This window comes from Oncorhynchus mykiss, chromosome 7 (assembly GCF_013265735.2).
Source record: "Oncorhynchus mykiss isolate Arlee chromosome 7, USDA_OmykA_1.1, whole genome shotgun sequence".
Taxonomy (NCBI): Eukaryota; Metazoa; Chordata; class Actinopteri; order Salmoniformes; family Salmonidae; genus Oncorhynchus; species Oncorhynchus mykiss.
Window position 1 is genome coordinate 43,599,626 of NC_048571.1, and position 268,931 is coordinate 43,868,556.

Below are 268,931 nucleotides of genomic sequence, written 5' to 3' on the forward strand. Positions count from 1 at the left end.
CCACCGGTCTAATGTCCATTGCTCCTGTTTCTTGGCCCTAGCAAGTCTCTTCTTCTTATTGGTGTCCTTTTGTAGTGTTTTCTTTGAAGCAATTCGACCATGAAGGCCTGATTCATGCAGTCTCCTCTGAACAGTTGATTTTGAGATGTGTTTGTTACTTGAACTTCGTGAAGCATTTATTTGGGCTGCCATTTCTGAGGTGCAGTTAACTCTAATGAACTTATCCTCTGCATCAGATCTAACTATGGGTCTTCCTTTCCTGTGCCGGTTCTCATGAGAGCCAGTTTGCTTATTTGAGCTGTTCTAGCCATAATGTGGACTTGGCCTTTTACCAAATAGGGCTATCTTCTGATACCAACGCTACCTTGTCACAACACAACTGATTGGCTCAAACGCATTAAGAAATTAAATTCCACAAATGAACTTTTAACAAGGCACACCTGTTAATTGAAATCCAGGTGACTACATCATGAAGCTGGTTGAGAGAATGCCAACAGTCTGCAAAGCTGTCATCAAGGCAAAGGGTGGCTATATTGAAGAATCTCAAATAGAAAATATATTTTGATTTGCTGAAAACTTTTTTGGGTTACGACATCATTGCATATGTCTTCACTATGTAAACTCGCGACTTCAACTGTATTTCGTTGTTGTGATGTCTTCACTACTATTCTAGAATGTAGAAAATAGTCAAATGTAAAGAAAAACCCTTGAATGAGTAGGTGTGTCCAAACTTTTGACTGCTACTGTGTATATTTTGAATTCATTTGAATTCAGGCTGAAAAACGACAATGTGGAATACGTCAAGGGATATGAATACTTGCTGAAGGCACTGTACACACAACTAATACAACTGGAAAGGTGATAACAGTGTTACACTTTGTGTAACTCATTGACTGTAATAAAATATAAAACACACTCATGAATATGGTTGATTTGATTTTAATGGCTATTATACAGTTTTTCCAAAGAAAAAAGAAACATTGAAACAAGCGGCAAAAACAAACCCCACTTCCAAACCAAAACTACAATAAAGAGCATCAACACAATGTATATTGCTAGTACATTGTACCCAACAGGTATTCAGTGGGAGAGAATAAAAGTAACTGACACATAAGACATACAAGTATTGTCTTCTACAAGACATAAGAGGGCACCTAGGAATGAAACCCAAAGAAGGGGTCATATTTATCCTAATAGGAGCTTTAGCATTGTCTGATAAGTCGGATAAATCGGTTGATGGTGAGATATCGTCTTCAGGTAAAAAATTTTGGTCTGGGTTTTGGGAGACACCGTACAATACATCAAATAAGATAACCATAATTCCATTCCATTAAATGCCCATTGATTTCAGATGATATCGAAGGGAAACAATAATGAAACTATAATAATAACATTTCAAATATAGAGTTTCTATTGGTTTCAAGTAAGAGCCAAAATAATATTCGTATGCAATTTAAGTGTGAAGCAAGCAAACTTATTGACAAATATCTTATTTGCAATATCATCCTTGAACGTTGTATTTACATAAGAGTTCGTTGAATGAAAGTGTTCTATGTTCATGTTCATTTGGGAGTTGAAAAACGTGAGGGAGTTAAATGCACAATGCAAATCTTCTTTTTAAAAAGTGCAATTCCTTTTCGTAAAGTACAAAAATATATATCCATATTTTGTATATATATGTAGAAATGTTGTTCATTGAAACTGCGCATGTTGCTTTTTCAAAGAGCCCGAAAACCAGTGACTAAAAATGTATGCTTATAGTTGACAAGCAGCAAATGATTTCGGAATACAAATTATTTTACAGTACTCGATACAAAATCAGAAACACCTCAATTCACCAAAGAGAAAGCTATATCAAAGGTGTTTTATGTGGGTAACATTAGATTTACCGGGCAGAACTCCATTCTAGCACGGGCAAGCACATTTAAACATTTGTCACATAGTTTGGTTTCATACACAATATACTGTATCTCAAAAAAACTATTTTCAAAAAGACTAATTAAAGTGTAAGGAATAAGAATGGTTCAAAAGTAGCACTTTCATAAAAGATTTAAGATGAGAACAAAAGGTGCGTGGAACTGATTCCAGGCCACACAATCCCCAAATACTTCAGGCTTCAAATACATGAACACAAATACACACGGTAGAGGAGCTGGCGCATACATGTATACGTTCGTACGTGAATGTGTAAATATGTACGTATGTGAGCGTTGCCTGAAGGATAGCAGTGCTGCTGACGCAACATGTCCTGTACATCCTCGGAAAAAAAAGAAGAGAGAAAACATTTGAATTATTAAGCAAACTGACTGATTGAAGAAAAAAAAAAAAAGTCAATAGTGGTATACTGGTGTCCGTTGTTTCCAGTGGCTTTGTAATACCTTAAAGTGTACCGACATTCCGTGGCACTAGCAGGAGTTACACCTGCTACTGTCATTTCATGAAAACAATCACTTCTCTTTTCCCTATATATTCAAGTAACGCTATGTAGCTATATTCGTACATTTTAAATAGCTTATACCAAAATAAAATCCTTGAACAGCTTCAGGGATCTGACTGAGGGCTCTATAAAGTCACTTGTGAGGTGTCTTCCATAGACTTTCTTTCTTATCTTCTGTAGGCTGTACAACAATGTGAATTCATGCTTCTGTCCAGTTCCATTTTATAAAGGTCATATATTATTACAATTAACGTCCATTTCTATCATATCAGTAACCGGAAGATGCATTTTTTTCATTCTATGAAAACCTCTCGTCTTTTGTCTCCCACAAACATCTTTCAATTTGGTGAATTTCGTTTCCTTAAACAAGAGGGCGCAGTGCATTCTGTATCCTCCCTCTTGCGTTAGGTCTCTAGTTCCGGCCACACACTGTCTCGCGCGCGCATCTTTAGGATCCAGCGGGATGTTGTGTCTGTCTCTGTGTCTCTGCGTTAGTGTGTTGGGGGTTTCCTGGCGTTGTCCTGTCGGTCTCCCAGCTGAGCCTGCAGGTCCTTGACCACCCTCTCCAGGCTCTGCCGCGCCTCCCTCTCCTGCTGTAGCTCCTCTCTCAGCTGCTCTCGGTCCGCCTCCGCCTGCTGCAGCTGAACCTGCAGCTCCTCAATCTGGAAAGGAAGGTACACGTCGGTCAGGAAGCACATGATGTGACTCAACTATTCTTGATGAGGTATGTGTGTGTGATTCCTTCTGTATGATAACCTATGTGTGCAGGCTATATCAGAAGGATCTTGGTCCTACCTGTGTGGAGTATTTGGCTCGCAGGCGTTCAGCCTCACAGCCTTTGTCGCAGACTCGTGTCTGTCTCTCTCTCTCCAGCTCTCTTTTCAGATGGCCACGGGACTCGTCCGCCTCCCTCATCTTCCTGTCCCACTCCATGCTCAGGCGTTCTATCTCTTTCCTCAGGTTGCGCTTGGCCTCGATGGCCTCTCGAAGACGCCCTTTCTTGGACACCCTCACAAAATCCAACTCCTGTGGGTGGAAAACATAAATGTTAATATTCTGCTGTGTCCTGAAGATTGTGTCACAAAATACACATTGTACACGTGGAGAAACGGTTAAAAATGTTGTGCCAAAAGGCGGCCATTTTAGATCTTGAGTGGGAGGTTTACCTGCTGAAGGCTGCGTTTGGCCTGCAGCGCTGCCCCCAGCTTCTCCTCCTGCTTCACTCTCATCTTAACAATCTCCTGCAGGAACTTCTCCCTGGCCTCCTTGGAGTCAAGACCTCCATACAGGGTCTGTCTCAGTGTGTCCAGCTCTGGGCATGAAGGTGCCCCTGGTAATACCAGCCGGACTGGGCCCTCCAGGGGCCTCATTGTGGTCTGGGGGGTCAGGGTCCAGGACATACTGGAGCAGGCAGATGGGGGGGATGCCAAGGAGGGGACCGATGGTGGGTCTGAAAGACAGAAAAATAAAACAATATGTTTATAGGGTGAAGCCTAAAGGTATTGGAACAGCAGTAACATCTGCTGCTGAGTAATATCTTCTGACTTGAGACTGCCCTGTGTGCTCTGTGCTGCACAGACCAGCCACTAGATGGCACCCTCTCACAGGGACCAGGCAAACTAACCATAGCCCACTTCCAGTATGGTAAAGACTCTCATTTCCACAGAAAGTCTTGCTGCCGTATTAGCTCGGGTTAGGTTGCCTGTCCTTGAGTATTGGAGTGTGTCCTAGTGCCCTATTTCTCTTACAGAATGTCTGAACAACAGTGTGTCATACTCACAGTCATCCACCTCAATCTCCACGTCAGTCTCCATTTCCTCCAAGCCGTTGCCTGTGTATGTGTTGATGTGAACAAGTCTGGGCCCAGGCTGTGAGTCTCCACACTGTGATGCTGGTCCAGAGCTGATGTGCTGGTCTCCCCTGCCTGGAGCCTGGCTGTGGCCCACTGGGGTCTGCTCCTCTCTCTGGTTGGCCAACGGAGCTGGGGCCACATTGGGCACCACAGACGTGTCCACATTTTTGTGGTTTGATCTGTTATGATAAGAAAATACGAGTTAGTTCAACAATATCATAGCAACGGGTTAAAAACGTGGTTATCGGTCATTGCTATGCGATAATTCCTTAGGAATGCTACCTCAATGTGTTATAAGGCTGACAGTCCGCCACCGTGGTGTGGTGAAAAGGATGAGAGAAACCATGACAGCATGACTGTCTCTGACTCACCTCTCGGCAGATGTACTTCTGGGGGACCAGGGGCGGAAGGCTGACGGCCTCTGTTTCAGCTGGACCGGTTTCAGATCCTGGAAACAGATAGGATTCTGACATTATAACACAGTTCTGAAACAGGGAATTAAAAAAAAATCATCATTGGAAAGGTACAGTGCGATCATAATGTAGACTGGTTGATAAAGAGACTATCGACAACGTAATTAACTGACTGAATTACAGGGCTCATATGGATGAGGTAAGGTAACAAGGACTCTCTGTGTAGGATGGCCCTGACCCTTAACCTTACAGCAAATCACATTTATCCCAAATCAAGAGAGAACATGAGCTACAAACCTTGTTCCCTGACTTTGATAGAGATTGTAGCCAATCGGGTTGCTTCTCTTTGTCAGCAGATGGAGAGTGTATTTTCTCCAGTTTGAACTTCTTGGCTGGAACTGGGCTGTACGGCTAAAGAGAGAAGAGAAAGAGATATGGAAGAGACTATTATGATCACCGTCTTCATCTACCGGAGTAGTCCGAAACACGCTTGTACTGCACAAGTCGTAGATCGATAGTTCAAATGTCGCGACACAACGTCCCCTTCAGAGGTGTTCGATACTGTAGTTGGCATCATTCAACTTGAGGTGTATTTCAGAGAAACATCCATGTGTCCAAATAGTCTCATCCATACAGAATCAGCTAGCGGCCCTAATCCCGTGTGTGAGGGGGGGAACGGTAGACGTTTCTATCAGGGTGAGGTCTGGCTGTGAGCTGGGGGCTCTGGGGTTGAGTACGGGAGGCGCCAGCAGGTGCAGGGGAGCTACTCTCTGTTCTGTGTGGGAGAGAATAGTGTTTTTCTGTAACCTGATGGACAACTGGAGTGAAGCCGGTGCCACTCTACCTGCGGCTCTGATCATAGAGTCACGCAATGTTTCACCCAACTCACTTCGCCGAGCAAGATCACGTTAGCAGATGCTCTTATCCAGAGCGAGTGCATACGTTTTCAGATGAAGACACGACGAGCTAACCCAAACGTCTCGCTCTCCTTTTCCCCTCTTTCTCCCTGAGCTTCACGGCTGCAGCGGGTTTGGCCGTGTAACAGTGATCCAGGAAGTGACGGTGTGTGCGGCTCTTTTGGCTTCAGTGGTGAGACAGAGTAATCTAGCCACTGGCCTCAGGTCTGCACTTGTCAGGATGCGGATATGTTTACCTAGGAAGTGGGAGAGGCCTGCCCGGACCTGTGTGTTATCTTACTTATCTCACTACCATGACATTCTCCCTCAAAGAGTCCTCTTTTCAATGGATGTTTCCATTGAAATCATGACTGAATATACTGTGGATGTATCATTTACATTTGAGTCATTTCGCAGATGCTCTTATTCAGAGCGGCTAAGGGTTACGTGCTCAAGGGCACGTCGGCAGATTACTCACTTATTCGGCTCGGGGATTCGAACCGGCGACCTTTCGGTTACTGGCCCAACACTGTTAACCGCTAGGCCACCTGCCGCCTCACAAAATTAACACAAAAGTATTTACTAGACTGAATGGAAAATATACTCCACTATATCCTTTTGAAAGGTGTACCACTTGACATGGTAATAATGTTGAGGGGAGAAAGATAAATTGCCTTTGGTACTGACTGACACCTTTGGTGTAAATGAACCCTGTCTCACGGTTCTAATTAGCTTAGAAGCAGTGTGTGGTTCTGGCAATGTATCACAAGGGGGAGGTGTCAGTCAGTCAGGTCTCACACTGCACTGCCAGCCTCGGTCTACCGTACGATGGCGCTCAGACTAAAACATGCCACGCAACCTTGTCATTTCGGCTGCGCCTCTGGCCCACAAAGCTACAATCATACAAGGCCCAAGTGCAGAGGGCATGACTGTGGTTGTCTGGACACTCCTCTCATGTCTCCCTCCCTGACTCAAACGTCTGTCTCCTCTCTAAGTGTCTAACCACACACACACAAACAGACACACACACAGTTAGGCAGCAGACTGCGAGGTTAGTGCTCGGGACATTTAACCCCGACCTCCAGCTGACTCCACGATGACTCGAACCCTCACCTGTCTCACTCAAGGCCAGAGTTTTTCGGGGAAAAAAGCGGAGAGTGGTCGAAACCCGGAGTCTGTAATTACTGCCATGGCTGTTGTTTTCCCAACAAAGTCTGTCTGTCTGGTACTATTTCTACCCTGAGGTTTGCAGCTCCAGGAAAACGTGGAGCCCCAGACATAACAGAGTTAGAAAACAGACCCTCCCAGACACCACAGGGGACCTGCTGGCTAAATCTGACACTGATCTCACAGGAGAGGAGCCACACGGGCTTTACTCAGCACCACATCACAGCCATAACAAGGCCACACAGACACAGCATCAGAGACATCAACAGCCTCCTCCTGGATGCACACCACATGCCATGACTGCATTACCCTCACTGCAATCCTAGCCCAAACTACCCGACATGGCCCCTCTGAGGATGGAGTGAGTGAGTGAAGGGAGAGAGAGAGAGGAGGGAAAGAGGGAGGTAGAGAAAAAGGGAGGGGGAGACTTCCTCGCAGGAGTTTGCTTTGGCCAGGGCCCCTGTGGGAACGGGGAACGGAGTGGTGAGTGCAAGGGAGGGGGCGGGCTGTGGGGGGGAGCGGGACCACAGAGGAAGCACTGAGCTGGAGGAATGTGTACTTGAAGGCCAAGTACAGCCTCCTCTTAAAGAGTCCATTCAAGCAATGTCCTTTTCAACTCGCTATTGTAGGACATTTCTTTGAGGAGCCATAAAGGGGGGACCATTTCAAAGTAAACCCGTAGGCTAAACAGGAGCTAACAGTGCAGACCTGCTTTGTCTGGAAACAACGGTCCTATAATAGTGTGGTAATACAGTGATGAGCAAATATCCACATGGCAAATCGTCCTAACACCACTAGAACTGTCAACAGACACATAAACACCATGCATTCCAAGTGGACTATCTGACAGTGAGAATGGTCGTTCGCCAATAGATGCCAATTGGAGCGTGATAGAAGACGGGAATGCTGTTTTACTTCATTTGACATGGATCTGATAAGCAATGACTGATTGACTGAGTTTATTGATCCAACTACAGGCCCAATCAACAAATGAGTATTATAGTAAAATGCAAACTGCTGGGTGAGAACTGCAAAATGCTTTCGGAAACACAAATATACAATGCCTTCGGAAAGCATTCAGACCCATTAACATTTTCCCAAATGTTGTTACGTTACAGCCTTCTTCTAAAATGGATGAAATAAATAAATAAAACACTGAAATATCACATTTACATAAGTATTCAGACCTTTTACTCAGTACTTTGTTGAAGCATCTTTGGCACGATTACAGCCTCAAGTCTTCTTGAGTATGACGCTACAAGCTTGGCACACCAGTATTTGGGGAGTTTCTCCCATTCTTCTCTGCGGATCCTCTCAAGCTCTGTCAGGTTGGATGGAGAGCGTCGCTGCACAGTTATTTTCAGGTCTCTCCAGAGATGTTCGATCGAGTTCAGGTCCAGGCTCTGGCTGGGCCACTCAAGGACATTCAATAACTTGTCATGAAGCCACTCCTGCGTTGTCTTGGCTGTGTGCAAAGGGTCATTGTCCTGTTGGAAGGTGAACCTTCTCTCCAGTCTGAGGTCCTGAGCGCTCTGAAGCAGATTGTCATCAAGGATCTCTCTCTACTTTTCTCCGTTCATCTTTCCCTCGATCCTGACTAGTCTCCCAGTCCCTTCCGCTGAAAAACATCCCCACAGCATGATGTTGCCACCACCATGCGTCACCGTAGGGATGGTGCCAGGTTTCCTCCAGATGTGATGCTTGGCATTCAGGCCAAAAAGTTCAATCTTGGTTTCATCAGACCAGCGAATCTTGTTTCTCACGATCTGAGAGTCCTTTAGGTGCCTTTTGGCAAAGGTGTGTACATTTCCAATTCATGTCCAATCAATTGAATTTACCACAGGTGGACTCCAGTCAAGTTGTAGAAACATCTCAAGGATGACCAATGGAAACAGGAAGCACCTGAGCTCCAAAAGGCTCTGAATAGTTATGTAAATAAAGTATTTTTTTGCAAAAAATTATAAAAACCTGTTTTCACTTTGTCATTATGGGGTATTGTGTGTAGATTGATGAGGGGAAAAAATGTATTTGATACATTTTAGAATAAGGCTGTAATGTAACACAATTTAGAAAAAGTCAAGGGGTCTGAATACTTTGTGAATGCACTGCATATCGAGGTTAAATTTAAAGTACAACGTGGGCAGGATCAATTTAATTGAATCGGCCCCAGCTGCTCGTTGTTTGAATGTGTCATGTCTGTCACGCTATTGGCTGTGAAAGCAGTGCTAAAACGTCTAATCCTTTAGCATTTGCCGAAGCACAAACTAAAATCTCAAATGGAGTGATCTAAAAACAAAACACAGGAGTGCACTCAGAAACGGCCAAAAATAGTTCCCCAGCTGAACTTCCCCGGGCTTCCGTCACACAATACCACAGCATGCTGCATGATTGCATGGCATTAAATACACAGCAACAAGACCACAACAGTTTCACATTTCAGACTCCTTTCCCCCTACTAAACCCCTCACTGTAATCCCTAGATCTGAGTGTGCTTAGAAGGGCTCTGCCTCGCTCAAGGGCACACCAACTGGCAGAGCTCACCCGGGAAACAGCCTTAGTGGGACGTATGAGAGCGGGCAGAAGCCGAGATCTCTATTATAATATCCACATGCTCACATGTCCACCCTGGAGTCGTTGTCCCAAAGGCGGGTGAAGGCAGGCGACAAGCTCACGTCCAAAATAAGACCATAGAAACGCATTGGGTTTATTTTGGACAGATTTTGGCGAGAATGGAACCTCCCGCATCGCCCTTTCCTCTCTGGCAGAGAGGTCTGAGGCAGGGCCTGGGTGGGCTGGGATGTCCGGGGGATAGTCTATAGGCCTCTATTCAGTGCTCATGGTATCTGTGTGTAGGAAAGGACAGTCACATGATTCAGGTTAAGACTGGTGGACACACCTCCTAAATGACAGCTGGGCTGCGATGAGCTGATTGGTGTCAGGCTTACATGTGCATATGCACCACACCTAAATACAATGCACCATGCTACCAAACCTCTGAGTCTCTAGACTTCCGAATCCTCCGTTACCATTCTCCAAATGTCTAGGCTACTTCCCTTCCTGATTCACACCGTCTGAGCTAAAGTGTGTCGGGGTGACGCGGCTATCGAAGCGTGACGACAATAGGGTATCCTGGGAGAAGGTAGCCTGAGCTGCAAAAGGATGGTAACGCTGTGACATGCGACGTGGCCACGCCGTCGACATGCCATAAAGACACGCAGAAAGGGATAGGGGCTGTCGTGAGCAGAGAACAGCCCGGCAGCAAAGCGACCTGGATTTGTTTGTCCTAATTGTCTATGGGGATCTGAGACTCAGATAGGTCGGAGCTGCAGACGGGACAGCCCGAGACCTGCTCTGTCCAGTACATATCTGACCTACTGTATCCGGCAGCAGCAAGTCTGACACGTAGAGCCAAGTTGGAGGACGAAAGGTTCCATCACATCGCCCCGCCCTTCCACACAACGTGAGCTGCAGTGGACCCATCAACGCTGCCGAGTGTCTAGGTCTAGAAACAGAGGAACCAGTCAAGACTTCAGCATTTTATTAGGATCCCCATTAGGGGTCCTGGGTTCCACGCAACACATGACATAATACAGAACATGAATAGACAAGAACAGCTCAAGGACTGAACTACATAAATGTAAAAACAATAGAAGGGGGGGGGGGGGGGGGGGGGGTCACGCTGACACAACCACTGAGAGAAGTAGAGAGAACCATTGCTCTTACATCCAAATACATTCATACATCACATTTCCATGGAGATCAGGAATGAGCCGGACAACAGTGGACTCCTCTAATGTCCCAGGCAGGCAACAGACAGTGTAACTAGGAGGAAGCAAATCCAATTCAGCTCAAATATAGCAACCAAAACAACATCACGTGTCTGTACCCGCTTTCTCATTATGGCGAAAACAGCTGGCCTCCTGGATAAAACAGAGGGATTTCACTAAAGGAAGCGGGCTGGTTTATAATTCCAAGTGCTGTAGGCCTTATCCAAACATGGCTAAAAATGACCTGACAAAGATATCCTCACAGATGACATGTTATTCGTATGAGCATGTTTGGTATGGTTCTGAGTCCCAGATATCTTTGGACATGAAACGTGTTCTGTGAGTGGTGTATATTTAGACAGACATAGTGTCAAATTCCCAGAATGCCTGTTCGGAGCAGTCCATATGGACTGTGTCTGTTGCATTGGAAAACTAAACAGTACACTATTGGTTTGATGTGCTAGAACATACAGTACCGTGTTTGTGTGCAACTGAGAGCACGGACACACACACACACACGCTTATGCTTCTATTCACATTTAGTTCACTTACAATGCAGGAACAGCTGCAGTGCTAACCAGGAAGCCAAAGGGGATGCTGGTTGGTTAATGAGAGGAAGAAAGATGACTAACCCTTTATAACATTCCTTTATAATGCGCCATTAATGCTCTCATAGGGCAAAAATGCACACAGTCAATGCAGACCTACTGACAACTGTCACACCCTGACCATAGTTTGCTTTGTATGTTCTATGTTTTGTTTGGTCAGGGTGTGATCTGAGTGGGCATTCTATGTTGGATGTCTTGTTTGTCTGTTTCTGTGTTTGGGCCTGATATGGTTCTCAATCAGAGGCAGGTGTTAGTCATTGTCTCTGATTGGGAGCCATATTTAGGTAGCCTGTTTGGTGTTGGGTTTTGTGGGTGATTGTTCCTGTCTTTGTTACACCAGATAGGGCTGTTTTCGGTTTTTCACAATAACCACGCTGCGTTTTGGTCCGCCTCTCCTTCAACAGAAGAAAGACGTGACAACAACGATGCAATGTTGTTAGGATTGTGTGAGGATTCAACCCATACTATGCACGAACATCGATTTCTTAAAGCGCTACTGGCACATTTACACCTACTTTGCAGATGATTATTAACATCAGTCCAATATATCAAATTGTATTTGATGCATATGATTAGCAGTCCAGATTAGTGAGCTCTTCTACCTATGACAATAACGCACGTTCAGTCAGAGCAATATCTTTTCCATTGGTGATAATAATTCCACCCAGTTCCAGAGAGGAACTAGGCTAAATGACGCACATAAAGAACCCATCATCCCTCCCATCCCCTAACGTGTCCTGCCTGAGAACCTGAATTTCCACAGATTAGTCAATCTGGCCATTCAACATGAAAGACTGTAGCAGCAGTAAGCACACTGCCACCATCACGAGACAGTAAATCCAGTGTTGGACTGCCTACATTTGAATCCTACAGATTAGTACTAATATCAACACGATTAAAATATCACTGGATAACCAATCAAAAAACGCATATTGTTTTTGTTTTTTTTACCAATGGGTAAAATAAATATTCCTCTAAGAAAACCAATGGCCCAAACCTCATGTCTCTATCATAATCCGTTCAAGAGTTATTGGTGTTTTTACCCTTGTAGGATGTCCAAAACTAGGGTAAATAATTACACCTGGTCAAAAATCGGGAAAATAGCATTGCGTCAACTAGGCTGGATACTATGCGAAGATTATGATTAAGATTAAGGCTAATTTACTGTTGAACTCGTCATCTTTCTTCTCGAATCCGGAGGACATAAAACATGACATGTAGCATTTTCATATTTTAGGATACGGCCTTTCATATGAATGCGAAATCTTTTCTTTTTCGACGATTCCTCACAAAAACAAGCGTATCTCTGTGATAATAATAATAATATGTTCATTTGACTTTTTGCGACCTGCCGAAACAACTCTGCAGACGACCGCCACCAACATGTCAAACCCTCGAAAGTCGCTGCGAGAAAGCGGTCGCCACTCTCTCACCAGAACTCGTCGCGTATTACCGGATGTGTTAGCTTACGAAATCAAACTTCTCGGACGTAATGTTTAACGATATGTTAGGGAAAGACCCCACCGAACGATTCAGAACGCAAAGAATCATATTTGCCTTGGTAAACTGTATTTTAAAACATAAGGAAGAGACATTTCACCACCGAAGCGTGTTTTCACCCACTCTAGGCAGAGTGGGAGGACACCCTGCTGACTAACCTCTCCGCAACCCAAATAGTTACTGCTCTGAATACACAGACCATTATATCACATACCAGGCACCAGGCAATTCCATTAGGGAGTTAGAACTCCACCAAACAGAAAGGCTACACTGGTTACACACTGTACTGTAGTACAGTGTTTCAAGTGGAGGGCTGGATGATTGATGATAGGGAGACTGCTACTTAGTAGGGATTGTCTGAGTGATTGACAGGCCAAATGGACAGGCACAGAGTTAAGTGTGATAGTGGCACCCCTGTCTGACATCATCTGGCTGTTGGACTGAGGTGATGGGTTCTGCACTCACTCAAAATGAACTAAAACTCACTCTGACGACAACAGGAAACGGACGGAGGCGTTACATGGCGAGTGTGCCTCTTATGTCGAATTTGTCTTACCGAATTCATCCCTCTTGTGTCAAGTCCCCGCTGTGAATGTTATGCGCGGACAAAAAGTCAACATGGGAAGCAACCTGCTTCCCAGAATCCATTGTGTCTGGGAAAAGTCTGAAGGATTGCTTGTGCCCTACCCTCAGTCTCTATTTATCCTGCCATAATCTGGCTGTCTCCCCACCCAGCCGCCCATCGATCAGTCTAGTCTAGAGAGTAGACTCCAGAGCACTCTGCACAGATAGCTCTTGCAATTGGCCAACTGGCTGCTGGTGCAATCTATTAGATGTTCAAAATGTGCTATGCCATTTTATAGTAAATCATCGTTGTTACTGTCATCTAGCAAGTAGCTGTAATTCATCAAATGCCTGGATTAGAATTGGCCAACAAATGAAATCAACAAAATACAAATAGTAAACAGTGGTGAAACATGCGTTAGAGAAGGTAGAGAGAACAGTACTGGGGCAGCTGACTTGAGGTTTGGCCTGAGCTGGTAAGCTGAGCCTCATGACCACATGGTCCCTGGCAGGCCAATGGGGAGCTAGGCAGGTGGCAGGTTTATTTGGGAGGATGAAAAAGGGGATGAATGCCAGAAAGAGGTTAAGAGGTTTGAGGGGACGGGACGGGGGGACGGGTAGAGGAGGTCATAAAAGAAACGTGTATGAGGGTGGGGTGAAGTTAGCGTCACTGCTCAGTGTCTCATATGATGTCATTTCACTGACAGTGTCTGCACTGGGAACTGGTATTGAGGTGATTGGCTGAACCAAGGTGATACATCTTATTGAAATTTATAGAAGCCATTCAGGCTGTTCTGTTCCAGTGTCGGCTCCCCAACAGGTCCAAATACACGATATACAGTACACTCTAGTGATGGTGGAAAAAATAGATAGTTACATATCGGTTAATTATTTTTGACGATATGTATCGTATCGACAATATCGCAATATTATTTTCTGCGCTAGTTGGCTGTACCTGCACCAAAACTCCAGTATTTGTCCTTCATATCTTGTTCTCCGTCGTCTTTTTAAATAGGGAAACAATTTGTTTAAAGCACTTTTATTTCCATGTCCGATCAAAACTCGTCTTCTCATGACTCTCTCGTCTCTCTGCCGCAGCCATATAGTGAGAATTATGTTAGGAACATCGAATCGCAATAAAAATAACAGTATTACACCGCAATACATACAGAATCGTGATAATCACAATACATATCGTATCAGCCCAGAAGTATTGCGATCATATACTTTTGTGAGGTCCCTGACAATTCCCTGCTCTAATGCACTCCAATGAGTTCTTAGTCTCTAATGTTGTGACTTTAGACGATGGGGCTGTATTTGTGTGATTGGAGACAGAGATGTGAGGGGGGGACTTGGAAAACAGGATCGGAATTGATGAATTATTCTGTTCTTCTGAGTATAACCTCTTAATCACTGTTTCGAGAAAACAAACAAAAGTGTGGAAGGGGTGCTAATGGCCCCATGCAGAATGACAGGAAACATTCTAAATGTGAAGGTCTCCACTTAGAGAACTAAGGAGCCCCAGCATGTGGCTGTGAGGCTGAGTGCCAGGAAAAAAATACTACTTCAAAATCACTGGGTTTATATGTGTGTGTGTGTGTGTGTGTGTGTGTGTGTGTGTGTGTGTGTATGTGTGTGTGTGTGTGTGTGTGTGTGTGTGTGTGTGTATGTGTGTGTGTGTGTGTGTGTGTGTGTGTGTGTGTGTGTGCGCGTGTGTGTGCGTGTGTGCGTGTGTGTGTGCGTGTGTGCGCGTGTGTGTGTGTGTGTGCTACCAAGTAATTGCTGACCAATTTTGCAAAATACATGAAGGTTTCTAGTCTGTGTATGTCCTCCTCATTTATGCTCGACTTGCAGGATAACTTCAACGTAATAGGACGAACGCAGTGCTTCTTTGTGTGTATAGTAACATCCGACAGAGATCAAATAGCATTTCACTTGTTTCCACTTGCTCAAGGAATTGTCTCGGAGGGAAATAGGGGACCAAAACACCCACAACATCCGTTCCTCAGATGGCACATTCCATACGTAAACATTTGGCTCGTCTCCCTCCTCCCCCCGTTAACAGGAAGGCAAGATCTGCTTACAAGAGATGTGGGTGAGAGGGCCCGGACTCGGAGCCTCCATAAAATAAATACGAGTGTTCTAAAATGGAAGGCTAGGGGGGAAGTGGGGGGAGTGGACGGACCACAGCATCGCTCAACTCATAGTAATGCTTCGTCTGCTTCATGACCCTGAAAATACTTGGACATTTCTTTTTCCTGGATCATTTTATTACACTCTTCTGAATCTGGGGCCAGTGTTTTTCTCCATAGCAACCACAAAACAGTGGAGCACAGCTAAACTCTGAGTTAACAAACAGAACTCGACAAAATCCCCATTTTCAACGCCAGGTTTTTCCCAAAGCAGAGAAGAGCAGCAAACACTCCCAGACCCTGAATGAAGACGGCTTTAAAACGGGGACTGTGTGATTGCAGAAACCATGAATAGAGACACATGTTGAAATAAACACATGCACATGGATACACTGGTACGTACTGTATATAAGATGGGAGGGGGGGGGGGGGGGGGGGGTAAATGTCATCATATTTTTCCTGTGAGCCTCAGGTGCGTGATGTGATGTGGTGCAGTCTGCATTCAGTCTGTATTCCTGCCAACAGCACTGAACAGTAGGTCAGGGAGGGTCGGGGGCGGGAGGCAGCAGCTGGTCACTACAGCTGACCCTAGGGAACCTGGTCACTCAGACAGGCTAACTGGAGCTTAGAGCTGCCCGGCCGGGAGTGGCCAGCAGGAGAACAGACAGACAGGCAAGTACAGTCACAGCATTATATAAATGTCTCCTGTCTCTCAGCTCAGCCCTGAGCCGTAAGGACACAGGCGCTTTGTGGCCTAATGCTGCCTGCAACCCAGCATGGGGATTACAGACAACCAGCCAGGCAGGCACAGGCCTGAGGAGAGGCCACGGTGTAAGTATGTCATCCCTCCACTGCCTCCCCGGGCCCTGGCCCCAAACTCTCTCGCAGCAAATCCACTCTGACCCCGTGGCTGAGCTCTGACCAGTGACCATAGACGGCTGCCAAGCGCCTGCAAACTCTATCACCACACAGCTACTCACAATTTATTGGACTGAAAAAACATCTATATATATTTTTTTTACTGCAAATTGAAATCTACCTTTTTGAATCTCTCCAGCCCTATTCGTTAAGCTCCCTGAATAGGAGGCGTTTTTGAAAACCGCTGTAAAAGACTGGAGAGTTTCTGTGCTGTCAGTACAGTGCTCCTCTTGCTACCTACCATGAATCATACTCATCAGTTAGCCAGCCAGCCAGCAGAGGATTTAGTGCGTGTTCTTCTTGTCTTGACTGTTTTAGGCTGTTCCCAATGACAACAGGACAGGTCTACTACACTGTAACCCAAGACTGTAGTATGCTGGGCTGGGATTTTCAGCTGCTGCCCGGGCTGTAGGAGCAGCTGTGAGGCAATTCCTCTATTGTGTGGAGTGTGGGTCACTCACTTTTTTAGACTTTACAACACATAGTATCAAACTAAATGATACTTTATTTGTTGCATGTAAGGCCATTGCGAAAGGGCATGATTGTCTGTCTGTCTGTCTGTCTGTCTGTCTGTCTGTCTGTCTGTCTGTCTGTCTGTCTGTGTCTGTCTGTCTGTCTGTCTGTCTCTCTAGTAGCACGCAGAGAGGAGTATGCCACAGGGAGGGGAGGCCCAGCACAGGAACTCAATAATAACTTTCAGCAGTCTAGCCAAGAGGCTGGAGGCCCAGACTGCGGCTGTTCCCTCTTGCTCCTCTCCCTCCCTCCGCTGGACCCCACGCTCCTCCCTTCCACCCCCCTCCTCCTGGCCTGTGTCTGCTCCACAGGACTGATGCATTCTGCAGACAGGCCAGCGCTCTTAAAGAGACACAGGACACATTTTTCTCCCCTGATTCACTGCAGTGGATACACCCACTAACTCAGAGCAGAGCCCATTATTTCCAGACTCTTTTCTTTTCTCTCAACCTTTTGCTTGGAACTCAAGAGATCTCAACAAGACACGGAAAGTGAGGGGGAAACAGACTGAAATATGTTAAGAGGCTCTAAGTGGATCTCAGGCAGAATTATTTCAGTGCAGCAGCTTGTGAGAGACCCTTTGATGCTCTTCTTTAAAAGGAAGGAGAAGGGCTTGTCGAGTGCAATCAACTGTCTTGGCCATGAAAGTGTATTTGATGCCATTATTATGATAATCATTAGGGACAATCCAATAAACTTCATCAGACGGACCTCAGAGAGCAACTGCTGCCACCCTGGGGTTGGCTATAAGAGTTAGCTCGGCCCTCTCGTGAATCATCACAGATTACATTACTGCTGCCGACTATACAGGAAGAGCCGAATGTATCTCGTATTAAATGCAGTTACAGTCCACCATACAAAGTTGCACTCTGTATTGGAGGTCGACCGATTAATCGGAATGGCCGATTAATTAGGGCCGATTTCCAGTTTTCATAACAATTGGAAATCTGTATTTTTGGGCGCCGATTTCCGATATTTTTTTTTATTTTAATTAAAAAAACATTTTTTTATACCTTTTATTTAACTAGACAAGTCAGTTAAGAACACATTCTTATTTTCAATGAATGCCTAGGAACTGTGGGTTAACTGCCTTGTTCAGAGGCAGAACGACAGATTTTCACCTTGTCATCTCAGGGGTTCCAATCTTGCAACTGCACAGTTAACTAGTCCAATGCTCTAACCATTGCACTCCACGAGTAGCCTGCCTGTTACGCGAATGCAGTAGAAGCCAAGGTAAATTGCTAGCTAGCATTAAACTTATCTTATAAAAAACTATCAATCATAATCACTAGTTATAACTACTAATCCAGTTTAGCAGGCAATAATAACCAGGTGAAATTGTGTCATTTCTCTTGCGTTCATTGCACGCAGAGTCAGGGTATATGCAAGTTTGGGCTGCCTGGCTCATTGCGAATTAATTTGCCAGAATTTTACATAATTATGACATAGATTGAAGGTTGTGCAATGTAACAAGAATATTTAGACTTTATATTTAGATATTTAGACGAACGGTTCCGTATTTCACTGAAATAATAAACGTTTTGTTTTCGAAATGATAGTTTCCGGATTCGATCATATTAATGACCAAAGGCTTGTATTTCTGTGTGTTATTATGTTATAATTAAGTCTGAGTTGATAGAGCAGTCTGACTGAGCAGCAGCAGGCCCGTAATCATTCATTCAAACAGCACTTTCATGCGTTTTTCCAGCAGCTCTTCGCAAGCACGGCGCTGTTTATGACTTCAAGCCTATCAGCCTAATGGTTGGTGTAACCAATGTGAAATGGCTAGCTAGTTAGCTGGGTGTGCGCTAATACTGTTTCCAACGTCACTCGCTTTTAGATTTGGAGTAGTTATTCCCCTTGCGCTGCAAGGGCCGCAGCTTTTGTGGAGCGATGGGTAATGATGCTTCGAGTGTGGCTGTCGATGTGTTCCTGGTTCGAGCCCAGGGAGGGGCGAGGAGGGGGACGGAAGCTATACTGTTACACTGGCAATACTATAGTGCCTATAAGAACATCCAATAGTCAAAGGTATATGAAATATAAATAGTATAGAGAGAAATAGTCCTATAAATACTATATTAACTACAACCTAAAACCTCTTACCTTGGAATATTGAAGTCTCATGTTAAAAGGAACCACCAACTTTCATATGTTCTCATGTTCTGAGCAAGGAACTTAAACGTTAGCTTTTTTACATGGCACATATTACTTCTCCAACACTTTGTTTTTGCATTATTTAAACCAAATTGAACATGTTTCATTATTTATTTGAGGCTAAATTGATTTTATTGATGTTTTATATTAAGTTAAAATAAGTGTTCATTCAGTATTGTTGTAATTGTCATTATTACAAATATTTTTTACAAATACTTTTTTGGTCCTCATATAATCGGTATCGGTATCAGCGTTGAAAAATCATAATCGGTCTACCTTTACTCTGTATTAGAGGTCTTCTCGGGTCAAAATGTTGGACCCGAAGACAATTAGACCCGGGCCCGAACGGACCCGATCATTTAAAAAAGGGGGGACCTGGACCTGAGAACAATCAGACCCGAACCCGAATTGACCCAATGACAACCAGACCTAGACCAGACCCGATTGTACCCGAGTGACAAAAAATGATGTTTATCAGCTATCAGCTCTTCTGGTTAACAAATAGGTCTAGGCCTTCTAGAAGGCTAGGCCTTCTATACGTTATTAGCGTAAAATGAATATGCTCTAGGCTATGCAGAGCTGTGGATGGGTCCATTCAGGTCCACTCGGGTCTATCAGCTGATGACAATCAAACAGGAAACAGGACCCAACCCAGACCCAAGGGAAAAGTTGGACCCTGGTCAGGTCCCAGGTCGGGTATCGGATAGACCCGTGAAGACCTCTACTATGCATCCAAACTGATGTGGTGAAGATCTGGTTACCACAGACCTGGTAGGAAATGCATCACTGCAGTACGGACAGAAGACACACCCAACTCATCAAACACACCCTCTATGCCTGCCTCAAATAGGTATGGTACAACTTAAGGTTTGAATGAGTTAAAAATGAACCGCATCAGTTTTATAAGCTAACTGTGTAAACCAGGGCACTACATGTGTTGTGTAAACAGTGTGACTCTGTGGAGTGCCTATGTAGAGCTGTAAACGATCAAACATTTAATGTGGTTGAGTGAAACAGAAACCTACAAGGGTGTGCCTGACAAACACACTTTCATTATTTTGCTGTCAGCACTTTCCTTCTCTGGATAAACTGTGTGGGAAGCCATGGGTCTGAAAACTCAACCCATGACAGACAAGGAAAGAGGTCAACCTGCCTACAAACTAATTCAAATAACATCAATGTTGACTTTTTTAAAAATGCAGATTTCCTGTGAGGAGGACTGACTGCTGGACATACATGAATTTATTTTGATACATAAATCTGGAAATACAGGAAACCTCATCGCCATCACATAAAAAAAAAAAAAAAAACTAGAATAGCAGAAAGAACAAGCATCCCGACATGAACTGAACAGGTTGTGCTTCGATATAAGCCACATGTCACGGAGGGGCTCAGGGATGAACATAGCTGAAGCTGCAGCGCTACAAAAGACGAAGCCTCTATGGGAGGTATCAGTACCAGAGTCAGCACAGAACCCCAGCATTCTGAAATAATAACCCCAATCTGGGAAACCGATACGCAAAGCATCCAGCTACAGACGGGCCAAAGAGTTCCACTCCAGTCTCAGAAAGCAGGCAAAGAGACACCCCAGGAGGAGCACACAACTGAGAATCTCAAGAGGGTCCTCGTCTCAGAGGGATATCGATGAGAGAGTCTCACCGACACCCGTTTGTTTTCACGTTCAACAACGCTGTGATTTCATCTCAGAGCACCAGTGCAGAAAACATCTATTAGATTGTCTCTATGATAAAGTTGACGAGACCGGGAGCCCATCGTCCGATGAAACAAAGCCGTTCATTACTCAATGGAATACAGAGCGCTTTGAGAAGGTGACACGTGCCCAAACAACACTAAGCCATTGAATCACCAGTGTTTACGCATCCACATCATTCTGCACCATCTGTGATACTCAGGGCTGGTGCTCTGCCTGATTTAACAAGCTAATAGCAACGGCACAATGACAAGCGGCGCGCATAGCTAAAGCATTAAGCACTACAGGCACTAATGAAACAAAGTCTCTCAGGTAGAACAACATTTGGCGAAAACATTTGACAGCAACAACAAAGGACTCTCCTCTCATTTCCATTTACACTCCAGCTGACTGCAGAGTCAGTTGCCACCTCCCTTCACCTTGCGACAAGGAATTGAAGAACGGAATAGGGGGGGGGGGAAATGCTATGAACTTCTGACCCTGTCAGTACAGACTATGGAGGAAGCTCTGAAGCTTTTGGGGGCAACTAGAGTCCACCATTCACTCTGTCTCTCTTCCCCTCCATGTCTCACCCTGCCATCCTATAAAACCCTCCTGCTCCCCATTTTATGGCTGCCAGATGGTAGGGAAGCCTTCTTGGCTCTGGACTTGCCTCTCCAGTCTAGTAAAACCAGTTGACCTCGGCAACATAAAAACGGGGGCATTTATGAAAACGTCTCGGGAACAAAACACACAAACATCCCGCCACTGAAACAACCAACGCCATTTAGTCTCTCAGAAAGAGGCACAGAGGTGGAAATCTGCCTCTCACACATGAACACGGACGGTGTATGTTTTCCACCAGATGTGGAGGCTACACCCAGGTGCGGCTCTATTTGCGAGAGGTTTTATTTGCATGCCTTGGGTGTGAATACAAGTCCTTGGCAGCCTCTTAACGTTCTCCCCGAGAAACGGAGAAACAAAACAAACGCAGTGGTCTATATTCAGGTCGGTGTCCCACAGTCCGGCTCATGGTTCACTACATTCTTGTTCCAGTGCTGAGATCCCCTCTCTAACAAACAAACATTCCCATCCACAATATCCACCTGGGCCAGAGGGGTTTAAATGAGCAATCTGGATGAAATGTGGCACATTTCAGCTCTCTGAACACTGTTTCATAAGCAGGTCCTTTTGATGAAGTAAGGTTTTGGTCAAAAGTTGAATTAAAAATGACAAAACGAATATAGAGGAAGTCGACTAAACCGTTCCCATGTTTCTGCAACAACCTCCTCCTAACAAACAAGCTTTGAAATATGTTCTACCCTCCAGTGGTTTTTCAGCCAGGGACTCTTATCACCGAGTCACATTTTAAAAAAGCAGGACACAACTTCATTCCCATCCCAGGTTAGATTCTGTGTTGAATTAAGAGCAGTCTGAGAGGGTTAAGAAAGTGCGGATAACTCCATATAAAATGGCAGGTTCAATCAATGGCTTCCTTTTACTGCTAATCAATTGCTCTTCCAATAACAACTGCTTTCAACTGCTTTCCCCCCTCCTCACCTCAGATGCCTCTCCTTCTCTCTCCTTTATTTGTTCTACCAGTTGGAAACTAGCATGTATATACTGCAATTCAACCTGACCTCCAGGCAACCCCTGGTCCTGCCCCTGCCATGGCTGCCTAAGCCATTAGAGCTAGATGTGACTTCAGGCTATTAGCGTGATAAAAGTTCACTGTCTCTCCAGCCACTCTACAAGGCTGCTGTTAGAAACGCCTGCTGGAGTCTATGGAACATCTCTCTCACACTACTAGCCCAAAGACATCCAGATAGATGGTTTGTTGGGGTGGCATTTGGTCAAGACTGTGCCTTGGCGCTGCTGTGTGTGTATAAAGGGGGACTGAGGTGGGGGTCTGTGCTGTGGTGCTGTGTTTCTCCTGTACTGTCTGAGCTGTGGGCAGCCAGGCTATATAACTGCAGCCTCAGCACTTCTCTCCATATTCTCCAGTTTCAAGCCAAGTGAGAGAACAAAGGCAGTGAGCTAAACTGCTGCAGAGGGAATGAGGACAGACAGACAGACAGGCAAGCAGACAGACAGGCAGGCAGGCAGGCAGATAGACAGACAGACAGACAGACAGGCAGACAGACAGACAGGCAGGCAGGCAGGCAGGCCGACAGACAGACAGACAGACAGACAGACAGACAGACAGACAGACAGACAGACAGACAGACAGACAGACAGACAGACAGACAGACGGACAGTGGCATATAGAAGAGAAGAGGGTGCCCTCAATAATGAGCGCTGCCTGGTACAGTCTATGACAGAGTTCTCCTAGCTGTCGGACTACAGAAATAGATCCCATGCATCCGTTTTCCAGTAAGACTTCAGTTCTGCCCTGGCTGCTGGAGCTCACTGCTTACTTGATACTTTTGCAGAGCAGCTCTTTTTTTTTACACGATAAAAGGAAACTGCAGCATGCCTGGAATCTTCACCGTCACATTTTTTGATACTGCAAATGACCTTGAACGGTACTATCGCATTCACTCGACGAGACTTGTCTTTTTCGAAAACTTTCGAAAACGTACAATTCAAAGTCTCTAATTGCGCCGTTTGAGACTTGCCTTTGTTAGAAGGCCATTCTGGGCAGCTGTTGGTAAATTTAATGCGTGCCTGTGTCCGTGTTGGTCCATGCCAGCCCTACCCCATCAAGGCCCAACCCAGTACATCATGTGTTTTCACTCTACCGATAGGGTGGAAATGACCTCAGCGCAGTAAAAGATGACAGGGGCGCTAGCACTGCTCACCAGATGTGAGGAGAAAGAGAGGAGGAAGGAGAGAGAAAACCATTCGCCTTAACAATTTACTGCAAACCCCCCGAGGAGCACTGTGATTGAGGGTTCAAGTCCAGTTCCAGAGGTTCCTGGTCTATCTCAGCAGCACTCGGCCACAGGGAAGACAGCCTGCTGGCCTGCTGAGGCACATACACACACTCCCTCACACAGATAAACACACACACACACACTCACTCACATACACACACTTACTCACACAGATAAACACACACACACACACACACACACTCACTCACATACACACACTCACTCACACAGATAAACACACACACACACTCACTCACATACACACACTTACTCACACAGATGAACACACACACACACACACACACACACACACACACACACACACACACACACACTCACTCACATACACACACTCACTCACACAGATAAACACACACACACACACACTCACTCACATACACACTCTTACTCACACAGATAAACACACACACACACACTCACTCACATACACACACTCACTCACACAGATAAACACACATACACACACACACACACACACACACACACACACGCACGCACGCACACACACACACACACACACACACACACACACACACACACACACACACACACACACACACACACACACACACACTCACTCACATACACACACTTACTCACAGACACACAAACAAAGACACACACACACACACACAACCAAAAACCCCACCGTCACTCCATCCACACTCCACTGCACCTGCCAGACACACAAAAGCCACTTCCTCCCACTGTGTCCAGCCAAGGTCCTTTATCCCATTTAGTGCAGCCTGAACCACAACAAAGGAAGAGAAATTAGGGAACTGGGTTGACGATAGGGTGACTAATCCCTTTGGAGAGACTCATTCGATCAACAGCCTGTACAGTTAAGCAGCTGAAAGGCCTGAATTAAATATGGCCATGCAGAGATGGGAGTCTTTGTGGAGACGGGCCCCAACAAGGCCCTGTCATAGCCATGGAATAATTCATACATTCCATTTTGGACACAGACTGACCTACTCCATTGTTGTCTCTGTCAAGGGGTAATTTCACTACTGTAACTGTTATAGCATTGTATTAACAGTTCCCCCAACCTTTATTCGTCAAATCAGAAGGTTCCATAACAGAAAGGTAACCTCTCTCTTAATCCCTATTCCATCTCCTTATTCCCTTTGTCCCTCTCAGGAGACCTTCGTTCATCTTCCCCATTGCCAAATGGCACATCACATCCAGAAAGGTCCTGTCACTGCGCCTTCAATAGCAGCTGGATACGTTTGTCTCTTCTCCTCCTCAACTATGCAGCAGATGAAGCTGTTGGTGCCAAAAGGAGAGGGGATTACCCAGTTTATATGATGATCATCTGAAAAGCAGCTTGGAGATTTTTAAGATGATGTGTAAGCTAACCTCTCCCCTGATACCGTCCCATTCCCTGCCTTAAGACACTGGGCTTATAAGAGACTCCACACTGGGCTTATAATATGTTCCTCGTTATGGGATAAAGGGCAAGCCTGCACCCAAGCTCTGTTTCAGGCTGAGCCCGTCTGTGTCTCTCTGCCGTGACCTGGTTGAAATAAAGCCAGCCAGACACCCGTCAACGCCAGCTAAGGGCCCCACCCTGGTAGGGTCACCGCCTCATCTCAGGCCCCTGCAGAGGGAGGAAGCTCTCTCTCTCTCTCTGAGCCTATAGCATCCCCCATCTGTGCGCCTGTCTCTCTAAATGCAAGCGTCGCCATGCCAGCGAGGGAACGAGGAAGTGTGTGGGGGGATTAAAGGTGAGAGACAAGGCCCTGTTCCGGTGAGTAATCGGAAATGGCATGTCTGCAACGACACATCATGGCTTTTGAATGAGGGCACTTCCTGTGAGAAACAGTAGGAACAAAAGAGAGAGAAAGGTCCGACTGGGCAGACGCTTTAAGGGTAAAGGACACAGTAACAGGGGTGGCCATGACGGACCCAGAGGGCCTGTAATACTGAATAAACGAGTCTAACTCAGACTAGTACAGACCAGTAGAATAGAGACAGGTGTGCAGGATTCATTTGATATGGGGAGCCTGCCTGCCAGCAGCACCGCACTGCCCCGACACTGTAACTGACCATAGACAATAGCCGCTCTGCAGATCCCAACGCTGAGGCCCAGACACCAGTAGCACAGGGGAGATACTAGATTGCCTTGTCGTGCCATGTCGAGAGGTGGTTAATAGGACTGGTTTTCTATTAATTTGCAGGCGGGGTGGATGTGCAAAGACATCACACTATAAGATATCAAATGTCGTCAAGGCAGAGCCCCTACACAAGATGGTAGCCTGTCCTGATAGGGTATAACAGAGTAGAAAGAGAGTGAAAATGAGTATCCCACTCCTTCATTCAGCTAGCGGGGAGATGGAGGCTGTGTACTGGGTCATCCTGACATCACCGTCACCCTTTCTCTTCATTTGCAGAGGGAAAGACAGGACGACTGCAAAATGGATGGTGGTGGGCTCTCATCCCTCCTAGGTGAAACACTCACTACTCACCGGCCTGTGTAGTCCAGACTGAGAGAATTGGGAAAAGCTTTGTGGGCTAGGGTAGAGAAGGTGCTTTCTATGTTCTATACTTTAGAAGAGGAGGTGTACGTAGGAGGGGGAGTTCTGTGCTGTAGGGAGAAGGAGAAGGTGGGAGGAGGTCCACTGTATGTGTTGTAGGAGGAGGATGTGTGTATTCTATATGGAAGAGGAAGATGTCTCTGTGGTGCAGGGTGGAGGAGGGTAGCCTACAGTCTCTCTGCTCTGCTGTGAGTAAGTCTATGTGGGGAGGTCTGCCTGCCTGCTTGTCTGACTGTGTGTGCTGTGCTCTGCAGCTCAGCTCTGGCACACTCTTCTCAGCCCACAAGCCAGAGAGAGAGTATGAAGTTCTTATTTAGCACAGGAAGAGCAGCTCTGCTTAGCAACCACATCGTCCCTCCAATCACAGGCCTACTGTATGGAGGAGACTCCAGCCTGTGTGTGTGTGTGTGTGTGTGTGTGTGTGCGTGTGTGTGTGTGTGTGTGTGTGTGTGTGTGTGCGTGCGTGTGTGTGCGTGCGTGCGTGTGTGTGCGTGCTGTGAGAACTCTGAATGCTGCACACAGTTATAAAACAAAATTTTAGGCAAACCAGGCTTTCTAACTTAGTGGTTTCTGCTATAACGTTGGCTGCTAACAGATGCTTTCCTGTCCGTCACGGTCTGCTTGAATGCGGTACTGAACCCCACAGTGAGTTCAACGTTAATCTGTGCCAATTAATCTCAGAATAAATTATGTATATCCTGGAGTGCAGTGGTAAATCCTTAAAACATTCACTACTTTTCCTTTCAGAATCCAATTGCCGTAGCGTAGCCTACAATTGACACCAGCTACAGCTGGAATGAATGCATGATTCGTGAGCTATTCTCCATCAAACCAGAGGCGTGTACAAGATTTGGAACAAATGCTGTCAGAACATTGAGCAGTCTGTTTGGTTTAGCCGCGCAAGCTAATCCTCCTGATGGCTTTGGAGGTGGTTGGTGGGTGGAATGTAGGCGAGAGCAGAACGCTGATTTGTCATACGGCACCGGCAGGCCCTGGCTTTGCTCCGTTCTGACTGGAGCTACACGGGCACAGCGCCAACGTGGTCCGACAGATCCAAAACACAGACTAGCACTGCAGCCCAGTTCAAACACAGGCAAACCAAGATGGATATAATAAGCGGAAAATAGACACTGCTGTCTGTGGCTTCAAAAAAAAATGTAGAAACTTGAATCACTTTGAATCATCCTAATACGACTAAGCCAGTGTGTGTCGCCGGGCAGCGAGCCAGTAAGACACATTCTTATATTTGTAATTCCTGTTCTCTAACAGGCAGATAAGCTAAATTCACTGATAAGAGTCAGCAGCAGTAACTCTTACGGAACATGTGAGTGGATCAGGGTCAGACAGAGGGAAGTGGAACAGGACAGTTTCCCCAAACCCCATCCAGGCATTTGCTCTCAGCATGACTACATAATCTACTCCTCCTCTACACATACGCCATTCCTTCTCCTCCTCCCTAATCTTCTTCTTCTCTGACTGACTAGCACGCCGCCTTAAGAGAACTGACACTCCATCAAAAAACCTTGTCTCATCTATTTTTCATAGTCTATGAAAAATGGGAATAATGCTCTGCTTGTTGCTATAGTTTCAGGTTAGTGTGCATGCTTTTGCAGCAGACTGACCAGTCAGTGGCGACTGGCTGCCCAACATGGAACAGGGTGCCATTGGCACAGACGGACACAGCAAAGCGCTATCTCACATGTGGGGTTTGCCTACTCTCGGAAGTACCTATTAAAAGCGTCTGTTGGAGAGACAGGTAGGGTGGCGAATGAGGTGAGCCCCTCACCTACCTTCAAAGGAGCACTCTCCCGCCCTCTGGTTATTTCGCGCTTCTCTTCTCCTCAGATCTTCTGGATACCTGTTTTCCTGCTTAACTGCTCACAGGTGAACCGAGAAGGATATCGCAGGTCTTCTAACCCTGTCAAGAGGTTGAGTACTAACCGGAAGGCTTTTGTTTTGTGTAGAAATTCCTTTCTACTTATCACTCTCCGTTGGTAGCTAGCGTCACGGCTAGCTATTGAGGCTCAGTTAGCCCAATTGGCAAGGCTAACTTGGCTAGCTCGCTGAGAGGCGAGCTAACCTCATTAGCATGGTAGCATTGATAGCTCCTGTCTCTCATCTAGCTTAATCTACATTCGCCTGTTGTGTTAACTAGACCGACCATCCCAGCCTTCACGACGCCGTCGGTCACTGGAGCACTCTATCTGAAGGCTAACTTTGCCCCCACGCGGTTTCCTTCAGCTAGCACTGAGCTAGCTAACACCCCACTAGCCTCACGGCTATATTGTTATATGGTGCTCATTATGGCTAGCTGTTAGCCGCAAGGCTTCTAACTAGCTAACTTAGTACTCCATTTACACAAGCTACGATTTGCTAGCCACCAGCCACAAGGTACTAGCTAGCTTGCACCATCTACAAGTTGTTCTTACAACACAGGCGTTGCTCGGTCCCCTCTATGCATCAATTTCTTGTGTAAGGAACGTGCCTGAGTCCGGTGAGCACTGCAGACTGTTGATGAGAGCAGGTCTGAAGAGAGGAGGCTTAATGCTTTTATCTCAATAGCCCCTCAGCTCTCTGCAACCAAGCCCAGTTGGGGCGAGGTCATTGAAAGCCTCAACTCCCTCGCCTCATTGTCTGATGACGCAGTATCAGGGGAAGGTGAGATAGTCCGCATCTCCTGCACTGATGACCCCGTTCTCCCGCCCTCCCAAGCCAGCAGACCTAACGGCCCTGAGAGCAGTGGATGTGCCCCTCCTCCAGTAAAGTTTGGGCTCCTTCATGTCTGCAAGCGGGCCGTGGCCAGACTCGGCAATGAGAGCCCCTACTCCTGTTAAGGGACCTATACGGTGGAAAGAGACTCCCATCCCATATCTGATAAGAGAACTACTCCCCGTAGTACCAGCTTGCCCCAGGGAAGCTAAGAGCTCATGGGAAAACCCCCGCACTAGCAAGATTCTTGCAAGGGGTACCCCGAGCCTGGACAATATGGAAGAATCTGGGTTGGGCAACCCTCCCACGGTGGAGCCGTCACTGGCTTACCACCTCAGCCCCTTTCCTCGTGTTACTAACGAAACCAGCACCTCACTCCATGTGAAGGCGGGGCGCTTTACCTCAGCCCAAGCAATTAGAGCTCTCAATGTGACCTCTCTAATGTTGGCGTATCAGGTTCAGTTACTGGAGGAAGTGTGGAAGTAACTGGAATCGGACACCCTAGACCCAGATGCTTGGGAGGAGATCTGTATGATGACAGACCCGAACCTCCATGCCTTTCGTAGTGCCATTCAAGGCTGTGGTAGTACTATGGGCCTTGCAGTGGTGAGAGAAGGGGTACTTTGGCTGAGCTTATCCAGCTTAACAGACAAATAAAAAGTGGACCTCCTTGATGCCCCAATGTTGGTTCCTGCATCTCGCCCCAGTCTTACAGCTGGGAAGGGGCAACAAGCTGGCCTTGGGGGACAGAGGTCCCCAGCAGCGCAGCAGTCTGCCGAAACTCAGGCTCCTGAACCAAAGCAAACTTGTAGAGAAGCAGTCTTATGCTGCAGCGGCAGCAAGGATGCTCCCCGCTAACCCTCCTAAGGGAGGGAAGAAGGGTTAGCCTGCCTAGGGCGCAGCCCTGGCAGCTGAAGATGATAGTGTGCAGGGCCTACGGCTCTCTGCCCTACCCCTCTGTCTTCGGATTGAACAGTTTCTACAGTTTCGCAGAAGTGGGAAGGCAGGCCTGCGATAAGACAAAATCCTATTCTCTGTGCAGCAGCTCACTTTTGTGACCATTCTCACATGAGAAAATGGAGGAGACTCACTTTTAGTTCCCCCGCCCGAGTTTGTTCCCCCCCGTGTGCCTCCCTCGCTCAGGCTTTCCCCCCCGGTGTCTTCTCAGGTTTTCAGCCAGGGGTAGAAGTCAGCATGTCAGCCGTCCATCCGGTCTCACTGACATACGGAGCAGGACGGCAATCTGTCTTTCGCCACCCACTGTTCCCCTTTTTTCCCGTGCCTATGGCCTTTTGCCTCTGATTGCTATGAAGCGAGCTATCACAGTCAAGCCAGTTCCGGTATGTGCCGCTCCGGTTTTCCCACCAGAGGGCGCTGCTAATCTGTACGTCAAGGTAGGGAACCCTAAATATTCTGCTCTCCTGTTCCAAGGGAGGACATGTTTCCAGAGCTCACTGAGAAACCCTCATAGCCCTTTACAGGATTCTGAGGGGCGTTTTTTCTCTCTACACTCTTTGGGGGAAAAAAGGTGCTTCCACAGATGGTTCTACATGGAACCCAAAAAGAGTTCTACCTGGAACACCTTTTTATGTAAATGGCAAAGACCACCTGGCTCTGTCAAGGAGAACTCTCTCCATTGACCTAGAGACCAGTCAGAACCCTAGACAGCTAGCTGGTACTCCCGAGTCCACAAAGCTTCGGCTTTTCCTCCTCCCATTTTTTTAGACGGTGCTAGAAGGGCCTTCTCCTACAGAGGAGTTTACCTCTTGAGTACTGTTTTTGGGACATATCTTATTAAACTGAGATTGTGCACGCCTCGTATTGGACATCCCCTCACTTTGTTGTGGGTTTTTGTTTGCTATTCGAACGTAACGATTAAAAGTGACCTGCGTAACCCCCAGTTCTCTGACATTATGAGTGAGATATCGCACCGCATTCCCCTGCTCGCAAGAGCGTGAGGAAGAGAAGCACGCTTGAGGATAAACTCAGGGCACGAGAAGGCTCCTTTATATATAATGTTACTTACCCTACATGATTCATCTCATATGCATACGTATATACTGTACTCTATATCATCGACTGCATCCTTATGTAATACATGTATCACTAGCCACTTTAACTATGCCACTTTGTTTACATACTCACCTCATGTATATACTGTACTCGATACCATCTACTGTATCCTGCCTATGCTGCTCTGTACCATCACTCATTCATATATCCTTATGTACATATTCTTTATCCCCTTACACTGTGTATAAGACAGCAGTTTTGGAATTGTTAGTTAGATTACTTGTTAGATAATACTGCACTGTCGGAACTAGAAGCACAAGCATTTCGCTACACTCGCATTAACATCTGCTAACCATGTGTTTGTGACAAATAAAATTTGATTTGATTTAAAGGGAGGTGAGGGTCCCACTCCTACCTGTCTGTCCCCAACCTTTTACCCACGCACCACCCAAATAAACAAGGCATTAACAAAGAGGAATAGCTGCACTTCACATCCTCTGAATGGCAGGGCTCTGGAACAAAGGAGGGGGCAGGTCTTTAGCACCCATCACAGAACTCCAGCTGACGCCCTTTTAACATGGGGTCAGCCCCTGGAGAATGGAGGGCAAGACCCCTGTGAGCTCCTCACACCTTCTTTCTGACACACTGACCCCCACTCGCCTTCAATCACAGAAGAGATGGCATGATGCACTTCTCTGGGGAGCTGGTGGTCAGTGGGCCATGTTTTCAAAAGGATTTAGAAAAGAGCCAAATGAACAGAGTTCCAAACAATGAATTCTACCAACACTCTGGACTGGATGTGTTATCCACAGCATTATCTGTCTGGTTAGGGACTAGGCTATGGTTTAGGTTGGACTGGAGGCAGGGGTTGGAGATACTGAGTCTTGGTCGGACTTGGCTATTCCGTTTCGGGGAGGTGCTGGTCAGTGAGGAGCTGTGTTGGGTCAGTGGTGGTCAGACGGGGCTGACCAGGGGCCGGGCCAGGGGCCGGGGGGGATGCACCATGTGTGCCCTCAGGGCTTCCCAGAGGTCAGCAAACAGATGGGAATGGAAATGAGCAGTCAGTGAGCTCATTTTAAACTTCCAGTCCAGCTGATCCAGGGATAATTACATGCCAACTTACACGCACTTACTGCACACACCGGTCCCCTGTTCAAATGTTTAAGATGAGAGTGCATTGGTGTGCGGGAGCCCAAACCGATCCAAATGAAGCGTGCATATTTTATTTTCTGCTTTATTCCTCTTTTCTGTTGTGACTGAATTGACGCGCCCTCTCCTTCAGCCTCCTATTGAGCTTTTATGCACGTAACAGCGTATGACGTTGATCTCAAAGTCAGATAATTGTGTGCACAGAACGGCAGAACGCAACTGCTCGTGCCAACGATAGATAGGCCTACCATTTCCCTGTTCTAATATTGTTCGGCTATATCTGCGCGGCACCTTCAGCATCCAAACGTTTGTAAAATGGCCGTCGCTATCTTAAATCATAGGCTGTATTAACTGAGGAACAACCAATTTAACTTGCTGGGTCATTGTTATCAAATGCGCTGTAGAAAATGTAGTTTTAACAGCAGAGCCTTTGTAGGCTACCAGAATGGACACAACTCACATCTTGCTGATCTATCTGCTGAATGGGGCTTTTGGATTGCCAGGTTCACCGTACAAAATATTTTGGGTAGTTCTGCTTTAAACAGTCAGTGCATCTGGCCATTTTCACATGAACATGAATTTCATAACAAGGACAGCAATCATTCTTGCCAGCCTCACAGGTTGGAACGGGAGAAGAGAGCAACTCTCCATAAAGTTCCAAATGGTCAAAACCATTCGCTTTTGAGACGGGTGAAATCCAAAAACGGTGTTAAATTAATCGGCTTTTGTATGTCATGGCTCATTTCTGATAACAAATATTGACGTATTACTAGCTCAAAACATTGTAATCTGCTATATGACAAGTTAATCGGCGGGTGATGAGGATGTCAGATAAAACGTCACGGCGCAAAAACATAAATTGAACCCCCTAATCTGATAGTGGTAAATGGTAAATCGTCTCCCTATGGCTCAGCCCACACACTACATCACTCACTCACACACACACACACACACACGCACACACGCACACACACACACACACACACATACATACTGTACACAGGCCCACTTGGCTCAGAAATGTCAGCTCAGACAGATCCAGCTCCTGAGCTCCATCAGTATCAGATATTCATTTAGAATGGGGTCGTGCAACAATTGTTAGCGCATCGATTCGAATCGTTTCAAACTAAAAGCATCGTTCCTGTATGGTATTGGAGTCCATGTGTCTAGATGCGTATCGAATCGCGCTTGTAAGGAGAAATGCACTTCCCTAGTGAACAAAGACACGCTCATACACAAATCAAGAAACAGACACAACTGTCTCGCTAGCCCTGAGTTGCACACACTCGTACAAAAGCACACAGGTACAACACACACCATTCCTCACCACCCAGAGACTACTCAGTTGATTGTTTTGGTCCCAGGTTTGAGGCGAATTTGATGGAGTGAGCAGAACAATGGGATGAGAAATGTAATAAATTGGCCTCGCATGAAGAGGCTTCATTTGATTAAGTAAGGACTACATGGGTCTCCAGAGTCCGCCTCTTCTCTCCACGCAGTCACGAGATTAATGCTGTTGCCCTTACCTCTTAAACGTATACTGAGAAATATTGGAAAATGATAGGGGAAAAAATATTTTTTTGTAATTCCTCACAAAACCCTATTTTATGTACTTGTCTTACCAAATAGAAGAACAGGCGGAATTCTATTTTGTATACTCATAATATTTGGTGTATCATATAGGTTTATATTGTATTCTGGAGTACTAACTCTTATTATTTGGTGTATCATTTAGGTTTATATTGTATGCTGGTGTAATAATTCATTATTTGGTGTATCATATAGGTTTATATTGTATTCTGGAGTACTAACTCTTATTATTTGGTGTATCATATAGGTTTATATTGTATGCTGGTGAAATAATTAATTATTTGGTGTATCATATAGGTTTATATTGTATTCTGGAGTACTAACTCTTATTATTTGGTGTATCATATAGGTTTATATTGTATTCTGGAGTACTAACTCATATTATTTGGTGTATCATATAGGTTTATATTGTATTCTGGAGTACTAACTCTTATTATTTGGTGTATAATATAGGTTTATATTGTATTCTGGAGTACTAACTCATATTATTTGGTGTATCATATAGGTTTATATTGTATTCTGGAGTACTAACTCATTTATTTGGTGTATCATATAGGTTTATATTGTATTCTGGAGTACTAACTCATATTATTTGGTGTATCATATAGGTTTATATTGTATTCTGGAGTACTAACTCTTATTATTTGGTGTATCATTTAGGTTTATATTGTATTCTGGAGTACTAACTCATATTATTTGGTGTATCATATCGGTTTATATTGTATTCTGGAGTACTAACTCATATTATTTGGTGTATCATATAGGTTTATATTGTATTCTGGAGTACTAACTCATATTATTTGGTGTATCATATCGGTTTATATTGTATGCTGGTGTACTAACTCTCATGACTTATTTCCTGTATGATGGAGACTGGTGGACTACGTTTTTGTTTTGTTTGCATGGTTGGTAGTGTCGTTGGGAATAACGTTTGTTATTTGTATTTAGACATTTGCTGTGTCTCTCGGTCCTTTATCAGACAGCCATCTGGCCAGTGGACTGGACACAAGGGCATCTGATTGAATGCTGTGAATACAGTGGGGGTGGGTGGGGTCACTCTCTGTGGATAGAGGTCAGGTGTCACGGCCCTTTGACAACACATGTCAAGGCCCTGCCCCACTGGGCCCGCATCTCCTCAATCAGAGCCTACAGCCTCTTCTCTTCCAATCTGCCCCCATATGTACGCTAGGCAACGGCTTAATGACCAAATGCAGGATTTGATTCAAAACAGACACAACGGTCCTCTGGTGCCAACCCCCTCTGATCCCTGTCTGCTTTGTACCCGAACAATGATATTCAACTAAATATAATGCCGTCTTTAGCTATGTGGAAACCCTGTTCAACTTTCCACAGTACTTGAATTAAATCATTTTATTAATTAGGATCTATTATTTCACTATACTTTCTTTTTAGTCAAAGAGATTACTCCAAAATAGCAAAAAGGTGTTTCTCAACTGAGCCTAGTTTACAGCACTACATGTACAGTAGTGTAACTGAAGGCCCAGACAGACAGTGAATCCTGGACTGATTGATAAAACACCCCGACATCAGTGTTGGTCTGAGGCGGGGCAATAATATTGAGTTCTTGTTTCATGGGTAAGCAAGCCAAGGCTGGCTGCTGGCGGCTGTCCGGCCTCTCACCAGCTTCCCCTGTCAGAGTGATGTATGGGAGCACTGGTGTGCCGCTCCCTAAGGACCAGGCCTGACTGTCTGCTAACTGGGACACTCCTGACAGTGAACCATGGCAGGCAAACAGACACACACAGAGACCACTCCCCCTGGTGCTGCCTGCCTCAGCTCAGTCGGTATATATTTCATCAGACACTCGAAGGCTGTCAGCAGAGACCTCACAGTTTTGTAAAATATGAAGCACTCGGAACATATATCATGACATGATGGCTACAGTTGGGAGACCAGCTACAAGCCACAGGTGGTGGAGATTTTTCCTCAGACATTTTTTCTTTAGGTCCGCGACTCCGTACTCTAGTTTCCTTTGTCCATTTCTTAAATTGAAAATGACACAGATTATGTTCACTTATTATTGAATGGGCATTTGCTGTGAGATTTGGTGCCATTTTACAAAGCAACTTAGAAATTAAGAATTTATGTAGAATTTAAAAAATTGAGGACAATGTATGCATGGAATCTGCAATGCAATGTAGTTTGCTAGGAACTAATTCAGGATATTTTTTGATCGGAGCCATAACAGAATGGACGAGTACAGTGGATCTCTGTTTTTCTCAACAACAAAAGGTCCTTACATCTCTTTGTAGCTAATCATTAAATAATAGATTGCAAACGGTCTCTGAGATACCTCGTCTGAACATCCACCATCACAACGGAACCGCATCAATATTCAACCAAGCCTCTTGGTCGAGAAAGACCTCCATTTATAACTGCACAATAAAAATGCCACAATTTCGTGAGTAGCGCTGATAGTGAAATTGAAAGTCACTGGGAGGGAGATTTACGAGAAATGGCCCCGTGTCTCCTGTTCAGAGTGGAGTTGTTACACCATGGAGATACATAGGGGCCAGTCATTAGCAGAGTCCCACTCAACAGCTGCTGTGAGCTGAGGGAAACAGCCACCATGTCGCCCCGTCCTTAGTCCGCTCCAAATGTCTGTGACCCTCGCTTGGAGCCAGGCAGAGGTCGAACAGGCAAGTGGTCAACCTGAAAACCTTCCACCACCACATCCGTCAATGTGCACACACACACACACACACACACACACACACACACACACACACACACACACACACACACACACACACACACACACACGCACCACAGGCGGCTTGGTGGCACAGCATGAATGGAAAGGTATCAAACACATGGTTTTCCCGTTTGATATCATTCCATTCCCTCTATACCAGTCATTATGAAGAGGCCGTCCTGCTATATCTCCACCCACCAGTCTCCTCTGACACACACACACACACACACACTATCCTGTTCAACACAGCCCTTTCTCACAGACATCTTGATAACCCAAAGCTCATTAAACTCTAATTACCTAACCCCAAAAATGAATTCCCCAGCCCCCCCCTCCCCTCTTGGACTAATAAAATATATAATTGAGGCTCCATTTGTCATATGCAGATGCCCTTGAGTTACCCTGAGGGGGGGTTCTGGTCCGGTTAACACCCCCAAGGGGAGTGGATTGGAGGGCCACTCAAGGGGTGTGATAGTTTGAGATTCTGTTGATTTTAATGTTCAATTTTAAAACAAACCTTTTAAATGTGAATTTAAACCAATATACGTGCATGTGCAAAAGATCAGCCAGGGAAAAAAGGAAATAAATAATGTGTGTGTATATACAGTAGAAGTCATTCAAGGGTTTTTATTTATTTTTTACTATTTTCTACAATGTAGACTAATAGTGAAGACATCAAAACTATGAAATAACACATATGGAATCATGTAGTAGCCAAAAAGGTGTTCAACAAATCAAAATATATTTTATATTTGAGATTCTTCAAAGTAGCCACCCTTTGCCTTGATGACAGCTTTGAACACTCTTGGCATTCTCTCAACCAGCTTCATGAGGTAGTCACCTGGAATGCATTTCAATCAACAGGTGTGCCTTGTTAAAAGTTCATTTGTGGAATTTCTTTCCTTCTTAATGCATTTGAGCCAATCAGTACAAAGTAGGGGTGGTTTATAGAGAAGATAGCCCTATTTGGTCAAAAGTTCATATTATGGCATGAACAGCTCAAATAAGCAAAGAGAAATGACAGTCCATCATTACATTAAGACATGAAGGTCAGTCAATCTGGAAAATGTCAAGAACTTCAAGTGCAGTCACAAAAACCATCAAGCGCTATGATGAAACTGGCTCTCACGAGGACCGCCACAGGAAAGGAGTACCCAGAGTTACCTCTGCTGCAGAGGATAAGTTCAGTAGTTACCAGCCTCAGAAATTGCAGCCCAAATAAATGCTTCACAGAGTTCATGTAACAGACACATCTCAACATCAACTGTTCAGGAAGCTGCATGAATCAGGCCTTCATGGTCGAATGGCTGCAAAGAAACCACTACTAAAGGACACCAATAAGAAGAAGACTTACTTGGGCCAAGAAACACAAGCAATGGACATTAGACCGGTGGAAATCTGCCCTTTGGTCTGATGAGTCCAAATTAAGATTTTCGGTTCCAACTGCCGTGTCTTTGTGAGACGAAGAGTAGGTGAACGGGTGATCTCTGCATGTGTGGTTCACACCGGAAAGCATGAAGAAGGAGGTGTGATAGTGTAGGGGTGCTTTGCTGGTGACACAGTCTGTGATTTATTCAAGGCACACTTAATCAGCATGTCTACCACAGCATTCTGCAGCGATACACCATCCCATCTGGTTTGAGCTTAGTGGGACTATCACTTGTCTTTCAACAGGACATTGACCCAACACACCTCGAGGCTGTGTAAGGGCTATTTGACCAAGAAGGAGAGTGATGGAGTGCTGCATCAGATGACCTGGCCTCCACAATAACCCAACTTCAACCCAATTGATATGGTTTGGGATGAGTTGGACCGCAGAGTGAAGGAAAAGCAGCCAACAAGTGCTCAGCATATGTGGGAACTCCTTCAGACTGTTGGAAAAGTCTTCCAGGTGAAGCTAGTTGAGAGAATTCCAAGAGTGTGAAAAGCTGTCAAACGGTGGCTACTTTGAAGAATCTCAAATATAAAATATATTTTGATTCCATATGTGTTATTTCATAGATGTCTTCACTATTAGTGTACATTGTAGAAAATAGTAAAAATAAATAAAAACCCCTTGAATGAGTAGATGTGTCCAAACTTTTGGTACTGAATATATATATATATGTGTGTGTGTGTGTGTGTGTGTGTGTGTGTGTGTGTGTGTGTGTGTGTGTGTGTGTGTGTGTGTGTGTGTGTGTGGGTGCGTGCGTGCGTGTGTGTGTGTGTGTGTGTGTGTGTGTGAGAAAGAGAACAGGGGGTGTCCAATAGAATAGGTCCATTATTTAAATCATGGAATCACTGCCAATACTGAATGAATAATAAAACAAGTTATTACAATCCAATTAAATGTCAGACATCAAAGACGTTTAGGCACTTTACACACACTTGAATAAACTTGATCAGACTTACCCTGCATGATTTGTTTGAGAGCTTGTTTACGAAGTCAAATTTGCCTTTGATTACTTTGAGGTGCTGCTCCAGGAGAGCCTTCTCTTCTTTCCCTGTATAGTCCGGGTCCAGGAGAACATAGGCCCGCCAGTTAGCTGAGTCGAACCCCCAGTGAACTGTCCGGTTCTCTAGTCTTTTGTGACTATGGACCACAAACTTGTGAGTGGGGTACATGAGTCTGCAGTCCATGCATTGGATACAGGCGGCATTGGGACTGGTATACAGTTCTGGGACAAATAACCCCTTACACCTACCAAAACATTCGTGGTATATTTTGAAACTTTTTTCCGTCCTCTCCAACTCCATGGAGCCAGACAGCTCCTTGTTGCAGTGAGGAAGGTAGGAACCACTGTAAACGAGGGCATTGCAGAGGCGCTCAGCATCCGTCTGGGTGATCAGTCCGCATGATGGGGCAGAGAAGGGTAGGATACCCACTACTTTGAGGATCTCCAGCTGGTCCGCGGTGCACCGGGAGCAGTAGATGTGCAGGTCGTCGCACACGGAGTTGATCTGCTGAAGCGAGAAATCCCGCAGGACACTGTTGAGAATCTGCGGCAGACACAGACGTTTTTCGCCGCCTACCACGAAACACGAAATTGGCTCACGCTCCAGGACAGTTTCGGACCTTTCGGTGGTGTGGTCGGATGGAATGAATAACGGCCCCGACATAACCGGTGGTGTCTGGACAGGCATGGCCAGCATCAGTTCAGCTGTTTTTCCATCTTTGTTGAACAGAATTTCCTGGTGCCACCGAGCGGAGAACGCCGCCGGTCCACCAAGAGAGCTCATAGAACTCAAATGAAACTGCTTCAGAGTTTGCTGAAGTCCGGGATGGGGCTGAAAGCTTGACGGGGCCTCCATGTTTTCAACACTATATAGAGAAGTGAGTTCAAATGTAGGCGATCTATTGTAATCAGTTGTCTTCAAAATCCAGCTAAGGACTCAGTAAATCCACCGCGGCGCATTTCCATGTCACTAGAGAAGGTTACCACCGGGCGGTATCCATTTAAAAAGGAGGATAAGACACTATTGAGTTCTAATACCCTGAAACAAATTTTCCAGTTTACAGATACGTAAGGGAAATCCTTCGGACCACTCACAAAAAGAGCCTAAAAAGGAAACACATTTTCTCTTCTCCACTGCAGTCTAGTCCGCACGATGTGATCCTCAAATATGCCCAGTCTGCGCAGTCTGGCGCTCTCGCTCTCTAGCTCTAAGCGAATGTGTGAAGTGAGTTAGCTGTACTCTCTCTCTCTCTCTCTCTCTCTCTCGCTGTTTGTTTGTGTCTGGTTCAGTCATTGAATCCCGGCCAGGAATGTGACTGACTCGCCGAGCAGGCTGTTCCCTCAAAGGGTTGTTCCTCCCCCTGCTACCATGGCAGCTGCAGCAGCAGCCACAAAAACCTTGTAGCCTAAAGCAGACAGTTTAGAAAATCTATGATCCCTCTGAAAGCCTCTGAAATGGACTGGGGAGGAAGGGTGGAGTCTGACCTCAATGGAAAAAATACACGAATCTAATTTGTGACTATCAAAACTAGGCCCACTGAGCCTTTATACGGCTGTGCTGATGAGACCAGGCTCCAACAACGCATGGAACACTTGTATTGATTAATTCATAAATCTAGGCCTATAACAATATTGGACCAAAGAGTAGCCTAAACAGATCCATTTCCTCTGCAGTGCTAAACAAATAATACATTTAGTTATTAAACCCCAATTCCAACATAATACCATAATACCAAAATACATTCCAAATAGGTTGAGATTTGAGTGTTTTTACAAATGTAAATAGTCACATTAGGCTACATTATTTCAATTGGGTATTATAGTAGCTCACAGACACCTGCAATTACAACATATCCTAGCAGGTACCACTTTAAAAAAAACTTTCCTGAAAATGCCATTATAAATGCTTAGAAATTTTTATTAATTATTTTTTTATTACTATATATGTTACAATACTTATGATTAATTCTAATTCTTACAGGCTAATACTAAGGCCCATACATGCTTATAAACGTTAATAGGCCTACATGTTTACAAATAATGATATACTTATGTATTAATAGTCTATAGCCTAGTTTATTCATGCTTATTCATGAAAGTAATTATAACGTGTTACACAAATAGTATATGTTGAGCTGTGAAAAGTCTTTAATAGTCTGCTATTTAATAGGAAAAACGACATAACAGAATATATTGAATATTAAATTATAACTTTGCAGTTATAGCCATGAAAAGTAGGACATCATGGTTTGGGGGAAAAAGGCATGTAATATTGTTGACAGAGCATCAAGGCAATGTGTACTATATATAGGCTTATATAGCAGTGTTCTGTTCTCCTGAAGGCAAGGTTCATGTGAACCCCTAACAATCAATAGGAAGCTACGATGAACGTCATAGGCTAAACTCTTTGGTGTAGAAAATATCTCTCACTTCAGATAAGATTTGCTTTACCAGGGCCACGTTCACTAGCGAAACGTTGCCGATAGAAACTCCACGAATAGAGCTGACGTGATGTCGTTTCATTCAACTAGGGAAGTCAGTTAAGAATAAAATATTATTTACAACAACATACACCGGCCAAACTCGGACGACGGTAGGACCAATTGTTTGTCGCCCCATGGGTCTCCCAATCACGGCCGGTTGTGATACAGCTGGATTTGAACCAGGGTGTCTGTAGTGACGCGTCTAGCACAGAGATGCAGTGTCTTAGAACGCTGCGCCACTCGGGACCCACCTAGTGATTAATTATTACACATGTTTGTTCCTCATAGCATATTTATATCTGACCGTTCCATAAACGCTCCGTCACCGCTGAATGCACCCAGTTCGGTGACAATATTTTATGGACTTTTTTTCCTTTGTGACTTTCTCTACATAGGCCGTATCCAGGGCCCAGACTTTCCCCTGGTCGGGTCGCATGGTCAGAAATGAACCATACCAGCCCTTCACTTTCCATTGATTCATTTTGAGGCGTTTTTGTACCACTAGTGGGTGCTAAAATATCAGTTAATAAGAGCTGGAAAAGTAGGACACCAAAGGAATTGTATGGCAATGTAAAAAATGACATGACAGGAGACCAATGGACATTCTAAGTGACATATTGTTTGTTTAGACATGCAACATATGAATTAATGTGAGATGTTCGAGTTTCAAATATTACATTTATTATTTTATTTGATTTAACCTTTATTTAACTAGGCAAGTCAGTTAAGAACAAATTATTATCTACAATGACGGCCTAACAAAAGTCAAAAGGCACAGGGGTTGGGATAAAAAAAATATATATATATATAATAATAATTAAAATAAAAAATAAATGTATATATTTATATGTAAATATAGGACAAAACACACATCACAAGAAAACAGACAACACAACACTACATCAAGAGAGACCAAAAGACAACAACATAGCAAGGCAGCAACACATGACAACACAGCATGGTAGCAACACAACATAACAACAACATGGTAGGAGCACAACACTGTAAACATGTGCATAGATAATTATTTGTTAAATTATCTTACAGTTTGTTTGGAGTGAATTCTAAAACTAATTGCTATTCCGATGAGACAACACTTTCTTCCTTTTATTGTAGTTGCAGTGGAAACCACGTTACTGGATCTTACTAGTAGCCTAGCATACCCTACAGCCGTTTTCATGATTCACATTCAATACTCTCCAAATACCAACATCAGCACAGAAACAGAGCAGACAGCAGTCAAATCAACATAAAGCTATTCTAGTGATTCCGTGCTTCAGCATGTCCTCTACAGACAGTAGTAGATCTACAAAACACATTCTAAACAATGTCTTTGTATAGAACTCACATAAAACAACCATTTTCACAGGCCATATGTTCAGTGGTCCACGACCAATCACAGCGTGAGACAATATACTGATGACATTGATTGTTTCCTAATCTGCTGATACAATACAAAGGCACTGTTGCAATAACCTTTCATATGGAACACGTTAAATGGTAAGGCTATTTTCTGGATATGAAAGGTATTTGTGCACGAGATAAGAATGTCACTAGGTAAAATGGCCTGCTTCTGAGTGTGTACGTGTAAGTCAGAATATCTTTAATGATAAGAAGTAGAAGCTCAGTATTGAGAAGTCAGAATAAAAAACAGAGCTTGGCCGGTGTTGATTAGTTGGCTCTGGAAGGTCATGCATGGATCTTTACACATGCTAATAGCCTCTAACACCTTGTCTATTGTACTCGTATCACACCCCAGTTCAGCTCAGTAGGCAATCTACTCCAAACATTTATTTAGGTGGCCTATAACCTAGTTCCTACATTTAAAAAACATCTTAATAAGAACGATAGACTATAAAGTTAATGGTGTCTATATTCATAGAATCGTCAATTAATGATCCAATATCAAATCAAACTTCAATTCAAACTTTATTTTGAAGTGCATTTAAAATAGTAACACACTTAAAACAATAAAATGAAGAAACAAGCACGGCAATATAAGAGATCATACATTATCAAAGAACATAAAACAAAAGCGTACTAGATTAAAGGCCAAGCTAAAAAGGCTGGTTGACAAATGGGATTTTAACACAATCAGTTTCACAGTACAATGCAAAGTCCCATATACAAAACAGATAATAAAACCTATAAAAAGTATGATACCCTTTCTGAAATAAACACAAACAATGAATAATATATATTTTGTATTTTGAAATACCGCTACAAATGAATAAATAAACAGTAGCTCTGCTCTCAAAACTCCCACTGGTAGGTCCCTTGATGTCTTATAGTTTCACTTCCAAGTAGCCAAATAAGAATGTGTCCTTAATAACTGACTTGCCTAGTTAAAGGCTAAACAAAAAAATATGTAATGCCTCAAAAGCAGCCCTGCTTGAAACTGGTACTACCACAGCCACTGTCTCTGTAGTCCTGGCAAACTGTACTTGCAGAAGTCCCTTCAGAGTGAATAGGGAGTAAACGCATGTCCAATTTTTCCATTCTTGTGCATTGAAATGAGAAAACCCAGAGGAGATTAGAGATTTTCGTGGGTAGTTGGCCCATGTCTGCAGGTGCTTTCGGGGCATCAACTTTAAGCTGTATATTTCTTAGTATTACATTATTCAGCACACCAATATTCTTAGACGGTAAAAACGTGTTTTGCTGTCCCCAGTAAAATATTTTGCATATGGTCCACTACAGCCATGTCTATTGGGATGAAATGTGTAAATTTAAATAGCTCTGGCCCCAGTTTCAGTCTTTATTGTTTTCCTCTCTGCCTTGGTCTTCGCCTGTGTCCACATACTGCCTTGCATTTTGTTAACTTCAGTCTGACGTTGCAGTACATGGTTGTCCGTCCGGTGTATGATGGAGTAATCTGCTTTCCAAATACTACCGTTGCACCATCGAGAGCGTCCTGACTGGTTTCATCACGGCCTGGTATGGTAATTGCTCCGTCCACAAGAGCAAGGCCCTCCAGCCGGTGAAGATGGCCCAGTACATCACTGGGATTGTGCTCCCACCCATACAGGACATCTACTTGAAGCGGTGCCTAAGGAAGGCACGCAGCATCATCTAGGACCCCACACACCCCAGCCATGAGCGTTTATCTCTTACCGTCGGCAGATGGTATCGGAGCATGAGGACGGATACCAACAGCCTCAGAGACAGTTTCTGAACTGTATTATACTTATGCTCAGGGGAGTACTGGGGACATTCCGAAATTGCATTTTCCCCCCCAGTTTTATCATTGGAATGTGATACAAAATGAGGCAACGCTGTGCTTTAGGATCATGCGGACGCCTCCGGGTGGTCGGGTAGACTGTTTGGAGTGTTTATACGGCTGGATAAAATAAATGAAGTTGCGCCCCTGTTTATGCTAAATTTGTATTATATTCTACTGCCATTTACTTTATGTTCATATTCTTATCTTTTATTATTTCTTATTGTTGTTGCATTGTCGAGAAGGAACCTGCAAGTAAGCACTTCTTTGGATGATATACAGTGGGGCAAAAAAGTATTTAGTCAGCCACCAATTGTGCAAGTTCTCCCACTTAAAAAGATGAGAGGCCTGTAATTTTCATCATAGATACACTTCAACTATGACATGCGAAAAAATATCCAGAAAATCACATTGTAGGATTTTTTATGAATTTATTAGCCACAGTTCAAGTCTACCTAAGGGGTGGCTATCTCATAGACACTAATGCGATAGCAGCTGGGTCTAGTCTATTTGTATATGAACCAGGGGAAAAAAAGTCTCTGCTGGAGCGACCATGTATCAGAGTTTCAGTTTTGATGGGACCGGAACTGTAATTTCATAAAACATTGGCTCAAACTCATCAGCCAATAAAATGCAACTAACAATGAACAACTGCCAGGAATTTGTACTCGTCGCACCATGCCATGTAAATGGTTAGGGGTTAACATTTATAAATGGTACTGCGAGTACTCTATAGCCCACAGCCACACCATTCCAAATGAGACTGTCAAGAAACATTGACGGGGCTGTAATGAGAGTCTCAAGTTCCTTGGTGTCCACATCACCAACAAACTATCATAGTCCAAACACACCAAGACAGTTGTGAAGAGGGCACGACAACACCTTTTCCCCCTCAGGAGACTGAAAAGATTTGGCATGGGTCCCCAGATCCTGAAAAAGTTCTACAGCTGCAACATCGAGAGCATCCTGACCGGTTGCATCATCGCCTGGTATGGCAACTGCTCTGTATCCGACCGTAAGGCACTTCAGAGGGTAGTGTGTACGGTCCAGTACATCACTGTGGCTAAGCTTCCTGCCATCCAGGACCTATATACTAGGTGGTGTCAGAGGAAGGCCCAAAAAATTGTCAAAGACTCCAGTCACCCAAGTCATAGACTGTTTCCTCTGCTACCGCACGGCAAGTGGTACCGGAGCGCCAAGTTTAGGTCCAAAAGGCTCGCTAACAGCTTCTACCCCCAAGCCGTTAGACTGCTGATCAATTAATCAAATGGCCACCCAGACTATTTACATTCACACCTCCCCCTTTGTTTTTACACCACTACTACTCGCTGTTTATTATTGTGTTACTTTATATTTTATTTTTTACTTTAGTTGATTAAGTAAATATTTTCTTAACTCTATTTCTTGAACTGCATTGTTGGTTAAGGGCTTGTAAGTAAGCATTTCACGGTTTGGTGTTGTATTCGGCGCATGTGACAAATAACATATTATATTTGAAATAAATCTAGCTAGCATAGCTATCTCTGCTAGCTGGCACTGTAGCAGCTATAACATTGGCAGAGATTGCTACTGTAGCTATGTAGTCAATAACTAACATTAACATGATCATGTTACATGGATTTTTGTTGACTAAAACAAGCTACTGTTTGCTGGCAAGTAAAATTAACTAGCTAGCTACAAATCTTCCAAAGCAGTTGGCTAACGTTAGCCTTCCAACGTTGGCGGAAGAACGGATAGCTTGGTAGCTAGCTATTGAACGTTAGCTAGCTAACCAAGCCTAGTAAAATACAGCAAAGGAGACAAGCGGCTATTGATTAAAAAAAAAAATAGACACAATTCGTTTTTGGGACCTGCCGGAAGTCTCTTTGTGCGAGGGAATGATGCATCGCCAAATGAGAGCATGGATTTCCAACAACTCATGTCATAACCAGGCTGAATTAGATGCCGGTCTACAACTCGTGGCTGATATGGACAATAGACTGATGACACAAGTAGCTCAACTAGCTATTCCAACAACAGCAGCAGTAGCTACAGCTAAGCACTTCTGCAGCGACTGCACCTGAAAGGATGACGGGCGTTCGTCAGGCAAAATGGAATGAGCTATCCGTAAGTTCAATGTTTACTTTTGCAACTTGCACACTGGTGGTAGCTAACATTGAATATTTGAATCATGTTAATTTACTAATGATGCTCTTTTCTGTTTTAATAGCGGACAGTAAGGCACACAATAATGCTGGTGAGGAGAACAAATGTAGTATAAGCCGCAAGAAAAGTGAAGACAAATGTGATCACTTATGACTTGGAATTTGACAATATTTTTTTTTTTTGGGGGGGGGGGGGGGGGAGTCCAACCAAGCAATCAGGGTAGGTTCTTGTATGATGGTTATTTTAGCATTCTCAAATATGTTACATTAAGTCTTAGTGCAAATATCATGCATGAACTTTTCTTTGTCAACTAATGTCTCAGGAACAACCGCCAGCACAACACCTGTGTACTGTCAGCTGGTCAGTCAGCTGGTCAGTCAGCTGGTCAGTCAGCTGGTCAGTCAGCTGGTCAGTCAGCTGGTCAGTCAGCTGAGATGAAGGTACACAGATGGAGAGTGGCGCATGGCAGAATTTGAAAGTGAGTAGTCCTACGAAGACATGGACTGACTGCAACAATATTCTACATTTTATAATTTTTTCAAGGATTTTGAAGCATATAGCCATTGCTAACAGACCACACTGTCACCTCAGATGCAGCTGCAAATCGGTGTTGGACTGAAAGAGATGCATAAGTCGTCAGACACCCCAGACGGAGCAAAGGAACGGAACATACAAAAGAGAAGAATGCATCGCCAGAGACGGGTTAGTTTATAAATGTGAACCAATCCATACATTTTAAATACAGTACTGAGTTTTTAAAAGTTGAGACTTGCGCTTTTATTTTTATTTTTTTTAGCTTTGAGATTCAAGTGTTCAAGACAGTCGGTCAAAAGAACTCTGCTGAAAGGAAGCATTGATTTGTGGGGTCAACTGAAGACATCATGTCTGATGTGGCGACAGACCCAGAGGACCCCGATGCCTTTTTAATAACCTCCCCACCCTGGCGCTCCCCTGTGTTTGAGGACCTGATTGCATCAGCAGACCGAAGAAGAAGGGCCAAGCACGCTTATGCAGAGAAAAGGGGGGGGGGGGAGGTCACACTGGCGGTCAGGATCTCTAGTGTTAACACCCCATTATTCCCCTTATCTAAAACTTGGTGGAAAAACAGCTATTGAGAGTTCAGAGATAAGTTATTTTGATGGGTATGGAAGTGGCTTCAGAGGTGTAAGGATCACTAGGAGTCGAGAGTATTTGGTGAAACGAGAGTATTTGGTGCAGTGTGTCCTGTAGGGCAGGGTTGTGCGGTATCCAGGTTCCTACCTTCACACCATTCCTGTACCATACCGTGATATACAGTATTACCGGCAGTGCACACAAGGGGTGCTAGTTCTTTCCCAACGTAAAAAAGTCATTTGAAATCATATACATTTGACACACAAAACAAATTTAGGTAGCAGGGATCTTGATCCAGGAGGGGATTGACTGTCTGCTATAACCAAGAAGCTTGAACTTGCAAGCTAGCCACTTAGCAAGTTAGCAAACAAAATGCATAGCTGGCTCCCTGAGCTGGATCATTTAAGTTGGCACATCTTCGACAGTTAACCTATAGTTATAAGCAGTGGCGTAGCACCCCGTCGTAGCACCCCGTCAAGCCTTCTGTAGGGCGATAGTTAAAAACACAGCCACCGTGTTCTAAACAGAGAGGAAAATAAGCCCCTGAATAAATAAGTCTATAAACGAGTCAAAATGGAGCTGAGAAACAACTTGATTCAAAGCAACAATGTCTGGGTCTGCCTCAGGGTGAAGGAGGAACACTAACAGCTAGGCCTCATTATTATTATTAGACATCTGATCCAGCAATAGTGTTGTCTTCCTCAACATTGAAACAATGCGTTTAGTACTCCCAGGCTATAGGGGGCGCTGTCAGAACTCAGGTATCTTGCCATCGTACTGTGGTGGCGGAGTGATTGGTTCAATGGTCACCTTCGCATCAGTAGGGTTGCGAATGTTAAAACGAAAGTCCTTCAGATGGAGTTTCTCAGACTTGATTCTGCGTACCCTGCTGGGCCGTAGTATCCGGCTGGCCCGGCTACTGCTGTGGGGGTTGGCCGCAGCGGCGGGCTGGGGCTCAGGAGTGGGACTGCTAGGATGAGCCTCCTTAACTGGGTCAGCACTTGGTCCCTCCCCCTCGTTTTCCACAGCACAGATGAGGTCCTCGTAGGAAGGCAGCTGGGAGTTGCTCCCGCGTAAGTTGCTCTGGCGGATGGGGAACTGGCCACTGGTGACCGCCTCCTCATAGCTGGGCACGTTGTAGACTGGGACTGGCTCATCTAAACTGCAAAACAATGTACAGGGACACCGATTTTAAATAAGTAACATGTCACATTTGTGCCATCATTTACATTTGATGTTTTTTTAAGGATACTAGAAATGCCTAAAATAGCTAAGTACTGCTTCTTACATGATCATAATCTCCAAAACAGCAAGGACAATAAGAAGTTTTGTATTGCCATGTTTTTTCTATTGTTGTTAACCTCATTAACGAGAGACAATTGTAATGCAGGAAGTTGTACATACACAACAACAACTAGTCAAACTGTCCCGTTGTGGCAAAAAGCTTTACAGCATCTCAGAGGTCAATATTTGTTTGTTTCTCTCATGGATATGTATTCCTTAATTACTACTGGTATGTAATGACATTTGGTGCTAGTTTTGCAGGTGGAAATGTTGCATGTAGCTCCTTTAACTAGCTTGGATTGGGAGAGACTAGATAACTGGTGCTTTAATAGAACTGTGTCAATCAAAAGGGACAATTTGAAACCTACAGGAACATATTCATTTCCAGGCATCACCCAGGGAACTACAGTGAGCTCCGAAAGTATTGGGACAGTCAATTTGTTGTTGTTTTGGCTCTGTACTCCAGCACGTTGGAGTTGAAATTATACAATGACTGAGGTTAAAGTGCAGACTGCCAGCTTTAATTTGAGGCTATTTTCATCCATATCGGGTGAACCGTTTCGATATTACAGCACTTTTTGTACATAGTCTCCCCCCCCCCCCCCCCCCCCCATGTGTTTTAAAGAAGTCAAAAGTGTAGTATTTGGTCCCATATTCCTAGCACACAATGATTACATCAAGTAATGTATTGTGTCATGTTGGAAGTGTTTAGATACACATTATATTCTTATTTACAATAAAAGGTGACTGCAAAATTACACAAAACATTATTTACCATTCATTTCTATTCGGCACAAAATAATCTCAAATACAACAAAAACAAAAAGTAAAATGCATCCAATAAGTTTGTAGTCACAAGCTTAATGTATTCATTGTGTGCTATGAAATATGAGACCAAATACTTAACTTTTTACTACAATTCCCAATACTTTTGGAGCTCACTGTAAGTCATATATGAGTTTATAGTGAAAACAAAGCCTCTGAATCCCTTCTTGGATGATTCAAATCAATCACTGTTAGACAGTGATTATCTAAATCGATTGAAGCACTCACTTCTCTCCTGCCTCCCCAGCCACATGGTCCACGAAGCGGACTCCTACGGTCCGTGTCTCCTGTCTTCTCTGGTGATTCCTCCGCTTGTTCCTCACCCCCAGGCAGATAGACAGCAGCAGCATGGCCACCCCTGCCCCCACCAGCACATAGGCTATTGATAAGGTCTTCGCTGCTTCCTTGTCTTCCTCGCCATCCCCATCCTCACCATGGTCTGCTGGCACTGTTATACTGGAGTTGCCTGGAGTCTTGATTTTCTGGGTAGCATCCCCGGGAACCATTGACCACACAATCATGACGATGCCCAGGGCTATGAGCCCCACCCCAAGGGCACACAGGGCATACGAGGAGCCCGACCGGCTGACCCCATGGCTGGAGCTGGCTGGAACACCACTGGTACACATCCCCCCCACCGAGTCCCACCACCCGACACTGTAGACTGGGGAGAGGAGACTTGTCCTAACCTGCAGTGTGGGAGAAAGGGGGGGGTGGTTCTCGCATTTAGTCAGGAGCAGGGGCATAGCAGTACAATAAAACCGGCAAAGGGCTAGACTAGCTGAAATCAGATGACAATGAACAACTTCCTGGGATAGACACAATGTGGCTGGGAACGGGGCCAGAGCCAAAGCAGTTCAAGGAGGTTTATATTAACCCGTGTTTTCGTTCTTCACAAACACATTTTACATAATAAAGAGCTGCTGGAATTGTGCCAACCAAAGAGAGCCGAATGATTATGTGAATGAGCCATTCATTGACCAAAAAGCACCTGGACAAAATGTAGGTGTAGGTCTAAAGACTATTGCAGTCAAGTTCTAGGAAATCTTCCTCAAGACTAGAAAGTTTGAATAAAGGCTAGCCCTGCTGTTTAAAATGTATTGTTGGAGGTTAAGTACTTCAGTCTGTGAATGTTGGTATTTCCAGCGACAATATATTACCCAGTCAAAGTCCTGTATGTTTATTTGATGGTCTAGTCCTCCTAAATCATGCTAAACCAACATTACACCCATAGGTTGCATAATCAGGTTGTATCACTACAGCATAACAAACAGAGCATTGTTAACTTCGGGCACTTCCACTTGTTTCTCTCCAGTTTACAGGCAGCTAGAACGTGTCACAGTGTAATTTTCAGAAAGAACACTTCACAACGTAGCTCAATTGGTAGAGCATGGCGCATGCAGCGCTAGGCAGTGGGTTCAATTCCCGGGAGCACCCGTACATACATGTTTGCACGCACGACTAAGTCACCGAGAAAAGCGTCTGCTAAAATTGCATATATTATAAGGACATTCCATTATGACAGCTTCAAAATGACACTCATTTAATAGTGATATACCTCCATCTTATGCTATGAATCATTGTTAATGTGGCAAATACAGAGTTTTTGCCTCTGCCCTCACCACCGGAAACCTCTTTCTCAAAGCTAAGGATCTTGATCACGTTCTGCGCACACGTTATTAGTCTCACACTCCTTGGCTGCTGCTCACACTCCCCCTCCCTTCAAGTTTCTCTCTTTATACTCACCCTCTTCTGAACCATGATCATGTAACCTATGTATCTGCCTCATTTTTTTTCGAACAACTGAAATAAAAACCCTGCAGCGATTTCAACCAACATTCCCAAAAATATATATATTATGAAGGCTACACCACCTTCGCCGTCTATTGTAACGGATATTGCAGTTGCACAAGCAGGACGCAGTATCTACACATTTAATTGGAGCAACAAAAAAAATCTCGTGTCTTTATAGTTGCTGCCATATCTTAGCCACTAGCCAGAGTTCCTGAAAAAAGAACACTACTAATTTGACTGCCTGTACGACTACTGCTTAGCCAATGTTTGCAATGGTGATGAAAAAATAACATTACGTCGCTAATTAGACTGCATGTCTGTGTCTTGCTTGTGTTTGATACGGGCAATTCCATAACGGAATTGCGCTGAGACTCAAGATTTTTCAGTTAAAATGTATGCCAAACAAAACCATTGATTTGAAAGTTTAACAAACCATACAACTCTGTGCACAAAGACTACTTTTAACAATTTACAGTGAACATTTGACAAAAACACGTTTCCTGGAAGAACTGTGCAGATGCGAATTTGATAACAGAATTTCTGTAACATCTCCCTTAGTTTACAGTATGTGTACACCTTTTAATTAAGATTTAAAAAAATGTCTGCAGAAAGAACGGTGTGTTAGCTATGACATGACACATTGACTTTGAAAAAAAACTACAGTAAGTGAAGTGAATTTACAATAGGTAACGGAATTGCGGTAAAGGAATTTCATCATGGGTCCCTGATCTGTACCACACAGAAATGCATAATTATGAATATGGTGTTGTAATCTAAATAGGTACACAAAAACATATACACATGCAATATCCTCTTTGCATATTTGGGTATTATTCTACACATTAGCTATTATTTGAATGAGTTCCGGCCCCAAAACAAGACCAAATTTGGTTGGTGTGGACTGGACCATATCTGAACCAATCATAGACTATGTTTCACAAGCTTGGATGTCAAAATACAGCACAGTAGAGCTCAGTAGAGTACAGTACAGCTCAGAAAACTAGAGTTCAGTATAATACTAAAGTAGAATATACTCTACTTTTCTTGACTGTACTGAACTCTACTGTACAGTGCTGTGCTGTGCTGTCCAAACTTGAGAACCCAACTGTAGCCAACTAAATTGCATAAATTCCTTTACAGATTTTTTTTAGGAATGGAATTTAGACTTTGAATCATTTAATAATTCATAAACAAATTTGAAATAAGTAAAAAAACGAAGTATTTGGTCTACCTTTACTGGTTACTTCTGTGAACTTTCATGAACCTCCCTCATGAGCGAGAGAAATTAAAACATATCTTAAAAATGTGGGTTTTTGGTATCAGACTTTTAAGGCAATGTTTCTTAAACTTACAGAAGGCAGAATCTTTTCCCCCAAAACTAAATTCAAGTGTTTATCTTATGTAGTTGGCAGGGGTCTTTACTTCAACATTGTGTTTAGCTGTATTTCCAATCCCTTTTAAGACGCTTTCTGGTAGATGCTTTCTCAGACCCCTTTTCTATCGGTTTGACCAGAAATCAAAGCCTTTGCTTATTCCTAATTTTTAGGATGGAAAATGGTTTAAAAATGTAAATATGTTTTAATTTAAAAAAATATATAGACTATGAACTTCACATGTTGGTGCTCATGAGTCCTTTTACATGCAAATGACCATATGCTGCCTAGATAGCGGCATGTAAGTTTTGGATTGGGGCAAAATAAATATCTGTGTTTTAACCACACAGGTCCTACTAACTGCTCAGCTGAAGGTTGGCAGTGCAGCATAAGCATGTATCCAGACCGAAGGTTGGCAACCGAGCATGTATCCTGCCGGTAACCAGTCTGACAATGGGTGAGTTCGTTTTGCATCGCCCGGCGTACAATTATTCCTTAAGTTGTTTGTCAAATACTGCTTTAGACTGCCTACTGTTTGTGATGATACTCGTCATATAGTTATGCTGCCATATAATGTAGTAGTGAGAGTTGGCAATCTTCGCAATGATGAGAAAATAACAAATGGCTATTTTGACTGCCCGTCAGTGTTTCGCTTGTGTTTAATATGCTTGCCTAAAAAGCTGCATGTAATTCAGCATATAAGAAGAACATGAAATCGCTAGACTGCTTGTGTCATGCTTATGTTTGCATCTTTTACAACAGACAAAGTTTGGATGTTGTTTGTGTGCCACATGATAGCTGCATGAAGCCTGTCAACCTTTCTGAAAAAAATAACATAAAAGCGTGCTCGCTAAAGGCATGGAATGCATAGTTCCCATTCTTCCCCCTTCTCCCTCCCCCTTCTCCCACCTCCCTCCCCCCTGTCCTTCCTTTTCTCCTTCTCCCACTTATAGGTCTTTATTGTACAACATTAAGTTTCCCTTCCATGTCAAGGAGGGGGAAGCAGCAGTGGAGCAATCAGCAGAAGCTATGTAGGCAGCGAAGTGGGCAGCAGCTAAGGCCTCCCGAGTGGCAGTGGCACAGCGGTCTAACGCTTCGATCACACCGGCAACGTCCTAGGGGGAAATAGTACGCAGCATCATCTGGATAGGTGTGCAACAAAAGTTGAACATTCACCTTCTGTTACCATTTCCGTCAAGCCGTCTACGCATACAGTTTGACGCATACGTCCGATAAATCAGAACGCACTGCAACTGCCTCTGCAACGCAATGTAATTCTGGTGTACCAAAAAGCAATTACGCTGTCGGCACTGCAGTGCTAGAGACGTTACTACAGACCAGGGTTCATTCCCGGGCTGTGCCACAACCGGCCGTCGCAGTGAGTCCCATAGGACGGTACACAATTGGCCCATCGTCGTCCGGATTATGAGAGGGTTTGGCTCCTCGCGCTCTAGCGACTCCTTGTGGCGGGCCGAGTGCCTGCAGGCTGACCACGGTCACCAGTTAAACGGTGTTTCCTCTGACACATTGATGCGGCTGACTTCCGGGTTAAGCTGGCGGGTGTTAAGAAGTGCAAGTAGGCGGGTCATGTTTTGGTGGACGCATGACTCCACCTTCACCTCTCCCGAGCCCATTGGGGAATTGCAGGGATGAGACAACATTGAGAATTGGGGAGAAAAAGGGGTTAAAAAAAATCTATAATCATCTCTGTATCATTAGCCAGAAAATCCGGAACCGCAGCCACTCCGTATATTATATTGTTTGACTTGTTGGATCACTTTAAGAGGTGCTTGGGGTGGGAATAAAAGACCGGTTTTGAAAAGTGTGAATAGCTTCACAGTACAGGTGTTAACATGCACTAAAAAGACAGTATCCTTGATGTGCCTTCAGGTGCTCTACAACAAATATACAGTGGCTTCAGAAAGCATTCATACCCCTTGACTTAGTTCACATTTTGTTGTGTTAAAGCCTGAATTCAAAATGGATTAAATATCATTTTTTCTCACCCATCTACACACAATCTAGCCATCTACACCCCAATGACAAAGAGAAAACATGTTTTTAGAAAATGCTTCAAATTTATTGAACCTTAAATACAGAAATATCTCATTTACATAAGTATTGACACCCCTGAGTCAATACTTTGTATAAGCACCTTTGGCAGCGATTACAGCTGTCAGTCATTCTGGGTAAGTCTAAGAGCTTTCCACACCTAGATTGTGAAACATTTGCACATTGTTCTTTTCAAAATTCTTCAACTCTGTCAAATTGGTTGTTGATCATTGGTAGACAACCATTCAGATCTTGCTACAGATTTTCAAGTATGTTTAAGTCAAAACTGTAACTCAGCCACTTAGGAACATTCACTGTCTTCTTGGTAAGCAACTCCGGTTTAGATTTAGCCTTGTGTTTTAGGTTATTGTTCTGCTGAAAGGGGAATTCATCTCTCAGTGTCTAGTGGAAAGCAGACGGATGTAAATAGTCTGGGTGGCCATTTGATTAATTGTTCAGCAGTCTTATGGCTTGGGGGTAGATGCTGTTAAGGAGCCTTTTGGTCCTAGACTTGGCACTATGGTACCGCTTGACGTGCAGTAGCAGAGAGAACAGTCTATGACTTGGGTGACGGAGTCCTTGACAATTTTTTGAGCCTTCCTCTGACACCGCTTAGTATATAGGTCCTGGTTGGCAGGAAGCTTGGCCCCAGTGATGTACTGAGTGTGATTGAGATTGCATCATCTGTGGATCTGTTGGGGCGGTATGCAAATTCCGGGATGATAGTGTTGATGTGAGCCATGACCAGCCTTTCAAAACACTTCATGGCTACTGACGTGAGTGCTACAGGGCGGTAATCATTTAGGCAGGTTACCTTCACTTTCTTGGACACAGGGACTATGGTGGTCTGCTTGAAACATTTAGATATTATAGACTCAGTCAGGGAGAGGTCGAAAATGTCAGTGAAGACACTTGCAAGTTGGTCCGCTCATGCTTTGAGTACACGTGGTGATAATCCATCTGGCCCCGCGGCTTTGTGAATGTTGACCTGTTAAAAGTTTTGCTCACATTGGCTACGAAGAGCGTGATCACACAGTCGTTCGGAACAGCTGGTGCTCTCATGCATGCTTCAGTGTTGCTTGCCTCGAAGCGAGCGTAAAAGGCATTTAGCTCGTCTGGTAGGCTTGCATCACTGGGCAGCTCGCGGCTGGGTTTCCCTTTGTAGTCCGTAATAGTTTGCAAGCCCTGCCACATCTGACGAGCGTCAGGGCCGGTGTAGTAGGATTTAATCTTAGTACTGTATTGACGCTTTGCTTGTTTGATGGTTCATCTAAGGGAGTAGCAGGATTTCATGTCCCTCTCCTTTCTTGTGTCCGGATTAGTGTCCCGCTCCTTGAAAGCGGCAGCTCTAGCCTTTAGCTCGGTGCAGATGTTGCCTGTAATCCATGGCTTCTGGTTGGGATATATACATACGCTCACTGTGGGCACGACGATGTCGATGCGCTTATTGATGAAGCCGGTGACTGAGGTAGTATACTCCTCAATGTCATTGGATGAATCGCGGAACATATTCCAGTCTGTGCTAGCAAAACAGTCCTGTAGTGTAGCATCCGTGCCATCTGACCAATTCCGTATTGAGCGAGTCACTGGTACTTCCTTCTTTAGTTTTTGCTTGTAAGCAGGAATCAGGAGGATAGAATTATGGTCGGATTTTCCAAATGGAGGGCGGGGGAGAGCTTTGTATGCATCTCTGTGTGTGGAGTAAAGTTGGTCGAGAGTTTTTTTTCCTCTGTTTACACGTGACATGCTGGTAAAAATTTGGTAAACCTGATTTAAGTTTGCCTGCATTAAAGTACCCGGCCACTAGGAGCGCCACTTCTGGGTGAGCATTTTCTTGATTGCTTATGGCCTTATAGAGTTGGTTGAGAGCGGTCTTAGTGCCAGTGTCAGTCTGTGGTCGTAAATAGACAGCTACGAATAATATAGATGAGAACTCTCTTGGTTGATAGTGTGGTCTATAGCTTATCATACGGTACTGTACATAAGTTACTCTCACAACTGGCAAGTGTCTTCACTGACATTTTCAACCTTTCCCTGACTGAGTCTGTAATACCTACATGTTTCAAGCAGACCACCATAGTCCCTGTGCCCAAGGAAGTGAAGGTAACCTGCCTAAATGATTACCGCCCCGTAGCACTCATGTGGGTAGCCATGAAGTGCTTCGAAAGGCTGGTCATGGCTCACATCAACAGCATCCTCCCGTATAACCTAGACCCATGCCAATTCGCATACCGCCCTAATAGATCCACAGATGACGCAATCTCAATCGCACTCTACACTGCCATTTCCCACCTGGACAAAAGGAACACCTATGTGAGAATGCTGTTCATTGACTACAGCTCAGCGTTCAACACCATGTTGCCCACAAAGCTCATCACTAAGCTAAGGACCCTGGGACTAAACACCTCCCTCTGCAACTGGATCCTGGACTTCCTGGCGGGCTGCCTCCAGGTGGTGAGGGTAGGCAACAACACGCCTGCCACGCCTGGATCCTCAACATTGGGGCCCTTCAGGGGTGTGTACTTAGTCCCCTGCTATACTCCCTGTTCACCCACGACTGCATGGCCAAATACGACTCCAACACAATCATTAAGTTTGCTGATGACACAACAGTGGTAGGCCTGATCACCGACAACGATGAGACAGCCAATAGGGAGGAGGTCAGAGAACTGGAAGTGTGGTGCCAGGACAACAACCTCTCCCTCAATGTGAGCAAGACAAAGGAGCTGATCGTGGACTACAGGAAAAGGTGGGCCGAATAGGCCCCCATTAACATTGATGGGCTGTAGTGGAGCGGGTCAAGAGTTTCAAATTCCTTGGTGTCCACATCACCAACGATCTATCATGGTCCAAACACACCAAGACAGTCGTGAAGAGGGCATGATAAAACTTTTTCCCCTTCAGGAGACTGAAAAGATTTGGCATGGGTCCCCAGTGTGTTATGTGTTAATAACATTTAGATGATGTTCCCAGCTGGCTATGCGGGGGGCTGGTGGTAGAAGAATGCCTTGCATGGCTAAACAAGGAGTTTTCTAGCTGAAGTATATGTTAATTAAAAGCAGTTAAACCTACGCCCCGGTTTGTCATTATACAAGAAACAAACATAACATGGTGTCAGATTGATAGTCGCTATGACGAGACAGAGAAAATAAAGGAGTAACTCTGCAAATTTCCGCGACGAAAATTTAACATTCTACCACAAGTCAAGTGACGCGAGTAGTCGAAGATGCTAGCTTGCAAGAGTGAGGGCAACGAGCCGCAGCAGCGAGAGTGACAGCAGCGAGAGTGACAGCAGCGAGAGCGAGGCTGCATTGGAATCTGTTGACGAACAAGTTGATGAGCAACATACTGAAGTAAGATAAATTGACACTGGTCTTGTTCTCCGTCATGGATAGGCTTAGTCCTCCTACTCCTATGCAGTTAACAGGCAATCTATCTGACAATTGGAAACGTTTCAAGCAGAGACTCAATATCTACCTAGCAGCAAGTGGGGCAGGGGGAGATGATGGCAAATTGAAAGCTTCCATTTTTCTGCATGTTATTGGAGAGGATGCATTGGACATTTACAATCGCTTTCAGCAAGACGAGGCAAACTTGACATTGACTGTGCTAATGGCTAAATTTGAGGAGTACTTTGTACCAAGCCAGAACGTCACGTTTGAGAGATACAAGTTTTTCTCTCATGATCAGAAACAGGGAGTCAGTTTTGACCAGTATTTAGCTGAGCTGAACACTGAGCAAAACATGTGAATTTGAAAATCTGAAAGACTCACTAGTGATAGACAGGATAGTCTGTGGCATACTTGATAATGGACTCAAGGAGAGATTGCTGCGTGAGTAAGATGTAACTTTGGATAAAGCAGTGAATATGTGTCGAGCAGCTGAAACCACCAGAGCACAAGCTAAAGAGCTGTGCAGGGATGAGACGTCAGTGTATGAAATAAAAAGAGAGGAGCACCACACACACAACACCTTACAAAACAAAAACAAGCAAAAGAGAGAAATCAAAACACTACATGTGGAAAATGTGGATTTATCCACAAGCCCAAAAACTGCCCTGCATATGGCAAATCATGTGGGAAAAATAATAATTTCTCAAAATGCTGCAAAGCTGAGGCTACAAAGAAAAAAGGTTCACACAATCAAGGAGATTGAAGAATTCTTTGATGATTCTGTGGAAATAGGCAACGCAGTAAATGCTGAATGGATTGTGCCATTGACTGTGAATGAAACTATAATACCATTGAAGCTTTATACTGGAGCACAGGTAAACCTGTTATCGCTGGATGACTACAAAACACTGAAGGTGAAGAGCAAAATACACCCGGTGAAAATGAAGGTTACTGGTTATACTGGGGAGAAAGTACCAGTCAAATGTAGCTGCATAGTAACTTTACAGCACAAAGGAAAACAGTTCAGAGCACAGCTGCTGATTGTGGAAAAGTGTATACAGCCTATTCTAGGAATCAATGCATGTGAAAAGCTCAATTTGTAGAAAAGAGTGTATGTAGTGACATCACAGACTGAAAATGACCAAGAATCACTACTGGCTGAGTATGAGGACATGTTTGAGGGTCTTGGATGTTTACCAGGAGAACACAACATATGTACTGATGACAAAATTACTCCAGTTGTGCATGCATGCAGAAAAGTTCCATTTGCACTGAGGAAAAAGCTCAAGGAGGATGAAGCTAGATGATGCAAGCTCAAGGCTATGCACATTCAACACACCTGAGGGCAGGTACAGATTTCTTTATCTACCATATGGGATTCTCTCAGCGCCAGAGGTCTACCACAAGACAATCCACATGATCTTTGAGCACATTCCAGGAGTGGAGACCAGGATGGATGACATCATCGTCTGGGGGTCCACAAAAGAAGAACACGACACGAGAGTGAGGCAAGTGCTGGACCTGACACGGAAAGTAAACCTAAAACTAAACAAGGACACATGCGAGTTTGGTGTGAAAACACTTACCTTCATGGGAGACGTCCTTTCAGAGGATGGAGTCAAACCAGACCCGGGGAAAATATCAGCCATCAACAACATGGAGCGCCCTAAGAACAAGGACGACGTGAGACACTTCATGGGCATGATCACCTACCTTGCAAAGTTCATACCTCAACTGTCAGCACAGTCCGCTCCACTCAGATGTCTTCTGGGACAGAAAAATTAATGGGAATGGTCCCATGAACAGGAAAACTGCTTAAAAAACCTAAAGAAGACAATCACAGAAGAGCCAGTGCTCAGGTTCTATGATCCAGAGAAAAGCACAAGGATTTCTGCAGACGTGTCACAGTTTGGCCTGGGAGCAGTTCTTCTGCAACAGCATGACAACACATGGCAACCCGTCACTTATGCGTCCAGAGCCTTGACAGGCACAGAGATAAGGTATGCACAAATAGAGAAAGATCTACTGGTGAGCACATACGCTTGTGAAAGGTTTCACCAATACACCGACCACAAACCATTGGTGTCAATCATATCTAAGCCACTGAATGATTGTCCAATGAGAATCCAGAGAATGTTGATCAGACTGTAAAGGTATGATGCGGAGATGATCTATACCCCGGGAAAGTTAATGTTCACCGCCGACACTCTTTCTCGAGCAGTAGACAAGAAAGAGCTTTGACACACAGAAAAACACTGAGATTCAGGCCTACGTCGACATGATCGCAGCATCACTTCCTGTGTCTTCTGAGAGAATTGAGTAGATCAAAAGAGAGACCGCAGCTGACCAAACAATGACAGAGTTGAAAGAAACAACACTGATAGGATGGCCCGCACAGAAAAACAACTGTCCAAGGAGAATACAGGATTACTGGATGTGCAGAGCAGAGCTCACCGTTGTTGATGACATAGTGTTCAAAGGCAACAAGATTGTCATTCCAATGACACTACGCGAAGAAATGCTACCGAAAATACATGAGGGCCACATGGGTGAGGAAAAATGCAAACGACGAGCACCAGAAGTAATGTACTGGCCAAGAATGAACCAGGAAATCAGCCAGACCATTGCTTCATGTGAACTGTTTCACCTACAGGCCAAAGCAGCAAGCAGAGCCGCTAATGCCTCATCCAGTACCCAACAGACCCTACTACAAAGTTGGAGTTGACCTTTCTGACTGCAATGGCAAAAGTCACATTGTTGTTAACGACTACTACTCAAACTACCCTGAAGTAGCAACCCTGCCAACTACCTCCAGCAAAGCTGTAATCACCTACCTGAAGTCAGTCTTTGCAAGACATGGGACTGCGTCTGAACTGTACTCGGACAATGGCCCACAGTTCTCAAGTTCTGAATTCCGATCGTTCGCTGACGACTGGGGATTCCGACACAACACCTCCAGCCCCAACTTCCCAAGGTCCAACGGCTTAGCAGAGAGTTCAGTCAAAATTGTCAAAGGTCTGATGAAAAAGGCACACGATGGAAAGGAGGATTTCCGAAAAAATCTGATTATCTACAGCAGTGCACCGCTGCAGAACGGACTTTCACCTGCACAAATGTTGATGGGACGTCGCATCAGAACCAACCTACTCATAAATGAGGACTTGCTAACACCCAGAGGTCCTCACAAAGTCAAACTCGGGAAGGAAAAACAGAAAGACAAACAAAAACAGCGACACGACAAAAGTGCAAGACACTTACCTGAACTGAAACCTGGAGATCAGGTACGACTCCGAGACATCACCAAAGGAATCTGGATGCAGCAAGGGTGTGTGCAGAGAGAAGTTGCACCGCGATCCTATGAGATCCAAACGGAGTGTGGATCACAACTGAGACGAAACAGAGTGGATCTAAGGCTTCAGCCATTCACTCAAGGGACTGAGGATCATCAGGAGGATACTGCTGAAGCGTCAAATGCCTTTAGCAATGGACAATTCAGTCAGAACACCCTGACTGACAATGAGCGCTGTCCAACTGTTTCAGGAAGCACTTCAGCAGAACGACCAAAAAGGACTGTCAGAGCCCCTGAAAGGCCTATTGAGAATTGCTAAACAATCCAAAAAAAAGGGTCACCTGGACTGAATGTTTTGTTTAAGTGAAAAGTAATAGAGCCACAATAGAGTATTGTTGGACAGACTATATTTAGTTGAAAAAATAATAATAATACATCAGAATATGTTTATTGCGTCTTAAGTGATGAGAGCAATGTAAAAAAAAAAAAGAAATGTGTGTTTTTGAAAATTGCGTGTTATGCAGGTTGAGTAAACAGATGTGATGTGACATGTGTAGTTACATAGAAAAGTAGTTTCCTTTTAAAGGAAGGAAGATGTGTTGTTATGTGTTATTAACATTTAGACTACGTTACCCAGCAGGCTATGTGGGGGGCAGGGGGTTGAAGAATGCCTTGCATGGCTAAATATGGAGTTTTCTAGCTGAAGTATATGTTAATTAAAAGGAGTTAAACCTATGCCCCGGTTTGTCATTATACAAGGAATAACCATAACACCCAGATCCTCAAAAAGTTCTACAGTTGCACCATCGAGAGCATCCTGATCGGTTGCATCACTGCCTGGTATGGCAACTGCTCGGCATCTGACCGTAATGCGTTACAGAGAGTAGTGCGTACGGCCCAGTATATCACTGGGGCCAAGTTTCCTGCAATCCAGGACCTATATAATAGGCAGTGTCAGAGGAAAGCCTATACAATTGTCAGAGACTCCAGTCACCCAAGTCATAGATTGTTTTCTCTGCTACTGCACAGCAAGCCGTACCGGAGCGCCAAGTCTTAGACCAAAAGGCTCCTTAACAGCTTCTACCCCCAAGCCATAAGACTGCTGAACAATTAATCAAATGGCCACCGGACTATTACATTGACCCCCCCCCCCATTTGTACACTGCTGCTACTCGCTGTTTATTATCTATGCATAGTCACTTTATCCCTACCTACATGTACAAATGACCTCTAACCTGTACCCTGCACACTGACTCACTACCCCCTGTATATAGCCTCGTTATTGTTATGTTATTATGTTGCTTTTATTATATATATATTTTTTACTTTAGTTCATTTGGTAACTCTTCTTGAACTACACGGTTGGTTAAGGGCTTGTAAGTAAGCATTTCAAGGTTAGGTCTAAACTTGTTGTATTCGGAGCATGTGACAAATAAAGTTTGATTTGATTTACTTTCTGTAATGCAAAATGCCTTGTGAACTTCACTGGACAGAGGTTGCTGTCCGGTTTTGTGAAGAAACAAAGGAGTGGTTGAATTTATTCTGCCACTGTCTTCTTATTGCCTCGGCCTTTGGCCTATATATCAACGTGGCAAGGCATATGAACTAACAGGTTATAGAGCAAACAACGCAATAATCACAACACATACAGTATGTATTTTTTTCTGGCCTGGCTTCCCCAGTTATTTTACCCACGCACCTCTACTGAAGTGAGCAGCCAGGAACTTAAAAGGAGGAACTAATATCATGTTACCAACTCAACTCTGTGGCATTATGTCACATAGACATCTGGTCACTAGAGACAAATGTTTGAATGCTAAATGACGAGACAGAGGCATTGATGCGAGTAACCAGTCTTGTTCCGTACATCACAACACATCCGGGTATCTCAAGCACCCCGGTAAAACACAAGAGTTGCAGTCAAGAAACCAGACAAGCTACGGATATGCATTGATCCTAAACACCTCAACCGGGCTCTGCGACGTTCACATTACATTATGCCCACGTTGGAGGATGTTCTTTACAATGTTCTTTACAATCACTGTGCCATCTTACACCCATAACAACAAACTTCTATTTCGTGTTATCAGATAACACTTATACTTGACGTACTTATAATAAAGTTAGCCTGAAGAACACTGCTCCAAATGTCAAGGTGAATTGCAATTTGAGACGATCTTACCTGTTCCAGTCGTGAACGCTCAACGACCAATGACTTCCCTCCAATACCTGATATATCGCAGGTGTTTTCAAGATGACGATCTTGCCACCCCAATATGCATAATGTAATCCTGCTCTGAAAACTGTATTAACTAACGTGTGTATTTCCTCCGATGATAGTCGCTATAGAATTCAAGGAATATGTTAAACAGTAATTTTATCAAGTTTCCAACCAGAGTGAAACCTCCCCCGGTTGTAAAGTGTTAAGTTAATTAACCCTTTGCTGCCTCCTTGCTATTATGCCGCACGTGTGAACGCGACCATACCGCACATACCGCTCGTAAAGAGCGTTTATTTTCTTAAATGTTCATAATAAACTGCAATAACGTGCATTTCTGATAGCATTTATATCTTTATTATTGAGTAGGCCTACACAAAACACAAGTCATGTATTGTAGTTCATGTACAGCAGTTTCAAACATTTTTTTTCAGCAGTGGCACATGTACAGTACATAATTACTTCATAAACACCTATATGAAAACAATACAATATAAACTCTGACCTCTTTCTCATTCAATGGAAATTGCCACTCTTTTCTGTTGTTAGTAGTCTGACTATACTTATGTGATATGCTTGAGTGAAAGTAGACTGTTTTACGCCATAACAAATCAACAATTTAGTGTGAGTTTTCTGTAAAGCACAAGCCTTTGATATTCAAACCACATCTTACAACCACATGTGGCTAGTTTGAACTAGCCTAATGTTCCCACTTTGTATGTCTATCTGACTATGTTCACCAGGGTGCTGGTGTTGGTTTTTGTAGGAGATCGCCATAGCTGATATACCTGTTCTCTTCTGTTTCTCTGCCCCCTCCAGCTGTTTGAATGTGTGATATGGTTGTGGAATGCTCTGGTGAAATACACTGCTCTACTGTTGTACTGTATACTCGTGCACTCTGAGTTAATGATGATAGAAAACAAATAAGATTTCCCTTGACATCCTGGCCGACGTAAACATTCAACACTACGGCATTAGACCTTCAGTATCCGTAATGCAAACTGTACAAATATTTACAATATTGTAATCACTTTGAGAGACAGTAAAATCTTATTATGAATTGAATATTATAATGTAATATTTTCCCATATTTACAATGAAATGAAAGACTCCTTTGCAAATAACAAACAAAAGAGTTTAATTCAACAGTATGAAAAGCTGAGTGGCCTCTAGTTTCTAGGAATTTTTCCAGCATGTTTACAAGGAATTGTATTATATTTCTGACAAACATAACAAACTGTAGTCTGTGCCTCTTGGCCATATTTGAGCTATTTGAACAAATTGCAAGCTCTGCTAAGCATTTGGAATTTTCCAGACTCCCCCCCCCCCCCCCCCACCTTATTCTCCTGATGGCTGTTGTCTTAACTCAAGGCCAGTTATCTCTCACAATATGGGAATGTAATTCTAAACTTACATGGAACCCAGGGAATGGCGGTTTTCCCGAAGATATGGGTCCCAAGTTCCAGACAAGTAGTGAACATCTGCAACTGATTTGAGCCAGGAAACCCAGGCAGGCCGGGCCAACATCTCTTTCCTTTCACACGGAGGCCGGCCAGGCCGGGCAGTGAGATACATGAAACAGGGCATGGACGTCAAAGGACCGAGACATCAGGCGTGCTTCTTCCTTCCAGAGATCCTGACCACCGTGAATGATCATCCTCCTGACATGGCAACGGGAACAGACCACTTTCACCCTCCATGGACTTTTGCTATGCGCCAACACATTATTACCATCATGTTCCTCCATGTATGTTACAAGAGATGCCTCGTTAAAGAACAATTGTGACGGTCATTCTTTGAAAGGAAACATATGCCACCATTTTCACTGCAAAGTGGAGCTTTGAACGTTACAACGCGTTTACAGTTTTCTCCTATTCAAACATAAGGCATTAATTAAGTCCACTGATATTTATTACTGTGGAACAATAAATCAAATGTTTCTGAAATTGAAAATAAAATGGTCAATTCCAAAAACGAAGATTTTGATTTATTTTAGATGGTCAAAAAACAGCAATTCTGTTGATATTGAATGCTTTTCCCCTGGAGCCAACCACCTGTATCCCCCACACGGCACAGTTCAGACATTGGTGATCTCTACATTCTTGTAGGTGTGCATGGGACTTCCCTTTGTCCTGGGCACAGCCTGCACCCGTGCCTCTCTGGGCAGAGAGCCACAGCTGCCATGGTAACCAAGGCCCCGCCCAATGCCGATCTTTGGGTTAAACCGAAGAGGACTCTGGGAAAATTAGAGGAAGAATAAGTCAAAACAGAATTCATACCCAGTGGAACAGTCCAGCCTAATTTCGATTAACTACCATTTGTCGAGACATCTTCATAAATAAAATGGTTAAAGTAGCTTCTTACCTTGCCTGACCTTCGTCTCATAGACACTATCTCCTCGTTATAGCGGCTAACAGCAGAAGGGGATTGTGGTGGGGCTCCCGTTCCCGGAACTTCACAATCCTGCTCCACACTAGTTTGCCTACAAGGAGTAGGAAGAAGGGAGGAGTCAATTAACTTCACTGCTAGAAATTCAACAAAACATTCTACTTATTGCCAAGGAGCTTAAAAACATAAATGATATAGGGAGGCCAATCACCTGGCAGGGATGGAGAGAGCCTTCATCTCCTCAAACATGTGCCGATGAAGCATATGTTTGTGGCTGGGGATTCCCAGGGCCTTGGCCATGGCATCTGCATCAAATGAGGGGTCCAGAGCCAACACAGCACCATGGACTCCCCTGCCATGAAGACTGTCAGCATACTCCTGACCAGTGAGACATAAGGACATAATGTTATCCAACGAGAACAATGGCAAGCAAACAACTTGGCTAAATTTGCCTCAAACTTCCCTAACAGGATCTAGTGTATACATCAGTCTATTGGTCCAAAACGGAGACAGTCTGAATGGAATCCAGGTGCATTCTGATGTTTCTGTACTAGGAAAAGGACCCACTTTTAGGTCTATGTCTCTGATCCACTTTATGACTCTGTGGCAAGTCCAAACCACTGGGTCCTGGTCCTTGTGCTCACACTGGGCTCGGCGAGCCTCCAAGACCTGTACACCAACAACACACAAATACTGAACTGTTAATGTACTGTTATAATACAGTACGGTCACTACTGTACGGTTACTACTGTACTGTTACAACAGTACCGTTACTACTGTACGGTTACTACTGTACCGTCACTACTGTACGGTTACTACTGTACGGTTACTACTGTACGGTTACTACTGTACGGTTACTACTGTACCGTTACTACTGTACCGTTACTACTGTACGGTTACTACTGTACGGTTACTACTGTACGGTTACTACTGTACGGCTACTACTGTACGGCTACTACTGTACGGTTACTACTGTTTTAGTTAATACTGTACCGTTACTACTGTACGGTTACTACTGTACCGTCACTACTGTACGGTCACTACTGTATGGTTACCACTGTACGGCTACTACTGTACCGTTAGTACTGTACGGCTACTACTGTACTGTTACTACTGTACGGTTACTACTGTACTGTTACTACTGTACCGCTACTACTGTACGGTTACTACTGTACGGTTACTACTGTACTGTTACTACTGTACGGTTACTACTGCACGGTTACCACTGTACTGTTACTACTGTACCGTTACTACTGCACAGTTACTACTGTACGGTTACTACTGTACGGTTACTACTGTACGGTTACAGTACGGTTACAACAGTACGGTTACTACGGTTACAACAGTACGGTTACAGCAGTATGGTTACTACTGTGCTGTTACTACAGTACGGTTACTACTGTACTGTTACTACTGTACCGTTACTACTGTACGGTTACTACTGTACGGTTACTACTGTACGGTTACTACTGTACCGTCACTACTGTATGGTTACTACTGTACGGTTACTAATGTACCGTTACTACTGTACGGTTACTACTGTACCGTTACTACTGTACGGTTACTACTGTACGGTTACTACTGTACGGTTACAACAGTACAGTTACTACTGTACGGTTACTACTGTACGGTTACTACTGTACGGTTACTACTGTACGGCTACTACTGTTTTAGTTACTACTGTACGGTTACAACAGTACCGTTACTACTGTACGGTTACTACTGTACGGTTACTACTGTACGGTCACTACTGTACGGTCACTACTGTACGGTCACTACTGTACCGTTACTACTGTACCGTTACTACTGTACGGTTACTACTGCACGGTTACTACTGTAACGGTTACTACTGTACGGTTACTACTGTACGGTTACTACTGTACCGTTACTACTGTACCGTTACTACTGTACGGTCACTACTGTACGGTCACTACTGTAACGGTCACTACTGTACGGCCACTACTGTATGGCTACTACTGTACGGCTACTACTGTACGGCTACTACTGTACGGCTACTACTGTACGGTTACTACTGTACGGTTACTACTGTACGGTTACAACAGTACCGTTACTACTGTACCGTCACTACTGTACGTTTACTACTGTACGGTTACTACTGTACCGTTACTACTGTACCGTTACTACTGTACGGTCACTACTGTAACGGTCACTACTGTAACAGTCACTACTGTACGGCTACTACTGTACGGTTACTATTGTACGGTTACAACAGTACCGTTACTACTGTACGGTTACTACTGTACGGTTGCTACTGTAACGGCTACTACTGTACGGCTACTACTGTACGGCTACTACTGTACGGTTACAACAGTACCGTTACTATTGTACGGTTACAACAGTACCGTTACTACTGTACGGTTACTACTGTACGGTTACAACAGTACCGTTACTACTGTACGATTACTACTGTATGGTTACTACTGTACGGCTACTACTGTTTTAGTTAATACTGTACCGTTACAACAGTACGGTTACAGCAGTACGGTTACTACTGTGCTGTTACTACAGTACGGTTACTACTGTACTGTTACTTTTGTACCGTTACTACTGTACCGTTACTACTGTACTGTTAGTACTGTACGGTTACAACAGTACGGTTACTACGGTTACAACAGTACGGTTACTACTGTACGGTTACTACTGTACCGTTACTACTGTACGGTTACTACTGTACGGTTACTACTGTACGGTTACTACTGTACCGTTACTACTGTACGGTTACAACAGTACGGTTACAGCAGTACGGTTACTACTGTACTGTTACTACTGTACGGTTACTACTGTGCTGTTACTACTGTGCTGTTACTACTGTACGGTTACTACTGTACGGTTAGTACTGTACGGTTACACCAGTACGGTTACTACGGTTACAACAGTACGGTTACAGCAGTACGGTTACAACTGTACTGTTACTACTGTACGGTTACTACTGTACTGTTACTACAGTACGGTTACTACTGTACTGTTACTTTTGTACCGTTACTACTGTACCGTTACTACTGTACAGATACTACTGTACAGATACTACTGTACTGTTAGTACTGTACGGTTACAACAGTACGGTTACTACGGTTACAACAGTACGGTTACTACTGGACGGTTACTACTGTACCGTTACTACTGTACGGTTACTACTGTACGGATACTACTGTACCGTTACTACTGTACGGTTACAACAGTACGGTTACAGCAGTACGGTTACTACTGTACTGTTACTACTGTACGTTACTACTGTGCTGTTACTACTGTGCTGTTACTACTGTACGGTTACTACTGTACGGTTACTACTGTACGGTTACACCAGTACGGTTACTACGGTTACAACAGTACGGTTACAGCAGTACGGTTACTACTGTACTGTTACTACTGTACGGTTACTACTGCACGGTTACTACTGCGCTGTTACTACTGCACGGTTACTACTGTACAGTTACTACTGTACTGTTACTACTGTACGGTTACTACTGTACCGCTACTACTGTACCGTTACTACTGTACCGTTACTACTGTACCGTTACTACTGTACCGTTACTACTGTACGGTTGCTACTGTACGGTTACTACTGTACGGTTGCTACTGTACGGTTACTACTGTACTGTTACTACTGCACTGTTACTACTGTACGGATACTACTGTAATCACTCCACAAATACACCGGGAGGAGAGGCTGAGAGGTCACTAATGTCACAGTATTGATAATGAACACAGGTCTGACCTCTTTGTCGAAGTTGAGCAATTGCAGGAGCTGGATGGCCAGGAGCAGGCTGGTTTGGTGGGAGTGGGTGGTGATGTTCAGGAGTCTCTCCAGGTCTCGTCGGCTGAGGGAGTTGAGCACCCGGCCGTCCACCAGTTGGCTTCGGAAGGCTTGGGAATACTGGGGCAACCCGACGTCACTCAACCAAGATTTGGCAACCCAGTGATGGTCCATTTCAGCAGCCTTTGATAGCCTAACATAATAGACGGTCATACTCAGCAATGTGTGTGCATACAGGCCTGTTTGTGTGTGTGTGTGTGGATGTTCCAGCTCACCCCTGGCCAGACTCTGCCTCCCTGTAGTCCTCGATGGCGAGGCGTAGCTTCCTGCGGTGCATGGGGTTACTGATGCCCAGTCCCAGCTCCAGGTCTTCGTCTGTCAGCCCCAGCAGCACCTGCAACCAGGGGACACCCACCCAGAGCACTCTTATCAATATACACCTGCACTGCACAGCACTCACAGACTAAAGCACAAACATGCAAGCAAGCATGGACGAGGAAATACTAGATCTAATGCAGATTCTATGAGGAAGGAAAGCATGCCGAAATCCCGGTTTTCCTGGGAAGATGAGGGATTCTTAGTATCGCTGTTACCGTCATTACAAGCTTTGTAAAAACAAGTCCGGAAATCAGACTTAAAGTGGATGGGTACTTGTTACATGTTGAAGCGTAGAGGCCATACCTTCCCGCTTTTGACGTTTTCCGAGCAAGCACGAAGGTACATGGACATTGCCATGACAACCTCCAGCCAGGCTTGTACCGCCCCTGCCTTCCACAGTGACATGGGCGTGTTCCGAGTGAGCTCCATCTGCTGGAGGCGGTCCAGCTGCTCCTCTCCGTCTGATAGGCTGGGTTGTTGTGTTGATAGGCTGGAGAGGCTGTCAGAGTCTGTCAGGATTGGTCAGGGGAAGTAGAAGTACAGGACAGGGGAGGGGTTTGGGGTCAAAGGAATTGAGAGGCAAAAATGACTCATCCAACTCAAATTGAACAGTAGAAAAGGGAGGATATATAACTGTGTACCTAGGCTATTACTAATATCCCTCTGTAAAATGTTGACATGCCTACAATATGTACCGTCTACTGAAACACGTGGGATTGTTGGACGACTCCCAACAACCTGTACAATGTCCCCCGGCATCTAACATGCCATTTCATGACAGGAGTCATTGACTGACAGAGGGTCTCAAACCAGAGACCAGGAAAGTGTAAAAACTGCTTTAGGACTTTTAACAGTCAGCCACTGCTCTATGTAGCCAGAAGATGGTGCCAGAGTAATTCACAACAACAGAGTATTATCGAGGTCTCTCTACAGTCTGGAGTACTGATTCGATGCCCATAATGAGGACATTAATGAATGGCTCATCACACTACAATTTATATTACAAAGTGAGAACTGGTGCCACAACTGAGCAGGTGACTCAAGCATTGACAAATACAGGAAACATTTTATGAATACAACTATTAGTATGCATTTCCTAAAGTCAGTCTATGGTTTTACTGTTCAGCAAATGCTGTGTGAATTGGGTTAAGGTTTGAGTTTGAATGTCTGAGTTTGAATGATAGGTTGGGGATGGAGTGACTTTTAGTCACTAGGGGCAATGATTAAATATTGGGACACAGTAGAAACTCGACACATTATTCATAACGAACATCTGCTGTGAATTTACAACCTGTTTAAACAAGCTTCCAAAAAATAAGTACTCTGCAAAATCCCGGATGATTTAGCAAGTGATCAGCAAGTGTTTCTTCAACCTTGTCAACATGCTGAGAGTGAGGCCTAAAGAAGTACAATCTCTATGAATTGTTCAGTAGCACAGGAGGTCATTTCCCTTCAGCATGGTTTAATGAATGATCCCCACAGTGTGGAAACAAACACTTGGTAAATCACAGACGAGGGTATCTTTTCTGGGGAGTGAGGGAAGGAGGGAGTCACCATCCAACATGGCCCAGAGAGGAAGTGTTGAGAGGGGCACCAGGACACAAGAACAGATTAGACATGGAACAGAAAAACGTCACATGGATACTTTGGTTGCTGGTTTTATTTTAAAATAAGATTTTTATTTCAATCATTTATCATGTTCATTTTTACCCTAGAAGTTACTTCCTGTTCTTTAAATAAAATACTTAATAGATTTACTCTTTTATGCAACATCTCCTGAATGACAAAACATTAAACAGATTATTATCGTAATCACAAATGTAAGAAATGAGGAGGGGTTGTATGCTAAATAGCAAAACAAACAGAAAAAAAAGATTCATTGCATCCAGAATGATGCAAGAGAATGAAAAATGGGAATGGGTTTTGTTCCGGCGGGTTAGCGAACACGAACAACAGAGAACGCTTGAGGTTGTTATTTTCACTGCTAACTAATAGATTCCTAACCAAAGCAGCACAGATAATCATGCAGGGGTTTTAGTGCACAGTCCTATGCTTCCCGCTGGCACATGTTAGATAGTTGTCAACTCAATAAGGACAAAAGCGATCTTACAAGGCATTGCTAACAGTGACCCACATCTACTCTGTCTCTGTTCTGTTTGATCAAAGACCAAACGTGAACCTTTGGCAATTTAAAATGCATTTAAACAGTGTGTGTGTGTGTGTGTGTGTGTGTGTGTTCATACGAGTCACAAACATTTAATTATTTTGTGTGTTCAATTTTTTTTTTGCTTCCTGTTGTAAAACCATTGTTTTGGAACCTTATTTTGGTTTTCAGCATTCAGTCTAAGAAACGTATATGGATCGATCAAACACATCTACAGGCTGGGCAGGGTACTGTAAGTCTTTAACGATTGATGTCTGAAACATTCAGCATGGGTAGAACAGAGCAGGAGGCCTACACAAACAAGCACATATTAATAATCTAGCTAGCTAGCATTCCCATACTCCTAAACCTATCTCTATACAAACACACTATTCAGATCACACACTGGCACTCACAGCATCATCCTATTTAATGCTATCCTATTTGTCAATGCTGCCCAGTGGGCTATTTAAACGTACTGTTCCTCCCCTATTGTCCAATATGACAGAATAAGCAATAAGGCCCCCCCCCCCCCCCCCCCCCCCCCCCCCCCCCCCCCCCAGCTGTAGTAGGTTCTCTTGTTCTACAGTGGCACAACAAAAGGTAGCTTCAAAGTCCTTACTGTTGCTGTATAGCGGGACGATTCTGAAACAGCGGACAAACTGGTCCACTGTGAACTACAATATCAAATGTCCTTATGATTGTCATATTATTAACATTTAGTTTCAGTTTCACGCTCAGAAACAGGGTTGGTCCATACACTTCAATGTTTTTTTAAATTACTAAATGATACCAGTGGTCCAGTATACTTCGGTTCGGAGCAGGGTTGTGCTAGTATGTTTAGTCTCCAGTTACAACGTGGAGGGTATTCCTCATTCATATTTTCATGAGAATGTCAGGAATGGGCCAAATAAGACTGGGATGGGAGGATTCTAAATGAAACAAGTCCAGAAATATGATAAAAGCAACTCTAAAATAAAACAGTTATCAGACAAAATACATGTACAAACACTAGGTGCAGAATTACTACTATTTACATATGCACAGCTGTCCTTCAAGTCTCCAGTTATAAAAAGAAACGTATATTTAAGACAAATAAAAGATAACACAGCATAAACATGTCAACGCATAACAATCCTGTCTATATATTTATATGCATGTAAACATATATACATATGCATACATGTACATCTATAAATATATATTTAATTTACATACATACATTTTTGAGGATAATGTACATTATCTGGGGGCAGCAGTTGTCTCTCGGGTTTTTCTTTTGGGAACAGGCGGCAACACACCCGTACACACACACACACACACAGACACATAGGCACACATGAAGGCACACACACACCCACCCACACACACAGACAGACACACATGGATGCACTTGCGCGCACGCACGCACACACACACACATACACTTGCATGCACACAACCAGACCCACACAGAAATCCACATACACCATCACCAGTCGGCATCCTCCTCTATGTAATAATCAGGGGTGGATGTACCATCAAACAGGCCCGGGTCCATTGACTTGCGCTGCTTTCCCCGAGCAAACACCCGGGACAGGGAGCCCAGACTCATCTTCTCCTTCTTCTTTGTCTTACGCTTCTGGTCCTCCAGGTCCTCCATAGACTAGGCCAGGGGAAGGAGATGGCGGGAGGAAAGAGAGAGGGAGGGCAGGAAGAGAGAAAGAGGGGGCAGAGGGGAGTAGGAAAGAGAGAGGGAAGAGGACACACAGACATTGAGGTTAGTAAATGAACCGGGAGATTCTCTCACAAACAACTTGCATTTGAAATCACAGAACTACAGTAAACTAATACTTTAACAGAACTAAACCAAGGGAAAGAGCAGACAGAGAAAAGAAAGACAGACAGAACAGAGAGGAGTACAGAAAGGTACTTATAGAGAATTGTGGAGGTGTGATTACTTGGTCGGGGAGGCCAGGCAGCTCTTACATTGCAGAGGGAGTGGGTCCGGTGGCGGGGGGAGTTGATGTCGCTTGGGGTGGACGACCGATCCCCGTCAGCCGCCGACGCGTCCGAGATGATGGAGGGCTGGCGGGAGTGACAGGGACTGACCCTGACCACCGCTAGAGAGGAGACACACACATTAGACACACTGACTCCTCAATACAGTAATGGTTGTGCTGTTTGTGTGTGTGAGAGAGAGAGAGAGAAACAGGTGAGCCTACCCTGGCGGTCCACAGTGTGTCCGTGGTAGAGGGTCTGTTGGCTCTGGCGGATGGCAGCGGTGAGGGGCAAGTCTCCCTGCATCGCCCACTCCTGACTGCCGTTCACCACCGGCTCTGAGGGCATGGCCAGGGAGTGGCGTTTCGGCACATCCTTAGTCAACGTGGCCAGGGACTGTTTCGCCTGGCATAAATACACACACAGGGTGGTAAGATACAGTGACACACACACACACACACACACACACACACACACACACACACACACACACACACACACACACACACACACACACGTGTTAAAATATGCCAACACAAGCATTTCGCTACACCCGCAATAACATCTGCTAAATACGTGTATGCGACCAATAACATTTGATTTGAAATATGCGTTTATGCTTTATATTTGGCACAGCACAATGTGTTGAAATGTGTGTGGGATTAGATGGGACAGATCACTCCATAAAGGTTAGCATAATTCTCTGTCTGTGAGCACTTGACAGTGACAAAGATATAGTCTTTTAGCTTTGATAAATCTTATCAGCTGCTGCTGAGGGTAGTGAGGAGCTAGCATAGCCCTACAGAGGAGGTGGACTGGCTGTTGACTGGCAGCAGAGAGGAATTAAGGACATGGAGTGAATAATGAGGCCATCTCTCAGTCAGACAGACAGACAACAGGCTCTCTAAGGAGCTCCGCAACCAGGCAGAGAATGCATGAATTCCGTTACAGAGCAAAACACAGCATGTGTGTGTCAGTGCATATCAGCGTGTGCGTGTCACATTGCGTGTGTGTGTCTGCGTGTGAGTGTATGTGTGTGTGTGTGTGTCTCACCATTGTGAGCTCAGCCTCGAGCTCTTTGATGCGGTTCTCCTTCATGTCCATGTGAGAACGCAGGATGCAGGCCTGCTCTGTAGCTTCTTTGGTCTGCCTCCTCAGATCCCATTTCTCCCTCTCCAGCAGGTCCTTCTCCTTAGCCAGGGCCTTCACAGCATCCTCACTCTCCTACAGTAGAGCACACAGACACTGTCGATCTTCAGAGCATACACTGCAGTACTGCCTTAAACTAGTGTGTGAGCACTTGACTGCTCAATGAATCCCAGTTATATTAAGTCAAAATACTTGGAGTGTATCTGGCTACTGTATGTATAGGGATTGTAATGTACCTTACGCGGCTGGTCGTAGTTGAGTGTAACGTACCTTATGGTGCTGGTCGTAGTTGAGTGTAATGTACCTTATGGTGCTGGTCGTAGTTGAGTGTAATGTACCTTACGGTGCTGTACGTAGTTAAGTGTAATGTACCTTATGGTGCTGGTCGTAGTTAAGTGTAATGTACCTTACGGTGCTGTACGTAATTAAGTGTAATGTACCTTACGGTGCTGGTCGCAGTTGAGTGTAATGTACCTTACGGTGCTGTACGTAGTTAAGTGTAATGTACCTTACGGTGCTGTACGTAGTTAAGTGTAATGTACCTTACGGTGCTGGTCGTAGTTAAGTGTAATGTACCTTACGGTGCTGGTCGTAGTTAAGTGTAATGTACCTTACGGTGCTGTACGTAGTTAAGTGTAATGTACCTTACGGTGCTGTACGTAGTTAAGTGTAATGTACCTTACGGTGCTGGTCGTAGTTAAGTGTAATGTACCTTACGGTGCTGTACGTAGTTAAGTGTAATGTACCTTACGGTGCTGGTCGTAGTTAAGTGTAATGTACCTTACGGTGCTGTACATAGTTAAGTGTAATGTACCTTACGGTGCTGTACGTAGTTAAGTGTAATGTACCTTACGGTGCTGGTCGTAGTTAAGTGTAATGTACCTTACGGTGCTGGTCGTAGTTAAGTGTAATGTACCTTACGGTGCTGTACGTAGTTAAGTGTAATGTACCTTACGGTGCTGTACGTAGTTAAGTGTAATGTACCTTACGGTGCTGGTCGCAGTTGAGTGTAATGTACCTTACGGTGCTGTACGTAGTTAAGTGTAATGTACCTTACGGTGCTGTACGTAGTTAAGTGTAATGTACCTTACGGTGCTGGTCGTAGTTAAGTGTAATGTACCTTACGGTGCTGGTCGTAGTTAAGTGTAATGTACCTTACGGTGCTGGTCGCAGTTGAGTGTAATGTACCTTACGGTGCTGGTCGTAGTTAAGTGTAATGTACCTTACGGTGCTGGTCGTAGTTAAGTGTAATGTACCTTACGGTGCTGGTCGTAGTTGCGTATGAAGTCTCGGAGCTGCTCCTCCCGGCTCTCCAGTGTGGTGTACAGCTGCTGCATCTGGTTCACCAAGTCGGCCTTTTCCACCTTCAGACGCTTACGGTCAGACTTCATAGCTGTGTGTGGGGGGGGGCACAGACACACACACACACACACACAAATCAGGGCTAATGGCTTTGACCAAAGGTTGGGTCAAATATGCAGTTACAGTGCATTCGGAAAGTATTCAGACACCTTGACTTTTTCCATATTTTGTTACATTACAGCCTTATTTGATTAAGTTACTCTTTAACCTCATCAAACTACACACAATTCCCCATAACGACAAAGCAAAAACAGGTTTTTAGAAACTTTTTGCAAATGTATAAAAAATGTAAAACAGAAATACCTTACTTACATAAGTATTCAGACCTCTTGCTATGAGACTTGAAATTGAGCTCAGGTGCATCCTGTTTCCATTGATCGACCTTAAGATGTTTCTACAATTTGTGATAAATTCAATTGATTGGACATTATTTGGAAAGGCACACACCTACAGTTGAAGTCGGAAGTTTACATACACCTTAGCCAAATACATTTAAACTCAGTTTTTCACAATTCCTGACATTTAATCCTAGTAAAAATGACATGTTTTAGGTCAGTTATGATTACCACTTTATTTCAAGAATGTGAAATGTCAGAATAATAGGAGAGATAATTATTTATTTCAGCTTTTATTAATTTCATCACATTCCCAGTGGGTCAGAAGTTTACAACTTGGGTCAAACGTTTCGGGTAGCTTTCCACAAGCTTCCCACAATAAATTGGGGGAATTTTGGCCCATTCCTCCTGACAGAGCTGGTGTAACTGAGTCAGGTTTGTAGGCCTCCTTGCTCGCACACACTTTTCATTTCTGCCCACAAATGTTCTATGGGATTGAGGTCAGGGCTTTGTGATGGCCACTCCAATACCTTGACTTTGTTGTCCTTAAGCCATTTTGCCACAACTTTGGAAGTATGCTTGGCGTCATTGTCCATTTGGGAGACCCATTTGCGACTAAGCTTTAACTTCCTGACAGATGTCTTGAGATGTTGCTTCAATATATCCACAAAATATTCCTTCTCATGATGCCATCTATTTTGTGAAGTGCACCAGTCCCTCCTGCAGCAATTCACACCCACAAGATGATGCTGCCAACCCCGTGCTTCCCGGTTGGGATGGTGTTCTTTGGGTTGCAAGCCTCCCACTTTTTCCTCCAAACATAACATTATGGCCAAACAGTTCTATTTTTGTTTCATCAGACCAGAGGACATGTCTCCAAAAAGTAAAATTTGTCCCCATGTGCATTTGCAAACTGTAGTCTGGCTTTTTTTAATGGTGGTTTGAAGCAGTGGCTTCTTCTTCGCTGAGCGGCCTTTCAGGTTGTGTCGATATAGGACTCGTTTTACTGTGGATATAGATACTTTTGTACCCATTTCCTCCAGCGTCTTCACAAGGTCCTTTGCTGTTGTTCTGGGATTGATTTGCACTTTTCACACCAAAGCACGTTCATCTCTAGGAAACAGAACATGTCTCCTTCCTGAGCGGCATGACGGCTGCGGGGTCCCATGGTGTTTATACTTGCGCACTAATGTTTGTACAGATGAACATGGTACCTTCAGGCATTTGGAAATTGCTCCCAAGGATGAACCAGACTTGGAGGTGTAAAATGTTTCTTCTGAGGTCTTGGCTGATTTCTTTTGATTTCCCATGATGTCAAGCAAAGTGGCACTGAGTTTGAATGTAGGCCTTGAAATAAACCCACAGGTACATCTCCAATTCACTCAAATGATGTCAATTAGCCTATCAGAAGCTTCTAAAGCCATGACATAATTTTCTGGAATTTTCCAAGCTGTTTAAAGGCACAGTCAACTTAGTGTATGTAAACTTCTGACCCACTGGAATTGTGATACAGTGAATTATAAGTGAAATAATCTGTCTGTAAACAATTGTTGGAAAAATTACTTGTGTCATGCACAATGTAGATGTCCTAACCAACTTGCTAAAACTACAGTTTGTTAACAATAAATTTGTGGAGTGGTTGAAAAACGAGTTTTAATGACTCCAACCTAAGTGCATGTAAACTTCCAACTTCAACTGTATAAGGTCCCACAGTTGACAGTGCATGTCAGAGAAAAAACCAAGCCATGAGCTTGAAATAATTGTCCGTAGAGCTTTGGGATAGGATTGTGTCAAGGCACAATATTTCTGCAGCATTGAAGGTCCCCAAGAATACAATGGCCTCCATCATTCTTAAATGGAAGAAGTTTGGAACCCCAAGACTCTTCATAGAGCTGGCCGCCCGGCCAAACTGTCCAATCGGGGGAGCAGGGCCTTGGTCAGGGAGGTGACCAAGGACCCAATTGTCACTCTGACAGAGCTTCAGAGTTCCTCTATGGCGATGGGAGAACCTTCCAGACGGACAACCATCTCTGCAGCACTCCACCAATCAGGCCTTTATGGTAGAGTGGCCAGACGGAAGCCACTCCTCAGTAAAAGGAACATAAAGAACACTCAGACCATGAGAAACAACATTCTCTGGTCTGATGATATTTGGACTGAATGCCAAGAATCACATCAGCAGGAAACCTGGCACCATCTCTATGGTGAAGCACGGTGGTGGCAGCATCATGCTGTGGGCATGTTTTTCAGCGGCAGGGATTGGGACAGTAGTCAGGATCGAGGGAAAGATGAATAGAGCAAAGTACAGAGAGATCCTTGAAGAAAACCTTCTCCAGAGCGCTCAGGACCTAAGACTCGGGTGAAAGTTCACCTCAAATCAAATCATATTGGTCACATACACATGGTTAGCAGATGTTATTGCGTGTAGCGAAATGCTTGTGCTTCTAGTTCCGACAGTGCAGCAATATCTAACAAGTAATCTAACAATTCCACAACAACTACCTTATACAGACAAATCTAAGTAAAGGAATGGAATAAGAATGTATAAATATAAATGTATGGACGAGCAATGACAGAGCGGCATAGGCAAGATGCAATAGATAGTATAAAATACAGAATATACATATGAGATGAGTAATGCAAGATATGTAAACGTTATTAAAGTGGCATTATTAAAGTGACTAGTGATCCATTTATTAAAGTGACCAATGATTTCAAGTCTGTATGTAGGCTGCAGCCTCTCTGTGTTAGTGGTGGCTGTTTAACAGTCTGATGGCCTTGAGATAGAAGCTGTTTTTCAGTCTCTCGGTCCCAGCTTTGATGCACCTGTACTGACCTCGCCTTCTGGATGGTAGCGGGGTGAACAGGCAGTGGCTCGGGTGGTTGTTGTTCTTGTTCCTGTGACATCGGGTGGTGTAGGTGTCCTGGAGGGCAGGTAGTTTGTCCCCGGTTATGCGTTGTGCAGACCGCACCACCCTCTGGAGAGCCTTGCGGTTGTGGGCGGTGCAGTTGCAGTACCAGGCGGAGATGCAGCCTGACAGGACGCTCTCCATTGTGCATCTGTAAAAGTTTGTGATGCTTTTTGACAAGCCACGTCTTCAGCCTCCTGAGGTTGAAGAGGCGCCGTTGCGCCTTCACCACACTGTCTGTGTGGGTGGACCATTTCAGTTTGCCCATGGTGTGGATAGGGGGGTGCTCCCTCTGCTGTTTCCTGAAGTCCACGATCATCTCCTTTGTTTTGTTGACATTGAGTGAGAGGTTGTTTTGCTGACACCACACTCCGAGGGCCCTCATCTCCTCCCTGTAGGCCGTCTCATCGTTGTTGGTATTAAGCCTACTACTTTTGTGTCGTCTACAAACTTGATGATTGAGTTTTAGGGTAGTGCATGGCCACACAGTCATGGGTGAACAGGGAGTACAGGAGGGGGCTGTGCACGCACCCTTGTGGGGCCCCAGTGTTGAGGATCAGCAAAGTGGAGATGTTGTTTCCTACATTCACCACCTGGGAGAGGCCCGTCAGGAAGTCCAGGACCCAATTGTACAGGGCGGGGTTGAGACGCAGGGTCTCTAGCTTAATGATGAGCTTGGAGGGTATTATGGTATTGAATGCTGAGCTATAGTCAATGAACAGTATTCTTACATAGGTATTCTTCTTGTCCAGTTTTCCTTCCAACAGGAAAACGACCCTAACCAAACATCCAAGACAATGCAGGAGCTTCGGGACAAGTCTCTGAATGTGAGTGGCCCAGCCATGTCCCGGACTTGAACCCGATCTAACATCTCTGGAGAGACCTGAAAATAGCTATGCAGCGACGCTCCCCATTCAACTTGACAGAGCTTGAAAGGATCTGCAGAGAAGAATGAAAGAAACTCCCCAAATACAGGTGTGGCAAGCTTGTAGCGTCATACCTAAGAAGACTCGATGCTGTAATCGCTGCCAAAGGTGCTTCAACAAAGTACTGAGTAAAGGGTCGGAATACTTATGTAAATGTGATATTTCTGTGTTTTATTTTGAATACATTTGCAAACATTTCTAAAAACCAGTTTTCACTTTGTCATTATGGGCTATTGTGTGTAGACTGATGAGGGGGAAAAAACCATTCAATCAATTTTAGAGTAATGTAATGTGACAAAATGTGGAAAAAGTTAAGGGGTCTGAATACTTTCCGAATGCACTGTACATTGGATTGCCACAAGATGGCACTGTGACATATTGTAAAATCCCAGGAAGAGCAACACTGTTTTTCCATAGAAGCACCATGGAGTAAATGATGTAATGCTCTCAGATCAGTAGCAGATAGTCACATAACCACACAGACGGATGTGGAGACCACATTCACCAATCCTTTCCTAAATACGCTCTATGCATAATGACATTTGCTACACAGAGAGCACTGTTAAAAACAGCCAACTTCCAGGGTTGAAACTTGCTTTTCAGTACAGACCATAACTCATCAGCTGTATTTGTAGGACAGGAATCCAGAGAAAGGCTTGACAGGCAGAGTAAGATTGTGACTTCTGAACAGTATTCCTGAAGCTCTTTATTCAAGGAAAAGGAGAAGCCGTCCTCGCACTAACCGCAACACAGGTGGCATTCATTGAGGCTTAAGCATTCCCAATGTGTTCCACCATAACTCTCCTCACTCAACATTTAAACCTGTTCTTCAACAGTTACACAAGAGAGCTCTACAACTATGAGCACGCCACCTCCCGCCTGTTGCTCCCTGTGCGGAAGAGAGGAAGACAGAGGAGGGGAGGAGGGATAGATGGGGGGATGTTAGAGATGAGTGATAGGGTTTGTCTTCTTTACGTTTTCACGCTCCCCCCATTCTACATACAGCCAGTCTGCCTCAGAAGGGGATAACTTCGTTAACTTTGCTTTCCTTGGGAAGTAAGCAAGTAAATATTTATCTGTAAAATATTGCTTTGCGGGGTAGGGGTTAGAGGAGTTGACGAACCACACTTGGACACAGTATGATGACAAGCTGTCTCTTCTCACTACCACATACTCTACATAGCATTCCACTCCAAGCCAAAAGCATACACTGGATCATAAAGCAATGCCTTTGTGCTACCATTTATGGATCTCAACCTTACAAGAACTGAGCCTCGACTGTGGACTGATGAACAGATCTCATTACTGACAATGTTGGAAGGATAGAACAGGCAGAAGGTATTGACTTTATCTACCTCACACACACATCACAACTGGTAGGAGATTGAGATGACAGATACGATTTCTATACCACACAGTTAGTGTTTAGATAAACATATGGCCCATACCAGACACAATTACGTCAGATTACATTTTTAAAGGGATTGACTGATGTGTTGAGTGATAAACTGATGTTCTCTCTACTGAGATGAAGTGGGTTTGACTGAGCTGTGTGAGAAACATATGGGACTTTGTAGTATATTTGGACTCGGGTAGAACAGTAGGATAGGACTCAGACAGGACAGTAGGGTAGGACTTAGGTAGGACAGTTGAGTAGGACTCAGGTATGACAGTAGGGTGGAGTCGGGTAGAACAGTAGTGTAGGACTCAGGTAGGACAGTAGGGTAGGACTCAGGTAGGGCAGTAGTAGGACTCAGGTAGGATGGTAGTAGGACTCAGGTAGGATGGTAGTAGGACTCAGGTAGGACAGTATGGTAGGACTCAGGTAAGACAGTAGTTGGACTCAGGTCGGACAGTAGGGTAGGACTCAGGTAGGACAGAAGGGTAGGACTCTGGTAGAATGGTAGGATGGACTCAAGGAGGGACCGTAGGGTAGGATTCAGGTAAGACAGTAGGGTAGGACTCAGGTAGGACTCAGGAAGGACAGTAGGGAAGGCCTCAGGTAGGACTCAGGAAGGATAGTAGGGGAGGCCTCAGGTAGGACTCAGGAAGGACAGTAGGGAAGGCCTCAGTTAAGACTCAGGAAGTACAGTAGGGCAGACTCAGGTAAGACAGTAGGGTAGGACTCAGGGTAGGACTCAGGAAGTACAGTAGGGAAGGCCTCAGGTAAGACTCAGAAAGGACAGTAGGGAAGGCCTCAGGTAAGACTCAGGAAGTACAGTAGGGCAGACTCAGGTAGGACAGTAGGGTAGGACTCAGGTAGGACAGGGTAGTAGGTGAGCACTACGGGGGTCGTGCTGACCTTGTAAGGCCTCCTTGGCGCGGTCCAGCTCCTGCTCCTTGTCTCCCAGCTGCACACGGAGCTCAGTGGCTGAAAGGAGGTGAGAGGAGCAGCCCTGGGTCTCCTCCAGGTCCTTACTCAACATGTCCTTCATCTGCCTCAACAGGTGCACCTCCTCCTGCAGCTGGGCGACCTCCTCACGCAGCAACACTACGGAGGAACAGAGGAGAGAGAGAGAAGTTAGAGGAAGAATGTACCTATTTGTCCATTCCTTACAGTCCACAGAAATCTCTTTCTGCTTTTAACCCCTCGAGGTGAGAAATGGAGAGAATGAAGTGAAAGAATAAGGAACAGAGAAGGGGTGGGGAAGGATGAGTGGAGAGGAGAATGGAATGGAAGTAAAAACAGAGAGGAGGAAAAGAGAAGGGGAATGTAGGAGGGAGAAGTTGAGAGGGGGAGAAAGGCAGAGAGAATGAGCGAGGGAGACGGTGGAAGTCGTGAGAGTCGATATCAGAAAGAGGAAGAGGAGGGGGGTGTGAAACAGGGTGACAAACGTAAAGGGAGAGGAGCAGCGCGAGTGCAATAATTAGGCTCAACTCAACACCTTTTCAGAGAGGAAAACCCACAACACATGCACAAGCTCGCTCAGATGCAGACGCACATGCGCACACACATTCACACGCACAGCAGGCTCTATCTAAGCTGAAGCCATGGGTGAGGGAGAGACAGAGTTAAATGAGGAGTGACAGTCTCAGGACTCAAACTGGCAAGGCTACAGAGCGTTGAGAGACAGTGGTTTGATAAGACTATCAAAAAAAATCTATCTGGAAAACAAGCTTCAGCCGTGTTCTTCAGCTCCGTGCCTTTCCACTGACATACGCCTCACAGCCCTCTGGGAGCTTAGGGACTTAGAGTGATAAACAAGAGCAGGAAACCAAGGAAACCGCACAGAGAAACAGAGAGAATCAAGACCGTAATTGGCACAGTATCTCCTAATACACAAACACGTTCACCAAGGCAAGCAACACAGAACACAAATACGCTAAACTGGGCCTCCATTTTATAAGGTATTGACTAACTGGGGTTTGTTTACAGTTTTTTTTTTTTTTGCCTCATAAGGGCCACCACAACAAAGGAATGGCCTTGTCATACCGAGTAATATTTTCGCACTAGCTTCTTGAACATTCTTGAATATCTATAATGGTTTAGAATGATGCACAATGTTAGTATGTCTGGGAAGAAGCTTGACCAGCAGCAGAAATCAGTGGCCAAAACACTTCCAGCCCTGCCCCTACGCAGGGAAAGGGTTGGTTGGTACCTGGGAGACCACCTGTACACATCTGATGGCTCCTGGAAGTGGTTTTGGACCGTTTTGGCCACTATCCTTCCTCTGGTCTAAGATAGCCAAGGGCATTGTAGCCAGACTGCGTGGGGCTGCAGAGGCCCAGATAAGAGAGGAAGGGACAGTCCATCAGTCACAGTCGACTCTGGCTGTGAAGAGACCAGCTGGGCAGCAGCTCCGTATTGTACATGGCATAAGGAGGTAGTTTCCTGGAGAGAGCAACCTTTCACAGCCTTCTCGCCCGCTAAATCCACTCATCTGTTTACCTATACAGGCTTGCTTAGTTGTTGCAGGTGAGGCCGGCTGCCGCCTTTGATCGCTCTGTGGAGCAGAGCATTCCAGACACAAGTTCGAAGTACACGTCCCAGGCAGTTACGCGCTGTTCAGACGATCTGCAGTCCTAGCTGCGCCGTTAGAGCTATCTGTAGTGTGACAAGTATGATCCCTAGCTGTGAAATAAATATGATCTGCGGTTCTGTTTCGTGGCTGAGAGGGTCTAAATGCCCCCTCCTCTGGGTGTGATAGTATCAGACAATTATGTCCCAGCAGACATAACGCGCCGAGGTTGCTAAAAAACAAAGAGTCAGCCATTTTCAAAATGGCTGTGAACCATCTTATTCCCTATGGTTATAGGACATGCAGTCGTTGTGTGTCCCCCCTCCCTACGCCGGAGAGTGTTTCAGGTCCGTTTAACTCGAATGTGATATCGTTCTATGTGTATGATAATGATCATGTAGAATTACATGTAGAGGTAAGTAGGCTACTTCAAGGAAATGGTCATCACCGGCACCGTAGAGAGTGTACACAGTTGAAACAGACCTGGGAGACAGACACATAAGCGATACAGACACATGGCGAGCACTCAGAGATTCTCTAGATACTGTGGGAGCCGAACAGAGGGTGATTTAAGCACAAGCAATCAGCACCCTAATTCCCTCAAATACACTTTCCCATCGATCCCCCCATCCTCATCCTGCCATTACTCCCCACTTTCAGCTCTGAGCTGCATAATCACTCCTCTTTCAGGTTCCCTGCCTCCCTCCCTGCCTGCCTCACAGTCGGTATGAAATGAAGGCAAGGCAAATCCTGGAGAATCTTCTCCCCCCCCAGAGATATTTCAGTTCAGATAAGCCTGTTGGCAGTGACATCATCAGGAGAAGAGAGGCTGCACAGCGTCTCGTCGTCAGTTTGGTTTAAAAACATGCACATCGTGAAATTAATCGTGTTTGGTTGTTTTTTTCTCACATAATGCACAGGCATACGTAGGTTGCAAAATTCCGGGAATTTCTAGCTTTCCTGGTTGGAGGATTCTGGATTTCCTGCTTATTCCCTCCTGATTTCGTGGAAAACAGGGAATGTATTAAAAGTTCCCGGAATTTTGCAAGCCTAGGCTTGTGGGACAAGCCTGAGAGGTTATCTTTTTGTATACACTATTGAAGAATAAGCCAAAATAAATCGTTTGTACTGACTGGCCATAATGTCCCCTGGCTTGGGCTGTTACGGTGACTGTATTACTGACCAACCAGTGGTCACGAGTCATGACTGCAGTCAAATTCCGCGTGACCGTTTAATTACAACATTTCTATAGGCTAGGCAACTGCGTGAAAAAACAGAATGATGGCCTCTATTAAAAAGAGGAGGATCCCATCAGCTTTCTATAGGTTAGGCCTACTATATTTATTTCTCAGCTTTCCTAATATTAGGCACATTGCTTCTCTTTATAACAGGAGTATAGCCTACCTGATAGGCTGAAAATGAACCACGGGAAAAGCATAGATGACATGTCTTTTTTCCCGCTGCCCCCGTTTCAAGACGGTTGGATGATAATGGTCCATTCTAAAGCCAAACAAATTTCATACATACATTATTTAGTATATGTCTGATGGGTGACAATATTAGCCTATCACTTGTCAATTATATATTATCTTGCGAATGATGCCCAGCTTAAAGCAAGAAACAGCGTATGTTTTTTGACAACATTTTCAAATCATAGTCGCACACCTCATGTAGCCTAGCCCATAGGCCCATATGTTTTGATAAGGTTTGTATCACAACTAAAGTGGTCAAATAACTTCTTAAAATTAAGCACATTAATCCGCTTTACAAAGGGTGTGTAGAGCCTAACTGGTATACATACGTGTGAGTGTCAAGTTTGGGGAAGATCCTTTTCACCATAAAAATGACCTTTTACAATAAAAGCATAACATGCATATTCACATTTGCGGTCACTTTTGAGAATGGCGTTTTCCTGCTAATGCAGCATTCACGCTTATAGCCTACTGCTGTGTGTGCACTGCTGCACTTATAATGTGAAGAAATAGCCCAATAGTTGAGCAACATTTTAAGCTAAACGTTCTCATCTGCTGCATCAGGCTCATTGCTAAAAATTTGGTTTCTTGATGCTAGTGGTTGTATTAATTTGGGATCTATCGCATCCCACAATTGTCCCAGACTATGTTTGGAATATGTATTTCTTGCACAGAAATAGGTAAACTTTTGTACCATGGGGGATATTATATTGACATAGGCTAGTGCTTTAGCTGTTCGTTAGGCCTACTCATCTTGTTGGCTGATGAAAAGTAAATGTGGACTGTTCTTCCAATATCTTCAAAATGCGCCTCGGAATTGGATAAGGACGCGCGCGCAGTTGCGTACCAGGCGTTTATGTCTTCACTTGTAGCCTGTGAGAAAGACCCGATCACATGATGGAGAGATACTTCGGAAAGCAGCCGGGAGAAGGGAATTATAGTGATTATATCAGCCCATGGGCACAACGGCCACTGGCCGCAAAAGGAATGGATTTTTTTGGGGGGGGGGGCATTACAGCCACACAAAGGGGATGCAGCCGAGAAATTTGAGGCATTATCAAGTGCTTGTCAAATTGTGAATGAGAGACTGATGAAGTGTGTACAGCCTGAGCAAGAAACAAAGCAGAGCTCATGCCTTTCACGCAACTTTTTTCAAATCATCATTAGAGTTGCATCATGCAGCCTTAGAATGTATTAAAAATACAAACATATAGCACAACATTTGTATCACAACTAAGTTGCATAAATAACTCTAAATTAAGCATATAGAAATACCGATTTATTTGTTAACAGTTCAACACAGAATAGCCGTTTGTGCGCACTCCCTCAAATCGTTTGGAGAAAATATCCTTTCTATTATATTCAGCTTTGTTCATTTGTATTCTTCATACTATAAAATATAAAACAATGCCACACATTTCTAAGCAAATTTTGTCTGCTAAATGAACTAGTGTAGCCCACAGCCATATGGCATAGATCAGGATCTAACATAAGGACAACTCAGAGTATGCTATTCTGTTCTTCTGAAAGAGACTACATTTTCTTCACATCATGTTTCTTTAGACCGGGATCTATTGTGATGGTGTATATTAAATGGATTTATCCAACTTTTTTAATATGCAAATGTTCCAAAGGTCTGCATTAATGGCTTGTAGGCTATGCATGGAAGCCAGGAATGCTAAATGTGTTTATGTTAATGAACGCTCAATTGCCGTGAGACCGGCAGTTATTTGCTTGACAATCACCGGGGTGGCAAAATGTCATGACCGCCACAGCCCTACCCCTAGCCTGTTGTATTGTTGTTATTGTTAGCATCGTTTCTTGTCTCCTGTCATAGCCCCACCAGTAGACGGTGAATGCCTGTTCCTGTAGCCACCTTCCCGAGGAGAGAAGAAGACCTCATCTCTTCACTCAGCAGTGGCCCACTCAACTATTCCTCTCTGAGCTATGACTCTAAAAAATGTTTTTTTTAAAAGTTCCATCAGGGCTGCTCTGAGTCTGACCAGGCCATCAACCCGTACTCTTCCCTCCCACTGGCTTCTCCATTCAGAATCTGGAGAGAGTCATGACACGCCTGACTGAGCAGGTAGGTCTAGTGGCTGTTTGCTTTGTGGCTAAAAGAAGCCAGAGGCATGAGCCAGGTGCCCGTGCTGTGTGTTTGATACGAGTGTCAAACACATGCTTGATAGCAGCTCTATCTGCTCTATCTGCTCTACCTCTAATGTGGTATGCTCTGTAGGAATGTCTGGACGGGTGTCGCCTCCCTCTGCATTTGTTACTATGCCAGAGGCTTTGGTCATTCCTCCTCTCTTGTTCCAGGTAGCTACCCGGAGTGACACCAAATTTGTCCTTCAACTCTCAGCTACACTGTGTTTACTATAAATATCCACCGTCATTGTCCTAACTGAGTGGAACTGTACTCTTGCAAAGACACAACATTTTAATACAGTGTGAAACTGTCCATTACACAGTGGTTAACTTGTGCAGACCTCTGTCATCTTAACAAGCATCTCCACGGACCCTGTTAGATTGACCGGGGTATGAAAATGTATGATTTGCATCCCCGGCTGCAATATTCCGTGTAATAAATGGAACACGTTCTTCGGGTTTGTTATAGCAGGGAATTTGCCAGTGAACAACAGAGAGAAAGAGCTTACAGCGAATGATTAGGCAAACCACGGCCCTTTGAAAATATAATCACCTAACTCAAATATGTGCATGAATTACTCTCTTACATTTCCATTTTCAAACATTCCACATTATTCTTGGAGCACAAACAGCGCACTTAACAGCAATATTAACCTTGTAAATGATTATTTTCAATATCCATTTACATACACTGCAGGGGCCGCTTTCTCTATTTGAGAAACAGTGTGGGTACTGTTGGATGGATGCTGCTTAGCCTGGTTGATCTACTTCCGTTAATGTGTGGAACAAAGTACATGGAACTCCACACTGTATGTCTGGAGAGTGACAGCGACATGTCTGTATACATCTGGCACAGTATCACTGGGCTTGAAACCAGAGAAGAGTGTTACACACTCACTCGGTACATTCCATAAAGCTCCATCGTTTAAGAGCATTGATCCTGTATTTCTAGCCACGGTCACTGTATTATGTTCTACTGTGTGTGGAGGGCTGAACAGGGAAGGGTTTTACTGGGTAAGCAGAAGCAGTATTAGTAGGAACGCTGTAATCTCGCAATATGTTTAAAACCTTCACAATCCTTGGATTACCATTTGATTGTCAGTTCCCACAATAATCTGGAAATCGAACATGGACGAGAGGTATTTTCACTCCCGTACATTTGGGCCCTGTTTCTCTCTACACTGCTATTCCCCACTGTGTTCCCCTGGTGGGATTGGTATTTGTTTTATGTATTTATTAAGGATCTTCATTAGCTAGCTGCCTTGGCAGCGACATTAAGGCATTGACATACAATTGAAAATATTTACACGCCATTCCATTTCACAACACGTTAAGTGTGTTCCCTCAGGCCACGACTCTACTATCACATATCTACAATACAAAATCCATGTGTGCGTGTGTGTGGAGCGTGTGTATTAACATGTGTGTCTGTGCTGGTGCTGCACAGCTCTAATACACCCAGTATGGAGAGGAGAGGGGGAATTGGAGCTGGGGGGAGAAGATGAATGACTTTTTAGAGGATGTGCAGACAACCAATATTTTACAGTAGCATTGCAGATTACTGTAGTGTAGCAAAAAAAAAAGGGTCACTATTACCTGGAGAATTATTCACTAATGCACCGAGGTCACTAGAGATACTAAGTAGCAAAATATTCAACCCTTTCAAATCCTTTCAGTTTTTATTTAACAATAATTTGCCGTTGTTAGCGGCTGATAAAAGCACAGAAAGGATGCTGGGGAGGTTCAAACTGCACTGAACAAAAGCCCCTGTGTGACTCATTAAGTAGACCGCCATAAAACACGGCTCAGAACGTCATTACAATGGTTCACCACAAGCGCCTGCCTCCCCTTCGCCATCCTTTTCATTCAAGTCTTTTAATTTTTTTTTTTTAAATAAAACTAGGAAGATAAACATATCAATCGTTTACACAGCATGTTTCAGAAACTCAGGACGTCTCCGTGCTGCTCCAGCAACAACAGTCAGAAATGTTAGCATGTTTGTTGATGATGTGAACTGCGTTTCCAGCTGATTATGCGGCGTTAACCCACTGTCAGCAGGGGGCCGGTAGAAACCGGAAGCATCTGGTTTTCAGGAGAAAAGCAGAGAAGAGGCAAAGCCTGAAAACCGGATGTTTCCGGTTTTCTTCTGACACCGCTCAGGCGATTATTTTACATCTGCTACATTAAGATAGAATTCACCTGTAACTCTCTGAGATTATCGTGACCCATCATTGGCTGTGGTGCTGCAGGCAGCTGTCAATCAAAGGGAGTCATTGGGCCAAACCCCTCTGGCTCGCTGACCTCTCATGACACAACTATTCAGTAGTCACCTGACTGGCCAAGCTTCCTCCACTTTGACATCTCCTTACTTCTGAAGCCAATTTTCAATTAGATTAATTTAGTATTTCATTACTGGGGTTCATGAAGTTGCTTGGATGCCTACAGTGAGGTTTTAGTAGCTAGCGATGGTTCTGAATATATTACATCTTATAGTCTGCTCCAGGCCACAGAGCATCTGTGCATCCATGTCTCTTTGTCTCTCCTCCATCCCCAGACTCCCAACCGCTCTATGTGTGTGACGGAGGAGTCACGTGATGCTTGGATGTCTGTATCGGTATGTGTGTGTGTGAGAACGTGCGCTTGCGTGCGTGCGTACTAATGCGAGTGTGCGTGGCTGCCTGGTGCGCTCTGCATCTCTGATCATTACCGCGTAGAGGAGACGATTCCCAGGAAAGGAGGGCTGTACTGTGGATCGCCTTGAGGGGATGACAGATCGGCCGCTGCTCCTCATCCAACTCCTCATGCAGATGACATGAGCCTAGCGATCATTCATAGTCAAACAGAAGTGTGGGTGTGGTTGACATAGAGCCCTTCTTATTAATAGCCGGCGTGTTCTGTGGCATCCTCAGACAAACCCCTCCCCCTCTCTCTGCTGGGAGGATATACAGACAGGATTCTACTGGTCACGGAGGTCCTTCACTCATCACTTGGAATAGCCGTACTATCCGCTCCGGATCTATTCATTTCATTTCCCATGCAACAAACCGATCTAAAAGGACTATTATAAGACCATGTCGAAGGAATCACAAAATGGCTGTTCAGAGCGACTTGATGAGAGCAGTCTCTAAAGAGACATCCTGTAATCTCCATGAAAATTAAGAGCATTTGGTTCACATCTCAAGTCAAGAGGATGAACCAAATATCAGGCATTACATAAGAGGATAACATCAAATCAACAAGAAATGATACAGGAAGGCCAATAGATGTGGTTGCATCAAAAATAGCAACCACATTCATTCAGTCAATGATGGGTTTCGGATCCGAGGGGGAGTTTTGGCGGGTGGGAGGCAGCAGGGAGATTAGTGGCTGTTTTAAACCTGCTCCACAACTCTTTGTTGGGATTCTCTACAATAGTCAGTCATGTTGGTTGGATAGCCTGTGGGCTGTCTTAGTACCTAAGCCATTTGATAGGGCCAGGGATGAGCGTGAGTGGGTGAGAGAATATAACACCACACAACGCAACGCAACAGAAAACAACACAACATGAGCCGTCGCTGGTTGATCCCTGAATAGCACCTGGATGCACATAAGTACCAGCAGGTTCGTTTCCCACCACAGGGCCCTTCTATAATGTATGTGAACATGAATTATACATCGACACTGGCTCTCAACCTTACTTAACCACAACATCCACTGCGCAACGTAAACAATGCGCTAGAGAGTGGACCCTGGGTTTCCTTCCATATATGTTAAAGCGTTTACGCCTCACTTGTGTTTCTTTCTTACCATGGCAACAACCGATATGATTTTACTGTATATGAGGCCCATATTCCGTTCGGAAGCTCTAGTGAACATTTCTAAGTCTGCGTGTGTAAATCTGCACGCCTGAACCCACAAAGAGGTGTGTGTGTGTGTGTGTGTGTGTGTGCGTGTGCATACGTGTGTTTGTGTGCGCATGCTTATCCATGCCCCTGTTGGTATATCTATAGAGAACAGCTGCCATGAATTAATTGCTGTGAGTTTACATTACAACGGAGGTCAGTGTAGGCATGCCAACTGGAGATAGTAGTAATTGATTCACACTTTTATTATGGGAAGATTAGGCCCACTGCCAGGGATGTGCTGCTGGAAGAGCAGCAGGAACCTGGTAAGGCCGCTCAGCTCAGACTGCCTAGAGTCTAGTTATCAACCGCAACAACGCCAATAATCTATCGAAACATAGCTGGCTTCAGTTCGATGACATGATATCGCTGTACATGGTCCGACTCTGACTGAACACCGAACAAGAGACTTGCCCAATGAGACTACACTGAACCCTGTCCCATGAGTGTTCAGTATGGCCACAAGCCAGTATCATCCCCGTTGAGGATATTTCACCGAGACGGAGTTGAAATGCAGTGCCCAACGCATGAATATCCCGGGAAGATAAAACCAATGGCACTGCATCCTTCTTGTGGCCTCCACTCGCTATGGAGCTGTGACACATTGGACTGGTCCAGCCAGGTGGACTGGCCATCGTGAAGGCCTGCTGTGAGCTGCTGCGGGAGCAGCGTGTGAGACCGTCTCTGATAGTGCCATCTGGCTGCAGCGGCTCACTCATTATCTCTTCTCAATTTGGAAAGCAACCTCTGGGTATGGAGGAGTCACGCAACACAACCAACGGGATCATCCTCGGACTCATCTCCTCAAACACGCGCACGCACGCGCACGCACACACACACACGCACACACACGCACGCGCACACGCACACACACACACTAGACAAACGCAGTCTAGTGTGTACGCAGTAAGGACCATGTCACTGCAACAGAGACCGTGTCTACCAGGGTTCCAGTTGGAGGTGTTGGAGGATCTCTCAGATAACACCTGCATTAATGGAAGTGTAGGTGTGTCCGTGGGTTGCCATTTCCTATCAAAATGCCAAACACATCAAATGTCAAGGTGGGCGGATGAATTCTAGGGGGAACGCTGGGGAAATATGCTGATTGGATAGTACTTGTAGGACCTACAGAACTCCAGACATAAAATGACACCAATTCCAGAGCATTGGGATATGGCCCTGGGCCCCCAGTGTCCGGTCTGCAGCGTGAAGTCACATGCTCAGCTGGTGGGCTACTGCGTAGCAACCTAGCGGTGCCAAAAGCCCTGGTCTGCTATAGAAAGCCTATGTAAATGTTTTGGGCTCATAAAATGTGTTTATTATGATCCAGTTTGACCCCCCCCCACAGTGAATTATTTGAAAGTTCAACAGTTAACCATTCTGACTGGTGGAGATGGAGTGGCTGACCAATGTCTACGGGGTTGACAGAGCGGAGGACGGAGGATGGCCATGGATATGGAGGATTGCGCTCACACTATGTATGAACTATCAGTTTAGTATGCAATTCTAAGTGAATACATGTTGAATTCCCAACTACGTTCCATGTCGGAGGGTCTTTTTTCACGATGACAAAATGACGCCTTTGCACAGATTATGAAGACGGTTTACAATCATATAACATTTTCATCATTTATTTACAGTCCACTTTTTCTCATGGGGTAATCCAATCGAGCCTCACCGAGTTGGGATGGGTTGTTGTGATGGTAGCCCATTCATGTTTTACTTTCAGGTGGAAGGATCGTGGTCATATAACATCGAGACTAGATGGGGTACTTATTAACTTTGCCACCATTCAAGTGAGATCTTACAAAGAGAGTCACCATGCCGGCATGCTCTCTATATAACTGAACTGATCATCACTCGAAAGAGTGAATCAGTCCTAATTCTGATGACCATAGTTAATATTTGCTGTCCATTTCATTTCCCAATGTTGACCTGGCTAGGTTCTAGGTAACGCTGAGGTTTCAAACTAACCTTCTGCAACGGTTTAACAGTAGGCTAGCATCATAGACATTAAAACCAAGTTGACTCTGTCAGGCAGGATGAAAATGACTACATCGACCATGACCCTTTGCTAGTTTTGACTACTTTCCCCATAATCCTTAGTGATATTTTTGCGCCATTCAAATCCAAATACTTCCAGCTTCACGTGCCATCGTTTTTCCATAGGAATACGTGGACGAGGTCAGTGCTATGTCTATGGATATGCCGGACTCATCATCTCTCAAATACGTAGGCTATTTGTGCTATGTTGACTGAGCTGCTCATCACCAAATATCTCCCTTAATTCCCCAGACTAGACTCACTCCAGGAGTTTCATATGCTTATGTCAGATTAAGAGATTAACATATTAACCAACGTACATGTCAGATCCAGATCAACCTCATTTGTTTATATGTAAAACAAATAAACAAATTGTGTTGCGGACCGGCTACCAAGAAATATTTTTTCAAAAATTACACACCAAACAACTTTCATTTACAGTCAATAATGTGTTGCTAACACAACCTTTCCATATATAGTAACATTATGTATAGTAACATATTATGTAAATATATTACTAATAATGCCGAATGACGAGATGTTTATTTAGTTACTCGGTGATAATGAGTTTACATGAATCATTCCAATTCCTCTCATAAATAGAGTGTGAGTACACGTGAAAACAAAACTCATGAACTCACACACACCTCTACCGTAGAAACAGAGCTCTGGCCTAAACCAACCCGCTACGATCATCTAAACCCACTACTCTTTCTTCCCTCGTTCCCTCTCTCTCTCACTCACCGGATGTCCCCTCCTCCCTGTCGGACCTCATGTCCTCCTCGTCCTCCACAGCACAGGCTCCGCTGGGCTCCACGGTCAGTGCTGGTGTGTGTTCTCATAGCAGAGGAGCCCAACTCAGACAAACACCATTCAGAAAGACACCGTAGCGAACACACCACACCACAGCAGCCTCTCGCTCAGCCGCTCCCAGCTCTGGCCATTGGCTCCACCCAGCCAGGTTACTAGGAAGTGTTCCCCCGAGAGAGGGAGCCTGTTTTGTCTGTACTCTCCATGTCTGTACTCTCCTCGCTATCTCCCTGTCTCTCGCTCTGTCATTGGCTTATTCTCTCTCTCTCTCTCCTCCCCTACCCTGTTCTGGTACACGCCCAGAGGCCATTTCCATTCCAAACCTCTCTCGCCCCTCCTCTTTTTAACCCCTTCCAGCTGCTGCTGTAGGGAGGTGGACCCGTGTGCACTGACATGATTACTGCTCTTTCTCTCTCTCTCAACCGAGGGAGGGCGTACCTGGAGCCTCAGGTGGTAAGGCAGATGAGTCACTGCTATAGCACTTCTACCTAATGGCAGTGAGCTGAACGACACAGTGACTAAGAGATCTCTCTTTCACAGGACATAATGTACTCTACTGAAGAGATCACCTACCGCACAGAGAACAACACCCCTACGGAACACACTGCCCTTATGGACAATTTGACCATAAGTCACACCAGAACGTGTTCACATGTTTATATAGGACGCCTGGCCTGGAAATAATACACAGTACTGAAGAAACTAGGGACAGGGGTTTTCCCCTGATCATGTAACCTATCCCGGCCACGCACAAATGTTTGGACTTTGTTACTCTATAGCCTGCAGCATGACGAGGCCTGCAATGTTTTCCGGGGTCATAAATGAAGGTAAACCAAAACAATTGCAGCCACAGCACTGGGGTTGTTAGTGTGAGACCTCAACCCAGGAAGTGCTGGTGTTTTCTCCCAGTCCCAGAGCTCAAGGGACTGGCTGTCAGATGCAGGGCTGGATGAGTGTGGACACAATCACAGAGCTAATCGAGTTAGAGTTTTAGCCTCAGGCCCAGGGACAGGAATAGGGACAGGGGGCAGCGGGTGCAGCCAAGTACTAGAGGAGCAGAGGTAAGACCAGTCTTGGTTGGAAGAGGTGGACACTGGGTGGGGGTCGGACATCTGCAAGACTTCCAACAGGCCCTTTAAATGACTGAAATAACGTAGCTTAGTAGCGATGTGTTGCCTTATCATAACCGGGAAAAACAACGTTTGAATGGAAAATAATTGTTTATGTTTCAGGCTTCCGAGAGATCAAATCAGGGTAAATCTGCTGTTTGTATCAACGGAAAGTGTTGGACCGACGCTAACACGGTAAACAAGCAACTTTCTTCATCCTCAGAGACAGCTTTGAAATGTCTTTTGATTCCATCACAGAATTGAATTGCTTGGCGAACACTGGGCTATTTCCCCCTGCCAAGCCTGTAGTAGTAATACAGAATAACTATGTGTCTCAAATATAGAATACACGTATGAGTGGGAGAGAGAGAGAGAGAGAGAGTGTTACCTCGGTGTTGTAGGCATGAGGACAAGTAGACCATCAATCCAGATGCTTGTCAACTGAGGCAAATGGATCTGTCAATCACGGACTGAGTGCCTGACTGACTGCTCAAGAATCACAGTCATGTGTCATTCATGTGTCATTCATGTGTTATTCATTCGTATTCATTCATATTCGTCCGGCGCCCATTTAGGGCTGTGAGTGTGACGCGCGTTCCTGAGATACAGCCCATTGTTACAGCCTTTCATTTCAGTGCAGCCGGAATCATTTTACTGATATCTTTACTCGTGGTTACCCTTCTCATGTCACTGCTCTTTTGTCTTCATCCTTTCTCAGTCCCTCATCCTCAGTCTTTTCACTACTCATGTGGCTGTCCTTGATTTCAGGGCTCAACTCACTGAATCTCTGTGTCATCGATCCGAGCATAATTACATAAGCTAGGAAAAGTCCATTTATCTGTGTAATAACTCATGCTCTCTCTTTTTCTCGCTCTCCCCCTCTCTCTCCCTCTCTCTCCGCTCCCCCTGTTCTCCAGCCGCACCAGTTGATCTGTCGCTCTGCATTATCAGCACAGAAGAATGTTGATGGAGAGCTGAGAAAGACCGGCATTAAGACGTTAGCTGGGAGGGGAAGAAGGGAGGGAAGGAGAGAGGGATGAAGGAGGGATGGAGAAGGGGAGGAGTGACTCTAGACAGATACTACCTCTGTCCAGGGCTGATGGAAATGTCATGAGGCTAATTTAATGGCCTGAGAGTGCACTTCTGCTGCTTCAAGGGGCTGTATCTGATGAAAAGATGAAAATTACAATTCCGGGCAACACTTGTGGCTTTCTGGCAACGTGGTAAAGAATAATGGGAGTGATTAAGCAGGAGAAAATGAAATGCCCTCGAGACTTACAGATTCATCAACAAGCTTCAGGTGATCAATACTCTTTATAATGTTCTTCCTTAGTGGCCAATATCATTACAAATCACAACAAAGACAGAGAGCCTTTATTCAGAGACATCTTTGGAGGGAAAATGAGATGCCATTTAACTCAAACTGAAGGCAGTGATTAGGGCACAAATAGGCATCGGCACAATACAACAATGATGATCATCAATAACACTCTTGTCTATTCAGCAATACAATGTGAAGAGGTTACATCTGCCCCGCTCTCCCCATTCAGCTCTCCTATCAATGTTTCTCTGTAACTCATACAGTATTGGGTCCCAGCACAGAATTGGGTGTATACAGTACAATACCAAGCAGATGATTAACCCTGTGCGCCGTATACTTGCCCATAGTATATAACACAGTCTGATGTAAGTCCTTTAAGGCCCTGGATATAGTCAGACATATTATCAGATTGTTCAGACAGACAGACAGACAGACAGACCAGACCAGACCAGACCAGACAGACCAGACAGACTCTTCCACATCACAGGCCTCTGCTCCGGTCTGTGTGCACCCAGCTGACAGGTCTGTGTCTCAGTCTTAACTCCCGGGATCAATCACCATGCACACACTTCCTTCCATCACCAAGGCAACACCCTGTATTTCCAAGGCAACACCCTACCTTTGTCGAGCGAGGAGTCTGGGGTGCCAAAGTCCATGAGGCTGGAGATCTCTGTCTGGTAACAGATCTCGCTCACCACCGACTTCTGCCTATGATCTGTCAGAGACAACACAATAGAACACATGACATCAGACCAACAAAAGAGACTAGCAACAGTGTTATGTTGAAGACAAATCATTTCAGTAAGATGTCTTTCTAAGGCAGAAGGACAGTTGCTATTTAGGTTTACACAGCCAGGGGTAACTAACATGACGCATACAAGTAATGAATATGTGTACTGTGTGTGTGTGTGCGTCGTCCGGCGGTGCCACAGAGTGAGAAAAGAGAGAGAAAAGAGAAAGCAGAAAGAGTGAGAAAAGAGAGAGAAAGAGTCACTGAGTTTGCATTAAACGTGTGACGTCACCCCTACACACACAGCTGAGAGGCTTTCAAAAACACACAACTTTGGAATTGGCAGAGCCTTTATAGATGCAGTTAAGTTTGACAGGTAATATTCTAATTAACAATATGGCTAATCGATTTTTGCTTGTTTCACAATTTTGGGAAAAATAACCCTTTTTCATACAGACTGTCCCCTGTTTCAATCCACTCACTCTCTCTCTCTCTCTCATGCTCTCTCTCTCTCTCTACCAAGACATTTTGCATCTAGTACAGTGGTTTAACCTTTTACTGCAGCGGGCTGAATCAGGGTCACTCCGAGTGTTTATAAACTCGGCAAAAAAAGAAACGTCCTCTCACTGTCAACTGTGTTGATTTTCAGCCAAGTTAACATGAGTAAATATTTGTATTAACATAACAGGATTCAACAACTGAGACAAACTGAACAAGTTTCACAGACATGCATGTGACGAACAGAAATTGAATAATGTGTCCCTGAACAAAGGGGGGGTCAAAATCAAAAGTAACAGTTAGTATCTGGTGTGGCCACCAGCTGCATTAAGACCTGTAGTGCGTCTCCTCCTCATGGACTGCACCAGATTTGCCAGTTCTTGCTGTGAGATGTTACCCCACTCTTCCACCAAGGCACCTGCAAGTTCCCAGACATTTTGGGGGGGAATGGCCCTAGCCCCCACCCTCCAATCCAACAGGTCCCAGACGTAATCAATGGGATTAAGATCCGGGCTCTTCGCTGGCCATGGCAGAACACTGACATTCCTTTCTTGCAGGAAATCACGCACAGAACGAGCAGTAGGGCTGGTGGCATTGTCAAGCTGGAGGGTCATGTCGGGATAAGCCTGCAGGAAGGGTACAACATGAGGAAGGCGGATGTCTTCCCTGTAACGCACAGCATTGAGATTTCCAGCAATGACAACAAGCTCAGTCCGATGATGCTGCGACACACCGCCCCAGACCATGACGGATCCTCCACCTCGATCCGGCTCCAGAGTACAGGCCTCGGTGAAATGCTCATTCCTTCAACGATAAACGCAAATCCGACCATCAGAGTCACTAGAAAGGCCTCTTTAATGCCCTAAGTTTTCATAACTCTGACCTTAATTGCCTACCGTCTGTAAGCTGTTAGTGTCTTAACAACCGCTCCACAGGTGCATGTTCATTAATTGTTTATGGTTCATTGAACAAGCATGGGAAACAGTGTTTAAACCCTTTACAATGAAGATCTGTGAAGTTATTTGGATTTTTACGAATTATCTTTGAAAGACCGTCCTGAAAAAGGGACGTTTCTTTTTTTTGCTGAGTGTAGGTAGTCTTAAACAAATCTACTTTGAAACAAAAGTATACACCTCACACATATGGTTATGGGCTTAAAAAAAGAAGACACTTGTGCCATGTCAGATTTTGAGTTGAAATGTATTCAATTTTGGTCAACACTGGTTTTTCTGTGTTAATACATTTTTTTTATTTATTAATTATTAAATAATAAAACATATTAATACAATTCCACCCATGAGACCACTAGAGGGCGATTTGGTCACTTGGCTGCAGGAAAGGGCTACTGGGTCTAATAGACCTCTGCTGTGTGTGATGAGCTCTACTGGTAAAAGCCTCATCTGCTGCCCTCTGCACTACTCTACTTCTCTCCACTGATAGTTTGGTTTTCATTAACTCATGTCATTTCCACCTCCAAAAATGAACAGAGGACAGCACCAGATAACTCTCATTATAAGCTGGGTAATTTGGGTCCTGGATGTTGATTGTCTGAAAACTGTGGTATATCAGACAATATTCAACGGGTATGACAGAAAATTACTTTTTACTGTTCTAATTACATTGGTAATCAGTTTATAATAGCAATAAGACACCTTGGGGTTTGTGGTATATGGCCAATATACCACTTCTAAGGGCTGTATCCAGGCACTCAGCGTATACCGTAGCCTGGTATACTGGCCATTTACCACACCTCCTCGGGGCTTATTGCTTAATTATACCATCCTCTCCCTCCCTCCTCTCTTCCTCCATGTTCTCCTCCCCCACTCCTTCCTCCTCTTCCTTCACCACCTCCTCCTCCTCCTCTCCCTCCTTCTGCTATGAGGGGATATAAAAGAAAAGCATTTTCACAGGAGAGGAGGCAGCAATATCCCTATTGTGCCATCGAGTCATTTTCTAGAGCAGGACCCAAACAACAAAAAGTGAAACAATTTCCTCAGAAGATGGCTTTAGGACCCTGATATTGATCTGTGGTTCTTCTCGTTAAAGAATACACGTGTTTGAGTTCCGAGAAAAAAACATTCCCAGGCTGGTAACATACTGGAGCTATAGCTGGTGTACAACAATGAAAAGACAGGGTGGGACGAATCAAAGTTCATATCTCAACTATTACGAAGAGCCATAGAGACCCTATAATTCAGTGTTCTAACTTTGTGAGGGTGACCAAAGCCTCCTCACTAATGAAATGACATGTGTTTATATGCAGTACAATATCATCACATTGGCCAGTCTAGTAGCCATAGGCCTGACCTTCAGGGTACAGAGTTTTAAACATCTCTCTTTCCATTGGCTCCTTTTAACCATCTGCAGTGCTGTACCTCATCTCCAACTGGACACAACCCAGGTGTTTTTTTTTCTTGCCATTAATAATAATAATAATAATAATAATAATTACAGGTCGACCGCGCCCCCTGCCACACCCACCACCTAGGGCTGTTGCGGTATATCTCACCACTGTGCATTTCTATCTCCTCCCTTCTCTCCTGCATTCCTTTCTCGAGCACACAGAGAGAGGGGCTGTCAACAGTTTCATTAAATAGCTGGAGTAGTCAACCTGACATGAGAAAAAAACGAACCGGCGGGAAAGTGGCCTCTATTCCTTATTTCAGTGCAAATGGAGGATATGTCTTTTTTTCTCCTGCCCCTGTTCCTGCACCTAATTCTACACCTGTTCCTGTTCCTGCACCAGTACCTGTTCCTGTTGCTGCACCTGTACCTGTTCCTGCACCTGATCCTGCACCTGTTCCTGCACCTGCTCCTGTTCCTGCACCTGTTCCTGCACCTAATCCTGCACCTGTTCCTTTTCCTGCACCTGTTCCTGTTCCTGCAACTGTTCCTGCACCTGTTCCTGCACCTGTTCCTGTTCCTGCACCTGTTCCTGCACCTGTTCCTGTTCCTGCACCTGTACCTGTTCCTGCACCTGTACCTGTTCCTGTTCCTGCACCTGTTCCTGCACCTGTACCTGTTCCTATTCCGGTTCCTGCACCTGCACCAGTACCTGTTCCTGTTCCTGCACCAGTACCTGTTCCTGTTGCTGCACCTGTTCCTGTTCCTGCAACTGTTCCTGCACCTGTTCCTGCACCTGTTCCTGTTCCTGCACCTGTTCCTGTTCCTGCACCTGTACCTGTTCCTGCACCTGTTCCTGCACCTGTACCTGTTCCTGTTCCTGCACCTGTTCCTGCACCTGTTCCTATTCCGGTTCCTGCACCTGCACCAGTACCTGTTCCTGCACCAGTACCTGTTCCTGTTGCTGCACCTGTTCCTGTTCCTGCAACTGTTCCTGCACCTGTTCCTGTTCCTGCACCTGTTCCTGTTCCTGTTCCTGTTCCTGCACCTGTACCTGTTCCTGCACCTGTTCCTGCACCTGTACCTGTTCCTGTTCCTGCACCTGTTCCTGCACCTGTACCTGTTCCTATTCCGGTTCCTGCACCTGCACCAGTACCTGTTCCTGTTCCTGCACCTGTTCCTGCACCTGTTCCTGCACCCGTTAATGCACCTGTTCCGGTCCATTTCATAATGGACCATTCTAAATAGAAACTCATTTTACATATTAGTAAAGACAAGATTAAATTGAGAATAGTCTGATGGGTGAAAATATGATCACTTGGTGAGAGAACAGCGTGTGTAGCCTGAGGCAAGGAACAGAGAGCAAGCGACTTTCTCTTATCATCAATAGCCTATAGTTGCATCATGCAGCCCATATACGTTTAGATTTCTAAGACATTCTAAGGCTTGTATCATTCGCAACTAAAGTTGCCAAATAACTGGCCTTTATGATTAACATAGCCACTTCAAACGCTCCAGAATGGGAAAAATATCCTTTCTATTTTATCCAGCTAAGTTCAATGATATGCTTCTTACTTTTAAAATCACATAACATAAAATAATGTCACAGGACTTATAAGCATATCTTGTCTGCTAAAGTCTACAGTCTATGGCATGGAACACAGGCAGACCGTATGTTTCTTTAGACCTGCCTAAAAGAAATAATAGATTGATTCGATGTTCCAAAGGCGTGCCTCAGCGGCTTGTATGTGTGGAGGCAAGGAGATGCTAAACATGTTTATGTTAATTAACGGTTAGTTCCCATGAGACCGGCAGTCTTTGGCATGACAATAACCGACTGACAACATTTCATGACCGCCACAGACCTACCACCACCAAAACAATTTTTTGATCCGGAAAACAACCTGAAGTCATTCACACACTCTTCTCCTAGTCTGCAGGTTTGGGCAGTTTTACTTTTGTGGCCTTATGGTATTTTTCCAGTTCATTGACGTCCCCTTCCTTCCCCTCCCTTCGCTTTCTCTCCGGGATGTTGTTGTGGTGTTATTCTTCCCCCTCACTTCCCTGCCTGCTGACCTTTCCCTGGGTCTTTAATATGGAGATTGGTTAACAGGCAGGGAAGCAGGCAACATAGCCTCAGGGTCCATGCTGGCCGGCTGGGTGGCTGCGTTCCTTAGCGGGGGATAATGAAGAGAGGGGTCGGCACTGAGACTAAAGCCTTCAGCACGCTCCGGTTCTGCTGGTGCCTAGCTGAACTCGGCACGCTTCCCATCCGAAAATATTCAGAACAGTTTGTGTATATACACAACATTACCAAAAGTGTGTGGTCATCTGCTTGTCAAACATCTCATTCCAAAATCATGGGCATTAATATGGAGTCAGTCCCCCCGTTTGCTGCTATAACAGCTTCCACTCTTCTGGGAAGGCTTTCCACTAGACCTCGCTTTGCGCACCGGGGCATTGTCATGCTGACACAGAAAAGGGTCTTCGTCCACCAAACTTTACAGTTTACACTAGGCATTCGGGCAGGTAGCGTTCTCCTGGCATCCGTCAAACCCAGATTCGTCCGTCGGACTGCCAGATGGTGAAGCGTGATTCATCACTCCACAGAACACATTTTCACTGCTCCAGAGACCAATGGTGGTAAGCTTTACACAACTCCAGCCAAAGCTTGGCATTGCGCATGCTGATCTTAGGCTTGTGTGCGGCTGCTCGGACACGGAAACCCATTTCATGAAGCTCCTGACGAACAGTTCTTCTGTTGATGTTGCTTCCAGAGGCAATTCGGAACTCAGTAGTGAATGTTGCAACCGAGGACAGACGATTTTTACATTCTACGCGCTTCAGCCCTTGGCGGTCCCTTTCTGTGAGCTTGTGTGGCCTACCACTTCACGGCTGAGTCGTTGTTGCTCCAAGATATTTTCAGTTCACAATAACAGCACTTCCAGTTTACCGGGGCAGCTCTAGCAGGGCATACATTTTACTGACTTGTTAGAAAGGTGGCTGTCAGATTCTCCCTAGGAGAGGTGGGTGTGGAGTCAGGCGCAGGAGAGCAAGAAGTCCAAGAAGGGCATTTATTTACAAGTCCATCAACAGAACAGGTACAGGACCACAACTGCAGCCACTAAGAAACAGGAACACAGTCCAGTCGAAAACGGAGGAAACACACTCCTCTGACTAAACTAACGTGCGGGAAAACAGTCCCGTAAAATACACCTGTTTAACAGAAAAAACAAAACGGAATCCAAACCAACGACAGTAACACAAACAATCCCGCACAAAACCTAGCGGGTAGGGCGAGATTAAATACCCCACTGATTAGCCTAAACTAGACACAGGTGAGCACAAGACAGACAAAACCAAACGAAAAAGAAAAGGGATCGGTGGCAGCTAGTAGACCGGCGACGACGACCGCCGCCCGAACAGGGAGAGGAGCCACCTTCGGTGGAAGTCGTGACAGTGGCATCCTATGACGGTGACACATTGAAAATCACTGAGCTCTTCAGTAAGGTAATTCTACTACCAATGTGTGTCTATGGAGATTGCGTGGCTGTGTGCACGATTTTATACACCTGTCAGCAACGGGTGTAGCTGAAATAGCCGAATCCACTAAATTATAGGGGTGTCCGCATACTTTTGTATATGCTGCAGTTCAAAAGTTTGGGGTCACTTAGAAATGTCCTTGTTTTTGAAAGAAAATCACATTTGTCCATTAAAATCACATCAAATTGATCAGAAATAATGTTGTAAATGACTATTGTAGCTGGAAATGGCACGTTGTGTAATCCAAGTTTATAATTTTAAAAGGCTAATTGATCATGTTATTTTAATGGACAGAAAATGTGCTTGTCTTTCAAAAACAAGGACATTTCTAAGTGACACCAAACTTTTGAACGGTAGTATATATAGCGTAGTTTTGGTCATGTAGTTTATTATGATGACATTTTGCAATGTTTTTGTTATTTTTAGTCTCAGCAAGGGTTTTTTCATCCATTAGTGTGTGCACACATTTTTTTTTCAAGGAATACTCCCTTAAAAGACCTTCGCTTGAAAAACTAGAAAAAAAACGCCAATAGTACTGTTTGTCCATCTTGATTTTCCGTAGCCAGTATACACTTCCTCAAAAGAGTAGGAATTAATCTGAATAAGATAACTCAAGATATCTGATGGTTTTGCAGAGGAGATCTTAGTCACACATTTTCAAATCTAACCATTTTTGTTGTTGCTGAAAACGATTAGTCTCTTGTTGAATGACAACACACACTTTATTGAAGAATCCCTACTGTTGACCAATCACCGACGAAGTGGCGTAGACATTTTCTGTGTGCACAAACGGCCGAAAATAAATTTGCTGAAGACCAAAACGAACAAAAACTTTACAAAATGTCATCATAATACCAATAATACCAATACCAATACCATAATGGCCAAAAGTGATGGTTTATTCATGCCCCTTGACTTATTCCTCATTTTGTTACAGACTGAATTCAAAATGGATTAAATCGATTTTTTTCTCAACCACATAGACACAATACCTTAAACTGAAATAGTGAAAACATGTTTTTAGAATTCTTTACAAATGTATTGAACATGAAATACAGAAATGTCTCATTGACATAAGTATTCACACTGAGTCAATACTGAGTCAATACTGAGTCAATACATGTTAGAACCCCCTTTAGTAGTGGTTACAGCTCTTAAGAGTCTTTCTGGGTAAGTCTTTAAGAGCTTTGCACATGGAAATTGTACACTATTTGCCCATTATTCTTTTCAAAATTCTTCAAGCTCCCTCAAATTGGTTGTTGATCATTGTTAGATAACCATTTTTAAGTCTTGCCATAGAATTTCAGGTAGATTTAAATCAACTGTAACTTGGCCACTCAGGTACATTACACTGATTTCTTGGTAAGCAACCCCAGCGTAGATTTGGCCTTGTGTTTTAGGTTATTGTCTTGCTGAAAGGTGAATTAATCTCCCAATGTTTGGAGAAGGCAGACTGAACCAGGTTTTCCTCTAGGATTTTGCCTGTGCTTAGTTCCAATACGTTTCTTTTTATCCTGAAAAACTCCCCAGTCCTTAACGATTACAAGCATACCCATTACATGATGCAGCCACCACTATGCTTGAAAATATGGAGAGTGGTCATCAGCAATGTGTTTTATTGGATTTGCCCCAAACATAGAACTTTAGATTCAGGACAAAAAGTTAATTGCGTTGCCACATTTTTTGCAGTATTACTTTAGTGAGTTGTTGCAAACAGGATGCATGTTTTGGAATATTTTTATTCTGTACAGGCTTCCATCATTTCACTTTGTCAATTAGCTTAGTATTGTGGAGTAACTACAAAGTGAACCATCTTCCGTTTACTCCTGTCACAGCCATTAAACTCTGTAATTACTTTAAAGTCACCATTGGCCTCATGGGGAAATTCCTCAGCGGTTTCCTTCCTCTCCGGCAACTGCGTTAGGAAGAACGCCTGTATCTTTGTAGTGACTGAGTGTATTGAAACACCATCCAAAGTGTAATTAATAACTTCACCATGCTCAAAGGGATATTCAATATTTACCAATAGGTGCCCTTTTTGCGAGGCATTGGATATCCTCCCTGGTCTTTGTGGTTGAATATGTGTTTGAAATTCACGATTATTGCACACAGAGTGAGTACATGCAACTTATTATGTGACTTATGTGATTTTTACTCCTGAACTTATTTAGGCTTGCCATAACAAAAGGGTTGAATAGTTATTTACTCAGGACATTTCAGCTTTTCATTTGTAAAAAAAAAAAAAAAAAAAAAAAAACATAATTCCACTTTGACATTATGGGGTATTGTGTGTAAGCCAGTGACACACAAATCTAAATGTAATCCATTTTAAATTCAGGCTGTAACATAACAAGTGGAAAGAGTCCATGGGTGTTTTACAGCTTTGTCATATTATTTGTTACATTTTAAAATCATCTTATTTAATTATTTCATACATTTTACATGTGATAATGCCAGAGATAATTACAGACACCTGTGATAATCTGAAGTACCAAAAAAGGGCCACTAGATGTCTTGTGATATATTACATCAAATCCTTGTTAAGATACCAAAATTCTGGTACTTTACTGGTAAACTTAGAACATTTTCAGTAATATTCCCTGCTTTTGCAACCTCATCTGCAACATCTTTAACTGAGCCGGCCTCAACATGTTGCGTTGAATAACTAGCTAGCTAGTTTGTTAAAAGCATGCTTACTGTCTTGTGGCTACTGGGATATTTATGGTAAATTTGAGCTACAGAGCAAGAATGTCCATCGCTCAAGTCCCCAAACCCTCTCTTGGCACGTGACATTATGTTGATAATGTAAATAGCAAAGTTAATGACATTTTGTTGCAATGCCTCTGCTACAACTCTCTTCAATCTGAATAAGCCCTGACGAGAGAGAGAGAGAGAGAGAGAGAGAGAGAGAGAGAGAGAGAGAGAGAGAGAGAGAGAGAGAGAGAGAGAGAGAGAGAGAGAGAGAGAGAGAGAGAGAGAGAGAGAGAGAGAGAGAGAGAGAGAGAGAGAGAGAGAGAGAGAGAGAGAGAGAGAGAGAGAGAGAGAGAGAGAGAGAGAGAGAGAGAGAGAGAGAGAGAGAAGAGGCTTTATGCAGGAGCTGTCTGTCTTTGGGTGTAAATCAACATAGAGATGAATAAGTAAACAGAGAACCATGAAAACTATTCCCTATTTGAATATTCAGTTGAGTCCCTTCCTCAACCTAGGAGAAACATCCTGATCGGTCACTCCAGTGGTACATCCCTGTATGTGTGTCATCTGTGCTAGAAAGTACAGGTATGCAGGGAATAGGTCATAGGGATAGCCTTCCTCTCTAGCTGGTCAAACTCTAGCCGTGAGAGGTCAAAGGTTAGGTAAATAATGAGACAAACCCGTGGTGGGGCTCCCACTAACCCAAATGACTGCCCGAGGATGTCAGGAATCACAGGAGTGCATACAGCAGGCGATTGACCGCCCTGTCAACCAAAGGAAAAATACATGTCATGTACTATTTCTCTGTCTCTCTCTATTGCTAACGTCATGTATGAAATAATTCATTGTAATAATAAGCATGATTATTCATTCGGCTCATTCCCCAATAACGCATTCATATCACAGGCCATTTTTAATGAAAAAGCTTTCCCAACAACCAGCAGGAAATGCAGTCATGCATAATCATAGCTAGAGTAAACAGCCATGAGTTAATCGTGAGATTTTCCTGAGAGCATACAGGATGCCTGATGGTAGGCACCTCTTCAGGCAGAGTGGGCAGAGGCTCACCAGTAGGGTGTCATTCAGAGCTCTGATAGGCTCTCTGTGGTGCCATGTGGTGTCTCATCCACTGGAGCCTCTGGGGCCTGGACAGAGTAGGCTGTCTGTTACAGAGGGAGATGTGCTCTATACAATCTATGCTCTATTACAATCCTGGGTGAACATGAAGTGACCTCTCCTAATCCCTCAGAGCCACCTGGGTCATCAGTTTCCACCCCGTGTCTGGTTCTCTTCAAACAATCCATGTGCTTCCTGTCACCGCTAATTCTTCTGACATTCATAGATCTCTGACATGGATGAATGGTCTCATATCCTGTCCCTTTTTCACTCAGAACACTTGACTCTGTGGCGAGCCGTGCAGGCTCAAACCACCTCTGAGAGAAGAACAGAGGTCACCCATCTAACAAAAAATCGGTTTAAAAACACCAACTCTAAATGCTAGTCAGGAACAGAGGATACAAATAAGCAGCAGGCTATGCATCATCCTGCAGGTTTTTCCCCCGGCAGAATTAAGAGACAACTATCAGCGTCCTGCAGACAGCTCCTCTCTGCCTCTCCTCACCTAACCCATTATTACACAGACATTCACTGCGCTCCATTATCAATCATCCCCAAGGAAAAAGAGAATACAATCACCTGATGCTGCCCTGGAATCACATCACCACGCCCTACAAATATCCCTGTGCCGCGGCTGAGTGCTCTACAGTAACATGCTCCTGGTTACATGTACAGAGTGCCATTCAGGTGACTAAGACACACACACAATGACGTCAAGGACACACCACTTAAAACATATTTTCCAATAGCACGAATGGCTACATAATTGTCAGGCCATTACCTTGGTCCCAGTAGTGGGCTAACTCTGCATGTTGGTCAGTTATTACGATGGTCATTATGAGACTGCAGGGTGCCAGCTACTAGTAGAGTCCCTTGCAATTAACTGGACCTTATTTCATCACAACTAACTAGAGGGTCTAAACTGGACCACATCTGAAGGTTATGGTTCCCTGGAGAATAGAACCAAAATTGCTACGCGCTAAAGTCTCCCCCTTGAGAATAAAATGAAGCACTGTGTTCTAATTATTTTATTTGTTCTCTGTCACGCGGTGATATTGACCAGGCACAATGCAAGAACATTTGAATTGCTATCTAAATAGAATTTCACAGTCACGTCACGGCGAAATCAATGAACACATTCGCAAAAGTTCTGGGTCTTTTGTGGTTTGAACCTTTTAGAAGAAGTGACCTTTTAGACAAAATACCTCTTCAGGTCCAGGTTGTTAAAGACATGGACATTTGTGGTAATAGGTGTTGAAATATTGAAAAGAATCCCTCCAGTCTCTGCCTCTCATTCACAGCCTCCTGCGGTACTTTGTCTGGCAGACACAGAGACACATGGAGCTCATCCAAATTCCAGCACCCAGAATGCTGACAAGAGGAAAAGGAATGCCTTTTTCCCCCCAGAGATCCATACGCACAGCAGTTTGGTCAATTTACAGGTATCGTTAGCAAGCCTATGCTACAGATGGCATTGATGAATTGAAACCATTTTCTCTGTGATTGGGACTGCTGTGATAACAAGAATTGTCAGCTTTAAAAATGACCGGGAGATGACTGTGAAACCAGAGGTAACCTTATGAAAAGACGACTTTACAAACAGACTTTCACATGTCCGTCTCTCCTCCCCCATCGGAAGGGATGACTTCCATGCCTGAGGTCACCTATAGTGTCATCTGTGTGTCAACTCAAAGTATCCCGATTAAGAGCCTCATATTGTGATTTCCAAAGAAAGTATTACTGGAAAGTATACTCTTCACTTGACCTGTGAGTCAGGGTTCTCCTTCTCCTGACTGAAAGGGATACGAGATCAAAAGCTACTGCCTTCGATCATTCTGGCCTGCCTGGAGCTGAACACATAGGCTGTACGAATCTGTATTCATAATCGCAGGCGACACACACAGCACATCTATAGTGGCTGTATTCAGAGAGCATTAGGTCTGAAAGGCTGCTTCAAGGCTGCTGTGATCAACGGGCCCTAGATGCTGTAAGCGCTGTGTGTGGATGTGAAGACAGCTCCAGTCTCAGTCTCAGCCTGCCCTGAGGAAACCTCCTCCAAACATGCCCCATCAGGGACCCACCCAATACATCTACACTACTGTTCAAAAGTTTGAGGTCACTTAGAAATGTCCTTGTTTTTGAAAGAAAAGCACATTTTTGGACCATTAAAATAACATCAAACTGATCAGAATACGTTCATTGTCACTCTCTCTCTCTTTCTCTCTCTCACTCGCTATATCTTTCTCTCTCCCTCTCTTCCTGTCTCTCTGGCTATTTCTCTTTCTCTCGCTTTCTCTTGCTCACTATCTCTCAATTCAATTCAAATAAAATATCAATGCAACATTTAAAGTGTTGGTCCCATGTTTCATGAGCTAAAATAAAAGATCCCAGAAATATTCCATACACCCAAAAAGCTAATTTCTCTCAATTTCTTTGCACACATTTGTTTACATCGCTGTTAGTGAGGATGTCTCCTTTGCCAAGATAATCCATCCACCTCACAGGTCTGGATAAATAGCATAATCGTTACACTAGGGCACCTTGTGCAGGAGACAATAAAAGGTCACTCTAAAATGTGAAGTTGTGTCACACAACACAATGCCACAGATCTCTCTAGTTTTGAGGGAGTGTGCAATTGGCATGCTGACTGCAGGAATGTCCACCAAAGCTGTTGCCTGAGAATTTAATGTTAATTTCTCTACCATAAGCTGCCTCCAATGTCCAAATGGCAGCATGTCCAAATGGCCTCACAACTGCAGACCATGTGTGACCATGCCAGCCCAGGACCTCCATACCTGGCTTATTCATCTGCAGGATTGTCTGACCAGCCACCCAGACAGCTGATGAAACTGTGGGTTAGCACAACCGAATGATTTCTGCACAAACTGTCTGCAGAAATCGTCTCTGGGAAGCTCATCTGCGTGCTCGTCGTCCTCACCAGGGTCTTGACCTGACTGCAGTTTGACGTTGTAACCGTTGGCCATTTGCACGCAGGAGAAGTGTGCTCTTCACGGATGAATCCCAAGTTCAACTGTATCGGGCAGATGGAAGACAGTGTTCATGGTGTCATGTGGGCGAGTGGTTTGCTGATGTCAACGTTGTGAACAGAGTGCCCCACTGTGGCGGTGGGGTTATGGTATGGGCAGGCATAAGCTGCGGACAACGAACACCACTGCATTTTATAAATGGCAATTGGAATGCACAGAGATACACGAGATCCCGAGGCCCATTGTCGTCCCATTCATCCGCCGCCTTATGTTCCGCCTTGTCAACTCATGTTACAGCATGATAATGCACAGCCCCATGTCGCAAGGATCTGTACAAAATTCCTGGAAGCTGAAAATGTCCCAGTTCTTCCAGGGCCTGCATACTCACCAGACTTGTCACCCATTCAGCATTGTTTGCGATGCTCTGGATCGACGTGTACGACAGCGCGTTCCAGTTCCCGCCAATATCCAGCAACTTCGCACATCATTGAGGAGGAGTGGGACAACATTCCACAGGCCACAGTCAACCGCCTGATCAACTCTATGCGCTGCATGAGGCAAAAGCTGGTCACACCAGATACTGACTGGTTTTCTGATCCACACCCCAACCTTTTTTTTAAGGTATCTGTGATTAACATATGCATGTCTGTATTCCTAGTCATGTGAAATCCATAGATTAGGGCCTAATGAATTTATTTCAATTGACTGATTTCCTTGGAAAATCTTAGAAATTGTTCCATGTTGCGTTTATATTTTTGTTCAGTGTATGTTTATATTGCTGAAGTAAGTGAAATAAACAATAAACAACACTCTATCCCGCTCTAATGATGTCAGTTGATGAGGACAGATGAGGATGGAGCTGGTGAAAAGCAACATGTGTGGAGCCTGGGGTAGATTGCCCATTTTCCCTCACAAAACCCCAGTGTGAATGTGTGAAGCTGGACAAACAGTAAGATTCTCTTTAATTTTGGTCAGTCTTATGTCAGCAGTCTCATCAACGTTTTAATTTGGGGGGTTGGATTGGAACAGCTGGGGAGGCAGAATATAGTGGGAATTTGAACAGATTTCTGTTAAAGATTAGTAAGTAATCTTTAGTATCTTAGATTACTGTGTCCTTAAAAAGCAATCACTGATGCTGATTGGGTTTTTGTTAATATAGCTAAATGGCAGTTCAACCACCACCCATCATGACTAACTGTTGCCATGGCACACATAGGCTCCGAGGAATAGAATACAACCGAAAAATACCTCAATGATTCATCCACTGGCACTTTATTCTCTTCACTTCTTTGCCGTTTGTCACTGCGTGCTAGCTTGTTTGTCCAGGTGTTTCTTTTTGTATGCTTAGGATCCTATATAGGGTCCTTCAAGTATTCAGATGAGAAACCCCGTTAATTCCCGGCAAATATTATGAACCCACTGACCATAATGTCCAGCTTTATGAATCCAACACGAATCCGTCACGACTGTAGGAAGTATGACAATTGACCCATCAACCTTGACAACATGAGGCGATTGTGGAAAGTTTAAATATTAAGGTCAGCTGAGACCCGTCCATCCAGGCCTCATCCCTCACTGATAACCTGAGCCACTGTGTTGGGCTGCTGAGGCAGATCACAGGCACCTGAGCTGTTAAACTGGGGAATAGGGTTTAGAGACACACATAGTGCAGAGTACAGGCAGACTTTACCGCTGTGTAATCTGAGGCCGGGGCAGAAATCATTTTAAACCCCACTGATGGCTAGGGCTGTGTGGAGCTAGGAGCTTGCCACTGAGCCATCCATTCTAGCACCACCTTCCCAATTAGCTGAGCTAATGGACTGTCTGGAAACCCTCTAATGTCAATAATGGATATAAACCGTCTTAACACCATGATGGGTGGGATAGATTATCATAATGCGCTGTCAATCACAGACTCGTTCATTTAATAAAGTATTGTTGACGTGGAGAGTCCAGAGTATCCACTGAGGTTAGTTAACTGAGCCAGTCAACAACTGACGGAGTATGACAGTCGTGTCCGTTTGTGGGTTGAGATTGAGAAGCATTTTTCCTTCTATCAATATGGTAAACAATGGTAATTTGCTCTGATGGGAAACAGACTTTGCTCTCCGAAAGACAGAACGAGGCTGCAAAGACAGAGAGCTGAACTGTGGATGGGTCTGCAGTCCAACTGGGGATCCATAGAGAAAGGTCATCTGAAGCTGGACATTTTAATCGCCTGTCCCTTAGTGAGCCAGAACGTGAGCAGAGAGGTCCCACAGCTAATAACACAACGCAAAACAGGAATGTAAATACACTTCTCTGGGAAAAGTGACATGACCTTAACAGCATCGATGTACACTGAGTGTACACCTTCCTAATATTGAGATGCACCCCCTTTTGCCCTCAGAACAGCCTCAATTTGTCAGGGCCTGGACTCTACAAGGTGTCGAAAGCATTCCACATGGATGCTGGCCCATGTTGACTCCAATGCTTCCCACAGTTGTGTGTAGTTGGCTCGATATCCTTTGGGTGGTGGACCATTCTTGTTACTCACGGGAAACTGTTGAGAGTCAAAAACCCAGTAGCGTTGCAGTTCGTGACGCACTCAAACCGGTGCGCCTGGCACCTACTACCATATCCCGTTCAAAGGCACTTACATTTGTATATGGTCCATTCACCCTCTGAATGGCACACTGAATGGCACAATCCATGTCTGAATTGTCTCAAGGCTAAAAAAAAATCCTTCTTTAACCTGTCTCCTCCCCTTCCCCTACCCTGATTGAAGTGGATTTAACAAGTGAAATTAATAAGAATCATAGCTTTCACCTGGATTCTCCTGGTCAGTCTATGTAATGGAAAGAGCAGGTGTGCCCAATGTTTTGTACACGCAGTTTATGTGTGGATTAATTAAAGGTCCAATGCATACTATACTGTGGAGCAGGACACTAATCCAGACGCTTATAAGAAATCCCACTATGCCCTCAGACAAACCATGAAAGAAGCAAAGCGTCAATACAGGATTAAGACAATGCTACTACACCGGCTCTGACGCTTGTTGGATGTAGCAGGGCTTGAAAACTATTACGGACTACAAAGGGAAACCTAGACGCAAGCTGCCCAGTGACGCGAGCCTACCAGACGAGCTAAATGCCTTTTATGCTTGCTTCGAGGCAAGCAACACTGAATCATGCACGAGAGCACCAGCTGTTCTGGATGACTGTTGGATAACGCTCTCGGTAGTCTTCACTGACATTTTCAACCTCTCCCTGAATGAGTCTATAATATCTACATTTTTCAAGCAGACCACCATAGTCCCTGTGCCCAGGGAAGCGAAGGTAACCTGCCTAAATGATTACCGTAGCACTCACGTCGGTAGCCATGAAGTGCTTTGAAAGGCTGGTCATGGCTCACATCAACAACATCCTCCCGGATACCCTAGACCCACTCCAATTCGCATACTGCCCCAACAGATCCATAGATTACGCAATCTCAATCACAATGACTACAGCTCAGCGTTCAACACCATAGTACCCACAAAAAAAGCTTATCACCAAGCTAAGGACCCTGGGACTAAACACCTCCCTCTGCAACTGGATCCTGAACTTCCTGACGGACCGCCGCCAGGTGGTGAGGGTAGGCAACAACACGTCGATCCGCAACACTGGGGCCTCTCAGGGGTGTGTACTTAGTCCCCTGCTGTACTCCCTGTTCACCCACGACTGCGTGACCAAACACGACCCCAGAACCATCATTAAGTTTGCTGATGACACAACAGTGGTAGGCCTGATCACAAACAACAATGAGACAGTCTATAGGGAGGAGGTCAGAGAACTGGCAGTGTGGTGCCAGGATAACAATCTCTCCCTCAATGTGATCAAGACAAAAGAGCTGATTGTGGACTACAGGAAAAGGTGGGCCGAACAGGCCCCCATTAACATCAACGGGGTTGTAGTGGAGCGGGTTGAGAGTTTCAAGATCCATGGTGTCCACATCACTACATCATGGTCCAAACATCATGGATGTGTACTTCCGGCGCCGACAGAGATGGCCGCCTCGCTTCGCGTTACTAGGAAACTATGCAGTTTTTTGTTTTTTTACGTGTTATTTCTTACATTGGTACCCCATGTCATCTTAGGTTTCAGTACATACAGTCGGGAAGAACTATTGAATATAAGAGCAATGTCAACTCACCATCAGTACGACCAGGAATATGACTTTCCCGAAGTGGATCCTGTGTTCTGCCTTTCACCCAGGACAACGGAATGGATCCCAGCCTGCGACCCAAAACAAAGACGTTGTAAAAGAGGGAAACGAAGCGGTCTTCTGGTCAGACTCCGGAGACGGGCACATCGCACACCAATCCCTAGCATACTTCTCGCCAATGTCCAGTCTCTTGACAACAAAGTTGATGAAATCCGAGCAAGGGTAGCATTCCAGAGGGACATCAGAGACTAACGTTCTTTGCTTCACGGAAACATGGCTCACTCGAGAGACGCTAACGGAATTGGTGCAGCCAGTTGGTTTCTTCACGCATCGCGCCGATAGAAACAGACATCTTTCTGGTAAGAAGAGGGGCAGGGACATTTACCTTATGGTTAACGAGACGTGGTGTGGTCACAACAACATACAGGAACTCAAGTCCTTCTGTTCACCTGATTTAGAATTCCTCACAATCAAATGTCGACCGCATTATCTACCAAGTGAATTCTCTTCTAATTATAATCACAGCCGTATATATTCCCCCCCAAGCAGACACATCGATGGCTCTGAATGAACTTTATTTGACTCTTTGCAAACTGGAAACCACATATCCTGAGGCTGCATTCATTGTAGCTGGGGATTTTAACAAGGCTAATCTGAAAACAAGACTCCCAAAATTGTATCAGCATATCGATTGCGCAACCAGGGCTGGTAAAACCTTGGATCATTGCTATTCTAACTTCCGAGACGCAAATAAGGCCCTCCCCCACCCTCCTTTCGGAAAAGCTGACCACGACTCCATTTTGTTGCACCCTGCCTACAGACAGAAGCTAAAACAAGAAGCTCCCGCGCTCAGGTCTGTTCAACGCTGGTCCGACCATTCAGATTCTACACTCCAAGACTGCTTCCATCACGTGGACTGGGATATGTTCCGCACTGCGTCCAACAACAACATTGACGAATACGCTGATTAGGTGAGCGAGTTCATTAGAAAGTGCATTGAAGACGTCGTTCCCATAGCAACGATTAAAACATTCCCAAACCAGAAACCGTGGATTGATGGCAGCATTCGCGTGAAACTGAAAGCGCAGACCACTGCTTTTAACCAGGGCAAGGTGACCGGAAACATGACCGAATACAAACAGTGTAGCTATTCCCTCCGCAAGGCAATCAAACAAGCTAAGTGTCAGTATAGAGACAAAGTGGAGTCGCAATTCAACGGCTCAGACACAAGAGGTATGTGGCATGGTCTACAGTCAATCACGGATTACAAAAAGAAAACCAGCCCCGTCACGGACCAGGATGTCTTGCTCCCAGGCAGACTAAATAACTTTTTTGCCCGCTTTGAGGACAATGCAATGCCACTGACACGGCCCACAACCAAAACATGCGGACTCTCCTTCACTGCAGCCGACGTGAGTAAAACATTTAAACGTGTTAACCCTCGCAATGCTGCAGGCCCAGACGGCATCCCCAGCTGCGCACTCAGAGCATTCGCAGACCAGCTGGCTGGTGTGTTTACGGACATATTCAATCAATCCTTATCCCAGTCTGCTGTTCCCACATGCTTCAAGAGAGCCATCATTGTTCCTGTTCCCAAGAAAGCTAAGGTAACTGAGCTAACCGCCCCGTAGCACTCACTTCCGTCATCATGAAGTGCTTTGAGAGACTAGTCAAGGACCATATCACCTCCACCCTACCTGACACCCTAGACCCACTCCAATTTGCTTACCGCCCAAATAGATCCACAGACGATGCAATCTCAACCACACTGCACACTGCCCTAACCCATCTGGACAAGAGGAATACCTATGTGAGAATGCTGTTCATCGACTACAGCTCAGCATTTAACACCATAGTACCCTCCAAACTTGTTATCAAGCTCGAGACCCTGGGTCTCGACCCCGCCCTGTGCAACTGGGTACTGGACTTCCTGACGGGCCGCTCCCAGGTGGTGAGGGTAGGCAACAACATCTCCACCCCGCTGATCCTCAACACTGGGGCCCCACAAGGGTGTGTTCTGAGCCCTCTCCTGTACTCCCTGTTCATCCACGACTGCGTAGCCATGCACGCCTCCAACTCAATCATCAAGTTTGCGGACGACACTACAGTGGTAGGCTTGATTACCAACAACGACGAGATGGCCTACAGGGAGGAGGTGAGGGCCCTCGGAGTGTGGTGTCAGGAAAATAACCTCACACTCACCGTCAACAAAACTAAGGAGATGATTGTGGACTTCAGGAAACAGCAGAGGGAGAACCCCCCTATCCACATTGATGGGACAGTAGTGGAGAGGGTAGGAAGTTAAGTTCCTCGGCGTACACATCACAGACAAACTGAATTGGTCCACCCACACAGACAGCATCGTGAAGAAGGCGCAGCAGCGCCTCTTCAACCTCAGGAGGCTGAAGAAATTTGGCTTGTCACCAAAATGACTCACACACTTCTACAGGTGCACAATCGAGAGCATCCTGTCGGGCTGTATCACCGCCTGGTACGGCAACTGCTCCGCCCACAACCGTAAGACTCTCCAGAGAGTAGTGAGGTCTGCACAACGCATCACCGGGGGCAAACTACCTGCCCTTCAGGACACCTACACCACCCGATGTCACAGGAAGGCCATAAAGATCATCAAGGACAACAACCACCCGATCCACTGCCTGTTCACCCCGCTATCATCCAGAAGGCGAGGTCAGTACAGGTGCATCAAAGCAGGGACCGAGAGACTGAAAAACAGCTTCTATCTCAAGGCCATCAGACTGTTAAACAGCCACCACTAACATTGAGTGGCTGCTGTCAACACATTGACTCAACTCCAGCCACTTTAATAATGGGGATTGATGGAAATTGATGTAAAACATATCACTAAACACTTTAAACAATGCTACTTAATATAATGTTTACATACCCTACATTATTCATCTCATATGTATATACTGTACTCTATATCATCTACTGCATCTTTATGTAATACATGTATCACTAGCCACTTTAAACTATGCCACTTTGTTTACATACCCTACATTACTCATCTCATATGTATATACTGTACTCGATACCATCTACTGCATCTTGCCTATGCCGTTCTGTACCATCACTCATTCATATCTCTATGTACATATTCTTTATCCCTTTACACTTGTGTGTATAAGGTAGTAGTTTTGGAATTGTTAGGTTAGATTACTCGTTGGTTATTACTGCATTGTCGGAACTAGAAGCACAAGCATTTCGCTACACTCGCATTGACATCTGCTAACCATGTGTATGTGACAAATAAATTTGATTTGAAACACACCAAGACAGTTGTGAAGAGGGCATGACAAAACCTTTTCCCCCCCTCAGGAGACTTGGCATGGGTCTTCAGATTCTCAAAAAGTTCTACAGCTGCACCATCGAGAGCATCCTGACCCGTTGCATCATCGCTTGGTGTTGCAACTGCTCAGCATCTGACCGTAAGGCGCTACAGAGGGTAGTGCGTACGGCCCAGTACATCACTGGGGCCAAGCTTCCTGCAATCCAGGACCAATATAATAGGCGGTGTCAGGGGAAAGCCCATAAAATTGTCAGAAACGCCAGTCACCCAAGTCATAGATTGTTTTCTCTGCTACTGCACGGCAAGTGGTACCGGAGCGCCAAGTCTAGGACCAAAAAGGCTCCTTAACAGCTTCTACCCCCAAGCCATTAGACTGCTGAACAATTCATCAAATGGCCACCGGACTATTACATTGACACCCCCCCCACCCCCACCCCATTTGTTTTATACACTGCTGCTACTCGCTGTTTATTATCTATGCATAGTCACTTCATCCCTACCTACATGTACAAATTAACTCTTCTTGAACTGCACTGTTGGTTTTAAGGGCTCGTAAGTAAGCATTTCACGGTAAGGTCTACACTTGTTGTTTTTGGCACGTGACAAATAATGTTTGATTTGATTGTATTCAATTAAAATAGTCAAAAAGAACAAAAACAGCTTCTTAGCAAAGAGCCATTTCTCAAGCTAGAATTTTGCTAGAACTGTCTGGGAGTAGTCTGGAAAGGAAAACGGAAAACTCGCTGTTATTTGCAGAGATGCTTGGAACTCTCTTTTATATTGGTCTATTAACTAATTTACCGCATGGTGATGTCACCAGGCAGGCCAAAACTCCATCCCACCAAAACAGGCAGAAAATACAGGTGGTGTTTTCAAACAGCTCTTACCCTAAATTGGTATTATCATTATTTTCACAATTTCACACTATTATTCCAACCTCAAAGTGTGGAAGAATATATACTGCACTGAGCCTTTAAACAGTTAGAAGGAGTGATGCATTTATAACGTATAAGGTTAATGACTGTCAGAAAAGAGGACAATTGCATCCCTGTTCGATGTTCCCGGTGGGCTTTTTATCGCACACAGAAACTGACAGACACAAACAGTATAAACAAAAACAAACTGATACTGATTGGCGCTGGGGGAGATTCCACGAAGGCAGAAGAAACATACACGTGGTAGCTCATCTGGTTGGTGGTGTTGGTCACAGCTTGGCTGGTCCCTCATCACCCTGACCCAGGGGCTTTGCTGCAGGACCCAGCCACCAAGTTGAGGTCAGATTTAAAACCAAGATTAAGCAGGGAAATCTGTCTGGAAGCAATCCAGCAAGGACAGAACTTTTTTTTAAATCCTCCAGCACAGCTCCACTCCCCTTTGCCTTTGGAGCGGGTGAGAGAGCGGTGGTGATGGCGGCAGGAACAGGGAGCAACAGCGGCAGTGTCGGCACACATGGCACTTGGCTCGTTAATATTCTCCTAGCGTGGAAGGACATTTGGAGAATGTGAGATTTTTTGCTGACCTCTGTCCCCTAGGCCCAACGCATCTGATTACTGTCCCTGTCACACATGCCAGTCCTGCCCGTCCCTGCCCAGCTGGCTCCAAACCCCACTGGGTCTCGTAGTGTCTCCTCAGCCTCCTCTTTGGACAGCTGGACAGGGAGACAGAGACTCATCATTGGACATCCAGTCCTATCTGGAAGGGGCCGCAGAGACACATACATCATCACTGGTCATCACTGGGAGACCGTAGATCATCACTAGACATCATCACTAGACGTCTTGTTTAAGGACTGTAAGGAACGAGGGGCCCTGTCGCCTCGGAAACAGCCTCGCTTAACAGTCCACATATGCCTGTACTAGATCCCATGTTCCCTGCATTAATGGTGCAGTCCTCTCCTCTACTCCCAAGGGAATGAACCCAGGGTGGGCCCAGAAAGAAACAGACAAGAAAAAAACAATAGCATAAAAGATTAAAAGGGCACCTGTGGGACTGCAGAGCCCATGTCACATCCCCAGAGTAAAGACTTACTCAGCAAACTGCATGGCTGAATAATTCAACACAGGCTACAGCAATACAGCACAGATCTCGGCAGTGTCTTCGTTAGTTAGGGTAGCAGTGTAGCGTGAATCTGGAGAACTTGGAATACAATTGACAGTTGTTGAACTGAGCAGGTGAACAGCAAGGTAGTGTGAATAACAGAACTAAAGCGTTTTTCAGACAGACAGCGAAATATCGCCGCATTCCCCGCCGAGTACACTGCTTGTCCCTTTAGTAAAATGGCTAGCGCCTTCACACGAGGGCGACAATATCGACGAGCCGGATTTTTTGTTGTTGCTATAACCCCATAAGCATGTTTAAAAACGTATTTACATGCAACAAAAATGATTAATAAAAAAATGTATTAGAAAAACAATTATTTTTATTGTTAAACGTGACTTTGTAAACTGATAATAGTGTTAGCTAGCTAGCTAGAGTGGGCAAATTAGCGCCTCCTGCTGTTGGACATACGTTCTGACGTATCACCACGCAGTGTACGTATTCTACTGTGATTGGTCAACAACAACAATGCCACCGCTTGGAAAATAGAGCGGAGCGGATTCCACGGGCACGAGCACCGCCTACCGACCGCTCCGCCCTGAAGCATTTCCCCCTGCCTAGGCTTCATTCAAAATGAATGGGCCACCCCTATGGGATCAATATCATGCCAAATGACCACTCCACAAAAGTAAATCCCTTCCCATAAATATAAATCACCAATCCACAAATGTAAATCACTTTCCACAAATGTAAATCATCATTCAACCAACGTAAATCACCAATCTACAAATGTAAATCACCAATCCACAAATGTAAATCACCAATCCACAAATGTAAATCACCAATCCACAAATGTAAATCACCAATCCTGAAATGTAAATCACTTTCCACAAATGTAAATCACTTTCCACAAATGAAAATCACTTTCCACAAATGTAAATCGCTATCCACAAACAAACACCTTTTGATTTGTATTTGTAAATCAACATATTGCATTAGACATTTTTAACTGCAGACATTTGTGAATTGGGGATGTACATTTGTGGAAAGTGATTTACATTTGTGGAAAGTGATTTACATTTAAGGATTGGTGATTTACATTTGTGAATACATTTGGCATGATATTGATCCCATATGCCCCTTCCGTCTGTCAGCGCCTTTGGGCATTGGCCCTATACTGTCCTGGGGAAGTCTAGAGAATCGGCACAGGAAACCACTAGCAAGCTACAGCTCTTCATCACCACCACCAACCCACACTCTTCAAACAGAATCCCATGAAGACAGCCCTAGCCTAGCTGTCTGCCAGATGTCTTCTAGCTTAATAGACTAGTCTAATGGTCTGATACATGTCATACACACAGAGGTAAGACAAGGAAACATACACTACAATATTGAAAAGTATGTGGACACCCCTTCAAATTAGTGGGAACTTAATGAAATGGGTTTCCATAGCCGAGCAGCCACACACAAGCCTAAGGTCACCATTTGCAACGCCTTTTAACCCCTTTTCATGAAATCCAATTGGTAGTTACAGTCTTGTCCCATACGGACTCGGGAGAGGCGAAGGACAAGAGCAATTCGTCCTCTGAAACATGACCCCGCCAAGCCGCACTGCTTCTTAACACACTATTCGCTTAACCCGGAAGCCAGCCGCACCGATGTGTCAGAGGAAACACCGTACAACTGGCGACTGAAGTCAGCGAGCATGCGCCCGGCCCGCCACAAGGAGTCGCATCATGGGTCTCCCGGTCAAAGCCAACTGCAACACAGCCTGGGATCAAACCCGGGTCTGTAGTGACACTTCAAGCACTACAATGCAGTGCCTTAGACCGCTGCACTGGGAGGCCCCATGCGCAATGCCAAGCGTTGGCTGGAGTGTTGTAAAGCTCGCCACCATTGGACTCTGGAGCAGTGGAAATGCGTTCTTTGGAGTGATAATTCACGCTTCACCATCTGGCAGTCCAACGGAAGAATCTGTGTTTGGCAGATAACAGGAGAACGCTACCTGCCCGAATGCATAACGCCAACTGTAAAGTTTGGTGGAGGAGGAATAAGGGTCTGGGGTTGTTTTTCATGGTTCGGGCTAGGCCCCTAATTTCCAGTGAAGGGTAATGTTAATGCTGTCGCATACAATAACATTCTAGACAATTCTGTGCTTCCAACTTTGAGGCAACAATTTAGGGAAGGCCCTTTCCTGTTTCAGCATGACAATGCCCCATGCAGAAAGCAAGGTCCACACAGAAATTGTTTGTTGAGATCGGTGTGGAAGAACTTGACTAACTTGACTGGCCTGCACAGAGCCCTGACCTCAACCCCATCAAACACCTTTGGGATGAATAGGAATACTGACTGCGAGCCAGGCCTAATCGCCCAACATCAGTGCTCGACCTCACTAATGCTCTTGTGGCTGAATGAAAGCAAGTCCCTGCATCAATGTTCCAACATCTAGTGGAAAGCTTTCCCAGAAGAGTGGAGGCTGTTTAGCAGCAAAGCAGGTGTCCACATACTTTTGGTCATGTAGTATATGTCCAAGATCAATGCCACGGCCCAGGATGTGTGGAGAGAAGATATTGAGTGAGTGAGACAGACAGGCAGAGGGAGAGAGCGAGAGAGAGGGGGAGAGAGAGAAAGAGAGGGAGAGGGGGAGAGAGGGAGGGAGAAAGAGAGAGGGCGGGGGGGGACTTGGCATGGCAGGCTGGGAATGTAATGTGGGAGTGTTCAGGGTGAAATACCATTGCTGTTGATCAATGAATGCTGTTTTGGTCCTGTGGCCCATGGTAATGAGTGATGCATGTTTAGAACTTTGTCTACCTGTCAAATGGCACCCTATTCCCTACATAGTACACTATTTTTTACCAGTGCCCTATGGGCCCTGGTCAAAGGTAGCGCACTAAATGGAGAACAGGGTGCCATTTGGGACACACACACAGAGAGCTCAGAGAACACTGAGATTAATGCAGGATTCTTCATACCACTGGAGCTCCACTCATTCCCACTGGTCATTACTCAAGTCACTCTAGCTCAAGTTATGTGATCAGCTTTGATAGGGAAGGGGAGGTGTGTGTATGATATACAATGCAAACAATACAGTCATTTTCCTGCCTATGGAGGGGAATCCATCAAACGGACTTAATTCCCTCTGGTTAAGTGATAAATCTGCCTGTGGTGTGTGTGTGTGTGTGGTTGGTCTGTAATTAACACAGGATTCAGGTAATGACTCAGTTGACTTATCTTAACCTATGAGCAATGGTACTTCCTACTGGCTTACCTTACATACGTATAGAAGGTATGATATGATACGCATGGAAACAGAGGTCGACATCCACACCGTGCACTTGATAGTAAGAGACAAGAGCACTATCTTTAGAAAACAGTTGATGAACCTGAGAGTGGGCGGATGTCAGATCACATAATGCTTGGCCAGTAATCCAAAAGAGGGAGTACAGCAGTTGTCAGTTTAGTATCTAAACAATGACACATTACCATAATAGAGAACTGGCAGAATCACGGATGTGTCAAAGTAGGGACATTTTTTAGAAGGGAGTTGACGACATGCTCCTCTCCTCCTGCACGAGGGAGCAATTTAGGAACTTGTGTGTGTGTGTGTGTGTGTGTGTCAGAGAGTCCATCCACACGGTGACGGTCTCCTCCGCCCTCTCTGTCGGGCTGCAGCCTCTCTGTATAACAGCCTGTAATTAGTGGGATGCAGCAGCAGTGCTAATTAGCAACCGAACGGCTAAGCTGTGGAGTAAGCGCCGTCAGGAACCCCTTAAACCACACCACGCCTAACACACACACGCACACACACACACACACACACACACACACACACACACACACACACACACACACACAGACACACGGGCCAGCCTCTTTTGAGCGCTCCTTTTGAGATCAAGTCCACACATAGGCATGCAGTGGTTGTGCTTGTTAGGCTACATACAATACATGCCAGTTAGAGATCCATGGCTGGCAGTTACATCATATGATAATGAAACATTCCTTATGGCTGTAGGAGTCTGAAATCTGGTACCACTGATGTTGCCTAATCTCACTCTAAACTGACCTGCTGTGGCATCTAATCGTCACATCAAAACACATTTTATTGGTCACAAACACATGATTGGCAGGTATAGCGGGTGCAGCAAAATGCTTGCGCTTCTAGCTCCGACATTGCAGTAATATCTAACATATTTCTTTTATTTCACCTTTATTTAACCAGGTAGGCTAGTTGAGAACAAGTTCTCATTTGCAACTGCGACCTGGCCAAGATAAAGCAAAGCAGTGTGACACAGACAACAACACAGAGTTACACATGGAGTAAACAATAAACAAGCCAATAACACAAACAAGTCAATGACACAGTAGAGAAAAGAAAGTCTATATACAGTGTGTGCAAAAGGCATGAGGAGGTAGGCAATAAATAGGTCATAGAAGCGAATAATTACAATTAAGCAGATTAACACTGGAGTGATACATGAGCAGATTATGATGTGCAAGTAGAGATACTGGTGTGCAAAAGAGCAGAAAAGTAAATAAAATAAAAACAGTATGGGGATGAGGTAGGTAGATTGGGTGGGCTATTTACAGATGGACTATGTACAGCTGCAGTGATCGGTTAGCTGCTCAGATAGTTGATGTTTAAAGTTGGTGAGGGAAATAAAACTTCAGCGATTTTTGCAATTCGTTCCAGTCACTAGCAGCAGAGAACTGGAAGGAAAGGCGGCCAAATGAGGTGTTGGCTTTGGGGATGATCAGTGAGATATACCTGCTGGTACATGTGCTACAGGTGGGTGTTGTTATCGTGACCAGTGAACTGAGATAAGACGGAGCTTTACCTAGCATAGACTTATAGATGACCTGGAGCCAGTGGGTAGCGAGGGCCAACTAGAGCATACAGGTCGCAGTGGTGGGTGGTATAAGGTGATTTGGAAACAAAACGGATGGCACTAAGATAGACTGCATCCAGTTTGCTGAGTAGAGTGTTGGAAGCTATTTTGTAGATGACATCGCCAAAGTCGAGGATTGGTAGGATAGTCAGTTTTACTAGGGTAAGTTTGGCGGCTTTCTTTGCGAAATAGAAAGCCGATTCTAGATTTGATTTTGGATTGGAGATGAGTCTGGAAGGAGAGTTTACAGTCTATATTGCACAACATATCCCAACGCACACAAGTCTAAGTAGGAATGAACTAAGACTATATACATATACGGACGAGAGATGTCAGAGCGGAACGGCCTGTATACAGTGTCCAGTGTCCCCCTTCCCCCTTCCTCACCATCCATGCACATCACAGAGTGTGTCAATGTACTCCTGATTCATAATGTATGTTCAGTGCTACGGAGAGCAGAACAGGGCAAATAGAGCTCACTAGACTCCTCTACTCCCCCCCTCTCTCAGCTCTAACCTCTGCGTGACCTCTGTTAAGCCCACAACTCACTCAATTGATTGATCTCATCTCAATATACTATAGATGATATTACACTGTGTAAGTCAATGGACAGCTTCACCACTTTACTGCCCATCCCTCCCATCACAGCAATCATAGCTCTGCCATGACAACCTCCTCACCTCTACCGCTGCCCCCCTTTCAGTGGCAATCTCTCCTTGCACTTGCCTCCACCCATCCATCCCCCTTCTCCTCTCTGGACTTTCTAGTCACCGCATCTTTCCTCCTGACTTATCAGCACTCCTCTCCTGTCCCTGAAACTGCGGCAATCACTCGGTTTCCCTCTCTCTCTCTCTCTCTCCCCCTTTCCCTTCCTTCCTTCCTCCCACTCCCTCCCTCTCTCTCGCTTTCTTTCTTACTTTGCACGGTTGTGCGTCACTTATCAGGGCAGTTCTCTGTTCGATCACTGAGCCGGCCTCCCTGGAGAATGACTGTGCTGTCCCCGGGGAGGCATTACGCTGGCATGCTGAAGGGCACATGAAAGAAGATGAAGTCAATATAATGAATGATCAAATGTAACACTGCAGAGCAGTGAGGCCGATGCGTCTGTAAGAGATACTGTATATACAGTATCTCAGTGGATGAAATGCACACACATTCCATATATACACTACATCATACCAGCAGCCTGATCCCTGTACATACAGTACTGTACATACATACAGTCAAGGCCCAGTCCTGGCCGTTGTGCCGGCCTAGGCGAGACCAAAAAATGGTGTCCCCCCTATCCCCGAAATGCAATTATATGAATGCCGTACCATTTGTAAAACAGGCAGTTGCATTGGCTTATTAGCCTAGTGCTGATTCCTGACCAAGGTTTAAGACTAATCATTTTGGCTATTTAAGAGCTGCATATCAGCTACCCAAATTTACGAGGCGTTACTTTGAGCCTCTTTGCAATGAGAATTGATGTTGTTTACACAGCGGCAAACACAGAAGTCTTTTCTCGCTACGATCACCTCTGCAATTTTTTTACGAATAGGCCTACAATTAAAGTCAATGATTCTAGACAATTTAGCCCACGGATTGAAACTCCCGGACAGCAATCGTGAGTAGCTGAGTTTCATTCCATGTTGACCTTCTTTTTTTTTACTTGTCCTGTTTTTAGGATATGGTGTCTGTTAACATGCTAAGACATATTCAAATTGCAGTGCACTTTCATTTGATGGGGCACCATTTAGGCCATTTGATCCGAGACACGTGCATGATGTAAAAAGGGTCGGTCTCGTAACATTGTCACAAATATGGTCCTCAGTCTGTAGGCTACAGACTGACCACATAGGCTACAACTCTTTCTACTACAGGCTACATTATTCATGTGAGATGACTTGAGAGTTCGTGGAGCGCCGCAGCGCTGCATCTCTCCAACGGCGCCCTGGAGAGGCTCTCCGGGCATGGACAAGATAAATATCTTGCGCCCCCTGACTCTGGGAAAGAGGACACTGCTTATCATGGGGCGGCATCAGTGTTGCGTGTTGTTGGAGGTCTTGGTCAGTTTAGCTCGGAAAATGCCGCCCTCGTCAATCTGCTGCTCTAAACGGCCGACCTCGTCCCGCCTTATGGGCGGGCCGGCCCTGCCTACAGGGAATGAATGCATTGAACTTTGGTGTGATTAGATCAGTACATAGAACAGCCGCTCATGTCTTGTGACTCCCTGAGGCAGCAGCCCCCTGCCAGGGGACAGGCTGGGTTAGACTGGAGTTCCTCTGCACCCTCCTGAGCCACTCTTACCCCCTGATATGAGCTCTGATTAATGAACTATGAGTGAGCTCTTTCATGCAAACCGGATCCATCCAGGCAGTCCTTCTGAGACACTACATGACAGACACCAAGAGGAGCTCAGGAAAGCTGCTCGCTCAACACTTGAGATCAATTTATTGTTCCCTAAGAGTTGTTGTAGAGTTAGTAGTCGCAGGCCAGGAACCGAGGGTTCCTTGCTTTTCAGTGTGTTCTCTGTTTCTCGTGTGAAATGGAGGTACAGTTCTGAATTCATTCATTCCACAAAAGACGGGAAGGAGGACGACTTTTTACAGAATCACTCAATTGGTCTGGGCTCATCAATTCAGCCTCTACTTTATCCTCCATCTATGGTAATACGTATGTATACCTTATTACCTATATTTCATCATTCTGTTACTCCAGTTTTAACCAAATGGCTGGGTAATAAGACCTGACAAATTCAATTCGTCTGCCAAGCTGATGTCTGCAGACCCACAGAGACTTGTTGTTTTACAGGGCATCTTCTCTCCACTCTAGCGCAGTGTGACTGTCTGAGTTAATGTTTGTGTCAGTGACACAGTGGGACTCCAGGTTAGGGCCACCAGATGCTCTCCTTTCATATAGACAGTCAAAGGGCATAAACACATATTGTTCTGTCATTTACAACAACTAGAAACTAGCAGCAACTTTGAAACTCGTGATAGCAAATGGTTAAATGGACACGGGAAACTTAACATATTCTGTTACTCAGCAGCATACCATCCAATGGTGGTTGCTAAGCAACAGTTACATGGGCCGCAATAGGCTAAAGAACGACAGAGAAATTAATACAGCATGCCTGATGAGCAACAACAAAAAAATGGATGGTTGAGGGGCAGCTCTCAGGGAACTGTGGGGACTCTTAGATGGTTGGTGGCCTGGTGGTTGGGAGCTTGGGCCGGGGACCGATAGGTCGCTGGTTAGGGTCCACATTTTGACTTGGTGGGAGATCTGTCAACGTGCTCCTTGGGCGGGGGCTTGACCCTGGTTGCTCCTGTGCGTCGCTCTACACGGGAGCCAGTTAGATGACTGAATGTAATGTACAGTGCCTTCGGAAAGTATTCAGAACCTTGAATACATTTTGTTACGTTACAGCCTTATTCTGAAATGTATTTTTTATTTATTTAAATGTCCTCATCAATCTACACACAATACCCCATAATAACAAAGTCAAAACAATTTTATATAAATGTGTGCTAATTTATATTATTTTTATTTGTATTTATTTTTTTATATATCACATTTACATAAGTATTCAGACGCTTTACTCAGTACTTTGTTGAAGCACCTTTGGCAGTGACTACAGCCTCGAGTCTTCTTGGGTATGACGCTACAAGCTTGGCACACCTGTATTTAGGGAGTTTCTCCCATTCTTCTCTGCAGATTTTCTCAGGCTCTGTCAAGTTGGATGGGGAGCGTTGCTGCACTACTATTATCAGGTCTCTCCAGAGATGTTCGATCGGGTTCAAGTCCAGGCTCTGGCTGGGCCACTCAAGGACAATCAGAGACTTGTCCCAAAGCCACTCCTGCGCTGTCTTGGTTGTGTGCTTAGGATCATTGTCCTGTTGGAAGGTAAAACCTTCGCCCCACTCTGAGGTCCTGAGTGCTCTGGAGCAGGATTTCATCAAGGATCTCTCTGTACTTTGCTACGTTCATCTTTGCCTCGATTCTGACTAGTCTCCCAGTCCCTGCTGCTGAAAATCATCTCCACAGTATGATGTTGCCACCACCATGCTTCACCGTAGGGATGGTGCCAGGTTTCCTCCAGACGTGGCCAAAGAGTTCAATCTTGGTTTCATCAGACCAGAGAATCTTGTTTCTCATGGTCTGACAGTCTTTAGGTGCCTTTTGTCAAACTCCAAGCTGGCTGTCATGTGGCTTTTACTGAGGAGTGGCTTCCATCTGGCCACTCTACCATAAAGGCCTGATTGGGTATGCTGCAGAGATGACTGTCCTTCTGGAAAGTTCTAAAATCTAGAGCTCTCAGAGTGACCATCGGTTTCTTGGTCACCTCCCTAACCAAGGCCTTTCTCCCCCGATTGTTCAGTTTGGCCGGGTGGCCAGCTCTAGGAAGTCTTTGTGGTTCCAAAATTCTTCCATTTAAGACTGATGGCCACTGTGTTCTTGGGGACCTTCAATGCTGCAGAATTTGTTTGGATCTGTGCCTCGACACAATCCTGTCTCGGAGCACTACGGACAATTCCTTCGACCTCAATGGCTTGGTTTTTGCTGTGTCATGTACTGCCTTTCCAAATCATGTCTAATCAATTGAATTTACCACAGGTGGACTCCAATCAAGTTGTAGAAACATCTCAAGGATGATCAATGGAAACAAGATGCACCTGAGCTCAATTTCGAGTCTCATAAAGGGTCTGAATACTTATGTAAATAAGGTTTTTCTGTTTAATTAATTTGCTAAAATGTATACAAATTTGTTTTTTTCGCTTTGTCATTATGGGGTATTGGGTGTAGATTGCTGAGGTTTTTTATTTTTTTATTCAAGGGGTCTGAATACTTTACGAAGTGTTGCGCAGCCTCACTGCAGGTAGATTGGATGTTTTAATATTCAATAAAGTACAAAGAAATTACAATAAAAAATGAAGAAATGCCAATGTCCAACACATCCAACCAGAACACTCACACCTATCACACCTATCAAATAACTGGATCAATGAGCCGGTGGTTGTTGCTTCCTAGCTAAACTAACCAGCTCTCATCTGAGCAGTGTTCTGCAACATCGGATCCTGGCCCAGAAATGTCAGTCTGCCTTTAGATAAATGAGATAGGGGGATCGCAGGCTAATTTACCGCTTAGGAATTTCTGAAAAGGGTAAAGTCCCCAAATGAGAATAAAATACATCAGTTTAGTGGGCTGCAGATAATTTTCTGTAGCGACAGACCTAAGTGGTTTTTACAGTATGCGCTCCACAGGCAAATTCCTCAATCAGAGCTCTATTACAGGAAATTCCCTCATCTGTGCATGAGGCCATTCAAACCTCACTGAAAGTGGTAGAGAAAGAGAGAATGCCAGCTCAGTCCTCATCCATTTAGATCACACTGATGTTTGTATTTGTATTTATTATGGATCCCCATTAGCTGTTGCCAAGGCAGCAGCAGCTACTCTTCCTGGGGTCCAGCAAAATTAAGGCAGTCCGTTTTGAAAACATTACAATACCTTTCACAACACATTAAGTGTGTGCCCTCAGGCCATTACTCTACTGCTACATATCTACAACACAAAATCCATGTGTACGTGTGTATAGTGCGTATGTTATCATGTGTGTGTGTGTGTGTATGCATGTGTCTGTGTGTGTCTCTTCACAGTCCCCGCTGTTACATACGGTGTATTTGTATCTGTTTTTAAATCTTTCTACTGCTTGCTGTTACTTGATGTGGAATAGAGTTCCACGTAGTCATGGCTCTATGTAGTACTGTGTGCCTCCCATAGTCTGTTCTGGACTTGGGGACTTTGAAGAGACCTCTGGTGGTATGTCTTGTGGGGTATGCATGGGTGCCAGTAGTTTAGACAGACAGCTCGGTGCATTCAGCATGTCAACACCTCTCACAAATACAAGTCGTGACAGTCCATCTCTTCTCTACTTTGAGCCAAGAGAGATTGACATGCATATTATTAATGTTTGCTCTTCGTGTACATTTAAGCGCCAGCCGTGCTGCCCTGTTCTGAGCCAGTTGTAATTTCCCCTCTTTGTGGCTGGCACCTGACCACACGACTGAGCAGTTGTCCAGGTGAAACTAAGGCCTGCAGAGCAGTGGTTTATTATGGACAGGCCTCTCCCCATTTTAGCTACCGCTTTATCAATATGATTGACCATGACAGTTTACAATACGGGGTTACTCCAAGCAGTTTATTCTCCTCAACTTGCTCAATTTCCACCTCCTCATAGGCACTCCTCTATTCACTTCCTGTGTCTGTCATCATGGCTCCATGGCGACACCCACCAGGGTTACACCCACCCAATCTGTCTGTAAACCCCGTTCTTGACACACACAAGAACAAAACACACACGCACGCACCAACGCAAGCGCGCCCACACAACGTTTGGTATCAGATGTCCACATATTGCTGACCACAAGGCTAAATGGGGGCATCACATGTTACAGTAGATACAGTGCCTTCAGAAAGTGTTCATACCCCTTGATTTATTCCACATTTTGTTGTGTTACAGTCTGAATTCAAAATGCATTAAATTGATTTCTTTTTCACCCATATACACACACAATATCCCATAATGACAAAGTGAAAACATGTTTTTAGAAAATGTTTGCAAATGTATTGAAAATGAAATACCTCCCTGGTGTTTGTGGTTGAATCTGTTTGAAATTCACTACCCCGACTGAGGGACGTTACAGATAATTGTATGTGTGGGGTACAGATATGAGTCAGTCATTCAAAAGTCATGTTAAACACTATTATTGCACACAGAGTGAGTCCATGCAGCGTATTATGAGACTTGTTAAGCAGACGTTTACTCCTGAACTTATTTAGGCTTGCCATAACAAAGGGGTTGAGTACTTATTGACTCAAGACATTTCAGCTTTTCATTTTTTTATTTATTTTTTATTCTAAAAACATAATTACACTTTGACATTATGGGGTATTGTGCATAAGCCAGTGACCCCCCCCCCCCCCCCCCCCCCAAAAAAATCTAAATTTAAACCATTTAAATTCAGGCTGTAACACAACAAAATGTAGAAAAAGTCCAGGGGTGTGAATACTTTCTGAAGGCACTGTATCTGTGCGAATCCTAACACACTGCTCAGAGAGGTGACAGAGAAGTGGCTATAACAAAGCCTGGGTAGTAATGTTACGAGGCCTGTACAGATCCTCCATTCATCCATCTGTGGATTAGCCTACTGCTGCCACTGCAGTCACATCTGACACCGACTGCAACAGAGGCCTGCGTATTTCCTGATTTACCTCCAGTCCCGTCCCGTCCATCCAGCTCCCACAGAACACAGCTAGGCCGCGACATCCTCTCTGCCCTCCACACCAAGGGGAAAGTACGTGTCCTCCCTCTTTTTCCTCCCTCTCTCTGCTGATGCTGCTTCCGTTTGCTTATCCCAGATGAGGGATTCAGATTACCATGGCAATCTGTCCCCGCCCGTCCCCATCCCCCACCTCTCCTGCCCTCATCAGCCTCCTGCTGGTGACCCGAAACTTTGATCCACCCTGCCCCGCCCCCCCATCGACCCCACCAGGGGTCACACGGCACGCCAGATGGGCCATCTCTCTCTGGGCTACACACCACCCAGCCAATCACCAGCCATGACACCACTAAACAGTGTAATCGTATAGGTTGAACCTTCCTGTATTACAGTGCTAAGACACGGGTGTGACATGGCTCAGACAATATTGTTGTACTCCTTTGAAATCTTAAATCATAGACAGCGATGTTAAAGGGAATCTGAGTAGGAGTCTATCTATGCACATATCTCACCGTACAACACTCCTGGTACACATCTACTAGTAGATCCAGGTCCACTCATCCTGCAGCAGCGCAACTATTGTCCAGTATGTCACCTTAGGCAGAGCAAACCGAGAACCACACTTGAATGTGATAATCACTGCCATTAACGATAATGACTAGCGATGTTATCAGCCACTTCAGCTTCCATCCCTGCAAGATATTCAGTCAGCCAGGGGTGTGTGTGTGTGTGTGCTGAAAGTGAGAATTAGTTGAACCTGAAGCCATCTACAGATGTCAGTTAGTAAGGCTCTTTGGGAACTGCAATGTGACATTGTTTGGCCACGTAAAACACCAGCGCACACTGAAAGGTACACATATACTGTACAAATAACTTACACCTCTAACGTTACACACCTCTGACGTTACACACCTCTGACGTTACACACCTCTGACGTTACACACATAGTCGTTACATGAAAAAGTGAGAGCTGGGATTACAGACATCCCAAGAAGGGAGCCTTTCTCTCAGAGTTTTTTCTTCTTCAGAACGGGCCTTTCATTATCAGAACGGGCCTTTCATTATCAGAACGGGCCTTTCATTATCAATCTCAAGTCGACAACTGAGGCAATGACGTTCCAGTGGCTTCACGCAGCTGCCTGCTAGAGACATATGGACAGACAGGAGCCGCAGAGGGATGAAAGGAAACCTATTAGCTCTTTCTCCACTCTCTGTCACCTGCCTCTCTACTCATCCACATCATGATGGAGTAGCCTCTTCAGCCCGCTCATTTCGCCCAATTAAAGTCTGGATGCATATTACCATACACTCATTACTTGTCTCGCACAATGGTGAAGCACTCGTCCCTCGGCTGCTGCACTGCTCATCACATTAGCACTGAAGGCTCCAGGGCTGCATAATTCACACAAACACACACACATGCAAACCTACATCCTCCCAAACACCCCCACTAGCACAAAGACTCTCGAGAAAACAGGCAATATAAGCTATACATCACCAGCTGATGAAAGATGCATGACGGCTCTCTTCTGAATGGGCATGGCGGTTCTCTTCTGAATGGGCATGGCGGTTCTCTTCTGACTGGGCATGGCGGTTCTCTTCTGAATGGGCATGACGGTTCTCTTCTGAATGGGCATGACGGTTCTCTTCTGAATGGGCATGGCGGTTCTCTTCTGAATGGGCATGGCGGTTCTCTTCTGAATGGGCATGGCGGTTCTCTTCTGAATGGGCATGACGGTTCTCTTCTGAATGGGCATGGCGGTTCTCTTCTGAATGGGCATGGCGGTTCTCTTCTGAATGGGCATGACGGTTCTCTTCTGAATGGGCATGGCGGTTCTCTTCTGAATGGGCATGGCGGTTCTCTTCTGAATGGGCATGGCGGTTCTCTTCTGAATGGGCATGGCGGTTCTCTTCTGAATGGGCATGGCGGTTCTCTTCTGAATGGGCATGACGGTTCTCTTCTGAATGGGCATGGCGGTTCTCTTCTGAATGGGCATGGCGGTTCTCTTCTGAATGGGCATGACGGTTCTCTTCTGAATGGGCATGACGGTTCTCTTCTGAATGGGCATGACGGTTCTCTTCTGAATGGGCATGACGGTTCTCTTCTGAATGGGCATGACGGTTCTCTTCTGAATGGGCTTGAAGGTTCTCTTCCTTGACCGTGTCAATTAAGACATATTCCAGAGAGAAATCGTGCTACTAGAATTGGAGAATTCTTCTAATCTTAATTGTCTTTTTGTTTGGTATTCTGCATGGTCATCTACAGAGAATGCCCCGCCCTAAACTGCATCAGGGCTGCTCTGTCATTGAACAGTCCATTACCCACATAAAAAAAAGAATGATGTATCTCTCGCTCTTTCTCTCTCTCCATCCCTCTCCCCAATAGTGCCGGAAAAGCAGGCCACAGCCAAGTATATTTTCCCATCAAATACAACAAATACCATCTGCGCTTGTAAAGGATAATAAATCAACTTTGGACAAGGATGTTGTTTTAAAGTTCTGGACAACACGAACAAAGAAATGGAAAATAAAGAAACACAAGTTTGCAAGAGAACACACAGAGAATTTAAAATGTGACTGAGCCAGCCAACTTCTGGTGAAAGAAACAAAGTACTTGAATGCCACTTCCACAGTGAAGACTCAAGAGGCATAACTAGCACCGTCACAAAGCAAATGGCACACACTGACAAACCCACCAATGTCAAAGCCACTAAAACAACCACCATTACAACTCCACAAAGAAACATCCAAACACATCCAAAAGCTTAACACTAATGCCACGTCGACAAAGGCTTAACACTAATGTCACGTCGACAAAGGCTTAACACTAATGACTCGTCAACGAAGGCTTAACACTAATGTCACGTCGACGAAGGCTTAACACTAATGACTCGTCGACAAAGGCTTAACACTAATGTCACGTCGACAAAGGCTAACACTAATGTCACGTCGACAAAGGCTTAACACTAATGACACGTCGACGAAGGCTTAACACTAATGACATGTCGACAAAGGCTTAACACTAATGTCATGTCAACGAAGGCTTAACACTAATGTCACGTCGACAAAGGCTTAACACTAATGTCACGTCGACAAAGGCTTAACACTAATGACTCGTCAACGAAGGCTTAACACTAATGTCACGTCGACAAAGGCTTAACACTAATGTCACTTCGACAAAGGCTTAACACTAATGACACGTCAACGAAGGCTTAACACTAATGTCACGTCAACGAAGGCTTAACACTAATGACACGTCAACGAAGGCTTAACACTAATGTCACATCAACGACGAAGTCTTAACACTAATGTCACGTCAACAAAGGCTTAACACTAATGTCACGTCAACGAAAGCTTAACACTAATGTCACGTCGACAAAAGCTTAACACTAATGACACGTCGACAAAGGCTTAACACTACTGTCACGTCGACGAAGAAGATAACACTCCAAATGCTGGACTGCTCACTATGAACTGAACGAGCGTCACACACTAATGGAATGTGTGTATGGCCTTCCTCAAGCTGTCGAAACACTGCATCTGCATAGGACAGACGACACACTTGGCGGGAAACTAAATTCCCACATTCCCACTTCCAAAAACACTTTACAAAACCTCTGGATCATAAAACCTCCTTGACATGTGTATATAATTATTGTGGAGAGATGTTTGATTCCACAACAGGATCCAGGAATTCCCCCTCTGGATTGGATTAAGAAATGGGTTGGGAATGGGAGAGGCCAGTTAGATAGATTGGTAAAAAAATGTGTTGGCTTGTCAGACGCCAATGAGACAGTAATTGAAATGTAAACACACGGGGTGCAGAAAGAGCAGCTATCTTTACTCTCGGAGGGAAACTGATCACACCAACCAAGTCTGATGGGTAAAGAACCACATGCCCTAAACCGTACATGCTTCACTATACAATACCGTACAGCACGTTCACTGAAATGATTACAAACCTGATCATCTAGGCTGATAATGACTTAATCTACTGCTGCACCACTGTTCAATGCAGGTACTTGAACTTTATTTATTCATAAAGGCCAACCAGGCAGTATGGGAACATAGTGAAACTAGCATAAACCTGATTGGGCTCTCATTGACTTTCTGAAAAGGTCAACACTCCCCAGCAAACCAAAATTGGCTCTGTGAAAGTCCCTAGAACATTCATTAGGTCCTGGCAAATGTTCTCGTATCACAAAAACTGTCCAGTCGTGCTGATCATTATAGAATGTTTGTATATCTCGTCTGTTCTTCAAAAGGTTCCCAGGATGTTTCTTTAGGCTGTGGTAATGTTGTTGGGATATGACAAGAGACACTAAAACGGTCCAGTTGTGATGACATTCAGAGAATGTCTGTATCAGGGTGCAGAAAACATTCCTTTGATGTTGCAAGAATGTTGACAGAACAGCCTTCCTGAGTTCTTTAAAAGGTTCCCAGAATATTTATTTAGGTTGTGGGGAAAGTCTGGGTACATTATGAGAGATAAGTTCCCAAAACACAAAAAAAAGCTCAGTTTTGATGACATTCATACAATGTTTAAGTTAGGTTACACAGGACATTCCTACAATGTTGTAAGAATGCTGACAGAACACCTGGCCTAAGTTCTTTAAAAGGTTCCCAGGACATTTAATTAGGTTATGGGTGTTGTCTGTGTTGTTGCAAGAATATTCTTGTGATATTCGCATAGGTTGCACAGAACATTCCCACAATGTTGCACAATGTTCCACAAGTCCGTTTTGATCACGATCATAGCGTTCATTCGTTTCAGGTTTAACATTTCAAAAAATGTTATGTTGAAGTTTCACCTAATATTACCACAACATTCTCCGCATGCAAATGTGTAGCTCCTTAAAGCATCAGAAAGCAGATTGGAATACATCCCCACTACGTTTCTCTCCAGGTTCAATGACACTTCGCATTTGAAGGTGATAGAAAGACACATGCCATTTTAATTGAATGAACAGCATTTAATAATACACACACAACCATATTTTTTTTTACACCTCATATGCTGACAATCTGCAAACTTGGGGTTTGAACCTGCAATGCTTGGTTCCTAAGTCAGGTCTTTTATCCTCTGTACCAGCAGGGAAGCTCTCTTACATCTTATTTTTTCAGTATATAGCCATGGCAGTACGGTCGATCAGGAATTCCATGCTTCCTTTTTAGCCTTAACTAACACAGGGAAATACTGGTAACTTGGTTATTCACCATCATACTCTTTATATGCTGCGTACCCCTAGGCCCATATATAGACTATGAGTACTGATCTAGGTTCACTTTTGCTTTTCAGATCATGAAAAATAAGACAGGAGGACCATATCAAGAACTTCAAAAGAGGAATTATATTGGGTATGTATTTTTTTTTTTAAGTTGAACATATTCCATTTTTACACAATGTTTTATTATCTACACTTATTCCATTTCTGATTTTATAAATCTGAAGAAATAAAGACATCCTCTCTTTTAGCGTTTTTCTATAGAAACATGGTTAAAGAATATGTGGGGCTGAACCTGCAAGCTTCAGCTCTGCAGTCAGATCATTAACCACTGACCTACCAGGGGATAACTGTGGTATTGCGGGGGAGGGGGGGGGGGTTCAGTCAAATAGTGTCAATCAGGAGACAGAACACAATTTCTGATTCATTAAAAATGTTCCCATCCTCCATATGCTGTGAGACTCAATACTATAACCTGTTACCTCACCCATGAGAGGTGCTGCTATCCACTTCCCTCTTGTTACAGTGTGATCTCTCTCTCTCTCTCTCTCTCTCTCTCTCTCTCTCTCTCTCTCTCTCTCTCTCTCTCTCTCTCTCTCTCTCTCTCTCTCTCTCTCTCTCTCTCTCTCTCTCTCTCTCTCTCTCTCTCTCTCTCTCTCTCTCTCTCTCTCTCTCTCTCTCTCTCTCTCTCTCTCTCTCTCTCTCTCTCTCTCTCTCTCTCTCTCTCTCTCTCTCTCTCTCTCTCTCTCTCTCTCTCTCTCTCTCTCTCTCTCTCTCTCTCTCTGCGTTTTCACACCCTTTGAAAATGACATTCTCTCTGGGAGAACAGGGTTGAAAACACATCTCAGGCTGTCACCAAGGGAATTCAGCTAATGTGGGTCATATTGTTCCGTGTGTGTGCGACCAAACTAAGAAGACACAAACACACATACATGCATGCTCCCCCAGCTCTTGCAGCTAACTGGGTAGAAACAGAGCACTCTAGCCAGGGAAAGACCTTGCCTTGCGACTGCAGGTGTGTTTTTATCCCACCTGTAAATTACCCCCGGTCCTGACATCTCTCCCCCCCCCCCCCCCCCCCCCCCCCACCTCTCAGACCACCCCCTCGGCCCTAATAACAGCCTAATGATGCCTGTGTTTGCCATTGTTATAACAGTACTGCGGTACCATGCTTTATGGACTGCTCTAAAAAAATCAATCCCTCTCTTCCTTCCCCCAACCCCAGCCTGTTGGTCCATTAGGAGCAGTGAGACCATGGAGTGTGGTTCCCTTCTCCCGTCTCCTCTCTCCAGATTGCCTCACTGAGCCACCAGCCATGCACAGTAAATTACCCACACTCCTCTCCTCTCATGTGGACGATTGAGCCGGCATGCTCTGGCCCTGGGGCACACATTAACCTTATAAAGGAAAAGTAATCACGTCTGTCTCAGCTCACACACCATGGAATAACCATGGAAGAATTTATCTCCCTCCTCAAGACAGAGAGGCAGACAGACAGACAGCATCTTCCATCTCTCCTCAGCATTCACAGGCTTTGATGGCCCAACTTTCACCATGTAATTTGGGGGAAATAGACCAATTTCAAGATTCATTCCCATCAGCTCTCTCTCTGGTACAGTGCACATTTGCCCGCCTGTGGAAATATGGAATGGTTTCACAGAGCAGGCTGGACGGAACAGAAGCATTTCTGGTTTGGGGAGCACATTTCTGGACGGAGCGAGCAGCTGAGTCTCTGGTCGTGGTTAATTAGAGGGGTTTGTGGGAAACCCTTCAGTCTGAATCCCCCCCGAAACCACACATCCACCAGTTGGAACAGCCATGCTGAATGGAATTCATTGTTCGGTTGCCAGAATGAAAGATTCTACCCACTAGAATCTGTCCTCTAAGGAGCTGTTATGAGCCTGACTTTGAGAAGGCCAATATGGGCAACAGTAGTGGGCGGGCCCCCGGAATAATAATGGGAGAGGGATGGAGTGGGAGGGTTTAGAATGGGAACTAAGCACCGTCTCTGAGACTGAGGGCTGGGTATGTCTGGCTGGGCGTTACAGTAGAATAAAGAGCAGGAAGTCTGTATTTAGGGTAGGAATTGGAGTTTAGGGATGGTTAGTGTTGATAGTAAAGGGGATAGTCTGATTTGGATGTCAGTAGGCCATCTCAACTGCCTGAAGTCGGAGTGTATTTACACAATTGGAGTGTAGTAACATTAGTGGGAGAGGATAGGGATGGGATGTAACGACCTGACAAGGATTAGTTAGCTCACGAGTCCTTGACCACAACTGTCTACACTTTGTCTTCCAAATAGTTCATGTTTCAACCTCCTGGGGTAATAGTCAGTAAACACATCTGGTTTGAGGAGGCAGACAGACAGACAGAATAAACACATTCCATTTACAGACATACAGGAACATAGGCCTCAGAGAAGATAAACTGTGTGTGTGGTTGTGTGGTCGTGTGTGTGTGTCTCATGTGCCGTCATAATGTCAGGGTAATTGGGGTCCAGGTAAATATTTGTGTAGAGCCTCCTCAGCTTTAAAAAATAAAAAATAAAAAAACGGGGAAACCTGCTAACACTTTTCAGCGGCAGACAAAAATAACTGAAAAGGAGGAAGAGACTCCTGCAATAACGACGTGTCAAAAGATTTTCACATTTCAAGTGATGGAAAAGAGAGCACGACAAAAAAAAAATGCCTCAAACGTTCAAGGTGCACACAGTATCAGAATCATTAAATCATGGTTGTTGTCCTATAAAGTTACTCAAATTGATTCCTCCAAACTTCTACTTGATTCGGTACAGGGGTATTGGGAACAGACTGGCGCAGTGAGCAGTGGGGCGCAGTGTTTAAAACATCACCACTGTCTGCTGTAGTCTGGGAGGAGAGTAGGCATCTCGAAGGACTCTATGGGAGGTCAATTAGAAGTGCCCAACACGACTCCGCGGGCATTCATTTCGGTAAAACAAATCTAACCAAATTTTCTGTGAATGACAGTAGGGCTGCAGTGCAAACCAGCATGCACTTAGCCTGACACCTGGACTTGATGTATGCGTGGCTAACTCCAACTTTCTTATAAATCATGAATCGATGTCAACGGAGGATTGTTGTGAAGGTTTGAGTTACGCTGAGCATTTTTCAAGTCACGATTCAGCCCTCGGGCTATACTTGAAATTGAACACAGTCGGGTCTGGTGTGTGTGTGTGTGTGTGTGTAATAATAATTATTTGGTGGGTGCTTATATTTGTCCTATTTCACACATGTCAAGTGTGTATTAATACACGTGTGAATTGGAAATGGTTTTGTTGCATATACAGTGGGGTCTGGAATGATTGGCACCCTTGATAAAGATGAGCAAAAATGACTGTATAAAATAAAGAATACAAATACTATATTGTATGCAACAAACAAAAAAATGACATTGTTATTCTTTTATACTAATACAAAAGCTCAGAAAAATATATTTTGTTAAACAAGTACAAAAATATAGGGGTCAAAATGATTGACACCCCTGTTTTCAAAATATGCCTTTTTCAAAAATGTTTAATGAGATTGGAGAACACATTGGGAGGGATCTTAGACCATTCCTCCATACATAATCTTTCCAGATCCTTGATATCCTTCGTCTGCACTTTTGGTCTGCCCTCTTCAATTCAAACCACAGGTTTTCAATGGGGTTCAAGTCGGGAGACTGAGATGGCAGTTGCAAAATGTTGATTTTGTGATCAATTAACCATTTCTTTGTGGATTTTGATGTGTGCTTGGGGTTATTGTCTTGCTGGAAGATCCAACTGTGGCCAAGTTTCAGCTTCCTGGCAGAGGCTACCCAGTTTTGGGCTAAAATGTCCCAGTACTTGGTAAAGTTCATGATGCCATCGACCTTAACAAGCCCCCGGGGACAAGTGGAAGCAAAATAGCCCCATAACATCAAAGATCCACCACCATCGTTTACAAGTAGGTATGAGTTATTTTCTGCATTGTTCTTTCAAAGGCCAAACTCACCTCTATTTTTGTGTCATACGACAATAGCACCCGTCCAAGTGCCAATGCCATTCAGCAAACTCCAGGCGGTGCTATGGTTGGAATGCCACGCATTGTGTCCCCTGGATACAAGGAGGCTCAAGCCTCTGCACTTCCTCAAACTCATTTTCCTGCGCATGCAGTAAGTCACTGCTCATTGGAGAAGGGATTTATACTGTAGCCAAGGCAACAATATGTACCAGCAGCAATAAAAAGCTCCTCTGCCAAAGCAATGAGGCATTTTAATAGGAGGAGCTGAGAGACTGTTCAGAGCAGCGCCTGCATGCCCGATCCTTCCACCCAAACTCTCACCAAGTTACAGCCATTTGAAGTCTGGACTCAACAAAGATGTGGATGATTTAAGGTGAAAACGGAGGGTTAGATGTGTGGAGCTGGTGAGGGGGAGACAGGGGGGAGAAAGGGGAGCTGGATTCTTAAACATGGGATCATTATCTGGGCCTCCCGTGGAGAGGAGGAGAAAGAAGGGGAGAGGGGGAGGTAGGCAGAGAGGGAGGGAGAGAGGGAGAGTTCCACCACATGGCCACGCTACACCCACTCAAGGGAGTGCACTGGACTGGACTTCGCTGTTAAACATTTCTTTGCCTCCTTGTCCCTGCCTTCTGCTCCCACTCTGTCTAATATGTCTAACACAGCAGAATCCCAGAGTGGTTTGTATCATCACGGTCCACTTGCCCTGGACATAGGCCTGTCCTGTCCATATCATTAGCGAAGCGCCAGTTCCTTGAGAGATGCCCCCCCCCCCCTCTCTTTACCACCCCCACAGAGGAACACACTCAATCTGTCTGCTCTCATCTCATCAGTGTTAAGTCACGCATAGGCCAAGGCAGGCACCTGCTTCCGCCCCTGAACCAGCCTTGGGTCCCCCTAGTTAAAGGAGCGTCTCCCACATTTCACAATCACACAGTAACAGGGCCGACCCATCCTCAGTGAGATAGCTACCCCCTTCCTGGACCCACCTCCTGATCCTCTCCAGATACACATTTGCTGCAGATTGCATAAACCGGAACAGGAAGCATTATTTCACCCAATACATAAAACGAACCCTCCGCTCTGGAATATGGGGTGTAATAAACCCCAGGTTCCCACCAAGACAGAAAGGACACGAAGGATGCTTATTGCCTCATTTCCTGTAGCAAAGCTCCTTTCTCCCCCCATCGTCATCTATGGCGGGAAAGGAACTATGCAGTGTGTCACTGCTGATAATGTTATGATGAGGGGGCCAAGTGAGGGGAACTGAAGAGAGGGAGGGATCTGAAGAGGGGGAGAACGGAGGAATCTTCCCATGCTGCAACAGCAGCAGCTGTCCCAGCTCAATCCTAGTCCCAGCTAATAAAGGGCATCCTCAGACAGACAGTCGTGACCCAGCCATGACCACAACAGACCCAGGAAGTCCCCATTGAACCATGTCTTAACTATTCATCTAACTCATGTGGGAAACGGAATAGAATTAGAGAAGAGTGGAAAACAAATAAAACATGGTCTTTCATGAATTAAATGAATTTACTAGAAATAAACCATATCAACAATATCATCACAACAGCAGGGAATTATAATGGGAAGGAATCTACAGTATCAAATAGTTAATTGTATGGTTCAAAAACATTCTTAGTTTCTCCTTGAATTGACTTTCGCTCACTTCCAACATGTGAAAGTATCAGCTTGGCTCAGTGTGTCTCCTCACTCTTGGTTCTGCTCCGCTGCCATCCTCAGACTCAGTCGGCTCAATTAAGAAGCAGTTGATGTCATTGGCTGCCTGGCAATGCCACCGAGGCCATCTGCTGTCCAGCTGAAGAGAAGAGCTACCATCACCAGCTGCAGCGTCAGGTGTGGCCCCTCACCAGGCAGGGCCCCAAAGGGAGAAGTATGGCCCCTCACAAGGAAGGGCAGGCAGGACCCCAGAGTGAGAAGTGTGGCCCCTCACCCGGCAGACCAGGCAGAGCCCTAGAGGTAGAAATGTGAAAACTTGAGCGTGCATAACTATTCACCACCCCCAAAGTCAATACTTTGTAGAGCCACCTTTTGCAGCATTTACAGCTGCAAGTATCTTGGGGTATGTCTCTAAAAGCTTGGCACATCTAGCCACTGTCAGTGTCCTGCTGGAAGGTGAACCTCCGTCCCAGTCTCAAATCTCTGGAAGACTGAAATAGGTTCCCCTCAAGAATTTCACTGTATTTATCACCATCCATCATTCCTTCAATTCTGACCAGTTCCCCAGTCCCTGCCGATGAAAAACATCCCCACAGCATGATGCTGCTACCACGCTTCACTGTGGGGATGGTATTCTCGGGGTGATGAGAGGTGTTGAGTTTGTGCCAGACATAGCGTTTTCCTTGATGGCCAAAAAGCTCAATTTTAGTCTTATCAGACCAGAGTATATTCTTACATATGTTTGGGGAGTCTCCCACATGCCTGTTGGCGAACACCAAACGTGTTTGCTTATTTTTTTCTTTAAGCAATGGCTTTTTTTCTGGCCACTCTTCCGTAAAGCCCAGCTCTGTGGAATGTACGGTTAAAGTGATCCTATAGACAGATGCTCCAATCTCCGTTGTGGAGCTTTGCAGCTCCTTCAGGGTTTTCTTTGGTCTCTTTGTTGCTTCTCTGATGAATGCCCTCCTTACCTGGTCTGTGAGTTTTGGTGGGCGGCCCTCTCTTGTTGTGGTGCCATATTCTTTCAATTTTTTTATAATGGATTTAAATGGTGCTTAGTGGGATGTTCAAAGTTTCTGATATTTTTTTATAACCCAACACTGATCTGTACTTCTCCACAACTTTGTCCCTGACCTGTTGGAGAGCTCATTGGTCTTCATGGTACCACTTGCTTGGTGGTGCCCCTTGTTTAGTGGTGTTGCGGACTTTGGGGCCTTTCGGGAACAGGTGTATATATACTGAGATCATGTGACACTTAGATTGCACACAGGTGGGCTGTATTTAACTATTTATGTGACTTCTGAAGGTAATTGGTTGCACCAGATCTTATTTAGGGGCTTCATGCAAAGGGGGTGAATACATATGCACGCACCACTTTTCCATTTAAAAAAAAAAAATATTAATTTTTTTCATTTCACTTCACTTCATCAATTTGAACTATTTTGTCTATGTCCATCACATGAAATCCAAATTAAAATATATTTAAATTACAGGATGTAATGCAACAAAATAGGAAAAATGCCAAGGGGGATGAATACTTTTGCAAGGCACTGTAATCCCCATCTCGCATTTCTTGACTTTCCCTACCTGAACATAAACAGGAACCTGCACCCAGCCGGCTTCCTCCTCAAAAACACCTAAACATCTTGTAGTCGGGATGGAACATCTCTGTTCATCATCACTCCATCAGTTTGCATGTACTACTGTTCACACTGATACAGGCCTGTCTGTCTGCGACGTGCCTGGCTCTGTCTCAATGGACTCATTACCAGGCCTAGCCTTATTAACAGAGGGAACAGACAGACAACAATAGAGTCATTATGTATTACAAGCCACTACCAGGCACTGTAGAACAACGGTTGACAATGTAAACACAAATCATACTAGTCTAGTCAAGAGACACACTAAACTGCATATGTGCAATTGATTTTGCAGACTTGTATTCTATACATGAAATCCGAAGTTCAATTAAAGTATTGCAGCAAAATCTAATGTCCTCAATTCCCAATTCATCAAACCCTGAGTAAGGTTTTACTGTATAAGAAATAATAAGAAAATAGATATTCGATCTGCAGGTGTCTATCTCTCATCACACAAGGCCATGGCCAACATCATAGGGGTCCAGCTCCCATTCTTCCCCAGTGAGGTGATGCCTCACTGCCTCAGTGCCTGGGGGCTGGGCTAGCAGTGGAGCTGGAGCCCCTGGAGCTCTCTGTGAGCTGAAGGGATGATTAGCCTTTCCTCTGGAGAGAGAGAGAGAGAGAGAGAGGGGGGGAGGGAGGGGGTAGAGAGAGAGAGGGAAAAAGAGAAAGAGAGAAAGAGAGGGAGAAAGAGACAGAGAGGCCAGCCTTGCCTCGGGCTATTGTTTGGACACAGTTCCTCTCACGCTGCATTGGCCACAGACAGGGCGTGGCTGGGGGAGGCCAGGCAGGGAGTGAGGAGGGTGGGGGAGGAGAGGGAGGTTCTGGCTCAGCACAGGGCATACTTTCTCTGTGGAGAGGGAACAGGAAGGCGGGTGGTCCCAGGAGAGAAGGGGGAGAGGGGGTGAGGAGGTGGGGCTTTCCCCTGCAGTTCTGCAGCTCTGTTCCCAGCCTTTAGTTCTACTGCTCCAGAGCACCATGAGGTAATGAGAGAGCTGGAGCCTCTACCAAACTCAGGCCAGATGGTGAGAACTAGTCTTCCTCACAGGGCTCTGTAGGCAGCATAAACTAACATGGTTTCACTTCTCTCATCTGCAGAGAGAAGTTGAGTAGAAATTACTTTGTATTAAGAAGTGTTGGAGGTTATTCCCTTTCAAACTGACTACAGTATGTGCACTATCGAAAGGGGTCTTTCAGCCGGTAAAAGTCCACAATCCTCTCCATGCTTCAGTAGGGTGCAGAGAGTATAGCTTGTCCTTCATTCCAACTACATCACTAATGCCACAATTGAACCTTAACACTAAAATTTGGACCATTTCTCAGGCCCACGAAGAACTGTCTCAGATCAGATTAAAACCTGAATAATTCTTCAAACTCAAAGGTAAATCCCCAATCCCTCACTCCAACCTTGACCATGACCAACACCCCATGTGGCAGGTGTAACATACAGCCCATATTACAGCTATTTCCCCTCGTATTCAGCACAATCCAATGTTATAAGTCAGTTGTGTTCTCCCCCTGTTGGAACAGAATTGTCTCTCTGACTACCTGAAGGCTGCCTTCTTTACGGCTGCGTCTCAGGCGCTTTATGGAGCCGAATTTGGAAGATTCTCAAGAGTCTGTGATGAGTGCACGCTCACCCAGTGTCTGCAGGATGCTGATGATCAGACAGCCACAACTACATATATTGGATCAGGCTTACAGTGCATTGATTTTAGAGGACAGAAATGTTCCCCCCCCCCAGTCAGACACGTATTAGGGGTGACCGTAATGCATTTGATTTGTCGCTGGAACATCAGCATCGTTTAGGAATGCTAAACAGATTACAGACATCCAAGTGATGGATTAAGTATAGTGGCCAATCGTGCCGAGGGGTCATCACCCCCATGATGAATACATTAGTATCAGCACCTGGAATAGGCAGGTCATTTGTTACATTCAGCAGCACAGTGGATGCAGCCTCCTACTGTAGATAGATACTCCTGTATTACCAGGGGTGGTACAAAGTGCAACACACCAGCACAAAACAGGCCGATTCTCACATAGGCTTATTTATTTATGCAAATTCACTACGAGTCAGATCACGAACACACTGGCTTTGCTCCCTCTGGGCACCGATGTCAATTCAACGTCTACTCCACGTTGGTTCAACGTTATTTCATTGAAACGATTCAACCAGTGTGTGCCCAGTGGGCTGCCACCTTGGACCTACTTCTAAGTGGGTTCAAAGTTAGGGAACTAGTCTTTGTCACAGGGCATCATGGCTGGTGAGTGGTGATTTAATCTTGTGTCAATGCCAGCCAGTGGTTGGTTTTAGATGGGCATTCCAAGGGCAAGGAAGCAGATTGAGCTCTAGTTTTATAGCCTTACTGGACATCTGTCAGTGATGTTAGAGGTCCCACAGAGGTGAAACTCAGTAAAAATTCCTGGCATTTCTGCACAGTAGAATATATTTACACGAGTCAGCCCGTGCATACTAACAAGTCGTGTCTGTTCGCTAGCCTTGATCCGGCTCAGGGCAGGACTAACAAACAGACTAAAATACCCAGACATGGAGAAGGAAACACCTCACGAACTCATCATCTCTTAATCCACTGAGTGCTGTAGCTGATTTATCAGATAACTCCTCTGACGGAGTGGTGAAATTTGACTAAGAGGAGAAATCTGAGAAATCTAAGTCTCACACATGAACAATCTTAAGCCTCATCTTGTAAGATGTCCTTAAACAAAGATAGTATAAGTGTTCAGCTTTGTGGGCCCCTCTCCTTCCAGGGTGAGAGTATTTAACCGAGTTCCTTTCCCAAGATGCAGTGGGGCGAGAGGTACGTGTGTATCTGTTTCGGTTTTGCCTAATCAGCCTCACATAACTCCAGTCACCTGACTGGCTGCCCTGCCGCCCGCCCTGCCAGGGAACAGGAAGCATGACACCACTGCCCTGATGCAGAGGAATGTGAGAATGCAGAACTAAGGCTCCCTGTTAACACTGCATGACTGCAAAGGAGGGAGGGGAGGGGAGGGGAGGGGAGGGGAGGGGAGGGGAGGGGAGGGGAGGGGAGGGGAGGGGAAGGGAAGGGAAGGGAAGTCTCCCACAGTCCCAGTGTACTGTAGTGGCCCTCAGATAGAATCCACTTAGTGTGGGAATGCTAAAATGCTAATGGCACCTGTTCAAACAGAGAGTTTGAAACCAAGCAAGCAGAGCAAGCTTGGGGGAGCTGGTAGATATTTCACACTGACCAGTCGACTCCGTGCTGTGCTTTAAACCCTACGGGCCAACCATCTGCAGCTGAGATCACCTGCTGCTCTGCTCAACACCATCCGCCCAACACACAGAGAGAACCATTAGAAAGACAGAGCCACCTACGACGCATCACAGAGCCACCTACGACGCATCACAGAGCCACCTACGATGCATCACAGAGCCACCAGCTCAATATCTCCTGTTCCCCTCCCTGGCATATCTAAGCTCAGTCGGAAACCGAACAACAGCCTGAGGTGACGAGGAAGGAGTGTCAGTCCCTTCCTCTCTGATGTCACCTGACAAACACACAGCCTACACCAACCGAGACATCCCTACTTGCAAACCTGGCATTGACATACAGTACCTGTCAAAAGTTTGAACACACCTACTCAAAAAAAATTAATAACAAATGTTTGAGATTCTTCAAAGTAGCCACCCGTTGCCTTGATGACAGCTTTGCACACTCTTGGCATTCTCTCAACCAGCTTCATGAGGTAGTCACCTGGAATACATTTTATTTAACAGGTGTGCCTTGTTAAAAGTTCATTTGTGGAATTTCTTTCTTTCTTAACGCGTTTGAGCCAATCAGTTGTGTGGTGACAAGGTAGGATGGTATACAGAAGATAACCTTATTTGGTAAAAGACCAAGTCCATATTATGGCAAGAACAGCTCAAATAAGCAAAGAGAAACGACAGTCCATCATTACTTTAAGACATGAAGGTCAGTCAATCTGGAAAATTTCAAGAACTTTTAAAGTTTATTTAAGTGCGGTCACAAAAACCATCAAGCGCTATGATGAAACTGCCTCTCATGAGGACCGCCACAGGAAAGGAAGACCCAGAGTCACCTCTGCTGCAGAGGATAAGTTCATTAGAGTTACCAGCCTCGGAAATTGGCAATTAACTGCACCTCAGATTGCAGTCCAAATAAATGCTTCACAGAGTTCAAGTAACAGACAGCTCAAAAACCATTCCAGGTGAAGCTGGTTGAGAGAATGCCAGGAGTGTGCAAAGCTGTCATCATGGCAAAGGGTGGCTACTTTGAAGAATTTTGTTTAACACTGTTTTGATTACTACATGTTTCCAAGTGTTATTTCATAGTTTTGATGTCATCACTGTTATTCTACAATGTAGAAGATAGTTTAAAAAATTCAGAAAAACCCTTGAATGAGTAGGTGTGTCCAAACTTTTGACTGGTACTGTAGCTGACATCCACAATTGCCCCGCTCTCAGTGGAACTATAAATAAGATAAGGCAGTAGCAGACTCACAAACCACTACATACTACTGTCATGAATCCCATCACACACAGCTCAGCGAACTCACAGGCTCTGAAACACCCCCACACTTATATCCTTTAGGCTCCACTACATCTATGAGCAAACTTTAAGAGACACCGCCTAGTGCATGTTATGACATGAATGAAGCAACATGAGTACGACTGTCCAGATCACCCTGATCAACCATGTGCTCACTGCTCTCACACCTCTCCCCTTCATGGCAGTGTGCTGTGGCGCAAGACTCATGCCAGAGCGTCTGGTAGCAACTGGCTCACACAGACAGAGAGAAAGAGCCAACAACGGAGCCGGAGCCAGGGGGAGCGTTGCCTCAGAGAAACCCACAGAGACTCCACCTCTGCCTGGGAAAGCACAGGAGAAGACTTGCCCTCGTTCCATTCTCCTACTTCCCTAACCCTATCAGGCTGCTGTGCGTTATCCAGCGAACGAATAGGTTAGCGGAGGAACAGCAGAATGAGATTAGTCATCTAGACGCCCAGTTGTGAGTTACCCCAAATACTTCCAACACTCGTTTTAAAATCAGTCACGGGTATATGTACTCGCGCGCACACACACACACACACACACACACACAGAGTGTAACTCACCCTGGTAGCGGAGGCTGTCATGATCATGGTGGTTGTGCTGGTGATGCTGGTGGTTGTTCTCCAGGGGCGAGGGGGGGCTGCTGGCCCCCAGCTCTGCCAGTCTACGGCTGGTGGCCGACAGCTCTGAGCGCAGGTTGGTCACCTCCTGACTGGCAGACTGGATGGCCCCATCGATCCTCTGAGCCAGCTGCTTGTTGTCTTCCATCATTTTAAGGATTTTCCCCTGAGGACCAAACCCACACAGAGCAGCATGGTGTCAAGTGGAGCATTGGGGGATGAAGAGACTGAGACCCTCTCCCCCTCTTCTTCTCCTTTTTGTCCTCCTCCTCTTCCCTCACAGTTTACTTCACACATAAAGATGCCAGCAGCCAGTTCCTCTTCTCTCCCCTCCGTTCAGCCAGGAGAGAGATGCTGTGTCTACCTGTTACTGCACAGTCAGTATCCTCCTGTCCCCAACCAGTAGACTGTTTCTGTGTATGACTATGAGTGTTTTGCCAAAGAAAGAAAGTGAGTGCGACAGAGAGAGAAAGAGAGACGGAGAGAGAGAAAGATCAAACACAGCAGGCGGTTTAGGGAAAGTGAGTGTTCCTGCCGAGGAGAATGTGCTGTGAGCAGCTGCTCTGCGAGAGGACCCAGCGCATAGAGAGATGACATGCACCCTTTTAAACGGAACGTACCATGTGCTGCAGCACCAGGGGAGAGGGGGGAGTTAGAGGCGGTTAGACCGAGCCGAGTGCCGCTTCTCAAACTCTCTAACTACAGAATACCTCATGTATCCCACATCCTACAGACAGCCTGTAATGAGTTAGTAATCCACTCTTTTATGGGGAGATGAAAAGCTTGTTTCTCCCACTTTCCTCCTCTCCCCACATCTCTGGGCTTGGCTGTAATGTTGCTCCCTGTGACAAACACTAGTCAAGTGCTCTATATCAATTCCCTCCTTCTCTCTCTCTCTTTCTCACTCTCACTCTCACACACACACACACACACACACACACACACACACCCGCTGTCATTCTGTCACTCCCACCCCCTCTCTTTCTATTCATTATATATTCCTCCCTTTGTCCCAGGAAAGCTCACCCCCACATCGGAGGAAAGAAAAGGGGGCTGGCTCAAGCCCGGCTAAGAGGAAAACATGTTAACCCCGAGAGCAAACTTAGCAGAGGACAGACAGCGAGAGAGAGGCACAACTCACTTATAAGGGTCAACACGGAGGAGGATAGGCGGGGAGAATTCCAATTGAGCCTCAGCTAAAGAGCATTGTGGGCTTATGTCTTTGATTAAAGACTGCTCCAAAGGATTACCCGTCTGAGAATAATCTTTAAGCCCAACAAACAAACACTCGCAGATCAATTCCTATTTGGAGGGATGGACGGTTTTTGTGAACCACAGAGATTTGAATATGTACTGCATTTGTATGGCGAGGGAAATCGTGAACCCTTCTCAGCACAGCTACGACTCAGCACACCTCCGTGACACCCTGATCTAACCATACATCTGGATTGATTCTATGAGCAGTGTTAAACCTGTATATTCCCTGTGTCTGTGAACAAAGTCAGGGAGATATTCCCACTGTCTAGGTTGGGTGATAATAGCCAACGTGCTCACTGGCATTCACACAATGGAGTGGCAGACAAAGGCAGGGCCAGGGCGAGACCAGGGAGTCGGTATAACAGACAGTTCTGGTACAAGATCCCAGTTTCACTGGGAGGTTACTGCAGTTCCACCACACCCTAGTTTGAAATGAAACCCGTAATGTAATGTGGTGTAGCTGCTAGTGCTTTCACACATCATTTCTCTGTGCCTCTCAGATACTGTAGTAGTCGACCAGTTAGTCTGGCCTCAGGCTGGGAGACATGTACTATCCCTGTAAGAGAGAGAGAGAGAGAGAGAGAAACAGAGAGAGAAAGACAGAGCGAGAAAGAAAGAAAGAGTGAGAAAGACAGAGAGAGAGAAAGACAGAAAGAAAGAGCGAAAGAAAGAAAGAGAGAGAGAGAGAGAGAAAGAGATGGAGGGAGAGAGAAAGAGATAGATAGAGACAGACAAAAGAGAGGTTGAGGTGGAGAGAGGTGAGTATAAGAGACGGGAGCAGTCAGAGAGGACCAGTGTAGTCTGTTACCTCAGGCTAGCTCTAAGGTAGACTGCAGAATGATGGACATCTATTAAAAAAGCAGGACATTGCAAAGAGCACTTAGAACATGTTTCCACTATAGTTCTATCACTAGCAAAATACTTTCACATTTCTGTCACGCCCTGACATACAATACATTGCATATATGACCGTAGGTAGAGTAAAGTTAATATGGCATGGTTATATCTGACTGACATGGTACACCGATTAACATCTCAATTCATCAGAGCCAGATTACAATCTCTGTTCTAAATGGTCAACGCTACACATCCATGATGAATCAGTGTGACCATCAGCATCAGAGCATGGAGAACCGTCTCTGTGTAACTCAACTGTCTCATCAGCCCTTGTTTGGTCTCTTGAGTCTGACATTTGAACATGTCTGCTTAGCGTTCACAAGGTGTAAACACAGCGACAGCTGGGGGGCCATGGTGGGGCAGTGTGTATGAAAGCACTGTTTGTCTGTTCTGACCCGGGGTGGGGAAGGGGCTTCCATACACTGGGCTGTTGAATGATTCCAGGAGGTCAAGGGTCAACGTGCCCCAGATAGACATCAATAACAGGGCAGATACGTTGCGGATGTATAACCATTGCATCTCACTAACACAAGGTCCTCCTCTGTCTCGAATGTAAAGACATGTCAGACATGCCTTATGGCATTAGAAGTGAATCCAACAGACAGACTCCCCTCTAACCAGGGAGAGTCATCCTCCTCTCTCTCTCTTGCTACTTTCCTAACTTAGCCCAATGTTGTGGTTGTTTGTTTGTTCACTAGTTTGATGCTATTAATGGGAAGTGTAATTAAGTGTGCCAGAGGTGTGCAGTTAAAAAAGAGCTATTGATAAACAGTCACCATGACTGTCTGCCTGGGTTAATTGAATATCGACTTATCCTCAGCAAACTAGAATGCTTTCCATTTTTCCCAATAGTAGAGTGATGTAATACCATGGTTAACTATTTAAACAGCTCTTATCAGGGGCATGTGAGGGAGAAATATCTGCTCTCACCAAACACACTTCCTGATGTTCATCACACTGTGAAAAAGAGAGAGAGATAAGTGTGTGTGTGTGTGACAAAGTAAGAGCGAAAGAAAGGTTAGTGCGAGGGAGAGAAAGAGCAGTCAGTCATTTCTGAAGTGTTAGAAACAGAACCACCATTGGAAACGTCTGTGTGATAGAGTAGGATGGGCCTCAGTGAGTCTGTGTGATAGTGTAGGATGGGCCTCAGTGAGTCTGTGTGATAGTGTAGGATGGGCCTCAGTGAGTCTGTGTGATAGTGTAGGATGGGCCTCAGTGAGTCTGTGTGATAGAGTAGGATGGGCCTCAGTGAGTCTGTGTGATAGAGTAAGATGGGCCTCAGTGAGTCTGTGTGATAGTGTAGGATGGGCCTCAGTGAGTCTGTGTGATAGAGTAGGATGGGCCTCAGTGAGTCTGTGTGATAGAGTAGGATGGGCCTCAGTGAGTCTGTGCGATAGTGTAGGATGGGCCTCAGTGAGTCTGTGTGATAGTGTAGGATGGGCCTCTGTAATTCCGTGAGATGAAGTAGGGTGGGTTTCCGTAAGTCTAAGTCTGTAAGATACAGTGCCTTGCGAAAGTATTCGCCCCCCTTGAACTTTGCGACCTTTTGCCACATTTCAGGCTTCAAACATAAAGATATAAAACTGTATTTTTTTGTGAAGAATCAACAACAAGTGGGACACAATCATGAAGTGGAACGACATTTATTGGATATTTCTAACTTTTTTAACAAAAACTGAAAAATTGGGCGTGCAAAATTATTCAGCCCCTTTACTTTCAGTGCAGCAAACTCTCTCCAGAAGTTCAGTGAGGATCTCTGAATGATCCAATGTTGACCTAAATGACTAATGATGATAAATACAATCCACCTGTGTGTAATCAAGTCTCTGTATAAATGCACCTGCACTGTGATAGTCTCAGAGGTCCGTTAAAAGCGCAGAGAGCATCATGAAGAACAAGGAACACACCAGGCAGGTCCGAGATACTGTTGTGAATAAGTTTAAAGCTGGGTTTGGATACAAAAAGATTTCCCAAGCTTTAAACATCCCAAGGAGCACTGTGCAAGCGATCATATTGAAATGGAAGGAGTATCAGACCACTGCAAATCTACCAAGACCTGGCCGTCCCTCTAAACTTTCAGCTCATACAAGGAGAAGACTGATCAGAGATGCAGCCAAGAGGCCCGTGATCACTCTGGATGAACTGCAGAGATCTACAGCTGAGGTGGGAGACTCTGTCCATAGGACAACAATCAGTCGTATATTGCACAAATCTGGCCTTTATGGAAGAGTGGCAAGAAGAAAGCCATTTCTTAAAGATATCCATAAAAAGTGTAGTTTAAAGTTTGCCACAAGCCACCTGGGAGACACACCAAACATGTGGAAGAAGGTGCTCTGGTCAGATGAAACCAAAATTGAACTTTTTGGCAACAATGCAAAACGTTATGTTTGGCGTAAAAGCAACACAGCTGAACACACCATCCCCACTGTCAAACATGGTGGTGGCAGCATCATGGTTTGGACCTGCTTTTCTTCAGCAGGGACAGGGAAGATGGTTAAAATTGATGGGAAGATGGATGGAGCCAAATACAGGACCATTCTGGAAGAAAACCTGATGGAGTCTGCAAAAGACCTGAGACTGGGACGGAGATTTGTCTTCCAACAAGACAATATAAAGCAAAATCTACAATGGAATGGTTCAAAAATAAACATATCCAGGTGTTAGAATGGCCAAGTCAAAGTCCAGACCTGAATCCAATCGAGAATCTGTGGAAAGAACTGAAAACTGCTGTTCACAAATGCTCTCCATCCAACCTCACTGAGCCCGAGCTGTTTTGCAAGGAGGAATGGGAAAAAATTTCAGTCTCTCGATGTGCAAAACTGATAGAAACATACCCCAAGCGACTTACAGCTGTAATCGCAGCAAGAGGTGGTGCTATAAAGTATTAACTTAAGGGGGCTGAATAATTTTGCACGCCCAATTTTTCAGTTTTTGATTTGTTAAAAAAGTTTGAAATATCCAATAAATGTCGTTCCACTTCATGATTGTGTCCCACTTGTTGTTGATTCTTCACAAAAAAATACAGTTTTATATCTTTATGTTTGAAGCCTGAAATGTGGCAAAAGGTCGCAAAGTTCAAGGGGGCCGAATACTTTCGCAAGGCACTGTAAAATAAGATGGGTCTCTGAGGCTGTGAGAAAAAGTAGGATACTGTTTACACAATTTTACAATGTGATTTTGGACTGTTTAATGAAGGAAAACTCAAAAAGGGAATTGGAGTTGGAGAACTAAATCAGAGGACCGCCACTGAGCCCAGTTAGGGTCAGGCATCCTGGGACAGACCCTTTTCTGTATTTCCGAATAAACTAACTTTGAGAAACTAACTTTGAGAAATTATCACCAGACCATGTTTTTCTCCATTAGGAGAGGACGAAGGTTGTAGACCATTGCTGAATCTTTTAACCATACCACATGGTTAAACTCTTAGACTATCGATACCGACAGAATAAGAACAAGTCTTTGATATTAATTACTCTCTAACCAAGACAGAGAGGGAGAGAGAGGACGAAACTCTCCAACAGAAACAAACTTTTCACCAGCAATCAAGAGGACACACTGAGCGTAAACATATACAGTGGGGAGAACAAGTATTTGATACACTGCCGATTTTGCAGGTTTCCCTACTTACAAAGCATGTAGAGGTCTGTAATTTTTATCATAGGTACACTTCAACTGTGAGAGACGGAATCTAAAACAAAAATCCAGAAAATCACATTGTATGATTTTTAAGTAATTCATTTGCATTTTATTGCATGACATAAGTATTTGATACATCAGAAAAGCATAACTTAATATTTGGTACAGAAACCTTTGTTTGCAATTACAGAGATCATACGTTTCCTGTAGTTCTTCACCAGGTTTGCACACACTGCAGCAGGGATTTTGGCCCACTCCTCCATACAGACCTTCTCCAGATCCTTCAGGTTTCGGGGCTGTCGCTGGGCAATACGGACTTTCAGCTCCCTCAAAAGATTTTCTATTGGGTTCAGGTCTGGAGACTGGCTAGGCCACTCCAGGAACTTGAGATGCTTCTTACGGAGCCACTCCTTAGTTGCCCTGGCTGTGTGTTTCGGGTTGCTTTCATGCTGGAAGACCCAGCCACGACCCATCTTCAATGCTCTTACTGAGGGAAGGAGGTTGTTGGCCAAGATCTTGCGATACATGGCCCTATCCATCCTCCTCTCTATACGGTGCAGTCATCCTGTCCCCTTTGCAGAAAAGCATCCCCAAAGAATGTTTCCACCTCCATGCTTCACGGTTGGGATGGTGTTCTTGGGGTTGTACTCATCCTTCTTCCTCCAAACACGGCGAGTGGAGTTTAGACCAAAAAGCTCTATTTTTGTCTCATCAGACCACATGACCTTCTCCCATTCCTCCTCTGGATCATCCAGATGGTCATTGGCAAACTTCAGACGGGCCTGGACATACGCAGGCTTGAGCAGAGGGACCTTGCGTGCGCTGCAGGATTTTAATCCATGACGGTGTAGTGTGTTACTAATGGTTTTCTTTGAGACTGTGGTCCCAGCTCTCTTCGGGTCATTGACCAGGTCCTGCCGTACAGTTCTGGGCTGATCCCTCACCTTCCTTATGATCATTGATGCCCCACGAGGTGAGATCTTGCATTGACCGTCATCTTGAAATTCTTCAATTTTCTAATAATTGCGTCAACAGTTGTTGCCTTCTCACCAAGCTGCTTGCCTATTGTCCTGTAGCACATCCGGGCCATGTGCAGGTCTACAATTTTATCCCTGATGTCCTTACACAGCTCTCTGGTCTTGGCCATTGTGGAGAGGTTGGAGTCTGTTTGATTGAGTGTGTGGACAGGTGTCTTTTATACAGGTAACGAGTTCAAACAGGTGCAGTTAATACAGGTAATGAGTGGAGAACAGGAGGGCTTCTTAAACAAAAACTAACAGGTCTGTGAGAGCCGGAATTCTTACTGGTTGGTAGGTGATCAAATACTTATGTCAAGCAATAAAATGCAAATTAATTACTTAAAAATCATACAATGTGATTTTCTGGATTTTTGTTTTAGATTCCATCTCTCTTTTTTATTTTATTTTAAATTTTACCAATTTTTCTCCCCAATTTCGTAGTTTCCAATTGTTTTAGTAGCTACTATCTTGTCTCATTGCTACAACTCCCGTACGGGCTCGGGAGAGACGAAGGTTGAAAGTCAAGCGTCCTCCGATACACAACCCAACCAAGCCGCACTGCTTCTTAACACAGCGCCATCCAACCCGGAAGCCAGCCGGTGTATATTGATTGCAATTGTTCCCGAATGAGTGAGCGTTCATGTGCAAAGGATTAGCATTTAAATTGTTATAATTATCACTCTGTGGTGACTTCTTAGTCGACGCCCACTTCCCCTTTTGTCTAACAAGCCGCCATGCCGGTTTAGCCCACTAGGGCACATTCCCCTATCATTTCTTGTAACCACATTTACCTTGTTTGTCTGTTTATGCATTCCTGTGAATTACTTAGTAATAAATAAATTATCTAAGACAATTGATGTATGGATGACTCATAGTGAAGACTGGATTCGTGCAGATAACCAACAATTTACGACGTTTGGAATGAGACTAACGTGAGGTAAAGTAAATGAATGAATTAATTTGAAGACTAATTGATCAGATAAAATATCTGAAAAGTTATTTTAGGAAATGACATGCAGATAACTTTGTAATCTGAATATTTGTCCTTGGTGCCCCGACTTCTGAGTTAATTACAGTTACATGTTTAACAGTTGATCGCATAATGCTAATTACAGAGAATCTTTGATAAAAACTATAAGTCCTTTGTGAGTCTATGATAAAGTAGTATGGGTCTTTGTGAGTCTGTGGGATAAAGTAGGATAGGGTCTCTGTAAATCTGTGAGATTAAGTAGATTGGGTCCATGTGAGACTGAGATGGTGTAGGATGGGTCTCTAAGTCTGAAAGATAAAGTAGGATGGGTCTGTAAGTCTGTGAGATAAATCAGAATGGGTCTCTGTGAATATGTGAGAAAAAGAAGGATATGTCTCTGTGAGTCTGAGATAACATAGGATGGGTCTCTGTGAGTCTAGTCTGAGATAAAGTAGAATGGGTCTCAGTATGTCTGAGCTAAAGTAGAATGGGTCCCTGTGAGTCTGTGAGATAAAGAAGGATGGGTCTTTGTAAGTATGTGAGATAAAGTAGGATGGGTCTTTGTAAGTATGTGAGATAAAGTAGGATGGGTCTTTGTAAGTATGTGAGATAAAGTAGGATGGGTCTTTGTAAGTATGTGAGATAAAGTAGGATGGGTCTTTGTAAGTATGTGAGATAAAGTAGGATGGGTCTCTGTAAGGTCTAAGAAGCTAAGAACAAATTATTATTTTAAATGACGGCATAGGAACAGTGGGTTAACTGCCTTGTTCACGGGCAGAACAACAGATTTTTACCTTGTCAGCTCTGGGATTCGTTCTAGCAACCTTTTGGTTACAGGCCCAATGCTCTAACTACTAGGCTACCTGCTGCCCCAGATAACATAGGATGAGTCACTAAGTCTGTGAGATAAAGTAGGATGGGTCTCTGTAAGTTCGTGAGATAAAGTAGAATGGGTCTCTGTGAGTCTGTGGGATAAAGTAGGATAGGTCCCTGTAAGTCTGTGAGATGGAGTTGGATGAGTCTCTAAATCTGTAAGATAAAGTAGGATAGGTGTTTATCAGTCTGTGAGATAAAGCAGAATGGGTCTCTAAGTATGTGGGATAAAGTATAATGGGTCTCTAAGTCTGTGAGATAAAGTAGGTTGGGTGTTTGTCAGTCTGAGATAAAGTAGAATTAGTACTCTAAGTATGTGAGATGAAGTAGGATGGGTCTGTAAGTATGTTAGATAAAGTAGATTGGGTCTCAGTAAGTCTGAGCTAAAGTAGAATGGGTCCCTGTTAGTCTGTGAGATAAAGTAGAATGGGTCTCTGTAAGCATGTTTCTGTAAGTATGTGAGATAAAGTAGGATGGGTCTCTGTGAGTCTAGTCTGTGAGGTAAAGTAGAATGGGTCACTGTGAGTCTGAGATAACGTAGGATGGGTCTCTGTGAGTCTAGTCTGAGATAAAGTAGATTGGGTCTCAGTAAGTCTGAGCTAAAGTAGAATGGGTCCCTGTGAATCTGTGAGATAAAGTAGAATGGGTCTCTGTAAGCATGTCTCTGTAAGTATCTCTGTAAGTATGCGAGATAATGTAGGATGGGTCTCTGTGAGTTTAGTCTGTGAGGTAAAGTAGAATGGGTCTCTGTGACTCTGCGAGATAAAGAAGCACGGATCCCTGAAATTCTGTGAGATAAAGTAGGATGGGTTTCTAAGTCTGTCAGATAACGAAGGATCGGTCTCTGTAAGTCTGTGAGATAAAGTAAGATGGGTCTCTGTGAGATAAAGTAGGATGGGTCTCTGTGAGTCTGTGATAAAGTAAAAATGGATCTCACTAAGTCTGTGAGATAAAGTAGAATGGGACCCTGTGATTCTGTGAGATTAAGTAGAACGGGTCTCTTTAAGTCTGTGAGAGAGTAGGATGGGTCTCTGTAAGTCTGTGAGAGAGTAGGATGGGTCTCTGTAAGTCTGTGAGAGAGTAGGATGGGTCTCTAAGTCTGTGAGAGAGTAGGATGGGTCTCTGTAAGTCTGTGAGAGAGTAGGGTGGGTCTCTGTAAGTCTGTGAGAGAGTAGGATGGGTCTCTGTAAGTCTGTGAGATGTAGTAGGATGGGTCTGAAAGTCTGTGAGATAAAGTAGGATGGGTCTGTAAGTCTGTGAGATAAAGTAGAATGGTAATCTGTGAGATAAAGTAGGATGGGTCTCTAATTCTGTGAGATAACAAAGGATGGGTCTCTGAAAGTATGTGAGATAAATTAGTATGGGTCAATGTGAAATAAAGTAGGATGGGTCTCTGTGAGTCTGTGAGAAAACGTAGGATGGATCTCCAAGGCTGTGAGATGAAGTAGAATGGGTCTCTAATTCTGTGAGATAACGAAGGATGGGCCTCTGAAAGTATGTGAGATAATGTAGGATGGGCCTCTGAAAGTATGTGAGATAACGTAGGATGGGCCTCTGAAAGTATGTGAGATAACGAAGGATGGGCCTCTGAAAGTATGTGAGATAACGAAGGATGGGTCTCTGTAAGTCTGAGATTTTCATTTTTATTGTTTATTTAACCTTTATTTAACTAGGGTTGCTGTGAGTCTGAGATATAGTAGGATGGGTCCCTGTGAGACTGTGAGATAAAGTAGGATGGGTTCCTAGTCTATGAGATAATGTAGAATGGGTGTTTGTCAGTCTGTGAGATAAAGTAGCATGGGTCCCTGTGAGTCTGTGAGATGGAGTAGGATGGGTCTCCTAGTCTATGAGATAATGTAGAATGGGTGTTTGTCAGACTGTGAGATAAAGTAGCATGGGTCCCTGTGAGTCTGTGAGATAAAGTAGGATGGGTCTCTGTAAGTCTGTGAGATATTTCTATCATCAGCCTTTGCCAGTGTGAGAAGAAGAAAGAGGAGGAACACTTGACTGTTAGATCTCAGCCGTGTGTTAGGTCAAGGATTTTCCCACATCTCCTCGTTGTGACTGCTGTTTCATAGCAACACCTGGATATGGCAGGACATGCAGGGAGCCACTCCAGGGAGAGCCATGTTGCATCCTGTCTGAGGCTGGAGCAGCCCGCTGAATGAGAACTGACAGATTGGCCACCGTGGACATGAACAGGCTAGACAGGAAGAAATGAAGAGTGGTTGTTTTGAAGGACGAGGAGATGAGTGAACTTAAAAGGGGGGATGCTTCCACATTTCTGTTTCAGAACTGTAGTGGAAAAAGTAGTATTCTGTTTGCGTTAACGTGGGTTCAGAACCATGGAATTGACTGGTGCAATATGAGAATGAGGTGTGTCATGTATTTCTGTGTGGGAAATGTGATTCGACTGCCGTGTGGAACTACAGTAAAAGAGAATGTCAAGAGAGGCTATATCTTCTTTCCCTCTGCTCGTCTCTCCCAGTCCGGCCCTCTCTGAGCCAAACATCATCCATTTATGGTCAACACTCTGAATCAAAGTTTTCACACAGTCTGAGGATTTATGCAAATGTCACAGTTGGGGGAAAAGGGACATTCATGTAAATGCTTGAGTGACAGTGGGGAGGGGGGAGGCCTTTGCCCTCTTCCACCCTGCCCGAGCGATGGCAGTGTGCCACACTGGGACAGAGTAGCATTGATGGTGAACACAGTCGATGGCACAGAGAGGAAACTGAGCTCTCATTCTTCATCTGCCATTTGGCTGCCTCGCTTTCTCTCTCTGAACCTTCCACACGGTCAATGGAACTAAGCCTAGGAAACAGAATGTCGAACAAACGAGCTATGTTTTGATAAAAGAGAGTAAATCACTTCTTTATTCAGCCCTGCTGAGAGCGCACCTGACTACATTCCAATCAACCTCTGGCAGCAGTGCTGGTATCTTTTATCAGAGCCAAACCCTATTACATATTCCACAGGAGGAGATCCAACCTGGTTCACACTCCAAGCCAAACGCTATCACCAGGGTTTTTTATGCATCAAATGTACCCAGAGGCCCTGCTGGCTATGTGGCTTGAACTCTGACAGCGATAAAGTCCCACCCCAGGAGCGGGGCCCTATGTTGACTGAGATAAGGTTTGTAGGGAGGACCTTTTATCCACTGTCTAACTCGGTGCCTTCCTTACGCACCCCCGGTCTGTCGCTCCAGTCCTCCCTCGCTGCTCCCCTCCCCTCTCTCACAAGCCTCGCTCTCCTCTCCCACATTCCTCCATCTTCCATAGAGGAGCAGTAACCCCCAACACAGGGACACAATCTCTCCACTCGAAGATAACGGGCAGACAGGGGTTGCGGAGTGTGATGCCAAGGGCCATGATGAGGATTACGATAAAACCTAGCCTGCAAGGCAGTAAGGGGGGGGGGGGGGGGGGGGGGGGTGTACCTGGGGTTTGTTGGGGATTGTTGGATGGAGAACAGAACAGAGATTGCTAGACTTGACTAGAGAAACTCAAATGGCCCCAGTGAATCTTTTCCCGCTGTCTCTCGTCTGCCCCCTGCTGGGTGTTCTCTCTCTCTCTCCGGGGAGTAGGTAGAGGTTGGTCCTAACCAGCGATACAGGGTCAGAAATGTTCTCATGCCCCTCAAGGTAAAGGTTAGTATTGGGGGCTAATCCTAGATCTGTGGGAAGGGCCAGGCAACGCCCGTCACAATGTAGCTGCTCCTTAACTAGCATGAGCCCTGTTGACAGGCCAGGTTTAGGTAGGAGCAGACCCAGACATGGAGTAGGCTACAGGACAATGTCACACACAGAGAGGCAAAGTAATGTTGACACAAAAGGTCTGCGTCATACAAAGCTCCCCTCCGCGAACTTTCTGATGTCCAATTGAATTCTCTGTACCGCTACCCCCCTGTGTATAGTCTCGCTTGTTATTCTACTGCTGCTCTTCAATTACTTGCTTCTTTTATTTCTTGTTCTTATTTGTACTGCATCATTGGTTAAGGGCTCGTAAGTAAGCACTTCACTGTAAGGTTTACACCTCCTGTATTCGGCGCATGTGACTAATTACATTTGATTTGATTTGAACCCCCATCCTCCTCCGTTGTTCCCCTCTCTCGATTACAGGGCTGCTATGAGATAAAGGGCTGCGCCTCTCTGCCCACAGGGGAGATAGCGATAACCGACTGGATCATCCTCAGCGCAACGGAAGGTGTCATTTGTATAACGGCAGACGTGGAACCAGTGTTACAACTAATAATAATACTTAGCGTTTAAGTCTCGACCATAAACCAAACTGATTTCTGGCCATTTTTCGCCGTGAGAGGACCGTTCCATGGACTCAACGGGCGAGCTACGATATGTAAAAGTATCAGTAGGATGACGTTGTGGATATTCCAGGCGATGGTTTTAATAAGGCTCACCGTACCAGCTCTGCTCCACACCGAGAGCCTCATTCATTCCCACTCTCCTCTCTCTGTACACTGAAGTGATCAGTCAGGGGGGGGGGGCAATGCTGTGGAAATCACAGCGACAAAGCCTCGGCGGCTTGATTTATGACATGCAGTTAGTTATTTATTGGCTAATCATGGCAGGCTGCTGAGAGCGGACTGAGGCATACCTACAGAGGAGGAGGACAGCCATGGAGCTGTGCTGAGCTTCATGGGAGACAGATGAAGAAGACGAGCCGGCTAGGGTTATTACTGGGAGAGATAGGGAGAAAACTTTTCAAATCACCAGATTAATCTAAAGGCAGTCGTGGGTCATAGTTCTCTCTGCCTGGAAGTGCATTCCAATACTGATGATAGTGCAGGGTTCCAAAAGTGTGTCGTGAGGTTGGTGCACAACTAACAAAGGACTCTTCATCAATCCAGAGCGCTCTGCGATGAGAGTGAACGTCCTGTTGTATTATTCATTAGAAGAGAAGAGGGATTTTCCCCAGCTCTGTCACTCCACCAATCAGAGGAGAGTGAGAAAAGAGCAGATCAATCAGAGCTCTCCTTGGGAGAGATTCTGAGGGCATCCCACTCAAAGAGATGATTGACAGCCTGGGGTAGTACCAACAGAGTGTGTACAATGGATCCATAAGAACTGATACTGTATTGGTATTGAAGAGCTATCCTATTCTTGTCCATTCCCCATGGTGAGGACACATCTGTGGTAACCATTCTGCTGATTTGGTAGCTCATCTTGCTGGGATTGGCCCATGTCCTAAACATGGTGGGGCAGCTACAGCGAGGCATAGCGGGGAAACGACACCAATCTTCCACCATCACTCGTCACATGTCTATGTGTCCGCTCTTCTCTCTCTTTCACTCTGTAACTGTCATCTCCTCTCCTCTCTCTTTCACTCTGTCATCTTCTCTCCGCTCTCGTTCACTCTGTCATCTCTCTTGTTCACTCTGTAACTGTCATCTCCTCTCCTCTCTCGTTCACTCGTTCCTCTTTCATCACCTCTATTTCCCTCTGTAACTGTCATCTCCTCTCTCTTTCACTCTGTAACTGTCATCTCTCTCTTTCACTCTGTAACTGCTCTCTCTCTCTCTTTCACTCTGTAATTGTCATCACCTCTATTTCCCTCTGTAACTGTCATCTCCTCTCTATTTCATTCTAATTGTCATCTATACTTCTCTCTATTTCACTCTGTCATCTCCTCTCCCCTCTCTTTCACTCTGTAACTGTCATCTCTTTCACTCTGTCATCTATACTTCTGCTGCTGTCCACTTGTTCCATCATCCCAAGCGACATCATCAATCACTCTTATCAAAAAAGCACATTCCTATCAGAAATACATCTCCTCTCATCCAAATACTGGCTCACTAACAACTAAATATGGCAATGCTTATCAGGCTTCAGGAATGCTACAAATATAACAGAAACATGGGAATGTGGTCAAAATTGTGTTCTGCTCCTTGCAAGATAACAGAACTAATAGTGCTGGGAAAAGATTAGGGAAAAAATGTGGCTAGTGCATATTGACTAACTACTGTATCTTCCGAATATAAATTGGACAGAATAAATCATCCTTCCAAAGCATATAAACTGTGAGAGATGGCTATAAGGGGAAAGAAGGAGAGAGAGCGGGAGAGACGTAGAGAGAGCGAGAGACAGTTGGATGCCAAAATAGTTGAAGTCATTTATTATATTTCAACATTTATCTCTTGGAAGGAGCAAGAGTTATCAGAGGGACTAAATTGAAAGACATTCAAGCGTGCAGTGGGGACTCAGGAACACTGATGACCCAACAAGCGGAAATCCATTCAACACTCCAGGCTTAGCCTGCCATGCAGCTTTGCACAACCCTGCACAGAGCAGAGCAGAGCAGAGCAGAGGAGAGAAGAGCAGAGGAGACGAGAGCAGAGGAGACGAGAGCAGAGGAGACGAGAGCAGAGGAGAGGAGAATAGATGAGGAGCGCAGAGTAGAGGAGAGGAGAGCAGAGCAGAGAGGAGAGCAGAGCAGAGAGGACAGCAGAGGAAAGCAGAGGAGAAGAGAGGATAGCAGAGGAGAGGAGAGGATAGCAGAGGAGAAGAGAGGAGAGCAGAGTAGAGCAGAGAGGAGAGCAGAGAGGAGAGCAGAGAGGAGAGCAGAGGAGAAGAGAGGAGAGGAGAGCAGAAGAGAGGAGAGGAGAAGACAGCAGAGGAGAGAAGAGGAGAAGAGAGGAGAGGAGAGCAGGAGAGGAGATCAGAGGAGAGGAGAAGACAGCAGAGGAGAGCTCAGGAGAGGAGAAGAGAGGAGAGCAGAGGAGAGGAGAAGACAGCAGAGGATAGTAGAGGAGAGGAGAAGAGAGGAGAGCAGAGAAGAGAGGAGAGCAGAGGAGAAGAAAGCAGAGGAGAAGAGAGGAGAGGAGAAGAGAGGAGAGGAGAGGAGAAGAGAGGAGAGGAGAAGAGAGGAGAGCAGAAGAGAAGAGAGCAGAAGAGAAGAGAGGAGAGCAGAGGAGAAGAGAGCAGAGGAGAAGAGAGCAGAGGAGAAGAGAGCAGAGGAGAAGAGAGCAGAGGATAGGAGAGCAGAGGAGAGGAGACGAGAGCAGAGGAGACGAGAGCAGAGGAGACGAGAGCAGAGGAGACGAGAGCAGAGGAGACGAGAGCAGAGGAGACGAGAGCAGAGGAGACGAGAGCAGAGGAGACGACAGCAGAGGAGACGACAGCAGAGGATAGGAGAGCAGAGGATAGGAGAGCAGAGGATAGGAGAGCAGAGGAGACGAGAGCAAAGGAGACGAGAGCAGAGGAGACGAGAGCAGAGGAGACGAGAGCAGAGGAGACGACAGCAGAGGAGACGACAGCAGAGGAGACGAGAGCAGAGGAGAGGACAAGAGAGGAGGAGAATAGAGGAGAGAAGAGGAAAGGAGAGGAGATGAGAATAGAGGAGAGAAGATGAAAGGAGAGGAGAACAGAGGAGAATAGAGGAGAGAAGAGGAAAGGGGAGCAAAGGAGAATAGAGGAGAGAAGAAGACAGCAGAGGAGAGAAGAGGAGAAGAGAGGAGAGGAGAGCAGGAGAGGAGATCAGAGGAGAGGAGAAGACAGCAGAGGAGAGCTCAGGAGAGGAGAAGAGAGGAGAGCAGAGGAGAGGAGAAGACAGCAGAGGATAGTAGAGGAGAGGAGAAGAGAGGAGAGCAGAGAAGAGAGGAGAGCAGAGGAGAAGAAAGCAGAGGAGAAGAGAGGAGAGGAGAGGAGAGGAGAAGAGAGGAGAGGAGAAGAGAGGAGAGCAGAAGAGAAGAGAGCAGAAGAGAAGAGAGGAGAGCAGAGGAGAAGAGAGCAGAGGAGAAGAGAGCAGAGGAGAAGAGAGCAGAGGAGAAGAGAGCAGAGGAGAAGAGAGCAGAGGATAGGAGAGCAGAGGAGAGGAGACGAGAGCAGAGGAGACGAGAGCAGAGGAGACGAGAGCAGAGGAGACGAGAGCAGAGGAGACGAGAGCAGAGGAGACGAGAGCAGAGGAGACGACAGCAGAGGATAGGAGAGCAGAGGATAGGAGAGCAGAGGATAGGAGAGCAGAGGATAGGAGAGTGGAGGAGACGAGAGCAAAGGAGACGAGAGCAGAGGAGACGAGAGCAGAGGAGACGAGAGCAGAGGAGACGACAGCAGAGGAGACGACAGCAGAGGAGACGACAGCAGAGAAGACGAGAGCAGAGGAGAGGACAAGAGAGGAGGAGAATAGAGGAGAGAAGATGAAAGGAGAGGAGAACAGAGGAGAATAGAGGAGAGAAGAGGAAAGGGGAGCAAAGGAGAATAGAGGAGAGAAGAAGACAGCAGAGGAGAGAAGAGGAGAAGAGAGGAGAGGAGAGCAGGAGAGGAGATCAGAGGAGAGGAGAAGACAGCAGAGGAGAGCTCAGGAGAGGAGAAGAGAGGAGAGCAGAGGAGAGGAGAAGACAGCAGAGGATAGTAGAGGAGAGGAGAAGAGAGGAGAGCAGAGAAGAGAGGAGAGCAGAGGAGAAGAAAGCAGAGGAGAAGAGAGGAGAGGAGAGGAGAGGAGAAGAGAGGAGAGGAGAAGAGAGGAGAGCAGAAGAGAAGAGAGCAGAAGAGAAGAGAGGAGAGCAGAGGAGAAGAGAGCAGAGGAGAAGAGAGCAGAGGAGAAGAGAGCAGAGGAGAAGAGAGCAGAGGAGAAGAGAGCAGAGGATAGGAGAGCAGAGGAGAGGAGACGAGAGCAGAGGAGACGAGAGCAGAGGAGACGAGAGCAGAGGAGACGAGAGCAGAGGAGACGAGAGCAGAGGAGACGACAGCAGAGGATAGGAGAGCAGAGGATAGGAGAGCAGAGGATAGGAGAGCAGAGGATAGGAGAGTGGAGGAGACGAGAGCAAAGGAGACGAGAGCAGAGGAGACGAGAGCAGAGGAGACGAGAGCAGAGGAGACGACAGCAGAGGAGACGACAGCAGAGGAGACGACAGCAGAGAAGACGAGAGCAGAGGAGAGGACAAGAGAGGAGGAGAATAGAGGAGAGAAGAGGAAAGGAGAGGAGATGAGAATAGAGGAGAGAAGATGAAAGGAGAGGAGAACAGAGGAGAATAGAGGAGAGAAGAGGAAAGGAGAGCAAAGGAGAATAGAGGAGAGAAGAGGAAAGGAGAGGAGAGCAGAGCAGAATAGAGGAGAGAAGAGAAGAGGAAAGGAGACCAGAGGAGAATAAAGGAGAGGAGAGCAGAGGAGAGAAGAGGAAAGGAGAGGAGAGCAGAGAAGAAGAGAGAAGAGGAAAGGAGAGCAGAATAGAGGAGAGAAGAGGAAAGGAGAGGAGCCAGTCGACACAGGAATGCAAACACAGTAAAATCAGGGAGACACAGCACACTGCTGCCACCTCCAATCATTTAAAATGCATAGGCAATTAACCACCAGCCACAACACCACAGTAGAACTGGCAACCTGACAGCAGGACTTTGATCATTTTAATGAGTTGGGGCAATATGGCTGAGTCGTGTTTAAATGTAATCAAAGGAATGGTTGGAAGAGGAATGGTGTGTGGAGGGATGTTTAAGTTATAGGATATGCACACTTTACGTTATTACAACTGCAGGGAGACAGTTACAGTATGGACATGTATTTAGGTTAAATTACTACGCTGGCGTGCTCCCTTTCCAATATGTATTTTATGTAATGGCTCCGACGTAGTTCACTGTAAATGTGGTTAATAAGCTGGCTTCTGTAGAGGCTGAGAATTGAATTAATCTGCATTCCAAATGAGTTTGTCTGAATCCAAAACTAGTACGGCTTAGGGAGTTTTGAACCGGGTAGGAATTATAGCATGAGTAATACTAAGAAGCGTGAACAGTAATGCAGGACATTGTGCGATGCTTCCCATTGTTTTCCAATTTGACATCTGGCTAACCTCATTTACACAGTAATGTTTTGGGACCGTATTTGTAGTAATTATTTGAGTTATGGAACACATCCGTGTGTTACGAATCAGTGTGTGTGCCTAAGTGTGTGTGTATGTGCCTAAGTGTGTGTGCATGTGTGTGTGCCTAAGTGTGTGTGCATGTGTGTGTGCCTAAGTGTGTGTGTATGTGCCTAAGTGTGTGTGCATGCGTGTGTGTATGTGCCTAAGTGTGTGTGCATGCGTGTGTGTATGTGCCTAAGTGTGTGTGCATGTGGGTGTGTGTATGTGCCTAAGTGTGTGTGCATGCGTGTGTGTGTATGTGCCTAAGTGTGTGTGCATGCATGTGTGTATGTGCCTAAGTGTGTGTGCATGCGTGTGTGTATGTGCCTAAGTGTGTGTGCATGCGTGTGTGTATGTGCCTAAGTGTGTGTGCATGCGTGTGTGTATGTGCCTAAGTGTGTGTGCATGCACGCCTTGTATCCGAGTGTGTGTGTATGCGTATACCTCGTACCTCTGCACATTGATCTGGTACAGGTATTCCCTCTGTATAGCTCCATTGTTGTGCATTTTATTGTATTCCTTGTGTTACTGCTTCATTTTTAAACTCTGCATCATTAGGAAGGGCTTGTAACAAGCATTTCACGGTAAAGTCTACACCAGTTGTATTCGGTGCAGGTGACAAATAAACGTTTGATTTGTGAGAGCATGCGTGCGTTTGTGTGTGCACGTGTGTGTGTATGTCTGAGTGTGTGTATGTCTGAGTGTGTGTATGTCTGAGTGTGTGTATGTCTGAGTGTGTGTATGTCTGAGTGTGTGTATGTCTGAGTCTGTGTATGTCTGAGTGTGTGTATGGCTGAGTGTGTGCACGTCTGAGTGTGTGCATGTGTCTGAATGTGTGCATGTGTCTGAATGTGTGCATGTGTCTGAATGTGTGTGAGTGTGTGCGTGTGTCTGAGTGTGTGCGTGTGTCTGAGTGTGTGCGTGTGTGTGAGACAAAAGGCGAGAGAGAGACAGAGAGTGTCTGTGTTGATTACTTTGCGTCGACTGACACCGTCACAGCCACAGGTACTTTAACAAACAATCCGTCTTAAATTGGAGTGCACCTGCCATCCTTCAAGGACCTAAAAGGCCAATCATTCATTTCAGAACCGTTGAAAGCCTCATGGCTCTGCCTGTAGCTGTTATTCCCTGGAGCACCATCCAATCCCTGTGTTTAAACACGAACCACAGAAAAGGAAGCAACATCACAATACAGCAGAGACACTCCTTTAATTAACGGTACACCGTATACACCAGCACAAGATGAACCCCTTTAGACAACGAAACCGCGAACATCCGTCCCACACGAAGCACCACTCAAACACATTTTTAAAAGCCTGGATATGTTGTTATTGGCTGTTACGTTTCGACTCCGCAGGCCCTGTTGACATGCATTGATTTAATTCCCTCTGCAGCATGAGGTTGATTTGGACAGGTTGGTCACCTACAGAGAGAACAAAATGAGCAGTTGATGATCAATCAGGTTTGAACTATTCAGAGTGATGTTTTTGCAGTAATCACCCATTTAGAGGTTATAGAGGTCAATGGGATTTGTATGGTTCGGTACTGTGTCCCTCACTCTCTCTACTCTATCTTGAGAATATTGAGAGAGCTTAAAAAGGGAGAGCATGAGCACTGTAAGGACTCCTTCATACAACCACAACACAATCGAGCATGGCATCGTGAGTCTGGTTCTGATTATTGTACTCTACAGATGAATAACCAAGGAAGCATTCTTTGGAGCACAGACAGATCCAACAATAAGTGATTGATCATAACCTTCACCTTTAACATGCCTGTCAGATTAAGATGTTGTTTTCTTATGAGTCTGATGTTCATGTAGGGAATTCAATGGAACATTTTGACTGGAGCAGTTCATCTTTTAAAAAATGTAACTACATGTAATCCAAAATGTAATCTAAGTAATCCCCAAATGTAATTATTTATCATGAGAGGACCGTAAACAACTAGTAATTGCTGCATACTCCAAATCTCACCTTTCTGGTACAAATAGTCATAAACTGCTGTGGTGTAGTTACTTTTGTGGACACAAGCTCAAGTACACAGTACAAATACGCAAAAAATATGAAAATATAAAACATTTATATGACGTACTTCCTATTCAACAAAATTGTATGAATAAGGCTTGGAATGACTTGTATGCGTTCCAGATATGGTATAATCAAATTATAAAACCACACATTATAAGATTTCACCTTCCTTTTAACTGTAAAATATATATGTGTATGTTTAGTGCTAGAGAAAATGTGCATGTTTTCTAATGGTCTGTCTTAATCAAAACATATACTCCCACCGCTGTGAACATCACCCAAAATTCTGTAATGTGCTATAATGTAGGGTTCAGCCAGGAGTTGATGGACAGTCGGAAGAGTGAATGAAATGATAGGAGGGACATTCCAGCTTCAAGTGGTTTCAGATTTCCTACGTCAAGGCTAACAAAATATACTACCGCGGGAACAAGGTCTATTGCTCAATGTAAGTCATTTCGATCTACGGTGTCCACAGATCGATTTCTAAGCGAAAACCGGTACTCGAACCACGGAGGTCCCCTAAACGAGGGACTTCACATCTAACACGGAACCCAAACCCGCTGCGCGCGAGCGCCATCGTGTGCCATCGTGCATAAATGTATTTTGTCCCCCCACACCAAACGCGATCACGACACGCAGGTTTAAATATCAAAACAAACTCTGAACCAATTACATTAATTTGGAGACAGGTCGAAAAGCATTAAGCATTAAACATTTAGCTAGCTAGCTTGCACTTGCTAGCTAATTTGTCCCATTTAGCTAGCTTGCTGTTGCTAGCTAATTTGTCCTGGGATATAAACATTGAGTTGTTATTTTACCTGAAATGCACAAAGTCCTCTACACCACCAATTAATCCACACATAAAACGGTAATCCGAATCGTTTCTAGTCATCTCTCCTCCTTCCAGGCCTTTTCATCTTTGAACTTAAAATGGCGATTGGCATCTAAACTTCCATAGTATTAACACGACGACCGGCAACAAAGTTAGTCTTTCAATCACCCTCGTGGGTATAACCAATGAGGAGATGGCACGTGGGTATCTGCTTCTATAAACCAATGAGGAGATGGGAGAGGCAGGACTTGCAGCGCAATCTGCGTCAGAAATAGGAATGACTTCTATTTTAGCCCTTGGCCACGCAAACGCTCATGACGTGCGCGAGCATTGTGGGTGCAATAATTGAATAATTATATCTAATTATATCTAATTGAACATAGATTCCTAAATGTACTTTGCAATGCACGCGACGTGAGCGGTGTGGTCAGGGTATAAGAGGTCAAGGCGTATTTCAACTGCACCTTCCTGGCATCTTATGTCATGCAGCATACAAGAGGACAAGAGTTCATTAAAATACAATCTGCTCTCTAAAGAAACCATGAAGAAGCATGACAAAAAAAAGTGCTCCAGGGATTTAAGAGAATGTTATTTGACTCAATGATATTGAAATATATATTGCTCGAGTCAGAGAGCAGTGTTTTCCTATACTCACGACTGCTGTAGAAATAACTGCTGGTTAAATAAATAAATGTAATATCAGGTTGTCTGGGACGTAACTTAACACTGTATGCACTAGAATTGCACCGTACAAAACATTAGGAACACCTGCTCTTTCCATGACATAGACTGGCCAGGTGAACCCAGGTGAAAGCTATGATCACTTATTGATGTCGCCTGTTAAATCCACTTAGATGATGGGATGGAGACCGGTTAAAGAAGGATTTTTAAGCCTCGAGACAATTGAGACATGGACTGTGTGTGTGTACCATTCAGAAGGTGAATGGGCAAGACAAAGATTTAAGTGCCTTTAAACGGGGTAGTGTAGTAGGTCCCAGGCACACTGGTTTGAGAGTGTCCAGAACTGCAGCGCTCCTGGGTTTTTCATGCTCAACAGTTTCCTGTGTGTATCAAGAGTGGTCCAACACCTATAGGACATCCAGCCAACTTGACACAACTGTGGGAAGCATTCGATTCAACATGGGCCAGCATCCCTGTGGAACGTTTTCCACACTTTGTAGAGGTCAAGGCCCCAACGAATTGAGCCTGTTCTGAGGGCAAAAATAGGTGCAACGCAATATTAGGAAGGTGTTCCTAATGTTTTGTACACTCAGTGTATAGAGTGCATAGCATCTTTGTAATTGTGAAATAAACTAAAGTCCCATTAGGACTGTTATGAGAGGCCATCCGTGGGTGAGTCAGCTATCCAGTGACACAGAGCCATTGGAGGAGATAACAGGGGCAGGGGAATAACCCCAGGAAAACATAGTGGAGTTCTAATGAATTCTAATCCGCCAAACTTGAGAACACATTATGTAGATACCGCGCACAGCCTGCTGTACGATCATGATGATTCCAACCACTTTCTTTCGTTAACATGCTGGAATTGGATTTCTCAATAAAGGGACATTTTCCGGTCTAATTGGTGACATCCAATATGACACTATACTTTCTCTATTCATCTTCATATCAATTTGCGGTGGCTTTCTATTGCGTCACCTTTATGCATAACAACATAGACTGACGTAGCGGTCTCTAAAACCCAGCGAGGGGATCAGGGGCACAAGACAATTAACATGTGAGCGAAATGACAAATTGAGTGAATTTGACCAGACGACTGGTAGAACACGCTGGAACAAATTCAAATGAGCCATGTCTAAAGTGGGCAACCTGTCTGCCTTAACCACTTTGCTGAGAAGTGGCTCTTGAGGCAATTCAGCCGGGTCTCACTTCATCACTAGGGTTCTCGTGTGTCCTGAAAAAATATCGCGGCATGGGAGTGAAAGCTAGCTGACACACGCGCACGCACACGCACACGCACACACACACGGCCAGGATACTCTGGGAACTGTCAGGATTAAAACACTTAGCAGCGCTCATAAATAGATGGGATATATCTTTGGTAACCTTGTCCATGTGATTACACTAGTCATTATAGTAGTCATCACAGTGGCAGGGACATCTGTGGTAGGGCAACTGGTCGTTGAAGGGGACAGAGGACATTGCGGAAGGTATCACTTAACATGAAAATACCAAACAGTATTTTATTTATCCTAATCATAATGTTGACTAAAACTTTATAGTGAAAAGCGACCTCATCCTGGTAAAATGGAAACAGTATTTAACAGCAATATGATGAAAACTAGGTCTGGATTATGGATTTTGCCCAGAACCTTCAACCATTCCTAAGAATAAACTTGCATCCATAATATATTTGATTCAATATCGAGATCCGCCATCAAACTCCTGGCTTGCTGCAATTGCTAGTACAGTTCATCTCATGGAGTTCTGTATTGTGGCCAGCTGGTGGCGCTGCAGCAGGCCCAGGTTCCTATTGTAAAGTCCACATGACACCCTGTATGACATCCAGGTATAATATAATAACCATGGTGTGAGGGCTATACTAGGAGGTACAAGTGATCCTATCAAACCACCTGCTGTGGGTGCTGTTAGGTGGGTACTGGGTACTGGTACCACCCCTGTACAGTATGAAGATGACCCAATCACCTGTATGGAGAGGATTACAGACAGATAGCCTCTCTGTTTAATTACATTACACCAGATTACACCAGGATATGACACTGGTAAACCAGCAAGCTACTATTGATGATTGCTTTGACTGTCTCAGTAATCAGGGGGGGGGGGGGGGGGGGGGGGGTTACTGAGCTAACATATACAATTGTTGAAAGATGGTCATACCATGGACCATTTAGCTATTTGATTGAGATATTTAGGACCCCTGTCATCAACAGATCATCAACTACAAAACCAAAAGGCAGTATATGTGTCACGTTCTGACCATCGTTCGTGTGTGTTTTCCTTGTTTTAGTGTTGGTCAGGATGTGAGCTGGGTGGGCATTCTATGTTTATGTACAACTTGCAGACTTGTTTTCGAGTTGCTGTGCGTTTTGTTGCCAACCTGTTTTGCTACCTGACAAATTTACGGTTTTTACTTTTTAATTACCGTTTATATTTTTGTTTTTTTTCCTCAACTTTTTCACTCCGGACGCTTTATCTGGACACGATTCGTCAGGACCTCCAACAGCCGAAGCTAAGTAGTAACATTAACATGATGCCTTCTAATTGCAGCCGCTGTACTCGCCTTACGGCGAGGATAGCTGTGCTACAAGCCCAGCTTCAGACGCAATCGTTAGGCAAGGGTAATTTCAGTGTAGGAAAGGATGAAACAGCGTCTGTGCCACCAGTAAGTACAGATAGTAGTATAAATCCCCTGGCACGGTCCCCGCAGCCGGACAAACCTTCTCACGGTTTCTGGAAGGAAATGCTGTAGGAACGCTCAACCGGTGTCGCTCATTCAGCCGACAGAAACTTTCAACCGGTTTTCCCCAGCTGGTCGGAGTCAGAGGCCGAGTCTTCTCTGGTCTCTACTCCTCCCGTTACGGGGTCTGAGACGCCGAAGCTTCCCACCATTAGCTCTGACAAATTGAAAACTCTAGTCATTGGCGACTCCATTACCCGCAGTATTAGACTTAAAACGAATCATCCAGCGATCATACACTGTTTACCGGGGCGCAGGGCTACCGCCGTTAAGGCTAATCTGAAGATGGTGCTGGCTAAAGCTAAAACTGGCGAGTGTAGAGAGTATAGAGATATTGTTATCCACGTCGGCACCAACGATGTTAGGATGAAACAGTCAGAGTTCACCAAGCGCAACATAGCTTCTGCGTGTAAATCAGCTAGAAAGATGTGTCGGCATCGAGTAATTGTCTCTGGCCCCCTCCCAGTTAGGGGGAGTGATGAGCTCTACAGCAGAGTCTCACAACTCAATCGCTGGTTGAAAACTGTTTTCTGCCCCTCCCAAAAGATAGAATTTGTAGATAATTGGCCCTCTTCTGGGACTCACCGACAAACAGGACCAAGCCTGACCTCCTGAGGAGTGACGGACTCCATCCTAGCTGGAGGGGTGCTCTCATTTTATCTACCAACATAGACAGGGCTCTAACTCCTCTAGCTCCACAATGAAATAGGGTGCAGGCCAGGCAGCAGGCTGTTAGCCAGCCTGCCAGCATAGAGTCTGCCACTAGCACAGTCAGTGTAGTCAGCTCAGCTATCACCATTGAGACCGTGTCTGTGCCTCGACCTGGGTTGGGCAAAACTAAACATGGCGGTGTTCGCCTTAGCAATCTCACTAGGATAAAGACCACCTCCATTCCTGTCATTATTGAAAGAGATCATGATACCTCACATCTCAAAATAGGGCTACTTAATGTTAGATCCCTTACTTCAAAGGCAATTATAGTCAATTAACTAATCACTGATCATAATCTTGATGTGATTGGCCTGACTGAAACATGGCTTAAGCCTGATTAATTTAGTGTGTTAAATGAGGCCTCACCTCCTGGCTACACTAGTGACCATATCCCCCGTGCATCCCGCAAAGGCGGCGGAGGTGTTGCTAACATTTACGATAGCAAATTTCAATTTACAAAAAAAAAAAGACGTTTTCGTCTTTTGAGCTTCTAGTCGTGAAATCTATGCAGCCTACTCAATCACTTTTTATAGCTACTGTTTACAGGCCTCCTGGGCCATATACAGCGTTCTTCACTGAGTTCCCTAAATTCCTATCGGACCTTGTAGTCATAGCAGATAATATTCTAATCTTTGGTGACTTTAATATTCACATGGAAAAGTCCACAGACCCACTCCAAAAGGCTTTCGGAGCCATCATCGACTCAGTGGGTTTTGTCCAACATGTCTCTGGACCCACTCACTGTCACAGTCATACGCTGGACCTAGTTTTGTCCCATGGAATAAATGTTGTGGATCTTAATGTTTTTCCTCATAATCCTGGAATATCGGACCACCATTTTATTACGTTTGCAATTGCAACAAATAATCTGCTCAGACCCCAACCAAGGAACATCAAAAGTCGTGCTATAAATTCACAGACAACACAAAGATTCCTTGATGTCCTTCCAGATTCCCTCTGTCTACCCAAGGACGCCAGAGGACAAAAATCAGTTAACCAGAGGAACTCAATTTAACCTTGCGCAATATCCTAGATGCAGTTGCAAGCTTTCAGAAAATTGGAACGGAAATGGCGCCACACCAAACTGGAAGTCTTCCGACTAGCTTGGAAAGACAGTACTGTGCAGTACCGAAGAGCCCTTACTGCTGCTCGATCATCCTATTTTTCTAACTTAATTGAGGAAAATAAGAACAATCCGAAATTCCTTTTTGATACTGTCACAAAGCTAACTAAAAAGCAGCATTCCCCAAGAGAGGATGACTTTCCCTTTAGCAGTGATAAATTCTTTGAGGAAAAGATTATGATTATTAGAAAGCAAATTACGGACTCCTCTTTAAATCTGCGTATTCCTTCAAAGCTCAGTTGTCCTGAGTCTGCACAACTCTGCCAGGACCTAGGATCAAGAGAGATGCTCAAGTGTATTAGTACTATATCTCTTGACACAATGATGAAAATAATCATGGCCTCTAAACCTTCAAGCTGCATACTGGACCCTATTCCAACTAAACTACTGAAAGAGCTGCTTCCTGTGCTTGGCCCTCCTATGTTGAACATAATAAACGGCTCTCTATCCACCGAATGTGTACCAAACTCACTAAAAGTGGCAGTAATAAAACCTCTCTTGAAAAAGCCAAACCTTGACCCAGAAAATATAAAAAACTATCGGCCTATATCGAATCTTCCATTCCTCTCAAACATTTTAGAAAAGGCTGTTGCGCAGCAACTCACTGCCTTCCTGAAGACAAACAATGTATACAAAATGCTTCAGTCTGGTTTTAGACCCCATCATAGCACTGAGACAGCACTTGTGAAGGTGGTAAATTACATTTTAATGGCATCGGACCGAGGCTCTGCATCTGTCCTCGTGCTCCTAGACCTTAGTGCTGCTTTTGATACCATTGATCACCACATTCTTTTGGAGAGATTGGAAACCCAAATTGGTCTACACGGACAAGTTCTGGCCTGGTTTAGATCTTATCTGTCGGAAAGATATCAGTTTGTCTCTGTGAATGGTTTGTCCTCTGACAAATCAACTGTACATTTCGGGGGTTCCTCAAGGTTCCGTTTTAGGACCACTATTGTTTTCACTATATATTTTACCTCTTGGGGATGTTATTCGAAAACATAATGTTAACTTTCACTGCTATGCTGATGACACACAGCTGTACATTTCAATGAAACATGGTGAAGCCCCAAAATTGCCCTTGCTAGAAGCATGTGTTTCAGACATAAGGAAGTGGATGGGCTGCAAACTTTCTACTTTTAAACTCGGACAAAACAGAGATGCTTGTTCTAGGTCCCAAGAAACAAAGAGATCTTCTGTTGAATCTGACAATTAATCTTAATGGTTGTACAGTCGTCTCAAATAAAACTGTGAAGGACCTCGGCGTTACTCTGGACCCTGATCTCTCTTTTGAAGAACATATCAAGACCATTTCAAGGACAGCTTTTTTCCATCTACGTAACATTGCAAAAATCAGAAACTTTCTGTCCAAAAATGCAGAAAAATGAATCCATGCTTTTGTCACTTCTAGGTTAGACTACTGCAATGCTCTAATTTCCGGCTACCCGGATAAAGCACTAAATAAACTTCAGTTAGTGCTAAATACGGCTGCTAGAATCCTGACTAGAACCAAAAAATTAGATCATATCACTCCAGTGCTAGCCTCCCTACACTGGCTTCCTGTCAAAGCAAGGGCTGATTTCAAGGTTTTACTGCTAACCTACAAAGCATTACATGGGCTTGCTCCTACCTATCTCTCTGATTTGGTCCTGCCGTACATACCTACACGTACGCTACGGTCACAAGACGCAGGCCTCCTAATTGTCCCTAGAATTTCTAAGCAAACAGCTGGAGGCAGGGCTTTCTCCTATAGAGCTCAATTTTTATGGAACGGTCTGCCTACCCATGTCAGAGACGCAAACTCGGTCTCAACCTTTAAGTCTTTACTGAAGACTCATCTCTTCAGTGGGTCATATGATTGAGTGTAGTCTGGCCCAGGAGTGGGAAGGTGAACGGAAAGGCTCTGGAGCAACGAACTGCCCTTGCGGTCTCTGCCTGGCCGGTTTCCCTCTTTCCACTGGGATTCTCTGCCTCTAACCCTATTACAGGGGCTGAGTCACTGGCTTACTGGGGCTCTCTCATGCCGTCCCTGGAAGGGGTGCGTCACCTGAGTGGGTTGATTCACTGATGTGGTCATCCTGTCTGGGTTGGCGGCCCCCCTTGGGTTGTGCCATGGCGGAGATCTTTGTGGGCTATACTCAGCCTTGTCTCAGGATGGTAAGTTGGTGGTTGAAGATATCCCTCTAGTGGTGTGGGGGCTGTGCTTTGGCAAAGTGGGTTGGGTTATATCCTTCCTGTATGGCCCTGTCCGGGGGTGTCCTCGGATGGGGCCACAGTGTCTCCTGACCCCTCCTGTCTCAGCCTCCAGTATTTATGCTGCAGTAGTTTATGTGTCGGGGGGCTAGGGTCAGTTTGTTATATCTGGAGTACTTCTCCTGTCCTATTCGGTGTCCTGTGTGAATCTAAGTGTGCGTTCTCTAATTCTCTCCTTCTCTCTTTCTTTCTCTCTCTCGGAGGACCTGAGCCCTAGGACCATGCCCCAGGACTACCTGACATGATGACTCCTTGCTGTCCCCAGTCCACCTGGCCGTGCTGCTGCTCCAGTTTCAACTGTTCTGCCTTATTATTATTCGACCATGCTGGTCATTTATGAACATTTGAACATCTTGGCCATGTTCTGTTATAATCTCCACCCGGCACAGCCAGAAGAGGACTGGCCACCCCAAATAGCCTGGTTCCTCTCTAGGTTTCTTCCTAGGTTTTGGCCTTTCTAGGGAGTTTTTCCTAGCCACCGTGCTTCTACACCTGCATTGCTTGCTGTTTGGGGTTTTAGGCTGGGTTTCTGTACAGCACTTTGAGATATCAGCTGATGTACGAAGGGCTATATAAATACATTTGATTTGATTTCATTTATGTTGTGTGTCTGGTTTGTCTATTTCTATGTCTGGCCTGATATGGTTCTCAGAGGCAGGTGTTGGTCATTGTCTCTGATTGGGAACCATATTTAGGTAGCCTGGGTTTCACTGTGTTTGTGGGTGATTGTTCCTGTCTTTGTGTTTGCACCAGTTTAGGCTGTTTCGGTTTTCACATTACGTTTATTGTTTTGTATTGTTCGTGTTTATTCGTTATTAAACATGTATCAAGAATACCACGCTGCATTTTGGTCCGACTCTACTTCACCTACAGAAAGCCGTAACAGAATCACCCACCACAACAGGACCAAGCGGTGTGGTAACGGGCAACAGCAGCGAAAAGAGGAATGGACATGGGAGGACGTTTTGGACAGCAAGAGTATGGACTATACTACTTGGGAGGAGCCCGCCTGGGATTTGATGGAGCAGTGCACGGAAGGTTATCGGAGAATGGGTTTGGCGAAGCAAGCATGGCGGCGTGGACGGAAGCCCGAGAGTTAGCCCCAAAAATGTATTGGGGGGGGGGGGGGCTCACAGGGAGTATGGCTACGCCAGGTAGGAGACCTGCGCAAACTCCCTGTGCTTACCGGGGGGCTAGAGAGACCGGGCAGGCACCGTGTTATGCTGTGGTGCGCACGGTGTCTCCAGTGCGGGTGCATAGCCCGGTGTGGTACATTCCAGCTCCGTGTATCGGCCGGGCTAGAGTGGTCATCGAGCCAAGTGCCATGAAGCCGGCTCTACGCAGCTGGTCTCCAGTGCGTCTCCTTGGGCCGACTTACATGGCACAAGCCTTGCGCACGGTGACCCCGGTTCGCCTGCATAGCCCAGTGCGGGCTATTCCACCTCGCCGCACTGGCAGGGCGACCGGGACCATTCAACCGGGTAAGGTTGGGCAGGCTCGGTGCTCAAGAGCTCCAGTGCGCCTGCACGGTCCGGTCTACCCAGTACCACCTCCACCCATCAGCCCTCCGGTGGCAGCTCCCCGCACCAGGCTTCCTGTGCGTGTTCTCGGCCCAGTACCACCAGTGCCAGCACCACGCATCAGGCCTACAGTGCGCCTCGCCTGTCCAGCGCTGCCAGAGCCTTCCTCCTCTACAGCGCTGCCGGAGTCTACCGCCTGTTCAGCGCAGTCGGAGCCTTCCTCCTCTCCAGCGCTGCCGGAGTCTCCCGCCTGTTTAGCGCTGCCAGAGCCTTCCGCCTCTAACGGAGTCTCCCGCCTGTCCAGAGCTGCCAGTCTGCAAGGAGCTGCCAGTCTGCAAGGAGTTGCCAGTCTGCAAGGAGCTACCATTCTGCAAGGAGCTGTCAGTCTGAAAGAAGCCGCCAGAGCTACCAGTCTGCAAGAAGCCGCCAGAGCTGCCAGTCTGCAAGAAGCAGCCAGAGCCGCCAGTCTGCAAGAAGCAGCCAGAGCCGCCAGTCAGCATGGAGCAGCCAGAGCCGCCAGTCAGCATGGAGCAGCCAGAGCCGCCAGTCAGCATGGAGCAGCCAGAGCCGCCAGTCAGCATGGAGCAGCCAGAGCCGCCAGTCAGCATGGAGCAGCCAGAGCCGCCAGTCAGCATGGAGCAGCCAGTCAGCATGGAGCAGCCAGTCAGCATGGAGCAGCCAGTCAGCATGGAGCAGCCAGTGAGCATGGAGCAGGCAGAGCTGCCAGTCAGCCAGGATCTTCCAGATCCGCCAGTCATCCAGGATCCGCTATTCAGCCAGGATCCGCCATTCAGCCAGAATCTTCCAGATCCGCCAGTCAGCCAGGATCCGCCAGTCAGCCAGGATCTGCCAGAACTGCCAGTCAGCCAGGATCTGCCAGAACAGTCAGCCAGGATCTGCCAGAACTGCCAGCCAGGATCTGCCAGAGCCAACTACCTGCCTGAGCTTCCTCTCAGTGCTGAGCTTCCTCTCAGTGCTGAGCTTCCTCTCAGTGCCGAGCTTCCTCTCAGTGCCGAGCTTCCTCTCAGTCCCGAGCTACCCCTCAGTTCCGAGCTACCCCTCAGTCCCGAGCTACCCCTCAGTCCCGAGCTGCCCCTCAGTCCCGAGCTGCCCCTCAGTCCAGTGGGGCCCTTGGTGAGGACTACTAGGCCAAGGTCGGCGGCGAGGGTCGCCTATCTAGGGACGCTAAGGATGTGGACTAAGACAATTATGGAGTGGGGTCCACGTCCAGCGCCAGAGCCGCCACCGCGGACAGATGCCCGCCCGCCCACCCACACCCTCCCCTATAGGTTTAGGTTGTGCGTTCGGAGTCTGCACCTTGGAGGTTCTGCACCTTGTCACGTTCTGACCATCGTTCGTGTGTGTTTTCCTTGTTTTAGTGTTGGTCAGGACGTGAGCTGGGTGGGCATTCTATGTTGTGTGTCTGGTTTGTCTATTTCTATGTCTGGCCTGTTATGGTTCTCAATCAGAGGCAGGTGTTAGTCATTGTCTCATGTCACATATCACTGTGTGTTTGTGGGTGATTGTTCCTGTCTTTGTACCAGTTTAGGCTGTTTCGGTTTTCACATTACATTTATTGTTTTTGTATTGTTCGTGTTTTTTTCGTCATTAAACATTAATCTAAATAACCACGCCGCATTTTGGTCCGCCTCTACTTCACAACAAGAGAACCGTTACAGTATGATTTGAGTTGTCTGAGATGCATCTGAGAGATATCGGAAAGCATCAAGCAAAAAACTAAAGACACAAACAAAAAGGTTACATGTGTAACCCTGGTCCCCCAAAATGTGATTTATTTGAATCAATATTTTACCGGTCGGTGCCAGGTTACCTTCAGACGAGTCTCGCGAATCTTGTGGGCGTCATGGAGAAACAGAGAACACGTTCATGTTCGTGAGATAGTTTCAAACCGCTCGGACCAGTGGTGGAAAAAGTACCCAATTATCATACTTGAGTAAAAGTAAAGATACCTTAATAGAAAATGACTCAAGCTAAAGTCACTCAGTAAAAAACTACTTGAGTAAAAGTCTAAAAGTATTTGGTTTAAAATATACTTAAGTATCAAAAGTACATGTAATTGCTAAAAATATACTTAAGTATCAAAAGTAAAAGTGTAAATCATTTCAAATTCCTTATATTAAGCAAACCAGACAGTACCATTTTCTTGTGTTTCAATTTACGGATCGCCAGAGTCACACTCCAACACTCATAACATAACTTACAAACTAAGCATTTGTGTTTGTGAGTCCACCAGATCAGAGGCAGTAGAGCTGACCAAGGATGTGCTCTTGATAAGTGAGTGAATTGGACCATTTTCATGTCCTGCTAAGCATTCAAAATGTAACGAGTACTTTTGGGTGTCAGGGAAAATGTATGTTTATTTTCTTTAGGAATGTCGTGAAGTAAAACTAAAAGTAGTCAAAAATATAAATAGTACAGTAAAGTACAGATACCCCCAAAAACGATTTCAGTAGTACTTTAAAGTATTTTTACTTGGGTACTTTCCACCACTGGCTCCGATGTTTTCTCATTGAATCACAGCCTACTTCGCCAAACGGGTGATGATTTAGCACACATCAATGCCTTTCTTTAAAATCAGTACACAAGTATATATTTTTAAACCTGCATATTTAGTTAATATTGCCTGCTAACATGAATTTCTTATAATTAGGGAAATTGTGTCACTTCTCTTGCATTCCGTGCAAGCAGTCAGGGTATATGCAGCAGTTTGGGCTGCCTGGCTCATTGCGAACTGTGTGAAGTCCATTTATTCCTATTCCAAAGACCGTAATGAATTTGCTAGAATTGTACATAATAATGACATAAAATGACATTAAAGGTTGTACAATGTAACAGCAATATTTAGACTTAGGGATGCCACCAGTTAGATAAAATACGGAACGGTTCCGTATTTCACTGAAAGAATAAACGTTTTGTTTTTTCGAAATGATCGTTTCTGAATTAGACCGTATCATTGACCAAAGGCTCATATTTCTGTGTGTTATTATGTTATAATTAAATCTATGATTTGATAGAGCAGTCTGACTGAGCGATGGTAGCAGCAAGCAGGCTCGTAAGCATTCATTCAAACAGCACTTTCGTGCATTTGCCAGCAGCTCTTCGCTGTGCTTCAAGCATTGAGCTGTTTATGACTTCAAGCCTATCAACTCCCGAGATTAGGCTGTTGTAACCAATGTGAAATGGCAAGCTAGTAAGCGGGGTGCGCGCTAATAGCGTTTCAATCGGTGACGTCACTCGCTCAGACTTGGAGTAGTTGTTCCTCTTGCTCTGCAAGGGCCGCGTCTTTTGTGGAGCGATGGGTAACGATACTTCGAGGGTGGCTGTTGTCGATGTGTTTCTGGTTTGAGCACAGGTAGGGGCAAGGAGAGGAACGGAAGCTATACTGTTACACTGGCAATACTAAAGTGACTATAAGAGCATACAATAGTCAAAGCTATATGAAATATAAATGGTATAATAGAGAGAAATAGTCCTATATGGCCTATGATAGCTACAACCTAAAACTTCTTACCTGGGAATATTGAAGACTCATGTAAAAAGGAACCACCAGCTTTCATATGTTCTCATGTTCTGAGCTTTTTTACATGGCACATATTGCACTTTTACTTTCTTCTCCAACACTTTGTTTTTGCATTATTTAAACCAAATTGAACATGTTTTATTATTTATTTGAGGCCAAATTGATTTTATTGATGTATTACAGTGGGGAGAACAAGTATTTGACACATGGCCGATTTTGCAGGTTTTCCTACTTACAAAGCATGTAGAGGTCTGTAATTTTTATCATAGGTACACTTCAACTGTGAAAATCCAGAAAATCACATTGTATGATTTTTAAGTAATTAATTTGCATGTTATTGCATGCAATAAGTATTTGATCACCTACCAACCAGTAAGAATTCCGGCTCTCACAGACATGTTAGTTTTTCTTTAAGAAGCCCTCCTGTTCTCCAATCATTACCTGTATAAAAGACACCTGTCCACACACTCAATAAAACAGACTCCAACCTCTCCACAATGGCCAAGACCAGACAGCAGTGTAAGGACATCAGGGATAAAATTGTAGACCTGCACAAGGCTGGGATGAGCTACAGGACAATAGGCAAGCAGCTTGGTGAGAATGCAACAACTGTTGGCGCAATTATTCGAAAATTGAGGAAGTTCAAGATGACGGTCAATCACCCTCGGTCTGGGGCTCAATGCAAGATCTCAACTTGTGGGGCATCAATGATCATGAGGAAGGTGAGGGATCAGCCCAGAACTACACGGCAGGACCTGGTCAATGCCCTGAAGAGAGCTGGGACGACAGTCTCAAAGAAAACCTTTAGTAACACACTAAGCCGTCATGGATTAAAATCCTGCAGCGCACGCAAGGTCCCCCTGCTCCAGCCAGCGCATGTCCAGGCCCGTCTGAAGTTTGCCAATGACCATCTGGATGATCCAGAGGAGGAATGGGAGAAGGTCATGTGGTCTGATGAGACAAAAATAGAGAATTTGGACTAAACTCCACTCGCCGTGTTTGGAGGAAGAAGAAGGATGAATACAACCACAAGAACACCATCCCAACCGTGAAGCATGGAGGTGGAAACATCATTCTTTGGAGATGCTTTTCTGCAAAGGGGACAGGACGACTGCACCGTATTGAGGGGAGGATGGATGGGGCCATGTATCGCGAGATCTTGGCCAACAACCTCCTTCCCTCAGTAAGAACATCGTGGCTGGGTCTTCCAGCATGACAACGACCCGAAACACACAGCCAGGGCAACTAAGGAGTGGCTCCGTAAGAAGCATCTCAAGGTCCTGGAGTGGCCTAGCCAGTCTCCAGACCTGAACTCAATAGAACATCTTTGGAGGGAGCTGAAAGTCCGTATTGCCCAGTGACAGCCCCGAAACCTGAAGGATCTGGAGAAGGTCTGTATGGAGGAGTGGGCCAAAATCCCTGCTGCAGTGTGTGCAAACCTGGTCTAGAACTACAGGAAACGTATGATCTATACCAAATATTAAGTTCTGCTTTTCTGATGTATCAAATACTTATGTCATGCAATAAAATGCTAATTAATTACTTAAAAATCATACAATGTGATTTTATGGATTTTTGTTTTAGATTCCGTCTCTCACAGTTGAAGTGTACCTATGATAAAAATTACAGACCTCTACATGCTTTGTAAGTAGGAAAACCTGCAAAATCGGCAGTGTATCAAATACTTGTTCTCCCCACTGTATATGAAGATAAAAGAAGTGTTCATTCAGTATTGTTGTAATTGTCATTATTACAAATAAATAAAAGAAATTGGCCGATTAATCGGTATCAGCTTTTTTTTGGTCCTCCAATAATCGGTATCGGCGTTGAAAGATCATAATAGGTCGACCTCTACTTTTGACCATAATAAACTCAAAGATGAGAGCTGCTCCTACTTCTCTTCCTATCAAAGATAAAGAGACCATACTACTCCCACAGAGTGGCGCACAGTTTGTTTATCAGTGAGCTGAGCTGGTGGCCGGCCCAGGTGGAATAAACACTGTTTGTATGAACCTGTTATTAAAGCTGCTCTGTTATCAGTCCAGTCCACAGCAATCCTGCCAGGACAGCATCATTTCTCCCTTAAATATGTGCCTTCAGAATGAGGGGCCCTGGGCTAAACACCATCTCCGCCAGGCCTGCCTGCCTCCTCAAACCGATTGCTTCTGGCAGGGAATCAGATAGGAGGGGGAAGTCATTTAGCTCCCTGCACTTCTCTACAAGCACAGGATGGCAGGAAGCATTTCAATCTTAGAGTGAGGTCAAGGGGGGACCCCATACAGCTTTGATAACACAAATCCCAACTCTAATTCCACTCTCGCCCATTCCTACAGTATTATTCCACTTTCAATGAGGAGTGAATGCAGGCAGAGAGGGATTCAGAAGGTGAACACGCTCCTCAGGTTGAGATCACATACACTTTCCATGTAGAACCCTTTTTGGTTCCAGGTAGAACCCTATGTGGAAAGAGTTCTACCTGGAACCAAAAAGGGTTCTTCAACGGGTTCTCCTATGGGGAGCCTTTCAGGTTCTAAATTGCACCTTTTTTTCTAACACCATGCCCAAACCGGACACGTGCGCAAATGGATTTTGTCCCCTCACACCAAATGCGATCACAACACTTAGGTTGAAATATCAAAACAAACTCTGAACCAATTATATTAATTTGGGGACAGGTCAAAAGGCATTTAATATTTATGGCAATTTAGCTAGCTAGCTTGCAGTTGCTAGCTAATTTGTCCTATTTAGCTAGCTCGCTGTTGCTAGCTAATTTTTCCTGGGATATAAACGTTATAAACGAGTTGTTATTTTACCTGAAATGCACAAGGTCCTCTAATACGACAATTAATCCACACATAAAACGGTCAACCAAATCATTTCTAGTCATTTCTCCTCCTTCCAGGCTTTTTCTTCTTTGGACTTTATATATGTTTATTGGCATCTAACTTTCATAATATGGTGTATTACCACAACTGACCGGCAGACCTCAATTCACCTTTCAATCACCCACGTAGGTATAACCAATGAGGAGATGGCACATGGGTATCTGCTTCTATAAACCAATGAGGAGATGGGAGAGGCAGGACTTGCACTGCTTTCAGCATCACAAATAGAACTGGCTTCTATTTTAGCGCTTGGCAATGCAGACGCTCGTTTGCGCGCGCGAGCAGTGTGGGTGCAATGATTGAATAACTCGTATGTGTACATTTATTTTGCAACGCTCACGCATGCGAGCGGTGCTGTGGTCAGCACGTAAGAGTGTAGAGGAGGATGGAGCAGGTGAGACAGCAAAGAAGGGAAAACTAAAGGGACGTCAGTCTCTTCATCTCACATCAAACTTCCATCCTTTTGGTCGTCTGTGCACAGCAGCTGATGTCTTGAGCCGCCAGGCCTCAAGAAGCAACACCACCAACAGCAGGAGAAGAAATCTCACAGACGAACAGATGCTAAATAATGAACTAATGGTATTGTTCATACATCTCTCCTCTCTGAATGAATCACAACAATGGCAAACTATACCAGAATCCCTTATGGTCTACAGTACCACTCAGAAGTGTGGACACACCTACCCATTCAAGGGTTTTTCTTTATTTTTACTTGATTTTTTATTTTTAACCAAAAAAAGTGTTATATTTTAGATTCTTCAAAGTAGCCACCTGTTGCCTTGATGACAGCTTTGCACACTCTTGGCATTCTCTCAACCAGCATCATGAGGTAGTCACTTGGAATGCATTTCAATTAACATGTGTGCCTTGTTGAAAGTTAATTTGTGGAATATCTTTCCTTCTTAATGTGTTTGAGCCAATCAGTTGTGTAGTAACAAGACCAAGTCCATATTATGGCAAGAACAGCTCAAATAAGCAAAGAGAAATGACAGTCCATCATTACTTTAAGACATGAAGGTCAGTCAATACAGAACATTTCAAGAACTTTGAAAGTTTCTTCAAGTGCAACAGTCGATGTTGAAATGTGTCTGTTAATTGAACTCTGTGACGCATTTATTTGAGCTGCAATCTGAGGTGCAGTTAACTCTAATGAACTTACCCCAGTAACTCTGGGTCTTCCTTTCCTGTGGCGGTCCTCATGAGAACCAGTTTCATCATAGCGCTTGATGGAGTTTGCGTTTGCACTTGAAGAAACTTTCAAAGTTCTTGAAATGTTCTGTATTGACTGACCTTCATGTCTTAAAGTAATGATGGACTGTCATTTCTCTTTGCTTATTTGAGCTGTTCTTGCCATAATATGGACTTGGTCTTATACCACCCCTACCTTGTCACAACACAACTGATTGGCTCAAACACATTAAGAAGGAAAGATATTCCACAAATTAACTTTTAACAAGGCACACATGTTAATTGAAATGCATTCCAGGTGACTACCTCATGAAGCTGGTTGAGAGAATGCCAAGAGTGTGCAAAGCTGTCATCAAGGCAACAGGGGGCTACTTTGAAGAATCTAAAATACAACACTTTTTTGGTTACTACATGATTCCACGTGTTATTTCATAGTTTTGATGTCTTCACTATCATATAACAATGTAGTAAAAATAAAGAAAAAACATTGAATGAGTAGGTGTGTCCACACTTCTGAGTGGTACTGTAGACCATAAGGGATTCTGGTATAGTTTGCCATTGTTTTGATTCATTCAGAGAGGAGAGATGTATGAACAATACCATTAGTTCATTATTTAGCATCTGTTCGTCTGTGAGATTTCTTCTCCTGCTGTTGGTGGTGTTGCTTCTTGAAGCCTGGCGCCTCAAGACATCATCTGCTGTGCACAGACGACCAAAAGGATGGAAGTTTAATGTGAGACTATTATTCTGCACGGTAGAAAATAGTACAAATAAAGAAGAACCCTTGAATGTGTAGGTGTGTCCAAACTTTTGACTGGTACTGTATGCTGAACTCTGGTGTTGGCAGCATCAGCTTCTCTCTCTCTCTCTCTGAGGACATTCTGCAGCCATCTCCATGCCTCCCCTCAGAGCTCTCTCAGAGTTTCCAATGCGAGACGAGTGAACGTATTCCCTTCAACCAGACACAAACAAGACCACAACAAGGGCCCCGAACAGCACAAACACTCTCCCTGTCAGTCAGGAGCAGATGGGCGGGGAGGAAGAGACCTTTTATATCATCAACACTCTCTCTGAAATTGAGGTGAGCACCTTTGGTCTGCAGAAAGAGTGAGTGTAGTGATCCGGATCACCTTTGTGACAGCACTCTCCGTATCTATGGCAACGTGCACACAAGTGATGCTCCAGTTTAAACTGCTTCAACAGGCAGCTTTGGTAAGGGCTTCTTTCACCATCACAAAATCCCTACATGTAAAGCAAAGGCTTGATCTACTGAGCAATGTGCCCTCAATGTACAGGGGTTATTGGACGTATGATCAGAGATGATATTCTACTGTATTCAAGGGACTTGGGGGACAATGCAAAGAATCACTTACATCTGCGTATCATACCATTGAAAGGCGGTAATATCCTCAGTGTGATAAAGCAAGTGAAGTATCCAACTGCAGTGCTATTCTGTCCTCCTCCAGGCATAGGAGCCTTGGATATGACAGGTATTTAATTTAAGCAGATTCTCCACAGTTGGATGGATCCAAAACAGATGTAAAATAACGAATGTATCATAGTGGTTTAAAATGCCTAGATCGGTTTGAAAGGGCATATCAGCTCAAACCGCACAGCTAGAAAATTAACAACCTCCTCTCTTTGAAGTCCAGACCACACCAGTCAATCAAATGAAGAATCCTTGGTTCAGGAAATGATCTCACACCGCCACACGATGAATCAGGTATCAGAGAAAGTAATGACGGCCAGTCAAATGAGACGAAAGACATTGTCGTTTGCGGAGATAAGATCTGTGTTCTCCTCTGACAAAACAATGTCATTTCATTTTTTTAACCTCGGCAGTAAAGGGTTCACACTTGAAACGAAGGCCGACAAATCTCATACACACCATCCATGGCCTGCAAGGCTCTAAGTCGTAGAACACAAGTAATGATGAGATGCTAGCTAGGAGTTATGGATCAATATTTAAGATGGGGCAGCAAATCAACACTCGCCTGGGTCGTTCTTTGTGTGTCTGTTGATCAGTTTATTAGTGCAATATGTGAAGGGCCCGATCCCCCTCTCAGACCCAGACACACACACACACACACACACACACCTCAGCTGAAGGAGTTGCACAAAGGACTGAGGGCTGGAATCCAAACCCTGCTGGATCAATACCCCAGCCTCCCAATTCATTTTCTCACAGGCCATTGGCTCACATCCCTCCTTTAACTCTTGATTGGTCAATAAATAATTTAAAATGGTGACAGTGCCAAAAACTCTATAATTGTGCATCAAATTGGCACCTTACCCATCTGTCTAATCAAAACATGTTTTGTAGCAGCCATAACATATTTCACTGTAGTTGTAAATCGACACACTCCACCATATTTACTCAATTCTTCCTAAAATGTTGTAATTGAATAGAATGTTTTTGATGTGCATTGCTCATAATCAGACTCCTGTGAACTGACCGTAAGTGGCTGAAGGTGATGGCTAGGATTAATAGCACTTCTAATCATACTACTGCTGCCTCCTGCTCTGGCTGCCTTTTCGCCTCAGTGTTCGTCCAGTATGGAATTTCTAGGCTCTCTGTTTTTGCTTCCACTACAGACTCCGTTCATTGCCAAACAGCCAGACCCTGACCCTGAACGTCCGAGTAGTGGAAGAGAGGGGAGATTAAGGATGTGCAAGGTCTGCAGAACAACCCACCCATAACGCCAGCCCACTGTCCGATCAATACTGTAATCACTTCCTGGTCTCCCATCTAACAGCCTGCCTATAGTGGGCTATCTATTATTCTGTAAAATGGCTCAAAGCCTTTAGCTAATACACAAGGAAAGCTCTCCTGCTTGGACAGAGTGACCATGACACCCAAACTGACAGTGAATGGTGTATGAGTGCCAGGACTGCTCTTTTTGGGGTCTCTAACCAGTCCCAGTTCGGCTTTGTATTTAGTCTGCATCGACTCAGTATTGCAGCAGTTTGAAGTACTGCTCCTGAGCTTGGGTATTGTTTACGGGTACAGTATTTTGACATTCTGAGCAAGTGCTAAGTGGTTGAGCAGTGAGTTCTCTTTCCACCATCATCAGATCAGAACAGCAACCTATGGAAAACCCACTGACACCTCCACCAAAGTAACGTAACGCTCCGCTACGTCAAGTCAGTCGCCACACCCACAGAAAGGCTTTGGATTAGTCACCCAGCCACAGCACAGCACATAAATAATGCATCCGTGCAAAATGATTAATGAGGCAATCAATTATGTGACAGCATCCAAAGAGAAACTGTTTCAATCCCTTCTCCACAAATAAATCTGCCTTTTAGTGGACTTTGCCTTGAGAAATTAACAGTTAAAAACGGATACGATAGTTTTTTTGTTTCATTTATTTGCAGTCAAACCAAATATTTGATCAAAAAAATATTTGATTCAATTTCCAAAGTCAATATTTCTTATTTCACATCATTCGCTTGTGACTAATTCTGTTCTTTAGCACTTTGTGAATCCCAACAAGATGGAGTAAACAGATGTGATCATTATGACACAGTGTTTAATGAGAAACATGAATACTTTTGGTGACAGATCTCCTCCTTCAGCAGCCCTATGCCTGGCGCTCACGTTCCTCAACCACAAGTAGCACTAATTAGAGTTAGCGATCTAATGACCCACAACATGATGGGTGATGAAGTGAGAGCAGGCACAGGGCTGTGCCGGGCTGGTGACAGCGGGTGATGATGTCAGAGCAGGCTGGAGGGCGGCGAGGCGAGGGTGTGTCGGCTCTTTAAGGTTATGCGGGGCACCAGAACAGCCCAGTCTGGCTCTGCCACATAACCAATTAGACTGAGAGGGGCAGCTGTAGCCCTGCTGTCAGCTAGATGAACTCTGGTTCAGACTTACCCCGAGATTGACGGCTAACACGGATGGAGAGAGAGAGAAGGGGGGGGGGGGGGGTGATTTCACATTTTTGCCTGCTGCTGCTCTACCCTCAATGAATGCAAAACACTTTGGGTAGACAGGCTGGAAGACAGGCTGGGAGGCAGGCTGGCAGGCACTGCTCCTGTGTAGGTAAATTGAGAATAGTCTCTTGACTTTTCTCACATCCCATTTTGCGAGGTTCCGTGGGTAGTGTCAAACACTACGGACATGAGGATGTAATCACGGTGATCATGACTGATCAAACAGAGCATTGGGCTGCACAGTTCAGAAAGGTCCCAGTGTGCCCGGAGGGGAGGAGAACGTAACAGAGAGACACTGTGCTGCCCAGACTGATGCGTAAGCCTGCCTACCATTCCAAAATTAAGGGAAGGTCCTGTAGAGGACGCAGAGCTCGTTGCCATGGCAACAGGCAGCTGTCAGTCAAACAGGGGCAGCCTCTACTATAGCTACTCTTACTGTGTCTCTACAACTGACAGGGCAGAAGAGGGCGTCATGGACGGGCTCAGGGGACAGGATGGGCCTCATGGGGGGGGGGGGGGAAACGGGTGCAAGTTAAGATAGTGGGTCTTACGGGACACAAAGCCAGGGCAACAGGTAGACAATTAGTCAACTTGACTGCTACAAGACGCTTCACTTAACATTGAACTGCTACTAACTTCTCACCCAGATAATCAGCAGTCCATTCGTGGCAGAAGGCCCCTGCTCATCCATCACCCGTACAGTTTTATATCGTTGAGCTGCAGAGAAACTGACTGCGGGCTAGCAATCTTTCACCCCGGCTTGCATACGATTGGGCCGAGGAGAAGGCGATGGCCTTTTGCTGAATTACATTCTCTTTAATCAATGACACCGCAGCGTCTCAGACAAATATCTCGGGGAGAATGGCGAGGGGACTCTATATTCATCATGTAAGTGTGTGATGTGACTAAAGGATGAGCCAAATCCATCACTGTGTCAAGTCCCGGCGCACATCTAGCAAAACAAGAACAGAAAAGGAACGAGAAGATTCAGGGGTAAGACCAACTGTAAAGAGGAATTATCAAAACGAACCAAGGCAAACCAGAGGACACACGTGGATTGTTGTATTACTTCTTTCTGTAGACATTCCTCACATACTATACATACAGAGTCCCTTCTGATGTAGGAAGGAGATCCTTATGTTCTGTAACTGTTTAGAAAAGGCAATGGAAAGCATTGTGATTGAAGCAAGCATTTTCCATACATCTTGAAGACGGAGAGAGAAACAATACAATGCTTTAGCTCATGGCCAGACTCCCCTGTACAACAACAATGAAGATAGGCAGCGTATTGCCAGATTGTAGACAATTTCCAACATGGATGTGCACTGTTGGTACTTGGGTCGGCATGATATTGGGGCCTTGGTTTATGCGTACTGTAATCCGTGATCCGGTCCGAGTCACATTATGTCCATATCTGCAGTGCTGATGCTGTCATAAGCGGGGGTTGGGGCTAATGATTTCGAAAAGCTCACTTGAATTGAGAGCTTAAAAAGACTGAGAGCCCATTACATTATTTATGCTCCTCTTTGAACGAGGTGACATTCAATTATTCAAACATCGACATTTGGGGACGATTCCGTTTTGTTTGACTTTTGTCTCTCCCAGGTCCTGCATAGAGTTAGCTCGCTCATAGCTGCCCTGTCGGTGACCGTTCCCTGGGAGAAGCTATATCCTCTCCAGAAAAGAAAAAAAAAAACACAAAGGTGAAAGATTTGAACAAACACCCTAGGACTACATGAGAACTACCTGCAAATGTCATCATAACAGTCTGTAACGAAAAGGATGGAGCAGAAGTCAACTGATGTAACAGAGCACATTAACTCTCTCAAGTCCTCGCTTAGTTTGCTGGGAAGGAAATAGTCCGGCATAGTATCAGTTGAAATCCATTTTTTTATTCATGAAATTGGAGTGAATGAACTATAAATACTCTAGTCTAGTCTTAACAGCCCAAGTATGAGTCATCATAATATGATTGCCCTCTCTCTTTATGTAGTGTTGTGTCTCTTGTCGTGATGTGTGTTTTGTCCTATATTTATATTGCTTTTTTTTTTTTATCCCAGGCCCCCGTCCCCGCAGGAGCCCTTTTGCCTTTTGGTAGGCCGTCATTGTAAATAAGAATTTGTTCTTAACTGACTTGCCTAGTTAAATAAAGGTTAAATAAAAAATAAATAAATAAAATTGCTGTGAAAAGATCCTGCCTCACTGGATTTCAGTAGGCTCCAACAGCAGAGACTTGTTTCCCCTTTTGACTTTTGCCCTGGTTTTAAAGGAGGTGAATGATCAGGGGTCAGGGATTAGAGATCAGGGGTTAATACCTGTGCGTCCATGAGCAGGTGCCTCATCAGGGCCATGGACTTCTTCAAGGTGTCTCTCTCTCCGGGCATGAAGGCCTCACCCTCCCGGGACAGAGTGCCGGGCCTGGTCATCATGAAGTGGACTATCTGGTCATTCAGACTGTTCAGAGACTGGACCGCTAGGAGAGAGAGTGAGACAGAAAGAGAGAGAGAGAGGGGGGGGGGGGGGGGAGAGAAAAAAAAACGTTCAGGGCCATGCATATTTAATTTGACTCACACACAAAAGACACACACAACATTTACAACAATAAGACAGTCTGCCTTTCCATCCATTGCCATGGTGACCTGTCAGCTCAACTGATTTCCCTCACGCTGGCTTTGCTCTCCCATCTTCTCCCTCCCTGCCCTGGCTGATCTCTCCCATTTGCATTCTGAGTGCTGAGCTATAATCGCTCCCATCCCCATGGCCACAGCTACAGCACCGCTCCATCCACTGGTCTCCTCTCAGCATTAATCCCTCTCTCTCACGTAACCATGGGGGGGGGCATCATTAGAGTAAGTCCATTACCGGCACACAAGTCTCACTCCAGCCCATTTGCTGCATTTGTTCATGCTGTAAGCTCCGGCGATCATGCAACCCTTTGTTTTTCAGCCACTAGAGTCGAAAGCAACAATATGCGCAGCACTTTCAAACTAACACACTACATTCACTTCATAGAGACCTCGCCGCGGAGGCTGTAAATGCCCCATTAACCTCTCTGGCCCAAACCCCTATGATGGGAGCACTAATGTGACCATGTCCTGTATGATGGATAATGACGGTCTTCACTTCAATAGGCAGCTGTGCAGACCACACAGGCTATAGTAGCTGTCTAGGGGTGAGAGGAGGAGGTTGTGCTTGTCTAAGCAGGTCAGCATGTCAGACGTTAGAGCAGATGACATTTGACCTTGTGGTGGGAGGCCACACTGGAGGTGAAGAGGAGGGTGACCTGCAGAGTAGGTTGAGAGGTCAGCGGGAAGTGGAACCAACACTGGTCACGTGTGACCCCGTCCCAGATGACAAGCAAGGACAGTCTATCAACACAATGATGAAAGATTTATGTTCCCACCTTTCAGCATTTCATTGAACTGCAACAGCATCACACAGGCAGGGAGACATGTTTATGAGCACGCAGCCCCGCAGGCAGGCAGCGACACACATCAAATCAGAGGCAGGGAAAAATGTAATGTTTATGGCACCGGTTGACGAATGGATTCTAATTTGACATTCAACATTTACGAGGTGTACAGTACCTCTTTCTGGCTGAAAGACGGGCGGCGGGCAGACAGGCTGCAGTGTAATAAAACGCTGCTGTTGAAAACGACATTCTGCCCGACGTGGGGAACAGACTGTACTCGGAATTTCCATTCAATGCATTCTGTCAATGACAGAGAGAGATAGCTCAGCTCAACAAAAAAAAAAGCAATTCTTTAACAATCCAACTTCAATATGGCAAAATAGAGTGAAAATGCAGTTCTCTCAAATAGGTTCCCACTATTCACATAAGAGGATAAAACAAGCTGAAGGTAGGTTATTACAAAACCATCTTAGAATAATACTCCAGTTCTCCTCTTTACTTCCAAGTAAAGTTCTGTAACAACCTCTAGACTCATAAGACCCGTGACTCCTTACATTACTGTAGTTCCCGGGTACACAACTCCGGTCCTTGAGGGCCACAGGGTCTGCTGATTTTCATTCTGCGCTTTTGATAAACGACTGTTTACCTCTGGGAAAACAGATATGTACACTCTCTGGGAAATCACTAACATGAATTGATCCATTAAGTTCCCGGTAGAAATGAAAACATGGGCGGCCCCTCAAAAAGGACTTGGTGAGGTGCTCTCCTGCACACGTTCCTAGCTTCACGTGTGATCATATTCACACAGCAAGTGCAAAGCAGACAAGGAATTAGCATGGAAATGAACACACGCCCCTTTATTCTACAGAGAGTACAACGGTAGAGGAAATGTCAGCGCTTGTTTTTCAGATCAATGATTGAATACCTTGCCTAAGCATTCAAATCACCTGGAGAGCTGACCATGTGTGAACTCAAGCATTTGATAAGCATAACTGAGAGAAATGTTATCACTGCCCTTGCTCAGCAAGCGCTACACAGCTTATATCATTATAAATATAGGGAAATGTCTACTCCCTTCACTATTTGCTCAAGCATACATCTTTAAAGTCAATAGCGTTTTGTCTTTCAGATAGCCCTCTGAACAAGGTCTCTGTAATAATTGATGTTCCCAAAATGATGTACTTTTTACTCCATACATTTTCCCTGACACCCAAAAGTACTCCCTGACACACTTGTCAAGAGAACATCCCTGGCTCTGATCTGGCAGACTCACTAAACACATGCTTAGTTTGTAAATTATGTCTGACTGTTGGAGCGTACCCCTGGCTATCAGTAAATGGAAAAAAACAAACCGTCTGGTTTGCTTAATATAAGGAATTTGAAATGATTTATACTTTTACTTTTGATACTTAAGTATATTTAAAACCAAATAGTTTTATTCAACTAGTATTTTACTGGGTGACTTTCACTTGAGTCCTTTTCTATTAAGGTATCTTTACTTTTACTCAAGTATGACAATTGGGTACTTTTTCCACCACTGCACCTGTGAAACAGATGAGGGGAGCTCATTACAGGGTCTGTAGAGCCACTAAAAGACACAATGGCATCAACAATGAACTGTACTGAGACCAGTCAACAGCAGAATCATAAAACTGTAAGAAAACAGTTAACTCTTATTAATGTAATAGCTCTAGAGGGGCATTTGGCGCTTAATTTCTGTGTTTTGTGATGTTTGTTAAAATATCAATCTGCATAGTGTTTCCTATGGGAGCCAGATTTGTTTCGCTACGGTGTAATAGCAAAACTAACCAATTTAAAAGGTAATGATGTGGTTTTTCACCCAATCCTTCTTATCCAGCCCTGCGATATAGATAAATAAGAATATTCTGCTGGTGCAGAGAGAAATAAAGATGAGCGTTTCAATTCTTCAGCAGCTTTGGGGATCCCTCCCTGCCCTGGTGCTGTGGTACAGTCTCAGAAGCCTGTCTACTGCCAAGGCAATTTAAAATAAGTTCTAAGGACTTCCCTGCAAACAATAATGAGTCGTTAGGACGTCCCAGAGACGTCACAAAACGTTGCCTAAACTCATCAGGACGTTGTGTCAAGGTCCCCTGGAGGTTTTGACTAGTTCCTGGTTTGTGCCGGGGTTGTTTTTAGGACGTTCCTGGGACGTTCTTTGCTCCATGATCTCCTGGAGGTTTTGTCTTTTTTTTGTGTGCCTGTTTTGCATGTTATTTTGGCATTCATTCATGTCACATATCAGTTTGCAAACAACGTAAAAAATGATGTGGTCCCTCTCCCCCCTAAGAACTTAGCCTACTGACTTGATGTTGCACACGTAGCCTGTTTTAGAGGAATGTCATCCTCGAATGTTGTAAGAGCGGTCCATGTTCTGATTTACGTCGCTGTCCATTTCAAAAAGGGCTGAACAAATAGTAATATCAACTGCTCGCTCATTAATGTCTGCATCCAAATGACGGCTCGTCTCTTATTGGCTCATCGTTCCCTTATGCCATAGTTTGTCCATCTCAATTGTTATTTTGCTTCATGGGTCTCTCTCATGAATTTCTTATTCATAATTTTAGGAAATGTTGGAATGATGCTGTCAGTGCACCAGTATATTGTCCATAAAAGTGGATCCATGTGACTGTGTTTTCCTGGCCTAATTAAATAATTGGCCTAATTAAATAATAACGTTGTATAGTGGCTTTGCTGGCAAGCATCTAAAAATCTTTCCAATATTTCAATACTCAAAACGCCACTGGTCATGGTCCCCTGTAGGTTTTGTCTTGTTCCCGGGGACATCACCTGATGGTCTAAAATAAACGTTCTAGCTAGGGCACGCAGACCATAGTTTCATTACACATCCTCCCCCTTGTTACTGTTGCCAAGCCCATCGAGGCTCTGATAGGTGACACACTGATCCATTCACAACTCTTTGTCTTTTGGCAATGCTAAACAGTGCTTTTAACACACATATTTGACACAATTTGACATACATGACATTGTGTATGTTTAGTCATACAGTAATGACTATTTAACCTGTCCTCACGTGGGATTTACTCACAATTTGTTGGGTCACGGGATTCCGGTCTTCCAGCTACCCCACCATGTCTGTATCAATGACTGATTTCACCTGTAGGCCTATTCCTACACTTTGCCCATCAAGGTACATTTCAGCTATGTTAAAAATACACTCAAGAAAAACAATTATATTTATCATAGTGATTCCTTGAGTAACATTAAAGCCCCACCAACGTTAGAAAACTAAATAAAAAACACAAACTCAAAATTCTGAAATAAGTCAATGAAATCAATGAGAGAAGACAGATTAACTGATAATTAAAATAGCAGTGCAGTTGGCACTCTTTTGTGCAGAGATGTGTTATAAGTAATTGTGTAGGGAATTCTGTAATTCTTCAGTCTTTGTGGCATGGCAGAAAGATCAGCATACCCCAGATGCAGAGGTTGTGAGTTTAAATCCCAGGTGGGGTCATATTGATATGGTCAAATGTAAACATACTGTCATTGATTTGATATGAACACTATTTTAGCTGAACAGCGTACAATTTACCTAAAAACCAGATACCATTTCATTACTTTACTTATAATGGTTTGGGACACCTGGAACAATCAGGGGAGCTTCAGGGGACATTGACACAACGTCCCAAGAACGTTCATTGGAACAAGAAAAAGGTCCCCCAGAAAACATTCCCTTGGGACCATCACACAGTGTTCTTAGAACGTTCTCAGAACGTCAGACGGATAACGTCACACCAAAACCCTTAAAGGACCTAATGGGAACATCGCTGAATGTCCTCAGGACGTCTCCTGTTTGCTGGGTTCACACTTCAAACCTCAGGCCCAGGGCTGCATCAATGGATGAGAGGTCTCCAAGGTTCTGAGACCACCAAGAGAATGCCACTCGGCTGCGTCTCAATTGCACCGTTGCCAGGAAAGCACCCAACACAATTATGTTGGGAGAACAAAGCCTGTATTGAATCTAAACTAAAGGCTATACAGTAACATGATCTGTTACTTTCAGAAAGAGGAGAGATTGAGGCTCATTTTGAGGCTTTGGAAAGCTTGCAACTGTAATGCTAATTGTAAAGCTGCTCAAACACAGGCATTTGGACAGAACCATTATAGTTTAGAGGTTTGCTTTGCATAAAATAACCCAATCCCGCTCGGTATCTAACAGCGTCCACACAGGCCTGTAATTTTATTGTTTACCACATTGTTCTGCTTCACTATCCATGGAAGGGTGCAATTCATCCCCTGACTGTCTATGCATCTAAATTCTCCAGAGAAATTGGACACTTTTCTCAAAACCATGCTCCAAACAATATATCTAATTGAGAGCTAAAGTGTCCCCTTAGAGATAGAAAGAATCAAATGGACCTTGTCGACCTCTCAAAGAATAACTGCATTTATTGTGCAAAAGTAAAGCCTTGCTGCAAATAGGGATAGCTGCCAAAAACCCTACTATGCATTGACCACAGTGCTGGCTCCAAAATCTTTCCTTTCTGAGGATAGAATGACAAATACTTCACCTTGGTAAGCCTCATTCCATGGTCCCCCAGAAAGCAACATATCCTGTCACTCTCAACATTGATGTGTGACTGTGTGAAGATGATGCTTAGCAGATGGAGATGTGTGTGTGAAGCTTAGATGTGCTCTATTTTGGGGGCGGAGTAGGAAATAAAAACACAGCACTGACAGCCACTGGATCCAGGAGGCTGATCTAAAAAAGGAACTATACAAGGTTCTGGAATTCTGTGCGTCATTGTTTGTGTTCCCCAGAATCAAGAATCTGAGAATCCACAGACCTCAGTTTATCCAAAACAAACACCCAGACTGGCATACATACAGACATACATGCATACAGGCATACAGGCATACATGCATACATGCATGCATGCATACATACAGACAGACAGACAGGCATACAGGCATACAGACACAGACAGACAGGGCTTGGGTTCCCCTGCTTCGCTCTGCTCCATGCCTACCAGCTTGCAGAGATCCCTTGTGTCCTTATCAGATGTGTGATTCCTATGGCGCAACAGTCTTGTTTTGGTTTGTGTAGAACAAAACCTTCTGTTCTAATCACGAGCTCAACACAACACTTCAATCTGTCGCAGAGTGACAAATGGGAAACACTCACATACTCTATACAGACCACAATATACTAAACACACACCACTGACACTTGCACATTAGCACATTAATAAATCATAGTATACATGTACTATCGACACATCCTTTCCTAACGAGGAAAGCTTTTTTAAATACACACTGTAAGTGGTTGCTGTAGTGTTAGGGAACAGCACCAGCAGCATTAGCCTAGTGTTGACAGCCCAGCACACACAGCAGAGGCTTTAGTGGAGCTGACTTTAAGGTGCAAAGACGTGCTTGTAATACAGCCGAAATCTGGTCCTTACAGGAGTTTACATAGAAAACTCTTGAATGAGCTATACATGCACTTCTGGTTATAGTTTAATGATATACAAGTCTGCTTATAAACTCAGTCAACTATTTATGAATTATGAGCATTTGTTCATGTATTTCTTAACATCAGTGAATACATGTGTATAAACCATTTATTACGTTAAGAACCTTCAAATTGCAATCATATTGCATTTAAACGATGAACAACCTTATTTCAGTAAAATAGGAGTTTACCCGTGCATGTAGAGAGCAGTTGGGTCTTACTGCATCACATTGGGTTTGGAACCTAGTCTGGACAACCAATCTTCTCAATGGAAAAAGGGAAATGTGATCTTGACAAACCATTTCTGAATGGATCTCGCTTCATGCACGGGGACATTGTCATGCTGAAACAGGAAAGGGCCTTCCCCACACTTTTGCCACAAAGTTGGAAGCACAGAATTGTCTAGAATGTCATTGTATGCTGTAGCGTTAAGATTTCCCTTCACTAGAACTAAGGGGCCTCACCCGAACCATGGAAAAGAGCCCAAGATCATTATTCCTCCTCCACCAAACTTTACAGTTGGCACTATGCATTGGGGCATATAGCGATCTCCTGGCACTCCGCCAAACCCAGATTCGTCCGTCGGACTGCCAGATGGTAAAGCGTGATTCATCACTCCAGAGAACAAGTTTCTACTGCTCCAGAGTCCAACGGCGGCGAGTTTTACACCTCTCCAGCCAACGTTTGGCATTGCGCATGGTGATCTTAGGCTTGTGTGCGGATGCTCAGCCACAGAAACCCATTTCATGAAGCTCCCGACGAACAGTTATTGTGTTGACTTTGCCTCCAGAAGTAGTTTGGAACTCGGTAGTAAGTGTTGCAACCGAGGACAGATGATTTTTACGCACTTCAGCGGTCCCATTCTGTAAGCTTGTGTGGCCTACCACTTTGGGTCTGAGGCGTTGTTGCTCCTAGACGTTGCCACTTCACAATAACAGCACTTACAGTTGCCCGGGGCAGCTCTAGCAGGGCAAAAATTTTACAAACTGACTTGTTGGAAAGGTGGCATCCTATGACTGTATCACTTTGAAAGTCACTGAGCTCTACAGTAAGGCCATTCTACTGCCAATGTTAGTCTATTGAGATGGTGTGGCTGTGTGCTCGATTCTATACACCTGCCAGCAACGGATGTGGCTGAAATAGCCTAATCCACTAATTTGAAGGGGTGTCCACATACTTTTGTATAAATCGCGCATCTCAAAGACATTTCTTATCTGAAATTTCACTGTAAAAGTTTGAATCTTATTTTCTTATATGTATTGTTTTCACTGAGCCATACAGCTGTGTCTATTCAATTCCAATACATTGACCACGTTCTGCATTCTATCAACATTTTTGTTACCAAGGGAGTGAAAAACAAGAATAGCATTTGCATATTTTAAATTGTTTTATTTTACTTCTTGATGTACTAGAGACTCAAATGGCAACGCAATCTATCCTCTTCAAGTAAACCCTATATTCCTTAAACATATAGCAGTATAAATTGAATGTGATTAAATGTGTATAAAACTGAAATGTATCAAAGCATTTCTAGTCCAGCAAATAAATACTAAAGTAGCTCCCTCAGTTTCCCTTGTGGGGGTCCAACTAATTACACTGATAGTTATTCAGCCCTTTCAGTGCTCACCCACGATAAGCCTACAAAGACACCCGCCCACTCCTACTTCTCAACAATGAGGGCTGATGAAAAAAAAAAAAAAAGGTTTATCCCTCCTTCAAGAAACTCAAAAGTATTTCAACAGGCGCAGTAATCAAAATTCAAATGAAGGCGAAAAAAAAAATCCCACTTACATTTCTAATGAAACTTTTACAGCATATCTCAGTGCTGGTTGCTATGGTGACGGTAGAACCAGAACCTACATCCTCCCTATATGCACTCGTGGGTCTTGATGCCAGCAGGAGCAGGCAGCACTGGCACTGCAACACTTCTTAACCCTCGTACGATCACAATATAACTAAACGCCATTGCATTAACACACGCCTTGAGGGTCACACCAATCAAGTCTCTCTTGAACAACAGTAGCAGTTCAGTGTCCACGTCCAAAGCAAAAGGTTAAAACCCCTGAAACATCTTGTAGAAGTCATCAGCTGTACTCAGCAATGTTAAATATTCACGTGATACAGCCCACTCAGTCAGCAGGGTTCTGCTTGAATAGGAAAGACATTAAAAAGCTATGCTTTAATCATGCTAGGGTGCGTTCAGGTGAGGACCTGACATTACAATATTCTAGCACTTCTCTCTGGGTATACAACCCCTTTGGCAAAAACTGGTTGAATCAGCGTTGTTTCCACATCATTTAAACCATAACAATCTATGTGATGATGTTGAATCAACGTGGAAAGCTGATTGGATTGGCAAAAAGTCAACAACATAAGGGCATTTAGTCCTTTTTTTTCAAATCAAATTGTACTCGTCACATGCGACGAATACAACAGGTCTAGACTTTACCGTGAAATGCTTACTTATGAGCCCTATCCAAACAACGCAGAGTGAAAAAGTACGTTTAACCTAAATCCAAGGACACAGTGAAACGTTTTACTGAACTCACGTCAGTTGACAACTCGACCAAATGTAAATCAACACGAGACGTAGAACTGATGCCAGCGCCCAGCAGGAAGGCACATACAGAACTCCTCAAACTGATGTGCAAGCAAAAGAGTATACAAGTTCACAGAAGTGGATAACTAAGACCAAATCAAAGCATGCACCTTGATTTGTCATTTGAGTTTTCTACATTTGTTTTAAGTATGATCAAATTCTACATGGTAAGCAGATTGAATTGTTAAACAAATCCTGGGTGATTTCAGAGTGCATATACCAGTATAGCTGTCACTATGATCCAGCAACATTTCCTTCTGTAAATGTCAACCAATGGCCCCCCAGACCCGAAATAAGAGTTTGACCTAAGAGGCTTGACCTCTCTATCTGTCAGATTTATCCTTAAAAAGGTCAACAGACAGTTGGCTCTGGTTAGCTATGTGGGTTCATCACTATGTTTTGTTGTTACTGACCTGTTGTTCCAGCAGGTAGCAGGCAAACCTGGGGGAAGGTGAGTTGAGCCCTTAAATAGTCTGTGCACTGCATCATTTATTTCAGCATACACTCCCCGTGTGCAGAGATTCCACCTGACTTTTACAAATCAACACTGCCACCATCTGGTAGTTCCGTGGCATGGTAGGCTACTGTATGAGCATGGGCGTGGTGTATATCCCCAAGTCTGGTCTATTTTCAAGGGCTTGTTGATCAAATTGTAGATCAAAGCCTACTATAACATCCCTTCAATTTAAACAGACTGACATCAACTATCACATGCATTACAAATCAAGACGTCCAGATCCACCTCAAATCTTTGCCACACGATCCCTCAGGTGTATCGTCCAGCAAAACCGACGTCTCCAGACGCGGCGTTATCACAGAGAGTTCGGCATTGGGGTCTCCTAAGGTTGTGATTAGAGACAGCGGTAGGACCGAGGCTGTGCAGAACAGGATGCCGAGTGAAAAAGCGGCAGGAGCAGAGCAGCTCGAGGCAGCCTGGAGGAGAGTGCCCTCCACGGGCCCATCGTGTCTTTGATCAGTGTGCCTGCCACCTACTGAGACAACCCAGTGAGCAGCACTAGGAGCTGCTTGGATTCGCCGCTTTCAGTCTTGAGCTTTAGATGGAGCAGCACATAAAAGTCTCCTTCGGCCCTTTAATGTGATATGCCAAAGGCCTGGCTGCATGCTCCGCACTACCAGGGCTGGAAGAGCTTTTCGGTATTATTACACTGACATTAGCGTGCATCCACACAGGCCCAGAGAGCCCACAGACTAATTGAAATGAATGACAAATGAGTGCAGTGAGGCGCTCATCGAGAAGGTGCATGTAATGGCTCTCATCATGTATTGGTGCATGTAATGAGAGGGAAGTGAGAGGAGCGTCTGTCTGGTTGTACGAGAGGTCAGGTGTTAGGGAAGGCCAACTTAACCATCTGGATCGATCCTCAGCCGAAGGTCAGCTAACATTAGCATCCCCATCCTTATGCTGCACGCCCACAACAACCCAGAGCCTACCAGCCCAGAAGCATAATGGAAACTCGGTTACAACAGTCTGTTTTATTCTACTATGTATGAAAGGCAAAAGATGAAGAAGAAATGTCTGAAGGATGGGAGTGGCACATGCTGAAGGAAAGAGAAGAAAATAGGCATCTGTGTGTTTCTTCCAGCTGAGAAGAAGAAAGCGTATGAGGATAAGGCTCTTCTCTTTGAGAAGTCAGGGTAAATAGAGCTTGTTAGAGGGGACCCATAGGAACTACACAGCTACACAGACACCACCGTTGTCATCAGGCACATCAAATCCAGTGGCTGAATTAGGGTCCTTTGGAGAGTCCGGACTATGGGGAGAATATGTGACAAATCTGCTGCCAATTAGGCCTGTTTGTGTCTCAGACCCTGTGTCTTGTTTGTGCTTGTCATTCAGGGGAAGAAAATAGGGTAGAGGCAGATCTGTTCCTAACTGTGCAGCAGGAAGGAACGCTGTCTGATAGTTAGCGACTCTTCACAACCTAAAATAAGGCTATTGAGAAAACATTTTAGATCTCAGAATTACTCAAATAGTGCACATTGGGACCCATTATACCCACTTTGAAGCTCAAAATCCAATTTCGTAACCATGAAAGTTGATTATATGTCATTCAAAGGTAGAAAAGTGTTAGCAAAAACTTGGTTATACTGTTTTTATTATATAAGGCTACCAGGTTTATATGAGGCCATACTGTGGTAAACAGAAACAGAAATTCAAAGGCAACTCAAACCAAAGCATACTGAGCTTGACAGTCCCGAAGAAAAGTTAAAGAGCACTCACATCCTTCATACATCAAACATTCCAAGCTCTCCTCACGCATGCACAGACAGCTCCATATTCACATGTCTGCTAACAGTGAGATCAGGAGAGGGGTGGAGAGAGGAATGCAGCTTAATGATGCTGACAGTATCTCTCCTACTGAGTGCCTACTGAAGAGCCTATTACTGATTGGATCAGACAGGTTATTTATTTGTATTTAATTTTATTTCACCTTTATTTAACCCGGTAGGCAAGTTGAGAACAAGTTCTCATTTCCAATTGCGACCTGGCCAAGATAAAGCAAAGCAGTTCGACACATACAACGACACAGAGTTACACATGGAGTAAAACAAACATACAGTCAATAGTACAGTATAAACAAGTCTATTTACGATGTGAGCAAATGAGGTGAGATAAGGGAGGTAAAGGCAAAAAAAGGCCATGGTGGCAAAGTAAATACAATATAGCAAGTAAAACACTGGAATGGTAGATTTGCAATGGAAGAATGTGCAAAGTAGAAATAAAAATAATGGGGTGCAAAGGAGCAAAATAAATAAAACAATTAAATGCAGTAGGGAAAGAGGTAGTTGTTTGGGCTAAATTATAGGTGGGCTATGTACAGGTGCAGTAATCTGTGAGCTGCTCTGACAGTTGGTGCTTAAAGCTAGTGAGGGAGATAAGTGTTTCCAGTTTCAGAGATTTTTGTAGTTTGTTCCAATCATTGGCAGCAGAGAACTGGAAGGAGAGGCGGCCAAAGAAAGAATTGGTTTTGGGGGTGACTAGAGAGATATACCTGCTGGAGCGTGTGCTACAGGTGGGAGATGCTATGGTGACCAGCGAGCTGAGATAAGGTGGGACTTTACCTAGCAGGGTCTTGTAGATGACATGGAGCCAGTGGGTTTGGCGACGGGTCGCAATGGTGGGTAGTATATGGGGCTTTGGTGACAAAACGGATTTCACTGTGATAGACTGCATACAATTTGTTGAGTAGGATATTGGAGGCTATTTTGTAAATGACATCGCCAAAGTCGAGGATTGGTAGGATGGTCAGTTTTACAAGGGTATGTTTGGCAGAATGAGTGAAGGATGCTTTGTTGCGAAATAGGAAGCCAATTCTAGATTTAACTTGGATTGGAGATGTTTGATATGGGTCTGGAAGGAGAGTTTACAGTCTAACCAGACACCTAAGTATTTGTAGATGTCCACGTATTCTAAGTCAGAGTCGTCCAGAGTCGTGATGTTGGACAGGCGGGTAGGTGCAGGTAGCGATCGGTTGAAGAGCATGCATTTAGTTTTACTTGTATTTAAGAGCAATTAGAGGCCACGGAAGGAGAGTTGTATGGCATTGAAGCTTGCCTGGAGGGTTGTTAACACAGTGTCCAAAGAAGGGCCAGAAGTATATAGAATGGTGTCATCTGCGTAGAGGTGGATCAGAGATTCACCAGCAGCAAGAGCGACCTCATTGATGTATACAGAGAAGAGAGTCGGTCCAACAATTGAACCCTGTGGCACCCCCATAGAGACTGCCCCATAGAGACTGCTGCTGTCCGGACAGCAGACCCTCCGATTTGACACACTGAACTCTATCAGAGAAGTAGTTGGTGAACCAGGCGAGGCAATCATTTGAGAAACCAAGGCTGTCGAGTCTGCCGATGAGGATGTGGTGATTGACAGAGTCAAAAGCCTTGGCCAGATCAATGAATACGGCTGCACAGTAATGTTTCTTATCGATGGCAGTTAAGATATCGTTTAGGACCTTGAGCGTGGCTGAGGTGCACCCATGACCAGCTCTGAAACCAGATTGCATAGCAGAGAAGGTATGGTGAGATTCGAAATGGTCGGTAATCTGTTTGTTGACTTGGCTTTCGAAGACCTTAGAAAGGCATGGTAGGATAGATATAGGTCTGTAGCAGTTTGGGTCAAGAGTGTCCCCCCCCTTTGAAGAGGGGGATGACCGCAGCTGCTTTCCAATCTTTGGGAATCTCAGACGACACGAAAGAGAGGTTGAACAGGCTAGTAATAGGGGTGGCAACAATTTCGGCAGATAATTTTAGAAAGAAAGAGTCCAGATTGTCTAGCCCGGCTGATTTGTAGGGGTCCAGATTTTGCAGCTCATTCAGAACATCAGCTGAACGGATTTGGGAGAAGGAGAAATGGGGAAGGCTTGGGCGAGTTGCTGTGGGGGGTGCAGTGCTGTTGACCGGGGTAGGAGTAGCCAGGTGGAAAGCATGGCCAGCCGTAGAAAAATGCTTATTGAAATTCTCAATTATGGTGGATTTATCAGTGGTGACAGTGTTTCCTATCTTCAGTGCAGTGGGCAGCTGGGAGGAGGTGTTCTTATTCTCCATGGACTTTACAGTGTCCCAGAACTTTTTTGAGTTAGTGTTGCAGGAAGCAAATTTCTGCTTGAAAAATCTAGCCTTGGCTTTTGTAACTGCCTGTGTATAATGGTTTCTAGCTTCCCTGAACAGCTGCATATCACGGGGGCTGTTCGATGCTAATGCAGAACGCCATAGGATGTTTTTGTGTTGGTTAAGGGCAGTCAGGTCTGGGGAGAACCAAGGGCTATATCTGTTCCTGGTTCTAAATTTCTTGAATGGGGCATGTTTATTTAAGATGGTTAGATGGTCTGAACAGCACAGATAGGGTCTTGATCCTGTGGTCTTGATCTCCAGACCACTGCAGACCATGTAAATGCAGTTTGGACACAGGAACTCTGCCTAGAAGGCCAGCATTCCGGAGTCGCCTCTTCACTATTGTTGTTGAGACTGGTGTTTTGCGGGTACGATTAAATGAAGCTGCCAGTTGAGGACTTGTGAGGCATCTGTTTCTCAAAGTAGACACTCTAAAGTATTTGTCCTCTTGCTCAGTTGTGCACCGGGGCCTCCCACTCCTCTTTCTATTCTGGTTAGCACCAGTTTGTGCTGTTCTGTGAATGGAGGAGTACACAGTGTTGTACAAGATCTTCAGTTTCTTGCCAATTTATCTCATGGAATAGCCTTCATTTCTCAGAACAAGAATATCTGGACATTTTGAGCCTGTAATCGAACCCACAAATGCTGATGCTCCAGATACTCAACTAGTCTAAAGAAGGCCAGTTGTATTACTTCTTTAATTAGCACAACAGTTTTCAATGGTTTTCTAATGATCAATTATGCTAAACTTGGATTGGCTAACACAATGTGCCATTGGAACACAGGAGTCTAGGTTGCTGATAATGGGCCTCTGTACGCCTATGTAGATATTCCATAAAAAATCTGTCGTTTCCAGGTACAGTATTAATTTACAACATTAACAATGTCTACACTGTATTTCGGATTAATTTGATGTTATTTTCATGGACAAATAATGTGCTTTTCTTTCAAAAACAAGGACATTTCTAAGTGACCCCAACCTTTTGAATGGTGGTGTAACATTTCTGAAATTGACCATATTAAATTATCATTGTAATAGCGAACAAATTGACGTCAGACATGCACCAACCCTGTTGCGGATGACTGGGATGAAAGCAGGAGCAGATTTTTAGGAGCACGACAAGACACCCTCTTTTTGACTGATATAAGGGCGTGTATGTGATAGGCCTATCTGGCTTATATGATTATGATGGTCATAATGCTTCTTGACAGTGTCATAGTGTATTTCCTGCAAGTTATTTAAAATATGGTGAGAATAAAAAAACATGACTGTAAATAATTAAATCACAACAACAAAGGAGGTAAGAAACGTTCACACGAAATTCGATCTCCAGCTGTCCCATAGTAATGAACGAGTTGGAATGAGTCAGACAGGCAGGCAGCGTTTCTCAGCCAGTCGAAGTCACGAGTCAGCTGGCATCACTTTCATGGATGTATACAAAGAAATGTCAACAGAAAACAGGTCAAACTAAACGAAGTCTAGCCACTGTGGTTTGCAGTCTTCCCAGCGTCAGTTTGAAGTGATTGTGTGAGCAAGTGTCCTGACGAGTGAACACATTTTCTATGCTCATTTATTAGCTCATTGTTATGGATGTGTCCAAATGAAACGTCACAATAAAACTTAAACAAATGCAAATGCAGTTACTTTGCTGTTATTCTGGCTGCAAGTAATTGGTTAGCTAGCAAGCAAGGGATAAGAACCTTGCCAGCCAGTATGGCAAAGGAACATTTAGAAGAACGTCTGAGTCGCATCCATAGATACAGAACAAAAAGACTGGACGACTGGTTCGCGTCCATAGATACAGAACAAAAAGACTGTGGACGACTGGTTCGCGTCCATAGATACAGAACAAAAAGACTGGACGACTGGTTCGCGTCCATAGATACAGAACAAAAAGACTGTGGACGACTGGTTCGCGTCCATAGATACAGAACAAAAAGACTGGACGACTGGTTCGCGTCCATAGATACAGAACAAAAAGACTGGACGACTAGTTTGCGTCCATAGATACAGAACAAAGACTGTGGACGACTGGTTCGCGTCCATAGATACAGAACAAAAAGACTGGACGACTAGGTCTCGTCGCTGGCAACCGAACCAATAGAACGAATGACCACCCGGCTTGGGTAGCAACCCTATATTTGTGTCGGGACGATATCTTGTGGAAGGATGAAATATTATGAATAAATTAATCAAAATCATTTTTTTAAATGAAAATATGTCAATCATTATTTGAATATGTTGGTAACCCATTTAACAGTGATAATGCCCTCGAAGCCGGGGTTTAGAAGATATATTGGCCACGGTTTATTTCCTCCAAACACAGGCTTCTCGGACGTTATCACTCAAATATGTCACAACACAATATGGGTCATGACAGTGTTTTGACCAGGTTATGACAAGTTATGTCAGCTGTTATGACATGACATGGTTAAGACCCTGTCATAACGTGTTATGACGCTGAGTGTCAAGTGTCACCCTGCTGATACAATGTCGCTGATGCAGAAAACTACATTCTCACTGCCAGTCAGCAAACTGATGTACCTCAGAGAAAGTTGACTGTCAAAAACAGAAAGCATTTGACACACGAGACTGCTTTTTCAGGTTCTGAGAGGCAGCGTATGTAAATTATACTCTCACTTCGTGAGCACTCTCCCCAAAATAAGATCAGGGAGTAAATATACCAGCAGACTCAAACCATTTGAAACCTGCCTCACGTCTGCTATATCTGGCTCTGCTCTGCATCGGTCTCAGGTCTGTGAATGCCGTGGTGCTGCATGGAGAGTCCTGAAGGTGTGAGAAGAAGAAGCAGCCTACTGTAGCTAAGCCTCATCATCCTCTCGATGGGTTTCTGTGTTTCCTGCGTCATTGAAACGGAGGCTGCCTGTGTCTGCTGACTCCACACATCTGTCTTCCCTATCCAGTACCCAGCGCCGCTGGCCTCCTTTCCCCTTGGTCTGGATTATAAAACCCCTTAGTTACACTGCTGAGTCCTCCACTGCAGATACACGTCGAGATGCTTGCCAAGCCTCCAGTGTTCCTCTAACAAACGATAGAGCTACAAACAGGGGGGGGGAGTGAAACAAGCTTACGACAAAGATAAAAACAATTTATTCTACGACTGTAATAAAAAATGAATATACCCACACTGAGCCACAACACAAAACCATAACGCCACAGTATCCAGAGCACATTACCAATAGTACAAACACCCATACTGTAGGACAATACCTGTATACCGTGCCTTCAGTACGTATTTACACCCCTTAACTTTTTCCACATTTTGTTATGTGGGATTCAAATGGATTTATTTGTCATTTTTTGTCAACGATCTATGCAAAATAATGTCCAAGTGGAAAAATGTAACATTTGGAGAAAGAAAAAATCTGAAAAATAAAACACTAATATATCTTGATTAGATAAGTGTTCAACCCCCTGAGTCAATACATGTTAGAATCACCTTTGGCAGCGATTACAGCTGTGAGTCTTCCTGGGAAAGGTGAATTTGTCTCCCAGTGTCTGTTGGAAAGCTGTTGGAACCAGGTTTTCCTCTTTGATTTTGCCTGTGCTTAGCTCTATTTGGTTTATTTTGTAATCCTAGAAAACTCTCTAGTCCTTACCGATGACAAGCTTACTCATAACATGATGCAGCCACCACCATGCCTGAAAATATGAAGAGTGGTACTCAATATGTTGTGTTGAATTTGCCCCAAACATAATGCTTTCTATTCAGGACATAAAGTTCATTTCTTTGACACATTTTTAGCAATTTTACTTTAGTGCCTTGTTGGAAACGAGATGCATGTTTTAGAATAGTTGTTATTCTGTACAGGCTTCCTTCTTTTCACTCTGTCAATTAGGTTAGTATTGTGGAGTAACTACAATGTTGATCCATCCTCAGTTTTCTCCTGTCACAGCCATTAAACATGTCTGCTTTTTTATTTTAAACATATCTGCTTTTTATTTATTCAGACTATTTAATCTAACAATAGTTGCCCTTTTTTGCGAGGCATTGAAAAACCTCCCTGGTCTTTGTGGTTGAATCTGTTTGAAATTGACTGCTCGACTGAGGGACTGTACAGACAATTGTATGTGTGGTGTATATTGAGATGAGGTAGTCATAAAAAAAATATGTTAAACACTATTATTGCACACAGAGTGAGTCTATGCAACTTAGTTTGTGGCTTGTTAAGAACTTGTTTACTCTTGAATTTATTATTATTATTATTATTATTATTATTATTATTATTATTATAAGCCTGAATTTATAGGCTTGCCATAACAAAGGGGTTGAATACTTATTGACTCAGGACATTACGGCTTTTCATTTTTAAATTCCCAAAAACATAATTCCACTTTGAGATTATGAGATATTGTGTCAACACCAGTGACAAACAAATCTAATTGTAATACATGTTGAATGCAGGCAGTAACACAACAAAATGTGAAAAAAGTCCAGGGGTGTAAATATTTTTGCAGAGCTCATAACACAGAGTACAATGCGCTTAAATCCAGGAAGAGAAAACAGAGCCTATTGCATGTAGTAGCCTACACAGTCCATAGCACAGAACCTATAGCACATCATCATTCTATAGCGCAGAGCCCATAGAACATCCAAGACATTGATAATCCATATTAATTAGCGCATCAGTAGTTAGTCTGGGCTCACGTTGTGGTGAAATATATAGCCTTTTACAGCACTTCAGTGGCAAGCTCTTTAACAGGCTGGGCACGCTCCACACAGATGGGAGTGCACAGAGCAGAGTGTGCATGTTTGTGACAATGAGACAAGGTAACGGAATAGTTGAAATTGGACCGCCTCTATGCATATAGGATCACCGTCTAAGGCATCGCAGTGCTTGAGGTGTCACTACAGACCCGGGTTCGATCCCAGGCTGTGTCACAACCGGCCGTGACCGGGAGTCTCACAGGGCGGCGCACAATTGGCCAAGTGTCGTCCTGGTTAGGGGAGGGTTTGGCCGGGGGGGCTTTACATGGCTCATCGCGGTCTAGCGACTCCTTGCGTCGGGCCAGGCACCTGCAGGCTGACTTTGAACAGTGTTTTCTCCGACACATTGGGGCACCTGGCTTCCGGGTTAATCGGGCGGGTGTTAAGAAGCGTGGTTTCGGGGACGCATGACTCGAACTTCACCTCTCCCAAGCTTATTAGGGAGTTGCTGCAATGAGACTAGACCATAATTGGATATCACAACATTGGGGAGAAAAAGGTAAAATACAAAATAAATAAAGTTATTGTAACCCTGTGTTTTCTGAAGGTTAATTCTTTAAAAAAAATAACCCTTGGCACCACAACTTTTCATTATCTTGTATGAAGGTTCAGTGGTGTTTTTCATTAACGCTGAATCTGTGAGCAGGGTTATAATGAAAAAGTGGCTCCAGCTGTTTCTATTTTCAGCAAAATAACATCAGCCTTTATCATTAGATGGACTCGACCGGGGTGTATTGTGTGCTATCGGTCGTGTTTAAGAGCATGCGTGTACCACTTACAGTATGCTGCTTGACACAAGAATTCTGCAACAGAACGGGAAGCTAAGCGTCTGTCAGGAGCTTTTTAATGCCGTATAGAATTGAACAGATCTTAAAACAGCTTGAGCACCGGCGCATGAAAGCAACTGTCTCTAAACAAGCCACTCTTCTTGAGTACAAGCTCTGTGATAAAATGTAAAATGGTGTCTGTGTTATCACAAAAGAAAAGCAAATTACCGGCTACTATCTTCAAAAAATGCATGAAGGTGTGAAATGGGGGCTGTGTGTGTGTGTGTGTGTGTGTGTGTGTGTGTGTGTGGTGTGTGTGTGTGTGTGAGAGAGAGCAAGAGAGCTCTAAAGCAAGCCCAAAGGTAAATCAATATGAAAGAGAGAAACAATTCTGCAATACAACGTGTGAAAACATGATGAGCATCTCAGGCATTTCTCCACATCAAAAGCCTGGGGAGCGTGGTTTGAACATTAGAGTCAGATTCTGTCATTGGCTCGGTGCTCCATAAAGGGCTACTGACATCAGCAGGTGTCGGTCTACTCCCTCTCAACGACGACATGATTGGTCAGGGCCAGGGGTTAGACCCACAGATCCCACTTAGGGATGAGCCTCATGCCAATCACGCCCAACATGTGGATTTCCTGTCCAGGGGAGACATCCGTTTCCCCCAGAGTTAGTGTTTTATTGAACCAGCTTAGATAGGCAGGAGAACGGTACACTAATGAAGAGACCTCACCCAGCAGTACACTCCTAGCACGGAGACCACAGCGCAGACAATAGCCACAACACAACTACACAGACACACACTGTGTCTGCAGAATAGCAATTAGACACTTTTGGGGCTACTACACACTTTGCTGTAGTCACTACTTATGCAGACACACATATACACATAGATAAATACACAGTATTGACTACCCTAAGACAGTACACACACACACACAGTCCCACTGACCCCGTTCTTAAACAGCGACCATTAGAGACATGAGGCCTGCCCATCTCCGCAGTCAGATGCACTAATGTAGTGCTGAAATCCAATACGGGGGATTAGATCCGAGATAAAGAGAGGTATAAATTAAGCCTGTATTTACTCTGATGGAGGGATTAGCAGAACCACTGGGAACACCCAGCGACCACTGTCAATAAGGACCTCTAATCTAAATACAGATATGAAAGCCACTGTGACTGAGCCGTTCATCGTAAGCCTAATAATAAAGTGTGACTGGCTTTTTATTAGGAACTAGGGACACTGCCAACAATATCAAATGTGTCTGGCCGTGATTCGAGACGACACTAATGTTTTAGCAGTCAATCTGGGCACACAGAAAGAGAGTTGGAACATTGGCCGTGCGCCAGCCCCCTACCTCCCTCTCTCTCACACACACGGGATGAAGACAGTATGAAGAGTTATAGGCTCCTTAGACTTGAATCTGCTGATAACCTTGTTCTCCCTCTGTCCTCTCATCACTGGAATCTAGTGGCGCAGAAAAGGTGACTGGAACTCCTTCATAGGACATTACAGCAGAGTAAAGGGGCTTTTAGCCAGAGCAGACCCAGACAGACACATTTAACGCATTTAAAAGGCAATCTCCCAACTTTAAAGGCCCTTGTGAAATGTGATGGCCCAACCAGCGGAAGTGGGACTAAACATTACCCAAAACGTAAGATGTGTATACAGAATATTTTTGGAGTCAACTCTGGTCCCACATAAAACAATGCGGTCAGAATTAGAGCTCTGCGTTACCTTGTAAACACAATAACACTTCAATGTTACAGCCAATTTCCCAATGTTGTTGAGGAGCAGAGAACCGCATTGACAAGATGAACCTGGAGAACGGCATGGAGATATAGACCTGTAATTGATACAATTCATTCAATGTTGATGAGCGATGATAAACACGCTGCCAAAAACCTACTGGTTACTGTTTTGTGACAACAACCATACCGGATCTGTCATCTAAGAATTCTAACCTGTTAAAATGTTATTTATTAATAACCGCAACTTTACAGATTAGCTGATTTGTATAATTGCATTAGCTAGATAGATAGATTTGGTTAGGCAGAGTGGGCTTGATAGTACTAATCAAGTTACAGTACAGCCGGTGTGACTCAATCAACCCTCCATTTACATAAGTGCAAAAGCACATTTGTGTGTGTGTGTGTGTGTGTGTGAGAGAGAGAGAGAACTTTATCCTATTTAGATAGGATAAGGCCTAGCTTTGCTCTCCTAGATACAGAAGAGTCTCATCATCAGCAGTACTTCAAAACCCAGCACACATTTAGTAAAGAGGCTTTGAGCCGCCTGCGATCCTCCAGTCAGCGGCAGAATATTAATCAGGGCCCCGTCACCCCATCCGACAGTAATACGCTACTGAATACCAAACACACTTAATGAGTCCACAGACACATTCAAACAAAGAGCATTATTTATATGCAACGAGAGGACAGGAACAGAGAGAGAGACACACTCTCGTCAAAGACAACGAACAATATCCCACCAGGCTGGATACGCTCGTTTATCTTATCAAAATCACTCCGCGGCCCGCAGTGAGCAGAGTTGACTAAATCAATCACCAGATAGTAGATATACTACACTGTATCACACCACAGCTCGCTACACCCCGGCAAGGAACATGTGTTAGTGAATTATGTTCTCATTATCACAAACAACTCTCTTTCGGCCCCTTATGCTTTAATAGTGTGAATCCCAATCAAATGGCTTTTACTGCGCCTCCGTTGAATTAACTCATTACTGCATCAGGACCGGGCGGGCGGGCTCTCTCCCTCTCTCTCCCTCTCTCGCCCTCTCTCGCCCTCTCTCTCTCGCCCTCTCTCTCTCGCCCTCTCTCTCTCGCCCTCTCTCTCTCGCCCTCTCTCTCGCCCTCTCTTCCGGTTGTGCAGATAAATACTTCTGAACTATGACGTTAACTTTCTCTAACTTCAATGAGAAAGTACTGTTCAGGTCTCTCTCTCTCGGACTGCTCTGGCAGTGTTTCATCTGGCAAAGGACGTTCTCATTACCCAACATGCATGTATGTCAGTTTGTATTTATGGCAGAAGGGAGGTATCAAAGGATGTGAGTAAGATCTCTCTGCAAGACCCCAAGAGAGAGAGAGATATATTATATATTCAATCTGGAGGCAAGTCAAGGGAAATCATCTGTATTTAGGAGCTAGGTGACCCAGAACATTGTTGAATAAGACATCAGCCAAACATGGTTGACATAGAGATGATCTAAAAGTTGCAGAGACCTGTCAACGCATGTGAAAACGTGAAAACATAATAGATTTAGCTCAAAATAATTCAGCCTTCAGTTTGGGCAATATAAATGTCCTAAATAGTTTCTCAGCCCCCTCACTCTGCCTTGAGATTAATACTGTGTAAAAAATAAATAAATATAATTCTGTCATGAAGGATTAAAAGACAAATACAGGCAGGCAGCTGGAAGAAGCTGGAATGGGTTCAGCCACCACCATTTCCCACAGATATTTTAACTAGAGCCTGACCGATAAATTGGTTAACAGATATTATCGGCAGATATTAGCTTTTCGCAGAAATATTTGCATCGGTCTACATTTCACAAATAAAGCGCTGGTAATATATACATAGAACAAAAATGCGCCTGCTCATTTGAGGTAATTTTTTTTAATGTTCAATGATTGCCTGAAGAGGGCGCTCTTACGAGCTGCTGATTGAACATCATTCAGCCCTAAGTCACAACGTGAGAGAGTAGGCATTGTGGTTAACGTAAGTAGCTTGCCACAGCCAACATATTTGAATAAGTAAATAATCAGAAGCACTCTTCAACAAGCAAGCACCTCTGACCTCATCACATTCTCACTTAGTTAACATTAGCTAGCTAGCTAGCCAGCCAGGAAGGCAGTTAGCTTAGCTATCTAGCCAGGAAGGCAGTTAGCTTAGCTATCTAGCCAGCATGGTACACTACATGGCCAAAAATTTTGGATTTTACTATTTCAGCCACACCCGTTGCTGACAGGTGTATACAATCGAGCACGCAGCCACACAATCTCCATAGACAAACATTGACAGTAGAATAGCCTCACTGAAGAGCTCAGTGACTTTCAATGTGGCACCTTCATAGGATGCCACCTTTCCAACAAGTCAGTTTGTCAAATGTCTGCCCTGCTAGAGATGCCCCGGTCAACTGTAAGTGCTGTCATTGTGAAGTGGAAACATCTAGGACCAACAACGGCTCAGCTGCGAAGTGAAAGTCCACACAAGCTCACAGAATGGGACCGCCGAGTGCTAAAGCACTTACCTCGTAAAAATTCTGTCCTCGGTTGCAACACTGACTACCGAGTTCCAAACTGCCTCTGGAAGCAACGTCAGCACAATAACTGTTCATCGGGAGCTTAATGACATGGGCTTCCATGGCCGAGCAGCCTAAGATCAGCATGTGCAATGCCAAGCATCGGCTGGAGTGGTGTAAAGCTCGCCGCCATTGTACTCTGGAACAGTAGAAACGCGTTCTCTGGAGTGATGAATCACACTTCACCATTTGGAAGTCCGACAGACAAATCTGAGTTTGGCGGATGCAAGGAAAACGTCATCTACCCGAATGCATAGTGCCAACTGTAAAGTATGGTGGAGGAGGAATAATGGTCTGGGGTTGTTTTTCATGGTTCGAGCTACGCCCCTTAGTTAAAGTGAAGGGAAATGTTAATGCTACAGCATACAATGACATTCAAGATGATTCTGTGCTTCAGACTTTGTGACAACAGTTTAGGGAAGGCCCTTTCCTGTTTCAGCATGACAATTCCCCCATGCACAAAGCGAGGTACATACAGAAATGGGTTGTCATGATCGGTGTGGAAGAACTTGACTGGCCTGCACAGAGCCCTGACCGCAACCCCATAGAACACCTTTGAGATGAATTGGAACACCGACTGCGAGCCAGGCCTAATATCCCAACATCAATGCTGGATCTCCCTAATGCTTTTGTGGCAATGTTCCGACATATAGAGGAAAGCCTTCCCAGAAGAGTGGAGACTGTTATAGCAGCAATGGGGGGGACCAACTACATATTAATGCCCATGATTTTGGAAAGAGATATCCGACAAACAGGTGTCCACACACTTTTGGCAATTTATACTACTTATGTGCTAACACTAGATTGATTGGTGCCAAAGTGAACCCTCGCCATTGATACAAAAAATTATACTGTTACTGCCTGGGCTTATTATGTTAGCTAGTGGGCTTATTCAGTTAGTTTACCCAAAATATGCCATCTGCAAAAAGCAAGACAGGTGGTGCAGATCTATCATTCAGGCCATGCACTTGCATTCATGATGAGATAAGTAGCTAACGTTAGCTAGCTAGCTAAATTAAAGTGTGTGACTAAAACCAGTGTGGCAAGCATTTGCCTGAATTTTGTAATGAATAACATGCAGTGCCTTCAGGAAGTATTCAGACCGCTTCATTTTTCCCACATTTTGTTACTTTACAGCCTTATCCCGCCAAAAATTACATTGATGAGGGAAAAAACAATCTACACACAAGACCCCATAATGACAAAGAAAAAACAGGTTTTTAGAAATGTTTGCAAAAAATAAAAAACTGAAATATCACATTTAGTATTCAAACCTTTTACTCAGTACTTTGTTGAAGCACCTTTGGCAGCGATTGCAGCCTCGAGTCTTCTTGGGTATGACGCTACAAGCTTGGCACACCTGTATTTGGGGAGTTTCTCCCATTCTTCTCTGCAGATCCCCTCGAGCTCTGTCAGGTTGGATGGGGAGCATCGTTGCACAACTATTTTCAGGTCTCTCCAGAGATGTTGGATCAGGTTCAAGTCCAGGCTCTGCCTGGGACACTCAAGGACATTCAGAGACTTGTCCCAAAGCCACTCCTGCATTGTCTTGGCTGTGTGCAAAGGGTCATTGTCCTGTTGGAAGGTGAACATTCACCCCAGTCTGAGGTCCTGAGCGCACTGGAGCAGGTTTTTATACATTGCTCCATGTATCTTTCCCTCGATCCTGACTAGTCTCCTAGTCCCTACTGCTGAAAAAATATTGCCACATCATCATCCTGCCACCACCATGCTTCACCGTAGGGCCAGGTGATGAGCGGTGCCTGGTTTCCTCCAGACATGATTGCTTGGCATTCAGGCCAAAGAGTTCAATCTTGGTTTCATCAGACCAGAGAATCTTGATTCTCATGGTCAGAGTCCTTTAGGTGCCTTTTGCCAAACTCCAAGCAGGCTGTGATGTTCATTTTACTGAGAAGTGGCTTCCATCTGGCCACTCTGACATAAAGGCCTGATTGGTGGAGTGCTGCAGAGATGGTTGTCCTTCTGGAATGTTCTCCCATATCCACAGAGGACCTCTAGAGGTCACGCTCTGTCAGAGTGACCATTGAGTTCTTGGTCACCTCCCTGACCAAGACCCTAATCCCCCGATTGCTCAGTTTGGCCGGGCAGCCAGCTCTAGGAAGAGCCTTGACGGTCCTAAACTTCTTCCATTTAAGAATGATGGAGGCCAATGGGGTCTTGGGGACCTTCAATGCTGCAGAAATGTTTTGGTACCGTTCCCTAGATCTGTGCCTCGACACAATTCTGTCTCAGAGCTCTACAGACAATTCCTTTGACCTCATGGCTTGGTTTTTGCTCTGACATGCACTGTCAACTGTGGGACCTTATATAGACAGGTGTGTGCCTTTCCAAATAATGTCCAATGAATTGAATTTACCACAGGTGGACTCCAATCAAGTTGTAGAAATATTTCAAGGATGATCAATGGAAACAGGATGCACCTGAGCTCAATCGAGTCTCACAGCAAAGGGTCTGAATGCTTATGTAAGATCTGTTTTTTATTTGTAATACGTTTGCAAAAAAAAATCTAAAAACCTGTTTTTCTTTGTCATTATGGGGTATTGTGTGTAGACTGATTTTATTGTATTTCATCCAGGCTGTAACATAACAGAATTTTGAAAAAGTGAAGTGGTCTGAATACTTTTGAATGCACTGTACTTCTTCTCCACTGTACCTAAGGTAAACTAAAAAAGTGTTGAATTTACTGCCGTAAATATTCAGAACAAGAATATAAACGGAACATGCAACAATTTCAAAGATTTTACTGAGTTAGTTCATATAAGGAAATCAGTCAATTGAAATAAATAAATTATGCCCTAATCTATGGATTTCACATGACTGGGAATACAGATATGCATATGTTGATCACAGATACTGTACCTTTGGGAAAAAAAAAGTAGGGGCGTGAATCAGAAAACCACCATTTGCCTCATACAGCACGACACATCTCCTTCGCATAGAGTTGATCAGGCTCTTGATTGTGGCCTGTGGAATGTTGTCCCATTCCTCTTCAATAGCTGTGCAAAGATGCAGGATAATGGCGGGAACTGGAACACGCTGTCGTACACGTCAATCCAGAGCATCCCAAGCATGCTCAACAGGTGACATGACTGCTAAGTATGTAGGCCAGCTTCCAGGAATTGTGTGTTCAGCTTCCAGGAATTGTGTACCGATCCTTGCAAAATGTGGGCATGCAGATGAGCTTCCCTGAGACGGTTTCTGACAGTTTGTGCAGAAATTCTTCAGTTTGAAAACCCACAGTTTCATCAGCTGTCTGGGTGGCAGGTCTCAGACAATCCCGCAGGTGAAGAATACAGATGTGGAGGTCCTGGGCTGGTGAGGTTACACGTTGTCTGCGGTTGTGTAGCCGAATTCTCTAAAACGAGTTAAGGCAGCTTATGGTAGAGAAATTAACATGGCAACAACTCTGGTTGACATTCCTGCAATCAGCATGCCAATTTGATTAGATTGGCAAAGTTGAAATGCTCACTAACAGGGATGTTAAATTTGAGAGAAATAAGCTTTGAGTGTATGGAAAATTTCTGGGGTCTTTTATTTCAGGTCATGAAATCATAATTTAGAGTATCTGTTAATCCTTTGGGGAACAATTAGTGTAAAAAAGGTCTGTTTTTCCATTCCTCCGCTAAAAAAACGATATATCGGCAGATACATCAGTAATCGGTGACTTCCGCCTCCCTAAAATTGGAATCGGACCCAAAAATCCCATATCAGTCGGGCTCCAGGGAGCAATATACATGTATTTTTTACGTTCGTGAAAATAAAAACGTGGTGTGTGTCCGTACTGTGAAGAGTGTCTTGGGTGACAACACTGCTGTGAGATGACACCGCTATAACATAAGGAACCCCCTCCTCCACATACTGTACCAACACTTGACATGTATCAGCCGTACTAGTGTTTCACTCAGCCCTGCCATTGTTTCAACTCAACACAGCAACCAGAGGTATTAATCATGAGTACCCGACTACTACACAAACTGCACAGTTCCACATGGGCACAAAAACAAAACATCCTGCAACCTAAAGCCCCTGGGTGCAGACCACTGCATTTTCCCTTCATATCAACCTACAGTACATAGAAACACAAATTTACTCCAGAGAGACTAGAGCAACAGTAATCCCATCTCAGCCTCATCTCTATCTGAAACAGTCTCTCCAAGCACCAGCTGAAGTGACAGCCAGGAGATCCGTTAAAACTGACAGACAGAGCAGGCTTGTTATCGACCTGATCTGGGAGTGATCTCCAGGCAGCCGATGGGGGATAAAACACTGACATGTTTAACAAAGGTGTATGTTTGGTTACTCACTAGCCTGCATGAGCTGTCCCTGACGTCCGAACACCTGGGAGAAGGTGGCAGGGCTGCAGGTGAGGGTGTCCTCCATGGCTGTCCCACTGGCCCACGCTGTGCACACGAGGGGGATGAAGGTCAGAAACACTGCGTCACGTCGAGGCGGAGAGAGAGGGGAGAGAAAGAGAAGCAAAAAGAGGAGAGAAAGAGAAAGAAAAAAATAAAGAAAGAAAGAAAGAAAGGGAGAGAGGCTTGTTGAGGGCTTCCAAAGTCCAGAGCGTGAGCTGTCCTGGAGTCTGGAGAGAGCGAGTTGACTGCCCTCCACTGGACCAGTCCTGCTGCTAGTACTGCTGCCGCCAGAGAGAGAAACAGTCCACCGCTCACACCGACACGGGCAGAGCTTCTCACTGCACAGATAGAGAGGGGGTGTGCCTGTGTGAGTGTGTGTGTGTGTGTGAGCGCTTGCGTGGTAGAGTTCTGGACGTGCCTGTGAGTGTGTGTGTTAAGAGTGAGAGAGTGCCGGAGTGTTGGAGGAAGAAGCAGAGAGAGAGCCCTGAGTGCAGCTGTTCCAGTAGTGCTGTGATCTTGCTCTATGTCTGTGCAAGGTTGACAGCAGGTTCTGTAGCTGAAGGCAGAGAGCAGAGCAGACACAGGCTGGATTCTCCAGCAGGTGAAAGTCACACCTCCCTCCCCTCTCTCTCTTCCTCCCTGCGTGTTGGCAGTAGGCAGGAGCCTTGTATTCTGGGCATGGGTGGTGGAAAGACGATTGTTGTTCTCTGATCTGTTGAGCATGCCCCCTTTCTCCCCTCCCTTTGCCTTCCCTCCGTTCCTCAACCCTCCCCTCTCTATAGCCCTCATTTGCTGTGCTTCAGCAATAACATCTCTCTCCCTCCCTCCCATTGCAAACCCCCTCTATCCATCTTAGAGCCGGAGCTGCCGCTGGGAAACGGATTTCTGCAACCCCAGCTCTTCATTTCTCCCTGGTGCTGGAAAACGGGATGAGGGAGAAAGAGGTTGCATACAAGTATGAATTCTATATTTGTCACCTAAGGCTTCACCTTCAAAAAGCAGAACCGAAAACACTGAATATGAACTGAAAACGAGCAAGTAGCTTACTTGAAACCATTATTAATGTAGTATACTGTTACATATAGTGTGTACAGAAACTGCTCTGCTGTTGCATTTGACTAATTGCATTTAATGAGATGAGTGCCAATGCTTATACGCATCTGAAAACACATTAATGTCCACCTGTTGAAATGAAGGGAATATCCAATTTAATTGAGAGAATATTACCTCAGATCCTGAGGCACCTTGAAGCGTAGTGCTCATTATTTATGTAGGTGTTGGCATGGAAACCGCCACCCTCAGACAAATGATGACACTATTATTCCTATACAATAATTGAATTATGGCACCGAACCCATATTCCTCTCAGTGAGTCCACCTCTCTTTCTCCGTTCTGTTCAGGTCCTGAGCCTTTTGCGGGATGTTCGCCAGCTCCTCCGACAGGCTATTTCCCTGTTAGCAAAACTTTCCCAGGAAGCCCATTGTCACTGAGCCCTCTCACACACTGAGGGGACCTGGCCATAGAACTCACATCCTCCTTTTTGAATAAAAAATAAAATAAAAATAAGGAAACATTTGAGCAGGACACTCCAACAGTGGGAGATCAGCGCTCGGTTGGCTAGCTAAAGCAGGTGGCCTGCATGTAAAAAGATCTGGCCTTCGACGTTAGCTTGTCAAGTGAATAATTAGCCATAGGCATACACATGCTTCGACCATCTTCAGGTGAATATTCAGCCAATCTAAGACGTTCAAGTAGGTGAACAGTTCACCACATAGTGTAGGTAACTGAAAAGTACCCTTATCTCACAAACACACATGCAGATGGACAGAGGAAAATAGATCCTATAGGGCCAGATATGAACTGAGTCTCTGGTACAGGCTCAGCTGTTGCATGACATGAGCAACGACAACAGACACAGAGAAGATGGCTCCTCACTGACATCTCTGCCTAACTCGGAGTGACGCCCGCTGGAATTCATTATTCATCCCCTCTCGAACTTCGTTGGCTTTAATGCCATTCTCTTTGAACAGGAAGTCAGGACTGGGAAAGCTTTTTTTTAGGACACAGAAGGCTGGGCGCTGTGATGTGTGAGCAGCAGCAGTCATGTCCCTCCCACAGAGCTCGCTGACACTTTCCTATAGAGAAGACAGACTACTATATTCCTCAGGGTTTAGGAGCAGCAGAGGGTTTGGAACAACGGAGGTTACAGAGCGATGAGGCTTACAGCGCCGCAGAAACTGCACCCCTTTAGGACTAGGATAGGTTCCTGTCTAAATTCACAAGCGATAAACACTGCAGTCTTACGGTTATGCTGAATTTGCGTGGTACTTTATATCTGCAGCATTAGTAGTGTGTCCATGCACTTTCTAAATCTGCCAGCTTTCCTCTGTATCATAGTTTATTTAGTGCTCTCTGCCAGCCTGGTACAGAGCTGCATGGGATTGCATTTTTATGAATCCGGCTGAGGCCCTGTACACAGCAATCAGGAGTGCAATGATATTTCATTCTGACAGCTGGGGCATGGCACAGCGCTCCTCTCCCCACACACACGGGCTGCAGAGCACCCATAAACAACAACACCGACCCACGAGGGAACCATAAACCAAACCGCCCATGGCACCAGGGGAAAGATAAACACGTCGCACCAGCCCACTGAATACAGACCCTCTCAAATCAAATTCACACACACGACATTCAATCCGTCATTCGTCTATCAACCGTATAGCTCCACACACCTTTCTAGTGATACAAATTCATTAGAGAAGTTCTAGTCCTGAAGACATTCCAATTCTCCCGCGACCAGTGCGGTTTAATGTTGCCGCTGCTTGCTCGTCTAGTGTGTGGGCTTGATCAATCAAATATCTAATAAAATTCAAGGCCATTAACGCGTGTGAGAGAGTGTGACGGATGGGGCTTGGACAAAACTAATTTCAGCAGATGCACGCAGGCCAGAACCTGACTCTAAGCGTATTCATGGCAACGCAGCATCAATGTGACGGAGATGCACAGCATTGCATCCAGTAAGCTAACCTGCTTTACTTGCCAGTAAAATACGTTTTATTTCACTGTGAACGACACTTACTTTGTCCATGGTGTGATACAGATCTGAAAAGACAGGGAAAGACTGACCAGAATGTTATCTAACAATAATGGTACCAATAATATTGCTATTCTCAATATTTAAATCAAACAGAGGGAAGGGTGTAGTAGAAACTGACGTAGTGGCATAATAAATATGAGCCCTGTGGACTACAGCGAGTTTCGTCTTTCTGATGACTGGCAGCAGCAGTAATGAAAAAGACAGGTAGGATTGAGGAAGAGGCTAGAGAATCCCCCGCATGTTCAACATCAGCACCAAAGTTTACACCTCTAAATAAATGTCTTGAGGGTTCGTGTCAGATGAATGCACTCCATCCCAGATAAAATGCAGTTTAGACTGCATGCTGTAGAAACCTGAAAACAAAGCTCCCAATTAGCATTTGGAACATGACAAATACATACAGCAAAGTACAATTGGTATTTAGAGGACAGGTGGTTAATATTGTGTAATTTAATGGCAGATGGTAAACATTTCTATGTTACTTTAAAGCTTTTAATCTAGTACTCAAATCTATTATTAACTCTGACCTCTGGTCATATTGATGTCTAACTTGTGTTGCTGTTTTAGCACCAGTCTCAGACGTCTCAAGGTCACGGTGTCCTGGCCATCACTCTGATTTTCTGATGAGGTCATTTCCTGGTCAAGCTGCACTGAAACAATACATCTCCTGGAACAAAGATAGCGATTCCACTGTCAGAATAAATCTGATGCAATTTGTATGCAGTGCTCATAACTTTCAAGTAGAAAATTCAGTGACTCTTCAGCAGTTTGCATACTGATAGGTGACTCAGGACTCATTTGCACACAGGTCATTGTTGTTCATGAGGCTGACTGAAAAGTGTCAAGGCTCTATTGCCTGTCCCAGAACAAGCCTTTCACAAGGTATCACCCACGCAGAGGAACGAGGCGAGGGCTGTAGGCATGAGATGACTCACATGTCAAATTTACTGACAAGTGTGCTACACTCAAAATAGACTCAAATCACAGGAGCTAGCAAGCCAGCCATGGTCCTCTGACAGTCCACATATAACTTTTGATACGCCTTGATTACAGTCTCTATCTAAACTTTTTTTTTTTTTTTTAAAGAGAACATTCCAATTGGTCACAACTTGCCAATGCCAAGATAGGCCTAGATTTATCAGCCCCCCGGAATATTACATGATGTACTCTGTCAAGGGTAGACTAAGGAATAAATAAACAGAGCATTTGGCATTCTGACCACAAGCCAACTCCAGCAGCAATGCCTCAGGTAATATTCTGGCTCTACAGCAAACAAATAATGACTGACTACAGCTTTAGCATTACAGCAAGATAGTTCATCTAGAGGGGGCTAATCACGCTTCAGGTTTTTTGATATTGATTGAAGAAATTCATATCTATTCTTTGGCATGTCGGGAAGACCCCTTCTCTTTTCCCACATTTTGTTACGTTACAGCCTTATTCTAAAGAGGATTAAATGTAAAAGAAAATGTCCCTCAGTCTAAACACAATACACCATAATGACAATGCGAAAACAGGTTTCTACAAAATGTTACCCTTCTATATAAAGTTCCACAGTTGACAGTGCACGTCAGAGCAAGAACCAAGCCACGAGGTCCAAGGAATTGGCTGTAGAGCTCCAAGACCGGATTGTGTCAAGGCACAGATCTGGGGAAGGGTACCAAAATAATGTCTGCAGCATTGAAGGTCCCCAAGAACAAAGTGGCTTCCATCAGTCTTAAATGGAAGAAGTTTGGAACCACCAAGACTCTTCCTAGAGCTGGCCGCCCGGACAAACTGAGCAATCTGGGGAGAAGGGCCTTGGTCAGGGAGGTGACCAAGAACCTGATGATCACTCTGACAGATCTCCAGAGTTCCTCTGTGGAGATGGGAGAACCTTCCAGAAGGACAACCATCTCTGCGGCACTCTATCAATCAGGCCTTCATGGTAGTGGCCAGACGGAAGCCACTTCTCAGTAAAAGGCGCATGACAGCCCGCTTGGAGTTTGACAAAAGTCACCTGAAAACACTCAGACCATGAAAAACATTATTCACTGCCAAGATTGTAGTGTCCTACCCAAGAAGACTCGAGGCTGTAATCGCTGGCAAAGGTGCTTCAACAAAGTACTGAGTAAAGGGTCTGACTACTTATGTAAATGTGATAAAGTTTGCAATTTTTTATAAATACCTATTATGGGGGTATTGTGTGTAGATTGATAAGAAAAAAACATTTAAAACATTTAGGAATAAGTGTAACGTAACAAAATGAGGAGAAAGTCAAGGGGTCTGAATACTTTCTGAAGGCACTGTATAAGTAGTGTTTCAGTGTTTCTGAAGTAGACTACATTTCAGTCAGACGGTACATGATTACTGTTCAACATATCACTATGCCTCCCAAATAGGCCTAAATACACACCACCATGTGACCAAGATGAGCAAATCTGTGCCTCACCTGGCTCAAAACAGATGCCCGAAAGTACGATGACTAAAGTTAAAAAGGACATAACCAAAACATATTAAATCACACATGGCATAACACAGACGGCAAATTGAAAAAGGCTTTAATATATCAATTCGAACAATATGTTTTACATAATGAGGTCAACAGGGATACGTCTTTGTTCATTCATCCTCAAACATACATTAGAAGATTCTCCATTAATTTCACTCCGAAGAGAATTATCAGGAATACCGATGCAGGAAGGCAACGGAAATATCATAAATTAGCTTTATAATATATATATATATATATATATATATAGTTCAATTACAGTTTTTTTTTTCAAACATGCTACAAGCACTTGAGTCATATCCCTCTCCTCTACCTCAGCTGTAAAAGGCAGATGGTCCAGAAGGAACAACAGTGGGGTGAGCATTGTAAACAGGGACAGAATTCCTCTATATAGCACATCATGGGATAGATAGGGACTAATCATAATCAAAAGTACAATACTTTGTCAAAGTATAACATGTAATAGGTCTACATATAGATGACATTGAAGAAGATACACTACCTTCCCAGCCACCCTTGGCTGTAGGTACAGAAAAAAAAACAGCAATCAAACGACCTTACTGCCTGTTTGCAACTGCAAGGAACATAAGAACTGAAGCAACTTTTCAAGGCCATCCTTATTACTGGGACACAGTGGCTTCTGCTCTCCCCATCTACAGCCATGACTCCAATTATCAAACCTTAAACAAAAACAAAAAAAATCCTAACATCATCATGGTGGAACATTTTTTGGGCAATCCTCCAACACACGATCACCGCCGCTACATATTTCAGATGAATGCATTTGATTACATCATACGGGTGAAATCAAGTCTGGGGAACTATTCAAAATTGCTCAATCTACAGGGAGTCTTAAACGAGGGCAATATTCCAACGACTATATTTCACTGACTTTCTGAGGCAACCCAGTTCTCAGTCATATGTAATAGAGATCTCCACATTCCATTCTTCACATTTGAACCCAAATCATTCCAAGGATTCGTAGCGATCAAATCAAAACAGTTTGGCAGATGTTTTTAAAGTGCTTTCAGACAAGACGACTTATAACTATGTATGACACATCAATAAAATGTGAGCCTCTGAGAAATCCACAATGTCAATAAACTGGATAAGTGGCAGTGTCCCCCCCCCCCCCCCCCCACACACACATTTTCAATGTCATCTTCCCCTATCCCTTCCCAGGGAACTAACTGTCAGAGGTATACGGCTGCATTGTTCTAGTTATCCTCTGATAAGCAACATAAGGAAAACATGCCGGAGAGAAAACAGACATCTCAACTTTGAGATCAAGGGGACAACGGTTGTCAGCCCACACATAAGGTGCAAGCCTACCCATACGCACGTTTGAATGCATATGCATATACACACACACACACACACACACTTGGGACACGCCGTTTCTGACAAGCCATTTCTACAGTTGAAAACAGTTCCGTTTCATCTTGGCTTCCCGACGAAAATAAAAATCTGCCAATGAAGAGATGTTCCAAAATGTATTCTCAACGGAGCATTGTGTGAAATCAAATATACATATTCATTTGCAAATCATGTGTATTAATCAAAGTAGGCGCAGGACTTAACATGGAGACAAGCAGACAAGGGACAGGTCTCTAGTTCAGCTGGATTCAGCACATGCATTAAGAGACGGAGATGTCGGAGGATTCATCAACCACCAAACAATGGAAAAAACGGAGCGAAAAGAAACACCAGACCAGTTTTGTGAACGGATATAAATGATTGCCATTTGCAATATCAGCTTTTAACCGTTACGGAACCCCAATATCAATGTTACGAGTCAAGTTATGACACACAATATATATATATATATTATATTTATTCATTGTCATTAATAGTCTGTTTAATCCTTTCTTTTTTTGTGTTTAAAATCTGCACCCTGTCCCAGGCTCATTTCACAGAGAGTGATGTAGAGAGAGGCGCGCCTCCCTCTGTTCAGCCAACACAGCATGTGATGTGAAGGGAGTAGAGAACAGAGTTCATGTTGTCCTGTAATGGCGCCAGCACACCTCCAGATCCTCCGGTCTGTCTCTGTGTCTGTCTCTGTGTCTGTGTCTGTATCTGTCTGTCTGTCTGTGTCTGTCTGTATCTGTCTGTCTGTCTGTCTGTGTCTGTCTGTGTCTGTCTGTCTGTGTCTGTCTGTCTGTGTCTGTCTGTCTGTGTCTGTCTGTCTGTGTCTGTCTGTCTGTCTGTCTGTCTGTCTGTCTGTCTGTCTGTCTGTGTCTGTGTCTGTCTGTCTGTCTGTGTCTGTCTGTCTGTGTCTGTCTGTCTGTGTCTGTCTGTCTGTGTCTGTCTGTCTGTGTCTGTCTGTCTGTGTCTGTCTGTCTGTGTCTGTCTGTCTGTGTCTGTCTGTCTGTCTTTCTGTGTCTGTCTGTCTGTGTCTGTCTGTCTTTCTGTGTCTGTCTGTCTGTCTTTCTGTGTCTGTCTGTCTGTCTGTGTCTGTCTGTGTCTGTCTGTGTGTCTGTCTGTGTCTGTCTGTGTCTGTCTGTCTGTGTCTGTCTGTCTGTGTCTGTCTGTCTGTGTCTGTCTGTCTGTGTCTGTCTGTCTGTCTGTGTCTGTCTGTCTGTCTGTGTCTGTCTGTCTGTCTGTGTCTGTCTGTCTGTCTGTGTCTGTCTGTCTGTCTGTCTGTGTCTGTCTGTGTCTGTCTGTCTGTGTCTGTCTGTCTGTGTCTGTCTGTCTGTCTGTGTCTGTCTGTCTGTCTGTGTCTGTCTGTCTGTGTCTGTCTGTCTGTGTCTGTCTGTCTGTGTCTGTCTGTCTGTGTCTGTCTGTCTGTGTCTGTCTGTCTGTCTGTGTCTGTCTGTCTGTGTCTGTCTGTCTGTCTGTCTGTCTGTCTGTCTGTCTGTCTGTCTGTCTGTCTGTGTCTGTCTGTGTCTGTCTGTCTGTCTGTCTGTCTGTGTCTGTCTGTCTGTGTCTGTCTGTCTGTGTCTGTCTGTCTGTGTCTGTCTGTCTGTGTCTGTCTGTCTGTGTCTGTCTGTCTGTGTCTGTCTGTCTGTGTCTGTCTGTCTGTCTGATCCTTGGGAAGGCCAGAGTTTCTCCTCAGAGGCGAGCCAGCACAGCGACATCCTCCTAGCCGGGGACTTGTTAATCCACAGAATCCACATTTCTCTACCTGGCTCACTTCAGCAAGTACTCCTGGAAGACACGAGACAACAAGTATCAGCTACAGTGATACGTCTTCTCTACCTTGAAGTGCAACACAGAACCTGATTAACAGAACCACCTCGTGTTGAAAGTGCTCTCTAAGGCACAGATTATTGTGTAAAGGTTGATTTAAAAGTAACTTAGTATGAATTAATTAGGTAATACTTCTACATGGGCTGAGACTGGACACTGTTTGAAAGTAACCTTACCTGAGTCTCTTCAGGCTCCTGGCTGGAGAGGTCATCTGTTTTCACCTCCACAGGAGCTGCAGTGTTGGCCATCTGTAGGCTCCGGGTCACCGGCCCGACAGCTCGCTCCCTCGCTCTCAGAGAGAACCGTTCCCCTTCTTTCTTAGGCGGCACCTGAGACTGCTGCTGTGGGGGCGATTTCACCTCCGCTCTCTTCTTGGGTGGCACTTCCTTGCCCATGCGTTGCTTTGTCTGAGCTGCTGGCCGCGGTGCAGAGTCACTGGGACTCTCGGAGGGCAACGGGGTGGGGGGTAACGATTGAACTTTGCCTTTTTTACTTTTCTTGCTGAGAGAAACTGTGGCTGCTGGGAAAGAGGCTGGCCTCTTGGTGCACACCTGTGTGGCAGCCATCTTTCCTTTACCCACCGGTTGTGGGGCCTCAGCAGGGCCAGGTCCAGAGTTGCGAGCCCGAGTTTTGCTAAGCGTTTTGGGAACCGGCTCAGCCGGTTCTGGCTGCTGGATCTCAGAGTCTGTGGTTCTCCGTCGAAGGCTCATGTTTTTGTCTACAGCTGGTGTTGCCTCTGTTGCGGCCCCCTTTTTGGCCTTTTTAGAGACTGGCTTCATGGGACAGCTGCCTGCTATATGTTTACTGAGGCTGGCAGGGTAGGTGAACTCTCGGCTGCAGTGAGGGCATACGTGGACCTCCTGCTCTTGCGGCTCCTCCTGTTTAACCTGGCTAGGGGCCTTGTTAACAGTAGCTGCAGTCTCATTCCTCTGCCCGATGGCCTTCTGAACCAGCTGGCTCTTCTTCTTACCGAGGGAACTCATCTTGGTTTTGCCAAGCGGTTCTTGGTTGAAGTTGAGCCTCTTGGGTTGGCCCATTCTGCGGAAGGCGTTGTGCCCTGCGTTGGCAGCAGAGGCAGGCGACAGAGAGCCGTTCTGGGGCTTCACTATCTGTCTCAGAGGGATGGGGTTCTTCTTGGGAGTGTACCGCCTCTTATCACTGGCGTTGGCACAGGCTAGTATGTGCTTGTGCAGCTCGGGCATGTTGTCGAAACTCTTGCCGCATTTGGTGCAGCGGATGGCAGTGCTGAATGTCTGGGGGATGTTGTGGGTAGTGAAGTTGGTGGCCGAGGCCACAGAGCCTGCAGCAGTGCGGTTGTGGTAGGGGAAGGGGGGTGGCTTGAAACTGGGGTAGTGTTGATTAATGCCCAGGCGTACATCTGGGCCTTTAGGCTTGCCTCCCTCAGAGGCCATGATCTTTATAGTAGTGTACAGCTCTTCAGTTAGGTCCTCCAGTCCATCCTCCTCATGCTTCCCGTTAGTATCAGGCTCCTCCTTCTTCACATCAGAGACCCCCTGGGAGGAAGCAACTTCAGGAGAGGACTCAGGCCCTGTGGCTACGGTTGAGGAGGGGTTACTCTCCTCTTTGGCCCTGGCTGGGTCTGTGTAGTTCTGTGGCCTGGGCTTGCCGTTCTCCACCGCTGTGTGAGTGCACGGCTGGCTGGGATGCAGGTCCTTCTGGTGCTGCTGGAGGTTGCAGAGGAAGGCGAACTCCTTGGAGCAGACGGAGCAGACAAAGACGCGTCCCACGCCGTGGAGGGCCGTGCGGTGCTCCAGCAGAGCAGGGGCGTTCCCGAACAGCTGCACGCAGAACTCACACTTGTAGGGCCACTCAGCGGCGTGCTCTAGGATGTGCCGACTGAGCTCTTTGATGGCGCGGAAGGGGTCCTCACATACATTACACACAAAGCTCTTACTGAAGAGCTCTGGCGGCGATCCCTCTTCCTCCTCCGACAACGACGAGGGTTTGTCAGCAGCAGCAGACAGAGGTGAAGACCCTGTGCCACTAGGAGAAAGGACTAAGTCAGCCAGCTGTTCACTGTGCTGGGGATCCCCTTTAATCACAGTGCTAGAGAGAGATGGCGGGGAGACAGCGGGTGGAGCTGGGATATCCGATATGGCAGCAGGCGAGGTCGATGAGGCAGAGAGGAGGGATTCTGTTACGGATGATAATACAGGGAGTTCAGAGCATTGGGATTTCTCCTGTCCCTCAGTAATAATCGGTTCCAGGTCTTGATTCACTTGAACATCCAGCAAACTTTGGTTCCCAGTCCTAGCAGGTTTCGATTGTGTTGAGGACAGACTCAGAGCGACAGCATCAGATACCAAGGAGGGCTCCGTAGAGGGGCTTGAAATAGCTTTCCTGGTAAGGGGATCTGGATTAGAGTCTATTGGCTTATTGATATGTTCCTCATCTCCATAACTGTTACTTACTGCAGCTAACATTGTCTCTGCTGTGGTAGAGTTCGATACGCAAACTGGCTCGTCCTCACCTTGGTCGATAGATCTGGGGGACATTTTGTGGGAGAGGACAGGGAGAGAGCTGATGAGCGTAGGGCAGTCTGGTGAGGGCATGGTGGGTAGGACAGGGGGAGGTGGCGTTGGAGAGGTCAGGCTGGAGCCGCAAGGGGAGGAGGGGTTCATCGTGAAGGGCGTTAGAGAGGGGGGAGAGGGATGGGCTGATTCAGAGGGCAGATTGGAAGAGGGACTGTGAGATGCGGTACCTGTACCACTGCCTGCAGTATATTGAGAATCTGGGCTTCCCAGGGGAGAAGAGCCTTCCTCTTCTGCTGGGCTTAAGCCGGCGTACTCGTTCATCAACACCTTCTCTAGCATGCTGGTGTTGGGCTTCTTCTTCTTGGTGGGGGGCTGTGCCAGAGATGGACTTCCCTTAGACTCTGCTGTACTCTTCCGACTCATGCTTAAATCCAGCACTACCTCCCCGGGCGTCTTGTTGAAGCTGTCCCTCCTCTTACTGATGCCGCTGGACAGATCCAAGGGCTGCTGATTACAAGAGTTCCCTCCGGTCCGAGAGGCAGACCAGCTGCACCCGTTCTTCCCGCTGGGACTCAGTGTGTCCCTCTCCTCCTTGCTGGACAGACTCCAGGCAGGGGACAAGCCCAGGGTCTCCAGATTTGGCACCTTGAGGGTGTACGACGAGACCCCCGCCTCGTTCTTGCAGCCGTTTGCTTTCAGCGCAGGGCTGAGCTGTGGAGATGAGGAGGGGGAAGCTGTTCTTCTCTTGAACCTGCCTGAGGCTGCAGGCAGAGACGTAACGGAGAGAGGGGGAGCTAATCTGTGCCTCTCTGCTATCAGGGCAATGGCAGGTTTCTGACTGTCTGTCTGAGTCTGGAGGAGCTGTTTGAGCTTAGGAGACAGATAGATAGTTTTCTCCTTTTGAAATGCTAATGAGTCTGAGGACTGAGGGAAGACACTTCCCACCAACAAGGCGGATGAGGAAGACGTGGAGGAGGAAGAGGAGGCGGAAGAGGACCCAGTTTCAGACTCCATTTTAAGACTTGGCATGAGCGGGGGTGTCGACGTTCTCCTTTTCGACATGGGCTGGCCGAGATTCGAGACCTGCCTCACAGCACATGTCCTGGTATCCACTTTGAGAGCCTGACTGATCTGATTGGGGCTGATGACCACTGCGTCGAGACCAAACAGTGCTGCAGAACTGGAGTCCACTTCGATCACCTCACAGCCACTGACTGAACTAGTGGACAGGATCTTGCCGTCGATGTACAGGCTGAGATTCTCCGAGATGTTATTGGCTATGTCGACCAGGTACTCCTCTCGGTCCCCCTCATCCTCAGTGTCTGCACTGGGCACATAGACGAGGGGTGGGCTGACGCTAGGGGACTGTTCAGGCAGATGATGCAGCTGCTGCTGAGATGGGCTCTCCTGCAGCAGCATGCCTTTCCTGCGGATACCCTTGGGCAGTAAGTGGCGCTCGTGGATTCTGCGCTGGTGTCTGCGCATGTTGGTGTGAGTGCCGAAAGCCTTATTACAGTACTTGCAGGGATGAAGCTCCTTTGTCTCACCATTCTCATCCACGATAAACGGCCGGTCACTCTCAGCCGCAGGGTCCTTCCTCACAACCTCAAGGCTCCCCATAGGTCCTCCAGGGACAGGGGAGCCCCTGACAACGTAGTGGCCAGAGACAGTGCCACAGTCTGGGCTCGAACCACCAGCCTGCCCCAGAGGAGTGAGTAAAGTAGCAGTCCCAGCTAGTGAGCCAGGCCTTTGGCCTTTGTTTTTTGGCCCGTTCTCATGCCTCCGCTCGTGCCGCCGACGTCCCACCTGCGAGCCGAAGGACTTGCCACAGTAACGGCATTTGAACGTGTGCGTTTGCTGGTTTGCGGTGGCATGGATGTGTGTGTGGCGCTCCAAGCCCTGTTTGGTGGAGAAATGGCGCTCGCAGTGCTGGCAGGGATGGGACTCCTCTCCGTGGGGGTCACCTTCCAGGTCAGGGTCGGGGTCAGGGTCTGCCTCTGGTTCAGCCCTTGGTAGGGATGAGGCAGTCTCAGTGTCATGCTGAAGGCTCCCAGGCCCCTCCTCAACTGGGCTGCTATGGCTTAGTGGCAGATCAGGCTGCTCACTCCTCTCCTCTGGCTCAGCTTCAGTCGCAGACTGAGCACACTGCTGTGTCAGTGACAGCGGCTGCTGCAGATCCCCTGGGTCTTCCTCTTCATCATCCTCCTCCGCTTCCCCTCTCATTGCTGCTGAGATGAACTGGGCTTGAGAGAGGCCGTTCCTCCCCATGGGGGAGCTCTCCCGAGTCCCCTTGGAAGGCCCTGGTGACTGGGAGAGTCTCTCGTCTTCCTCATTTGCACCTACAACAACAGCAGAACAACAGTTAGTTACATCATTTAAATGTAAAAAAAATTAATTGAAGAAATGCTTTTAAGATTTTAAGAGAAGAGTATAGCCGAAACGTTTGAAAGACATGAATAACAGGATTTAACTAGCTTATACCTAGGGCTGTTGCGGTGACCGTATTACCGCCACTAACGACTGCAGTAAAATGCCACATGACCTTTGAATCACACTAATCTCCTTATGCGCTCAGGTCATGCGTTGGTAGGACCCTAACGACCAGCTGGTCCTAATACCCTGGTACTCACCACTCTATTGTCCCTCTAACCACTCTGACATCAACGCAAATACAACAGAAGATCACATCAAAACAGTATCATCCTTTTACAACTCAGCATTTCGCTACACTCGCATTAACATCTGCATGTGACAAGTAAAATAAAACGGAGTATAAAACAGGGTTGTTGTGGATGTTGTTTCAAAGTCTAACAACAAAATGGACAACTCTCTCTAATTCATAATATAAAAATAAAAGTGAGCCGCACACTCTAGGAGCTCAGATGCAAAGAATTTAATTTACCAACATTGACAGCCAAGCCGTCTTCATCAGGGTACTAATTCATAATACCCATACACATATTAGAGCTTATGCATATTTATTTAACCTTTATTTAACTAGGCAAGTCAGTTAAGAACAAATTCTTATTTTCAATGACGGCCTAGGAACAGTGGGTTAACTGCCTGTTCAGGGGCAGAACGACAGATTTGTACCTTGTCAGCTCGGGGGTTTGAACTTGCAACCTTCCAGTTACTAGTCCAACGCTCTAACCACCAGGTTACCCTGCCGCCCCCAGCTCCTCCCCCCCCAAAAAATGAATCAAAATATGATTGAGCTGTTATACAATACATCGCCTACCGCATATTAAGCATGGCAGGAAAAACATGAAACAAAACTGATTTAAGATGTCTTTGGTAGATAATTGGTCTAGCAGCCTATACTCCAAAATGAAATACCTTCTAGTAATCACCTTTGAGTATGGACTGTATTATTATGCATACTGGATGTACTGGTTACCTTATCCTACGCTCCAAACGTTCTATCCATGAGTCTGGGGGAGAACGTCTAGCCCTAGGCCAGGTATTCCCAAACTGGGATACGCGCAATGCCGTCGAGGGTACACAAAATATTTGACTTTTCTTCACATTTTCTAACAGTCCATTTATATTTTCTAACGGGGCTATACTTTTGGGTGAGTTTTTTTTCTTCCTGAGTCTGAGTAGCCTCATTTCACTGCCAAAAATAAAATTAAACCATCTAGTGTTCAGCGAAATAACGACACAATGTCAAATACAGGTAGCCTAGTCAAATACTGAACATCCAATCACATTAACCATTACTCTCTCAGCAGGAATTCCACTAACGGTCGGTATGTAGACAAAAATAGCTGCAGCTCATGTTGGTATCTGTGCTGATGGCGCAAAAGCCATGACAGGGAGACATAGTGGAGTGGTAACGCGCGGGCAAGCAGTTTCTCCCGACGCCACTTGGGTACACCGCAGCATCCACCGAGAGGCTCTTGGTAATGCTTTTACAACATACAGAAGTGCGCTGGTTATCAAGGGGCAAAGTATTGACACGTTTTTTTTTACGAACTTAGTGTTCTTTACTGACCATCATTTTCACTTGCCTGACCGCTGGCATGATGATGAGTTTCTCACACGACTGGCCTATCTGGGTGATGTTTTTTCTCGCCTGAATGATCTGAATCTAGGATTACAGGGACTCTCCGCAACTACATTCAATGTGCGGAACAAGTTGGACCTGATTAAGAAGTTGGAGCTCTTCTCCGTCTTCATTAGCAAGGACAACACACAGGTCTTTCCATCATTGTATGATTTTGTGTGTACAAATGAACTCAAGCTTACAGACAATGTCAAATGTGATATAACGAAGCACCTGTGTGAGCAGGTACTTTCCCAAAATGGATGAAACAAACAACTGGATTCGTTATCCCTTTCATGCCCTGCCTCCAGTCCACTTACCAATAACTGAACAAGAAAGCCTCATCGAAATTGCAACAAGCGGTTCTGTGAAAATGTAATCTAATCAGAAGCAACTGACAGATGGATAGGGCTGCGCTCAGAGTATCCTGCCTTGGCAAATCGCGCTGTTAAGACACCGATGCCCTTTGCAACCACATACCAACGTGAGAGTGGATTCTCAGCCCTCACTATTATGAAAACTAAATACAGGCACAGAATGTGTGTGGAAAATTATTTAAGACTGAGACTTTCTCCAATACAACATTGCAGAGTTATGTGCATCCTTTCAAGCACACCCTTCTCATTAACCTGTGTTATTCCATTTTTGATGAACGAAAGGTTTTATATGTAAGATGGTTAAATAAAAGAGCAAAATTACTGATTATTATTATATGTGCCCTGGTCCTATAAGAGCTCTTTGTCACTTCCCACGAGCCGGGTTGTGACAAAAACGTACTAATTTGTATGTTTAATAAATGTATCGTATAGTGTGTGTGTGTCGCAGGCTTACAATGATGGCAAAAAACAACATTTGAGAGTGCGCTGACCCTGGTACGCAGCTGGAGGTTGAATGTTTGAAGGGGTACAGGACTACAAAAAGTTTGGGAACCACAGCCACCCTAGGCGATGCTGTTGGTTAACTGATTGTGCAGGGCTGCTTACAGTGAATTCCTATACGATTTTGAATAGCCTAGTCATTTTTTATATTTTCAAAATGAATAGGATGATATTACCTTTAGCTCCAGAATCTCACCACCATGCGTTTCCATCTCCTCTCCTGTGTCCTTTATTCCTTTCTGCAGCGTGCAGACTGGCTACCAACAGTTTAGTGAAATATGTTTTGTTATCGAAAACATGGTTACTAACCAATGTTCCAACAGATTTGACTTGTTCTCCCAAATTAAGCACTGGGTAGGTGGTGCAGGAACAGGGTTGGAGAGCCCATGGCATTCAGAGTTCGGCTGTCGCGCAGGGAGAGCATGCTCCTCAAACAGTGGTTGATGTGTGGAGGGAAATAAGTATTCTTATGTTTATCCCTCAGCTGCTCATATTAAGCACATGCTCAGCTATAAAACCAAAGTAGCCTACCAGGCATCATTGAAAAACGGACTGGCGGGAAATTGCGAAGCCACCATTCCCTATTTGAGTGCATAGAGATGCCATGTCTTTTTTCTCCCTGTTCCTGCCCATTTGATCAAAAGGCCATTCTAAATCGAAACAAAATTTGACATATCAGTAAATACAAGATTAAATTCTGAATTGTCTGATGGATGAAAATATGTTCACTTGAGAGAACAGCGTGTGCAGCCTGATGCAAGGAACAGCGCGCAAGCTTTTTTTCCGACTTTCTCTTATCATCAATAGCCTATAGTTGCATCATGCAGCCCATATACGTTTTGATTTCTAAGACATTCTAAGGTTTGTATCATTCGCAACTAAAGTTCCCAAGTAACTCTAAACCGAGCATATAGGACCTGTTTCAAATTATCACTTTTTACACTCAACATAGCCACATGCACTCTTGCTCCAGAATGGGAAAAATATCCTTTCAGGTAAGATCAATTATATTCTTCTTACTATAAAATCATATAAAATAAAATAATGGCATGGGACTTATTTATTTATCCTTTATTTTACCAGGTAAGTTGACTGAGAACACGTTCTCATTTCCAGCAACAACCTGGGGGATAGTTACAGGGGAGAGGAGGGGGATGAATGAGCCAATTGTATACTGGGGATTATTAGGTGACCGTGATGGTTTGAGGGCCAGATTGGGGATTTAGCCAGGACACCGGGGTTAACACCCCTACTCTTACGATAAGTGCCATGGGATCTTTAATGACCTCAGAGAGTCAGGACACCCGTTTAACGTCCCATCCGAAAGATGGCACCCTACACAGGGCAGTGTCCCCAATCACTGCCCTGGGGCATTGGGATATTTTTTTAGACCAGAGGAAAGAGTGCCTCCTACTGGCCCTCCAACTCCACTTCCAAGCATATCATTTCAGCTAAATGAACAAGCCAACTGCCAGGACATGGAGCATAGCCAGATAACATAGTTGGCCAATTCATATTCTGTTATTCTAAAATAGATTTTATTCATGTCATAATGTTTCTTTAGGCCAGAAATAAACAATGTATTTATTGTGATGGTGTGTATTAATTTTATTATATATATATGTTTTTACCCCATTTTCACCCCAATTTTGTGGTATCCAATTGGTATTTAGTATTTTCTCAACGCTGCAACTCCTGTACGGACTCGGGAGAGGCGAAGGTCAAAAGCCGTGCGTCCTTTGAAACCCGACCCAACCAAGCCGCACTGCTTCTTGACACAATGTCCACTTTAACCCGGAAGCCAGCCGCACCAATGTGTCGGAGGAAACACCGTGCACCTGGCGACCGTGTCAGCGTACACTGCGCCCGGCCCGCCACAGGAGTCGCTAGTGCGCGATGGGACAAGGACATCCCTGCCGGCCAAACCCTCCCCAATTGTGCGCCGTACCATGGGTCTCCCGGCCGCAGCCGGCTGCGACAGAGCCTGGACTCAAACCCAGAATCTCTAGTGGCACAGCTAGCACTGCAATGCAGTGTCTTAGACCACCGCGCCACTAGGGAGACCATCACCGTTTTACATGTAGCAGTTCCAAAGGTGCACATCAGCGGCTTGAACGCAGCTGGGATGCGTGGAGATGCTAAACTTGTTTGTGTTAATTAACAGTCAATTACCGTGAGACCGGCAGTCTTTTGCATGTCAATAATTGGCTGACAAAATGTCATGACCACCATAGCCCTACTTACAACCTCAACTGACTCCCCAAATTAAACAAATATCCATAATAATGGGAGAACTACTAACCTTCCTCTGTGTCCCACATCTCTTTGACAATAGGTTTGGTTACGCCTGTTTGCTTGGGCCCACGGAATGCACCCAAACCAGCCTGTCTTGCTCCCTCCAACAGCTTTCTTCTGGCTAAGGGGGAAAGCACACATCAACCAACAAACATTAGCTAAACTCAAATAAACCATTTCACACCAAAGCAATACTGGTAAGTTGTGGAGTTTAATTATTTCACAATGTTGACATTGGACTACTTCTATGTAAGCAAATCCACTATTAGAAAAGGAGATGTACTAATTCTCTTTCACACCTCAACTCACAACTGTGCTGCGTATTGGTTGGCACGTAAAACCACGTGCAATTACAAACTCATAACATTAAAATGTGGAAAGCAAAGCAAGATTTGACTGCTGAACAGGATCTGAAAAATGTAGGTCAAGTACCACGTGAGCTTATGTAAAAATATTCTTTGAATATTGACAATGTTTTGTTTTTTTACAAGCTGCTGCAGGTTAAAAAGTATGTTATAAGTCCAATACATTAAAATAAAACGACCGGCCAAAATTACTTTTAGCAGGCTTAATGCCCTCATTCTGAATATTTCAAGAATAAAACACTTGTCTTGGCTACATAATGAACACACAAATGTGAAGTGAATTATGGAATGGCTCATCATTGTGGTATTTATGGCCCTAGGCAGGAGACCATTTTAAGTTTTAATCTCAGCCTGCCTCAAAAGACTGGGCTAGCACCCAGTCATCACTGGAGTTGCTGTGACAAGTAGGTAATCTGGTATGGTCTACAAAGCCTGATTCATGCCACAGAAACACATGCTACAGCTCAGTCATCTGACAAGCATGGTCAAATGCATTCTGCAAAATATAAAACAGTGCCACTCAAATGGGTTTCAAGTCAGAAAATGTAACAAGTTTGAGTGCTTGGAAACAAGTATTGAAATGTTGCTAGCATTTAGGCTTTCTGCCTGAAGTACCCACTTATTGTTGGGCATTTGATACAGATATGCTAATATCGTTTAGCATAGAGGGATTGCAGATGAATGACAAGCAGGCTCAATCTCAATATTACACAACTCTGAATGTTGAGACTTCTAACATATCACTAAGACAATAAATCATACTGCAAATTCAAAAACAGACAAGGGTTGCATGCATAAGCCTACACCACATATAGACGTACAGTAGTGAATGTGGATATACCACCAACACTTTCCTTCATATTGAAAAATAAACACTAGTCCAATTACATGGAGAAAGAATTCTCAAATTCTACGGATTTCATTCTAGCAGCTAGCCTAAATCAAAAGATAATTATGGAAAATGCAACTCAATCTGAAGGTTTGAGAAAGGAAGGGTGGGACTTCAGAGCTTGTGCAACTGCATTCATCCAGGGCCTAGTCTGCACTACCTCAACTTTGCATTGGTTTTGGCTGAATAGCTAGCTACCCTCCCTAGGCCAAATGAAAATAGAGCTCACACTTACCTGGGGAAATTAACAAAATATCTAACCGTTCAGCTAAGTAGTCTTGGCTACATCGAAAAACTCAAACAAAGTGTGTTTATTTTCAGGGCAGGCATATATTCCTTGCGATGGTACAGCCAAAATTGATAACTTATCCAGCTAGCTAACAGTGAGTAGCTGGCTAGATGTAGCTTCCGTTAAGGGTTTACAACACATGTATGACACATACCTTAAGTTATCTACCCTAGCTACTTTTCCCCCATTATCACAACGGCCTTGTTTTGATCAGTTAGCCATTTGCTGAACACAAAGCCAGCGCTTGCCATCTTCCCTGCACGGGTTGTCTGGCACGTCCGGGCTTGATTTAGCCTGCTAGCTACCTGAACTGGATTGACAGGTCCGATCGAAACAAACAGATCAGACTATGAAATCCATAACCTGCAAGCCTTGTAACAGAACTAACTAGCTGGGTACCTTTTAAATATAGGTAAGTATCTAATGTAATCAACCGATCAGATAACGTGGCTCGCAACTGAGTTGTAAATCTGGAAAGGACGCGTCATATAAAACGACATGATGAGTTAGCTAGCTAACTTATTATTCTGATTTATTTAGCTGACTAGCTAATGTTGACAGTGACGTACTGCCTGTGTTGTTACATAACAGCTACCAATTTAGCTGAAATCACACTCTTTATACGAATTAACAGTAGTATAAAAGTATCTAACTTTTTGAGACTGAAAGTTTGGAAGGAAAAAAATGGACTGCATCAAAACCTCGCTACAGTTAGCTAAGCTAGCTAGCATGCTATCAATAATTAAACTTTGAAATGGCATGAATACCATCTTCTTCGACTGCTGCTAACCACTGCGAACTACCGTATCGAAAAGGTTGCTAAATAATCTCCTGCAAAATGTATGACAAGATTTGTTTTATTGTAGGGGTGTACGCCTTACCTCGCTTTGCCCTGGGTGAATTTTTCTTGCTCAGACTGCTGCCTCTTTCTTCCTCTAGTGCAGCTGTTATCTCAGGGTTGTCTTCCCCATTGTACCACACCAGCAGCTCATCCCCTGGCCCAATTGGCTGTTACAAGGAAAGAGGAGAGTGGGAGCCAATCAGAGACATGTTTGCTAAAAGACAGGACGAAATATTTGGGCCCCTGTCGTGTCTGTCAAGTCAGAGTCCAACAACAGGAATGTTAGGTCTTGACATTTTGGTAGCTACGGTAGTTGGGTGGCAAACGGTATTTTAAAATGTAAAATGTCATTATTTTTATGTAAATTATTTATTAGCCTACCCAAGTATACCAGAGACAACATGTAAAATTGGCATTAATTATAGAAAGAGGTACATACAATGGTAAACATAGCAAAGACCAAAACGTTGTAATTCTCTCATTTGGCTTCAAAGCAGAAATCAGCTGATGAAACACAAACAACGCTTTCCCCACCCCTGTTTTCAGTAAAAAGCTGAGGGTTGGGGCAGGACAATTTTAACCACTGTCAAATTCATAGACAGAGCTATGGATGCAAGGACTAACCATCAATGACAACAATGATCGTTTTAACCATGTTTTGAGGCTATATAGTGTTTGTTGACATTTACTTTCTTTACAAACATTGGATCACAACAAACTTCCATTTTAGATTCTGATGGGTTACGACAGCTGAACTAAGCTAATGGGGCATTTATAAGTTATGTACCTATTGATTCTTTAAGAATATATCAGTCATTTGTTAGTCCAAAAATGGATGTAGCAACCGATTGCCCCTTTAATAAGAATCTAAATAGCCAATACTCTAGAATCACATTAGAGCTGGGACGATAAACCGAAAATCTGACCATACAGATAGATCACTTATCGCAGGCATTTTGCTGATATCGTTCATTACAATAAGTAGCCCAAACTAGAGAAATGTTAAGTTTGAAATGAAATAAGTTTGCTTATTAGGGTGATAGTTAATGGGACAATTGATGGCTAGAACCATCAAAACTAGTAGTAGTAGTTTAAATGAATAAAAAAAATAAAACTATGGTGCACATTAATTATTATAAACATATTCTATTCATCGTTATTGCATCAATTCAAGTAATTTATCCAAATATGGATTTTTGTCCATATTGCCCAGCTCTAATTCACATGCCTAAATAGCAAACCACCCCATCACTCTGCTTTAGTGATCAACTGAATGAGAATAACATTTTACCAGTGAGACTAAAAGTCTAACTTACCCGTAACACTTTGTAGTAAATGGCTCGGTTTATCTCTATGGGGAAAAGGTTCTGTTCCTGAGTGGAGTTAGCCCAGTTTACATACCGTTGCCAGTTCCCCTTCCTGGGGTCTGTGGCATCCACACACATCCAGCCCCTCGCTGGAAAATACACCTACAGAGGACATCTTGGTTATCTAGCCAATATTCTTTAACATTTATGTATGAAAATGGATAACAGCATATAAAATAATAGGGAGGGTGTCCTGTGCCTGTAATGTGTACAACCTACAGTGCCAGTCAAAAGTTTGAACACCTACTCATTCAAGGGTTTTTCTTTATTTTTCTATTTTCTACATTGTAGAATAATAGTAAAGACATCAAAACTATGAAATAGCACATATGGAATCATGTAGTAACCAAAAAAAAGTGTTAAATTAAAATATGTTTTATATTTGAGACTCTTCAAAGTAGCCACCTTTTGCCTTGATGACAGCTTTGCACAGTTTTGGCATTCCCTCAACCACCTTCATGAGGAATGCTTTTCCAACAGTCTTGAAGGAGTTCCCACATGCTGAGCACTTGTTGGCTGCTTTTCCTTCACTCTGCGGTTCAATTCATCCCAAACCATCTCAACTGGGTTGAGTTCGGGTGATTGTAGAGGCCAGGTCATCTGATGCAGCCCTCCATCACTCTCATTCTTGGTCAATTAGCCCTAACACAGCCTGGAGGTGTGTTTTGGGTCATTGTCCTGTTGAAAAACTGATGATTGTCCCACTAAGCACAAACCAGACGGGATGGCGTATTGCTGCAGAATGCTGTGGTAGCCATGCTAGTTAAGTGTGCCTTGAATTATAAATAAATCACTGACAGCATCACCAGAAAAGCAACCCCACACCATCACACCTTTCCTTTCCTGTGGTGGTCCTCATGAGATCCAGTTTCATCATAGCGCTTGATGGTTTTTGCAACTGCACTTGAAGAAACTTTCAAAGTTCTTGAATTTTTCCAGAATGACTGACCATGTCTTAAAGCAATGATCGACTGTCATTTATCTTTGCTTATTTGAGCTGTTCTTGCCATAATATGGATTTGGTCGTTTACCAAATAGGGCTATCTTCTGTATACCACCCCTACCTTGTCAAAACACAACTGAGTGGCTCAAACGCATTAAGGAAAGAAATTCCACAAATTAACTTTTAACAAGGCATTCCAGGTGACTACCTCATGAAGCTGGTTGAGAGAATGCCAAGAGTGTGCAAAGCTGTCATCATCAAGGCAACGGGTGGCTACTTTGAAGAATATCAAATATATTTTGATTTGTTTAACACTTTTTTGGTTACTACATGATTCCATATGTGTTATTTCATAGTTTTGATGTCTTCACTATTATTCTACAATGCACAAAATAGTAAAAATAAAGACAAATCTTGGAATGAGTAGGTGTGTCCAAACTTTTGACTGGTACTGTGGATGTGTGTTAATAAGGTTGATCTGAGGCTATCGCTCTATTCTCTGCTGCTCACCTCCCACATGTATACATTGCTGGACACCTGGGACCGCTTTTTCTTCTCTCCTACAAAAGGACCGAACCTCTTGCCTTTAGGAATCGACCTAGAGGCCCAGACACCTGGGGAAAGGAGTGTAATGAAATTCAAAATTTCACCATGCAATAGAGAGAATTTTTCAGTTTCTAAAAATGTGTTAAAATGCTCTGATTCTCTGAGGCATGCCAGGACAGGCTGGAGATGTTTTTTTTAATAATGTACTCTGCTTCCACTACCTTATCTAGTTCATCCTCTCCCTTGTGATCACTTGTTGTTACTATATGGTCATCAGTCTCAGGAGCTCCACTCGTCCTAGGGTCCTAGGGCCCTGTGTTTTGATTGATCATTTAACCTGGATTTAAACCTTTATTTAAAAAGCCTTTTCATCAAACGTTCCCCTTTTATTTTTATGTCAGATGGTCCAACACCATCCTCAGACAATTGCTTTCATGTTTGGTGTAATTATCATTTCTGGAAAATACTTCAAATGAAGGTTAAAATCCAGGTCATGTGACATGATCAACCAAAACACAGGGCCCTAGACCACACCAGCGAACACCACAGAATCAGAAACCACACAACCACTCACTGCTTATCGTAAGATACACTGCTGCTATTGGAATTTTATCACAAACAAACAATCACTTGCATCACTTTTCTACGAAACTGACAAGTAATGTGATGTTAGAACAAACCCAAAGTAGCTCATTTTCAACTCACCAATTCGACTTTGATCAACAGCAGAGGGGCTTAGTCTCAGGCCATCGGGCAAGCTCTTCCACACATGATGTGGAATGTCAGCAAGCGTTTCCATTGTCCCTCCAGGAACAGCCATGGTCACCTAGAATATTACACATCCTCATGTCTCAAACAGACCAACACCCTGAGCAAAATATTTTAAAAAAACGTCACACCGGGAACACTAAAACTCATGTACAGAATGAGCATAAATGTATTGGCTTCTTTAACCTACTCAGGTAAGACTCCACATGGACACTTTCGGCAGGCTGGGCTCACATGGGATCTAAAGGGGAGGCAGCACAGGGGACATGGTAGGATAACAGCATTGAGGCTTACTGCCAATGCCACATGCTGGCAGAGTCACTGTACTGATTATCAAGGGGATAGCTATCATTACTACTCAACTATAATTATGTGTGCATGACACTAAAATGTAAAGATGAACTGCCCCTGTATTAACAACAAAAGGTTGCAGTATATGATCTGCCAATACCACACACATTTCAACAAGCTTGAGGAGACATATCCTTTTGTAAGAAGTTGTATTTGTTTCTCATGACTGTCCTAGCTGTCACTGGTTCCAAATAACACACTCTCCTTTATGTAGGCTATCGACCAGCTGTGACATGGTTTTCTTCATCGGTGACAAAGTCCTACACAAAGCAGATAACATGTCGGCCAATTGTTTGAAGCTTGCAGACATGCATATATTTGAGATTATAGGATGAATTCAGTGTAATAACAATTTTTTTGTAATAGAGATGAGTTTATATAGCCTGGAATAGTGATCAACTCAAATAAATTAATCCCATCTCAAAGATGCAAGATAATTTGCAGTCTTCAGTAGGCTATATATAGGCTGCACCTCATGTAGAATATAGGGTAGGCTATGAGGATTTAATTTTAAAAACAGATTCCACTGATGATAATTTTAATGAAAAGAGACTATGGCCTATTGCCCATCAGATAAACGATTATTTATCCAGAACATTCCTAGGCTGTTCACAAATCAGTTAGACCTACAAGAAATATAAAGACGACCAATTTAAGGGCTGATGGTTCAAAAACGCATACAGGCCTGTATTGTTATCTACATTGTTATCATCGAATACATTTAGACTTAGTTTGTATTGAAAGGTTTGAATTAAGAGATCAAACTACCCTTACCATAAGATAAAATAATGGATATAAGGGAAGTTTCCACGTTTTCTTAGTTCATAAATAAAACAAATCAGGATATGCCATAGCCTGAAGTACAATTAGGCATGATTTATTTTAATTTTTATAACGGCTATTTGCAATTGGAAACAAAAAAGTTATGCTGCTAAAAATATAGCCTTTTAATTTAACCGTATATATTGCTTTAGCCTATTTATATGCTAGAATGGCCCAATAAAGCCTAGATTTACCACCAAATCTTAACAAAAGGGATTTTTTTAAAATTGCCTACATCATGTGCTTGGAGTTGTATTCCGAGATTAGATATATCAAGCAAGTGTTCCATTGTTACAAACAAATAGATACAGAGGATATCACATTTTTTCTTTCAGATTGTGTAATGCGCTTGACCGAAAATTTGCGCGAGATGTCGTGCATCCTGGTCAAATAATATGACAAAAATGTTTTTTATTGTTACCCTTGTATTGCATCGACCACTCGCAGGGTAGGCTATTCCAAGCCGATGCAACCATCGACAAGGCGTTTCTGGTTTTCCAATGTAGGCCTATGTGTCGTCAACAGGTTTGATTGGGATACATATTTGTGGACTTACCGGTTTTATTTTGATCAGCAATGTGATTTTTGTCTACCTGCTTTCAATCTGCTGAAAATGGCGGATGGAGGCTTGAATCGAAACGTTATCCAATCGTTCGGTTCGTAGTTGGGAGAGGCAGGCAAGCGCCTCGTGCAACCATCGAGGGGCAATGTTAAATTCGGCCCTTAAAATATTTTTATTCAATGACTTTGGAAAATGGACAACAGACGTCTCTTGAATTTTTTAAAATTAAATATGAATAATTGTTTAAAAAAATGTACGCCCCCAAGTCACTAAGTAGCCTAACCTCAAGTGCCAAAGTGTTTGCATAATAATGCCTTACATCATTATTCAAAGGCATATATAATGGCATTTAGGCTAGATATTACCAGAGATTGATAAATCACATTACATTTTTTAGTGGAACTGTTACATCAGGCAAATAACATTAATTAATAGAGTTGTTGGTGTCAAAAACATTTCCACATTATTTTTTAAAACATACTAGGTCAGTAAGGCCTTTCCTTTCATTTATTACACTCATTGTGTGGAAATGTAAGGTTTATTTTGTATTTATGTGCTGGAGTATTAGGGCTACTCTGTACTTGAAAAGAAAGCAGGGTATACTATCACAGAAAAGCAGGATATACTATCACAGAAAATCAGAAGAAGAGATTGCAGAGATAGCTTTTTTGCTCTACCCAACTCCCAAACACACACACACCTGGGAACTATGACAAGCCTGCGGTGCAGCACTTGTAGAGCTGTTTTAGGGGTCAAGTGCCTTGCTCAAGGGCACAGTGGCATAATATGGCACCTAGGATACTGATGCCGGCTCACTCCCCAAGAGATTTTCCCTTCGGACTATGAATGGAAGTACTCTTAAATACACCATTGCATTGATTTAATCACATGGTATCTTATCCAGTTTGTTTTTTACTTTAAGATAATGAAACGCAGTACATATGAAACTGGCTACTGCTTCGGGGAAAACATTTGTTGTCAAAGTTATGTTTCAAACATGTTAGTGGCCACCAGAGGAGGCTGTGTTCCCATGTAATGTAGGTGATGACAGCCGAAACTCCCTTTCCATCTACCAACAGTAGTGCTCTATTGCACACTGTCATTGCAATAAATATTTACAAAGTCACAAGCCTATCAAGAGTATCCAGTTCATAATCCATGGTGAGTTGTCAACCTGTGCATTAAGTATCTCTCATTCATGTTGTTGGCAAACAGATGTAATCATTCATTAGCAAACCCCTGGCATTGTTAAAGGGCAGCTGAACTCAAGAAACAACTTCTCAGGATGAAAACGAACTATGTTGCATCAATATTAGTCAGAAACTTTTATTCTAGTGTAACGTATGACTACAAAGTGTAAATAGCATCATATTTTGGTCATAAAGTTAGTATCTTCCAGAACGGAGATTTGCGAGATTTATGGAAGCTGTTAAGTTCCTAGAGCTAGTGGATATTTGAGGGTTGGGTTTTGATTTCAATCATGACCACTTTCCCATTAACACCGGATGGTAACGCCTAGGAAGAATAGTTTTGCACGGAGAAACAGCTGCACTGATTGTGCTCTATCCAATCATACAGAACCTATCTATAGACAGTGAGATAGACCTACGCACATTGGATACTTTTATCTCCCTCACCAACTTCAAACATCTGCTATCTGAGCAGCTAAACGATCGCTGCAGCTGTACATAGTCTATCGGTAAATAGCCCACCCAATTTTACCTACCTCATCCCCATACTGTTTATATTTATTTACTTTTCTGCTCTTTTGCACACCAATATCTCTACCTGTACATGACCATCTGATCATTTATCACTCCAGTGTTAATCTGCAAAATTGTAATTATTCGCCTACCTCCTCATGCCTTTTGCACACAATGTATATAGACTCTTTTTTTTCTACTGTGTTATTGACTTGTTAATTGTTTACTCCATGTGTAACTCTGTGTTGTCTGTTCACACTGCTATGCTTTATCTTGGCCAGGTCGCAGTTGCAAATGAGAACTTGTTCTCAACTAGCCTACCTGATTAAATAAAGGTGAAATAAAAAAAATTAAAAAAAATAATGCAGCGCCTCAGACTTGTTTACATAAGACAACACGTCACCAATGTTCTGTTCAAAGAACACTGGCCCCTAAACCCTTTATCGAGTGGTCACTTGCTGATGTGTCTGCAACTGTCTTGGGCAAAATGAGAGCTGAGACGGTGCACACTTGCACCCCCTATATGAAAAAAGATTGCAGTTAGAGTGCAGTATAACTGCAGTATGCTGCAAATACGGCATCCAAAATAACACAGTTTTTTTTTTACTGCAGTAATTTTGCAGTGTAACTTCAGTCAGAGTGCAATATAACTGCAGTTGTTCTGCAATTACTGTGTCCAAAATACCACAGTCGACTGCAGTTACTGCACTCATAATGCAGTTTCAAAACTGCAATCTTTTTTCAACTGCCACTTGTCAATATTCAAACATTCAAAACCCATTCGCGAGCATCTTGTGTCCCGACGGAAACTTGTTTTTGCAACATGATTCGCTATTGTTACGAATTCCCAGCCTAGTGACTCCCAGGACATCATCTTACAGCCATCTCTCAGAGACACAAACTTTGTAACTCCAACTACCGCAGTAGACACTCCCACCGTGAAGCACTTTTGGACATCAGATCGACAGTTACTAACCTTGATTTCGACTTCAAACTCAGCTGTTTCCTTTCTCACACCCGACCCTATTGCTTTGTCTCAAGCTTTTGCGCACCTGATATAGAATACCTCTTGGTAAGCTTCAGACCTTTTTATCTTCCAAGATAGTTCTCACCTGTAATTGTCATGGCTGTCTACTACACCATGGTGTCCCACAGAGCCCAAACAGGCTACTTTACACACTGCCCACCTGCGGTCCAGAGGAGTGTGGCTCCAGGGCATCCAGTGGACTACCATCATTTGAATTATGCCCTCTCTCTGGAGCCTATGCCATCAGCCACCACCACCGCACCTGCTCTCCTCCCTGACCCAGGCCACCTGGGCCCTCTTGGCCCACCTTGGCACTGAACGAAAAGGGTCAATATCAGGGGATATCTGTATCTATATACTGTATTTTCTGGATATCTGAGATTTTATTAGAGATAAGAAGTAGACATGCCCCAAATATGCATGTTTTTAATTTCATATACGAAGCTAGGATATAATCAGTAATGGAACAGTTTCTACATGCATCCAATCTGGACCTTAGAAATATCCCTGCTACCATATACAGTGAATTCAGAAAGTATTCAGAACCTTTCCCTTTCTCCACATTTTTCCTTTCCCTTTTTCAACATTACAGCCTTATTCTAAAATTGATAAAATCATATATTTTTTATCATCAATCTACACACAATACCCCATAATGACAAAGCGAAAACATGTTTTTAGAAATGTTTGCAAATGTATTAAAAACAGACACCTTATTTACATAGATATTCAGACCTTTTGCTATGAGACTCTAAATTGAGCTCAGGTGCATCCTGTTTCCATTGATCATCCTTGAGATGTTTCTACAACTTGATTGGAGTCCACCTGTGGTAAATTCAATTGATTGACCATGATTTGCTAAGGCACACACCTGTCGATATAAGGTCCCACAGTTGACAGTGCATGTCAGAGTAAAAACCAAACCATGAGGTTGAAGGAATTGTCCGTAGAGCTCCAAGGCAGAATTGTGTCGAGACACAGATCTGGGGAAGTGTAAAATAATTCTGCACCATTGAAGGTCCCCAAGAAAACAGTGGCCTCCATCAGTCTTAAATGGAAGAAGTTTGGAACCACCAAGACTCTTCCTAGAGCTGGCCGCCCCGGCCAAACTGAGCAATCAGGGGAGAAGGGCCTTGGTCAGGGAGGAGATGGGAGAACCTTCCAGAAGAACAACTATCTCTGCAGCACTACACCAATCAGGCCTCTATGGTAGAGTGGCCATAAGGAAGACATTGCTCAGTAAAAGGAACATGACAGCCCACTTGGAGTTTGACAAAAGGCACCTAAAGACTCTCAGACCATGAGAAACAAGATTCTCTGGTCTGATGAAACCAAGATTGAACTATTTGACCTGAATGCCAAGCAATCTGGAAACCTGGCACCATCCCTACGTTGAAGCATGGTGGTGGCAGCATCATACTGTGGGGATGTTTTTCAGTGGCAGGGACTGGGAGACTAGTCAGGATGAACTGAGCAAAGTACAGAGAGATACTTGATGAAAACCTGCTCCAGACCACACGGGACCTCATACTGGGGTGAAGGTTCACCTTCCAACAGGACAATAACCCTAAGCATATAGCCAAGACAATGCAGGTGTGGTTTCGGGACAAGTCTCTGAATGTCCTTGAGTGTCCCAGGCAGAGCCTGGGCTTGAACCCAATCGAACATCTTTGGAGAGACCTGGAAATAGCTGTGCAGCAACACTCCCCATCCAACCTGACAGAGCTTGAGAGGACCTGCAGAGAATAATTAACTCCCCAAATGCAGGTGTGCCAAGCTTGTAGAGTCATACCCAAGAAGACTCGAGGTTGTAATCGCTGCCAAAGGTGCTTCAACAAAGTATTGAGTAAAGGGACTGAATACTTATCTAAATGTGATATTTTTTTATTTAATTTTTTATTAGCAAACTTTTCTAAAACCTGTTTTTGCTTTGTCATTTTTGGGAATTGTGTGTAGATTTAATCAATTTTAGAATAAGGCTGTGACCTAACAAAATGTGTAAAAAGTCAAGGGGTCTGAACACTGTCCGAAGTCACTGTAAATGAGCATTGCTCATCTTCACAGAGGGAATACAGTCAACATGGGTGTCTTGATAGAGGTCAGCTGGTGAACCTACAGTAGTACATAAAACAAATGAAAAGCACTCCTGGTGTTACAATATAATTTGTTCAGGTCACCTACACCATCAGGGCACTTAAGTGTTTGGTTGTTTAATTCATTCAGGTGTTTTAGTGTCATTTAAAGATAAACTCTATTGTTGGGCTGGAACAATCAATAGTCAACACAACAGTTCGTCCTATCCCATTGAGGCCTTTGTCCTATGTCCATACGTTTTCCCTCCATTATATGAATATATGAGAATCACTGGAGTTTTTTGGACAATAATGTCCTCCAGGCAATATGGACATCATATTGTACATCTCCCCTTTTCATCGTCATGGCTAGAAAGGATCCAACGTTTGTCAAATTAACGTAAGATGTGACATTTCGTAGAAGATTAGGATAATTAACGCAGCAGGTTAGGATAATTAAAGTATCAGGTTAGGAGAAATAGGTTAAGGTTAGGAAAAGGGTTAGGGTTAGCTAAAATGCAAAAATATATATTTGGGCGTTAACTTGACAAAAGCTGGATCCCTTTTAGATTCTGTCTCCAGTCATATAAAGTGTAGTAGAATTGCATGAAGTGTTTATCAAAGGTCACATTTTTCTTGTGCAAAGGAAAGAATAAACCTATGTCACTACACGCTTATTAATAGCCTTAATTATCACTATCCAATCTACTCAATCATATCAGGAATAGTAGTTTTAAATTAGTCTGTGATGATAGAGGCATCCAATCCTTTGTTATAAAGGTGCATTTTTATGGTAAAAATGTGCTTCCTGAAAACTTGAAACTCAGTTTTTGAGGCAATAAATAGGCCATAGTGGCGAAATTATTACAGTATGGCAAATGAAACACTGGGGTGATAGATGTGCAGAAGATGAGTGTGCAAGTAGCGGTATTGGGGTGCAAATGAGCCAAATAAAAAATTAAAAAATAACAATATGGTGATGAGGTAGTTGGATGGGCTATTTACAGTTTGGCTGTGAACAGGTACAGTGATCTGTGAGCTGCTCTGACAGCTGGTGCTTAAAGCTAGTGAGGAAGATATGAGTCTCCAGCTTCAGTGATTTTTGCAGTTCATTCCAATCATTGGCAGCAGAGAACTGGAAGGAAAGGCGGCCGAAGGAGGAATTGGCTTTGGGGGTGACCAGTGAGATATACCTGCTGGAGTGCTGCTATGGTGACCAATGAGCTGAGATAAGGCGGGGAATTACCTAGCAACAACTTATAGATGACCTGGAGCCAGTGGGTTTGGTGACGAACATGAAGCGAGGGCCAATGGTGGGTAGTATATGAGGCTTTGGTGACAAAACGGATGGCACCGTGATAGCAAATTGGATGCAGTCTGAGTAGAGTGTTGGAGCCTATTTTGTAAATGACATCGCCGAAGTCAAGGATCGGTAGGATAGTCCGTTTTACAAGGTTATGTTTAGCAGCATGAGTGAAGGATGCTTTGTTGCGAAATAGGAAGCCGATCCTAGATTTAATTTTGGATTCGAGATGCTTCATGTGAGTCTGGAAGGAGAGTTTACAGTCTAACCAGACACCTAGGTATTTGTAGTTGTCCACATATTCGAAGTCAGAACCGTCCAGAGTAGTGATGCTGGACGGGTGGGTAGGTGTGGGCAGCGATCGGTTGAAGAGCATGCATTTAGTTTTGCTTGCATTTAAGAGCAGTTGGAGGCCACAGAAGGAGAGTTGTATGGCATTGAAGCTCGTCTGGAGGTTAGTTAGCAGTGTCCAAAGAAGGGCCAGAAGTTTACAGAATGGTGTCGTCTGCGTAGAGGTGGATTTAGAGAATCAGCAGCAGCAAGAGCAACATCATTGATGTATACAGAGAAAAGAGTCGGCCCGAGAATTGAACCCTGTGGCACCCCCATAGAGACTGCCAGAGGTCCGGACAATAGGCCCTCCGATTTGACACACTGAACTCTGTCAGAGAAGTAGTTGGTGAACCAGGCGAGGCAGTCATTTGAGAAACCAAGGCTGCCGATAAGAATGTGGTGATTGACAGAGTCGAAAGCCTTGGCCAGGTCGATGAATACAGCTGCACAGTAAAGTTCCTTATCGATGGCGGTTATGATGTCTTTTAGTACCTTGAGCGTGGCTGAGGTGAACCCATGACCAGCTTGGAAACCAGATTGCATAGCGGAGAAGCTACGGTGGGATTCGAAATGGTCGGTGATCTGTTTGTTAACAGATATAGGTCTGTAGCAGTCTGGGTCTAGAGTGTCTCCCCCTTTGAAGAGGGGGATGACCACGGCAGCTTTCCAATCTTTGGGCATCTCAGACGATACGAAAGAGAGGTTGAACAAGCGAGTAATAGGGGTTGCAACAATTTCGGCTGATAATTTTAGGAAGAGAGGGTCCAGATTGCCTAGCCTTGCTGATTTGTAGGGGTCCAGATTTTGCAGCTCTTTCAGAACATCAGCTATCTGGATTTGGGTGAAGGAGAAATGGGGAAGACTTGGGCAAGTTGCAGTAAGGGGTGCAGTGCTGTTGACCGGGGTAGGGGTAGCCAGGTGGAAAGCATGGCCAGCCGTAGAAAAATGCTTATTGAAATTCTCAATTATCGCGGATTTGTCGGTGGTGACAGTGTTTCCTAGCCTCAGCGCAGTGGGCAGCTGGGAGGTGCTCTTATTCTCCATGGACTTTACAGTATTCCAGAACCTTTTGGAGTTTGTGCTACAACATGCAAATTTCTGTTTGAAAAAGCTAGCCTTTGCTTTCCTAACTGCCTGTGTATATTGGTTCCTAACTTCCCTGAAAAGTTGCATATCGCGGGGGCTATTCGATGCTAATGCAGTACGCCACAGGATGTTTTTGTGCTGGTCAAGGGCAGTCAGGTCTGGAGTGAACCAAGGGCTATATCTGTTCCTGGTTCTACATTTTTTGAATGGGGCATGCTTATTTAAGATGGGGTAGCAGTTTGGGGTTGCCACTCAGCTGTTTTTATCGGAATAATTAATGTGGTGGTCTTCCAACATGGCAACCAGGAGGCATTAAAAGCCAACTGCAAGCCCTCTATAGGGAAAATATGATAATAACACAACAACTGATGGCAGTAGCTGTTACGACTGTTGGAAGGAGAGGACCATGGTAATGGTAGCATGGTAAGTGTCCATGTTAGATTTATTCGATAAGCTGAACACTGAAACTCAAAGTAAACAAAAGACAACCGAAACAGTCCTGTCTGGTAGAGACACAGAGACAGAAAACATAAAAAAGGAACTAAGGTCAGGACGTGACAGTAACAGAACTACCCACCAAAAAAAGGACCAAGCAGCATGGTCACCAGGAGCAGTGTGGAATGGACTCATGGATATGGGAGGACATTCTGGACGGGAAGGGTTCCTATACACGGGAGGAGAACCTGGCTGGAAGGGATCGCCTCCCATGGGAACAGGTGGAGGCAGTCAGGAGAGCGGAGGCAGCAGGTAAAGGGAGCCAGCGCTTTGAGGGAACACCGCAATAGCCTGGCGACGGGGAGTATCCAGCCAGGTAGAGTTGTGCAGGCTCGGTGCTCGAGACCTCCAGTGCGCCTCAGCGGTCCGGTCTATCCGGTGCCTCCTCCACGCACCAGGCCTCCGGTGGCAGCCCCACGCACCAGGCTCTCTCTCCATCTCCTTCCTCCAGGTGCTCCCTCCTGTCCAGCGCTGCCAGAGTCTCCCTCCCGTCTGTCCTGAGCTGCCAGAGTCTCCCGTCTGTCCTGAGCTGCCCGTCTGTCCTGAGCTGCCAGAGTCGCCCGTCTGTCCTGTGCTGCCAGAGTCGCCAGTCTGTCCTGAGCTGCCAGAGCCGGCCGCCAGTCAGGCACTGCCAGAGCCGCCCGCCAGTCAGGCGCTGCCAGAGCCGCCCTTCACTCCAGCGCTGCCAGAGCCGCCCTTCACTCCGGCGCTGCCAGAGTCTCCCGTCTATTCGGGGCCCGCTGAAAGGGTCCCCAGTCGAGGGTCGCTGCTACAAAGGCGCCACCTAAGTGGGCCCAGACTAAGGTGGAGTGGGGTCCACGTCCCGTGCCAGAGCCACCACCGCGGACAGATGCCCACCCAGGCCCTCCCCTATGGGTTTAGGTTTTGCGGCCGGAGTCCGCACCTTTGGGGGGGAGGGGGGGTGGGGGTACTGTCACGTCCTGACCTTAGTTCCTTTTTTATGTTTGCTGTTTTGTCAAGGAGTGTTCCTGTTTTTTGTTGGGATTACCACTGTACAGCGTTTACCAGTTAGTACATTGTTGGAGTGTTTTACGCCTGTGTTCAGCGTCACCGGTTCATGCGCTGTTACTATACGGAGAATAAAGCGGTTTCTCGAATCCTCTGCTCTCTGCGCCTGACTCTACACCCATCACTCTTCAAGCGTTACAGTAGCTAACTACTGTAGCTAACTTCTGTAGCTAGCCAGTAAACAAGCAACACTAAAGGGATTGCAAGTGGGTTAGCATAACTCTAGCCAAAGAAAATATGCTGGCTAGCATTTCTGAAACACGTTCCACACATGCTAGGAATGTACAGTATTTCCTCCAACGTTATAATGAAAAGGTGCCTCTCGGTCCCAAAACACACATTTTCTGGACACTTGTGGGAAGAGTGTGTTGTGTTCATCGCTGATTGTCTAGTATATCATCCACGATTCGTATCATCGATTGGACAGTCTATTTTGTTTATCGGAAATGACTAGGTGATTTGGTGGCTCTATTTCCGTTGTATTTTGAGATGCTACTCATTGAGATAAAACCTCAGCTTCAACTGAAGACAAATGTTTGTTGAAAAACATAACATTTGGCAAACAAGGATGGCTGAAAGTGTTTCTACAATATCCCTACCTCCACAGGAGCAGTTCTTGATTCAAAGGGCCATTCTTCTCCACTGCCTCGGCACTGAGGGCCTGCTCATCTTCCAAACGCTCGGGGAAGCACACACATGATGCAGCTGTTGATCTTTTGGATGTACATTTCTCAAAGAAACAAGTTTGCTTCTGAAGAGTTTGGAGAGAGGGAGGCGCGAGTATGCATCTGGGCCTGCAAGCGATGGCACATTTACCTCTATGGAAGTTATTTCACCCGGCGCACCGACCACCAGGCCCTCACAGCCTTGATGTCTACCTCCGGGTCAGGTCACAAGCCCCTCTGCATGTATTGCTGGTCAGACCGCCTCCAGCAGTATAATTTTAAGCTGTAGTTTACTCCAGTCAGGGACAATGTGGTGGCCGACCTCCTTTCACGTCAGTTCCCCCAGACCCCACCTGTGCCCAGGTTGACTCCGAGGAGGACCTCATCCAGCTCCTACACTCACTTCTCCAAGACACAGTGTCGCTCAAGGAGCTGACCCAAGAATCAGCCACAACCCCATCCTCACGACCTTGCGGGAATACGTAGCTAATGGCTGGCCAACACAGCTCCAGTCGGAACTCCAATATGCCAGGTGCTGTGATGACACGTCTGGCTCGCGGAAACTGCACCGTCATACCAAGCAGCCTCAGAGGATGAGTGTTGGCCATGACTCATGAGGGCCACCGTGGCATTGTGAAGCTGAAGCCGCGCTGCCGGAACCTGGTGTGGTGGCCTGGCATCGATCACGATATCGAAGGGCTAGTACATGACTGTGCTTCATGCCTTGTCAGTGGAAAGACAGGCCCACCCTCGGCACCACCACTGCAGCCAGTGGTCTGGCCTTCCTGTCCATGGGAACATATCCAACTGGACATCTGAGGTGAACTCTACAATGTGCCACATGACCAACGCTTCCTGGTGGTTGCATATGACCTTGTCTAGTATAGCAGCCATTATTCTTATCACCGATTGGACAGTCTATTTTGTTTATATGTTTTTTATCAGAAATGACTAGGTGATTTTTGAGATGAGAACAAGTGTTTTTTTTTAAACATAACAGAGTGCTGATAATGTCGCCCACTGTATGCGCTTTCGGTAGTTTGATTGTGTCCAGGCTGAGGAGAAATCTGCATACAATGCAGCCCTGGTCAGCCAGATTTGAACACAATCAGACCACAAAGCGACATTTGTGTGTCTAGACCAGAGTATGGGAGCAGAGTTGAGCAGTTAGTTATCCTGTTCACGGATAGCGCTCCACTTCCTTTCCAACCACTCAGCTAAAAACAAAACAAAAAAATCACAATTTAACCAACACCCATATATTTTTGTGACTAGCTGGACCTAACATTTGGTTTTGAGGTATTGAAACCAAACCATTTGATTTGAATGAAAAGTATAATAAACATTGAAAGGTCAATGTAAGAAGCGCTCATAATTTAAAATAGGCTACATGTCATATTAAACAGCATATAAACACTCTAAATAGGTCAGGAGCCAGACAGGGAGCCTGAGAAGGAATTTAAATGAATTATTTAGGCTATATTATTATTTAAAGGCTATAGCCTACAAAGAAATACATTGTGAAGCATTTGCGAGTGCAACACTATAGGCTGGCAGGGACATAAAGCGCTCAGCATTTAAACAACATTTCGTTGTTTAAATCATTATATTCTATAAATTGAGCATATCGGCTGTGACTTACTTAGAATTAAATACAAATTAAATGAAAAATGCCTTATTAGGCTCAGTCTACAGTGCCTTTGAAGTACTTTTTAGAAACAAGAGTTTGGCCAGTCTGTGGCTTCAGGCTGATGCAATGGTGCCTGGAGAGCAGGCCAGCAGCGTTCTCCGAGCTTGCAGAGCCACTGGGGATGCTAAACACCCTTTTGGCCACTCTTGCCAGGCTGGGGAGAGAGTACAGTACAGTATGTTTTAGCAGGGAAGTTTGGTAGGGTGACTTGTTTTTCTAACTATGAAAATAATTTTGTCGAACAGATTGGGAACCCAAAAGTTTGATTCTAGATGGGGAACGATAAATCAAAAATGATTTGGTTTGGTCTGATCAGTGGATAATTCTCATTCTCAACCATGTGCTATAATATAGCGTAATTAACGTGCTTGTCAGCAAGAACACTACTGTTATTCCCCACACTTATTTTTGTTACGTCTGCTTCCAGCTTACACTCTCAAACACGTAGATCTCACTCTCCAGATCCCAATCACCTGAAATCTGATCACCTGTTCACACACATGTATGTCATTATCACACACTATTTAGTTCAGTTCTTTGCACCCCATCATTGTGAGGTATTGTTTGTTTTGATACACATTTCTATTTAGAGTGCTGTTTTTTCCCGTATTAGTCCTCCTGTGTATTGTAGTGTTTGGCCGTCCTCACTCACGTCGATTCTTAGCCTTTTCCCTGCCTGTACTGTTACCTTTTTGGAGTCCCTGTGTAATGACCTTCTGCCTGCCCCTGGACCCAGCTACCTGCCTCCTTCTGTGGTCATTTACTAATAAACACCTGCTGAGCCCTGCGCTTGAAACCAGCTCTCTGTCTCCCATCATATTCATTGCAATTTTATTATTCCACTTCTTCACAATTTTGCCAGTGTAATCACATATTTGAAATTCGATATGCCAACTTGTGTCTTTGAAAATGAATTATATGAGGCTATGTATTTTGGCAGCCATTCATTTGACAGTTTTGAATACGTCGTACAAATATGCATGGGATATGCTTAAGGAATCAAATAAAATGTAGGACATTTTAGTATCGTGCACATGCTAGGCAGAAATGGTAGGGGGACTCAACTTTTGTTTATGTAGAGTAAGATAATGGCAAGGATATTCAACTAGTAGGCATAAACCACCTGAATATTGATATTCATTGGGTTTTTCTTAAAGGTTGGATGTTTTTGAGAAATTAATTGTTATAACAAGAGCATTTTCAAACACTCAGCACTTGGAAAACAGATCAGGGGTGGCCAACCCTCCTGGAAAGCAGGATTTTATTCCAGTCCTATTTTAAAGAGATCGTTCACCCAAATGACAAAATATCTCCTTACCTTGAAAACAGTCTATCAACAAGGAGACTGCGATCTATGATTTGGTTACCCACTGCCATCAACCACTAATATAAAACATTTCCTGGGCAGAGTCTTGGTGTAGTGGTTGTCCTCCCTGCCACGTGACGTATACAACTTTCCACCTTAGAACAGGGGTCAATCCCTGCTTCCAACCTTCTGACTTTTTCACCCATTTGCCTGTCTCCCCACCTCATTTAATTACTGTGTGAATAAAGTGTCAAACCACCTAAAAAATATTACATTTCATCCCCCTCAAAATCTCAAAGTAACAAAATCGTTGAATTTTGAGTGTTCGTTTAAAGTATCCTGAATTCACCAAATTCACCCTGGTTATAGTCCTAAACCATGTCGAAATACATAGAATTGCAGGAAATGAGCTTTACTGGGGAAGACCAGTTCCCCCCCATCTAGCGGTTGTGCCAGAAAATCTTGCACCAAGCTTTCTTCAAAAGTTGGCAGCCCTGGTATACTCTAGCCTATTCACTCTATTGTTTGGCGGTGCTTGTCTACTCAACGGCACAACTGTAAGTGCTCATACACAACAATACACGACTAGACTAACCCGGAAGCAGTGGGTGGGACTCTAACCCTTGCCACATCCGACGCTCGTCGGATGTGGCAAGGCTTAAAAACTTTACAGACTACAAAGGGAAGCACAGCTGTGAGCTTCCCAGTGACACGAGCCTACCAGATGAGCTAAATTACTTCTATACTCGCTTCAAGGCAAACAATACTGAAGGATACATGAGAGCATCAGATGTTCCTGACGACTGTGTGATCACGCTCTCCGTAGCCAATGTGAGTAAGACCTTTAAACATGTCAACTTTCACAAAGCTGCAGGGCCAGATAGATTACCAGGACGTGTACTACGAGCATGCGCTGACCAACTGGCAAGTGTCTTCACTGACATTTTCAACCTGTCCCTGACTGAGTCTGTAATACAAACATGTTTCAAGCAGACCACCATAGTCTCTGTGCCCAAGAACATTAAGGTAACCTGCCTAAATGACTACCGACCTGTTGCACTCACGTCTGTGGCCATGAAGTGCTTTGAAAGGCCGGTCATGGCTCACATCAACACCATTATCCCAGAAACCCTAGACCCACTCCAATTTGCATACTGCCCCAACAGATCCACAGATGATGCAATCTCTATTGCACTCTACACTGCCCTTTCCCACCTGGATAAAAGGAACACCTATGTGAGAATGCTATTTATTGACGACAGCTAAGCGTTCAACACCATAGTGCCCTCAAAGCTCATCACTAAGCTAAGGACCCTGGGACTAAACACCTCCCTCTGCAACTGGATCCTGGACTGTCTGAAGGGCCACCCCCAGGTGGTAAGGGTAGGTAACAACATGTCCATCACGCTGATCCTCAACACGGGGGCCCCTCAGGGGTGCGTGCTCAGTCCCCTCCTGTACTCCCTGTTCACTCATGACTGCATGGCCAGGCACGACTCCAACACCCTCATTAAGTTTGCTAATGACACAACAGTGGTAGGCCTGATCACCAACAATGATGAAACAGCCTATAGGGAGCAGGTCACAGACCTGGCCTATATGGTGCCAGGATAACAATCTCTCCCTCAATGTGATCAAGACAAAAGAGATGATTGTGGACTACAGGAAAAGGAGGAATGAGCACGCCCTCATTCTCATTGACGGGGCTGTAGTGGAGCAGGTTGAGAGCTTCAAGTTCCTTGGCGTCCACATCACCAACAAACTAACATGGTCCAAGCACACCAAGACAGTTGTGAAGCGGGCATGACAAAACCTATTCCCCCTCAGGAGACTAAAAAGATTTGGCATGGGTCCTCAAATCCTCAAAAGGTTCTACAGCTGCACCATCGAGAGCATCCTGACTGGTTGCATCACTGCCTGGTATGGCAATTGCTCGGACTCCGACCACAAGGCACTACAGAGGGCAGTCCGTACGGCCCAGTACATCACTGGGGCCAAGCTTCCTGCCATCCAGGACCTCTATACCAGGCGGTGTCAGAGGATGGCCCTAAACATTGTCAAAGACTCCAGCCACCCTAGTCATAGACTGTTCTCTTTGCTACCGCATGGCAAGAAGTACCTGAGCGCCAAGTCTAGGTCCAAAAGGCTCCTTAACAGCTTCTATCCCCAAGCCATAAGACTCTTGAACAGCTAATCAAATGGCTACCCAGACTATTTGCTTTGTCCCCCCCCCCCCTCTCTTTTATGCTGCTGCTATTCTCTGTTTATTATCTATGCATATTCACATTAACTTAACCACATGCACATATTACCTCAGTTACCTCGACGAACATGTGCCCCCGCACATTGCCTCTGTCCCGGTACCCTCTGTATATAGCCTCGCTATTATTATTTTGCTGCTGCTCTTTAATGATTTTTTACATTTTTTTTACTTATCTATTTTTTACGTAACACCTATTTTTCTTAAAACTGCATTGTTGGTTAAGGGCTGCAAGTAAGCATTTCACTGTAAGGTCTACACCGGTTGTTTTCGGCGCATATGACAAATAAAATGTTATTTCATTTGGTCTGCTAAACCGGCTGCCATTACCCAACACAAGAAGAGGTTCACCAGCTGAAGAACATTCTGGAACCTGCCTGGAACATTCAACAAACACAATATCCATATGGATTTCAACTTATGTTGTAGTATAATATAGAATGCCTTGTATGCTCACAACTGCATTGTGGTATTGCTATTGCTAGCTGTTATACATATGTATATGATGGTGTTTTATGTAATATTTTCTACAAGAGTACTGACAAGTGACTAAATGATTCCAGCTGCATCAGAAACCAATAGTGTTGAATTCAACTTCTGTATCAATTAATTGTGATATTCATGAAATGTATTTGGATAAACTAGCTTCAATTTTACTGATAAAACAAATGATGTAGGGAATTGGTGTATCTCCCGGACTACGTTATTAGCCTTTTCCCTGCCTTTACTGTTACCTTTTTTGGAGTCCCTGTGTATGACCTTCTGCCTGCCTAATTACTCCAAGACTAGTATAATTCATAAAGCCAAAGTCATTATTTTACTCTCTACCACCATCATCATCAACATTTCTCAATTTCTACACCTAATGAGAAGCACTGAGGCTAGCTAGGCTAGTAAGCTAGCTATAATGTCAGACTACAGTACATTTTAGGTATAGCAAACACAGCTAGCTAAACTTGGCTTGTGGTGGTACTAGCAAGCCCAGTTATGGCCAAATCTATCACAAAATTGCACTGTACTGAACAACGCTGCCTCGTGCAAAAAGAGAGGTTATATTGCAAATGAGTCAACCTAGATATCCTGCAATGTCCTGGCAGATAGGAACATCGTTGAGACCAATGGCTCTATTGAATAAGGACACTCATATCGACTCGCTGCCAGCATGATCGTGCAATCGGCGAAACACAAAGGCCACAATAATAGCTATAAAACATGACTCCATTCATTTTTAGATCAGACAGCAGGCTCAATCAACAAATTAAGTAATTGGTTGAACTCTCCTGGTGCGAAAATAAAACAAAATACAGATATAATTCATTAAATTATGCACTATTTGTATGAATGTATGAAACACCCTCTCATCATTCATAATTATGTAGGGAGACTGGAAAAATACAGGGACACCCATCCCGTAGAGGTTAATGCATTTGAGCCAATCAGTTGTGTTGTGACAAGGTAGGGGTGGTATACAGAAGAAGATAGGGCTATTTGGTAAAAGACCAAGTATATATTACGTCAAGAACAGCTCAAATAAGCAAAGAGAAACGACAGTTCATCATTACTTTAAGACAAAGGTAGTCAATATAGAACATTTCAAGAATTTTGAAAGTTTCTACAAGTGCAGTCGCAAAAACCATCAAGCGCTATGATGAAACTGGCTCTCACGAGGACCGCCACAGGAAAAGGAAGACACAGATCTACCTCTGCTGCAGATAAGTTCATTAGAGTTACCAGTCTCAGAAATTGCAGTCCAAATAAATGCTTCACAGAGTCCAAGTAACAGACACATCTCAACATCAACTGTTAAGAGAAGACTATGTGAATCAGGCCTTCATGGTCAAATTGCTGCAAAGAAACCACTACTAAAGGACACCAATAATAAGAAGAGACTTGCTTGGGCCAAGAAACACGAACAATGGACATTAGAGCGGTGGAAATCTTTCCTTTGGTCTGATGAGTCCAAATTTGAGATTTTTGGTTCCAACTGCCATGTCTTTGTGAGACGCAGAGTAGCTGAACAGATGATCTCCGCATGTGTGGTTCCCATGCAGTGGCGGATTGAGGTATAGGCCACATGGGCAGCATCTATCTGGGGGCGGCACCGGCTGCCCGCACAAAAAAAAAAAACGTAATGGTGACATTTGCGAGGTAGGTTTTCTATCGCTCATTTGCACGTCACGTCAATGATATCATGTCACCGTGTGGGACTGTGGGTCAATTAACCTTAGTTAATAAAGTGGGCGCCCTGATTCAAGTTTGTGAGCTAGGCAGGCTACTGCCTGGGAAGGTCTCCCACTTAGAAGTATGAGATGGGGAGGGGGGCGGGGGTAGGTTGACCTGAGGTCTTCCCACTGGAAGCCCGAGGTAGGGGGAGTGGTGGAATCTATCAAATAGCGCACCTCTAACTTTGTCCAGTACTAATGCAATTAGTAAAATCAGGCACACTACGAAATGCTACCAAATCATTCATAATACTGTGAATATATAGTTTCACAGACATATTGCATTTTTTTCTGGTCTGTGCGAAATCATTAAGAGTAATATAAAACCAGTCTGCACACCACCAAGGTGAATTGGTTAAGTATTGACTCTTGGTTGACAGTGTTGGGGGGGATGGGTAATGTGTTGATGCTTGGGTGCAAAATCAACTCAAGTTTTTTTCTATTTGTATTTGTTACTTCTTTTGATATTTATGAGTCTTACTTTTGTATATATTTATATAGTTTTAAATGTTATGATAATTTATTTGTGTTGTTACAAATGTCTGAATAAAAATTACAGTTAGTGCAGAATGGTGCTTTTTTTTGGGCGGGGGGCTGAAGGGGGGGGGGGGGGGGGGGGGGGGGTCGCCCTGGGAGCCATACAAGCTAGAACCGCCACTGAGGAGGTGTGACGGTGCTTTGCTGGTGATGCTGTCATTAAGGCAAACTTTGAAGCATCTCAAATATAACATATTTTTGATTGGTAGTGTATATTTTGTTTTAATTCAGATTTTTAGGGGGTGCTGCAGCATCCTCAGCGCCCCTATTTCCTGCGGCTATGTGTGGAGGCTCTTCAGTTAGTTATTCACTTCTAATGTACTTCTACCAGTTTGGTCCAAAGAGATGGTGCAGAATTTCCGAAATGAGCATGAAGGCCAGTGTGTCATGAGGAAGTGTGAAAGTCTCCTGGTGTCATTGAGAGCATGACCTGGACATACACGGACGGACCTGGTCGTCATGTGTAGGGGCTAGGGGAGGGTCATCGGAGAGCTGGGCGGGGAAAAGGACAAGCATGTCTTGATAAATAAATAATAAATATATAATCTTGCTATTTTGTCCATAATAATTTAGGCTATTTTCTAACTTTTTTTTTTACGACAAATGATGATTTTCTAATCATTTTGACGTAGTGCATGTGATGTCATCACGTAACTATAAAGCTCCACTCCACATATAATTCTAATTGACACGTTTCTCTGCAGGACAAGGATTGTCCAAGAATGCCTGAATTCCTTAGCCTTGCTTTCCTGATCGGCCGGCAAGATTCACCATCCAATTATTTCAGATCTACAGGATTGCAAGGACTGCAACGATACGTTGGCACATGATAATTATTAGAATATGGCAAATAGTAAATTATTGCATTCTATCCATGTTGGCATTCGCAGGCTACCGGAGATATTTAACAGATACAGTAGGTGGGATGGCATGTAGGCTGTCGCCAGTTTGTTCATGCGCAATTTTCTGAAATAAGTAATGGAAACATTTCAACCACTTACCTTTTATTCGACACTAGGTTTTTTGGGAAAACGGATTTATTAGGTGTTACGTCATTGTTTAAAAAAAATCAAATATAGTGAAATGGAAATGCACCATAGAAAATAGATGTAACAATTGCCTGCTATGTGAACTTCCTAAGTGTAGACGAAAATAAAACACTAGACAAGTTTCTGGAAATATGAAAGATTGTGTGAATTGTTCACTTGGGAAAGGACAATGAGTATGGAAGACTACTATTGTAATACTAACCTTCTGAATTAGGAAATGTTTAAAAGTTGAGTGCACGATCAAAGTGGAATGTTGCAGGTGAAAAAAAATACTTACCGAAAAACAATTTTAGGTATCATGCTTGAGAGATGTGACCACATAGTAGCTGCACTACGACCTGTTATATTCAACCGGAACCTTTAACTTCG

General features: G+C 44.6%; 4 protein-coding genes across 10 annotated transcripts; all 4 read right to left on the reverse strand.

Annotated features, from left to right (window-relative positions):
• Nucleotides 1-923: 923 nt before the first annotated feature.
• skib (v-ski avian sarcoma viral oncogene homolog b) lies at nucleotides 924-40,012 on the reverse strand. The gene is made up of 7 exons (XM_021609350.2): nucleotides 38,614-40,012; nucleotides 5,000-5,113; nucleotides 4,661-4,737; nucleotides 4,218-4,468; nucleotides 3,604-3,887; nucleotides 3,233-3,463; nucleotides 924-3,099 (listed from the first exon to the last, which is right to left on the reverse strand). Exons 1-7 carry the CDS (start codon nucleotides 39,511-39,513, stop codon nucleotides 2,929-2,931), a joined length of 2,028 nt encoding a protein of 675 aa, XP_021465025.2. The 5' UTR covers nucleotides 39,514-40,012; the 3' UTR covers nucleotides 924-2,928.
• A 5,732-nt stretch (nucleotides 40,013-45,744) lies between these two features.
• Nucleotides 45,745-64,025, reverse strand: LOC110527821 (transmembrane protein 51-like). The gene is made up of 3 exons (XM_021609352.2): nucleotides 63,810-64,025; nucleotides 49,956-50,416; nucleotides 45,745-48,780 (listed from the first exon to the last, which is right to left on the reverse strand). The coding sequence occupies exons 2-3, from the start codon at nucleotides 50,354-50,356 to the stop codon at nucleotides 48,369-48,371; spliced, it is 813 nt and encodes a 270-aa protein (XP_021465027.2). The 5' UTR covers nucleotides 50,357-50,416; nucleotides 63,810-64,025; the 3' UTR covers nucleotides 45,745-48,368.
• A 158-nt stretch (nucleotides 64,026-64,183) lies between these two features.
• On the reverse strand, nucleotides 64,184-224,262 carry kaznb (kazrin, periplakin interacting protein b). Of its 7 annotated transcripts, XM_036983293.1 has the most exons (17): nucleotides 223,498-224,262; nucleotides 195,520-195,677; nucleotides 151,187-151,409; nucleotides 98,553-98,648; nucleotides 83,493-83,681; nucleotides 76,915-77,051; nucleotides 75,563-75,733; nucleotides 74,734-74,914; nucleotides 74,498-74,631; nucleotides 74,048-74,174; nucleotides 70,690-70,895; nucleotides 70,284-70,402; nucleotides 69,970-70,201; nucleotides 66,801-66,902; nucleotides 66,445-66,611; nucleotides 66,210-66,327; nucleotides 64,184-66,081 (listed from the first exon to the last, which is right to left on the reverse strand). In XM_036983293.1, the coding sequence occupies exons 1-17, from the start codon at nucleotides 223,571-223,573 to the stop codon at nucleotides 65,923-65,925; spliced, it is 2,595 nt and encodes an 864-aa protein (XP_036839188.1). In that variant the 5' UTR covers nucleotides 223,574-224,262; the 3' UTR covers nucleotides 64,184-65,922. The 7 variants fall into 7 exon arrangements, 6 of the variants coding, with proteins under 6 accessions (XP_036839188.1, XP_036839189.1, XP_036839190.1 ...); XM_036983294.1 differs by lacking the exons at nucleotides 195,520-195,677; nucleotides 223,498-224,262 and adding an exon at nucleotides 151,864-152,125; XM_036983295.1 differs by lacking the exons at nucleotides 151,187-151,409; nucleotides 195,520-195,677; nucleotides 223,498-224,262 and adding an exon at nucleotides 108,416-108,472.
• Nucleotides 224,263-232,065: 7,803 nt separating this feature from the next.
• prdm2b (PR domain containing 2, with ZNF domain b) lies at nucleotides 232,066-249,892 on the reverse strand. The gene is made up of 9 exons (XM_021609354.2): nucleotides 249,780-249,892; nucleotides 248,241-248,291; nucleotides 247,988-248,108; nucleotides 247,247-247,350; nucleotides 245,743-245,895; nucleotides 244,467-244,593; nucleotides 242,050-242,163; nucleotides 232,506-237,163; nucleotides 232,066-232,287 (listed from the first exon to the last, which is right to left on the reverse strand). The coding sequence occupies exons 3-9, from the start codon at nucleotides 248,100-248,102 to the stop codon at nucleotides 232,270-232,272; spliced, it is 5,289 nt and encodes a 1,762-aa protein (XP_021465029.2). The 5' UTR covers nucleotides 248,103-248,108; nucleotides 248,241-248,291; nucleotides 249,780-249,892; the 3' UTR covers nucleotides 232,066-232,269.
• Nucleotides 249,893-268,931: the final 19,039 nt, after the last annotated feature.

What these genes read in the sequence shown, in the direction of transcription:
- skib (XM_021609350.2), bottom strand. Translation starts at nt 39,513, where the DNA reads ATGGAGGCCCCGTCAAGCTTTCAGCCCCATCCCGGACTTCAGCAAACT. An exon ending in TCTCAAACAAATCATGCAGG is followed by an intron (nt 5,114 to 38,613) that starts GTAAGTCTGATC and finishes TTCTCTCTTTAG; the next exon opens with CCGTACAGCCCAGTTCCAGC. An exon ending in GAGCCAAATACTCCACACAG is followed by an intron (nt 3,100 to 3,232) that starts GTAGGACCAAGA and finishes CTTCCTTTCCAG; the next exon opens with ATTGAGGAGCTGCAGGTTCA.
- LOC110527821 (XM_021609352.2), bottom strand. Translation starts at nt 50,356, where the DNA reads ATGTGTACCAGTGGTGTTCCAGCCAGCTCCAGCCATGGGGTCAGCCGG. An exon ending in GCTGGGGAGGCAGGAGAGAA is followed by an intron (nt 48,781 to 49,955) that starts GTGAGTGCTTCA and finishes ATTGTTTTGCAG; the next exon opens with TTTAGATGAGCCAGTCCCAG.
- kaznb (XM_036983293.1), bottom strand. Translation starts at nt 223,573, where the DNA reads ATGGAGGACACCCTCACCTGCAGCCCTGCCACCTTCTCCCAGGTGTTC. An exon ending in ACCTGCTCATGGACGCACAG is followed by an intron (nt 151,410 to 195,519) that starts GTATTAACCCCT and finishes TTTGGTCCTCAG; the next exon opens with GGGAAAATCCTTAAAATGAT. An exon ending in GGACCCACTCCCTCTGCAAT is followed by an intron (nt 74,175 to 74,497) that starts GTAAGAGCTGCC and finishes CCCCTGGCCTAG; the next exon opens with TCTATGGAGGACCTGGAGGA.
- prdm2b (XM_021609354.2), bottom strand. Translation starts at nt 248,102, where the DNA reads ATGGCTGTTCCTGGAGGGACAATGGAAACGCTTGCTGACATTCCACAT. An exon ending in GCAATGTATACATGTGGGAG is followed by an intron (nt 245,896 to 247,246) that starts GTGAGCAGCAGA and finishes TGTCCTCTGTAG; the next exon opens with GTGTATTTTCCAGCGAGGGG. An exon ending in TTTACTACAAAGTGTTACGG is followed by an intron (nt 244,594 to 245,742) that starts GTAAGTTAGACT and finishes TCCTTGTAACAG; the next exon opens with CCAATTGGGCCAGGGGATGA.